The sequence below is a fragment of the Fistularia commersonii genome, chromosome 1 (assembly GCF_037954325.1).
Source record: "Fistularia commersonii isolate RoL2024-O1a breed Wild chromosome 1, RoL_Fcom_v1.0, whole genome shotgun sequence".
In the NCBI taxonomy this organism is placed as follows: domain Eukaryota; kingdom Metazoa; phylum Chordata; class Actinopteri; order Syngnathiformes; family Fistulariidae; genus Fistularia; species Fistularia commersonii.
The window spans coordinates 12,570,461-12,854,733 of record NC_141284.1 but is presented as its reverse complement, the minus strand read 5'-3'; the positions used below and the strand labels follow the sequence as shown (position 1 = coordinate 12,854,733).

The window sequence follows — 284,273 nt, the reverse complement described above, 5'->3', positions numbered from 1 at the left end:
AAAGTAGCATTACTTTGCGTTTATGCTCATTTAGCTCTGAGTACCATGTGGACGAGCCACCTCGCCTGGTGCTGGACAAGCTGGAAAAGATCGGCTTCCGCGTGCTGTCAATGACGGGGGTGGGACAGACGCTGGTTTGGTGCCTTCATAAGGACGCAGACTAAGGATCAAGATGATGGCAGTACCCTAGAGTGTCTCTGAGCCTTTAGGTGAATTAGTTTCTTCAGAGTTGTTCCACAAACTGATGTGTAAATCAGGGAATTTGAACTAGTTTAAACTGGAGATTATCCAGTCACTAAGGTTTAAGATTTTCAGCTGTGTGGGTCATAGGTCATCATTTACAAAGGAATTCTTGGACCCTTTTCCAGAGTTTTGATGAACCATATTCCAGTGTCTTTTGCCATTTTTAGTGGAGTCTGCTCATAGTAAACTTTACCAAATCATTAATGTACCATGATTAATTGATGGCTTTCTATTTCCAGTGATATGTAAAAATGTTTTTGGACTATTGTTCTGTAATTAAATCATATGCTTATGTGAAATGCCTCTGTTTTAATTTATGCTTGGAACCAGCAATCTTTTTTTCTCCAGATGTACCTCATACAAGACTGAAAACATTGCTCATGACAAACGTCACATGAAATCACAAAACCAGTTAAGCCAGCTATTACTGTGTTCGAAAAATGGCAGAAACAGTAGTAGTGTTTCTGAAAGCCTAAGATGGCATCCAAAAATGTCCACAATAAAAATACATTTAAGTCACTGTCAAAGAAAGGAAACAAAGGATTCATATTTGAGCTGTGACTAGAGAATGTTTATGTTTCTTAAAAGACAAATGTGTCTTGGATTGGCTCATGCAGGAGAACTCACCAATGAATGATAATCCTGTTTTTAATAGTCACTTCCACTACAGGACTTTACCTGGGGGGTGGCCGGGTGCAAAAAAAGCCTGCGGGAGATTTTGAGGCGTATCTCTGAGACTGGCTCAGATCATAAATCCACTGTGCCAAACTCTCCGCAGACCTGCTGCTTGGCACGCTTTCCTCCCCAAAGACAAGAAAGGTGCAATTGTTTTCCAGTCTTAGGAGTTTCCAGACACTTTGGCTTGACCGCCTCACGATGTGAGGAAGCCCCAAAAAGGTCCCTTATAGGTTGTGGAAGAGCCTCTTCCTCCTACCCTTGTTCGCATGCATCACAAGCCACTGTGGGCCCAGGGCAGGGCTGGTGGTGAATCTGTTTCCTGTAATCGTATTTCCTCTGTTGTCAAATGGACAGTTTGTGTGTTTCTGGGCTTTTTTTCACATTGTCGGAATATGAAAAAAAATGTTTACACATAAACAAAACCATATGATGAGGGGATTTTGCAGGAGGGGAGCAGATGTCTCCCACCACACCATTGAGCTCCACAGCTGGACATTGTGTAACAGAACCACCGTGCAGGGCAGCGCAAAACTGGCAGTGAGATGGATCACCGGGTTGGATGTTACAAAGCTACCATATGTCTCACAAATAACACAATGAAAGGAGAAAACACTGCTGTGCAAACCCACAAATACAGACGCAGGATTACGCCATAGTCCCTCACGGGACGAGAAAAAATAAGAGTATTTGTAAAGATATATGTTCCAAAGGGGAAGGAAGTTGTTACAAAACTCAGATTGACCACAGCACTCTGGCACTGCAAGGTCTGACTTAATGTGGGTCACAGAGCAGCAGTGTGTGACTTCACACAACATAAATAAGGAACACTGAGTATCTTCTAGGTATTATTACATAAGCCTACTGTGGAACAGATCAGAATTTGAAGAGGCCAAGATCACTTATTTTGAAATGTGGATTCCGCACTGTTCCTGGCACGGAGGAACCACAGGGAGGAGCGAAATGGAAACTGAGGTGGATAAGTTACTCCGGTTGCCCCACAATAAGAGCATCAACGCTCTTAAAATCTTGGTTGTTTCCATTTCTGCATTGGAAAATTATTGGTCATGTAATGCTCAGAGGAGCAATGAATGAAGGCCCACACGTTATTTTAGGTTTCTGTGAAATGAAGTTATTCTGATAGTGTTACGGGAATAATTTGGCATTTTTGGAAATGCATTGAGGAGGGATATATTAAGAGGTCAGTACCACTTACATTCAGCAGCTGAACCACTGAGGTTTTACAGGGGTTTGAATCCCAGACTATTACTTGGCCAATGGCCATGATTCCCTTCAGTCCCTGCTGTAATCAGCTACTTAAGGCCATAATGTCATCTCGAATACAAAGAGCAGATAAAGCAGTGTCTTACCTTTTAGAAAATGTTCAAATCATATTAGTACATGAGCATTTCTTTAAATTGTTGGTAAGCTATGGTTACCCTCTTGGTGATTAAAACCGAAAGTGTTCCCAGGATATGTACTATAGGAATACTTTGAAGGTTTAGTCCTTGTGTGACCACGTGATGCCCAAGGACTCTCACAAGGATCCAACTGTTGTGAGTAGGAAAATCGAGTCATGCTTGATTAGTCTTTCAAGAGGATTCATCCAGTAAGTTTTGGACTAAACATGGTTTTGATAATAAAACTCATGTCTCTAAAAGCTGTTGCACCCCTCAGAATTCCCTTTGTTTCTCTTGGGAACACCCGACAGTGCAGACTCCTTGAATGGGATCCACAGACCTAGTCAGTTATTCTTAGTGCACAAGTTGGAACTGACATGAAAAAATATTCAGCTTAGGTCAAAAAAGAGCTGATTGAACACAATGTGCAGCCTTGAAAATTATGCGATCCAAATGGCCTCCTCAGTCTGGGGGAGAGCTCAAGACGTTGTATACCAAGCCCAGGGAACAATCATCTAAACCACCAGATTTACAATGGAGGGCCTCCATAGTATGCTCACTTTTCATCACGTGAGACCGCAAGAATTCCCATTACAGTCTACCTAGTGTTCCAATACTGGCTTGATTGCTGGATGTAGGTGGAGTAGAAATGTTCTCTATGTTGACACATTGCACAGCATGTGGTTTGGACCATAACAAAGCCCAACCCATTTCAAAATTATAGAAAGACTATGCAGACAACAAAGAATGACTTGAATATTACACTTGGTCTGCTGCAATAATGAGGTAATGACTTGTCACATTTAACCAGAGGTCTGACAGATGAAAATTAAACATTTGGGTTCCGTGTGGTTTTTGCATGGCCAATCTCCTCTGGCTGGATTTTGACATGAATGGACAAAAATTGTAACTGGATACTTGAAATCGCTGAAGGTCACAATCATTGACAATAAATGCATTATAGAGCTCAGCAACTGATACTTATCATTGCAATATTTTGGCAGTTCAATTTACATTGTCACTATTCTGTTGTTCAGCATTTCATAGGTTTTGGTGAGCCAATTGTTAGGTCAGGAAAAAATATTGAGAGTGATGTTCTGAAAAACAATCAAATTAAGCATCTCTCTAAATCATCCTTGAACAGATTAAAAGGCCATGTAAAATCTACGCAGAAAGAGCACGTCATTTACTTCTGCATGCACCAAAAAAGCTTAGGATTACACTATTTGGTGAAACATTTAGCTGGCATTCATGCAAAAATGTCTATAAAAGATGCAGCAAAATTATCTCACATCTGCACCTTGAGCTTTGGGACTCCTTTGGACAGCATGACATTCAAAATATTCCATCACTTCCTTTACATCATGTCTTCCTCCAGGCTCAATCTAAAGGAGATAACTAACACACCAGTAAAAATAAAATATTTGGGGGGAAAAATGTCATTGGCCAGATAAAAATTTATTCATCCAGTAGATATAAAATACACAATCATTTAATAAAACATGAACTTAAATCTGGAATTCAGTCTTTCTACAGGGAGTAGGCTGGTTCTCTGGTGCTATGACTCGGCAGCTTCGTCTTCATCCTCTTTTTGCATCTGTTCTATGAGTCTTTGTCGTTCAGCAGCCTGCCGCATTCTCATCATCACCACGCTTTCATAGTCACGCTCGTTTGTCAGAGCGCCCTGGAAAAGACAAACAATGGTGAAATATAGATGCACAGTATTCAATTTGTAACCCAAAAAGTGGGTAAACCCATACAAAATTCTCAAAGAAGAACTCTTAATCCCAATAAGCATTTTGTGTTTAAAGAATAGAAAGGTTCCATCCTCCTTGAATCCTAGATTTCATGTCTTGTATTATCTCTATTCACAACAAAAAACAAAGTATGTGGGCAGATACTGTCCAAGTAAATACTGCAATCCCTTTGGGTGTTTTAGTAGTGAATATTCAAGGAAAAAAAAATGAATAAACCATTACCGTACACTTGCACAAAGTCAGAGAGAGGAGAAACACGTCTGGATTTTAAATCATGACCACAACAAAAAGACAGATGAATGACACCACCGTCACAAATGAGTAAATGTTTGCTTTCTCAACCAGCGTGTTGAGGGAAGGTGACCTTGGACAGACTAACTGGTCTCAGTTACCATCACTGTGATGGCAGGTTGGGAGTGCACCAGACAGTAGCTCATGAGAGACAGACAGAGAGAGAAGGGTCATTTCAGTTGTGTGGGGATATCTCCCCCAAATGAGACGGGACAAGGCCTCGGAGTGGCCTGGCCACACCATGTGTATGCGTGATATTATTTAGGAGCTTTGGCTTGGACAAGGATGGTGAGGGATTCTCATACTGTCATGGAATCGGAGAGGGCAGCCACTGGCTAATGGCTAATCAAGCAGGGTGGAACACAGTCCAGACATCTAAACCACAGGCCAGAATCCATGAAGCCACACACAGCACTGGATACATAAAGGAACAGGAGGAGGGATTCAAGAGCAGGGTGGGGAGACACTGAAAAAGAATACGTAGTTTGTGAATTCATTCTGGTAGACATTTAGAGACCATCATCCCATTTGTCTTGGAGGGTGGGGGGTGGTGGTGGGACAGGAAAAGTGTCCACAGAGAAAGCCATTGTTTTATGAGATTTCATTCAGGAAGTCGGGTGAGCCAAGGAAGTGTCTCTGTAACAAGACATTGAGCTGCAGGAGAGACCGAGTGAGTCTGTGCATGAAGCACTGGAGAAGAGCACGAGTGATTTGAATAGGAGAGGTAGATTTTGTCAATGTGCTCGCAGACCTAAGGCATCTGGAAAATATCACCGGAACGCCAGCATCAATGTGCTGAGAGAAAGAGGGTAAGTGTTGAGGAAGAAGAGAGGGTCGGTAAGGGGAAGTTACCCCACTCCCCTCACCACCCAGGCCCCTGGACTGAGGAAAGCTGCTATTATCATTCCTGTAATGTGAGCTCAAACCCTTGTCTGACACGTAACTATGAAATATCACGCAAACGACATTAGGTAAATAAATAACTGTTGCATCCTCAAACTGAACAGAACAAGTATTCAAGCAAGCGGGGAAAAAAACTCCCGCCTCTTCAGTGCACAAACCTCAACTCTGCCCTGCCCTCTACTGGTCACCCTGCTGAAGAGCACCCGACACATCTAAGTCAAAATTGATATGACCAAGTCACTACTCACTGTGGTCACGCATTGTACCAGGCTAATGATGAAGGGCTTTTTGAGTATTAACAGGTGTTTTATGGGTAACGTGATGCATTTCCTTTCAGGATAAGGGTTGTTTCCTTTCCCCAGGGTGCTAACTACAATGTAAATGCTTAGTGAGAGCGTCATTCTGAAAGTAAAGATTTGGTAAGCACAGATACACACATGTGAGTGGATGTAGTAATGCTGAGGCCCGGAGTGGGTCACAAACTGCAAAACACAAACAATTAAGCCCCTGCACAAAGTCAAGAAAGCAAGGGCCACCACAGAGGCAGAATGGTAGTAAAACAGGCACACACACACACAACTAAGTTGAAGATTAGACGCGTGACATCAACACATGGTGAGGCCTCCAAACAACACACCCCCATCTGACCCTGGGCCAGAAATGACATCATGGATACCACAAGTGATGTGAGTCAGGCAGAGTGCATACATGGAAGCACGCAAACACACACAAAAACACACATACACTTTCTATAATACTTCCTCCCGCACACAGCAGGAGGGATCTCATAATACAGGTGGCCATTGTACTCCCACAGTGCAAGTCATCAGATCAGTTGCGCATTACACCATCTCTCTCTATGCATTTGAGTGGGACTTGTGTGAATAACCATGTGACCACAAGTGAGGGAGGAAGTAATTCACGGGCTAGAGGGTCCCCACAAAATAGTAAAATGGGCTTTTCATGCGTTACATAAACCAGAGTGCATATGTTCTTCACAAATGCAAAGATATTTTACAAGATGCACAAAAAAGACATCTGAGGAAAGGCCGTTACAATTCTAAGAGTTTCAACAACAATTCTGTCATGTCTAAGTGTTATGGTCGCATAAGCATGGTGATGATATAGTCCAGGACCATCTTCAGTGTTTAGCAGGTGACTTTGGGGCAAAGTTAAAAATATCCCTGAATGTCACTGATCTAATATCACTATGAATAAGATACATGTACACTATATACATGTTAAATTATTCCCCTGCACCTTCAAGGTAAGAACGTGCTTTAGTCATGTTATATCATTTTTCAGATTTTAATCCTATTTATCACCCTTTTTCACTGGAGTTGGAATTCAGGATGGTTTACCTCGGGTGTCTATCGCTTTTCATTACGCACCAGTCAACCCTGTGTGTGTGTTGCACGAGCTCGCATTTATGTATGGACACATTTTGTGAAATCTCAGGGTCCCTTTCTGGTAGGAAAAACAACATTGCTGAGACCAGTGCCTATGGCCAGTTTGCCTTTAAAATGATAATTTATGAGTTAATGGATGGTGGAGGTGTGAATTCTGGTTATGTCAAAATTCCAGCTAGGCTTAAACAATTTAGGATCATAGCCCCTAAACATTTCCGTCCCTTCCGCTAACTCAAACAAAAAGGTCATTGGGGATCCCGCACATGCAACACTGCAGGGTCAGTTATACTCTAAATGAAGGCAAAACTCGAGGTCTGCAAATGGCAGAGGATTAATCATCACTCATTAAAAAACTGGGCAGACATAAAAACACAAAAGTCTGGTCTATTACAATGTTTTTGTTAGTGAAGAACAAACACCACATAGAGATTAAGGCGCAGATCTACTTCCTGTATTTACATGCACATGTCCTGAGAACATCTGGTTTCTGAATGGAACTGTAGCACAAGTTCTCCTTTGATGGGACGGCGGAAGCCAACAGTCTCTGAACAAAAAAAAAATCTGCAGATGTAGTCTTGATGACTGCACCTACAGATCATTGAATGTGACAAACAGTTATCCAGATCATTTGGTTTGTTTAAAACTGAGATCTTAAAGCTATACTAAACAGACAGTGATTTTACTGTGATTGTGTTGATATATAATAAAAGTAAAAGTGATAATTGTAGCTGCGTGAGGACTGCAGATTTAGCCTGAAATATTTCAAGTTAATGGAATGGTCATACTGCATGTGTGGACCTCTATGCATGAGGCAACATTTCGTCACAGTATTGGACGGAACAGGGGCCTTTGGACGTGGTCATGGAATGCATTTGGAAACTGGAAGCAAAGGAAATAAACAGTGAAAGGAGAAATGGCAGCACAGACATGAACTGTTGGTGCCCAAGAAATTCTCTATGATGTATGAGTTCAGGGACCCTGAATAGGGAATGTGGGAGTTTGGCTTCCTTAATCTCCAATAATGTACAGTTGTAAAGCAAAATCATGTCTATCACATTCTAACCTTTCGGGAAAGGCTTTCTGATTGAAATCAATTTCCCATTAAAACATAAATGGCTTGAGACTGGTAAGTATACAGAATAGGGGAGTTTGGAGAATAAAAGAAAAAAGAAGGCACTGAACAGGAAAAAAAGCTTTAAATTCTGATCAACGGCAATTGGTATGTATCTTCCTGCACAAGGCATATTTCAAATCTCCACTCCTCAGAGTAATCCAAAAATCAGGGATGTGATTTAATGATTATTAAGGATTCAGCAAAAGTAGACACAGCAGTACATTCTCTCCCAGGGGCTGGCCACCCACATTCATTGGAACGAGTACAGTGTGGGGTGTGATGTGATTATCAAATTGTTATCTTCATCCAGCAAAGGCAGCAGTTGTGCATTTCTGGGCAGGTGACAGTAAAAGACACACCACAGCAACTTTCCAGGAAACAAGGATGGCCCTAAGCCTCCATTTTCACTGACAGTTATTTGTAAGTCATTTTGGACTTAACGCTTGAAGATTTAAAGAATATATATTTTCAGTCAGACTGCACGTATATCATTCACCTGTTCTCTTTTCTTCGAGTATTTAGCATCAACATTCATTACATCATCCAATGTCTGTTTCGTTTCTCCATTCATTATCAAATCGATTGATTGTATGCTGTTTCGGCCTTAACCTGACTTGATTAGACTTGATTAGGCAATTGTAAGTTTTGTTGTGGTTTTTCAAGCAAGGATTAAATAATTTAACACCTGGAGTCAGGTTGTGTTTCTCGTGCCATTCATGCAGAATAATGTCTGTACTTCCTCCCGACAACCAGACAGACTGTCGAGTTTTGCCGCAAACTTTCTCAAAGCATGTCATGGCATACTATTGAGTCATCATTTTGGAGACAAACACTGATGACAACTGCGAGGTTTCTTACCCAAATTAATGAATAACTTTACAGAGGATTTGTAACTTAAAACAAACAGCTTCAGAATAAGCATAGAAACTGGGTAGTTAAATACCTCTTTATTTAAATAATCTACCAGACTTTGGCGAAAGAGCCTATCTTTCCCGAGGTCTAATCTCATGTTTATCATATTCAGAGCCATTCATAATTACACCACAGGCAGATTTTTATCAAAACAATGTTTGTCCTGTGTTTATGGCCCTCCAACAATGTTTTACATATTAAAAAGAGTCCGACAGTTGCTGTAAATACTGTCTCAATAATCGTCATTTCAGGGCCTTGATACAGTGGAAGCTCAAGAACACACTACAAAGAGCCAGAATATCCACCAAAGCCACAGTTTTGGCTTCTAGTGCCAGGCAAAGCAATATCTGGAAACACTTTTTATCCTGTGACAACAAAACTATGCAGCATCCCAGATTTCAAGCCCAGCATAGCTACATTGACCGCACTGCCCACTATGGTCAGGCCTTAGAAAAGAGGCTTAAACAGCAATCCAGCACGAGCTAAACGCATCAAACCAGAAGCTACATTGCATGACAACAGCACCGACAGAAAAAGCCTGACCTCAGACTGGGAGGGTCATGTAAGGTCATTCCCAAATATTTGAGATAACTCTGGCCATTCAAGCCTGTCTTGTAGCATGAAAAGCATTTATGAGGGAATGAAGAGGAAGGAGAAGGGGGATTTCTTTAAGAAAGAGGTTAGAGAAAGGTTCAGTTTCATTCTTTAGAGTATGTTATGATAATTTGATTTGCGTGACCAAAAGTGTCTTGTCTTGCAGCCTTTTTGGAAAAAGACATTGTAGTTTTGTTTGACCTCTGAAAAGGCTCACAGAAATAAATCAAAGACACCATTTGTGTTTTCCCTTCATTCAATCTGAGCAGTGAAGCTCGGAAAACAAGAGGTAAAGACCTGGGGAATAGTGATTTTAATTACCTGTCTCTGGAAAAGAAGTTGTAAGACTTATACAGAAACACCACCAAGCGACAAATCACAGATTTAAAAAAAAAACAATTTTGCAAAGAAGAAATTGATGTCTGTCAAGAAAAAAAAACACCCTATCATTTTAAGAAATTAAATTAAGAAAAATCCATGGAGCTGAGAATGTCTTTCTGTTCTAATATAACTTCCATTCCAGGGCTGCTAGATCATTCCAAAGCCTGGTGGCGTGAGAATTAGACATTTAACCACTTATCAGTCTCTAGTATCTCCCTTGTGAAATCCAGTGTGCTTGTACAAACATGTCTGTGTGTGTAACTGTGCTTTAACTCCATAGAGAAAGTGTAGGCCTCCAGTCAGGCAGAAGGGTCTGTGGAGTGGTTGGACATTGGGGGGCTTAAGACAAGGCAATAGCAGATAGGAAAGAGGGAAATCAGCAGAGCAAAGAGACAATGACACAGAGATTAGAGAACAGTTAACCCCTTCCTCTGGTTATCTAAAATGATTGCTCACTGACTGTGACTTCCTGCTTTTACAAAAGAACACACATGCACACACACTATGGAACACTCAGACATGCACACACAACCTGTCGTACACTCATTAACTTACTCACACTTGTTCTTTGTCACTCTTCCTTCATTCGAACAGCCTACTGCCACTGTGTGTTGTAATATTGTGTTACTCCATATCACTACACCCAAGCTGCGGTTCACATTCTGCCCCAGTTTTCCAAGAGGTTGTGGGTGCAGCGAACCAACCAGTGGGAATTAGTTTAATGCGTATGACTTGATGGACGACGTGCATCACAACCAGAGTGACATCATCTGAAAGCTGGCATCCATCCTAAGGCTCTAATAGCTTCGCAACTGAGAAATATTTTTTCACAAAAAAACAAAAAAAACCTTACGTCAGCATCCATTTGGATGACTCAACTTTCTTGTAGTCTGCTCTGAGCTCACATGGATTATCAATTGGGGCAAGTTGACAGGATCAGTAACACAAGGATCAAATGTTTAAGGACTTCAAACATCTATCTAAGCAGGAGTAACACAAAGGTAGGGGACATCTCTATACAAATTTAAAGCAAAGATATAGACATGAATCCTAATCTACGGCAAAGACTGCTCTGACTCAAGATTATACAACGAGGCCTTGAACAAGTTCACTCATGTCGAGGAAGAGTTTGTCGGGGTGTTTGCATACAGGGCACAGCCAAGTTTCCCTGACAGAGAGGACCGTGCTTGAATGGGATTCAAATGTCCTGTGTTTTCTCAGAAAGGCAGGTAAGAAATGACAAATTTGTTGTTGTCTTTACTGTCAGTTTTGCTCCTTAACAGACACTTAGGAGAAATGGAAACTCATCTTTTTCCTTTTAGTGATGGTTGTTTTCACACCATTTAAACATCACATAAGTAATATTAAATGACAGTATTTCCAAAGATGATTTAAAGCATTTTTTGGCAAATCTGTTTTAATGGGCTTCATTAATTTTATTTTGTCCTTCAAGAGTTTCTGTCATACTCGTGGTAAGAATCTGGAGACAACTCCTTGGCCAAACTGACATGTTTGGAATGGAATGCTGTTGTGTCCGTGTACTCCAGTCCCCCGCTGCTGCTAAAGTGCTGATAAAACCTTTATGGCTCAACAAAACCTGTATGCTGTAGTGGCTTACAAATTCACAGAGTGTTTCAAGTCACGAACAACAATCTAATGCGGGTTATGTTGTTTGAGGGATCGTAAAATTGCAGAAACAAAACATTTTCTAATTGACATGCCAGTATTGATTAACTCTGTTTTAGTCAATAAATGATTACTGGTCACAAAAAACAAAAATGTATCTTTGTTTTCCCCCAAAGTATGACTTACATTCAAAGTAATAATGTATATCACAACTTTCAATCTTGTTTGTAATGCCCTTGGACAGCATTTCATTATATTCAGAAACAATGACATCAGAAATAATTTAATGCATGTTAGTACTGGTGGCCTTTTCAAACAAGATGTAATATACTTGCATGCTGTTTAACAATTCATGCTCAGTTTTTTTGTGTGGCTTCCTGGTAGGTTAACACTGAAGAGAAGCCGACCACACCTGAATGTACTGAGGAACACTTGAGTCTGAAAAATTAATCCATGAGGACAAAAGCTCTAAGGCATCCAAAAGCTGCCAAGTAATACATATTCACATTCTACAAAAATCAGACAGAGCAGGTGCAATCTCTAAACAAAGGCTGCCAATTCACATTAAGCCAGTTGATACAGTCCAGCTCACACATCTGGCCCTAAATAACATCAAGCTGAATAATATTCTATCTTCTAGAATGGTGAGAATTTAATTGAACTGACCTTTAGTTTAGGTTAGGTAAAAAAAAAAAGAAAAAATGTACATGTAGTAGTATGTACAAAATAGGCAGTATATACAAAATACAAATATGTAAAAAAAAAAGCGCAATAGTAATACTGCACTACAAAATGTTCAATCGCGAAACTGAGTTCAATTAAACAGATGTATTAATGTAGTGTTTTGAAAGCAGCCATTGGTAGTGAATACAGGAATCATGGGGTTAGTTGTACATATGTTACTGGGATAAACACTAATAATCTTTGGCTGAGGCACAACAGGTTACCCAGAACACGCATTTAGCTAAACATGTTGGTTAAACAGCAAATCTTACTCTAGGTAAATCTTTTTCTGTCCCTGTCCACTCTCCAGTTAGAGTATGTATATGTGGGTGTATTTTGAGCTGATGTAACAACAAGATTAAGCTGTGCTCTGCAAGCATTCAGGAAACTGGGTGTTTCACTGGTCGTGTTTCATCAAGGCATTTTTCATTTAAAAAAAATTACCCAGAGTTCTTTGTCGATTGAGAACAATGTTGGCCACATACCACAAGCGAAAAAATACGGATTTCATTATTTCTTCATTTTGAATTGCAAATGTTTTTTTCCTTCAGTTTATCTAATTTTTCTGTTAAAAAATAAACCTTGACTTGAATTGCTCTAACATTTGATTTTCATTACCTATTAACAAGTACAAAGCTCATATTGTACTAAAAATAACATTGTTCAATCCCTGTTTCTTTTGTTTGTTTTTCTTGTCAGTTATTTTTCCACTGCTCACAACATGGTAACCACAGAAGCCCACTTTAATGGATCAGCCTACACATTGGCTGAATTTCTCTGGCCAGTATCCATGGTGAATGTTGAACCCTTGGTAAAAGGCATTTTTCTCATGTCTATATTTTTTTCTTTCAGATGTTACCATGCTTTAAACTTCACCAATTCATAAGGACTGATTAACAGTTAAAGGAGAAAGATTAAAAGGCGACAAACACTTCTAAGGAAATACCAATAGGCCAAAGAAAACCCATTAAGTCCATCTTAAAAATGCCGCTCAGGACCTCCTTGTACAGAAAGTCGTCCTCTAGCCGTTGGTCCAGTAGAAACTCCAAACACAGAGAGGTGCTCTCCGTGAACATGATAAGTCTGCCACTAGCTGATTTCCGCCATATTTCTCATATTGGAAATGATGCCCACACAGACAGCTTCGGAGACCTGTCCTTCCTAAAGATGGGCCACAACTTACTTCTACAGAGCTCTCAGAGTGAACAGAACCTTTTCTTGGCCTGCTTTCCACCGCCAAAGCCACCTCGTCTTAATGTCGACGGAGCAGACGGTTCTGAGAGCCCTGACCTGTCTGTGGACCACCAGCACAAACAGCAACGGAAAAAGTGCAGCTCAATGCCACTACTGGACACAGAGGACAAAGACACAGAGGAAATGGATGGGTGCAAAAGAGGATATAATGCTGCGGCCAGCCAAACTCACTGCCTTGGAAAGGGACAGAATTTAGATGGGGATGGATACACTGTGGAGAAATGTGAAAAAACTGATGGACAACAAAAGGATGAGGACAACAGCTTTTCCTTCAGCCTCGACCTGGGTCCTTCACTCTTGGATGATGTCCTCCAAGTGATGGACAAACACCATCCATGTTGAAAAAAACTTTCTGAGCTTTATACAGATACATGTAAAAAGACCAAAGCAGTCTCTGAGATTTCATCAGTGACATTTTCAATATCCACAATAAATTATGTGTGATAAGTATGGAGATTTAATTAACCACTATGGAAATATTTATATATAAGCTGTAAAAATCAATCTTCATTCTCTATAATGAATGTTTGGAACATTAAAAAACTATATTTTTTAGGGAAAAGGCCATGGTGGGGATAGTCACAGGACTTTTAGTCAATAATAATGATAATCATTTATCCTTTATTAATGAGTGAGGTCTGATTTCAAAGTAGAGGCCGGGCATTCTCACCTTTTCAACCCCCCCTCAAACCACAAAATGTAGCACTGAAGACAGCTGTAAAGGCTTAAGAGTGTAGTGTTTAAGAAAAGAAAAGCTGTGTCTGGAATTCAAGGTCCTTGAGCTGTGATGTCTTGGCTCCTGGCATGCTTGCCAATCCGTTGTGTGCAGAGGGCAAATTTTCCTCTGCGCGTATCCCAGAGGCCCCAATTGAAGGTAGACCAAGGTACCCCTCATCTCTCACTCTCAACAATATAGTGAAAACAAACACTTGGCTCTGCTTCCAATAAAAGTCAGCTAGTGGTGGCAGGTTGGGCTGCAGACCAAGCCGGGCAACAGGTCCAAGACCTCAGAAAAGGGAGAGCGGTGCGGAGCAGCTCTGGCCAGGCTGTTTTCTTAGCTGCAAACCAAGAGTCCAATACACTGGTGAATGGCACACAAGTAGAAAAGTAGTAAATGGTAACGGGATACTTCCACAAATGTAGAGGGTGTTGAGGGAGGATGACCAGAGACATCCATTACAACAAACCTCCTGATGAGGGTTTAAACGCTACCCTCTGACCAAACAAACCCCCACATTGTGAAAATTACATGCTTGCATCTCATGTACCGATGCCTGCAAAAGAAGAGAAACATATATCTGACTGACCAAAGCAAGCATGGTTCAATGAAGACTCACATATACTACTCTAGGCAATCTAGGTCTAGTTTCCTAAGGTCCGAGAGGAGTGAGGACAGTCTCAGTTTGTGTCTTAATGGAGGGTTGCCAGGCTGCGGGGAAACAGGAATGAGTCAAATTCCAAAGTGTTCAACTGGTCATATACTGACCACAAGTGCCTCGCTTGTAGCAATAGATTTTAAACTGTATGTATGTCTTTGGAAAGGTCTGCTTTTTAAATCTGTTTTGGCATCTCCTATTTTAAACTAGACACCATTGCCCCCTGCTCTTGTGTATTTCATGACAATAACAGATTGTGAAACAGTGTTTGCATTGAATAGTGTACTGTTTTCTATTTTGGGAAATGCACAGAAATGTATTTCAAATTCCAAGAGTGATGGTTTTGTGGTTAGAGCTACTCATGTCAACATTTAAAAGAATTTGAGTAAGACTGTTTACACAACCTTATGGCCTGACATTTATCTAGCTTTTTAACAGTCAGAAGCAAATATGCAGGGTATGACTGTCTATCGCTTATAACAGTTTAAAGACAAATTACAGACCTGAACCATCTAAGCAGTAGAGTATAATTTCAAGGTGAGGAGACACAAAAATCCTAAATTATACTGGCCTGTGACTCTGTGTTTCGTGAAGTCACAAATACTGTATAATAACATACTGGACAAGTATGTGAGGCATTCATTGCCCTGAAGCACTGCTGTATCACAAAGAGGCAACTTTAGGCAACTTTGACTGCAATTAACATTTAGGAATAATCAAACTCTCGGAGGAGGTGGTAATGCAACTTTCCTGCCGCTAACTGCCTTAACCCCCCCCCCCCCCCCCCCCCCAAAAAAAAAACTCCCACTGGCTGAACAGCGTGTGCCAGCAATTTGGCAGTCTTTACTATGCAAGGCATACTTTTATGATAAGCAAGAGAGAGAAACGTTCCTTTATGCCAGGAGTCGGTCACCTTTGCCACTCAAAGAGCCATTTGGACCCATTTCCCCACGGTAAAGCAAACAAAATGATTTTTTAGCCTTTATACAATGTATAAACAAATTACATGTTGCATTTTTTAAATCAATGAACAACTACAGAGAAAGGAAATTCATTTGTTCTATATTTTAGCACATGTTATTTAGATGTTACAAGATCGCCATACTCTTAAAACTTAAAATTTGATTTTGAAAATGACCAAACTAAAATAAAACCCATTTTAATTTAAAACTCGTTAATTATTTTAAAAAGCTGTGGATTGCCGACCTCTGCTTAATACAGTCATTACGATGGATAAGGTTTCCTGGTTAGATAACTTTAAAAGCTAATTTTCTAAGTTCTATGCTTAAAATAACAGGCATCTTATTGCTTCCTCCACTTCCACACCATTGATTCCTTTATGTTGAATTCTCTCGCCGTTGCTCTATTCCCATGTTCTACTGCGTGTCTCTTGAAAGGTGCCATTCTGGGGTCTTTATACACACACAAGTGGTGTGGGACTGGAATTCCCCTTTACTTTTTTTTACCGCTGCTACTTCGGCGACACACGCACACACACACACACAAATGGAAAGGAAAATACACTCTTCACGCAATCATATATCCCAGCATGCACCACCAGCTACTTCTTCTACGGGAGAGAATGGAGCAGCTGCTTCCCGTAGTTGTGAGACCTCTTGCAGCTCAATATTGATCCACATATAAGGCGCACGGGGTTATAAGGCGCACTGTTGGTTTTTGAGAAGATTAAAGCCTTTTAGGTGCGCCTTATAGTTTGGAAAATACGGTAGTTGGCGTGAGAGAGGAGGATACAGAGAGTAGGATTAGATGGAGAAGGTTGATTCACTGTGGCGACCCCTGAAGGGAAAAGCCAAAAAGGAGAAGATTAGCCTCCCAAAAATTGCTTAATTTCAACTGCCATTGTCTGGAAGAACATGAAGATATAGTAGTATTACTAATGTTTCAGCAAAGCAATTACTAGTTAACAGAGATGCAACAAGACACACCATGTGTTACAGCAGTAGCATAGGGTCTGCCTTGAGCCAAAGTAAAACAACTATGTAGTATACAGAATAATAAAGGAGACATAATGACAGGGTCATCTTGTTTTGACAGGAAGGAAATTTGGAGTATAAACTTCGCCATGGCTGACAGTCATCTTTTCTGATTTTCTTTTTTCTTGTTTTTTTGTCTTTATGTCTTTAGATATACGATATCTAGAAACCTTAACATTTAGGAACTTGATCTAAGTTCCAAGCCTTATTAGTAATTCTACGAGCTCTTTCCTGAAGTTTGATTATAGGCTAGATATTTGTTTTGTAAGCATCTCCCCAAACCTCAAGTAAATGTAAAAGGAAAGTCCTTGGCTAAGGGTACTGAAAAACTTAAGAGATAGTAGGCATCTGTAACCACTAAAAATGCAACGTCTTCATGACAACTGTATTTGATCATACAAGCAAACAAATCTTAAATGTAAAATGCTCATTTGATTTTGTGTAATAAACCACACATTTTGCAGATATCGACTGTCCCTAACTAACAAAACTTTCAATAATTAGCATATGGATAAATGGCTGTATTTGATTTTTTCTGGTAAAAAAAAGGAATCTGTGGTTGATATGACTTTGTTGTCTAAAACTGAAATATCAGAACAAACCCTATACTGGCATACAGTTCAATAACTGATGTGAGAAAAGAGGGACTGTAATCGAAGCTCAGTTACATTGTCTTCTCAGTGCAAATTGCCTGAGTTGTGAAGTATCCTAATCACATCTGGTACCACTTCTCTCCCCACAGAATCTAAACTTGCTGTCATACACAATACTGAAAATAATGTCATTTCTATAAAGTATGGCTGTTTGGATTTATTTATTTTGTCAGGTTCTAACTACAAAAATGAAAATACTGTTTTGGCATGTAGGTCCTTCTCGTGTAATTGCATCTGTCCGTCCAGGCTGATGCTACTGAATTATACTGTATAAGGAGTATACTGTTCATGTGCACTTCAAGCATCCCTTTTTATTATGTTCAATTTGCTGGGCCTGTGACTGCTTTAATTAATGTAGAGCAATGTTCTAAATTTCCACCTGCTTCTTGAGCGTTTCATTGCTGGTCTATCCATGTTCTGTCCATGTGGTCCTGAAATAATAATGGCATCATGTACTGCAAAAAAATTAGGCGTCACCAATGACACTCACAAAAAAATTCAGCTCTGTTTCCGATTAATGTTTTTTATTCTCATTTGAAGAGGTTCTAAATCAAGCTAGAGCATATCAGAAGATCATAAGATATTCTCAGGAGAGAGTTCTTTTCATGTCCAAAAAAAAAGGTCTCTGAACAATATTCCCAGCATAACTAATCTGCTGCATCTGTTTAGTGCTGTGACAAGATGACAGTGATTCATTTATGACTGATAGGCTTCAAACTATGTGGTTTGTTTGATGATAAACTGAATGTTGAATCCATATTCATGTTAAGTACTCATATCTTTGAAGACAATTTTCTATGATCAAAACAAATGGCGATTGTGATATAGCAAAGCAGCCATGATTAAAAATGTGTGATGGGTGAATGAGTGTTAGATTATTAATGCAATGATCCCAAAACTCTTGACTAAATAGAACACACAAAGATTTTTACTTCGGTACACTTTAACATATATAAATTCTATTTAAATAAAATGTGGATTGAATGTGATAATGCCAATTCTGCTATGATTTCTTGAACATTAACAGAAATGTACTGCCAGAAACAAAGGTTTCCTTGAGAATGGTGCACTCCACTGGAGTCCCACACTCTTCATAGTTTTATTGTAGTCTTGTGTCGTCTAATGATTAGTCTCTGCGAAACAAGCTATGTAGGTGGTTGTAAGTCCGTAGCTTCTGTTGGTCTAGCATGTAAGGCAGGGAATTACATCTTTCGTGAGCTCTTCAAGTGGATAGGTTTAAAATTTTGCATTCCTCATGTTGTTATGTAGCTTCAATTTGTAAGCCAACCAAAAATCCTTTGTCCTCCTCAGATTAATAATACCTTCATGACCAAGATGGCGGTGCGTGCACAACGCGAGGCTCAGTGTCTCTTCAGACTTTGCAAAATAGCAGTGTTATTTCTACTCTGTGTCTACTCAGTTTCACTCTAGCATCCTACAGCCAACAAGCACTATTGGACATTGAGTTACTAACATCAGACAGTTTTATCAGCAACCTTCGTCTCACCCCGCGGGTTAAGGGGATCTCCCAACGCTTTGAAGGCTACCAAGCCTAGCGGAAGTGCCCACAGGCGGCGCAGAAACCATAAACAAAGACGGGGTAAGCGTGGAGGACTGAGAGTCAAGCTACAGCGAACACCACACCAGCTCCACCTTCCTAGCATTTTCCTTGCTAATGTGCGGTCTTTGGCGAACAAATTGGATGGGTAATGACTTTGGATTACCAACGACAAAAGAATCATGGACTGTAACGTCATGGTATTCACTGAAACATGGCAAAATGAAGGAATACCCGACACATCGAACTAGTTGGGTGCCACACTCTCCAAGCAGATAGAACAGTGGACGACTCCAGTAAGATTAGGGTCGGAGATTTGTGTATTTATGTAAACAAGGCTTGGTACACAAACTCTATCATGTTGGGAGACACTGCTCAGCTAACCTAGAGTTTCTCATGGTCAAATGAAGACCATTTTGTCTGCCATGGGAGTTTAGTTCCACAATAATAAAAGCTGCTTATATACCACTGGATGCGGTACTCTAAGCTTGTCATGCCCAACCTTCATACAGCCATCAGCAAACAACAAACTGCACAACCAGAAGCTGCATTTATTGTAGTAGGCAACTTCAACCATTACAACCTTAGGACTTCCTAAATTCCACCAACATGTCTTCTACCACACCAGAGGGGACAAAACCCTTGACCATGTCTACACCAACATCCCTGGAGCCTACAAGGTGACATCCCTCCCCCACCTGGGTCAGTCTGATCACCTCTCTTTGTATATCACCCTAAAGTCCTCACCACTCATCAACTGTGTGAAACCAACTGTGAAGACCATTAAGGTATGGCCAGCGGGGGTAGATTCTGTACTCCAGGACAGGTTTGAAGACACAGACTGGAGTATGTTTTGTCTCTCAGGCAACCTGTGGCTCTCGCATAGACATTGACTCTTACACCCAATCAGTAGTGGAACATATCAACGCTGCAACTGACAGCCTCACAACAGAGAAACAGATTACCACATACCCCAATCGGAAGCCATGGATGAACAGGGAAGTGCGGCTCCTGCTGAAGCCATGCAACAAGGCATTCAGATCAGGTGATGCACTGGCCTACAGCACATCCAGGGCAGACCTGAACAGGGGCATCAAGAAGGCCAAGGACGAACACGAGCTGAAGGTGGAGGGACACTTTGTCAACTCCAACCCCTGACGCAGGTGGTAGGGCATCAAGGCAATCACAAATTACAAAAGCAGCAACAACTCATAAACTACCATGGACAAGCTGAGTGGCTTCTATACTTGCTTCAATAAGGACAATAAGGATATTAAGGCCATGCTATTAAGGCTGCTGGCCATGATGGCATGCCTTGACATATGCTCAGGGCTTGGGCTGAGCAGCTTTCAGGAGTCTCCACGGACATCTCCAACCTGTCTCTGGCCCAAGCGGTAGCACCAGCGTGCTTCAAAACCACCTCAATAGTGCCAGTGCCAAAACATTACTCTCCAATGTGCCTGACTGACTACCTCCAAGGGGCACTATCTCCCATGGCGATGAAGTGATTTGAGCAACTGGTCCTGGAACACCTCAAGAAATGTCTGCCCACCACACTTGACACACACCAATTTGCTTACCATAGCAACAGGAGTGCAGAGGATGCTGTATCCACAGCGCTGCACTGTGTACTCTCACCCCTGGAAAACAAGAACACCTATGCTGGAATGCTGTTTGTTGACTTCAGCTCAGCCTTCAACACAGTCATCCCATCCAAATCAATCACAAAACTTGTGAATCTAGGAATCAATAGCTCCCTCTATAACTGGATCATTGACTTTCTAAGCAACAGATCCCCACATGTCAGGTCAGATTGACATGTGTTGACACAGCACATCCACCGCCATCTCACTAAGCACGGGCACTGCCCCGGGATGTGTGATGAGCCCCTTCATCTATTCCCTCTTCAACCATGACTGCAGATCAATGATTAGATTCAATTCCATCTTAAAGTTTGCAGACGACACAACAGTGATTGGACAATTACAATGACGAGTCTGAATACAGAGCCAAGGTAAAACACCTAGCTGCATGGTGTGCAGACGGCAACCTGCTCCCCAATACCAGTGACACCAAAAAGATCATTGTGGACTTTAGGAAGGAGAAAGGAGACACCCATGCCCCCCTCCACATCAACAGCATGGAGGTAGAACGAGTCTCCAGCCTCAAATTCCTGGGGACCCACATCTGAACCTGTCCTGGACATCTAATAACTCCAGCCTGATTAAGAAGGCCCATCAGCGTCTCTTCTTTCCTGGGAACCTGAAAAAGAACCATCTGTCTGCGGACATCCTGGGTAACTTGTACCACTGTGCAATAGAGAGCATCCTGACCAACTGTGTGACAGTTTGGTATGGAAATTACTCTGTCGCTGATTGCAAGGCACTACAGAGGGTGATGAAAACCGCCAAACGCATCACAGGCACTCAAATCCTGCAATAGAGGATATCTACAAAGAAGAGAAACCTGCACCGGGTGCTCAGCATTCTAAGAGACTCCTCTTATCCAGCTAACAGACTCTTCCAGCTCCTCACCTCCAAAAGGCGTTTCAGGGGCCTGCAGACCAAAACCTGCAAGTTCATAAATAGCTTCTTCCCCACAGCGGTCATTTGACTGAACCCTGTCCATAGGTGATCTTCACCACCCTCTTATCCTTACCAGCACCTGTTCACTGCACTCCTCTCAGCTCTGTAGCAATCTGCATTTCTCATAGCTGTATAACTGGTTATAACATATTTTCTTCAATAGCATCTGGCAGCTGCTCATCGCGTTACACCATTTATACTTGTATATTCTGTATAACTGTATAATATGTTGTCCAAGTGTTGTTGAGCAAACCACTGTACATCTAACTGCTCCCCTGGCGCTGGTCAATGGCGTGCCTTCTGCTCATGGTTCATCCGTGATAGGTTGAATGCAGAGAACAAATTTCCCTACTGGGACTAATAAAGGATAAACTAAAATTACATACAATAACATCTCTATACCATCCCTTCTGTAGAGATATCGTATCAGACATCTGTATATTTTTAGTTCTATCCGTATATTGCCATCTGTTAATCATACTAATCACTACCTATTTGTACATAATACGCACATAATTAGTATCCACCATACTTGCACTAGTTGTACATATTCTGCCCATATCTTATCCACCTCTACTTGCACTAACTGTAATAAAAAAAAAGAAAAGAAAATTGCATTAATTCTTTAATACTGCATTTGACTGTAAATACTGCACATACTATACATATGCACTTCTGCTTTTTGCACTTCTGATTAGATGCTGGCTGCATTTAGTTACTCCGTATCCTTACATGTGTAATGACAATGAAGTTGAAACTAATCTAATCTACAGACAAATTGAGGAATCCCGCAACACCACGCACACGGTCAGGAGGGCTCACAGCGGCTGTACTTCCTGGGGAGGCTGAGGAGGTTTGGTATGTCGCCTAAGATCCTTAGCACCTTCTACAGCTGCATTGTTGAGAGCATCCTAACCAGCTTCTCCCCGTGTGGTACGGCAGCACCACTGCTCTAGACCACAGCTGCCTGTAGTGAGTGGTAAAGACTGCAGAGAGGCTCATCAGAACCCCACTGCTTTCTTTGCAGAGCATCTACCACCAGGAGAGCTGCCTCCGTTGCCAAGGACCATGCCCACCCTCAACATGGACTGTTCACACTCCTATCCTCAGGCTGGAGACAGGACTGTGAAATGTAGAACGACACAATTGAAGAACTCATTCTACCCAACTGTCATCAGAATCTCAACAGCTGACACTCATCCTTCTTTTTTAAACTATACTCATCATTGCACCTGCACTTTGTGAGTTGCACATAAAGCTGCACTCATGCTGTTTTACTCTCACTGCCTACACTGTTCATATTTCAAATGTTTACAATACCTATTTATTGCCGATACAAGTCCAAATGCACTGTGGACAGCAAAGTAAGAATTTCATTGTACAGGGAAACATGTTTCCACACTGAATATATGACAATAAACACTTTGAATCTTGAATATAAGACAATTGTGCTGACTGAAGGGTGAAACCAGCTCTGGAGAAACCAGTGAGTGGTGTCAAAATATCTTTGGTCTCTACGTGTGTAGTTGCCGCAAAAATATAAAATAACCTAGCTTTTTGTCTTAGTGCCATGTTATTATTATGCCACAGTGCATTCTCTTGGTTCCAACTTGAAGCGCAGCATTCCTGTGGTTCTCCAGGCCAGGACTGCTAATGAACACCCAATGGGCAGAGGAAGCATAAAAAATAGTGAAAGATCAACAAGCTGTCCACTGCAGCATCAGCAGCAATGCAGACTCTGTATTGATCAGTCATAGTAAAGAAAGAGATGAGCCAAAAGGCAAAGCTATTAATTTACCAGATGACCTATGTTCCTACCTTCACCTACAATCACCAGCTATGGGTAGTGACCAAAAGAAGTAGATCACGGATACAAGCAATCGAGATGAGTTTCCTCTGTTGGGTGTCTGGGCTCTCCCTGAGAGCTAGGGGAGAAGCCCGGCCATCCAGGAGGGGCTCAGAGTATCAAAATAAGCAAATTGAGGTAGCTCAGGCACAGGCATATTCCACTGAGAGGAGACCCCGCCTGACTGCCCTGGGAGGGCCTCATGATGAGCCCAGAATTGCTGGGTAGAGGGATGAAAGGAAGGATGAGTTGATTTGGAATTCTATCAGTAAACAAGCTCAAAATAAGAGTGGACAGTTGTAAGAAAGACTGCAGACAGTATGTGGTCCAAACCAAAAAAAAATTATGAGGTGAGAGATAGATCCCAACTATTTATAATGATCCAAAATACAGTGCCTATCATGAGTATTCACCCCCTTGGATGTTTTACCCTTTTAGTACTCTCATAAATCAATCATGGTCGATAAAATTTGGCTTTTTAAACACAAACATTTATTGGAAAAAACTCTTTAATGTAAAAATGAAAACAGATTTCTACAAAGTTATGAAATAAAAATATATAAAGACATATAAAATGTTTGCATAATTAATCACCCCCTTCCAGTCAGTATTTTGTAGATGCACCTTTGGATGCAATCACAGCAGTGAGTCTGTGTGTATAAGTCTCGAAAAGTCTTGTACATCTGCCCACAGCAATTTTGCTCCATTCTTCCTTGCAAAACCGCTCAAGCTCTGTCAGGTTGCGTGGGTATCATGGGTAAGAGTCAGCACCAAAACACTTAAAAGCTAATATACAGAGGATCATTTCACCCTCAAAAGGTTTGAAGCCGGGTGAGAGTACTGCAAGCACTGGCACAATATACCCTGTATGGCCAAAAGTATTCGTTCACCTGCCTTGACTCGGTTATGAACTTAGGTGACATCCCATACCTAATCCATTTATAACAACTTCAATCCTTCTGGGAAGGCTGTCCACAAGGTTCAGGTGTGTATTTATGGAATTTTTGACCATTTTTCCAGAAGCACATTTGTGAGGTCACACACTGATGTTGGACGAGAAAGCCTGGCTCTCAGTCTCCGCTCTAATTCATCCAAAAGGTATTCTATCGGGTTTAGGTCAGGACTCTGTGCAGGGCAGTCAACTTCATCCACACCAGACTCTGTCAACCATGTATATATGGACCTTGCTTTGTGTGCTGGTGCACATTCATGTTGGAAAAGGAGGTGGCCAGTTCCAAACTGTTGCGACAAAGTTGGGACCATGGAATTGTCCAAAATGTCTTGGTATCCTGCAGCTTCCTTCTAGTAGAACTAAGGGGCCAAACCCAACTCCTGAAAAACTTGCCCACACCATAATACCCCCCTCCACCAAACTTCACACCTGGCACAATGCAGTCAGACAAGTACCATCCTCCTGGCAACCACCAAACCCAGACTCATCCATCAGATTGCCAGATGGAGAAGCGTCATTCATCACTCCAGAGAACGTGTCTTAAAATGCTGTAGAGTCCAGTGGCGGCATGCTTTACACCACTGCTCCGACACTTTGCATTGCACTTGGTGATGTATGGCTTGGATGCAGCTCCTCAGCCATAGAAACACAGTCTATGAAGCTCTCTGTACACTGTTCTTGAGCTAATCTGAAGGCCACATGAATTTTGGAGGCCTGTAGCAATTGACTCTGCAGAAAGTTGGCGACCTCTTTGGCGCCTCAGCATCCGCTGACCTTGCTCTATCAATTTACGTGACCTACCACTTTGTGGCTGAGCTGCTGTCATTCCCAAACACTTCCATGTTCTTATAATAGAGTTGACAGTTGACTGTGGAATATTTAGGAGTGAGGAAATTTCACGACTGGATTTATTGCACAGGTGGCATCCTATCACAGTTCCACACTGTAATAAGCTCCTGAGAGCAACCCATTCTTTCACAAATGTTTGAAAAAAGAGTCTGCATGCATAGGTGCTTGATACACCTGCAGCCATGGAAGTAATTGGAAGACCCGATTCCGATTATTTGGCGATTATTTGGATGTTTGAGTGAATACTTTTTGCCATATAGTGTATGTTATACTGATTTGAAAACAAAGGCTCAAAAAATACACAAAGTTGCGTTTAATAAAGGGACATTGTGCTGACAGACAAAATGACAAGAAGAAAAATTCAACTATACTTTTCACAGTACCTGTGTAGACATGAAGTGTCCTGATTGAGATGCTGGAGCAATGATCTCCGGCTGTCCTTCAAGCCACAAAATCTTCAGTGGATTTTCACTCAGGCCAGTTTCATTTTTAACAGCCAGTTCCTAAGGACACAAAAACAATATTTAAGCGGGTCGCCACAGCGAATCAACCTTCTCCATCTAACCCTATTCTCTGTATCCTCCTCTCTCAAACCAAATACCTTCATATCCTCTCTCACTACGTCCATAAATCTTCTCTTTGGTCTTCCTCAAGACCTCATGCCTGGCAGCTCCAATTCTTGTATCCGTCTACCAATATATTCACTATCCCTTCACTGTACATGACCAAACCATCTCAGTCCGGCTTCTCTGACCTTCTCGCCAAAACATCTAACTTGTGCTGTGCCCCTGATATACTCATTCCTGATCCTATCCATCCTGATCACCCCCAAAGAGAACCTTAGCATCCTCATCTCTGTGACCTCTAGAACTTCCTCCTGTCTTGTCGTCATTGTAACTGTTCATCGCTGGTCTCACCACTGTCCACTGTTGTCCGCTCTCACTACAGATCACAATGTCATAAGCAAACATCATGGTCCATTGAGATTCCTGCCTAACCTCATCAGTCTGTCCATCACCACTGCAAACAAGAAGGGGCTCAGAGCTGATCTCTGATTGAGTCCCACTTCCACCTTGAACTTCTCTGTTACCCCTACAGCACACCGCACCACTGTCTCAAAGCTAGCATACATGTCCCGCTCCAGTCGAACATACGTCTCTGCGACTCCCGATTTCCTCATACAATCCCAGAGTTCCTCTCTGCACCCTGTCGAATGCTTTTTCTAGGTCTACAAAAACAAAATGCAGTTCCCGCTGGCCTCCCGCTGGCCTGCAGTATTTTCTTTGAGAATGCAAAGAAAATACTGCATCTGTAGTACTCTTTCTACGCATGAACCCATACTGCTGTTCAGAATTGCTGACTTCTGCTCTCAGTCTAGTTTCCACAACTCTTTCCCACAACTTCATTGTATGGCTCATCAACTTTATCCCACACTTCTTCTCCATTCCTCGGGCATCTTCTCACTCTATTAAGATTCCGTTGAATCATCTGGCCAGAAACACTACTGCTGCCTCTCCTAGACACTTCCACAGGTATATCATCAGGACCTACTGCCTTTCCACTCTTCATCCTCTTCGATGCCTTCCTCATTTCACTTTTACTCATCTCTACTATTTTGTGATCTTCAATAATCACCTCTTCTACCCTTGCCACTCTTTCATTTTCCACTTTCATCAGCTCTTCAAAGTAATCCTTCCATCTTCCCATCACTTTTTAGCATCTGTCAATACATTTCCCTCTCTATCCTTAATCACCCGGGCCTGTCGTACATCCTTTCAATCTATCTGTTTTGCCAACCATTATAGATCATTCTCTCCCTCCTTACTGCCCAACCGAGCATACAGGTAATTGCACGCCCTTTATTTTGCCTTTGCTACCTCTATCTTTACCTTACGCAGTATCTCCCTGTACTCCTTTCTGTTCTCTTCAGTCTCCTCAGTGTCCCACTTCTTCTTTACTAACCATTTTCTCTGTGTATACTCTTGCACTTCCTAATTCCACCACAAAGTCTCCTTATCTATTTTCCTTCCAGATGATACACCAAGTACTCTCCTCTCGGTCTCCCTGATAACATTAGCTGTAGTTGTCCAATCATCTGGAGGCTCTCCCTGACCACCCAGAGTCTTTCTCAACTCCTCCCTGAAAACCATACAACACTCCTCCCTTTTTCAGCTTCCACCACTTTGCTCAGTCTTTGTCCTCCTGAGCTTCCTTGTCACCAGAGTTATCCTACAAACCACCATCCAATGCAGTCTGGCTATGTTCTCATCTACAACGACTTTGCAGTCACTGATCTCTTTCAGGTTACCTCATCTATACAAGACGTAGCCTACCTGCATGCTCTTACCTCCCCCCTTAAAAGTAACCCTATGTTCCTGTCTTTTCTGGAAAAAGGCCTTCTCCTGTCATAGTCCCGATACTCAAAGTCCCTACTTTCAGTCCCAGACTCTTGCCTTTCCTTTTCTCTCTTTTCCTCTTCTCTCTCTGCTTCCAAACACACCTTCCTTCTCTCTTTCTTTGACCAATTTCATAGGATACGTTAGTAAATTTGTGAAAGATGAAAAGGAAAGATACCATTTATTGCACACATTGCACATTCAATAATCTGCATTCACATTAAGTGTGACACATTCGTGTGAATTGATCACTATTTTTCTATTTGGTAACCATGTTGTGCAATCCACTTTTGGAAAAACAAAGGTGAATTGTCTCTGCCGTTAATCCCAAAGTGAGACAAACTGGAAAAGGGCAGTCAGTTAAGAAAAAAACTGTCTGGATCCCAGCACACTGGTAGACATATTCCATGGTAGAAACCACAGGTCGTGGTGAGGAAACCACAACAAAATAAAAAACTGCCCCATCAAAAAAACAATGCCTGAGGATCCAGACAGTGCAAAACAAGAGGTGGCTTAGGTTCTTTCGTCCACTGGCTCACACCACCAAAGACATTTCAAGTTTACTAGAGGACAAAACAGCTCAGGAAACAGAGGCTGTCCGGAGGCTTATATCTGTGACAGGTACCATTCTTAGTCATAACAAAATACATGAGAACAGGCAGTTCCAGCCATGTGACTACTAAATGTGGCTTCATGCAAAAGGATATGATTTTTTCAATGGGACAAATAGCATGTAGATAATATCTGGAGAAAAGCTGGGTACTTACAGCAGCTCTCACTGAGGCAAATTCAACCACAGCACTTCCTTTCTTCTTACTTGACAAAATAACATTCAAAACCTCCCCATACTGTAAGTAAGAAGTGAAAGAAAGAGGATCAAATGGATGGCATAGCATTTCATTTTGCAACGCAAAGCATGTGTAGATTCAAATACCCAAAACAGTAAATATGCCACAATAATGGAATAAACAACTGAATACGGTTGGTTATCCTAATCTTTAATGATGGGTTGTACATGCTTGGGAGAGTAAGTAATACTAAAGAGAACACTGAAGTTACTCTGTGTACTTAAATGAGACATCTGCGACAAAAGGAAAGAGACTCATACTGGATGTCATCACTTTAGCTGCTCAACGGAAGAGACTCAATTTATAAGAATATTTTGGCAGTGAAACCGATATTAGATTTGTCTTTAATCCAGCTGCCTGCTGCAAAAACTAATAGGGTGAAAATGTTTGTCAAAAAAAGGAGAACATGAGGGAAGACCATCTCTTTACCTCAACAGATGGGAATAGAAGGCAGGCTAAACTCAGGTTAAGAATAGTGCTGTATGGAACATAAAAAGCACCACATAGCAGATCACTGAAAATGTACTGACAGCAGCAGACACAGTTTTTCTTCTAGAGTGCAATTTTGTTTTTTGTTTTTTATCACCTATAAATGTGCCCTGTATTGGTCTGCTCCATGCCCAAAGAACAGGCCTGGGAGGCCTAGTGGAGGAAGGAGGTGAGAAGGCCATTCTGAAGCAAGATCATTCTGAGGCAAGCCAACATTGACAGGAGACTCTCATAAGGCCCCTATTTTAGAAATATAAATATCCTAACATGTTTCCCCTGTAACAAAACATATTATTTTATGTGGCCAAGGAACACAAGTATGAACACGTACATGCACATAAGTATTCACATACCCATACTCTCTTTCCCAAATAGTACTGGTAATTTCTGCTTGCCAAAAATCATTAACTGACACTCACTCCAAAAGTTAGCCGTGAATTTTTTTCATCCCTCTATTAAAATCCTCAATCAGTCGAACACATTTTTTTAGTGAAATACTTGAACTTAATTTTGAGAGTTTGACAACAAGGGATTGTTCTTTTTTTTCACTGCAATTAAATCCATCCAATAAAAATAGGATTTAAAAAAAAGTGTCGAACAAATTGGTGTGATACATTACAAATACTTAAAAGTCAAGAATGGACAATGTTACCAGAAGCAAATATGGTGCTGAAATTCAAAGCCCTTAATGTAAACATGCTGAAAATGGATTTGAAAGTGACATACAGTGGGGCAATTAAGTATTTAGTCAGCTGCCTATTGTGCAAGTTATCCCACTTAAAAAGATGAGGGAGGCCTGTAATTTTCATCATAGGTACACTTCAACTATGAGACGCAGCATGAGAAAAAAAAATAAAGAATCTATTTGCAAATTATGGTGGAAAATAAGTATTTGGTCAATATCAATAGTTCATCTCAATACTTATGTTGTTATATGTTATATACCCTTTGTTGGCAATGACAGAGGTCAAACGTTTTCTATAAGTCTTCACCAGGTTTTCACACATGGGTATTTTGGCCCATTCCTCCATGCAGATCCCCTCAAAAGCAGTAATGTTTTGGGTCTGTCTCTGGGCAACAAGGACTTTCAGTTCCCTCCAAAGATTTTCTATGGGGTTGAGATCTCAAGACTGGCTAGGCCACTCCAGGATCTTGAAATGCTTCTTAAGAAGCCACTCATTTATCGCCTGGGCGGTCTGTTTGGGATCATTGTCATACTGAAAGACCAAGCCACATTTCAACTTCAATGCCCTCACTGATGGAAGGAGGTTTTCACTCAAAATGTCGCGATACATGGCCCTGTTCATTCTTTCCTTTACATGGATCAGTGGTCCGGGTCCTTTTGCAGAAAAACCAGCACCAAAGCATGATGTTTCCACTACCATGCTTCACAGTAGGTATGGTATGGTTAGGTATGGTTATTTGGATGCAACTCAGCATTCTTTCTCCCCCAAACACAACAAGTTGAGTTTTTACCAAAAAGTTCTGTTTTGGTTTCATCTGACCAAAGGACTTTCTCCAAATCCTCTTCTGGATCATCCAAATCTTTCTGACAAACTTCAAACGAGCCTGGACATGTATTGGCTTAAGCAGGTGCACACGTCTGGCACTGCAGGATTTGAGTCCCTGGCGGCATAGTGTGTTACTGATGGTAGCCTTTATTACTTTGGTCCCAGCTCTCTGCAGGTCATTTACTTGGTCGGCCCTTGTAGTTCTCAGATTTTTGCTCACCGTTCTTGTGATCATTTTAACCCCACGGGGTGAGATCTTGCATGGAACCCCAGAATGAGGGAGATTATGAGTGGTCTTATATGTCTTCCATTTTCTATCATTTCTCCCACTGTTGATTTCTTCATACCAAGCTGCTTACCTATTTCAGAGTCAGTCTTCTCAGTCTGTGCAGGTCAACAATTTTGTTTCTGGTGTCCTTTGACAGCTCTTCGGTCTTGGATATTGTGAAGTTCAGAGTGAATGTTTATACTGATAACCAGTTCAAGCAGGTGCCATTAATACAGGTAACGTGGAGGACAGAGGAGCCTCTTAAAGAAGAAGTTACAGGTCTGTGTGAGCCAGAAATCTCTCTTGTTTGTAGGTGACCAAATACTTATTTTACCCAGGAATTTGCCAATTAATTCACTAAAAATCCTACAATGTAATTTTCAGGATTCTCCCCCCCCCACCTCCTCCCCACTCTGTCTCATAGTTGAAGTGTATCTATGATGAAAATTACAGAACTCTCATCTTTTTAAGTGGGCAAACTTGAAGAATTGGTGGCTTACTAAATACTTTTTGCCCCACTGTAGGTGACATCTTGTGCTCCCCTGTTTAAATTGTGAGATGAAAAATGTTCAATTAACCTCAGACAAACATATTTTGCTGTATTTTGTGCATATGTTAATTGGTTTGCCACAGTGATTTTCAATGAACAGCAACAACTTGACCGTGATGGAGACCTCCGATCTGAGATCATATCAAGTGAGTGCTTGTGAATTGTCTTCTGTCTGACGTCATTGGCACTTGCCCTCCCCTCACCACAGACGTATCTACTCCTCACCAAAGCCCTTGTGAATTATCACAGTCTGAGTTTGCAGAGCTACATGAGTGCATGAGATTTCCCAATGACTCGCTTCGTGCTTCATAATCACAGTGACATGAGCACAAACAATTGTATGTGCATGGCCTTAAAAAGCCATTGCAGGCCTACCTTTGGCACTTTTGCTTAAATAAACACTCCCATCAACACAGCCACGCAGGACTTGAATCAGTAGAGCCACTGAGGCAGGTTAGCTTGGCGTGTTGGTTAGGCTAAGACTTGAACTAAGACCAAAATTTAATATATTTTGTGACAAATCCAAAGTGAAACATTTGTTTATATTTACTATATATACTATAGAATCATCTATGGTACAGATGATACAGCTATGACTACACTAGCTATGGTATGTCTGGCATATCTGGTATATGGTATATATGGTATAGCTATGGACTATACATCTATGGTATAGATGATACTATACTATACTAATACTATACTATACTATACTATACTAATGAAATTAATTCTCAGTCTCTTGTGCACTAAAAAAGATTTCAATAGTATTCTCACCTCAATTTAATATTCGGCATACTATCCTAGAGTATGAAATTTTTCCCAAACTCGAGAGGGTATACAGATGTAACTTTCATTTAGGAAAAGTATGTATTTGATATTAGTAGTGTCAGCAGTGTGAAACTAATTTCCATTTTTAATCAAATCTACCTTTTGCAAAAGTCTCAAGAGGATGTCTTGACAGTAGCCTCCATTCATCTGGTCATCCTTCTTACATTTCCACTTCAGCTGACAAAAAAAAGAAAACAGAGGCCAGGTGGATCAGTCAAGAATAAAATAAGGGCATGACAATGTCCAGGCAGAAATGTGCAATAGATTAAAATCGGCTATAAAAGGGAGGCAAAAGCATGCCAGGATGACTTAGCTCTGACAACAGAGACCACACATAGATAACCAAAGGGCAACAGGTGAAGGATGAGGTCCGGTGCTACATGCCAAGACTTACCTGTAAGAAACAAAATGTCTATATTCACTGGTGACACCAGACAGCTGAATAAGCATATGGATTCCTGAATCCATTTAAAACAACTGTAAGTGTTGCATATTGATGAATCAAAACACATTATTAAAAAGAAAAGTGATACTAAAAAGCTTAGATTCAAGGTTTTGAAACTAAATATTGTTTTGGTATATATAATACAGTCTCATTACTGCAGCTGAGACTGTGTGAGGCTTTTCACCATCACCAAGCCTTCTGTGGTATTGATTGAAAAGACTTATCGCTCACCAAAATATGACAACAGTTTTTTCTCTGAATTTGCAGACTTTTTATCTGTTTCCTTTCCTTTGTGTAAAGTTGAACGTAGAAATCAACGTAGAAATACCTTGGATCTTGTATTGGGCAATGGGTTGTCTGTTACTGTGACCGACAGCTGCTCATTGCCAGTTTCAGATCACTCACTGATTTTATTTGAAATTTGAAATCTTAATCTATCAACATTAGGTAAAGATATGAAGATGAGGCTATCTTGTTCTCTCTCCCTCAATGCCTTAAAAGTTTTAATTTCTAGACTGCTATTTATCATAAATCCTGTGTTTTTGTCAGGCACTCTAAATGATTTGTCTCACTGGGAAATTTAACAGTAAACTCAAGGGCTTGCTCAAATCTGTGGCCCTCAAAAAGAGCCACTATATTTGGATAAATGAAGACTAATTAAACATCAGGAAAAATGGCAGAAGTCATGAGCATCAGTGGGATCACTCCAGGCTTGATGGACCTTTTTTTAAAACAGTTATGTAATATCAGACAGTTATGTCTAATGCAAAATCAGTATATATTTCTACCTTGACTGTTAATAATAAGCATAATTTCAGAATGCTATTTGACACATTCTCTAGTCTCACACTGCACAAACAGGTGCTCAGCATTACCAATCTCTCTGTATTTTAAGGTGCAGATAAGGTTGAGGATATCACAGCCAGGACCACTGAATCTTTCTTTGGCAGCACTTATTCAGGTTGTTACTTGTGGCTGCCAGAGATACAACCTGTTCACTGGATCGTCTGCTGGCTTGGGTTGTTAATAATTATGGTCTATGATTTTGAATATTACAAATGCATCACTTTCTTCAGGAGATTACCCAACACATTACAAAACCACATGGTTAAACTATAATTGACAAAAATCCTGGTGTAGATGCTGACCAACAACAGACCTGTCACACACCTTGCCTTTTAGTCGAACATTTCATAGTACTCTCAAATCAATTTCTGCAGTCTATCAACAAATAACGTTTTTGAGCAAATGACACTACTGAAACTGTCATTACAGAGGTGTTGTGTGATTTTTTTATCAGCAGTAAGCTCAGTTATCCTCTGCCTTAATATTGATAGACCTCAACGCTGCTTTTGATACTCTTGATCTTCTACTCTTTGATACTCTTTATTGTTGAACAGACTGAAGAACCTTTTTTGGCATCGTCAGTCAGGTCCTTTAGCGGTTTATTTCATATCTGTTTGAGAGATCTCAGTGATCTGTTTAACAATACCCTTTCTGACCCATGAGATTCCATAGGGTTCTGTTGTGGGTCTGCTGCTCTCATTATGCATGGTACTACTGGGCAAGTTTCTACATTTGTTTGAGAGCAACTTTAAATGCTATCCAGATGATCTGCAGTTGTACATGCCATTAAATAGATGACTAGATAAACATGACTGTCTGACTGCTGTTAAAGGCTGGTTATCAGAATCATTTATGCCCCTAAGCTCAGCCAAGAAGGAAATAATTGTTGTTCCAGCAAAGTAATGTTAGCTCTCTGAAAATTTCCTCTGTCCTTGGATGATGATGCTATTGGGTGCATTGACAGAGTTAGGAACCTCTATCTTGGAAACATCACCAACATCAGATTTGTCTTAATGTCTTAGGTTCCTGGTTCAATCCCAACAAGGGGGTCTTTTTGTATGGAATTTGCGTGTCCTTCCTGTATCTGCTTGGGCTTACTTTTCTACTTTCCTCCCACAGTCTAAAAACATGTAGTAGAAGCCTGTAGCCCAGACCAGGGCATTTTACATCCTGGAGGACACATGTGGCCCTTTGGGTGTCCCTATATGAGCCGCGTGAGGTCAATCAGAACATGAAAGAAAAAACTTTTATTCTGTTCCTGTTATACAAATTTGTTGCTTTTCTGTTATTGTTGGTTCTGCCCTTCAACACGATTCAGGTTTCTCATATGGCTAAACCTCAGAAAATGCCATCTTCCTCACTACAAGGATAGGTGGAATGCATGAATCCATGTGTGAATTTTTTTATATTCATTTGCATCCTACTACTGTCTCTTCTAATATGTACAGCACAATGGCAGAGAGCACTCCACTATGACAGCGGGCTCATGTGGCTCCACCAACGCAAACATCGCACATTACCTGGAATATTCCTGTCAAGTGTGCAGTCACTTGGAAATAAACCGTACAAACTTTCGGCTGCTATTGGGGAAAGATCGAAACCTCTCTTCAACTCCTGTTTTGTGTGTCACAGAGATGTGGCTGTGCGCATCTGTGCCGGACTCTGCACTGCAGCTGTCAGACTTCCAACTCTGGAGAGTGGATCGCGACATGCAACTTGCCACCCAAAGGAAAGGTGGAGGTTTGTGTTTTTTACACCAACAGTAGCTGGTGCAACGACATGACCGAGATCCAGAAACACTGTTCTCCTGATCTGGGATCCTTTTTTTATCAACTGCAAGCCATTATACTCCCCCTATGATTTGCCTCATTCATCCTGGTCAGTGTCTACATCCCACCAGGCCAACGTGCAGGAGGCACAGAACATGCTCCCCGACCAGATACTGTGTGTAGAGCAGACGAACCAAGACTCTCTAGTTATTGTCCTTGGTGACTTTAACAAAGGGAACCTCACCAATTATCTCCAAAAATACAGACAGTTTATTAAATGTCTGACCGGGGAGTATAGCATTCTGTATCACTGCTATGGTCCACTTGATTCTTCCATACAGCCAGAAACTAAAACTCTGCAAACCAGTTGGGAGAAAGTCAAAAAAGTGAACCAGTGGAGCTGTGAAGGACCTCCAGGTGTGTTTGGACTGCATCAAGTGCGATGTTTTCAGGTCTGCCATCAACAATCTGGACAAATATGCAGAGGCTGTGACGTTATACATCAGCTTCTGTGAGGACAGCTGTATTTCAACATACACTAGGGTGAGCCAATGACTCTGCGCTGTCAGGAAAGGGCACAGACAGATCACCAAATTTATACCAAAAACCCCCAACTCCATGAACAATGCATGGCTGGCCAACAATCTGAACAAGTTCTATTGTCGCTTTGAAAGACAGTGGGACAGTCCTGACTGCATCCCTCATGACACCACTCTCCAGCACCAGCCTAACAGCCCCATACCTTCTCCATCACAGAAGAACGTAGGACTGCCCCATATTTCCCTTCCCCCTCCACCAACCCCAGCAACACTTCTTTCCCTGATGGAAAGAGATATGAAAAGAATTTTAAAGAGGCAAAAACCACACAAAGCAGCTGGGCCTGACTCTACTTCCCCATCCAACCTGAAGCTGAAGTGCTGTGTTGACGAGCTATCTCCAGTGCTTACTGACATTTAACACCTCACTGGAGACATGCCATGTACTGATCGTTCTTGTACACACGGTACATTTCTCGAACCGAGAAACATTACATGGTGGACTTCAGGAAGAACCCAGCCCCACCCTCCCCCATCATCCGAGGGGCTCCCCAGCTGGCGCTGTGGAGTCCTGGCACTTCCTGGGAACAATCATCTCCCAGGACCTCAAGTGGGAGCTGAACATCAGCTCCCTCACAAACACAGTACAGCAGAGGATGTTCTTCCTGTCACAGTTAAAGAAGTTCAACCTGCCAAAGATGATATTGGCGCACTTCTACACCTCTATCAGAGTCCATTTTCACCTCCTCCATTACATCTGGTACGCCGGCGCCACTGCCAGAGACAAGTACAGACTGCAGCGTACCATCCGCTCTGTAGAGAGGGTGAATAGCTGTAATCTACCCTCTCTATAAGACCTGTACACCTCCTGAACCCGCAGTTGTACAGGCAAGATCCTGGGTGACCCCTCCCACCCAGGACATAGACTCCAACCAATCCCCTCTGGCAGGAGGTTGCTGTCCATCAGGACCAAAACTAACCGCCACAAAAACGGTTTCTTCCCATCGGGAGCCTGCCTCATAAATAATGCCCAGTCCCCCACTTACATTGTACCAACCCCTCTAATGCACTATCTTGCCCATCTTTCACTGATTTGCATAACATGCCATTTTGCACAGACAACCTTGATTGCCCTGATCTCACTTTTATTTTCAACTTATTTAACTTATTTAATGCCTGTTACCTGTTTAACACTGTCAACCAAAGCAAATACCTTATTGTTTCCAAATTACTTGGCGAATAAAGCAATACTGATTCTGATAAATGTATTTATAGCTATTATTATCATAACTTTTTTCAGTTTGCTTGGCCGCATTTATAACTAAAATGTATAGTGCCTTTAGATGATGTGATGCCTTTAATAATCTAAAGATTAGATCTTTAGTCCACCTACAACTCCCATTGCCTATTTTTGCAATTGCTATACCATTATTATCCAAACATAAAAGCACAATATGGCATGCTTCGTGATTCCAAAATCTTACAACAGTAGAGCCATTTCACGATGACAAGACTAAACATATATTGAACAAAATATGAATTACATTTGCAATTATTTTTATCATATTTAGGGGTATATGGTGATAGCTCAAAAGCTGGAAATATTTCTCAATGTAAGATGCTTTGAAAACCTGATCACAATTTTGCCTCACAGCATTATAAACACATATACTTTAATAGTTTTAACACTATAAACAAAGCCCGACTAAAGGACATCAATGCAGTAAGTTCCCATATTTTAGAAACATGACCTCATGGCCCTTAAGACAGCTGTTTTTTTTTTCTGACTGAGCGCGTCAAATTTCAGCAAACTCACTGCTACACTGGATGCCTATCAATTTTTGAAGTCAGACTTCATGTCCAAACACATTAGCTGACATCCCCCGTGACCGATAATATTCATCATCCAGGCTCTGTCCAAGAGGAAATATAATAAGCTAACTATAGCTATTGGAATAGCTAATGCAGCCACAGGGCAGCACTGGCCTGTGTCTCTCCAAGCCTGCCTTGGGGGGACACGGAGCAGTGTCTCCCTGTGCCGGTCCCAAGCCCGGATAAATGCAGAGGGTTGCATCAGGAAGGGCATCCGGCGTAAAACTTTTGCCAAAACCAAACACGCGAGTCAACCAAAACTATACCATACCGGATCAGTCGCGGACTGGGTCAACAATGACCGCCATTGGTACTGATGACCTACAGGGTACTAATGGAAATTGGGCTACTGTGGGTCGAAGAACAAGAACAAGAAGAAGAGGAGGAGTGCGTGTTCGGAAGCAGAGAGAGAGGAGGAAAGGAAAGAGTCTGGGACTGAGAGTAGGGACTTTGAATATTGGGTGTATGACAGGAAAAGGTAGAGAGTTGGTCGACATGATGCAGAGAAGGAAGGTGGATATACTGTGTGTCCAGGAGACCAAATGGAAAGGTAGTAAGGCTAGAAGCTTAGGAGTAGGCTTTAAGTTGTACTATTATGGTACTGACAAGAAGAGAAATGGAGTAGGAGTTATCTTGAAGGAGGAGTTCTGAAGGAACGTCCTGGAGGTGAAAAGAATGTCAGATAGACTTATGAGTCTGAAATTGGAAATTGAAGGTATGATGCTCAATGTTGTTAGTGGCTATGCCCCGCAGGTGGGATGTGAATCTGAAGAGAAGGAGAAATCCTGGAATGAGTTGGATGAAGTGATGCAGAATATTCCCAGAAATGAGAGAGTGGTAATTGGTGCAGACTTCAATGGACATGTTGGCGAAGGCAATAGAGGGGATGAAGAAGTGATGGGCAGATTTGGTATCCAGGATAGGAATGCAGAGGGACAGATGGTGGTAGATTTTGCGAAAAGGATGGAAATGGCTGTAGTGAATACCTTTTTCCAGAAAAAACAGGAACATAGGGTAACTTATAAGAGCGGAGGTAGGAGCACGCAGGTAGACTACATCTTGTATAGACGAGGTAACCTGAAAGAGATCAGTGACTGCAAAGTAGTTGTAGGTAAGAGTGTAGCCAGACAGCATAGGATGGTGGTTTGTAGGATGACTCTTGTGACAAGGAAGATGAAGAGGACAAAGGCTGAGCAGAGGACAAAATGGTGGAAGCTGAAAAGGGAGGAGTGTTGCATGGTTTTCAGGGAGGAGTTGAGAAAGGGTCTGGGTGGTCAGGGTGAGCTTCCAGATGATTGGACAACAACAGCTAGTGTTATCAGGGAGACAGGTAGAAGAGTACTTGGTGTGTCATCTGGAAGGAAAGTAGATAAGGAGACTTCGTGGTGGAATTAGGAAGTGCAGGAGTGTATACAGAGAAAGCGGTTAGCAAAGAAGAAGTGGGATACTGAGAGGACTGAAGAGAAAGGACAGGAGGTCAGGGAGATGCGGCGAAAAGTAAAGATAGAGGTAGCAAAGGCAAAACAAAGGGCTTATGATGACTTGTATGCTCGGTTGGATAGTAAGGAAGGTGAGAATGATCTATACAGGTTGGCAAAACAGAGAGATAAAGATGGAAAGGATGTACAACAGGTCCGGGTGATTAAGGACAGAGAGGGAAATGTATTGACAGATGCTAGAAGAGTGATGGGAAGATGGAAAGAGTACTTTGAAGAGCTGATGAATGTGGAAAATGAAAGAGAGGCAAGGGTAGAAGAAGTGACTATTGTAGACCACAAAGTAGCACAAATTAGTAAAAGTGAAGTGAGGAAGGCATTGAAGAGGATGAAGAGTGGAAAAGCAGTTGGTCCTGATGATATACCTGTGGAGGTGTGGAAGTGTCTAGGAGAGGCAGCGGTAGATTTTCTGACTAGATTATTCAACAGGATCTTAGAGAGTGAGAAGATGCCTGAAGAATGGAGACAAAGTGTGATGGTGCCTATTTTTAAGAATAAAGGGGATGTGCAGAATTGTGGCAACTACAGAGGGATAAAGTTGATGAGCCATACAATGAAGCTATGGGAAAGAGTAGTGGAAACTAGACTGAGAGCAGAAGTTAGCATTTGTGAACAGCAGTATGGCTTCATGCCTAGGAAGAGTACTACAGATGCAGTATTTGCGTTGAGAATGCTAATAGAAAAGTATAGAGAAGGCCAGAGGGAGTTGCATTGTGTTTTTGTAGACCTAGAAAAGGCATATGACAGGGTGCCAAGAGAGGAGCTCTGGTATTGTATGAGGAAGTCTGGAGTGACAGAGAAGTATGTTAGACTGGTGCAGGACATGTATGCTAGCTGTGAGACACTGGTACGGTGTGCTGTAGGGGTAACAGAGAAGTTCTAGGTGGAGGTGGGACTCCATCAGAGATCAGCTCTGACCCCCTTCTTGTTCGCAATGGTGATGGATAGGCTGACAGATGAGGTTAGACAGGAATCCCCATGGACCATGATGTTTGCAGATGACATTGTGATCTGTAGTGAGAGCAGACAACAGGTAGAGGAAAATCTAGAGAGGTGGAGTTATGCTCTGGAAAGGAGAGGAATGAAAGTTAGTCGCAGCAAGACAAAATATATGTGTGTGAATGAGAGGAACTCAGGTGGAACGGTGAGGCTACAGGGAGTGGAGATCAAGAAGCGGGAGGATTTCAGGTACTTAGGGTCAACAGTCCAGAGCAACGGAGAGTGCGGAAAGGAGGTGAAGAGACGGGCCCAAGCAGGTTGGAATGGGTGGAGAAAAGTGTCAGGGGTACTATGTGATAGAAGACTTTCAGCCAGAATAAAAGGAAAGGTGTACAAGACAGTGGTGAGACCAGCGATGATGTATGGACGAGAAACTGTTACAATGACCAAAAGACAGCAGGCAGAACTAGAGGTTACAGAGATGAAGATGTTGAGGTTCTCTTTGAGAGTGACCAGGATGGATAGGATCAGGAATGAGTCTATCAGTGGAACAGCACATGTCCGATGTTTTGGAGAGAAGGTCAGAGAAGCCAGACTGAGATGGTTCGGTCATGTACAGAGGAGGGATAGTGAATATATTGGTAGACGGATGCTGGAATTGGAGCTGCCAGGCAAGAGGTCTCGAGGAAGACCAAAGAGAAGATTTATGGACGTAGTGAGAGAGGATATGAAGGTAGTTGGTGTGAGAGAGGAGGATACAGAGAATAGGGTTAGATGGAGAAAGTTGACTCGCTGTGGCGACCCCTGACGGGAAAAGCCGAAAGAAGAAGAAGAAGCTATTGGAATAGCTACATGTCTGCTTACGTGAAACTGTCTTTATGTTGTCTCTAAATAATGGATTACAAATATCTACGACTCTGTCATTCCCTGCTGAGGTTCAGCATTATATAATGTCTAATTCTAAGAAAAAAAAAAATTTTATCTAAAGTGTACTTATAGCAATGAGAGTCATATAGTTGGCAAGATTTTGATTTTGTCAGCATTTTTTCCAGTCCTACCTTTTAACAGGCACCACACAGCTGAAAGATTTACCTTCAATTTGGGAGTCACCTTGCCCTTAGGACATCTGTCCATTCCTGAGTTAACGAGAAAACAAGAAGGAAAGCATATAGAAATGTGAAGGAAAAAAAAGGCAGGTTCTGTTCAGGCAAAGACATTGGCATTACGTATAGCAGCTGAGCCACCCCACTGGATATGTAGGGATTTCAAATTTGCTGTCACATAACAAATGAGTGGTTGTTGCTCATGAATTCTGATGCACTGAGTGGCAGTGAAGAGTAGACTGACAGATCTGTGATCCAGGGCAGGGCTGGGGGGCCCGGCTGAGTGCAAATGGAAGAAATTTAAAAGATTTGCTTACCGTGCATGTGTTATTGCCTTCCCCACAAAAAGAGGTCTAGTCTAGGACATGACTCAGTATTTTCTTTAAATACAAACATTTTCTGGATTTGATTTTCTAGATTCTTAATGTTCTCAGAGTGGATGCAGAACGGATTTAATACTGAAGATTAATGTTTGAATGATTACATATGCCAATTGTTGTTGGACTTACAACTCCATGGGGACTCATCATGTGGGGTTTTCTTCAGACACTTCACATAAATTAATCTAGACAAGGACCAATACACATTTAACTGATTTGCTTAACAGAAGAGAGTAAGCAAGTGGATGAAGCTAAAACAATAAGAAATAAAAAAACTTACTTTGAGTGCAGTGCCCGGTTTGTTGCTGCATTTCTCTCTGAATCTGCTCTCGTACAAGTCTCTGTTCCTCCTCGAGCTGCCTGGACCCCTCTTCCCTCAAGCGAGCAATCTGTTCGAAAAGGATACTTGAAATAAAATGTGTACTAAAGTTGTCCTTAATGCATTTTGACAATTCATTTAGCACTGATATTATTATTTTCGATACTATGCTATCTTCAGATTGACAAAAAACACAATTTTGTGTTTGCAAAGGGTATAACAGGTGAAAGAACCTAATTCAAGCATTACAAAGTGTCCCTGTTATAGCCTGTAGTGAAAGATGCAACATCTGAATGTAAATAGTGAAGAATTGGAATGTTAAAATAGAAATAATAGAATAAAATAGAATAATAATAGAATAATGAAATAATGAAATAAGATAAATAGATAATATTAAAATAAATACATAGCTTAAAAAAACTTGAAAGTTAATGAGAACATTACATTTGACTTTTTTATTAGGGGGGGCACTTTCATCTGAGACGCCACATGGAATATTGCCATCTACTGGTAACCCCCTCTAATGTAGCTCAGGGGGGCATGGACCAGTGTCTCCTTGAGCCAGTCCCAGGCCCAGAAAATGCAAAGGGTTGCGTTAGGACGGGACATCCGGCATAAAACTTGTGCCGAAAGCAAATATGCAAATCAAACGAAGAATCTCATACCGGACCGGTTGAGGCCTGGGTTTAACCACTGCCATCGGTGCCAATAACCTACAGGGCACCGGTAGACATTGGGCTACTGTGGATTTTAAATGCAGAGGAGGAAGGCATGCTCAGAAGCAGAGAGAGAAGAGGAAAGGCAAGAGTCTGGGACTGAGAGTAGGGAAAAAGACAGAGCTGGTTGACATGATGTAGAGAAGGAAGATGGGTGTCCAGGAGACCAGGTGGAAAGGTAGTAAGGCTAGAAGCTTAGGAGCAGGTTTTAAGTTTTACTATCATCGGACTGACAGGAAGAGATATGTAGTAGGAGTTATCTCTTAGGGGGAGTTTGTGAGGAATGTTCTGGAGGTGAAAAGAATGTCAGATGGACTTATGAGCTTGAAACTGGAAACTGAAGGTGTGATGCTAAATGTTGTTAGTGGCTATGCCCCGTAGGTGGGATGTGAGTTAGAGGACAAGGAGAAGTTCTGGAATGAGTCAAATGAAGGAGGAAAAAGTGGTGGAAGCTGAAAAGGGAGGAGTGTTGTATGGTTTTCGGGGAGGAGTTGAGAAATGCTCTGGGTGGTCAGGGGGCGCTTCAAGATGACTGGACAACTACAGCGAATGTGATCAGGGAGACAGATAGGAGAGTAATTGGTGTGTCATCTGGAAGGAAAATAGATAAAGAGACTCAGTTGTAGAATAAGGACGTGCAGGAGTATACACCATGAAAGTGGTTAGCAAAGAAGTGGGACACTGAGGGGACTGAAGACAATAGAAAGGAGTACAGGGAGAAACAGCATAGAGAAAGAGGTAGCAAAGATAAAACACAGAGCGTACGATGACTTGTATGCTGGGTTGGACAGTAAGGAGGGAGAAAATGATGTATATAAATTTGCAAAACAGAGATAGAGATGGAAAGGATGTACAACAGGTCTGGGTGATTAGGGATAGAGAGGGAAATGTTTTAACAGTTGCTAGAAGAGTGATGGGAAGATGGAAAGAGTACTTTGAAGAGCTAATGAAAGAGGAAAATGAAAGAGTGGTATGGATAGAAGTGGTGACTATTGTAGACCATAAGTAGCAGAGATTATTAAAATTGAAGTGAGGAAGGCATTGAAGAGGAGGACGAGTGGTAAGGCAGTTGGTCCTGATGATATACCTGTGGAGGTATGGAAGTGTTTTGGAGAGGCAGCAGTAAGAGTTTCTGGCTGAATTATTCAACAGGATCTTAGAGAGTGAGAAGATGAGGAATGGAGAAGTGTGAGAGTACCCATTTTTAAGAATAAGGGGAATGTGCAGAATTGTGGTAACTATAGCGGGATAAATTTGATGAGCCATACATGAAGTTATGGGAAAGAGTAATGGAAACTAGAGCAGAAGTCAGTATTTGTGAACAGCAGTACGGCTTCATGCTTAGGAAGAGTACTACAGATGCAGTATTTGCTTTGAGGATGCTAATAGATAAGTACAGAGAAGGTCAGAGGGAGCTTTAGACCCAGAAAAAGCATTCAACAGGGTGCCAAGAGAGGAATTCTGGTATTGTATGAGGAAGTCTGGAGTGGCAGAGAAGCATGTTAGACTAGTGCAGGACATGTACGCTAGCTTTGAGACAGTGGTGAGTTGTCCTGTGGGTGTAACAGAGAAGTTTAAGGTGGAGGTGGGGCTTCATCAGAGATCAGCTCTTAGCCCCTTCTTTTTTGCAGTGACAGATGAGGTTAGACAGGAATCTCCATGGACCATGATGTTTGCAGATGACATTGTGATCTGTAGTGAAAGCAAGAAACAGGTTGAGGAAGATCTTAAGAGGTGGAGGTATGCTCTGGAAAGGAGTGTAATGAAGGTTAGTCATAACAAGACAGGATATATGTGTGTGAATTAGAGGAATACAGGTGGAATGGCGAAGCTACAGCGAGTGGAGATCAAGAAGTTGGAGGATTTGAAGTCCTTAGGGTCAACAGTCCAGAGCAAGAATGTGGAAAAGAGGTAAAAACGGGTTCAAGCAGGTTGGAATGGATGGAGAAAAATGTCATGCGTACTATGCGATAGAAGAGTATTAGCCAGAATGAAAGGAAAGGTGTGCAAGGCAGTGGTGAGACCAGTGATGCTGTATGGTCTAGAAACAGTGATATTGACGAAAAGATAGGAGGCAGAGCTGGAGGCTGCAGAGATGAAGATGTTGAGGTTCTCTTTGGGAGTGATGAGGATGAATAAGATCAGGAATGAGTCCATCAGAGGGACAGCACACGTTAAATGTTTTGGCAAAAAGGTCAGAGAAACCAGACTGAGATGGTTTGGTCATGTACAGAGGAAGGATCCTGAATAAATTGGTAGATGGATGCTAGAATTGGAGCTGGCAGGCAGGAGGTCTAGAAGAAGACCGAAGAAAAGATTTATGGACGTAGCGAGAGGATATAAAGTTAGTTGGTGTGAAAGAGGAGGATATAGATAATAGGATTAGATGGAGAAGGTTGATTCACTGTGGCGACCCCTGGAGGGAAAAGCCGAAAGGAAAAGAAGACAGGTAACCTCCTCTCTCCACACGCTATGTATTTTCAACCCAGGATGAGATTAAGCACAGGCTATGACTCCTCTTGGAGCCATGTACACCATTTTTATTTAGTGTAATGAGTCACGCAATATCGCCTTATAGGTTTACTGATAATTATGTTATGGCAGTGAAAAATTTTTTACTCAGATGGCGCCTTTGTTACTGACCCAAGTCTATGGAAGCTTTCAGTGCAATCAGAATAGAGTATTTGATGAAAAACAGAAGGAGAGCACCTGGTTGTGCTTCAGATTTTCCTGGATGCAGTGGAACAACTTGTTCCCAGAGCTCAGCTGTCATAGTACAGTAAAATTCTTAATTTTGACTCTTTGTGTCCTCTCCATGAAAATTTCTTGTTCCCTTACCTCTTCCTCTAGCGTCCGAGTGATTTGCACCTCATTTTGGTTCTGGCTTTCTGCTTGTCGCTCTCTAGCTTCCAAGTCTGTCAAAATAACACAAAGACGGTAAAATATAACAGATCAAATTGATAATCAAATTGGCTCTTTGTCAGATTAGAACCTTTCAAAAGGGGAGAGTCAGAGGGCCTGTGACAATTTATCCATGCGTAGCTTCCATTTTTCCACATTATGTTATTTGATTTTGACAATGAAAACGTTAAAAGTCTTAATCAGTAACATAAATTGGGAAGGGTTTCACCTAATTTGATCTTCTTTCTCTTGTCATCTAGTTTCCGATTTCGTTCTTCAGCTTGTTTCTTTGCAGCACAAATCTTGTCATAGGCTGCCTGAAAACAGCAGTGGGCGTCAGGATAAATCAATTTGTGGTTGTTAGTGTGTGTCAGCATCTTTACAACAGATTATGTTGAGTCTGTTAACTTACCCTGGCTGCACCATCTGTGAGCACCTCAAGAGCCTGGGATAACTGGTGGAAGAGCTCAGCTGGTGTGAGATTAAAAAAGAAAAAACAGTAAGCAGACACAAAATTACAAAGGTACATGTGTTTATATGATGAAAGATGCTAGTCAAAAAAAGATTTTAATTGGGGAATATAACTTTACAAAACATATTTTATACAGTTCACCCTTGGGATAGGAGGCAAAACTACACTGCAAACATTGGGGCGGGGGCGGAGGGGGTTGCACACTAACTAGAGGCCCTGAAGACCAGCCTGCCAGCAGACACGGTCAGGTTACCTCAATGCACATAATGGGCTACAATGAAAGTGCAATAGAGAGAGACCCACCTTGCCCACTTGGCAGGTCCAAGTATCACAATATAGGGAGGTTGAGGAAAATAAGGGATGGGGGGGTTTCATGAAGAGCTGTGACCCCTGACTAACCTCTAACACTCACACAACCTTCCCCTGAGGAGCGGCATGTCCCAAGACTGCCATTGCTGTCATGCGATCAGGACTGAGTTTGTCCATGTAGGGGTTCAAGTGCTGGGGCCCTCCAAACCGCGTCTTTTCCATTTCTGGGAAACCGACCCCCTGCTTTTGTATTATCCCCTCTCAACACACCCCATAACCCTTTTTTTCCTGACATAATCAGGAATTGTCTGAGCCATCTAGAAACCACATAAACCACACTTGAAAACATGCCTCATGACTAGCATTTTGCCCAAAGGTTCCCTTTTACCATCCTAAAAGCTACATTCAAATTACAATCTGAATGAAGCTTTTTGACAGAAGCTAAAAAGTTACTATTTTCCTCCATTTCTGGACTATTAGCCAGTACTTTTTCCACACACTTTGAACACTGTGGCTTTAACAGTGATGCAGCTAATTTATGGATTTTTGCGGGTTAACGAGCTTTATACTATCAAAATATTTAGCCTTAGACCAATAAAATTACACAGACACCACAGAACACACGTGTGGTTTACACAAGTGACATTGAGAGCGACATTGAATGAGAGACCAAGGAAGTGTGTGACGGAGGAATTCTGAGGCTGTTTGATTCCAACACTGAAGAGGACGACTTTAATAGTTTTAGTGCGCAGGATAAAGATGAAGATAGGGATGAATGACTTTTCCTGGTAGGCAACTGTTTTTTTTTTTTTTTTAAACCAGAGGTGTTACAGGCATGGTTCAGAAAAAATGATAGTATGTATTTAATTAAAAGTTTAAAAAAATCTTTAAATTATCTGCGCCCAACAGTCCAAAAATTACAGTGATTGTGATTGTAAACGATATGATTGATGACAGGCCTGTGGGACATATCTGCTTACTATCCAATTAATGGAGGCAATGGTTGGTTTTGAAGAGGATAAGAGAGACACTTGAAAGTTTTTCAATGTTGTGATTCTAACAACCTCTCTGTTCAGAGCTGGTTGGTCCAGCACGAAACGTGCAATGTGTGTTTGTGATACTGGCTCAAGTTTAGAATATAGTCTGACTAAGAAAAGTTTGTAAAATTTTTCCAGACACTTGAACTTTTCAATTACGCTTGGCCTTTAACTAACTGATGTTTCAGTTTGAAATGGTCTGTCTTTTGCATGAGAGACAGAGGGAGTCGGTCTGATCAGCTTCATCAGGTAGGACAATATTGCTTTACATTCATCATCACTGTGAGGGTATGTATTGGGTGAAACCAGTAAAGTGAAACTTTTGCCTTAATTTTGATTTGATGGAATTTCGAAGGTTTCCTGCCACAGTCCAAAAACATGCTGCACGTTATTTGGAGGAAAAAAATGGAAATATTGCCCAAAATGAGTGAGTGTGTGAATGGTAGTCTATCTGTGTATGTGGCCCCGAGACTGACTAGTGACCAGTCCAGGGTGTACCTCACCTCTCACTCAGTGACAGCTGGGATAGCCTCCAGCATCCCCCGTGACCCCCCGCAGGATAAGCGGCAAACGATGAATGGATGGATGGATGGAATTTTGGAGGGGAATCATTTGTCCATGTTTTGTAAAGGCCATCATTGCTTATCATTTCTGGCTTGCTAGATCATGTCAGTAATCTCTCGAAAATGTTCACACATCTATCCCTATTTGTCTTTCAGGACAACTTGCCCATTTTTCTGTTTTAGGAGATTTCAAAAAAATCTGAGGAGGTCAACATGGAGCTAAGACTTTGTGGTCATACTTAAATCTGTTCACTCACCTGCTTTTGGATTATCTGGATTTTTATCAGGGTGACATGTCAAAGCTTTCTGCCGATACGCCTTCTTGATCTGCAAAAAACAGAGGGGGAACCCTATAAGGTCCAAATTGAGGAGTGGAAATTGTTGAACATGACACAGAAAAAGAACAAATTACCCCCTTGAGCACAGGTTGCAGCCATGAGTTCAAATTTCTTACTTTCATAACCAAATATATTTATAGTGTCATTCTTGGGCCAGAAAGCTAAACCTTGAAAAAAATGACTGTTCCACTGAAATGGCACAAATGGTAACAGTATGACATGAAAGTACTAAAGGTGAAATATGGTCTGGATTTAAATAGAAATCTGTGACTGTATTGTTTGGATCAGGCCAACACCTGTGCTTATCCTCTGCATCCTGTCCTTTCGACATATCGGTAACCTAATCTAACCACTGCCACACTTATTACACAGCCAACAACACACATGAGAATTTCAAAATTCTCTCTGGCTTCTTGACGGTTTCAGAGATAAATCTGTCCTTAGTGCAAACTCGTATTAGACCGTCTTTATTTAAACTTTAAAAATGTGTTATAATAACACACACAAACAGAGTTCCATTGTCGATATCAAATCAGAGAAGGTCACCATTAATGTCTTTGGCCGTCAGCCAAGACCTTTGGGAGGTTTAGAGAACCTAATGGGGTAAACCAAACAATACTTTGGAGTAGCGTAATGTCATATGTGGTTTTAGTGATAGTGTATTTTCAAACTCTGGGTCACTGCTTGGAATGTTAACCATTCTTTGTTCAGGAGACCAGTTAATGACAACATGGTTTTCATTAGATCTCAGCTCCCCTGGAGGAAAAAAAAGAAAAAAAAAACTTTCCATGGAGACCAGAGTGAGCTTTAGAGTGCAGCACTGGATATTTCTCCACACAACGTCTTTTGCATGCTAAGACTTTGGCATGTTCAAACATCACCCTCACATGCAAGCTCAGGCACATGCAAACAGATACACACTTTCTCACCAATCTTAACCGGCCATACCACCACTCCACGGGTTTTTGAATAACCCCCCCCCCCCCCCCTTTGCACAAAGCAATATTCTGAGACAGTGCTTCAAGGCCAACAAAATCACTCTTTATCTCTGAGAGCATCTCATGCCGTGCAAGGTTTTGAATGAGTTTGGGTTTTTTTTGCACGCAAAGACCTGCAATGGTGACTTCACTGGCCCGGTGGCAAATGACACCAATAGGCAACAACTCAGGCTGGGCTTGTCACCCTCAGTCCCAAAATACTGTAGCAAACAAGTGTCTTTTATCTGAACATCAGCAGTGTGTATTATTTTCTTTGATGGCTGAAATGATATATGAGTAGTCAATTCCCCGAGAGGCCTTGAAGAGAAGAGACATCATCAATGGGCATTAATTCCTGATGTTTGGCAAACAGGCTCTTTCTATATGTCAAGATCAACATGCAGGGCTGTGGCCCTAAGCCAAACACACCTGTTTACTGTTGAGCTAAGTCTACATCACATTTTTAGCCTAAATCCCATTCGCTTTTCACCGTCTGCCTCAAACTCTGACAAGACTTTCAATGAGCATCAAAAACAGGCATTTATTTGTCCATATTGTTCTTTGACTTTCCAAAATGTAACGGGTCTATCCTCAATCCACACACCTCTCCGCCACATTTTGTGAAAACTGGCCCGGTGGTTTCTGCACTCACCAACCAACGTTTGTTTCTTTTAGGGGAGCAATGTGGCAAAAACACAGAACCCCTTTCGGGAAGAAAGCAGCGGTGGTTAAGGGGTTAACCAACTGAACTTAACTCTCAATAAAAAGTAAACCACGCAGAGATACAATACTTGTTTTACTTATGTCTTGTTGCCTGACCCCTGCTTAGTAGTTTGGTATTGATAGATTGGTATTTAAATCAAAAAAACAGGGATTACATTTGACAAAAAATGATAAAAATACATTGTACCTATTGTGCCCTCGCTCATTTCACTGAAACCAATGAACAGTTCAACATTTCAATTAAATCTCTAGTTATAAACCATCGGTTTTACAAAGTGTTAGTATTCTCGTTGCAACTTTGAGACAGTGTTGAGCAGTTCTGACAAATACACCCTGTCATAGAAGATGCAGATCCAGTGGACAGCAGCCACATTGTAAAATCTCTCCCTCCCCCAGTTTAAAGTCCAAGTCTTTCTCTTAATCTTTTATTGATTCTTATCACTGTCTCCTACTCCCCCTTCTCTCCCCAGTCCAGCTCTCGTAATAATGCCTGATTAATTTCTTCACGCTATAATTGATGCTTAACAACTTTAAATCATCTGGGTCGTATGTGTTACAAACCCAAGTGGTTGAAAGCAAAGAGAGCCTTCCAAGTTCATTGGTATTTCTTGGGATGAGCTCAATTTCCCAGTAAGATCATGTAAATAGAGGAAAAGCGAGAACTGGGGGGTTGAATCAACAATTCCTCCTCATGCTTAAAGATGCTATGTCAGCTGCTATGTCATTTCTTTTTCTTTCAGTTCAACCTCTTCTCTGCTGTCAAAACAAACAGTAGCCTAATGGTTTGAGCCTGGTGAAACCCCGACTCTCCGTGATGCCCTGGTCTCTGCCATCCAGAGCTGCACGTTCACATCTTTTACTCATTATGGTAGCCTTTGGTGCCAATTACCATCGACAAAGTGGTCCAGGTACAGACGTGGTTATAAGACCCTGCTGGTGCCATGTAACTGATTTGCTACTTTATCTACCACAGGTCCATCCTTCCTGATTAATACAATGGCATTTATCAGCTACAGAAAAGAGACATAATACAGCTGGGGGATTAAAGAGACAATAACAAAAAGAAGCATTTATTAATCAGGGATTACTTTCATTGAGTAACATGAAATATATCAAATTGAATTGGCAGATCTTGCTTACATCACTGAAGATGGGTCTTTATGTAGTTTGTTTAAATTAGTTTTTATTTTGTTTACATCATACTGTATGTCCCGGACATCCTTCCTTGGTTGCACTAAAATGAAATTTCAGCAGAATGCTTTACTGTTTGAGGGAGGTGAGAGAAAAGTTGCCTTTTAGGATATGCTGCTTTTAAACAGAAGTGTATGAAACTGCTGTATACGTTTAAAGCAAGAGAGGACTTACTGATTGACCAGGGATTTAAAAGAAGAAAAAAGACTTATGTTCAGGGATAAGCTGCAATGTAATACACACCAGTGGTCATGTACTTGATTTCATCAGAGAATTAATTTGTCAGAGAGGAAACCAAGATAACAGCGGAACATTGGTATTGTTCAGTGTCTGAGGCAATATTTACACTGCTTGTTACCTCAAGACTATTTTTACCAATAATGTTGAGTCTGAGTCTGACCATCCACTTACTGAGGTTATAATTGTCCCATTGCAAATTATATCCCTGAAATGCGCTGTAACAATGTAATAAAGTCTGATTTTCTCTACCAACGAGAAAATCCTCTCCGCATGTATCTAGTTCATTAACAATGACATTTCAAGTATCCCCTTAATTAAGAAGCTAGACATTTTCCATGGGCTAGGCTATTTGGATGAGTTCACCCCCAAAAAAATCAGTGGAAGGTAAAACCCTCTTTTCAGTCAATGTCATCCAGTTTATATATAATTTTAATTGAGGGGCTATCCTCCAACTAGAGGCCTCACCCCCTGCTGCCCTCCTTACACATAATCAGATGAAGCCGTAACCGGCCCCTAAATTATAGGTCCTGGCATGCTCAGGTTTCACAACATTTATCACCAAGCAACTGACAAAGGAGGGTCTACGTCATCGATAAAAGAGAGATAACTGGACTTCAAAACCATCTCTGTCAGGGCAACAGATTGAAAGCTGGAAGAAAAAAGAGCTGCAAGATGGGTCTCTTTTTCTTTTTTCTATGAAAAACGATGTGCCTCACAATAGCAGAGTACGAAGCCAAACAGCATCTGCTGACATCTATCATCACACACTTGATTGTTGACTCCCCCCCAAGACACACTGCATACACAAACCCTCACTATCGCTCTCAATCATGAACAGACTCATAGAAGCAGCCCTGTGCATTTTGGGAGTTTCATTTCAGCCCTTGGCCATAACCACTAACTTCCTACAGAACAAAGCTCCAGGGAACAAGACTTTGAATTCCAATAAAGACATTCGCTTCTTCCCTTGCCTTGGCCGGGATTTTAATTTCCCCTCCTGCTTGCGTGTTTTTAGAGGCTGTAAATGGAAGAGAAATGGCTTGCATGAGGCTGAATTCAGGAGGAATTCATGGTGTACATTTTCAACTTGGAGACCTAAATAGAGAATGGAAGGCATGTCAATGCCTCCTTTCTACGACAAGGTCAAAAAAAATCAAATAAATAAATCAATGTACACACACACACACACACACACATTTATAAATAATCTGTTCATTTTTTGTAGTTTATTGGCTGCCAATATATGTATCAATTTCAATCAAACATTAATCAACATACCACCAACTGCATTTGCTATTAACTTAAAGTGGCATCTGTGCCATTTGAAAAAGGGAATACTGTGGTCATATCATATCTAAAAAGTCTATATTTACACTTGACTTCTTTCACCAGCAACACGAAACTGGTGCAGTGACCCCACCTTGTGGCCATTAGGATAAAGCACATAAACACTGGTTTGATTATTCAAGATTCAAAGCGTTTATTGTCACATTTACAGTGTAGAAACATGTTTCCCTGTGCAGTGCAATTCCTACTTTGCTGTCTGCAGTGCATTTGGATATGTGCTGATAAGAAGAGTGTAAACATAATAAATATGATTAGAGATGAATATGAACAGTGCAATGGAACAGTGGAAGTGCTATAAGAAATTTGAGTGCAACATGGTGTGCAACTCACAAGGTGTAGGTGCAAAGATGAGTACAATTTAAGTGGGCAGTACACTTAACATGTGCAAGAAGAATTCATGTCAGCTGTTAAAGAGTCTGATCACAGTCGGGTAGAACAAGTTCTTTAATTGTGTCGTTCTACATTACAGTCCATATTGGGGTTGGCCATGGTCCTTGGCGATGGAAGCCGCTCTCCTGTGGACTTTGTGGTGGTAGATGCTCTGCAGAGAAGGCAGTGGGGTTCTGGTGATGCTCTCTGCAGTCTTTACCACTCGCTGCAGGCATCTGCGGTCCAGAGCAGCGGTGCTGCCGTACCACACAGTGATGAAGCTGGTCAGGATGCTCTCAACAATGCATCTGTAGAAGTTGCTGAGGATCTTAGGCGACATGCCAAACCTCCTCAGGAAGTACAGCCATCTGCGTGGTGTTCAAGGACCAGGTGAGGTCCTCGCTTATGTGGACACCCAGGTATTTTAACTGCTCACACTCTCAACCTCAAGATCTTGGAGGAACGGTGGGTGATGAGGTCTCCTCTCCTTCGTCAAGTCCACTATAGTCTCCTTGGTCTTGTCCATGTTGAGGGTGAGACTATTGTCCTCGCATCACTTCACCACACTGGTCACCTCCATCCCGTAGGCTGTTTCGTCCCCGCCGACGATGCATCCTATCACTGCAGTGTCATCTGCAAACTTCAGGATGATGTTGTCCTCATGGGAGGCGACAGAGTCGGGGGTAAACAGGGTGTAGAGGATGGTGCAGCGGACAAATCCCTGAGGAGTGCCCCTGTTCATAAACGATGCTGGCTGAGGTCCTGTTACCTATCCTGACTGACTGTAGTCTGCCAGTCAGAAGGTCCAGGAGCCGGTCAAAGAGGGTGGGATGCAGGTCAAGGGTGGACATTTTGTGTGAGTTTGTGGGGTATGACCATGTTGAATGTGGAACTGTAGTCTACAAAGAGAACATCCTGATGTAGGAGTCTTTGTTTTCTAGATAGGAGACGGAGTAGTGGAGGGTGGTGGCTATGGTGTCTGATGTGGACCTGGTGGACCGGTATGCGAACTGCAGGGGGTCGGGGGTTTCCAGGGGCCAAGACCACCCTCTCAAAGATGTCAGTGAAAACATCAGCCAGCTCATTATACAAGCCCTGAGGGCCCATCCCGGGATGTTGTCCAGTCTGGCTGTCTTGCGGGGGTTGATCCTTCTCATAACTGGTCTGATGATACTGTTGGGAGACAGGAGAAGTGTGTGTGTGTGTGTGTGGGGGGGGGGGGGGGGGGGTCAAATGGTCCCGTCGTGTGTGACTCACCTCTGTGTTGTGGTTGGGGTTCTCTAAGTAAACCCCAATGAGGTTAGTGAGGTCGTTAGTGAGGAAGTTAGTGAGGTCGTCCAGCAGGTTGTCTGCAGTGATGCCAATGCTGGTAGTCGACTTTTACTCTGTGATGTGCTGCAGGCCTTGCCACATCCGCCCAGGGTCAGCAGTCGAGTAGAAGTCATCCAGCGACTCTCTGTACCGCTCTTGGCTATTCTAATGGCCTTATTCAGTCCGTACTTAGTAGCTTTGTTCTCCGTCTCATTGCCAGACCTAAATGAATGAGAGCAAGCACAGTGTGTGGTGCACCTGACTGTTCAGCCAAGGCTTCTGGGTGGGGAACTTCCTGACTCGTATGGTGGGTGTGATGTTGTCATCACAAGTGATGTACCCTGTCACATACTCAGCATACTCCTGTACGCTGACAGAAGACTCCTCCTGAGGGGCTGCAATCTTGAACACATCCAAATCGGTTGCAGCAAAACAGTCCTATAGGATGCCCTCTAAATCCGGGATCCGGAGTCTGATTTCTCTATTCACGGGGTATGTTTCAGTCTGTCTGTACAGATGGATATAGAAACAGAGAGATGTGATCTGACTGACCCAAGTGGGGATGGAGTACGGCCCTGTGCGCGCCACTTAAGTAGCTGTACACGTGGTCCTGGGTGTTCTTGTCCTGGGTGGAAATGTCAACATGCTGGTAGTACATGGGGAGTACGGTCTGCAGGCTGCACTGGTTGAAGCTGCCGGCCGCAATCACAAGGGCAGCAGGATGCACTGCACTGATGCCGTCAAGAAGCTTGCCCAGCGCTGCCGTGGAGTAAGCCCACGGCGGGGTGTAAACAGCAGCTAAAAACACAGCAGTGAATTCCCTCAGTAGATAATAGGGACGGCATTTAAGAAGCAAAAACTCCACCTCTGGCAAACAGTGCTTGCTTACGGTCCGCACGTCTCCACACCACGCATTGTTCAGGATCACACACATCTCCCACTTTAAGCCTTAACAGAGGCTACCGTCCAGTCCCCTCGGTGTACGGAGTGGGTCTGCAGCTGAACGGCGGATTCCTGGATTTTGTCCGAGAGCCAGATCTCAATGAAGATCACGCACTCCTTGATTTCACCCTGGATTGTGATTCTGGTCCTCAGCTTGTCCAGTTTCCTCTCCAGGGACCCCACGTTAGCTAGCAAGAGGCTAGGTAGCGGTGGTCGGCTCACTCAGGCTTTAATCTAGCATGTCGCCAACCCCATTCACCACACTTGCATCGCAGTCTCCGAGGCGCCATCCTTGGGCCGGTCAGTCCACTCGGGCTCAGCGCTTTAAGGCCATCTTGGGGTTGGGTCGGTACTGGTAGTCGCTGGAGCGTGTGATGATCTGTGGCTCCGGTGGTATGAAACAAGTAAATATCGGCTGTGTTTGGTTGTTGGCGATATCCAAAAGTGTCTGTCCGCTGTAGAATAGTGGAGGCATTCGTGCACTGTAGAAAAAGTTGTCCTTACAGTGGAGGAGTCCGCTCTAATTGAAAAAAAGCCAACAAGCAACTGCGGAGCGAGCAAACACGTCTGCCGCGGAAGGCACCAAGTTGTGTGATTATTTGTGATACATAATTCTATGGGCCACATTAGTGTCAGTTTAGGAGGAAACAAGAAATTAAAAAAAAGCTCTTTTGGTCTAGCCTGGGGGGGTCAAATAATATATATGAGCTTACTTTTTTATTTCCAATATAGTGAACACTGATTACCCCACACTGACCAGACTGATATCAATGGGAGACGAGACAGCCTACAAAAAGAGGGTCCAGAAACTATCAACCTGGTGCATAGACAACAATCTGACACAGAACACCGAAAAAAGCAAAGACATTATAAGGGACTTGCACAAAGGATCGTTGGCTGCCTGCTCCCTGCCCTGAGGGACATCCAGACCACCCGGTGCCTCAGCAGAGCTCAGAACATCACCAAGGACAGATCACATCCCAGATCCTAGCTGTTTCAACTGTCCCTGCTCCCACCCACCCACCCACCCCAGCAGGCCCTACAGGTCCATCAAAACAAGGACAAATAGACTGAGAAAGTGTTTTTTCCATAAGCCTACACCACCCTGAGCCCTCACATATAACAATCATCACTATTTCTCAGCCATCAACAATCTGATAAAGTACAATATCTCAACCTGTGCACGATACTCAAGCAAATAACCTGTGCAATACTTTTTTCAATTCTTATCTTGATATATTATTCTTAATTTTTTCAATTCTTATCTTTAGCTACACTGTTTACAGATTCGATCTCCACTGCATTGTACTAACAGCATGGCCCTCTCTACAGAGTGAATTTGCAGTCTTAAGATGTCATCCTATATACTGTATGTATTAGTTTAGATCAGTTTACTCTCCAATCTTGTAGTACATTCAGTATAATGAAAATAGAGGGCCTTCTATTCTATTTCTTTCAACAATTTGGGGAGACTAAATGCTACTAGTTTATAGCCATTTTGCCCCTTTGAAGACATATTAACAACTAGATCTTAATTTCCTGACAATAATGAGTTTATTGTAAAATATAGTTCCCGTAAAAGTTGTCTTTTTTGTTCTTTTGTTTTTTACAAATCACACTTTCAGTGAATTATATCTGCTAATCACGATCACCCATTTTACAACAAATATTATACAAAACGTTCTGTTGACTGAGAACCCAAAAAAATTGTTTGGAGGATCATGGGAGGCCCATCTCCTCCAATATTTAAAAACAAATACATTGAAAATTAAAATTAAAATTGCTCTCTTCTGGACCAAAAATAAATGAAGGTTTTTTACAGTCCAGCCTGGTTTCACAAACAGAACGTCCAGTTCAATTCAGTTTGATGTGTCGTTAGCAACAATAGATTCCATCAAAACAGGTTTAAAACTATTCCAAGCAAATGTGTGTATATATATATATATATGAATTCTCCATTTTTGTTGAGAATTTCAAAATAATATCACATGATCAATTTTATTTCGGGCGAGATCATGCTGAATTTAGAACCCCCTTTGCATATCTCATTGACTGACTCATAATTGCAGATTCCACACGGAGGATACGGCGCAGATACTCATCCAGGCTCTAGTCATCTCTCGTCTGGACTACTGCAACTCCCTCCTTGCCGGTGCCCCAGGGGTGACCAATCAGGCCTCTGGAGCTTATGCAGAAAGAAGCAGCCCACCTGGTGTTCAACAGTCCCATTTTCTCTCACACAACTCCCCTTCTTATGTCCCTTCACTATCCCCCGGCAGCCGCCCGCATCAAGTTCAAGACTCTGGTGCTCGCCTACCAGGCAGTGAACAGGACAGCCCCGTCATACCTTCGTGATATGGTCAAGCCACACATCCCTACCCTTCCCCTCCGATCTGCCACCTCAAGGCGACTGTCCACCCCTTCACTCCGAGCCCCTGGCTGCAGATCTAAACGTTCTCGGCTCTTCTCTGTCTTGGCTCCTCAGTGGTGGAATGAACTCCCGGAAAAGGTCAGAACAGCGGGATCGCTGCCCATCTTCCAGCGTGAGCTGAAAACGTACCTCTTCACCAAGCACTACCCTAATAATCGCACTTAGCCCACCCACAAAAAAAATTACAAAACAAAGAAATGAATATGTGTATGTATATGGTTTTGAGATGGCTATTCGGGCAAGTGGTGACTTCTGAATAACGGCTACTAGTACTTTGGATCTTTGGTTATTGAATTGCAATTTTTGTAAGTCGCTTTGGATAAAAGCGTCTGCTAAATGACTGTAATGTAATGTAATACACCTGCATGAAGTCTGATTTTGAATTAGAAGTATAAAAAATATATATTTCATATTGTGAGACAAGCAACTTCCGATTTTCCAAATGTTGGGTTTTCTCCTTCCAATCTTAGATTGCACAGGTTTGGCTTTTATACATGCACACGCACCAACGACTGACAGGCGCTCGTGCACGTAGTCCCACCGGATCCGGAATTATTGGGAAAAGTGTTCCGTGTATTGTCTATTAAATAATAAAAATAAAATAAAAAAATCAATTAACGAAAATTTTGCACGTGAAAACGAATAATTGTGTCGCACCGGCAAGATAATGATGAAAAAATGCCTTTTTAGTCCAAGTTGTCTCGTTAGCAGCATAGCTAACATATACGCACCTCTTTTGCTGTAGCGGTGATTTCAATACCGAGCAAGCCGTAGAGGTCCATCTGTAGGATATCCTTGGCTTTTCCAGACATTTTCGGCAATTAAATATTTACCAAACTCAAAAAATAAATGTGGAATACTGGCTTGTGGTGTTTATTGTGCTTGGGTTCGCCGCATGTGTATGACGTTTTCCGACCACCACTTCCGTGTACTGGTTTAGTCCTGGTACATTACTGCCGCCAAGTGGTATGGAGTATGACAAGTGCTATTAAATTTAGTTTTTAAAAGAAGGTTCCACGCAACAACGGGGCTTAAAGCTTATCTTCACCCACAGCTTTCTCTGCCCTTTAGGAAATGTCATTTTTGCGCAGGGCTTCTTGAGGTCCAATATGATAATCAGGCGATCGTAGAGCCAACAACTCAATCCAGGAAACGGACTATAGACTAAACCAGCAAATTTTGAATACACAAGAAATTCAAACGTTGTATGCTGGATTAAGACATATCACCTTTTTGGCTTTTGACAGCACTTAACTTTTCAAGTGTTACAATTCAAGTTACTAATCTTTATCATTAACAAAGAGGTGAATAAACATGTTCAAGCAGGTAGGAAGGGGTGGAGAAAAGTGTCAGGGGTGATGGGAGATCACGGAGTATCAGCCAGAATGAAAGGTGTACAAGACAGTGGTGAGACCAGGGATGCTGTGTGGTGTAGAGACAGTGGCATTAAGGAAAAGACAGGGAGCAAAGCTGGAGGTCGCAGAGGTGAAAATGTCGAGGTTGTGTTTGGGAGTGTCAAGGATGGATAGGATGAGGAATGAGTCAATTAGCAGGACAGCACATGTTAGATGTTTTGGAGATAAGATCAGAGAAGCCAGACTGAAATGGTTTGGTCATGTGCAGAGGAGAGATAGTGAATAGCTTTTGTTTGTTTTAGATGCCTGAGTTGCATGACATTTATTCGATATTTTAAACCTTTACCACGCCACGGTATTGTGAAGTCTCCACAGGGCTTTCCAATGGACAGAGTCTATAAGACCATACTGGTTAAAATGCATTAAGGTGATGTTCAGTATGTATGTGTGTACATATGATCCTGTTCAACAAGTCAAGCCTGAAGAATGTGGGCAACCTTATATTTGCCCAAAAGCTTTTTCACATTTAGTTCACTACTGCTGATTTATCCCTTTATTTATTTGTTGTCACTGTTTCTGATATCTGATTAAGGAAAGGGCCCAAATAAAAGCCGATTTGAGGCAATAAAAAATACATTTTCTTATGTCACCATAGGTGACATCTATAATCATTAAAAGGGATTTTGAATAACTTATTATGGATGCATCTACTTTTTTATGCTTTACATAGTCTTAACCCCAATCAAGGAAAATAATACTGTGCTTTCTGCTGCTGCTTCTAGTTGTCTTTCTCATTACTCTCCTGTCTGTTAAGGTTCCCAATAAGCCTTAAGATTACCCACATAAATTCATACTCAGGTGAGTTCTTTGAATTCTTGCCACTGTTTCCCAGTGACACACAAATTACCACAACGACCCCCATTCAACCTAGGCCACTGGCAACCCCCAACCTCAGCAGTGAGTGTATGTACCAAACTCCCTCCCCTCTTCCAGACCTGAAAAAGCCTCCTGGGTATACCAGAACATAAGTGTAAAGCTTTTAAGTCCAGTTGCAATTAAATTATTTGACAAAAGTTTTCTTCACTGCTCAACAGGAAAAATGCCATCAAGCGGTATTTTAATTGGGGGACCATTTTTGTTTATTGAGGACAAAAGTTTGAAGCTGATTTAAAAATTTGTGTGCAATCTTTTCATTCTTATAAAGTCTAAACAATGTCTCGCAAAAACATCGCCCTCATATCAATTAAGTGATGGAAAGGTCCCCATTTTTCCAGGCATGCACCCTTAAAGGTATGCAAACACAGTGACACGTTGAAATTTAGATGTCCCTGTGATGTGTCTGCGTTTTGGGGGAAAGGAAAATATGAGAAATATCTTTAAGAAGGAGTAAAGAAATGCCTGTTTTGGAAAATGTTAAATTAAATTTTGAAAAAAAATTATGATGCCACTCAGATCTACTACAAAGCACACGGAACAAGTTAAATTTTACCAACACCCTGCGTATTTTGCTATGGGTTCATCTGTAGTTAAGATTCTCCTTACTCCAGTTAATTTTCCCTTCCCTCAGGTCGGCTCCAGCTGTTGGGGTGGGGTGTGTGGGAGGAGAGCCACAACCACTGGATACATTTAGCCGCAAATAGATTCAAGCTAGACAACGACAGCCACATTCACAGGAAATCTTTCACTACTGCATTCAGAATAAAACAGCGCTCACAGAAATCCTCGAAGAGGCGAAAGGAGCATTTTTCTCTAGACTTTGTACGAGTTTTTTCAAAATTTGTACGTTTTATGTTTAACGAACGCGCTGTTACGACGTCCCAAACACCAATTGGCCGTCATAGCATGGCGTGATCTCATTACAGCACATTGAGACGTCACAGCTTCCTTCGCGTCACCATAGCGACGCACCGGCAAACAAGCTCTTAAAAACCCAACGGAACTGCGGTCCATTCTCTTACGAATTTGTATTTGGCTCTGTTTCACGCCGTTTTATTAATTTCGGTGATGCACCATCACAACGGCCGGACGACATGCACGGAGCAGCAGCTTCACAGTGGCGTGACGTCACAAAGGGATAAAATGACATAGTCTGACAACTTCCACCAATGTCTGACTCCACCGGTGTCCAAGACTTCAAATCTCACGGAAGAAGAAGGCCATGCTGTGTGAATTATGGTTTTAAGTACTTTCCTGCTCCGTATTGGACAACTATTTGAAGGTATTAGAAAAAGCTGTAAGAGTTGTGGGTGTTGTCATTGGTTGTTTTGCTTCAGCTAGAAGAGCTTTGATTTCTGCATCACCAGTGCCTGTTGTTATCTGTATGGAAAGTGGATTAACAGTGACTTCCTCCTTTTTAAGTAACTGAAGTCCAATTTGGGGACATTACGTTTCGGTCCATTTAGAATTAAAAGTTGTAGTCGTTGACGCCCACTTGTTCAGTGAGCGACGAGCGTGCCTGCTTTATTGTGAAGAACCAAACGGATGAGTGCTGGATGTTACCTCCGCCTTGACATCACCAGTGTACCAAAAATGAGTAAGAGCGGGGTTCATAGCGGTTCGTCACACCAGGACCAAACTCGCAACACTGTCCAGAAATTTTCAGGGATCCGTTTTCCATCTTTGGGTTGATGCAAATATTATCTCGATGACGGGCGTACGATCTCCCGTGTGACACAACCGGGAGGACAGGATTCTTTTAAGTCTTTATTTATGGATTCAAGGCTGGTAAGACATTATTCTTCATATCTGATATTACGTTTTATCCGCGCAATGCAACAGTTTTTAATCTGTGGCATGTAACCACAGTGATTAGCCCGTTGTTTTTTGCACTGCATGCAAACCAAAGGATGTGTCCCCGTCTCGTTCCTGTGTATGTGTTGTAAATAGCTGCACAAAGTAGTCATATTGATGCAATGCGTAATGCAGATTTACCAAGTGGTAACCCAGTGTCTTGATGCCGGATTGCAATCGACTGTTCCCCATAAAGGCTCAGCATTGGATCCAAGGATCGCAGTTGAAAGCACTCGGAATTACATAAATCTCATCCCTGTATGTTGAAAATATGCATATCATACGAAAATACATTTGTTAGGCAAGCTCAATGTTGCCTGTTAAACTTCTACGCAGAATACACTGCGATACCCTCAAATAGCAGAGTGGAGGAGAGGATGTTTAGGCGTCTGTTAAATGGACTCCAGATGTACTTTTTCCTTCAAATTATTATCTCTGCTGTGCAAGACAGCGAGACTTCAGCCAGCCCAAATATTTAGCAGTAATTAAAATGGAAATGCAGTGGAGTGAAAGTAAAAAGTGAAGTGAGATATGTCCAATATATCCCCCTGCTAAAGCCCACACATTTGTGTTATTTACCCAGTTATGATTTATGAAATACACAGCATTTGGTAAAAACGTTCATACATTCTGCCCATTTCCATGGGGAAATAAATCAATATAGGTGTTTGTGTGTACACATGCAAGTGTTAATGCTGCGCTGTTGAGATGGACTGCTGTGTGGAAAAGTTCACTGATGAGTGTGTTTGGCCAGTGTGTTGTGAATCACCCTGGTATTATCGGTATGGGTTGGTTCTCTGGCTGCTGAAGGGAAAAAAAAAACATGCGAGTGCTTTTCGGTCATTGCTTATTCTGGAACATTACTGCAGAATTAACAAACCAACTGTCACAGGATCACCATCTTCTTGGTATCCAGTCAACGCCCTTTGGAGAGAAAGAGGTCTCAAAAAGAGGAACCTGAGCTGTCACACCAGCATGTTCCTGTTGCTTCCTGCGGAAGGTCCTTTCCTTCCTCGTGAAAAATTCCAGAGAAATGTTTTAGTAACTGTTAGTCAACGCCTTTGCTTTCAAATAAAAACTTAGTGAAATACAGCCCATCCCTAATAACCAGGCTGACAGATACTGGTCTGAATTTATTGCTTTGAAAAAGGATCACTATAAAGTGATTTCATGTTCAAAGAGAAAGACATGTCTCATTTAGTTGAAGGTGCCCTTACCCATCTTCTGTGGATTCTTACTTACACATGTTGTAACCTGCTTATTGATTAAAGATAGACAAAGATAAAAAGAAATTGAAGATGGCGGAACGGATGAGGAGTCATCCCATTTTGCAGCATTTCCAGACGCTGTGTTTTACAGATATCAAGTGTCAACCTGCAACTTTGGCAGAGCAATATAAATCTGAACCACTGAGTGTTTCAGTAATTACTGGGAATCAGGCCTCTTGGTGTGCGAGAGGCCAGTGAGCCATACCATCCCATCCGTTTTTGACCAATAAGAACCTCTTTGAGAAGGAATGAGAAGCTCTATTGTAAACCACCATTGTCTGTCTCCTCGCTGTCACGGTAACACTTTCACACTGGTGGCAGGATTAATCCTGCAGCAAGAGCTGACAAATTCTTTGCAAGAACACATGAGAGCGAGAAAAGATGAAGTTTCACCTTGACTCTCTGGAGTTTACTGTGCCCAGTGAGTCATCTTTTCAAAGGAATGCAATCCCTGGCAGTTCAAATTGCCATGCAATAGTGCTTAGTTAACTTGTAGCCTCAAAAGGAGACCGTGGAACAAATTGTCACAATGGAACTCTGTGTAAATGCAACATCTTAGATCTTCTCAAGGCTTGCTCTATGATCCCCTGTGAACCGTTGGGTTTACTCAGAGTCCTCACTAAGGTTATTACCAAAACAGGTTTTTAAGAATGGAAAAGACAATAATCAATCTCTTTAAGACTGGATTACCTAATATTACAGTCATAATAAAGACAAAGTATTTCCAGGCTTAAGCCATATTTCTGTTGTGTTGGGGCACGCTTGTATTGGTTCATCTTTGTTATTATAGTACTGGTATGATCTCTATGAAAAGTTCTCTCCCAGCAAAGCTTTCTTTGTAGTACCTTTTCACGAATATCCTGGGAATGTGTCTTTTGTTTTGAACTTTGTAATCCCCAAATAACTCAAAAACGCATTATTTGTTTGAAATTAAGAAATGTACTATCCAAACAACACACAGCCTGCTGATGCACTTGTTTTTTACGCGGGATTAAGTCGGAATGCTTGGCATGGCATAGCTGTTGACGACTGTAATGCTGACATATGTTTCACCCAGCCACAATGTGCAGTGCTGTCATTTCCTATTCTGTTTTCCTCTCTGATAAGGCTTTGTTTTCAGCCTGCTTCCTCTGCGATGGCAATATTGCATACTGGACAAAATCATAGAATATCTGTGCAGAGAGAAACCATCTGCAAAACTAAACAAGCTTGATTTTTTTCCTCCCTCTCAAGAATTCTCTACAAGCGAAAATATTTTGGGATTTGTAAACATGCCTTTCTTCTGCCCTCCCCAGTCCTTCTTGCAATGATGTCAGGGAAGTCAGAAGGAAAGAAGAAGTGGGCGGCGGTCAGGGGTCGCCTTGGCTCCTCTCAGGATTTGGATTCTCAGCAGGAGGCAAACCTGGAGAACGCAGATCCTGAGCTATGCATCAGACTCCTGCAGGTTCCCACTGTTGTGAACTACTCTGGTCTTAAACGACGCCTGGAAGGCAGTGACCAGGCATGGATGTTCCAGTTCCTGGAGCTGAGTGGGCTGGATCTCCTTCTAGAGGCCTTGGACCGGCTCTCTGGTCGGGGGTGCTCTCGCATCGCCGATGCCCTTCTGCAGCTGACCTGTGTCAACTGTGTCCGTGCAGTCATGAACTCCGCAACTGGGATCCACTTCATTATAGAGAATGAGGGATACGTTCGGAAGCTCTCACAAGGTTGACTTCCTTAGCATCATTTAAATTTTGTAAACTTGCCTGATTAGGTTATTGGTGGCACAAATTCTTCTGGCAGCCTACACACTTTTGGCACCTCATGTAAAGCAAACAAAATTTGTCATTTTTCTGAGGTATCTGAATATTTATAATTTCTGGTTGAAAGTTATTGTGGCTCACATTACTTTGGGTAACTTTAGTATAGCAAGTAACAAGCAAAACTAGTATTGTGCAGCAACAATGGCCCATTTGGGTATAGTCCCAACAGGAAATGAAGGAAAGAAATGTGTGCTCTACAAGATGGGAGGTACGAGCCCCCTATCTCTGATTTTCATGTCTGGTCTTGATGCTCCTCAGCCCTGGACACCTCTAACACCATGGTGAAGATGCAGGTGTTTGAACTATTCGCAGCCCTCAGCATGTTTTCTCCAGAAGGTCACAATCTGGCTCTGGACGCCCTGGACCACTACAAGGCAAGTGCAGAAACGTGAATATGAATTTAATCTGGCTTACTATTAAGATTCTAAACAACGATTTCTCAAGATGTGACTTGGTATTCAGCCACTCTACTTTTATTCAAGCATATGACAATTTGTCAACCTCAAATTCAGACTGGTTACACAGTAATCCCCGGGGTTTTAGTTACATGACCACTTTGACCAAACGGGGGCAGAGATTGAGTTTCAATGCATTAAAATTTAGTGACTAACTCACCTTTTTTATGAGCAGAACATTTTACTCTTTATATGAACATAACTTCATAAATGCTGTTGAGTCTGGAGAGACACTTATTTGTGGAAAGTGGAAGGATGATCTTGCAAAGTAATTTCTGCTGAAAGTGTTGCATATTTCTCTGACACCGGTTTCATCCTCCCATTAAAACTGCTAATATCTGATTGATGATAGCAGAAGTGAGGTTAGGTGCTAATCCCTGCAGTTCTTGTGGATTAAGTTCAAACCTGCGTTACATCTAGTAGTTCTAGACGGAACCACTAAGCATCTACCGTATATACTGTGCTTTTCTATCTCTGAATATCCTGTTATGGATACAAGTCACATTTTAGGACCTGATGCCAATCAGGTCAGAATACTTCATCAGTATACGAGTCTTGGTTTTCTACATACACTGATCTTAATTTTTCCTCCAGGGGGTGAAGACGCAGCAGTATCGCTTTAGTGTGATTATGAACGAGCTGCAAGCCACGGACAACGTCCCTTACATGGTCACACTTCTCAGTGTCATCAACGCACTCATCATTGGTTCAGATGGCCTCAGACAGAGAGATAAAATGAGAAAGGAGTTCATTGGTAGGTTCTAGCTTTGTTTATGTAGTTCATCAGGAGTCTCCAATAACATCATGATTCTGTGCACCAGGGGTTTAACCAACATGCACCAGTGTCATAAGTAAAGACATAAGGAAAACCAGGACGTCATTCAGGTTCTTTAACAAATATCTCTGTCACTGGGTTTGTCTAAGAATAGGTCCAATGGCCCAATTTTCTCTTTGGAGAACGTAGCAACCCTGAAGTGTCCCAAAGTCTTGCGTTACTGTGTGCTTTACATCATAAAAAACTACAATTTCACTTTATTTAGAAATGTCATCACTGCAATAATTACATCAAATATGTCAGGTGATTTGGGACATAAGTGGTTGAGATAAATCATTTACTAAGTAAACAGGATCAATGGATTCTAAGGATACATGACTAATCATGGACTTTAAACCCCTGCCTATTTGTCCTTTGACAGAGATTGAAAAAACCTTTCTTTTTGAAATTCACAAAAGAACTTGTTTTTAGTGTTTTAAATGTTTATGGTAAAAGACCTCGCCCCCTTTCTCACAACCAATCAGCAATTTAACTGGCCACACCTCCTTTGTGATTGCCCACCTGTGACTTTCTGACATTTTTATATGCCAACATGATGATCGGCGTTTTGCCTTAGGAGATAATGATTTTTCTTAAACGGAGTAATTACTGTTGTGCTTCCTTAAATCTGTGTTCTGTGTCTGTCTCACAGGGCTTCAGTTACTTGATATTTTACCAAAATTGAGGTGAGGATTGTATCGATTTTTCTCCCTTTCAAAACATATTTCTGTTGGTTTTTTTTTTTAATTCTTTCTGTCAGTTTGGAGATATGTGAAGAGGACAATTCTGAAAAATCTCACGTCTGCTCATGCCAAAGTCCAGTAGAGCCACTCAAAATAAATTACATACTAATTGACTGGCAATGGCTTCAAATGGAAGTGCAGCGCTCTCCGAACCTTGATAGATCTGTGTTTGTGTGCAGGGAAGAGGAGGATGGGGACTTGATCATTCAATGTGAAACATTTGAAGAGACAATGGCTGAGGACAATGAGGAGCTGCTGCGGGTGTACGGTGGTATTGACATGAGTAATCATGGCGAGGTCTTCACTGCACTCTTCAATAAGGTGAGAGCATCCTATAAATATACATATATATTTATGTGTATGTATATGTGTGTGTGTTTTCTTGTTTTCCATTTGAATGACTTCTAAGAGGTTCAGTAAGCTTTATGTCGTCCATATGCAACAATTACTACACCCTGATGATTGTAGTCTTATGAAACTCGAAATACGTAATCGTGCCCCTCTCCTCATGCGTGTCCAGGTGAGCAGGTCCCCGGCCTCCGTCCAGCTACTGTCCATCTTGCAGTCACTGCTGGTGATGGGGCCAGGCCACTCGGATATCTGGCTAGCTCTGGATGCCATTGCTAACAGAGCCATACTGCTGGCTCAAGACTGTAAGTCAACGGCGCACCGCTTTCACTTTAGCTCAACACTCTGAAGATCTAGCCAGATAGTTAATGGAAACCAGAATGTGGGCAGAGGTCACAGTTTTTTAAGCGTCTTTTTCTTTGAACTCCAGCTCAGATGAGTTCCTTTGAGAGGATCATGGAGCGGCTAATGTTCTCAAAAAGCAAGAGCTTTGGGAGTCACCATGAAGTTGATGGGCAGAATCTCAGAGAGGACAAGGCCGTACAGACAGATCTGGACCACGAGGACTATGCTGAGGAGGAGAAAATCAATTCTTCTAAGGTACCCCTGTCTGCAGTTGCCCCTCCTCCTCCTCCTCCTCCACCTCCACCTCCACCTCCACCTCCACCACCACTCCCTGGAGGACTTAATGGACCACCACCACCTCCTCCCTTGCCTGGAATGCAGCTGCCACCACCACCGCCTCCTCCACCACCTCCATTTGGTCCCGGCATTCCTGGACTACCCCCTCCACCCCCTTTACCAGGTATGAGCAATGGACCACCACCACCACCTCCGTTACCTGGCATGCCTCCTCCACCACCACCTCCCATGGGAATAATAGTTGCTCAGAGCAGCAATGTCTTGGGATGCAGTGCACCCACAAAGGCTGTCCGGTGTCCCACTTTGAGGATGAAAAAGCTGAACTGGCAGAAAGTCCGTAGTGTGACCGGTGAGTAGAGACCACTTTCCTGTGAGGAATAGAACTATTTCTAAAACTAGACTTGATCTAATTTCAGGAGTGTTGTCTCCCGCTTTGATGTATGCAAAGGCTTCAAATCAAAATAAGAATGCTTTGTCTCCATCTTGTATAACAACCTCTTGAGACTGATTCATTTTGTGTCTTGATGGGAAAGTATCAAAGAAAGTCTTAATGGAGACATTATCAAAAGATACCTGTGTTAAATGGCTGTTGGGGGAGGCAAGGTTGTTTAACCAGTGGGTAATTTCCTCTAGATCACAGAGGAGAGAAACTAGTTTCAGCCTCGGCAGCTGCTTTTTTCTTTTGCTGTTAAATGGAATAGCTAGAGTCCATCGTGATGGGGATACCTTCTAATTGCACTCACAGATGGCGAATCCATGTGGGCTTCGGTTCAGAAAGATCCTCCTCCTCGGGAACCAGACTACAGCAGCATCGAGCAACTGTTTTGTCTTCCAGTGACCGAGCATAAGGAGAAGGGGCCGGCTGCTCCTGTCAAAAAGGAGCCCAAAGAGGTGTCTTCCATCAGCACCCTGCACTTCTTCTCAGAATTTGCAACAAAGATGAAAAAACAATATCATCTTTAATATATCTCTCTTTGTCATTCTCATCCTATAGATTTCTTTTATTGATCCAAAGAAAAACTTGAATTTGAACATATTCCTGAAACAATTTAAATGGTAAGAGATGACACACAAGGGCCACGTGGCTCAGGAAATAACCAGTTTAGTAACTGGAAGGTTAGAATGTCAATCCCTCAATCCATATCCATGTGTCACAAAACAAGATGCTGATTGCTAGTTTTGTTATAACGGAAGTTTTATACATGTATTTAGGTCTAATTTCTGATTAGGCCTTTTTTTCTCTCTCCAGCCCAAATGAGGACTTCATAGCTATGATTGAAAAAGGTGACCGTAGCAAGTTTGATGTTGAAGTGCTAAAACAGCTCTTGAAGCTCCTACCAGAGAAGCATGAGGTTTGTGCAGTTTGTTACTTTTGTACATTTAAAGTGCACACAGCTTTCATTGACAGTCCACTTTAAAAAATGCATTGGATCAATCTTTTTATTTAGATTGAAAACTTGAAGTCATTCCAAGGAGAAATGGAGAAGTTGGCAAATGTTGACCGTTTCTACAACTCACTCCTGTCTGTCCCATGGTAACTTTGTTTTTTTCCTATGCTTTTTTTTTTTCATCTTATAATTTTACTCACACATAAAATGCCTATAATTCTCAATTGACAACATTATGACCCGTTTCCAGCTATCAGTTGAGGATTGAGTGCATGCTGCTGTGTGAAGAAACCACGTCAGTGCTGGACTTGCTCAGGCCAAAGGTCAAGCTGGTGGAGGAGGCCTGTAACTGTAAATAAAGCTTTCATATTATTTTATTGTATTTATTTTTTTTTATTTTTTTTCAAAGTAACTTTTGCTCTGATTGTCCTTGTTTTAATGCGGACCATTTCACAGTAACATTTTATGATGTAATGATTTTCCCAGCTCTCAGAAACAGCACTCTCATGCCCAGTTTCTGCAGGCTCATCCTCTACGTGGGCAATTTTCTCAACTATGTAAGAACATCCTATGCGTCCTCCACATTTTGCTGAATGTTTGTGTTTTCGTAGCATATAGACAGAGTCTGCGTTTGCAATTATCACTATGTTTTTAGGGAAGCCATACAGGGAATGCAGAGGGGTTCAAGATCAGCTCTCTACTCAAACTTACAGAGACCAAGGCCAACAGGAGCCGCATTACTCTGCTTCATCACATACTGGAGGTATGCTAATATGCTCATGGCTGCTATTGGTTTTCGTCTATCGTTAACCTTTCAATTACAAACTCTTTGACTTATAATACAAAGGAGGCAGAAGCGAACCACCCAGAGCTTTTGGCATTGCCAGATGAGTTGGAGATCTGTGAAAAAGCAGCAGGGTACGGAACCATTCACCCTTGCTTATGGTTTGGTTTGTCTAACTGATAAGGAGACATTTTCATGTATATTGTTCAGAGTGAATCTGGAATCTGTTCAGTCGGAAGCCACTACCTTACTGAAGCGACTTAAAGAGACCGTCAAGAAGATCTCCAACGCTGTGGGAGAAGTGAGGGAACAGTATGAAAAAATACTTGAGGTAAGGCTTTTACTTAACCATTGATTCAGCTCTCAAAAGGATCTCTTAGAACTATCTTTTGGATCAAGTACCTTCACTTCATTGTTGCAGGAAAACATGGAGGGGTGTCGCACTTTGAGTGAAAGATTTGCCGCCATCGATGACAAAAGGAGTGAACTGGCTGTTTACTTATGTGAAGACACCAGTAATCTCTCTCTCGAAGAGCTTTTTGGGACCATCAGGACTTTCCGGGGTCTGTTTACCAAAGCACTGAAGGTCAGGGAGCTTGCAAACATGCAGAAAGAGTGTATTACAATGAGTGTTCTGGAGGATTTGTCTTAAAAAAAAATGTTAACATGTCACTGCCCAAGTGATACAGAGATGAACTGCCATGTACAGTTTGTACTTGGCACTGAGTGACACCCCTTTTTCACCATAACAGGAAAATAAAACCAGAAAAGAACAGGCAGCCAAAGCTGAGAAAAGAAAGAAGCAGCTGGCAGAGGAAGAGTCCAAGAGGCAGAAGGGAGAGAATGGAAAAATAAGTGAGTTCTTCCACCACTCCTTTCTCGTGCAGTACTAGAAATCTTGGATTTTGCTTCAATAGTTTGTTATAAGCTGTGCTTTTGTCCCTCTGCCACCAGTCAAGAAGGGCATTATGCCACAAAATGATGGCTGCATAATCGACCACCTACTCGCAGACATCAGGAAGGGTTTCAGCCTAAGAAAGACCAGGCCAAGGTGCGATTTGGAAAGCCTCCCTTCTAGTGAAATGCGTAGGAATGCCTGCCCACCTGGTAAGGATAAGAGACTGCAGCCTCCATCCGCTGTTGCTTGTGCCGCTCCTGAACCACCTAACTGTGAGCCACACAGCTTTGCTGCTTACTGTATGCTCTATTTGTCCTGTAAGTGCCTTCTCACAACAGCAGTTAGCTGCAGAATTAGTTTCCCTGGAGAGGTTTCTTAGAGCGGTCATCCACTTCAAAACCTCACTGAGGTCTAAAATATCAAACTACTTTGATGGGTACACGCTGGCCACGAATACTACGTGGGTTGTCAGTTTTGAAATTCATTGTCGACCATTTTAATCTGTAAATCTGTTTTGAAGTCTCTTAAGAACCAAGTATACTAAAATCCCAGCAATTCACATGTGAATATGCTCTGCTTTCTTTACCTTTTTATCAGTTAGTTCAAATATCTTTAAGGGGGATGACCTTCAAACATAGTCACTTTGGGGTTTAACAGACAATAACTCTTTTATTGAGCGATTAAAGCGATTAAACTTGTAGATAATGGAAAGATGCATGTAGAAAATCAATTGCAGACTAGTGCATAACTTCCACATTTAAACAAGTGGCCTCTACCCTCAGGGCAAAGTGTTCAGCCTGTAGACGAAGAAGCCGTAGAAATAGCATCCAATTCTGCCCCCACCAAGCCTCAGGATTGGCACGATACCGCAGGCAAAGTGAACGGCTTCAACAGCTCACCAGAAGAGAGACAGCCTCTAACTCAGAGTGCGGAAGAGGGACCAGCTGTACCACTCAGCACACCCCCAGGAGGACCTGCCTCCGCAACGCTGACGCCTCTGCAAAGTCCTGCATCGATGCCAGAGGATTCGCCAGTACCACAAACTAATGCTCAGTTGGACAGTCATCAGCAGTCCTGTATCCCCGTAAATGGCTTTTCAGGAAATTCGACTGAGACCAGTGGTCCCAATCCGTCTCCCCCATCAGATTCTGACCTGGTAGAGGCTCTGCTGGACGCCACTTCCATTCTGGCACCTGAGAGGTTGATGCCTGAGGATACAGGTGACATCAGAGTGAATGTTGGGCTCCATGGAAATCCTATTCCTGATACAGACAGTAAAGTAACACATCACAGCAAAAGCAATGTGGGAGATAGTGAAGGTGAAACTCTTAATAAAACAAGCCATTTAAAAGAGACTTTGGGGAATGACATTGAAACTTTGGATGAGACAGTCCAAGGGTGTGACGTCCCTGACGGATGTGAGTCAGAGGATCTGCCAGCAGCATCTGAGGTAGAGCCTCCATCCCTCGAACCCGAACCAAAGAAATCGCAGAGCCTCTTTAAACGGGGCAAAAAGAAGAGTAATCAAGGTAAACTACCAGTCAAATTAAATAAAGATAATTTTTGGAATGCTTGTGTCTTGAAATGCCTTAGAGGAAGACTGATTTTTGCACTTTTCATCTTACAGTATGTATGAGCTTTTTTAGTACCTCAGTATGCATTTTATAAAGGACACTGAATGCAATTAATATGCAGAGTTAATTTAGAATGTCAGTCATACATGGCCAGTTTGTTTGAATGCTCTGTTTTACACTCTGACTTTCTAAAACACAAGGTAACAGTGGGAAAGGACACTCTAAACATAAAAAAGGCTGCGTGTTGCAGTGAGGTAGGTCTTTCAATGGGATGGTAAACTAAGCAGGATCATCTTCCTTATCGGCTCAGTCACCATCCAACCTCTTTCAAATAACATTTGTCAGTGTAAATGGAATCTGGATTCCATGTGTCTGTGTCGTCAAGCTTTTTAACATGTGCTCTTTAACACTCAAATGTTAAATATGAAAAAAATTTGTTTTTGACTGCACTTATTCTAAAGTACTCTAAGGTACTCTAATGTTCATCCAACCTGGGAAACACTAATACTGACAATTGTAATTTAACAAAATCAAATTCCCATTTGTTCATTGGCTATTAACACCAGTCTCTGGATCTAAAGCAGTTTGTGGAGTAATTGTGGGCTGACTTATTTCATAAAACCTTTCACCTTTTTGTCTTTCCTCACATATGTTCTTGTCCATTCGCCGAATCTCCCACTGGAACTGTCTCTAATAACAGTCTTGTGTGCTTCCTGTAAAATGCTTCGATTAAAGTTGATGTATATTACAACAAAAAAAGTTTCACCCTTAAAAAATACCTGGATATACTACAGATCGAATCATGTTTGCGATTCCGAGCTGATTCCAAGCATTCGCAGATAAGCCAATCCTAAATTAGTTTTCCACAATGATGTGACAGATTTACTTTTGATGCCGCTCATTCATTGCAGTCGTTGTGTTTCTCCTAGGTGAGCCGAGAAAAAGGAGATCCCGAGGGAAAAGAAAATGTTAATGTAACGGGAGCCGGGATCCGGACGGACAACAGAATGTTCTATTTCCACAGACACCACGAGTGTTGCCTCTTTCAAGAGGCTGCAGGAATGAGCACCAAATGTTTTTTTTCAGGGCCAAAAAAATGCTGAGGATGTTCACCGCGTGGATGTAAACGTGTCACTTTATGTAAATGTAACTTTGTTTTGGATTCTGAAATACTCTCAAAAGTTGAATATACTTTGTATATTTTGTATCATTGTTGTAACATGCAGTCGGCGTGTTTTAGGTATTAATTCCCGCGCCTGTGCAAAGAAGATGCAGTGTTAACATATATTTCATTCCACTTGTCAAAACAATATCACTTCTTTCTTAGTCTCAAGTCTCAATTTCTCGATAGCGAGCTATCTCTAGCGTGAAATGCAACGGCGTTTAGGCCACGCGAAAATAAATTGTTTGATATATTTTAATAAAACTTAATGTTAAGAATGGCTGTGTGCGGCTGTTTAATAAGACTTTAGAATGGCCATGAGGCGATCCTCCGCGGCAGTAACCTGTAAGGGCAGCGCGGCGCGCTCCTGTGCGCTGACGTCATCCGCCGTCAGGTCACAGATATGGCCATGCCACTCCTGGACGCCGTTTATTCTTGAGGAGGACAGACTCCAAAGACGCCACCTCGATCATGTCGCTCGGCTGGTCGGCGAAAGATCACAAGAACACCAACCAGCCCGCCGCGGCAGGGATGAAGCGGCAGCGCAGCGACGTGGGGAACAGAGTGACGGTGGTGCTCGGCGCGCAGTGGGGCGACGAGGGCAAAGGAAAAGTCGTTGACTTGCTGGCCACTGAGGCCGACGTCGTCTGCAGATGTCAGGTATACGTATTTCGAGTGGGGGGCGTGTCATTTTTTTAAAACAATCCCCGTGGAAATCCGTGACCGGCCTGTGGTGGACCGCAACAGGTGCAGGCGGAGGTCGCCGTTATCTGCGTGATCCGGAGAGGAGTTATTGTCTCTTTATCGGTTATAAATCGTTTGTGGTGTTTCAAAATAAAAAAATTTAAAAAAAGGAAGCGATAAGCACTTTTAACTGCAAGTCCCGTTTCAGCATGGTTTTCCTACGAATTTCTCTAATTAACTTGTCTTTTTCACATCACTATTGACTATTCGGGTATTATTCCGATGACATTTTGGTATCTGGGATGTACTTGCTTGAGTAGAAATAATGATAAAGTATTATTACATAATAAAGCATAACACTAGTGAGAAAATAGAGGTCAGTGCAGCCGTTGGAATATCCCACCAGGACATTCCAGACAGACTGACTGGCAGTGGCACCTTGTGTTCTGGAGGCATAAGGGTCCCACCCACTGGACAAGAGAGGTCACATTCTCAGGGCTGCTGGATATATGAGAAGGCCAGGTCTTACCCGGGGTGGGGGTGAGGGGAGTGGCGGGGGTGTGGGCTTGAAATAGGTGCTTGAAAATCTAACTGAACTTGAAATGATGGGGGTGGGCTCATCAAAATAGGAGGAGGCACGTGCAGAGGGTTTTATCTCCTCTGTGGCATGGACATCACGCTGCATTCGATGACAGTGACATTAGCTCGTGGAGTACAAACCGTCTCACACACACACACACACACACACACACACACACACTTGTGTTTGATTTGCAGGGTGGCAACAATGCAGGGCACACGGTTGTAGTGGATGGCAAGGAGTACGACTTCCACCTCCTCCCCAGCGGAATCATCAACCCTAAGAGCACATCACTCATTGGTGAAATTTTCAAAAGGAAAAAGTCTAAAAACCATTACAAATGGATTAGTGATCAACTCTTACACCTGATTCTTCTTCTGATGTTGCAGGTAATGGTGTGGTCATACATTTACCTGGCTTGTTTGATGAGGGTGATAAAAATGAAAAGAAAGGTACTGAAAGCGAGATGAAGTACATTTAAATTTTTGGCGCATTCACATGGCTTTAAACTCCCTTTATTTCGCCTGCTGTCAGGTTTGAAAGGCTGGGAGAAGAGACTGATTGTCTCGGACAGAGCCCACATTGGTACGTATCGTTTGGACAAACAATCTCTACTAATGACAATCTCCCTTAAAGGCTGCTCCAGTAACCACTTTCACATCTCTCCAAAGTATTTGATTTCCACCAAGTTGTTGATGGCTTGCAGGAAACTGAAAGACAAGCTCAGGAAGGAAAGAAGTAAGTTACTAACTAAAGCTAAATGTTGTATTCGTGTCTTAAGCCCAAGAACCTCAGCTAGGTTAAGGGTTTTTTTTTTTTAACAAACACACAAAAAAATGCAATGTGACAGCATTGGAACGACCAAGAAGGGAATCGGACCGGCATACTCCAGCAAAGCATCCCGTACCGGCCTGCGTGTGTGTGACCTTCTGGGCGACTTTAAGGACTTCTCCGCCAGGTGAGGAAGTAACCTGAGACCCATTTTGTATCAGCTGATTTTCATTCATTCATGTTCTTGTTGTTTTACATATTTTAGATTCAAGAACCTTGTCCATCAATATCAGGCCATGTACCCATCCTTGATAGTTGACGTTGAGGACCAACTGGAAAAACTCAAGGTCGACAGACAGACATGAACCTGCACATTGAGTGATGATGTACTGTAATTTCACTGCTCCAAAAATTAAACATTTACAATGTTGGATAGGATTACGCTGAGAGATTGCGGCCAATGGTAAGAGATGGGGTCTATTACATGTATGAAGCTCTTCATGGATCTCCAAAGAAGATTCTGGTCGAAGGAGCCAATGCTGCTCTCCTCGACATTGACTTTGGTGAGATTATGCACCAGATTTAATTTTATTGTATGAGTTTTAGATAGTAATAATAACAAGTAAATGTCTTCTCCTTAGGCACATATCCTTTCGTGACGTCATCAAACTGTACTGTGGGTGGGGCATGTACTGGTCTGGGCATCCCTCCATTGAACATCGGTGATGTGTTTGGCGTAGCAAAGGCCTACACCACCCGGGTGGGAATTGGAGCCTTCCCCACAGAGCAACTAAATGTAAGCATATTACTGGAGGAAATTAAACAGGACACCAAAGGCTGGATACTTTCACATGCTGTGAATATTTGCCCTCTTTTTATATGAAGAGAAACACGTGACAAATTGTGTAATGTGATTGACATTTAGCTCGGCATGTCCGTTTTGTTTCTGTGGCCGGAATGCAGACCGTTTGGCTGATGGAGGGTACGTGTTTACTGTCGTAGTACAGCTGTTGAATTTTGTGAGAGACTGGCTCAAACAGTCCATGACTCCCATGCAGGTCATGTGTTCACAGGGTTAAATTTAGGGCCAGAGTTTGCTTTGAGATTATATTTCTATGCAAGCTGGAGTCATATTACTTGACTTGGGAGCCAACCACAATAGAACATTACTTCCAACCCTTGCGATGGTGTTCTTTGATTGTTGTTTAAAGGATTCTGATGTGTTTGAAATTGTTTGATATAAAAGTCCAAAAAAAGAGTATGATAACATTGTTTTTTTACCCTGTTGTCTTCAGGCAGTGGGAGAATTACTCCAGACCAGGGGTCATGAGGTTGGTGTAACCACAGGAAGGAAGCGACGTTGCGGTTGGTTGGATCTCGTCATCGTGAGATATGCGCACATGATCAATGGATTCACTGCGTGAGTAGTGTGAGCCGTTTGACCAAAGTCATGAGGTGTAATTTGGAAGAAATTGTTATTAAAACCCTAGAAGCATACAACTTTACAAGTCAGTCACTTAAAATTAAAAGTGTAAAGCAGAAAACTGAAGCATCATCCTTCTCACAGCATTGCTCTGACAAAACTTGACATTCTGGATGTGTTGGATGAAATCAAAGTGGGAATTTCTTACAAACTACATGGGAAAAGAATTTCCCATTTCCCAGGTAAATTTGAATGACGCCGCAAGTCTTCAATTTATTCCGGGTATATTCAATATCAAGACCCACGACCTGATGAATCACTGTTCTCTTTTAATCATAGCCAACATGGATGTTTTGCACAAAGTGGAAGTTGAGTACGAGACCTTCCCTGGTTGGAAGACCGATACATCTGCTGCCAGGAAATGGAGTGACCTTCCAGTCAAGGCACAAAACTACATCCGCTTCATTGAAAACCACATTGGAGTTCCTAGTAAGTTTGACAGATTAAAATATCACATCTTTAAATTTTACCTTCAGCTTTTCCCTTCAGGGGTCGCTAAAGCAAATCGAACTCTGCCATCTAACGTCTGCTCTTATTCGGTATAATGTCATTGCTATTGTTCTGTATGATGTAAATCCTCAAATTTTGCAAAATCAAATTGACAGAAATTACGGCTCTCACAGAAAACTTGGGTAATCTATCTACCAAAATAATTTCCATATGCTGTTTTTTTCTGATAAATCCAATAAGGATGTCCCCTTCATGCGCATGAAAATATATCCACTAGGTGATGCTTTTGTATCCACATAACTGCTCCTCGCCAGTGTCAATTCTATTTTGATATTAACACTGGATTGATGTGAACATTTTTAAAATATTTTAACCTCCTTCTTCCTCTTCTTCTTCATCGTCTTCTCTCTTTCTCTCTCTTTCATCATCTCTCCGTTTAGTCAAGTGGGTTGGTGTTGGAAAGTCCCGAGAGTGCATGATCCAGATGTTCTAAGGAGAAACCTTCATCTCTCATGTGATGGAAAAACAGATGATATGACATATATCTAACTTAATAAAAAAATGATTTTCCTCCAGCAATGTGATACAGGCTTCACTTTTTTACATTGTTCTGAAATGTCCAATTCCATACATTAGATTATCAAAATATTTCAAATGGAAGTGTGAAGATAAGTGGTGACCAATCTGTAGGTCATCTTAGCTTTTGGAGGCAAATCTATTGGTTTGTACGTACATGACCAGGTGACGCATGACGATGAACACGATCAAATCTTACCATGACACGATATTTTTTTATACGGCAATGTTTCGAAAATTATCTCCCTGCACATGACACCAAGTGCCACTCTAAGATTAAATAACGAATAAAAATACGATATTTTCGACATGCAGTAAAGGTGGCATGTTTTGATAAGCAAATCACCTTGAGATCACGTGGTAACATAGCAACGCTCTGATTGGCCTTAAGGTTTCTCCACGTGATAAAGGTTCCGTGTGGTTGGTTTCTGTATCCTTCCCTTGTATTTTTCCCGCAACTGAAAATTCTGAGTACGTCGGAACACGGTTTTCTTTGCCAACCAAAATGCCCAAACGACCGTGTCCTTTTTCAGAAACGTTCTCATCGCAGTACAAAATTCATGTGGGGCAACATGAGCTTAGTCACTGTAGTGTGTTTGGAAATCAGTACAGAAAAGAAATCTATGGTAAGTTGGCGCCAGAGGACTACAACGTACCAGCTAATGCTAGCTTCGTGGATGTGAAGGATTAGCTGCTACGAGGGACAGTATTCACTTTTTACCAAGTGTGCTCTTGCTACATGAAATAAAAACAAAATGGTCTTACATTCGTCACTGAACGATAATACGAACGCGGAACGATTTATATTCGTGGAAGTCTACATCTGAGCCAGCAATCGTTGGACCGACATGATCTATTGCTCAGTGCTAGCGGGAATTGTTTTGTTTTTTCCTGCGCTGCCTATGCAAGCAGAACAACGACATTGCTAGTGCACTAGCACTGGGCGGTCATATGAGTCACCGTTATTTGTTTCACCCCTTTTCACAGATAAAACAAAGAATTTACTCTTTAATGGTGCAAAGGCGGCGGTGGGCAAAATATGGACAGGGGAGGAGAAGTTCAGAGACCCACAGCCAACTGGAAGAGTCGAGGCACCTGCGGACGGCCACACACTGCTGAGGGGACAAACTTTAATAGGACACGACGGGAAGTTGACAAAAGCCAGCGGATCACGAGGTGAACTCCCGGACCACAACGCCATCAAAACACTTTAACCGCGCCACATTGACAGTAATTAAAATGTTCAACAATTAGTTGCTATACGTGGACAATATTTGTTTCGTCTAATGATGCTTGATTTTGCTTTTTGGTCAGTGCTTGCTTAACCGTCTCGATTGGTTGCTACTTTTAACATTCTCGATAAATTTGATTATGATTACTTGATTACTATAATAAATTTGATATGATTATATTTATGTACAATTAATCTTACTGGCTGCATTGTCCGATCAGGTATGCGACACACATAAAAATTTTAATTAACCATTGTTACAGTTTTTAACTGCCAGCCACACTCACTCTTGCACAGTCAAACTCTTAACTTTCAAACTGTGCATTGAATGCCTCACCTGCAGTTTTTTAGACTTTGAGTTGTCCTTAAGTCACAAAACACTGACTTCAGTTTATAGTGTGTAGTGAACAATGGGACTTGTAAATCAATATTATAACAACACACATGTAAAACACCACCTTAATTAGGTTTGTTTGGTTCTTAATGCATCCCCAAGGTGAAATTCAAAGTTCCAGCAGCATCCATGCACATCAAGTCAATAATTCATAGGAAGTGAAAAAGGCATGCAAGAAATCATAGTCTATTGATGGTGTATACATAATTTGTTTAGTTAACAATTTAGCAAGTAATGTTGAATAAACATATTTTGGATTATTGGATACTATACTACTTAAAAGACCAATATGCTGTCTGGAAAATGAGTAGCCTCTTTTTTCCAACCTAGAAAAATGTCTGCTGAATACAATAGAGTCACGTGACTGCCAGTTTGACTCTTTGAGGCATGTGATAAGTTTTTTTTCCTTTGCTCCATCTTGTGCACCAGTAGATGTCATTGTTGTCATAGAGTTGCTCATGTACAAGTTTTACATTTTTGACTAAAGGGCTTTGCATTTTAATCACTAGGCTTAAAGGTTGTGTCCTTTGTATCTTTTTATTTCCATCAAGGTCCGGTGACTTCTGTTGCCATTTGTTGTGTGTGTCAGAAGACCCAGACCTCCCGGAAATTGTGCTCTCAATGTGATCGTCTAGCCTGCTCCTCATGTATGCGACAATGCTCCAGCTGCTGCAGTGTCTGCTGCTCTGTCTGCAGCATCATAGAGTAGGTGACATCTTGTCCCCTTCAAACTGAATACCTGCTATTGTTAAGAAAATCATTCATTGTGAATTTTATATAGACATAGTAAGTCAGAGTCAGTCTTCAGTTTTATGCTGTTAAGCCAGATAATTTAAGCTACAACCTGATTGGTCTCTTCATTACACCTCAGTGGTTTCAATATGCAGAGCATCAGCTGAGAGTGCAGTCAAATTCTTAAACCACTTACACGCTTGTAGTGCCAATCGTAAATTATCTGGGCCTTAACCAGGTGGACCATATGTTCGAGGGTAAATGTTAGAAAAATCTTTAACCATACTGCTTTTTTGTGCGGGGAATTGGTGTACGTGCGTGCATGCGTGTGTGTGCGCGCGCGTGTGTGTGCGTGTCAAGGAGTTTAACATGTGACTGAGGTGATATACAGACATTCATTGCTAAAGAAATATACAACAAAGCTTAATGAAGTCACAAAAAAAAATATCTAACTTTAGGAAATGAGGCTCTTGAACTTCTGATCTTGTTCCTGCATCTAAAACTGAAAATGTGCCACATAACACTGGCCTGTCTAAACCTGATTTGCTGCAAACTAAAGCATCTATCATTGTGTGTGTGTGTGTGTGTGTGTGTGTGTGTGTGTGTGTGTGTGTGTGTGTGTGTGTGTGTGTGTGTGTGTGTGTGTGTGTGTGTGTGTGTGTGTGTGCGCGCGCGCGCGCGCGTGTGTGTCCTGTCGAAATCCTGTCTCAGTTCCTCAACAGGGAATTTGGACAATCCTCATCAAAGTAAAATATTTTGACCACAACACTGTAATAAGTAATGCCAAGAGTATTTAGTGAAATTTCATGCAAAATACAGCATCCTGTGCAATTAAGTCCACAAGGACAGTCTAAAGTTACATCATGGGTGGGAGCTGCCTTTTTTTCATATTCACCAATTATACCTTATCATACCACAATTCATTTATCCAAAGGCACAAGCTCTTTAGAGAGACATATAGCATTCTTTTGAAGCTTGGTTTAACCAGTTTTACAGTAGTAAAATGAACATTTACAGTAGTACTGGTTAGTACTAATGGTTAGGTTGGAGATTTGTAAAAGCTTGAATATAGTCACACCACCTAATTTTCTCTGTGGGTAATTGTCCGAGGAGTGATTATTGTTGCCTCATTTAAGTATTAATTGCTCTTAGAAAATTTTGCTTCACAGACATATGACAGCTTTGCTAACCTCGGTGGCAACTGCTGCAAGCTCATCAGCTTTTAGAAGGTCAGCATTTTGCAGGGAGATAAAACCAAACAGCAAACCAACAAAAAGATACAAAACCAAAGATTAGGTATGAATTAAAAACAACACAAACTACAATCGCATGATTTGAAAACGGCTAAATAATACTTCAGAAAGCCCCTTCTGAAAGGGCAGTATATTAATTAAAAAAACACAGCGGTCATCCAAGTAAACCAGCACTGAATTTTAAAACATCATATATCTGCTTCCTTTTTTCAGCTTTATCCATAATATACAAACCTTGTATCAAAGTAAAAGCCTTGTGTACTCTTAACTAGCCTTATTTTTATGCTGTGCCTAATGCTCAGATTCTCCTAGACTCCAATCTGCAGGTTTGACATGGAATCAGTCTTTTGAATCAGTGTGAACTGCTTGCTCCCCCTAAAAATAGTGACTTTTGCCCCCTTCTCTTTTAAGGAAAGTGGGTTTTTATTCAGGTCATCAGATTGATCTTTTTCTTGAACCTCTCTGTTCCACAGCTACAGCGGCAGATATGATGAAGTTGTCTGCTGCAGTTGTTCAACGTAGAGGACTAACATGGAAGAGCTCCGAACCCTTTAATTTTTTTATAAGATGTGATCGAAATGCATGTCTTTATATACATTATATAAATATAAGGAAATAAACTTGAACTTTTTATGTACAGATAATGTGTTATTTTCTCATTCAAAATGTATATTCAAATGTCCCTGTTAAATGTAATAAAGTAACCGTTTTGAACACTGGAAAGTGTTACCTAAATGTTAGCTGACTGTGCTCGTGTGTTGTTAAACCTCATCTGTGTCAGTAGATGGCAGCAACTTTTAAGGAATCAGTTTAGGGAAAAGTTCATGAAACAAAGCCACATTCAGAGTGAAGCCTGTTCGGTGGTTGGGATAAATTTCTCTCACATTGCTGAAGGAGCACATTTCACCGTTTCATCAAAAAGGTATAATTGGCTTGTTTCTGCTAAGCAATGATGATTCAGACTCCAAACCATCTGGACCCACCTTGAGGATACATTATCAAAATTATTAATTGAGACTCAGAGGTTTTGGAAAACTCGGGTTTTAGAGCAGACAACTTACAATAAACCCCGCTGGATGTGACCTTGAGGTGTAGTCATCACTTTCTCCAGACTGAAGCTCAGCACTGATGACTGGTTTCAGGGTCAAGTATTGTACACTGAGTAATTGTTCTTGGTGGCAGAAATCCTCAGCACTGCTTTATAGAAATCATGCCCATGACATGTTGTAATAGATATTAGCTTGGATGAGTGCACTTCCTGGAGCCTATTTCAAATGTGCCTCTGAGCTGTTGAGTCACATCCCCTGCTCAGTGGGCCAGTTGTGGCTCCGGTCTTTGGGGATCTCTGCAGTTGGTGTCCGAGGGCACTGCTTGATTTCTGGCTGAGTGAACAGGCAGCTGCTGGCAAGCGAGGCGTCAAGTTGTCTGCACATTTCTTGATAAGGAATTAAAAGAAATCAGAGGAGGACATTACACTTGAAAGGATGACATTCACTCCTGAAATTGCATTTGTAATGTGGGATACAAACCCCAATTCATCAAATGCAAACTGAGTAAATGTACTTTCCGCAAATTAGTGATCTTATTGAGTCAGGAGTGATTGAATCAACAAAATGCCTTTAATTATTTTTCAAGAAAAATAGTTTGTTATTCTGCCTCAGATACTTTAATCAGTTGAGACAATGCACATTTGAGGTGGTAGGTAAATTCATATGATTTTTGCAAATCGTTAAATGATTAACATTCTTCCTTATTTACATCGCTATGCAGTTGTGTAAACAAGAGCCTTTAAAGATGTGTTCCATGTCCTTATGTTTTTAGCTATGCCAACTTTAAAAAATGCCTTTTTTCTTATCAACTGGGTTGGATTTTAATGTTGCTCTTTCCAAGGTGAAATGATTCGGGATAATAACCTCTAAAATAAAATCTAACCTCCTTTAATGTACAGATAGTGTCTTGAAAACCTTGCCATGACCTGTGAGGTCCATGAAGACAGAACTGTCTTTTCTTTCTGTAAAAAATTACCCTATTGTTTTTAAGATGCAGAGACAACGAAAAACAGAAATTTGCGCTCGACTGTCTTTTATCTCAAACTAAGCCTTTGTTTTCAGCATTGTGACAATTGTTTTTTTTAACACCCATTAAAGGTTTTCTGGGCTCTTGAAAATTTCCCAGGAAATGGAAAGAATTAATTTGCCTCAGGTGGTTTAACTTAAAGTAAATGTTGCTGTTGTCACTTGAAGCGGGGAATCATTTCTCAAAGTGACCCTCAAACACCTGCTTTAACTGTCAGTAGTTTACTGCCCTGTTGTTTTGTGAGCGCTATTATTCTGGGTGTTGGCAGCTGATAACACCTTCTCATTGAGTCTGAACATCTACTGATACAGTCTTTGCCATTGCCATTATCTCTTAGTCTCAAAACACTGCTATTTGAATGTTGTTTTTGTGTCATCATTTGTCTTCCTAAAGCTGGAAACTACTCAAGAACTGACTGAAAGCAGAAAATCTTTGAAAGCCTAACAATGTATACAAGTATTTAGCAGGCCCTCCCCCGTTTCATTTATTTGACTTGATTATAGACTAAATTAAAATTTTACAAACGCTTTATTGAAGATTTACCGACAGGTTTCCACAATTTAGATATCGGAAACCAATTCACATGTTGAACACTTAGAGAAAATGTTTGACAAGTCACACAGGTTTAATTTTTTTTCCATTTAATCATCTGATATCCCCTCAGACTGATCTGCTGTTAATTTGTTAAAAATTGTATTTAAATATTTTGAAACAACAGTAACATGGTGTTTACTCATGGATTCTTCAGTATGACGTTTTTTGAAATCAAAATATCAGATAGACCAAACAATTACTTTTATGTCAAAACTTTAACTACATTTTGCTGCTTAGATTTGTGCAATTTTTCAACATGGGGATATGTAATTCAGGAATGTAGTGTTTGCTGAAGTGTCATCCCTATTATGATGTTGGGTGTGCAGCTGTCAGAGTTTTCAGACCACCCCGCCCCACCCGTTGTCCCCATCTTCTCCCTGGTACATGTATGGCTGTGTCTCTGCACACCGAAGGGGCCACACTTAATCACCCACAGCGCTCCAGACAGGACTAAGTGCAGTCGGCCAGCGGGAGCACGTGGCTTTGTCTATCACCCATTCTTTTGGAGACCAGCTGTGGTCTGAGGCGAGCTTCGAGCCCAGTGATGCAGCTGCTATAAATACTCGTCAATGAGTTTGAGTAAGTGACAGCTGTACAGTGGACCAAGGGCACACTATTGGCAGTACCAGGGTCGGACACTCCAAAAAAGGCAAACATGACGTGAAATCAAAACTTAATATGGACTTATGTGCTTAAACCATTTTCAAAACAGTAGTTCACAAGGTGTATGAAACATCTCAGAGGAAATTGAGTTGTAAAGTGTGATTAACAACTAGAATGTTGGATGGATCAACTTGCACCATGGCTACTGCAATATTTTTTTTTTTTTACATCAGACTATTATCATTAATTAGAAATGAAATTATTTCAGGTTACACTTGGGAGCAAACTGATTTGAATTCTCTGAAAGTCAAAAGAAGTCTTGCTAAGAATAAATGGATAATGCATGTGGAGTAATAAGAAAAAGAAAACTAGCCAAGCATGTGTGTGCGTTCGCCGTCAGTACACAAGTGCGTGTGTGACTGTGTTTGTGTGCCCTTTCAAGTGTGACCACCTGTCTTTTGTTAAGAAATAAATAAATAAACACAGGCCATACCAGCTGTCCCTGGCAGTCCGTCCCCTCAGAGGTCAAGGGCTCCCACCGCTGGCCTTGTTGAGGTGGTGGACATGTACAACTTTCCTCTCAACTTCTCTCAAGTACCTCTGAACACACACACACACACACACACACATACACATTCACAGCCCAATGAGTCAGGCTTCGAGTCTCAGAGAGGAATGTTTTATTACACCATCGAGTTACACTGCACATATCCCAGCTCGTCACCCTGCAGCTAAGCCCTATCACATGGCCTCCACTTTCCATGTGAAGGTTTTGGTCCATAAGAACGGCACACACCAAGCTGTCTGAGCCCTGGATCCTGCTAGGCAGATGTGAGCTGCTGGTGCCAGGGAGCACTCCAAGACCTGCCGCTGTGGATGTTTACTGCACGAGGCTGCGCAACTGCAGAGAGCCCTTATTTACTGTGAACCGAGCGAGGCCGTTCAGGGTGTTTATGAATGATCTTGGGAAGACATTGTTTTCTTTATGTTGGAAGTGCCTGGCTAGCGCCGCTCTGTCGTCTGTTTGTGCATTAAGTACATGTTGGGGAGCTGGGTCAGACAATGGCCTGGCTGAGTTACTACCCATGCACACAATGGAGCAGTGGGATGAGGCAGAGTTTTGGGGCCGTGGTTTTGGGGGCTGTGGGGGTGCAGGTTAGATAGATGGGGGCAGGGGCAGTGGGATACCGCCCTGGTTTATGTGCCATTCCCAGAACGGGTGATTTGGGTTTTGGGGGAGGGTGATGGGAAGCTGAACGCATCTCGATCGCATAGCAGAGCAGCTGGATTTCTTTCATGGTGCAGCTGTAAAGGTTTCCACCATTTGAAATTTAAATTAAGATTAAGTTGCTCACTTTGAGATGCATATTTTGGTGACTTTTGAACAGATTATTTTCACAAAGCAGAACTAATCCAGCTGAGAAGAGTTGGTGGCTACAAGCGCATGTTACCCAGTTATATCTCAAGGTTTATCTGTTTTGGAAAGTTAAGGCAGAAGAAATGGAACAATGGGAACACATCTCAAAATCATTCTGTCCTTGAGCTCAGTTTATGGTTTCAGTGGGATAGGGCCTGTAAGGCCAGCGTATTATCACATTTTGTTGTCTTTATACACATAGCAGAGCTGGCCACACACACATGCATGCACGCACACACGCACGCATGCACACACGCACACACACAGGCCAATTGCTGTTGCAATGTCTCAGATGTGGCCTCCTTTTCCCACATACGTCGGTTTGTCCTTCAATTCCAACAATTTAGTTCATAAGGTGACAATACGTTGCAGATGTGTGAAAACAGCAAAACTGAAATGAATGCACTCCACACAAAGAAATAAAGTTGTTCCATTTAATTCTATCCATTATCTTAATAAAGACCTAAATCAAGATTGTCACATTTTCACAGCACACACACAAGCACACTCCAAAAGCGCAAACAAATAAAATGCACGAACGGTAAATCAAGAAATGTAAATTGCCTCAATATCTAAGCAATGTCAATTCTGCATAAAGATTGTCTTCTAATCTCTACACCACAAAAACTAAGCGATTGATTACTATAAAATATACCTCTTGTTAAAAAATTATATTAAATTCTAATGGCACTTCTACAAGTTCTATTGAAAAGATTTTCATATTACATTTTTTTTTTCCTAAATTAAAACTGAGTCAAGTGTTGCACAAGAAGCAAATTCAGTAATAAATATTTCTTGTGATTATACACAATTTCACAGTTGTAACCTGCAGAGGACAAAATTCCAGTATCAGTTAAGTCATTCTTTTGACCTAAAGATCATACAGCATGAGTTAAGCAAACATGGCCCCTGATCCCGAGGAGCACTGTTTCAATGAAAGACAACAATCAAAATTTCAGTGTTTCGCATTCAACAGTGACATTAAGTAAGGAACAGACTGCAAAGTTCCCCACTGGCTGCTAAAACTCCAAACAAAAATGCTTGTCTTCATTTCTATATATCCCAAACTGATTTATTCTCAAAGAAATCTCAACATCTCCGCTTCTCGTCTCACAAAAGCAGCAAAAAAAGGACCTCAAACTTCATTTGTGTGATTTTCAAACATTGATATGGTAGAAAAAAAAAAAGAAAAAAAAAAAGAATTGCTACGACTTGTTTCGTGTCAGTGGGCCTCTGTCGCGGTGATAGACTTTACCAGCGCAGTCAAGGGCAAAATGTACAATAGTGAAAGAGCTTCTCCAGATGCAACACCTACTTGTGTGTCTATAAGGCACGCTTGGTGGCTATTCTGGAGGTATAAATAGAGACTTCACAACAGCAAACAAGAAAACTTTCTTTACATATTGTTTTTCTACCTCTGTGCACGTGTACATTAGAGAATCAAGGAATTAGACTTGAACACATGTGAAATGATCCTTCACAAAACTGAAATAGTGACCGAACTTACATTCCTGTGTGTTGACAGAAATAGACATGATAAGTGGCATTCCACATCTGCATTCCTGAAAAATAATTTTCACTTACCAAAAATCTGAAATTATCCAGGAATGCAAAACAAGATGCTGCCAGAAATGTTCTTGCAGCAGGAGTGTGCATGTGAAAAAGGAGTCAATTCCAATTAATAATTTCCAAAAGTTACCAATTCAAAATGGTGTGCTGAAATAAACAGGTACACCCGACTTCTTGTTGTCGGCCTTCCAGGTATGATGTTGTAATTTCTCTCTAAATCACGTTTATGGGAAACATTCAAAAACAGCAATAAAACTGATATTCTCCTGATGGATGTGCAATTAAATCACTGTGATATCTCCTCCACATGAAGAAACAATGAATCGTTTATCTACTGCATGGTAGTGTGTGTGTGTGTGGGGGGGGGGGGCCTGGTCTTTGATGCCTCCAAACAATACACCTGTTTAGAGTCTCCTTGGTTTCCCTTTGCTAAATACATTTCTCACATTCCAGTGCCTCCATTCAATACAGAAAAGTGCAAAGAGAGACTTGTGCTGCCTTTTCCCCCCTATAGCTTGGAGAAAGATACACAGTGATCCCTTGAGAACTACCTGGGACATGGGGGGTGGACAATGCCTGTATTGTCCCATTCAGAAAAGGTGGCTGATGCCAAATCATTATGACTGTGTTAGTGAACAACTATTTCCTGTAGCAGAGCAGAAGTCGGGAGCAGAATGGACTCCTGATTTGTAGTGAGCCAGAGTCCTAGTCTTGAATATGGAAAAGGGACCAAACTCCCCTGGGAAGACGTGACACTTTAAGAGACTGCAGCCTTAATAAGACACCTGACTCCCCTTGACCTTGCGTGTTGTACATGGAAAACAAACACTTTGATAAATAGAATATATATTTACATTAAATACACAAATAGTAAGAAATAGCAGTCTAGACAATTGTGTTGAAACTATATGCATGCTAAAACAAGTGCTTCTCTATGTTCCATGTGACAAATCTTGAACACTCGGATATTTCTACATGATATATTAAAATACAATTACAGTAACTTGATTTGCACAGAGAAAGTGAACAGACAGCCCCCATATCAATTAATGAGTACCAAATTTGCTAGGCAAGATCCATTGTCTTTCAAGCTTATAGAAGTAAGAACTAGTAACACCTAAGAGTAAACCCTGAACCAAGTCAAACTAATAAATAAATCCAGATCAAGTTTTCTCAGGACAGATTTGACAAACATCATGACCTTTTAGTGCTCTGCCCCTCTTCATAATCCGGCTAGCAAACTACCTGAACAGAGAAAAAGCCATGCTTTTCAACAGCTCTCCCAAAACAGCATCACTAAAGCCCCCAGTTTTATCAGTAGTAACATCTCACATTCAGTAAGATATGGTAGTGTGAAAAGGTTCATTGAAAGAAAAAAAACAAAACAAACAAAGCAACAAAAAATAATAATAAAATAAAAAAATAAAAATCAGTAGATTGAGCATTATGGCAGAAGGAGCTTTTGTGAGCAAACAGCATGATCAAGGTTTACTATCTACCTGTATCCCCTCTCTATCCCCTCCCTGCCTCCTGATGGTTTGCCCTTAATACCGTCTCAGTGTGCTGGTGAACTGGTTAGGCTGCTACTGTACAAACAACAAGGGAAGCTGCTCACTTTTAACCGTAAAGATCAAATAGCTGGTTCAGTTAAAAAAAAGAAGCTTGGCTTAAACGTGTTAACTGCCTTCAGGTCAAAGCTGGAGCTTGTGGTTCAACTACTTCCGTTGCCACCTATGTGGAGTGAAAACCAGATTTGATAAAGGCTTGAACAAAATAATGGTCACTGAATTTGACATAAAGGTTCTGTGAAATAATGTTCTTCTCTAAGTAAGTCCACTAAGTAGTGTTAAGAATCTCAGTAGGCACCAGTGTTACAGGCATTAGCTGCAGCTTTTAACTGCTCTCCATCTCTCCTCTTGATTATACAGCATCTTAAAGAGAATTAAAAAAAAAAGAGCATTTAAAGGCCATTCAATCAAAATGTGCTCGTTCATGTTGGTAATTCTCCTCCGAGGCTGTTATGTTGTTGATATGACGATTTGGCTGCCCCTCGCCAAAATGTTCTTGAAACTGTAGCCCACTTCATATGAACCAAAACAGAAATTCTACTTCCATGAAAAAAAAAAATAGTCATACTTCCAGTAGTCAAACTTCATTAGTTTTGCTGCCTTTTATGATAGTTTAGTTGTTACAAACCTCCAAATAAATAATAATGAAAATAAAAATAGTAATAATTATAGTGTAGGAGTTTGAAAATAATCATATATTGCTACTCTTGGACGGTTCTGATCTCCTACACATATAAAGTCTCTGACGATTGTATTAACATATGTTAGCATTTTCTATTCCCCATTCACCGTTGGGTATCAACATAGGATAGGATCTTTTTTTTTCTTTTTTTTCTTTCGATATATTCCTCAGGTAACAGATTGAAACAAAACAACAAAAAAACAAGTGCATCATCTGATTTGTTCACCTTTGACACAGATCGAGCGCGAGTTTCACAGAACCATCACCTGTCTGTCTGTGACATGGTCCAGCAAAGAAAACATTTTTTTTTAAGTTGCAACAACTTTAACATGAGAAATGCCACGTGGGGTAAACTCTGAAAGGTACGTCTCTAATAAATTGCCAGCATATCAAAGTTGCTCAGTAGTAGTAGAAGTAGTAGTAGAAGTAGTAGTAGTAGTAGTAGTAGTAGTAGTAGTAGTCGTCGTAGTAGTAGTGATGAGGATATGAAAAGACAATGTGTCTTATTTCATGGCACTGCGAGTTCTATCCAATGGCGAGAGTCTTAACAAGGCCGCAGTGAAACTTCCTGATGTGGCGGTAGAGATCCCCAGACTGGGTGAAGCGACGTTCACACCACTTACAAGCATGAGGCTTCTCTCGCGTGTGAACTACAGCATGCCGACTCAAGTTATGAGAGTACTGGAAGCTCTTGCCACACTGGCCACAGGTGTATGGCTTTTCGCCAGAGTGTGTGCGCTCGTGGCGCTTCAGTGTATACATGCAGGAGAAGGTCTTGTTGCATTGCAAGCAGGTGGGGACTGAGCCATCGGGAGACAGCTTGGAGCGTGCGCCGTCCTTCTCGCGAAAGTGTGAGCTGAGGTGCAGTTGCAGGACGTGGGGGCTGGGGAAGACTTTGCTGCAGAGGGGGCACACGCACACCTGTTGGCCTGGAGGCAAGAGCACCCCGCTAGAGGTGGAGATGTCTGAGGAGGCCAAGTCGTCCTCCTCCTCCTCGCTGTCCCCCAGAAGCCTCCCCCTCCTCTCCTCCACCTCACTGCTGGGGGCGCTCTCCCTCCCTCTGCAGGCCTCCCCCTCCTCATCCATCAGGTCCTCCTCCTGGGAGAGGAGGGTGGCTGTGGAGCCGTTGTTGCCTGGGAAGAGGGCAGCGAACCCTGTCACAACTGAGCTCCTGGAACTATTCCCAAAGCGCTGGCTCTCAGGGCTCATCGGCTCACTGTCCTCCTGCTCTGACAGCAAGTCGTGTTCGTCTTTAACAAGTGGCTCAGTGCCCTGCTGCTGGCTGTCGAGGGCCAGCTGTCCCGAGACGTAAGAGAGGTGTAAGGGATCTCTGCTAGACAGAGGCTTGAGAGACAAATCCAGTGCGCAGTCCATGTCATCTGAAGCCCGGGACCTCTGGGACAGTGATACAGTGGAACTACTGACATCAGCTTTTGTTTTTCCAGCTGTTTGGACACAGGGCCCGGCCTCTGTTGACGCATAATTGACACCTACATGGTCCGGGGACCTGCTGGAGTGACCGTTTGCCTTCTGCCTACTCTGCGTAGACCTTTCAGAATCGGTGACAGCCAGCCTGATCTCGCTGTTGTCCATGTCAAATTCGTCTGGCGGGGGGGCCCTGTGAAGCCCCTGGGTCTGTGTCTGTTGCCGGCTGAGCTGCTTACCTTGCAGCTCACCATCTGAAGAATTCTCTCTGTCCAGACAGCTGAGTCCAAAACCCTCAACAATCTTTTCATCAAGCAGAGACAGCTCCTTATCCTTCAGCTTGCCTTTGCACACTTTGACTATATCGTACATGTGGAGGTAACTGGCTGCTGCCAGGACATCCTCCACTGGCAGAGTGCTGAATTCCAACTTCCCCTCATACATAAATTCAAGGAGCAGACTGAAAGCCGGGGCTGTCACAATGTCACTGTTGAGATGCACAACGTCCCTTTTGTCTAGCTGGTCCCTGTAGAAGAGATGGAAGTACATGCTGCAAGAGGCCAGCACGGCTCTGTGCGCTTTGAATCGAGCCTCTCCGACGAGAACAGTGCAGTCACAGAGGAAACCTTGGTGACGCTGCTGACTCAGACACTGCAGCAACTGGCGGCTATGGTCTGGGAACTCCATTCTTCCTTCATAACCTGATGTAAAACAGGAAAAACAGGATACTGGATAAACGAAATGAGGCAAGTGAGGGAGAGTACTGAGCCGCAGATGTAAACACGAACTCACCAAAGGCAGAGGAAAAAAAAAAAAAAGACGAGAATACACTTCAAGCGCAAATCACTAAAAACTCAGTCAAATCGTTTTATATAAACCACCTGTTTGCTTCAGAAATGAAACTTCAGAATGATCACCCCCCTCCGTTTCAGTTAAATCGGCCGGAGTGTCCACACATGAGCGGACCTGTATATTTCAGCAACTCGCCCGAAGTCGTGCAGCGTTCAGGGAACCGCGCTCACCTACGGATTTCCCGAGCTTCTCCGGTTCCGCGGCCCCCCGACTCCCGGAATCGCGAAAAAGAGAAGTGAGAGAGAAAGAGACTCTCCAAAAGCAACGGCGTTTGACGGGGAAAACCGAGTGGTGACAGTCCTCGTCCACTGAGGGGAAGAGGAGGCTCGGAGGTGAAAGACGAAGAGCGGCGCAGAGTAAACTGCTGGCTCTGTTTGCTAATTACACTGCAAGCTGTGGAGTCAGCTGCTCTGACATCACCGCGAAGGAAACGCTACCTCCAGCTGTGCTCCCCTTCACGCCATATGTTAACGCGGGGCTCCGCGTTCCGGAAAGACACACAAGTTAGAAAGAAAGAGGATTATTCATCGGTGTCACGAGATTCCAAACTTTTTTTTTTTTTTTTTTTGTAAATAATCGAGGGATTTCAGAGGAGGGGGGAAGAAAAAAAAAACCGCGGGTCGGTGTAAACTGTTGTCATATTTGAAAGGCGCTAGCAAACACCGCGAAGTGGGGTTGAATTCGGGTTTGAATTCGAGGGCAGATGTCGCTAAAACTCGGTTGAACAAGACGAGAAAGTTTGGCGTTGTGTTATTTTGAAGAAGAGGGGGGGAAGGGGAAAGAGAATGGGTGAGGGCATGGTGAAACGGGGCAACGCGTCCGTGTTGGGAAACGCATAACTGGGAGCCTTTTAAACAGCAGACCAACTCGCAGCGAAGCCAACGCGATGAACGAAACGGCGATGGGGAGTCTTTAACTTTCGCTTTGTCCCTCTCCAAGCACGAAACTCAGCGATCCTACTTACATTGATTTCCGCCGCGCTCGTCGTGTCTTTTCCTATAAAACCCGGTGTCCTTTCATGATGTGTCGCCAGATGTTCGCTTCTCCTTATCGTTTCTTGAGCTCCAGCCCGACCCTGGCAAGGCAGGCTGCACTCGGCGCCGCTGTGTGTCAAGCAGGTTGATAATGGCACAAGTCTCGCGATATCGGCCAGCCACAATAAGTTCTGAACTACTGCGTGAATTCAGACAGTGGCAGCAAGTAACAGGGAGGGCTGGCGACATCAATTGGCTTTTTCCCCCTTCTTCTTCTTCTTCGTCTTCTTCTTCTTCTTCAGCAACATCTGTCCCGTGAAACGCACGGAAGGCGGGGGAGGGCTTCCTCTCATAAGCAGTAAAGGCAACTCTAGAAAGGACAAGGAAGAAATTGGAGAGGTTTTTTTTTTTTCGTTTAAATTACACTTCTGTCTCATTTTCTAGTCTCAACATATTTAATATGAATTGCATTTTTGCTCCTCCTTGATGAAAGAAGTCAAAAACCACAAATTTATTTGGCCACTTTTTGAGGGAAAGACAAGTTTGAAGAATGTAGGTTTATGATTTCCAAATCATAGACCCGCATAACCTCCAGCAGATACATTTTTTCAATTGCCCGTGATTTCACTGAAATGACATGAAAGAAGCCTTTATTCATTGAAATTCGTGTGCTGTGATAGCATATAAACTGCTAAAAGAATTATATACGTGCAGGGTACTTTGGGGTGTCAGTGCTGTTGAGAACTTTAAAGGTCCATTCTTTCTAATCCTATTCAAGTTTTGGAATTCCTTGGCAGAAAACCACCCAGTGTCTTTGTTTTTCCAGATCACACCAGGACCTGGCTGGGATTTCGTCAGACAAAATGTTCAAAAGACGGCATTTATGATTCATACAGATTCATGCTGAAGGGGAGTCACATATCCGCGTACTCCCTTGTAAGAATAAAAAGCATTTGAGAAAAATGTACATAGTCTGTTCACTATTGTTTCTGCTCAGGACAGTGGTGAAAAAGACTTAAGGTGGCAGCTGCTCATCTTGTGATTCCCCCCACCCCCCGGCCCATGTCCCTCCCCATGTTCCCCCAACTGCCTCAGTCACCTTTGCCCTGTGTTCCAGCTGTCGTGTGTTTTGAAAGAGCCATTTGCAGCTCTTCGCAGTCTTCTGACACGGAGGGGAATGAGCAATGTGACGGGAGGCGGTAGCCACTGGTCGGAAGGGGCCACCGACTGAATTCTTATCCACTTACTGCTTTATTCCATTTTTAGTTTGGCTGTTACTGCGACACAGAGTGAATGTCTTTACTCTGTCCATATCCAGATGATCGTAAGCAATACAGTGTCATGCTCTCCAAATAGGATGAGGCAAATGCTTTTTTGTTGGTCTGACAGCTGAATTAGATGCTTGAATGCAATAGCATAGTTAGCAAACAAGCAAAATGATGCATTATCTCTTGTCTGTAGCAAAACAAAAATATACTATATGTTTGTAATGATGTGTGTCCCTCAGGAAAAATGATTTACAATTCAGCGAGGAAACACAAATGCCATCTATGCAGATGCTGCTGCTATGTGGATAAGAATAGGAGTACTGGCTCTGTACTTTCTGGCTTTGGCAAACTTAAGCACACATTAGAGAAGGGGTGTGTGTTCACAGGGTAAGACAAAGCAGTGGTTGTGCCTGGGGATAGTGGCCTCAGAGAGAGAGGCTCACCATGGTGAAGGTTCTCACACACAGAAAAAGATAGAGAAAGATGGAGAGAGAGAACACTTCCTGGAGGTTCATTCTTCCTCTCTGCAATCATCAATGGCATTCTCCCCCGACCCACTCCTCTCTGAGACCAACAAAAGATACCACATTCCAGTGTAGCCTGACCGACTGGCCAACCAGTCAGCATTCCAGCCACAGTTGAACCACATCACTCTTCCCACTGGACCCAGGTCTCATCATAGGGGTGGGCTTGAGCTGCACTGGGGGTGTCAAGATTCATCTAATGCATCCAGATTAGAAACGGCATTGCTTTACCCAATCACTAAATATACTTTGCATTTGTCCTGCATTGATGATGGCCTCTTTTACATTCACCTGTGAGGGCTCACCTGTGTAAGTGCTCTCATATCGCAATAGGTATGGTTGAATGCAAAATTGCATTTCACTGTTCTTTTGCATTATTGATGTGTAAATGACTTTTACAGCATGTACAGAGGCTGAGCTTTTATTTTTGACTTCAGTCTAATCATCAGACAAACAATTTCCAGGTAAATAATTAAAATGTAAATGCCTGCATGTTGCCCTTTCAAACCAAATCTTGCCCTTTCATAAACTGAATTTCCCAATGAAATCCAATAAAGTAGTTTGTTCCACCATAACGTGCAAATTATTTTGTTGTCAGCTACTTTTTTGATCCTATAAGTAAACACCTAGTGATGTACAACAAATCATTAACCAAACCAATCAATACAAAATACAGAAAATATAATAAGGACTTCAATTCATCTTAATTATTGTTATTTTGAACAACCTCTACTGACTGTGTTTATTCATTAGTGTTTTTATGAACACTTAAGGTCATGTGGACATTGGCAAAAGAGTTGGAATTTGACTTACCCATCTTTTGAATAACTCTTTTTTTCTCTATCTGACCTCTGGGTCTTAAAGACAAAGGTCTTCATGTGCTTGACAGACATTAAGTCCTTTTGAAGTAAAATTATATCTTTAAGCACTGAAAACCTTTAAAAAAATTATTTTACTGTGATTATTATGCTCTGACAACCAGAGATACCGTATACTGAAATTTAGAGATGCAACATGACCATGCGAGTTGGATGAGGCGTGCCAGTGTAAATTAACAGAAAATAAAATGTCTGTGTTTACTTTATGTAACAATCAGATGACCATGTCTATTTATCATCAATCTAAAATGTCATTTGTTGTCTGGTGCTTTCCCGATTTTGTCCTGCTACTGTCCTCATGGATCCTAACCCATACTAGGGCTAGTTGCACCATAGGCATAACTGCATTCACCTAACGAGTAAATGAAACATCCTCGAAAGTATTAACAATATTGCACTGCACTGTTGCCTGGAGATGCTATATTGGTGAGACTCCCTACCTCCCCCTATTATGGCCCTCCTGCCCCACTGTGCCCAATTGTTGCTGCCACATAATAGCCATTCTCCTTCAACAATCCATGAACAAGTGTGGTTTGCTGCATTCTGTGGACAGAAAAACAAAACAAGATAATATGAATCTTCAGTGGGAAAGACATTATAAACTTAAAAATCATATAGGACAAGTTTGTAAATTATTTTAATTTAGTTTATTTTTCTGTGAACGCAGGAAACAGAGGGGTAGACGATCTCATTACTAGACCAGAAACATGTGAGGAGGAGGAGGTGGAGGATGGGGAGAACGCACCAATAGGGGACATGGGATACAATCAGCCATCCTTGTTTGTGAGACAGGAACAGCTTGGCAAAGCTGATGCATCGTAGCTATGAGGAACACATTGTGGTGTAAGTGACAAAGAAGGGAAATGACAACAGCGGAGGTTGGGAGACAGAGGGCAGAGGCCACTGTGTTATTCATCATTGAATGAACACTGGCAGCTGCTAAACTCTTCTCTCCATGTTTTGTAATTCCACATCAGATGGTTTTTGTGGACAACCATCCCGAATCAAAAAATTGATCATAGCATATATACACACTGTAATGTCAGTATGTTGAACTGGATTGCTACTGCAACAACACAATTGATACATCTGTATCCTTGGATAGTTTCTCAAAATAGTAATAAATATCAAAATACGTACAAACATTAAAATGACAAGCGAAATTATTAAAGTAATCTGAGCACCTCGTTAAATTAAGAGTATGTGTAACTAAACTGTCCTATCCATGTTTGTCTTAAACTGGTTTATCTCCTGTGTCCCTGGCAAACAGTTCTCTGTGTCTGGAAATGACTCTGTGAACTCACAGGGAAATAATCTAATACCATTTTCAAATAAAGACGCTGATATTTTAGTTGGACATCAGACTTTTTTTTTTTCTCTGGACCAGTCATTGAGCTATTTCTTTGACTCTGAGTCATATTGTTGGCTAAATTAAACAAGAAAATTATAAAAGTTTAATTTCCCTTTTCGTCTCAAATGATATTTTTTTTGTGGTGTAATGATTTTTTTATATCATAGGAAAGAAAAGTATGTCTCTTTTCTATTTCTTTCTTTTTTTGTCATGCAGACTTTCTGTAATTTGTGTAACATGTGTAATGTGATGTAAATCTGACCAAAATAGGAAAGGTACAATGCCAGAAAATCCACTTCACTGAGTGTAATAACTACACCACTGTGTCCAGATTGTGGTTTTGTGTGGTGTTTCACTTGTAATTTTACGATAACTTAAATTTTGAATACAGAACAGGATTTTGCAAATCAATCTGACAACAGAAGGTGCAGTTTCTTTTAAATTTGATTGCATTGTGTTTTATCTGCATTTTGGATGACATTCCTCTGCCTTGTCAACGTCACATGTCCAGGACAAATGGTCGTTAACTATTACATAGTAACTAAAAGTAGTTGTTGACAATAATAGTTAATTTGTTGGTTAATTTGCAGTGAATAGTCCAAATAAATCACTTATTTATGATATATCCCACACTGTTCTAGACTGACCTGTTCACCTGCAAAGCCTCTCTCATGTGATTAGATAGAACTGAATCTTTGATTAAAAGAATACATAACATAATCATTTTTTTTTCAATATATTGGTAGTATACACAATTGAAAACAACAAATGGCTTAGATGAACACTCTTAAATTAGCTTAGTCCGCAGCCAGACCGTGAAATGACATGTTCCTATTACATAAATCTAAATATTTGATGGTCCAATGAAAAGCGTCCAGATGATAACCAAAACTAATCACCAAATTTGCAGCTGAAAATGTCATGTATCGTTTCACATTAGTGTTTCAGGAAGTGAAAAACGCCATGTACTTGGAATCCAGTGAATACATCACGAGGGTTTCGTAGAGTCCCTGGAATCAATTTTGGAAGCCATCGTCGCAGATGTAGCACTCAAGGTTCAACTTAATAAGCTTCTATCGAATGAATGCAGGATTATTATTATTACTGTTGTTGTTGTTGTTGTTGTTGTTGTTGTTGTTGTTTCTTCCTCTTCTTTTACTTCTTCAATGGGACCGATGGCGGCCCCATACAAGGTCGGCCTTAGGACCCGGATGATCAGCCTGCCACCGAGGCATTGCAGACAGCGCGTTTGGGAGCTGTAGTGGAAGAAAGGCAAGAGAAACGGAGTAAATGAGAGCACTTTTTGTTCAGGTTGTTGAAGGACTTATCAACTCAATATACCGCCGAATCAGCTCACTATAATGAGACGGACACATTGTTGAAATCCCGGCCAGGTAAATGTCCGCGTTTACTTTGCATGGTTAACTACAAGGGGTCGACAGCTAGACAGGGTATGTCCCCATTGTGCTTACATGGGATGCGGTTATTCTCACCCAAGCTGCCATGTTAGGCCCCATATCCTTTGTGTCGCTAAATGCAAAGCCGAAATAACTCCACTTTGCTGCAGAAGTTAATATAGCACGAAAGTAAAGAAAACACACGCTACCGAAACTCATACGTACCCGTACAGTTTGTGTTTTCCGCCCACAACAGTTCAATGTTCTCCTCGGATGCTAGCCATTCATTTTTGACAACGACCACGTTAGAGACACAGCTCTCGGGGCATAAAGATATGTATATTTATATTTCTGCAGTCGTGACACTTTAAACGGCTCCTTATTTCACGAGAATAGCTGTTGCTGTTTTTTGCAGTTTGTTTTGCGTGTGCGTTGTCGCTCGGGAGGCAGATGAAAGCATTCGAGCAAAGGCAGCAGCTCATTCATTGTTGTGAACCTCCGATGCGTTTGTTTACTCGGTTGTGTTGAGCTCCTCATTGCCACATACTGACTCCACACCGTATCGTTGCACCGCCGAGCTTTTTGCTTTCCTGTTCTTACACTTTCTCAACCACTTAAAGGTATAGAACTTGACAGTTTTTTCAATCGGTCGTCCCACCGTGTCGGCTTTTAAGGTACTGTTTATGACCTTCCATAAGCTAGCTATTTCATTGTTATTCTTCTATCGCCCTCCCTGTAATCAGTACAGTTGGAGTGGTTAGTCATAATAGCAAGTTTCTCTGTTATTATGTGTCAGTCATTGGAATCTGCTGTGGTTTTCTGTGCTAAATTACTGTTAAGTGCAGGAATGTTATTGCGTATTAGTATATTAAAGGCTCCAATCCAAATGAGTGATGTAAAGCATATGGATGTGGTGGCAGTGGAATACATTACTGGTTAAAAAGACAAGAGACTCAACGCTTTAATGACCAAATAAACCATAAACCTCACATTCATATTAGTGTTTGTCACAGCCTCCCAGGGTTTACATGTGTCTGTACAGTCAGTGAGTACAGCGTCCCCAGGCATGTTGTGCCCGTTACGCCTTTAGTGTCAAAATGTTTTTGTTGGTCATGAGACTACATTTGTCCACTGTGTGTACACAGGGCGACATGGCATGTGACCAGAGGAAGACGCAACAAGCTGGCGTAATGATGCAGTCAGAGACTGTTTGGCTTTCCCTGTTCTATTTAGAAAATGCCAGTTACCTCCCACCCAATCCCTATGAAGGCCTGTTGACGCAAATGTGCCACCGGTTGCATGCAGAATCTGAAGAATGCCGTTTGAAAATTTTGTCCCTGAATACAGTCGGTCTTATTGTGTCCTTCCCCTGTCTGCACCACAGGAGTTACGATGTGAGATACGCTTCTTATAATGGCAGCCCACTGTCAGCATCACATGACAAGCAGCGCTCTTCTCAGTTTGTATCATGAAGCTGGGAACATTACAGCCTCAAACACTTTCATGTTGAGCATGTCGTGCTACCAGCTGCTCATGTTAAAGGCATTTCATTTTTAATCAGTTCAACAGGACTTTTTATGTTATCCAGTCCAGATTACATTAAATGGGCAGAACAAATATGCAAATATAGGTTTAACCAAATACCCGAGCAGTTTATGTTTATTTTTGGCATGATGGAGCTTCTGTTCATGTTCTCACAGGATTAACGCCGCCTGGCTTTCACGGGTGTGGTTTCTTTAGTGTTCACCTCCTCTTACCCATAATATTCTTCTCTTTAGTGATGCATTTTCAGGGAACTTAAAAGAGGAACTTGGCATGTTATAATAGAACAGATGAGTTATGTTTCCAGTGTGGCACCTGAACAGATCTTTTGAGGAACTGTTTTCCAGTAACAGCTGTGCATGTTTGACATTCTCATCTCTTTGAATTGTAAATATTTGAGTGAAATATTATACCTTTTGTAACAATAAACCAGCTGCGGTCTCTCTTGTTACCCAGGTGGTAGGGGAAGACCGAGCAAAACTAGACTTCTTGCTATTGATCTGTGTTGAAAGAGGTAGTTTCGCGATCTTGGACTAAATTTCTGCTTCCTGCCATAAACACATGGGACAGTCTTCTCTGGCTCAGTGACAGAAACAGTGTGTGACATCTTTGCTGCATGACACTGATTTGCGTTGAATGAGGTGGCCTGAGGAGCTGGAGCCAAAAAGATGAATGATTGAAAGCTACACTGACAGCAGTGCAGACGGTGGCCCACGGGCCTGAGGACCATGTGACCTGCTGTCAGGGTACTGGGTTCATTCAGTGGCTGCAGCGCTGGCAGCAGCCCAACTTTTCCACACAGGCCGCAGTAGCAACAGGTCTCTCCCATTAAAACAGCAGCTCTCTGTTGTGGCTCCAGAGCCACTGTTGTGCATGTGTTGCTTTTTTGGCTGTGGTGTACGCGCCGAAGTTTGTTTGTGTGATGTATCCCAAATGTGCGCATGCCTGTGTCACAGAGAACAAGTCAAAATGCCGAAGAGATCCAATGGTTTGTGTGATCTCCAGTTTGAATTGCACTCATTGTGTTTTTCAAAACCCTCTTGACTGTGTTACACAAGCACCACAACCTTAGCGCAAAAACAAAAACACAGAGTAAGAATAAAGGCTGCTTTCATGAACTCACTTTTACTCATTGGGGGGAATGAGCAGAATGGCAGTAAACAGCATGTTGATCACACATTCACTGACATGTATTTAAGCCTTGGGCTGTGCTGATATGACTTGTCGCCTGTCAATAGTCACATCAACTTCCTGTTATTGTCCCCACCAGTTCACTGGCAGAGGCCACTAAAACAGAGCTCTCTTCTGATGGCTGTACTCTGATGGAGCGGCAGCAGGCAAATTGATTTTGGTCCACGGGTAGAGGTTGCCTGGCACACTATTTGACATTTGTCTGAACAAGTATGGAAATTGATCATTCTAATGACTCTGCCTTGAATTCAAAGCTGTTTTTATATCATACAGAAACACTGAATTAACCAAATGTCACAAGACCCCCTAGGTTTTAGTTTACTGAAGAGTGTCTGTCCTCTTTTGGTTTAGATCAGATGACTGTGAGTGCGGTTAAACCCATCTGTCCTCATAATTAACACCTACTTTGATAACCAGTCTCTTGATGGTATCGTATGTATATATGTAATATTGTTTTGTTGCAGACATTCAGTGTTGATATTTGCTATTCATTTTATTTGATTATTTTTTCTTCACCACTAATAAATATCCTATGATAGTGATATTTATATTTATGACAGTGAAGTCAAAGTGGAAATGCTTCAAGTTGCATCTCCTTGAGCTGTGTCAGTTCATCACTGGCCTTTTTCTCATTACAGTGATAACTCATAGACAGTACTGCTTAGATAATATTACATCACTCAACGGAGAAAACATTCAAGTGCAAAACTACATTCATTAATACACAGGGCAAGATGTTACTGCCCCCTGTGCCAAGAGCTGAGGTAAAACATGTCAAGAAGTTTAATTCAGGGTGTAGAGAAGCTATCTATAACAAACAACAAGCAACCTACCAGCAGGCTACCACCCTATCAACCAGACACCACTTACCTACATTATCCAACAACAGCCTGAAGCATTTGGGTTTTCAATTGGACTTTGTGTTGGTCAGGCTGATATATTAACTTTTCTGGAGCTTTAGATTCTGTTTGTTAAATCATCATCAGCACATCAGCAGATTGAAGTTTTCAAGTGGTTCTTTGAGTCATTTTGTTGCATTGTTTTAGTTTTAGAGTGTTTTACATATTGTGTTTGAAACTGAAGTACATAATTGCTGAATAAGTATAAAAAAAGTCCTTTTGGTTTGTTCCATAGTCTGCACCTTCACAATTACTAATTTGCAAGTGGGATACTTTGAATGCCACCCATGTAATACTGATTTAATGCAGGACTTGTTTATGTCCATCTGCTTACAAGATATATAGTTGAATAGAGCTGATATAAGGACATTTTACCACCATTAAAATCAATATTCACAAAAAAGCTTTTAAATTCAGGTTATGCTTGGTTGTAAGAAAAAAGACAAATTGATCTGGAGTGTGAAGATAGCTTATCTCTAGGATTGATCTTAGTATAGTGGGTTCCACTTTAGGTATATCTTGAACTATTCTGAACATAGAATGCTTGGACCATCTATTGTACTGCTTGTACACCCCCACCCCCTGGAGTTAATATTCAGACAAGTGTAAAAAAAGTTTCACCTCAAAACAAGGCTAATTTTTACTCTTCTTTGACGAATAGATAACCACAAGTTTCCAGAGCAGGTATCAGTGAAGGAATCCTGAAAAACAAAGTGACTGTCCCTGTGGAAATCCTGGATCCTCCATCCTGCCCACCGACATGACCAATGTGGTGATCGTTAAGGAGGGATGGCTTCATAAAAGAGGTAAATGAACATATATGAGCTTTACATTTGAATTCACTATCTGTGTGAAGAGTTTTAAATGAATGAACATGAAACTCAAAATGTACTGTATTTTAAATGCCCTTTCGACATGCTCAGAACCAAGTGTATTTAGTAATTTTTACCAATAGCAATGTATTCCTTTTTCAGTCTTGGTGCAATTATTTATATTATTGTTTACAATTCAGTCAAGACTCAGAACAGCCCTACTTACCTCGTTAATAATTCGAAACTGCAAATTTATGGGTTAAATTTAGTGACAGATTCACACATTCGCTGTCTGCATTTTATTCGCTGACAAAGTTATGGTATTAACAGTACCACAGCATCAGCCTCTCAGCTCTGTCACTGCTGCTGTGCTGATCTTGGCCATTCTGTGTTTATAAAATAGGGCATACATACTGAATTAAGAGTAGCCACTTGGACATCTTTTTGTTTGCCTGTATTGAAACTAATGTGAGTTTTGCAGGTCTTAAATCTCTTTGATGCTCAGCAGATAATTTTTATTGTCTATGTTTGCTGCGATTTCTATGTGGGATTTCAGTAAAAATGAGTGAGAGTCTGCCCATCCACTTGACACGTTTGGAACAAACTGTAATGACACTGTTACTGTTCAACAAGGGTGCCAAAACTAAAAACCAAGATGTTTCCCTGTGCACATAAGTTGCAGATGGATGATATGAGAACAACTGGTCAGTATGAGTTGAGTTTCAATGACTAGTGTACAAGACTATGGAAGTGTAACTGGGGAATAATATTCAAAACACTTAAAATTATTCATTATGCAAACATTATAAATCACATTTGCTATGCATAATAATTATTTGAATGGTACTGGACTGGTACTGGTGAACTGGTACACTTGTTGTTGCCTTTTGTTTTGTGGCTAATTTTTAGTGCCGCCAACATGATGCAGAAACTTTCAAAAACAGATGGAAAGCATTAGTTGAATTATTGCACATAGTTTAAATGAGTGATTTACTTTGGTTAATTGAGTCGGAAGTTCTAGATGGTTTTGATGCAAATTCAGGCAGTTGTCTTGTCTTTACCTCACAATTGTTGTTGTTATCACCCTCGAGCACTCTTGCTTCCTAGCTTACATTCCTCTTCATCGCTTGTATATTTTCTCATCATGTTATTGATCCTTCATATAAATTACTGACAACAGAGGTGCTGCACTGACATTTATTGAAAGCCACTGCAAAATAGAAAGGTTAAGCCTAAAACAGACCTATGTTTCATTGTTAAGAGACTTTGCAGTTAAAATAGGAAACAATTAGTAGAAAATTAACAAGTATGACATAGGAGAAACAAGCAGTAGGAAAACTATTTCGCACAAATGCAAAAGTGTTGGTTTGTCCATTCTGGGCTGTTGTAGATAAAACATGGCTTTGTTCCTCTCAGATCCTCTCATAACATAAATGAACTACAGTAAGTATTAGAACCCAGTAATTGTACAGTCAAGAAAGTGTGTTTTATAAGTCTCATATTCTATCTATGCCTTAACATTGCGCTTTAAATCATATGCATTGGCTTTATGTATTTTCTCTTTTTAATTGTCAACAGTGACATTTTTCAATTAGAAATGCAGAGGAAGAAATCCCCTTTTGAAAATTTCACAATCTGGCTTTGGATACCAGTCATTTAAACAGTATGGCGTTATTGACAGATGTGTCGAAATATTCTGCCAACAGTTCCAAACAACATATCAAAGTCAGTTAATCACTGAGTAAATCTAATAAGGCCCAAGAGAGAAGCAGAGAGCTGTCCAGTTGCAGATTCCCCAGCGGGCCCCATTAGCTGCTCTGACAGTGCAGTGTGGCATTGTGTGGCTCCGTGTCGGGCGTGAGTCCTGTTGTTTGGACGAAGAGGCATTCCTCACATACCTGCTGGCTTTGAGCGGTTTATGTGTGCGTATTAAATCTGCTTTCAAACTGCGGCTGCCTCACAGAGTCCAGCCCACCACCACCAGGGGCAAAATAGGATAAGAAACCTGTCTGATAGCTCTGACGGCTCCAGAGCCTATAGCCAAGGAACTGTGTTTTTTTACTGGAAGACTGGAAACCATGCTTCTGAGTCAGGGGATAAGGTGATGGCAGGTCACTGAGACAATTCTTCGGGTATTGCTGTGGTTCTTCCGCCCCTTGCCCCATTGGCTGTTCTAAGGGCAAAACAAACCACTGTTTTAGAAAAAGGGTCAGCCTGGTTCAGCTCAGTTGGTTTTGGTCAGACACGCCCTCGTCCTTTGCAGAAAGTTTGAACATTAGGTGCTTTTTGTTTTTCTGTAGCAGTATCAATTTTCAGTAGAGTTATAATGCTGTGATAAGCTCGAAAGGAGGTGAGAAAACCCTTATAACTCTACAGCTCTTCATTAAAAGACATCAGTATCAAAGGAACATTATGTCCCTTGATTTCTCTTCTAAATCAAACATCAGGTTCACTGACAAGTTTATACTTATTTAAGACTTAATTTCCTCACAATCTGCACCTTAAAACATGGTGTGGTATGCACAAAGAGACCACACGCTGGAACCTCAGGAGCCCATAGTGGCAATTTATGCTCTTCCCATTCATGCATATGCATTTTAAGGAGGGTTGTGGGAAAAGTTGGTGCTCCAGGGAAAGTCATGGAAGGAGATGCACAAATAGAGACTGATTATGAATTTGGATGAATGTATGAAAAACTGCAGGAGGACATAGTGCTCTTTTGGTTGTGAAAACTCTCACCCTCCTAAATGCAGGTGTAGGTGGTGTGTTCAAAGCACTCAGAGGACTAATACTCATGTTTAAGGGTGTTCAATGAGCAGCAATCTTCCTACACATGCTTTTTTTTTTTTGCCTATTTAAGCCTCACCACTTCCGCCATTGCAGATTGGCCCACATTTTTCTGTCTAACCTCAACCTGAAACAGCACTTAATATCTTCATTTTGTCTGACCTTGGTCCAGTTTTTGTGTACCATCAGGTCCTGTCAGGCTTGGGTCAAGTATTAATCCTGTTGTAGTTGCCTGCACTGGTTTGTTTGTTTTCGTTGCAAAAGGACATATCAGACCCATCATCAATATTTTTATTAGTAGAGATTTAAAAACTTTTATAATCGCTTTGTTGATGACCAGAAAACTTATGGTCATCTGTCTATTTTTTTGAAATTCTAGACACTGGTTTCTCATCAATTAGAACCTCCTTGATCCCAGTGGCGTCATACATGAATGATTCCATTCAGTTGTGGTAATCACATATTATGTTTCAAAGATGCTGATTACGCGATCACCAGAAGGTCAATGCATCCAGCAAAAAACAAAACAAAAAAAAAAAAAACCATTGCATGTACTTCACATGCTGGTCTAGCAGCAATACTGGCATTGCATTCTTCAGTATTATTACACTTGCCCCAAAGAGTCATTCTGTGGTTAAATGTGTATTCACAGACAAACTACAAATGAAACACCCTTTCTATAGGAGGGCATGAAAAATTACATTTACTCTTTGTGACTGTGGAAAAGAAAAAGTGTCGGTTATTCTGAGTGAAAATTGCTACACTGTCAGCTGTTCTTTCTAGTGTCCACTGTGTATAACCTCCCTAGAAAATTGGCAGAGGGCCATTTTTCCACTTTCTATGGGGAAAAAATAACTGCACTATTCGTCAAGTAGTGACTTGTGAAAAACAGTGTGGTTGTATGACATTAAATCTGTGCATTTACACTTGCACATGCTTGAGTTCTTGCACTGAAACCTATCAAGTTGTCATACACGCATGCACGCTAAACAAACAACCTTCAGGAACAGTGCGTTGGCATGCTGTCGTGGCCCAGCAGCTGTGCCCTGTGAAATGTCACCCAAAGCTTTTGTGCTGTGATTGGAGGGCGTTTGCCTGCCTCCTTGATAGAGAGATTTTTCGTCCGGCCTTTCATGTAGTCTTTGTCTTGGAGCCAATGCACAGAAGGTTAACCTGTTGTAGCTCTGCCTTGCTCACCATCAGCCAGCTCAGCCAGGCAACTCCCATTCAGCCAATATCCTTATATGATGCACATGTGCATGTGCGTGCGCTTTTGCCGCACCACCAAGTTGATTGACATCTTCATGTGGGTGTGAGTCTAAATGGCTTTACACCCTTTGACGTGTGAAAAGTGTGCACAAACAACAATTTAATATTTTCACAAGCACAGGTTCCGCCAAATAACCTGATCTAACAGTAAACTACTGCACTGTGTCAAAAAAACAGGCTCTGTTCTTACCCTCACTCCTGCCAGTTTGATGTTTTGATGTGAATGATAGATCTCATGGTGGGCACAGCAGCTACAGCACCCTGACACGTCAGCTGACCATGTTCCTGCCTCCCTCTCATTCTATGTTTCCAGCCTGACTGGTCATCTTTGTCATGTTCATGTAAAATGTGGCATGGCTCCTTAAAGAAATTAGAGCAAGTGTATGCCCTAGTTCCCTGTAAACTCCCTCGTAGAGGTGATCTGTCAGTGGAGTACCAGACTCTCAGCCTTGGAGTGCTCAGTACATTTGTTCCAGACAGGCTGCTTTCAGTGAGATGATCTCATTCTGAAGGACACACCCTCATATTTTCTTGTTATGTGTTAAAGTTGATTGTGAACATTGCCTGGAATGAGCAGTTGCAGCTCGTATCTGTTCAAGAAGGACGATGCTGAAAGTGAAGACAAAGCAGCTGAGTAGAGAAGATCAGAAAAGATTGTGCATGGACATCCACTCAAGTGAATGAGTTATGAATAGTGTGGATAGCATATTTATTTTATTTAGAAGTTAGATTGCCAAAAGGACATCACACAGTGCCCTTATGCACAGACCGCATCACAAATACAGGCTTGCAAAAACACTGAAGCTTTGTTGTTACTATCATAACTAGTTGTTATGCATCCCCAAATGATACTTCCCTTTAGACCTTAGATGTGCATGCGTACATGTGCACAAACACACACACACACACACACACAGGCATACACACACACAGACATACGCACACTGACACACTTTGTGTCTCCATAGCCTTTAGTGGCCACAGAAGCTGGGCAGCATGTTATTTCTTTCTGCAAATGTGTTTTTCCAAAGTTTCCATCAAAGCAAGAGCATCATCAGACATCAAAGAGGCAGATTGTGGTTTTCCTAGTTTCCAGGGAAGAGTTGTGGCCAAGAAACCAGTGAAGCTCAACAAAACAGCTCTCACTTGTCTTGTCTTCTTCCCCGGCCCTTGTTTGTTTGACTCATTTGCTCCCTGACAAGTATAAAGAGCCATCCCCCTCGTTAGGCTAACGAAGGCCGCAACAACTGTTGGATTTGGGTATCACGCTCAGCTGGCTCCAGCTTGACTGAAGAGAGGGAGGGGAAGGAACGCGCCAGTAGAGATACTGAGATTGGAATGAAGAGACCGGTGAAGAGAGCGACAGAAGTTGTATAGTGTCTTTGTGATGTTCCCAGAACATTGCTCAGTGACCCAGGTTGCCTCTGGGAAAATGGTTGGATGTGCGCAATTTGCCACAGAGACCCTCTGGTTGGTTCAGAGCTTATCAGCTGATCTACTCTCTTGCTGGTCAGGTGGCTGAAGGACACCCTTGAGCAGCTCCTCCGTCCGAGACCTTGTTGGTGGTTCAGTTGAGAGCATGAGACAGACTGCAGATATGGATAGGGAAAGTCAATAATGGGTTTTATTTACACAAGGCACAAAGGCAGTGTAGCCAAAACATTTTTTTCATGTTATGAATATTTGTGCTTCATGCATCTGGTGAGCAGACCTCATGAAATTCTGCCAAAATGTTCCTGATTCAAGATCATTTTTAGTCTATGAGCAGAGCATGGGGACTGAGTTACCTACTCTGTTAAAAGTAGACCCATCAGACAAACAATGTCTCATGATGTCTCAATGGTGATGGTCTAATTGGGCTTCCCCAGCCTCCTAGGCATCCACTTATGGTGGCTCCTATGTGCCTCTCTGCTTATAACACATACATAAACACACCTACCAGTACACATTTAGATTTTTCAGTACTGGAGCAATAGCTCCACCAGGATTCTAACCATGTCCATAGTGTTGAATATAAACCTAAAATAAGTACATAATTTTAAAGGGCACGCATATGGACAGTAAAATATTAGTAAAATATCAAGGAGAATTCAACTCTCCATGAGAAATTCTAAAGGACCCAGCAGGGACATTATTTTCTTATACAGGGTTGAATGTAAAAATAATGCAAAGATCATACAACACAATTGCATCAAGTCTGGGCGCAACCTAGAAAGAAATGTCTTTAGTATCCTATAACTGATCAAACTCAAAGGGAAAGAAGGTGTTATTTTCCTGTCTTTATGATCATGTACCAGAGCACATTGTGCCACAGCCAGAGCACATTGTAGTATGTTGTTGTAGTATATAGTAGCGCAGTATATCACTTCTTATAAGTCGCTTTGGATAAGAGCGTCTGCCAGATGACCGTAATGTATTGTAATGTATAGGAAGATACCACCACATAAGATTGCTGCCCGCATCTGTATCCTTTGTATGTCCCCATAAATTATCCAGGGATACCTGCTACTGTTGTCACTGTAAAAGACAGAGGGAAGTTGACTGATTAAAAAAACAGTCAGACCATGATAAAAATAGAGAAGAGTATATTAAGAGAACACCATATTAAGTTCATGTAGAGTAATGTAAGAGTAATTAAACAGCAATTCATTTTATCTTACATATCTACTTTAAACTTTGCATGACCTTATTTCAAGTAAACCCTGTAAGCTTAATAGTCCCAATAATAATGATGATAAAGGAGCATGCTTCAATAACAACATAATTATTTGTTACATTGTATGCATAATATAATAAAATAATATAGTTTAAAATCAGGTATAATTAAGTCTGTTTGACAAAATTTGTAGTTTGATGGGTAGCATTCAGCCAGTGGCAGCAGAACCAACCATGTTTCTGGCTCTCCAGGCCATGAGGCACAAATTTCAGGAAGCAGTGTCTCAAGTGTCTCAAAAACTGGATCATGGCAGTCTTATAATGGTGAAAGCTGCCACACTCTCTTTCTACTTCTACAAACCCATTTTCCCTGTCTCAGTTAGTGTCCCTGTTACTTAGATAACACATGTTAACACATTTTAACAGAGACGTTAGTCTAAACTAAATTTGGCATCTTTTACACCTGTTTTCTTTCAGTATATGGGAAGTCCTTCCAGAGTTTGTTTAGCCTAACTTCAGCAGATAGAGAGACTGCTTGATAAACTTCTAACAGGGCTTTATCTTTAGAATAATTATAAAATTACAGCTGGATCGTGTTCCTGTCAGTAGGAGGCTGGATTTGTCAAAACTTGTCATGTCTAGTGCATGGACAAAAGAAAAAGTATGTCGTGAAAAAAAAATGATGGGGCTGAAAAAATGTCATGAACATGAGTTAAATGGTCATTTTTGCGCCACCTCCAATTTGTTATGAGATGTAGCCAAGTCGACAACCATTATTTCCGGACTATTGCGCACACCTGAATGAACGCCGCACTGGCTAAAAGTAGCTATATAAATATATGTGTACATATATAGGCCGCACTTGTCTATAAGCCCCAGGTATCCATGTTGTAACATGAAATATTTACACGGAAAGATGTTTCACAGAAACATTTTTAAAAACTTTTAATTAAATACATACTGATAACCTCTACCAATACGTACTGGAAATGCTTTTTTCCGAACAGTGCCTGCAACACGGCTGATGAAAAAGATTAATAATAAATAGCACAAGGACAAGTCCATTTTCTACCCCTTTTTTACCCTACTCCAGCTGATCACTATCTTTGTCTTCCTCCTGCGCACTAAATAAGATAAACTTCATTGATCCTCATAGGGGAAATTCCTTTGTCAAAACCATTAAAGTCGTCTTTCTTCAGTGTTGGAATTGAACCGCCTCAGAATTTCACAGTGATTTCATTGTGACGAGGCTAAATGTTTTGGCGGCATGAAGCTCCTTAGCCCCAAAAAATCCACACATTAGCCACAGTTTAAGCCGCAGTGTTCAAAGTGTGTGAAAAAAGTAGTGGCTTATAGTCCGGAATTTAAGGTATTCTCTTGATTAAGCACCAGTACCCTTTCTCATACTGCAGTAATTCAGATGTGCTTGGAAATATAATTTAATAGATTCCTTCTTAGCCAGGTATCCCAAATCTGTTTAACACCCAGTGCATGATTTTTCAGAACAAATTATTCTTATCATACATACCATTCACTTTCAATGTATTTTTGAGGTATCTTTTGTCACTCTCAAATACAGAAAACCCTGGTTATAATAGTCACCAGTACCATTTCCAAATTTGCAGCTTGACACTTCTCCTTGTTCCCCCACATGATGTATGAGCTGAGGGGGTGAAGAATAGAATATACCCCCAATTCGGTACAGTGCATTGGCTGTTTATATTTTCATCTTGCAGTCATGGGATTTATCAGACCTACAATTTGACAAAATTGGCATTTTTCAAACAGTTAAGTCTGTCAGTCATGGTGCTCACAGAAACATTAATGAGTGTGTTTATGGGTGTGTGCATGTCTGTGTGGCAATGTTTGACGTACTCAGGTTTGTGTACAAACAGCCCAGGTATTTTTGCTGCTGTTTGTTTGTATCTTCGGTTCCTGTTAAGATGATGTTGTGGCCATATATTTGAGCAAGCTAATATGAGTATTTCTTTCTGCACTCAGTATATCTGTTTTTATGTTTCTGTTCCTCAGCATCTTATTTTTCAGCTCACTCTTATGTGCACATTTTCTTCCCTTTGTTCTTTATTTGCAACTTGACCACCGTTTGTTTGAGCATCTTTTCTACAACATAACAGCTTGAATGCCAATAGGAATTCTCCTAACGGTTCAGAACTTCCTTAGCCATCGCTCCTCATCCAGATGCATTGAGGAATTGAGACATTCTTCATGGTGACAGGTTGGGATTGATTTTTACGTCATGGGCTGGGAGATGAAGGCGAGAGGACACGAGGAAGCTAAGTAGAGAAATACTATTGACCTCAGGAATCTCAAATTAGTCAACGTAGATGTCAAACCTGCAGAAAAGGAACAGTAGAAATTTAGGACTTTGACCTATTGTGAAGAAATCATTTTCTCACCTGTCAGATGTGAAATTGACAGATGCATCACACTGTCATTAAACAGGTTGTTATTGTCTCATGTCCCCTTATGTGATGACTGTTATTTAAATTTCTCATCAAAGATACCACATGTAAATTAGGTTATGAATTGTTCTTGATTAGAATAAGTCATTCATCAAGTTTATTTTTGTAAAGTATTTTGCTTGTTATGCAGCTCATGAAGAAAACTCAACGTCCCTGTGCTAACAAATTTAATCTTTATCATTTAAACTTTGCTCACCTTAATAATGAACGTACCCACACCCACACACCCACCCACCCGCATAACCAGTTGAAAAAAATAGTATATTTCTTTAATAATTTCTTGGAGGGGTGTCTTCTGAAGCACAGCACGTTCTGATAGTTTTGTCAGATAAGAGTTAATGAGGACCACAAGCGTTAATGAACAGTCTGTTACAATTACAATAATCTGGCCTCCCCACAGTGCAACTGTAATCTTAGACTAGTTCAGATGAGAGTTGAGAAACTTTGAGATCAACCTATTCTTTATTTGTTTTCAAGAATTTGCTTCTTATTTAAAGAAATAAAGAAATAAAGAAATAAATAATAAGATATAAATAAATAAGAATAAATAAAGTTGTTCTTCTTCTTATTTGGGATTTGAAGAAAGATAGGGTAAGGAGATAGAGATAGAGTAGAGTAAAGATAGAGTAAGGAGGTTAAAGGGATAAATGTAACATTCCAGCTTTCCCAGAAAACTAAATTATTGATACCCACAGAGAAAACTTTTTAGACACTAGGTTCACTCAGCAATATTGGGGTGCACTCACTTGATTTTTTTTAAGTGACTATGTGTTCAGATTATATAATCAGATAAGGTATTTAGCGCCACTTATTACAACTATCAAAGCAAGTAAACGAGGAGCGTTAGAGTTCCCCTACAAGCAGGTTGCTCACAAACCAAAAATCCCCCTGACTCAATCGGTTACAACAGTTGTGCTTACCTTTGTAGTTGTACTTAAATTTCACTAGGTGCAATTTTTTAAATTCATGGGAATTAATATGATGCCTTGAACTAAAACAGAAATTATGGCCTCACTAAATATCATCCAAAAGCCAGTTGGTTCAAATGTAAACCGCACTAATTCATATTTTTTGATGAGCATACAAAGAGTTTTTGGGAAAAAAATTGAACTACGTTAAGACTGCATTCAGTAATGGCTTTTTTTAGCCATATTATTATAATTACTGTTAACCTAAACACATTCGGACATAACTGCCAAAATGATCAACGGAACAACACTGAAAGTTAAGTGCCAAACAGAATCAGTAGCGGCCCAGTAGCAGAGGGTGTCACACCAGGAAGCCAGTCCTCTGGCCGGGTGACTGGCCGTCAGCGTGGACCCCCTGCTCAAGGTAATTGGAGGCAGTCTTCCTGCTAAATGTGGTGGAGAGAAGTAAATTGCTGGGGTGCAGCTGTCTGCAGGCCAGCTGGCTGGCATTGTGGGTGGGGGGGATACCAGGATGCTGAGGGAGGTGCCACCTCCTCCTTTTGCATCGCCTCTTGATAAACCTGCTGTGTGCTTACTTTGCTGTGCAGAGCCCGCCTGCTCACCGCAACTGCGTTCCTCAGCAGTGCTCTAATTTTTCTGCTGCTCCCTCTCTTTTTTGCCTCATCGCTTCCTTGCTAATACTCATTTCTGTCTCTTTCTCTTCCATTCATACTCTCACATTCTTTCTCTTCTCCTTGCTTCCATTAACTCCCACTTCTATTCTTTGTCTCTGCCTGCCCCCTCCAGCTCAACCTCTGTAAGTCTTTACCCACTTCAAGTGCACACCCGCCTACCAACCCACCACCCTGTTGCTAGGATAATGATCCTGTAGACAATTCATTCCCATGGCGGAAGCAACCACAGACCAGTCCTCAAAATCCATCACTTCACTACCTTCCTCAGTTTAAGGAAGGTGAGGGGAGAGGGACAGGTGGAGGGATACCCAACTGCCTGAGGTTTAATCGTTGAAGTTACATTCCAATAAGGGAGCATGTGGCTTATTCACAGCAACTTATTCTGGTTCTCTGGTAAAACTCTTCAGTGCTATACAGAAACTTTTAAGTTCATAACGAGGGAAGTTCATGTTGATAATAAAAGTAGTCGCTACGAAAAAGGTTTTGTTCTTATTCTTGGATGTTACATCTTACATTGGTCATTGAGAGTCCATTGGCCCTTATTTGCTCTTAATAATGTAGGTTTATTTGTTTGTCGTGCAGTAACCCAGTTAACTTATCCATGGAGTTCTTGTTTACCCATTGAGAAGGGGCAAATCTCAGCCCGAGTGTGGTAGGGGGGAACTTCCCACAGTGTCTCCATGGTAATCAGCAGGTGTCACTCACCATAGAGAAGAAGTGAGGGCTTTCTTATGAGCGTGAGAAAGAGGGGCAGTCCCCATCACATCCCCAACCCCCCTTCCCTTTTCCTGTTGGGGTAGCAGCAGCAACCACAGTGACAGAGAGAAAGAGAGAGGGGTAAAGGGAAGAGACAGAGAGAGCTACATTGGAGGCCGGTGGGGGGAGGGAGGGGGCTACCCCACAACCTGTTGATGCTGCTGCCAAAGCCCTGGCAATGGAGTCCCCCATCCAGCTGCATGGGTGAGAGAACAGCCAACAAAAGAGATTTGGAGAGGAGGGGGATGTCAGAAAATGTAAAGAGGAATGGGGGGGGGGGGCTTTAAGAGAGGAGCCCAAACTCCTGGATAGTCCAGAATTGCATGTGTGCTGGAAAGTGCCTTATATGGATGCAATGAGAGGGTAAATGGGTAAATGGGTATCCTGACAGCCTGAGAGGCCCAGTACTGCAACTCCGGGAAGAGGATGATGGAGGCGGAGTTGGTGTTTGCTGTGGCTTAGTGGTGACCCCTGCATCAGGGAGCCCCAGCTCCTCTGGAGCAGGCAGCCTGTAGCTCATTGAGATGCAGGGCACAGGGTGGTAGGCCGCAGCTGCAGCCTACAGGCAGAACACGGCAGAAAAGGGCAGAAGGAATGGTGGGGGCGGATGAGGGAAAAACAACAAAAGGCGCCCCCCCCCTCGCTTTGGAGGTCTAATTCCCTAATCCTCAACCTCCGCCTACCCCCAACCTCATCCGATTCTCACCACACCAACACACGAGCATGCACAGTTCATGCAGTTACCTCTGGCTCCCCTCTTTTTATCCCCTTGAATGGCCAGACAAGAATGAAACCGAACAGCAGCCTCCTGAGGAAATACAGCCTCTGGGTGTGGGCACTGAGAGACACAGTTTGTCTGGCACCCTAGTGCCAGTCAGTCAGTCGCGTGTCTGCCACTGACACACAGACGCAACATACATGCATCCTTGCACATATGCAACGGCTTGTGTGGATTTGTATCTAATACCATGGGATGCAGTTCTCTGTTTAGATTGATTGCAATTTTAGGAATTAGGTAAAATATATCAGAGATTGCATGGAGATGAAATAATAATAAGGAGCTGAGCTGTTGGTTTAGACACACTGTCTTTTTTGGAACGCAGAATGAGGTGTGCTTAATCTGTTTCATTAAAAGCCACCGTGCCACAGTGGCTGGGACCCCAGCATTCCCAAAGTTGTCGCGTAAACTAACAGAGCAGGATGCGCAGAAATAGCCACTAACCTCTATCACTCTAATTTCTCTCTCCCTCTTGTGCCAGAAACTCCCACATTGTTCTCCTTTTCTTTTATTCCCCCAACATACACATGCGTGCACACATACACACACACATACTCAGTACTGACTGACAATGAATCTTGATCGAAGTTGACATGTAAACTTTTCTTCCACTATCTGGAATAGGATAGTTTCTATGAAGAGCTTGTAATGATGAGAAATTCGCAGTGAGGGGCGACTCCTTTTTTTCCTGAAAACTGTCTTTATGCCATGTAATATCAGAAACCAATACGATTTGTCATATCTGTTTAAGTCAGTGTTCCAACATGTGCAACTCAAGCTGAACCTGTTCTTTCTCCATGCACGTGTGTGTGTGTGTGTGTGTGTGTGTGTGTGTGTGTGTGTGTGTGTGTGTGTGTGTGTGTGTGTGTGTGTGTGTGTGTGTGTGTGTGTGTGTGTGCGTGCGTGCGTGCGTGCGTGCGTGCGTGCGTGCGTGCGTGCGTGCGTGCGCGCGTGCGTGTGCATGTGTGAGTGTTTTGGGGGTCTGTGGCAGGCTGGATCTGTCCTTGCTGCAGTTGGCAAATAACGATGAATTCTGTTCAATTTGGCAGTGGTTCTGTGTTCATTATTTTCCACTTTACCCAGTGCGCATGTAGGACCCCAGCAGCTGTTTGTCATGTAAAGACACTCTATCAGGCCCCGACAGCTCCACCCCTACATACACTGATATACTTTACACATGGTCCATACATACTTCTCTTGTCCTTGTGCCCCAAACTCACTGGCATTTCTATATATGTTGGAAACATATGTAGTGCTGCCTCACTACTCCCTCAGCCCAACTCCATAGCCTCCTGATCTTCTCTAATGCTCACATCTGGTGTCTGTTCAGTCACCTTTGTCTGTCCAACAATTTCCTTGAATCCAACTACGTCTACTGCCACACCTTACTTTTATTGGAGAAGCTCTGACTCTGACACAGTGCATTTAGAGTCTACATGAAGTGTTGAATAGTCATTCTGGTCTGACACTTGAATCAAGTTTTATCTTATTTAGGTTGAGTCCTGTTTCTATATTGGACAGTTTCCTGTTTTGATGAATAAATTAACATCAAAAGGATGTAGGTAGTTAACTCGAATACTTTATCCTTTGCCAGCAGTATGTATTGCTTTGCCTTGTACACACAATGTATTTTAGGTCAACTTTTATGAATTCAAAGTTGAGTAAAATGTTTAAAATGATCACATCATGAATTGGTGTATTGCATGTGTGTGAAAATGTGAAAAATTTGTTGTACTTGATTTAATACAGTCTATAATACATTTCATTTGTTACTTGGTCAGGCAAGAACAATGGTAAAATTCAAAGCAGTCAGTTTCACTTGTGTCAGTTTCACTTGTTGTGTAATGGCTCAGGAAAAGCATCAGTAGGGTGTACATAGGAAGCTGAAAAGCATCATACCTGTTTATGAAGAGTGTTTGTGGTGAGTGCACTGCTGGGTGGTGGAGACACATAAAGATATCCAGATAGGTCATGTGACCTATTTGGAGGATGTAGCTATGTTTTTGCAGATAACATAGGTGTAAAATGACACTTATTTTGCGAAGATGTATCCTTCATTTCTTTTTTTGACAAAGAGCCACTGAAGTCATTTACTTCCAAATATGTGTGGCTGATTTCCCAAATGTTTGTTTGTGTAAGAATGATAGTAGCATTGCATAAATAATGATAAAGTACAAATCTATAGGTTAGTATGATCAAAGTATCTGCTGTACAAATGTCAAGAAAGGTGTTTACCCTAAATGTAAAATTTAATGTTGTATACATCTTAATGTATCACGTTTGGTCTTCTTATAGTGACCTTGTCATTATGCTCCTGACGTCAGAATTATTTAATTTAAGTACAGGACTATTGCTAAAATAGTCTACAGTTATGATAGTTTGTTGGCATTGTTGTCTTGCTGGCATCTGTGTGACAGAGGCCGACTGAGAGTCTTTCAGAGAACGTCAGGTGCTCAGTCAGCCGCTGCCTAACGTCCTGTCTAACCAGTCCTGTGTCTGCTGTTTATCAGCGGGATGGATGTAAAACCTCAGAACCTCCGAGAGAATTAAATAATAAGGGCATACTTGTAAACACAAACACTTGTCAAACAGCTGATGGATCTGAATTAGAACCAGTTCAATATATCCGTTTGTGATATTTTCTGCTGCTATTGACCTTGGATGGGCCTACGGCAGATATATCAGATTAGCTTGTACTTCCCAAAATAGAACAATATATTTTTTCTGACTGAACTGAACAATGGTAAAACAATACTTTAGGTGATGAAGAAAATGTGTCATCATATATTGTCTCCTGCAAAACGTGTGACCCTATTATGCCAATGCACAAGAAATACAGTTGTGGAGACATTCATCACAGCAGCTCAGAAAGTTACTGTGGGACTCTCTTAAAGTAGTATTTTTTGGCTAGCTTCTATTGATATTATAAACCACAGTGATCCCCAATAATGTCTCTTCAGTATAACTTCAGTTTTTTGCTAAATTTGTAGAATCAACTTCAGAGTTAATTCGAACTTCGGAGCACATTCCTACCACTAAACAGATGGTGGTTCAGCAGCAGGTTGATTCTGAATAGGTATCATCATGGTTTTGCTGTTTTATAGCTTTAAATGAAGTTTGTTATTTTAGGGAAGCAGGTTTCCGATTGCTGTTAGGCTGTCATAAAGATGCAAAATTTTAGCACAGGCCAGATGAAAATTTCATTTTGATTTCATGGGCCTACCATTTATTCTGAAAATCCATTCTATTCCTGAAATTATCTTCATCTGCTGCTATGGTTTCAGATACAGGGCCCAGTATTTTCCCGCTGCATTGTGCACATACTCTCCCGTCAGTGGATTGACATGGACTACAGCTGCAGCACATTGGTCAGACAAAAACTGATCTGATTCAGATTTGTGGGACTCTGTATTAATAGAAAGATGTGACTTATTTAAGTGATAGACAGGCTCGTAGTTTAGTTCTTAGCCAAAATGAGTGTGACTTCGAGTGAAAATACCTCTCCTCATGCTTGGATTATTTTGATTCTTATGCTCGCCATGTCTGCAGGCATCAATATGCTGCGTTAAGACTGTCTATTTGTCTTGAAAGCTTCTTAAAAATAATACAACACATGCTGAATAATGTGGCTGATGTTGAAGAGGTTTGGCTTGCAGTTTAAATGATAACAGCGTCATCATGTCGATTGTGTTGCATTTAAACAGACAGGAGAACAATCCACCAGACAGATTCATGTGTATAACAATTAGAACATCACATCTGCAATGACAGGCTGTTTGAGGACACCAAGAACAGCAGTCTTGTAGCAAAGTTGAGATAACTACTTAATGAGCTGTTTTTGGTCTGAAAATACTTACTCTGCAGAAAATTAGATGAAAAATCACCTTCCGTGCCATGATGAAAAATATTGGACATCTGCTCCAAATTGGAGACTTGTGCAACTGTTTTTGAAAATTGTGCTGAAAGGTGACATAAAGTGTACTTGTATGGGGTTTATGAGCTACATTTGCTCAACTTTACCAGAACGGCTGACCTTTCCTAAAGAATCTTTTTTATTTCTTTCCCTGGTTTCATCTCCACAAAGATCAGCTACATGAAGAACATCCTACTGGGCCGAGTTGCCATGTAATAATTTTCCTAAAAAAATTAGGAAAAGAAGCTGGAGAGGAAATTCAGGATTTTATTATATAAAAGTGTTCGTGTGTTTAAAAAACATCCAGTCAGTGGAAATTAATTTGCCTCTATTTTTGTCTCGGATTAGACTTTTAAACTAAAATGAAGAGACATTACTAGTTTGGTCTGCTGTCTTGTCTGATCTTTCTGTCAGTGGTCAAAAATGTGTTCAAAACCAACCGAGTGTTGCAAGGGGGATTTTATTGAGTCCTTAGTTTCCCCTCCACACACACACACACACACACACACACACACACACACACACACACACACACACACACACACACACACACACATCCTCACTCTCCCATACGTATGCCACACTGTGTTGGAGGAAATCGTGCAATTAGGGACAGCTTGCCACAACTCTGCATGTGGTTAATATGTGGCACTGTGTTTATAAATAAATTACACTTGCCCAGTTAAATATTCTTGTTCCAGTGCACTGTGTGGCGCTGGCTTGTTATGGTTCGCAAGCTATTTTTTTTCCCTGTCTTTGCAACATCTGGCCTGTCATTTCCTGAAGCATCGCTGGAATCCATTCAGCTGAGGCTACTGTGACAATGTAAATAAGATGGTGATGCCTGTCATGCATATAGGTCCAGACAACACATTTTTTGAGGTTTCAACATATTTGATGCAGTTTGTTAGTGATTTATAAAAGAATTGCTATAATTTATTTCATAACATTATGGTAGACTGTTTGTACGTCTGTATAAAACAGAACAAAGCCTTGCTTTTCTCGAGTTTGAATTGTAGCAACCTCTATTTGAAATCAAGCCAATTCAAGGCACCTGTCAGAGACTTTAAGGATATCTGAATACTCACCAAGCCTGTCTGCATCATAAGTTTCTGCTGGGATAGAGCCAGACGGCGCAGGGGAAGGGATGCTAACTTCTACTAAAAGCATCTGTTCTGTTGTTGACATACTCTGGAAGAAAGGTGATGGCCAGACGCACCTTTTCAGGGGTGCAATAACAGGATGGTGATTATTGTAATACAGGAAATGTATTACAGTAATCCAATGACACAGGATAGCATCAATCATGAAATGTGACAAATTAAAGCTGTGGTTTTTCATGTTTACTTGAGTTAATGGACTCTAAAGTAGTGTCAAAATATTGATCTCAAATAGTTCTGAGCTGAATATCTCTGAATGTAATTATTGTTTTTTGTTAAGTCATTCAGTTACTCTTTCCATAATCCAGAAGTCATTTTAAACACTTTCATTTGTCAGGAGAATACATTAAGACCTGGAGGCCACGATATTTTCTCCTAAAGAGTGATGGTACATTCATTGGCTACAAAGAGCGACCACAAGATGTCGACCAGCTGGAGACCCCCCTAAATAACTTCTCTGTGGCACGTGAGTATTGGTTCCAGAGAGCCCCCACCCAATGATTTCTTCATTGCATTTTCATCCCACTGTCTTCTTTTATCTGGATTATTGTAACTGTCTTGTTTATCACTGTAACAGTTACGATTTCATTGCAGCCCTATGTTTACCCTAAATAGAACTTGTTTAAATGTATCCGAGACACAAGTAAAGAAATCGATCTGTAATCTTACCGCCAAGGAAATCTTTATCATGTATGTCGCTTTGAATGATAATGGATAGAGAAATTTTCAAAATTTCCCAAATTTTGCACAATCGGCTGTGCTATAATCTCTGGTGGATCTCTGAAAGTTAATTGCTATCAAAGCTCTGAGGCAAAAAGTGCACCCGACAAGAGAACTTGCATGTGTGGCGCCTGACATGAGCGCATTAGACATATCCAGTCATCTACTTGGTGATCGACCCTCACACTGCTCTTATTCTTTGACAGGCGATAACAAAGCACGCCCAGTGGCCGAGCCCACTTCGTCTCCACATCATAGAAAGCACTGTGATAAGCTGTGCTAATGACTGAATGGAGCAATTAGACAGCATACTGTTTGTTTAACAAAATGTTTCCTCTCCGACACTCTTGAGTTATTGGGGCCATTAGCCGCCTGACTTCAAGTATTTATCTGGATTGTGCTTTGAGGCACTAACTTCATCCGCAATGGGTTGTTTTTTTTTCACTGTGCGACCCCACCCCAGAGGACACATGGTGTGCTGTAGCAGATGATGGTGCAGCAGCTGGATTGTGTATTTGCCCTGATAGAGCCATGTTGGATCACAGTGGTAGTCTACCTCCCTCTTCTCCATCTATCAGATAGAGGCGATTTTCTGTCACATTCTGGCATGTTTGCTGACATGTTTCATTTTTGAACAGCTGTTAATGCCAAGGAGGTACAGATGGAGATCTCTGATTACCAAATTCAGTTATAAGATTGTTGTAATTATTCTGGATGTGCTTACAAGTTACTTAATGGTTACAAAAGTTTGATTCCAAGCAGAGTAATCATGGTATGCTGCTATCACTCACTACATTGGCTACAGCAGAGGTAAAGAGTCCCCTTATTTATTGATTCATTAATTGAAAGCACTAGATTCATTATACCAGACAAAATCTTTAGTAGTATATTAGACAACTTAAGAACTAGACGAGTTGCGGATCAAAGTTGTTTTCCTCTACTAAGTTCACCTGTTTAGCCAATAAAGACAAATAGCCACAACTGTGAGTCTTTTTTTTTTTCTTCTCGCTGCTCCCCCTGCACTCAATCCATTTCCTCTGTCTCTCTCCCCTCCCTGCCTCGCTGTGGTCAGAGTGTCAGCTGATGAAGACAGAGCGACCCAAGCCCAACACATTCATCATTCGCTGCCTGCAGTGGACCACTGTCATTGAGCGCACCTTCCATGTGGAGACCCCTGAGGAGAGGCAAGTGAGAAGCATACACCATTCAACTAACAGAACAGATCAATTACATGTATAGTAGAGTATCATCCCAGTTGGTAGAAAGCAGTGTAAGAGCCCTGATTTTTGGGCATTTTCTTACACATTTAATCATTGTTATACATTTGCACAAGCTCTGTAGGCTATTGGCATAACTGATACTTGAAATTCCCCTTGTGCTGATAAGAAGACAATTATGTGATTGGGCTGCTGGTCTTGGCTGATCTAATTTAATTTTGATGCCTGTGCCTTCCCCAGGGAGGAATGGACAAAAGCTATCCAGACAGTGGCTGAAAGCCTACAGAAACAAGAGGAGGAGATGATGGATTCTTCCCCAGACCCCATGGATATGGAGGTCTACCTGACCAAACCCAGACACAAAGTGGTATGGCCCATTTGTACTCTGGTGTTTGACACACCAAGGTGTTTATTAACATAAACCTTTAAGTTAACCCAAGTGTGTCATTCTAAGTTGGTTATTATCTATTACTTGCCCTAGGGTCCGCTCAGCCGTCCTCACACCCCCTCTCCTCATCTTCTTTAGCTTAAAAAGCATTAGCCGTTGGTGGCTTAACACCAGATAACATGGCCATGAAGTTACCCCATATATCCCCCATATGTCATGACATTAAGGTCCAAGGCCACAGGTTCGGATGTCCCTTCCGCAACCGTTTTTAGCAATTCTTTCTTACCACAGGGTTCAGAGGTTAACTGGGACACAACCATGTATAGGCCAAATTATTAGCTTTAAATGCTTAAATGTAGTTGTCAATGGGATTGTGTGTCCCAATTCATAAGCATCAGTTAATATTACTACATGTAACTATATGCCTCATTCTTTCCTTCCACTTTACAGACTATGCATGACTTTGAATACCTCAAACTCCTGGGAAAGGGCACTTTTGGTAAAGTTATTTTGGTGAAGGAGAAGGCAACAGGACGCTACTACGCCATGAAGATCCTAAAAAAGGAGGTGATCGTAGCAAAAGTGAGTGCTTGCCAATTAGAAAGTACGGTGCAGAAAAAGAAATGAATGAGGAAAGTTTTGCTATAACTGATATCTGAGTGTCCAGACATTGTTAAAGGTGTGCAAACACTAATTCGGTTTTTGTTGTGGCCTTTGTTTTTTTCCAGGACGAAGTGGCGCATACACTCACAGAAAACAGAGTCCTCCAGAATTCAAAGCACCCGTTCTTGACAGTAAGGATCTCCTCACTCCAAACCTTATTTCAACTCCCAGACATCTTCAGTAGCCTCTTCACTTCAGTAATGCTGCATCTCTCCAGAAAAGGGGGTGTTTTACCCGGAATGTTTTGAGTGCTTTGCTTACAAAGGCCCTTTTATAGCAACACTGGGTGTTTTTTTTTTTTTTTTTGGTTTGTTTGTTTTCAATTGCTGGTAAGTAACCCTTTCGATGACAGTCCAATGCAGGTCGCAGTGAAAAGCTCCTTCAGAATAAGGCGTGGATTAAAACATACTTCAATTGCCTAATATTTATATTTAACAACCAGATACAACAGTCAAAGAAATAAACTATGATGCACTTTTTGTCCTCATCACCTTTTTAAATTGTGAAAAAGTGGGGGCACTGCATCACCTATTGTGAAGTCTCATTTTGCAATCAGTTCTTTCATTTTATGTGAAAGAGGAGAAAAATATCTTAGTTTTTATCTAAGATTTCTGTAATATCTTGATTTCTGTCCACAGGGACTGAAATATTCCTTCCAAACCCATGACCGCTTGTGCTTTGTCATGGAGTATGCAAATGGTGGTGAGGTAAATTATTTCAAATCCCTAAATAACATACGTTGAGTAGAATTTTGCAGTTGAATACTCCATTTTGGTCACTTTTGCAGTTTTGCGATGAAAACCCTTTTTCCTTCTTGTCGTCAATCTCACCTGGTCTCCTTCAGCTTTTCTTCCACCTGTCAAGGGACCGGGTATTCTCTGAGGAGCGGGCACAGTTCTACGGTGCAGAGATAGTGTCAGCGCTGGACTACCTGCATGCTGAAAGAAATGTAGTCTATCGAGATCTTAAGGTATGCATGAGACCTTTTTTTCCTTTCATCCTTACTCTTAACTTCATTCATGTGTTTTTGAGCAAGAACTCTGGGAACTTACCAGGTAGTGCCAATGTTTCATACAAAAAACCTCCTTCTTTATCCTCTTAGTCTTTACCATGATGATGACAAGCTGAAAGAGATATTGGACAATAGTTATGTTACAGTTACCATCACGATATTCTGATATCTGTTGAGAAACTGATTTGTTGGTTATTGATCCATATTGTCAGATCACAACAAAACAAAATATCTCTTGAAGCAATTACTCTGTGCCAGTTGCATTTTGCCCCTCTATTGCTTGTTCTTCTATGTTGTGATTTCGGTCAGCTTAGAATATCCATTTAAATGTTCAAATATGAAAGTGTCATAATTTAAACTTAAAAAAATTAAACTGGTTTGTACATTTTTGAAAATTCACAAGATTTCATATAATCTTTACTTTTATTGATTAGACTTTTCCAGAATGCTCCCAGGACCCTTCTTGATAAAATGTTTTAATAGACAAGTCTGGAATTTGGAATCTGATGATATACTACGTACCCATGCGTAACTACACAATTGTCTCTACCGTAACAGCACATAACTCATTTAAATACCTATCAAACCTGTCTAAATCTGTGGAACACCAGGCAAGTGTACCTGTAATATTGCATGGCGCTCTAAAGACCAACATAAGATTGGTCTGAAGCCAAAAATGATGCTGGAAGAAGTTCAGTATAAATAGTGTGGGGGAGGCAGCCCTACTAAATCATCCTTAGGAACAAAGCACATCCATTATGAGAAGCCTAGACAAGATCTGATCAGTTATACCGCATCCTGTGCAGATAGGAGATGTATATTTTTAATATAACTTTTTTTGAGCCTCTGGTTCAATTTTATAGCTACTTAACAAGAACAAAACAGTATGTTTGTGTATTTAAAAGACAATGTGGTAAGACTAACTTTATTTTCCAGTATGCTAAATTCTTATCAAAGTAGTTGGCATGCAGAGAGTAAGATGTGCTGCCGATATTTGACAAACTGTTAATTACTTTTGCTTGTAATATATCTATAAAAGTATCCATTGTATTTTTTATACCCTTGATTGACTGTGGAGATTTTTTTTTTTAATTTTGCAATGCAAATGTGTGCAAACCCTGAATAGGAAAGATGAGGCAGGTGCTCCTGTTGTCAGAGACATTTGTGGCCTATTTAATGGCCAGAGTTCTGAAAATTGTAGCTGTTCCTTTCTACGTTTGCCCTTACCTTCAGGTATCCTATTGGCAGAATATAAATAGGATTTGCCCGCATACAGAATAGGGACCAGTGCTTATTGATCTGCTTCCACCTGATCACACTCCAGACCTTATTGCAGCTGGAGGGAGGTTCAGTCCCTATGCTTACTCCAGCTAGACAGAAATAGCCACCAGTCCTGTCTGAACATTGCCTCTGCCTCTCAATCTAGCATATGCACACTTTTCTTAGTTGCTGATGTATGTGCACTTTTTCGTTTGATCTTGTTTGATCGAAACTATTCTACATGCAGGCGCTGCATCACCTCAGTACGGTAAATGTCTAGCATTGTTTTGAAACACTATGATTTCAAAGCTGCATCTTCTTTCAGTTAAAGCTTTTTTTTTTTAACTCACTCCAGAAATCAATGATGCAACCGTCTAGAAGAACATGTTTAGGTTAAACAGAACTGTGGGAGATCATTAGTGTTTCATTTGGCATCTGTAGCCCTGACGTCTTCCAGCTGATAAAACTATACCAGCCAGGTCAGCATAGGCCTCTCTCCCTCCCTCCTCCCTTCCCTCCCTCCCTTGGGTTTATGAGGCAGGCTCCCAGCTTGCTAGGGTTCTCTTGAAAATGCCAGGGTAGCAGGATTGGAGGATGTGCTGACTCTGGCCTGTCACTGCTGGCCACGTGTGAGCTACAGCTGCTAGGTGACTTTAACTTGGAGAGACAGAGAAGGAGCGAGGACACAGATATTAAAAGGCAATGCAGCTCTTGCTTAATGGCAGTGTCTGGTTGCATAAATTACTTTTAAGTGTTGAACTTAAGTTTGTCTCTCAAGCAATGTCATTCCTTCAGCTAAGGAATTCATGAAGGAGTAGTGTAGAAAGAATGTTCCAATGCCTTTGTGTCCGGACTACAGCTTTTGAGATAGATACTATGATAGCACAGTGTATATATGTGTTAGCCTGGATAGACTTCAGTCACATGATCCTTAAGTAACACTGGTGGTGCTTGACATTGCTCACAGTTCCCTCATCCAGATTGAACAGACAGAATAGAACTCGAAGCTGATTATGTGATGTAATTTTTCACAAGAAGAAACATACATTACCAGGATTCTATAAAAACGTGAGCTATAGCTAATCTTAGTTTATCGAACATAAATATTCGGCTCGATATAAACAGTTTGATCTCTTGACCAAGTTGTTTATTGTCGTTTTGTCAAACGCTTCACTTAATGGCCTTCTCCTGTTCCATTCTGATTTTTTTCCCACCATTTTACCAACTATTTTTATCTTAAGTGTCTGAAATAAGTATTTTGAAAAGTAGCTAGCATTACTTAAAGGGCTGTTACAGGTTAATACAGATTGAAGGGCGTTTGATGAGAAAATCATAAAGAAGTTCACTAGGTAATTTGAGAAATTTAGAATCAAATTGTTCTCTCATGGTGCCCTGTAATCAATTTCAACCTTAGTGGCCTTTCAAAGTTTTACAGTAGGTCATAAAAATACATGCAGACTATACAGTCTAACAAAAATCAAACATATAGACCATTGTCATGGTAACTTAATTTACCCATTCAACTGAAGAAAATTTGTTATTCAAACAAATTTGAAAAAACAAAGTGTCTGTATTATATTTGAAGGTCATTAAAATGAAATATATTAAATGCCCCATATTTGTTGGTGCTTCTATTTTTGCAGCACTCATGAATCTATTCTTGATGACATATTATTTATTCCTTTTCTAATCTTTTGTTCCCAGCTGGAAAACCTCATGCTTGATAAAGACGGACACATAAAGATCACAGATTTTGGCTTGTGCAAGGAGGGGATCAAAGATGGTGCAACTATGAAAACCTTCTGTGGAACACCAGAGTACCTAGCACCTGAGGTAACCAAATGAGCCATTCACTGAACAAGTTGAAAACAAACAAAAATCCTTAGGTATCAATGTGCTTCCGTTCTGGAAGGAAACATTCTTTGATGATCTGGTGTATAGGTTGTTCAATCAGGTTCCGGTTACAGAGGGACTCTGCATCTTCATGGTGCCCTCAGTTGGGTGAACTTCTGTTTAGATTTAAATTTTGTGGACCAAAAGTATATGCCATATCAGTCCATGTCAGTCCCAGAAGTGTAATATCTCTAATGTGATATGGAGCAAAATTCATCACATCTTATACAAATCTGGACCTGCCCTCTAGGATCAACTTATTGTAATTTAGTGTTCACAGGTCACTTTGACCTTTCAAAACACACAGTTCACCTGAATTTTAAAGGTCCCTCACAAAACTAAACTAAACTACATTTTGTGTAAATGAAACCACGCCAAACTCTAATTTTCTCCCACTTTCAAAGTGCATCTGATAGGTGTTGATAAATGACTGCTGAATTGTGATTGTGTTCTCGAAAGTGCAGTTGCCTTTTACAGATATGATTGACAAGCACACCTTACTTTGCAACGCATTTAGTATCACCTGTAATATACTATAATGTAAATATTCTAAAACACCAGTTTATCAAGTTTTTTGATTGAATTTGTCTCCACTTTAGTCTCTGTATCCTAGTGAGAGCCTCCCAACCTGCTTATGGGAATTATTTCATGCAAGTTACATGTGATAGAGTAGATCTCAAATAAAAATTCTTTTTTTGGACATCAGTGGATAAGAAGCATGGAGAACAGACAAAAGGGCAGCCGTTCCAAAATGCCTTTCTTATCTTCGGTAGAGGTCTGTTAATGAGCAGTTTCAAGCAGGACAGCCGTGGTTTCTGCATGGGAATGGGTGTGGCTACTCCCTGCTGCATGCAGGTATGACCAATGTTAGTGTGGGCTATGCAATTCGATACAGCATTATGCATGTTGCAAGTGTTTATACGAGAGGAAGAACAAAGTATTTGTTGGAGCCCTTTGCCTTTCAGGGCAAGGGGCTGGGCAGCTCTTGTGGGAGGAGAATGGCCGTGTTGACACAGTTGCTATAGTATTGTTTTCATCCCCCCATCTGGAATTTTCTGGACAAGGGAGCAGGAGGGGTAATTAGCAGGCAGCCTCTCAGGAAACGTTAGCTTCCGCATTTGGAAAACAAGACCACATGGGTTACATTTTTTGTGTAGCATCAGGGAGATACAGGCCCGCTGTAGCCGCGATGCCCAGCCTGCCACGGGCAGAGCCAGTTGAGAGCATGCTGTCTCACAACCCAATTGTCTTGCAATTTTCTGATTTTGTTTTCAGTGAGACAAAATCCGTGTCAACAATTGGTACCAGCATGACATGGTTGGTAATTTAGTTTCATCTGTTCTATGAATATGTATTCCCCTCACACCTGCACAAACAGAGAATCTATATTTTATGTAAATATGTATAAATATTAAGCCCCACATGTCCACCCTGGCTCATCTTGCATCTCCACGGAGAAGACCAGCTAATGACAACCCCAGCGGAGAGCAGGGAGTCATCACGGGTGTTACCATGGCCACAGGGTCACAATCGAGCGCCTCTACAGAGTGGGGGCCAGGCAGTATTACAGGTTGTTTTGCAGTAAACAATGACCTTGTTGTGTGAGCTGCACAGGAATGCTGTAACGTCTGGGAATATTCAACCCTGAACACAGGGGAAGGAGAGGCCCAATTCCCACAGCCTGACCAGTTTGTCTCCTGAGTAAAGAGCAGGACAAGTACTTGTCATTTGTATCGAGTACTATGAGTAGGAAACTGATCTTGGCTGAGGACATTGCTTTTAGTAAAATTTGACTTTGAAAATGTGAACAATATTTAATAGAGCAACAAAAATGATCTGACTATGCAAGCTTGGAAGATTAATGGCCATCAGAATGCAACTTTCAGTGAAAACTTTATGCAGACTTAAAACGGTGCCAGGGGTTTGTGCCTTTTCTTCTCTATCTCCCACTTTCCATGCTCCCTATCCCTGTCCCTTTGGGGAAGTGTAACAGTATTAGTTTGGGGTTGAGGCCCGAGCAACCAAGCAGGCAATCCTGGTTACGTATATGAAGGATGAGCTTGGCTCCTGCGCTACTGGCAGCTTCACAGCTGTGGCACTCTTCTACATATATGGGGCAGCTGCAGGCCCAGCTGTCGCAGGGCGTGAATCACACGACAGCAGCGCTGGAAATAGAGACGGCTCAGTAATCCTAGCCCCACTTTGGCTTTGCATTACTCCCCCTGCCCTCCCAGTCCTCCTTCTTGATGCTCAGCACTCACCACAGCGCCAGGCGGAGTGCCCAGACACACATGCAGCTGTGCGCATGCACCCACAGTGTAGTTTTGATCCTTTTACTGACACATCCGTCCATTTGTTTTCCGGAACTCTTACTGTCACCCTGTTATGTCAGTATTTAAATCTATTCATTCATGCATTTTTTTTTTAGCTTAAAAAACAATTCATGGATACGAATTGCTTTAGATCATGCTGCCCGCGGTGGAATAGAACAGGGTACTCCTTCTGGCTCCTTGCCTTTACTTCACCTTCAACATCCACTTGGAGAGGTAGAATCCAGCACATGTCCCTAGATACCTTGGAAAAGTCGTGCTCAGCAATGCAACAGGTCACACTCTTGCACTCAGCGCAACACTGAAGGAGTTTGTCCCAGTAAGAACCTTTATGACAAGTCTGAATAGTTTTTTTTTAAACGGAAATTCAAAGTCTAAATATTTGCCCCACTCTGACAATGGTAGTGTTCATTAGCAGATTGTTTGTTGTGTCCTGGTCCAATTTTGTTGCCCCACATTTGCTTATTTAAACCACATACACACCTCTTCTGCGTGTTGATCTGTGTGTGTGTGTGTGTGCTTGTGCATGTGTGGAAGGCACTGTGGTGATTAAATATGCAGGGCTCCAGGGGAAACACAATCCTCACTGCTAATGTGAGATGTGAGTCAGTGTTGGCTGGGCCTGCCTCAAAACCCCAGACCAGGGGGGAGAGCAGGTGATATCAGGAGGGGTGGGCTTTGTGGCAACCCAGTTGGTTTGGCGTTTATATCTTCAGCCATGAGAGTTACTGTCCTCAAAGCCTTCAAGTAAATTAGTTGAGCATATACAACAAATATAAAGTTATGGAAACACAGGTGATTAAGAATCTTAAAAAAAGTTGCGTTGTGATGCATTTTAATACATACAATGCGATTTGGTCAATCTGGCCATGGCAACTGGACTTGATTAATTGCTTTGGTTAAGAACTGAAGAAACCTCTTGGAATCAGACAAAGTCCATTGGCCTGTTTCAGACTTCTCAATAAATACCACGACCTTGATAACCGAGTGTGCATCATACATCCTATCTAACCCAATCTAGGAACTGTATAAAATGAGGTGAATATTTTCTCTCAATCCTAGGTGCTCGAAGACAATGACTACGGCCGTGCTGTAGACTGGTGGGGTCTGGGAGTGGTGATGTATGAGATGATGTGCGGCCGCCTGCCTTTCTACAACCAGGACCACGAGAAGCTATTTGAGCTCATCCTCATGGAGGACATCCGCTTTCCTCGAACACTTGGCCCCGAAGCACGCTCACTCCTCTCTGGACTTCTCAAGAAAGACCCGATGCAGAGGTTAGGTGCTGTATATTATAGAGTAAAAATAAAAAATATAAATAATTAAAATATCATCTGAAAACCTACTGCTAGAACAGGCTTTTTTTAAGAAATCTTTTTTAGAAATTGTTTTTGACTTTTGTGCAGTAAGTCTTTGGATAAGCTAATTATTGCATTTTGTGTATCTTATGAATAGTAGAATACTCTGTTGTTACAAGTAATTGCGGAGCTTCGGTGGCTTGACTTCTTACAGCATGATAACAGATAGGGACGTTTCAGTGTTCTGTGACAAATCAAACATTGATTGTAGTTGTAAATGTACTGGAACTTGACGGGGGGGGGGGGGGAACAACCCCTGATATGGCATCCTAATATCTCATTCCTACTGATCTCTCAGGTTAGGTGGTGGTCCTGATGATGCCAAGGAGATCATGCAGCACAAGTTCTTTGATGGGATTGAATGGCAAGATGTTTATGAGAAGAAGGTCAGCTGTGAAGATGTTCATGTTGCACATGGAAAAGATGATGATAGTCGATAAAGTGGACGACGTGCTGATATGTTTGTTCCTTTTCCCTCTTAAACAGCTGGTCCCGCCGTTCAAACCGCAAGTTACCTCGGAGACGGACACACGATATTTTGACGAGGAGTTCACAGCACAGACCATCACCATTACGCCACCCGGACAAGGTAACACTGAGGGATGCAAACAGCATCACTGTCCTATGCAGTGTCAACGTGGGGTTGTGACTGAAAATACCATAAGCCTAAAAAGTGCTCTGCTACTGTAATTCTTTCTTCACCCTGTGAGACTTTCTTGAGGATGAAAAGGGTCATTCATTCTCAAAATGAGAAGCAGCTATTTGCACATTGATTCTTTTTTTAACATTTTATACCTTGAGTTCTGTTCTGCAGGAGAATTTTTCATAAGTCACCGTCTCGGCTGGAGAGTTTGGATGTATTCTTTCAAATGGAATTTTGTAGGGGATTCCTGAGATGAGAGATGAATTCTCTTAAGTCTGGAAGCTCACCCCAGTGTAACTAAAGGCAGTCTACCCTCTGCTGGTGATCAATTCTCATTGCAACAGAGATTCACACTATAAAGTCACACTATACATGACAACAGTTGTCACTATTCACGAGGAGGTTAGGCAGTAGACAAAATATAGACTTATAAGATACAGAGTGAAATTCTGATTTTGTCCAAATAGATGTGGACTGGATATCATAGATGGATTTTCTCAGGGTTGTGTATTCTTCCATATTTGCCCAGTGGTCCTTTTCCTATGTCCTTCAAAGATGTCTACTCTGTCTATCCATAGATGAAAGCATGGAGTCTTTCGACAGTGAGCGTAGACCCCACTTCCCGCAGTTTTCCTACTCCGCCAGTGGGACGGCCTAAACGACTCGTACATTCCTCTGGTCCCCGGATCACCCCTTTCCCCATCTGACTGCACTCTCAAAAGACTGGGGCCACTGGTTCGCCCCACCAGCAGTGTCTACAGATGCCATTGGTGGAATCAAACACCCCCCACTCCAGAAAAAACAGATCTCTTTATGTTGTTTTTACAGGAAGGAGGAAATGCAAGGCAAAACCAATATAACTTCAGTTGTTTTGTGTGGTCTTTGAATCTGAACCACAGTCTACACTATCCTGCATTTGCTGGTCGCTGTGATGTATACCGTGCAGGCATCCATGCATCACAATGCCTAGGGGAAATGTAATAATGTTATGCACAAGTAAGGCCACTGGTATGGTTTGTGAAAGGGCCATTTTTGTATTTAAAAGACATAATTGATGAACTGATCATTTCAAATAGATTTAGGCGTACTGTGGACCAAAAACAGAATGTGGACAAAGAGTTTGTTGTTTGTTGTGTTTTCCTCTCGAAGACTTCCAAAATATTCAATTACCATTCAGACCAAGCCTTTTTCAAGTTGTTTTTCATTGTCAAAAGTGAATGTACCGTATCAAATAAGGTCAATTTTTCCATTTAAATCCCTGCTGTAAAATGTGGTCAGTTTTCCTAAGACTGAAGTGTCTCCGTCTCTGGATGGGACTCCTCTGACCTCTTTTATTAAAAAGAAATATCCACAAAAACCCACACAGATCAGTCTTTCATACCATCATTCTGATGATGCAAATGTGCAACACATTCTCGCTGCGATAAACAGCGGAGATATAATGAACAGTGAACAGTCAATCAGTCAGTAATGTAAAACCAACTTGCAGTGGATTGCAGTTGCACATCATGGTCACTAAGAACAGAGGCCCCCAATTCCTATCAAGATTGAATTAAACAAAAAGCTCCTCCAGCTCCCTGAAGAAAGTGCTTGTAGTTCCTCTTGCCTTCCTCTCTCAATGCTGTGCACCAAACAACTCCTGTTTTCCCTCTGATGGAGATCAGCCAGGCTCACCAGTCCTCACTGGTCCTTCAGAACTTCTGTTCTCCGGGTTTTTCCTACCTTTACAATATTGGGTGTGTTTGCATCCAGTGCATCACTGCAGCCTCAATGAGGTCACTTTAGCATACTACATTTTTTTAGGAAAGCAAACTGAGCTTCAGGGGAAAGCGCATCTTTGATTTGCCTCTTTAGGTGGCTTGTGTCCCTTCACAAGCTTCTTTATTTATGAGATCAGCATTGACTAAAACGAGTATGACTGTGCCAATGATACGCACTTTGCTGTTCCTGAATGATTGTATCTGGAATTTGTTTTTGTTTTTGCGTTTGATCAAAACAAAACAGCTTATTTGATGATGTAAAATTGTAATGTGGATACAAATAAAACAAGAATTGCCTCTTTGAATGAATTGACATTTTAAGCTACGGCTTACCTGAAATCCTGGGAACTGTGACTCTCATTTCAAAGTGTGATTAAAAGGTTTCCAAAAGGCTCTAGTGTTTTGAAATGAAAGATAATCATTTTTCAAAAGTACATTGTGTTATTGAATGTAATGGTTTTATGACGTTGTTTTCTCTTCAATTGTTTCAAAACCTTATTTCAGTTTTTTTAATCTGATTTTACTTATTCCTATGCACAGTCACTCTTTACTGTCACCTTTTGAAAATAGGGAAATTCATTTTATACATTTTATTTTGAGGTTTTTTTTTATACCTGCCCTCCCATATTTCTGAGACTTGAGGACACCAGCTTTAGTAAACAAATAATATAAACTTTGTACACTGTTTATACTTTTCTTTCAAATTGATGAAATAAAAGATCTAAATAAAAATCTGTGTTTTACTCCTTGATATTTTTGAGAGTTTCAAAATAAAATTGCTATCAGTCAGAACTAACCTCTAGAATTACATTAGATGTATTTGCACAACTGCTAATGTATTTGGATAGGTTTGGGGACTCTTGGGGTGAGGGGAATGAGTTAGAACTGAGGAATTTTGACACTGCTTAAATCCAAGTAACTGTCAGTTCTGCTATTTAGCTCATCGCCTTATTAAAGCATATTTACTATAATCTTTTTCCCTTGAAATAATAATGCATCATTTGGATCACTGAAAATGAAAAGTTCTCAAGAATCATCCCCAAATATCGAAATGGTGCAAGAAAATACCCCAAAAAACAGCTGGGGTTGTGAATCTTGAGTAATTATGTTATTTACTTATCAGATACACACAGATACATGGAGAGGTGTAAACCACCACTGAATTCCCTAAAGATGCCATGGTCTTCTATTGAATAGAAACTAAATATTAATCACTTAAAGCAACATTTATGTTGATCTAAGTATTGTTGCGATGGCCTGACTAAACGGCAACATTTGTGACACAAATGCTCTAGCTCTCAGCAGAGCTCACTGTCTTGGCCCCACTGTCAGTCTGGGGGGGGTGGTGGAGTGCTCAGGTCTATGTCTGGGGTGTCTGCAGCTGGTCAGAGACAGGAAAGCTGCTCCAGCTGGGCCTCATGCAGATGGTAGGAGTCTCAGGAGCAGATGTTGACAGCCAGGGCTCACAGTCTGTCTTTGGCCATATGCACGGTGCCATTCAGCGAGATTGCTCCTCGGCCCAGCATGGGCCTTCACCTGACTCCAGCTGCGCTATCCAAAACACAAGTCACGGTGGCTGCGACTTATTCACAGGCCTCCCCCTGGGGGATGTTAAGGAGCAAGTCTCACTCTGAAATTCAAATCTCTTTGCTTGGAATGGAACATTTCCCATCTTAGTCCTGTTAAAGACTCTTTCTGCAAATGACTTATAATCATTTTCCTTTAATATTTTTCATCTGTTTCATGTTGTTGTTGATTCCGAACACATTGTACTCATTGAAAATGGACCGTTAAATGGACTTTTGCCATATTTGTATTTTCTTCACTCATGGTTTTCCTAGTGAGGCATGTCAATCTATTTTACAATCCATCTCTGGATCAGGGGATTTTGTCAAAGACTGATGGTTTATTGAAACAGAAGTTACCTTTTTTCATGAGGGAATGCAACTTAAGTTCAGTGTTTTCAAGGCTGCAATTGTGTAGCTGTTTCTATCTGCTATAGGTCCCTTGATGACTTTGACACCAAGAGCGTTTTAACTCAACCTGCACAACTCAAGAGTGTTTGCACTGACTTTGTCAGAAAATTGCTTGGAGTTGAATGAAATACTGACATAACCAAACCTTTCCGTGTGATATGCAATTCTATTCTTGTACCATGGTTAAGTAAAGATGCTTGATGGTATTATTTTGATGGTGAGTGCAGGTCAAATCTTTCATTTTCTCCTCATTTTGGAACCCATTTATAAGTGTCAGCAAGACCTGAATGAATCGATTTCCCTCGAGAGTCGTCTCTATTGAATCATTGGAATGACTGGATCGTTGTTTAAGAAATTACCAAGGTAATTGAGTCAGGAGCGCCATCTAGCGACACCAGAGTGGCAACTTAACTTGCATGAAAAATTATTTACAAAGTAAATCAATAGATGATATAAAAGTAGAGGATTTTTGTCTCATCAAACATATAGTATAATGTTCTGCATCACTTTGAAAATTGCTTAGTGAAGATGCAGGGAAAGAAAAAAACGAAATCTTCTCAGTCACCAGGGCCGGAAAAGGAAGACCCCGGCCAGGAAGGATGATGGTGACAATAGAGGAATTTGCTTTGTTTTGTTGTTGTCTTTTTTTTAAATAGTTGGAGTGATTTTTCATTGCACATCTCTCACTCATTGACATTTTCAACATTTAGGTCACCATGTCAACTTTAATAAACCTCATTACCTTATTAAGAATTGGGTTATTTGGGTGACACTTATAGCGGCACCATGGCGCAGTGGTTAGTGCTTACGCCAAAAGGGGCCCTTACTAAGTGGAGTTTCCATATTCTTCTCCGGGTTCTCTGATTTCCTCCCACTGTCCAAAAACATGCAGGAGGTTAATTGGAAAATTGTCCAAATGTGAGAATGACAGTAAATTGATTGTTTGTCTCTATATGTGTACCTCGCCTCTCACCTAACGACAGCCGGGATAGGCTCTGGCATCCCTGTGATCCTGCGTCGGATGGATGGGTGACACTTACAACACATTTTTCCATACATGTAGTTCTTAGTGTTTTTCCTCAGATCACTTCTGCACAAAGGCCCCAACGGCCTTGAATAAATATAAATAAACATAACATTATAAATCAAAGTATTGGATCATTACATTGTAACTGGATGTTGTTTTCGTTAAACCAGAGATTTCAAAAGAATCTACTCTCAGCCCTCTGTGTATTGGAGCAGACTTGGTACATGTAGACAACTACACAACTAAAAGTGACAACAATGAGGGCCAATCTTGATTAAAATTCATCGGCACCATGATAATTAAAACATAAGTATATATAATTCAAGTCAACAAGGCACCTCAGTGCAGGGTTTGATTGAGGCTGCCAAAGAGGACAATATACTGGCCAGTGACTAGTGGACAGGCCTGGACCACAAGCACCTGCTTAAGCACAGCCCAGGGAAACAATATGAGAAGTCATGGTCTACTTGGTGGATTTTCATACATAAGATTTTTTTACATACACCACTAATGTATCACCTTTCCAACAACCGACCACTTTATTAGGCAATCCTTGCCAGGACCTGGTTTACCAGTCGTTTGCCTACATATGAGTCTTTATTATAGGAATATATCCAACATGGTGTTGAATACATTCCTTATAGGTTATAGTAAATAGTGGCATGATCAAACATCATGCACTTACTGCCGATTTGTCCTCCACGCCAACTGTGCACCGATGATGCATATCTCCTGTTCCATCATTTCCCAAAAGTATTCATGTGGACTGAGGTCTGATCGAGAACATTTGTTGACATGCTCAGGACAGCAATTTGAGATGGGTGTCTTTACTAACGCTTGCCCAGCATAAGGTTATATATACATATATATATATATATATGTGTATATATATATATATATGTATATATATATTTATATATATATCTTCTTCGTCTTTCGTTTTTCCCCTTCAGGGGTCGCCACAGCAAATCAACCTTCTCCATCTAACCCTGTTCTCTGTATCCTCCTCTCTCACACCAACTATCTTCATATCCACTCTTCCTACGTCCATAAATCTTCTCTTTGGTCTTCCTCGAGACCTCCTGCCTGGCAGCTCCAATTCCAGCATCCGTCTACCAACATATTCACTATCCCTTCTCTGTGCATGATCGAACCATCTCAGTCTGCCTTCTCTGACCTGCTCTTCAAAACATCTAACATGTACTGTTCCTCTGATGGACTCATTCCTGATTCTACCCATCCTGGTCACTCCCAAAGAGAACCTTTGCATTTTCATCTCTGCGGCCTCTAGCTCTGCCTCCTGTCTTTTGGTGTTTGCAAATATATAAATATGCAAATATATATATATATATATATATATATATATATATATATAAAACCTTGGTTGTCTCAAGTTGTTTACTGGGTGAGAGCAACACAGTGCTGCCATCTATTTTCAGAAAAATATCAACACAACTAATCCTGCGAGACTTTTCATGGAAACTGTCAAAATATGATACAATATCCTCCAGGGAATGTCATCTTCAAAATAATCGGGTCTGAAACATTCTAGTTGAATGTTGTACGACACAAAAAAAACACCAAAATCGATACCTACGTTCTGCTCCTTAAAAAAACACATACTCGAAAAGTAAAAATATCATCCAAGCTAAATCTCATGGTAATGCAGTTCCTGACGAACCCTTTTTCCACGTACACGCACGCAACAGCCAAACGAATTTGTTCGTAAACTCCCCGTCTGTTATTCCTCTCGGTTAAAACAGGATAAACATTCCAGTCGATTTCGACCGGAGACAAAGATCGTTTATACAGACGAAGATGAACCATAGCGCGCGTTAAGTCTGCAATGGTTGCCGGCGCCCGTTAAATACACTGATTATATGTTGTAATTCCTATGATTTATGTTTTATTTTTTAAAATACTCAGGATTTTCTTACTTCACTTGCATCGACGATTCAAAGTATATGGAATGGAAAAAAAACTTCATCTCATTTTGGTGCGGAATATGGCGCGTCAACAGTTTGTCAAAGGCATGCTCTTTTATTGTACAAAAGGATTTCTTTATATCACAGACGGGCCATCAGGGCCCGCAAGGCCTTCTCTGCTGGCCTAAAAATATTTGAATCATAGACTGATTGTAATGATATTTTGTCCATAATTACTTATTAAATAATTCCAAGTTGTCTGTCTGCTTCCTTTCATAGCCTCCTCCCTGGCTGTGCTGCTTCCTGACATGTATTTTCATATTAAAGCATTTAACCAATCACATTTAAGCCATTATTCTTTGCCAGGCAGGGCCAAAATCAAAGAAATCTGCCTGGAGGCCTGCAGAATCAAATTCACAGGCACTCTAGTGAAATATTAGTGTTGATGAAACTGTTGCTTGAACCAATCAGATTTTGAGTTGCAACACCTGGGCCTTCTAGAAGGTTACACGGTAACATCAGTGTGTCACACGTCCTTTGAATGGATAGTCAGAGTGTACTAGCCAGAGCTAGCAGGCTCCAGGAACACAAATATAGATGTGTTGATATAATAGCTAATTTGTCAACCCATGACGGATGAAGGAAGAGAAGAACTTGATGTAGTGGCAGATTTATTGTTAAAGCCATTTTCAAGATGGACTTTTCAAGAAGAGCTTGACATTGTAACAAAGGTGGGGCAGTTCCAAAGCTAGCAGGCCTGTTACAGTGAAGAAAAGGATTTGTCCATCACTTTCAGTCCGCTAACTGCATAATAAGATGTTTTTTATAGCCATAAAACACTTATAGATGGGTGGATTGATAAATGGAGCACTACTGAAGGCTTAGGTGTGAAATGACCGTCCGCTACTGCTTTATATCAATATATCTAGGATTTCCAACAATCTCTTCAAACGACATGGTAACACATCACTTCTATTTTGAAATGATGGTATCTTCCATTTGAAATCAAAAGATCTAACATTTTGATGTGCTATTATTTTTTTTTTTTTTTACATTTTGATGTTATTGCCTGGCAACACACCGCTTATCTGACGGAGAAAACGAGTAGCGCTTGAAGGCGTGTCTAAATGGAGTTATCGTACCGCTGAGATGTTTTCCGCACCCGGAAGCCGAAAAGAGTAAGACCTCTTACTCTCCCGAGCATTATGATTCCGTTTGGTGGTTCTTGTCAAGCTACGTCACGGTGTCGGGCGAAAAGGCAACGGGAGAGTTTCGTCTGGTTGTCACTCCCCGAGGAAAATGAGGGTGTGATCCGAAGTTACCTGGCCACTCGTACCTGTTGCCTTTTGATTTTCTTTTTATGTTTGCCGTCGAGTTTCATTCGCTCTTGAAGCGGTAAACCCTGGCTTCACTCAGGATCAAGACGGAGAAGGCTTTCAAGGTGCGTTTTTAGTCCGGAGACAGTCATTGGGGAGAAAAAAAAAAATTCAGCGTTTTTCTTCTTTCCAGCCAGCAGTTCAATGACGTTAAGCAAAGCTGCCAACGCAGACGTCTGAGGGACGTTTCTGTCGTCTATTTGGACGATAAATATGTTTTTCATGTCAAATATGACGTCGCGATGTGGTCGATAATCCTTTGGGAAAGGGGTTTAAGTTATCCCGAGATACAGGAAATGAAATCGTGTCCAGTAACGTATGGTGTTCACTTTGCTAACGTCAATGAAATGCGCCGCGATGCAACAGGGTCTCTAGCTTGTCTAATTAAATAAACGTTGCTGATGCATAAGTTTATATAAACATCTGTTTGATCACTGCCTGTGTATTGTAAAGTGGCTGAACACCCTGTAAATTTATTTCGAGCCTTCCACCAGGTTGACTCACAAGCACAGAGGAGATTATTTAATTGCATTAACAGAGTAAGTTCGTAACACTGTCAGACCAGAATTGGTTGGATAAACAGGTCTTGTTCAGGTGGGAGGAGAAATTCTCATCATCAGGTGGGAGGAGAATTTCTCCTCATCATCTGGGTTTTGAAGAACCCTGTTTGACAAGTAAGTGTGATATTTGTTTGTGTCTTTTGTTGGGCAGCCGCTCAATCTCTAAGCTTTTCTTTTCCAACCAACCAGTAGTTGTTGTTTTTTCCCTCCAACGTTTTCTGCCCTTTTTTCGTCATAGAATGCGAAGCAGATCCTGACTCGTGGCTCCAGAATGAGTGTAACCTCATGGTTCCTGGTCAGCAGCTCTGGCACACGCCACCGGTTGCCACGGGAGATGATCTTTGTCGGACGGGATGAATGCGAACTAATGCTGCAGGTGTGGAACCTTGTGCACGGAGATTGTGTGAGACTGTGCACTTGCTTCTCTGCTGACCTTGCAGGGAGCTTTACGTTGACCTGTCTAACGTCATCACAACCGGCCCTCTCTATTTTCTGTGTAAAATTCTCAGGATTCTTTTAACTACTCCACAGTGATGACTGGCAGTGTCGCTATTTGCATGAATGTGTGAAACATCACTGGCATGTTTTGCATATGTTACCTAGTGACTCTGTACAAAATGTTGCCCCTGACTGCCTTTCAAACAATGACAACTGAAGCATTCCACTCCTGCTTTGTCAAAACACTGTTTCTTTGAGGTTTTGCACAATGTACCACCTCCTGAATTTCTCACCGTTCTGTTGTTAGGCTAGTGAAAGAGGAACGCTGTCCATAAAGTCATTATTTATACTTAGAGTGTTATGCGCCGAAAATCCCTGCTAACAACAGTTTGGTCAAATTGGAAGAAAATGCTTGTCACATTCAGGCATAGCCCAATCCAGGAAAAGCCAAATTTTGACTCAGTCTGAAATCATGCAAATTTTCTTTCAGAATTGCTTCCCAACTTAGCATACAATCAGTTTCTACACCAAACCATCTTGAACATTTTCAGTTTGGACATTTGTCATTGCTTCATGGCTTTTGAAACTTGACGACAACTTGTTTTAGCAAGTGGGGACTGAATGAAGCAAGGAATATCAGCTTGCATTCCTGAGAGCATTTACCTGAGTTTTTTGAACTTTCCAGTGCAACGGGTCCATAAATGCCTGTTTGTCTGTGACCAATTATTACAATACACAGCTCCTATATTCATAGTTGATGCATATTGTCTCAAGTTCAGTCGTGTGTTTACTATTCTATATTGCCACAACATATTTTCCTCTGAGGGGGCTAAATATTAAATTGTTGTCAAACAGCCAAATGCCAACAGATTAGGAAAATGAGACCTCATCAAGTAGTCAAACTGGTTCATTACTCCACCACTTCAGGCGATGCAGAGTCTATAAGGCATTATTTGCATGTCCTCTCAACGTATAGGGTGATAAAGGCAATGCGCGTGAGTAGTCCATCCTGGCTAGTGCAGAAGAGCTTTATTCCATCACCATAAATGGGCCATGAAAGTTGGTGGTAATTTTGCAAATGAATTTGGCAGTCACACTCAGTAGATATGATTTTTGTGATAACGGAGGTCCCTGAGCGGGCAATGAGCAGAGAGTGGGGAGAGTCAGTCACTTTGCACACAACTGATGGAGGCGTATTTAGACATAATTTAAAATTCCCCCATGCTTAAGGCAGACTGACTATTTAAACAAGATTAGTTAGAGAAAATGATGAATGTGATGAGGAACCTTCAATATTTGTTCCAATGAGAACATGACATCCATTAAACACTTGGCACTGTGCTTAGCAGCTAAGTGTTCAAATTTTGAGCGATACAACCTGTTGGAAATTGAAAACATGAGATTTCACCCTCTCAAGGCAGTATTTTCAGTTTGAAAAAGGCATGAGTTGCATTCTTATGGCAAATTTTTACCTAAATTGCTACTCACAAGTACATCCTAAAATTGCCTTATTTAACTATTTACATTCACATGCCCTGTATGGCACTTGCTTGTCCATCAGTATTTAAGTAAATGTTGCTTTGGCTGATTTAGGCATTTCACTGTTGAATTCTATGAATACTATTAGAAATAAGTACTATATTAACATTGCAATTGTTTGGGACAGTGTGAAAAGTGATGAAATAGTGCTAAGCCTATCCACTCTAAGCTCCAATTAAAAACACGATTGTTATTTGTTTATTTATTCATTTATTTTGTCTCTGCAGTCTCGGAGCGTGGACAAACAGCATGCAGTGATTAATTATGATCAAAACACAGATGAGCACATGGTGAAAGACCTGGGCAGCTTGAATGGGGTGAGTGAGTCCCTCTTTCGTGTCAGATAGCTTGGCTGGAAGCAGAGTGATGTGGGAGCCAGGCAACAGGCTCCCCCAACACAAATTGCTCTCTGTGCCAGGGACAGAGACAGTTTTTAGAACAGTGTTAATCAGAATGGCTGATTATCCTGCTGCCGTGGACCCCTTTCTTTGTAACTCTGTATCCCCCCTCCATTACAGCATTATCTCAGTCCACAGTTCAATGGTGGTTGAAACATGTTCATTCTTTCTCTCCCTTTCTTTTGGCTTTGATTGCAGAGGCAGCCAAAGTAATCAGAGCAGAACTGTGCAAGAATCTGTAACAGAAATTCAACCATGCTGGGTTTTTCAACAATTACCCTCACTTAGGTTATACTGACTAAAATACCACTCTTACTTTTCCCCCCTGCCCACTGCAGCACTTGTGTTTCTCAACATTTAACGGTCTGGGGATAAACAGAAGCCCTTCGTGCTTTGTTCACATAAAGTGTTCCTGATCAACAGCACATGCACATAGTGAATTTGTGTGAATTAATGGTCACATTTGCTACAACTTCATGTAGCCATTAGATATTCAGGTAAGACATCTATTGCGTAACAAACCTAATCTCATCAGAGTTTTAATGTGCTAATAGATTAGCTTTCATTCGGAAAGCGGCTAGTTGTAAAGTGCAGCGTGCAGATACCACAAATAGGTGGGGAAACCTTTAAATCCCCATATGTACTTGTGTTATGTGTTCAGTTATTAACACATTTTGTTTTTCTGTTATGCAGACATTTGTGAATGACCTTAGAATTCCGGAGCAGACCTACATCACTCTCAAACTTTCAGATGTCATTCGGTTTGGTTATGATATCCTTTTGGATTTTGCTTATTTAAGATTAATGCCACAATTTAGGATAGCTTTGATATGAGATCTTTTCTCTCCTACCCCTCACCTGGAACTGTTTAATTTGGTGATCAGTTGTCCAGATTGCTCTGAATCAGTAGTTGGCAGCTGTTTTCATAACATCCCCCCACCCCCCAATTTTCCCTTTGTGCTTGTCCACTCCATGGGCACGTTAATCTCCTTTGGTTTTTCAGTCAGGGGTTTTAGATTATAGTCGACTGCAGCCAGAAAATATCCTGTACCCTTTGACCCTGAGAGCAGAAAGCCCATGAGTGATGGAATTTAGTTTAGATGGGGGTGCATTTAGGAATGTTAGTCAGTAGAAATTAACAGACCTCTCGTGGGATGTATTGCAACATTCTCAATCGGTGGGTTGCAAGGGATGTTTCCTTCTGTCATTTCATGCGGTAGAAGGCAGTGCTATTCTCCGTTAAAATAAATTAGAATTGAAAAGAATTGGACATGAACGGAAAGAAAACAATATAAGGGGGATGTGCAGATTTGCGGCAACTATAGAGGGATAAATTTGGTGAGCCATACAATAAAGTTATGGGAAAGAGTAGTGGAAACTAGACTGAGAGCAAAAGTCAGCATTTATGAACAGCTGTATGGCTTCAAGCCTAGAAAGAGTACTACAGATGCAGTATGTGCTCTGAGAATGCTAGTAGAGATGTACAGAGAAGGCCTGCATTGTGCTTTAGTAGACCTAGAAAAAGCATATGACGGGGGTGCCAAGAGAAGAGCCTGGTATTGTATGAGGAAATCTGGAATGGCAGAGAAGCATGTTAGACTGGTGCAGGACATGTATGCCAGCTGTGAGACAGTGATGCGGTGTGCTGCAGGGGTAACAGAGAAGTTCAAGTTGGAGGTGGGACTCTATCAGGGATCAGCTCTGAGCCCCTTCTTGTTTGCAATGGTGATAGACAGGCTGACAGATGAGGTTAGACAGGAATCTCCATGGACCATGATGTTTGCAGATGACATTGTGATCTGTAGCGAGAGCAGAGAACAGGTTTTAGGAAAATCTAGTGAGGTGGAGGTATGCTCTGGAAAGGAGAGGAATGAAAGTTAGTTGCAGCAAGACAGTATATGTGTGTGAATGACAGGAACTCGGGTAGAATGGTGAGGCCACTGGGAGTGGAGATCAAGAAGTTGACGGATTTCAGGTACTTGGGGTCAACAGTCCAGCGCAATGGAGAGTGTGGAAAAGAGGTGAAGAGACGGGTTCAAGCAGGGTTGAATAGGTGGAGAAATGTGTCGGGTACTATGCGATAGAGGACTATCGGCCAGAATGAAAGGAAAGGTGTACAAGACACTTGTGAATCCAGCGATGCTGTATGGCCTAGAAACAGCTCCAATGACAGAAAGACAGGGGGCAGAGCTAGAGGCCGCAGAGATGAAAATGCTAAGGTTCTCTTTGGGAGTGACCAGGATGGACAGGATCAAGAATGAGTCCATCAGAGAAACGGCACATGTTAGATGTTTTTGAGAGAAGGTCAGAGAAGCCAGACTGAGATGGCTCGGTCATGTACAAAGGAGGGATAGTGAATATATTGGTAGACGGTTGCTGGATTGGAGCTGCCAGGCAGGAGGTCTCAAGGAAGACCAAGGAGAAGATTTATGGACGTGATGTGAGAGGATATGAAGATAGTTGATGTGAGTGAGGAGGATACAGAGAATAGGGTTAGATGGAGAAAGTTGATTCCCCTGAAAGGAAAAGCCGGAAGAAGAAGGAGGAAAGAAAACAAAATACATCTAGATTCTACATCTAGAATCTTTAACTACTGCTGCACATGCTCATGTATATATTCTGGAGAAAAGTCAACACAAAGTACCAGAGGAAGCGCTGAAAGTGAGTAATTCCTAATTAATGTGTATTAATCTGAAATTATTTTATTGGCAGTTTTTCATAAAACCCATCTAACTTGCCAGTCTGAGCCAAGAGAACCTATCATTGCTACAAAATGCTATTGAACAGATTAAAGATCAAACTTGTATTTATTTGATTTTCTTTTTCCTTTTTTTTGAGAATTATTAATTACTCAAAAATGGTTCAATGTTTGTGCATGCTAACAATATGAAATAGTACAGTGCACAAGTCCCTGCTAAAGTTTCCTTTTAGTGTATCTATGAGGACAGTTGCATCTGTTGTCATTGCTGCTAGGGTATTTTTACATCCTGTTTCCCTTTCATCTCTTTGCAGCATGAGAAGTACACCAGTCAGTTGCAGCTTGCTATAAAATCCCTGGACGCCAAGGTTAAAGATAAACAGCATTTTCAGAGCTCAGAGAAGCACAAAGACGCTCTTTCCAATGTCAAACTGCAGGACAAGGGTGAGCGCCGGGCCTTCTCTCTCACAGGTAAACAAGTGTCCATACACAGTCCATTAGAACAGGTATTATTAAACAAAATTTGAATACCATGGTCATAGAAATAGACTCAAATCTGTCCAGGAATGGCTCTGGGTGTCCATGAAATCACTCAAGCAATTCTTCTAGCAATTGAATCTATCTTTAAATGTAGTTGCAAGCTTTTGCTAAAGTTTTGTATGTTTTATTTATTTATTTTGAACTCACAATTGCCAAACTACATGCCTTGTATTGGGAACCTAAAGATACATGGCTAAAGTTGCATTTACTGACTGTTCTACTGGTATCATAAAAGTGAGTTAATTCTGCAATTCATTTTATAATTGCAAATGTAATAATATATTTACTTATAATAATATATATGCATAATACTATGTGTTCCATCAGAGTGCAATCCTCAATCTTGTTCCTTTTGAAATATTATTAAGGATAAGGTGTTAATCCTTGCACAGAGTACAGTATAGCCTACATTGAGTGATGGAAAAATTGTATCCAGTCTATTATGACAGCTTTGAAAACTATCCTTTTACCTTAGATGTTGTTAAAGCCCTTCCCCCTGTGAGATTAGACATCCATGTCGCCAAGGAGACTGAAGCTACAATCCTGTGTTGTTAATTAAAAAGTAGATTGTAATATCCTAGGGTTGGCAGTACTAGTAAACATGAGTTAAGTTGTGCCAGACAAGGTGAAGGGCAAGTAGTTTTATCTCTGTTAAGTTCGGCACGTGTGGGTGTTTACCAAGCGCGCTAATGACGGCTCTACTCTTCCTAGAAATCCAAATGCTGTGTAGGTTTAAAGTGCCAAATTAGTCAATTTGTCTGTATACAGAGGAGTTACTGCAGCTAAAATGTTCAGTGGTTCTCATGCTCTTGCATGAACAGCCTTCAGCTGTGCTGGATGAAGAATATGTCACAATATCTGCAGAGGAACAGTGAGAGAATTGTTAGTTCAAGAGAAACACTTGATGAATTAATTCCAGTCACACTAACAAATCCGATTCCAGCTGTTGTTTACTTAGTAATTCTGCTGCTTAATAATCAAATATCAAATACCTTTGTGAACAAGAAGGAAAAGAATGTCATGCTCAGAGTAAGAGTTGTCCAGCAGAAGGTCATTACCCCTAAATGACTCTTTGAAGTGCAGTATTTAGTGTAAGAAAAACAGTCCTATTGGAGTGAGATTAAGGCTTTTTCCCCTGGAGCTAAAAGACAACCACAAATATCCTGTAACTTTGACTGCAAACTGAGATGAAGACGGTCATGTGTGTGTGTTTGCGAGTGCCTGCGTGCGTGAGCGAGCAAGCAGATAAGTTATTTAATGTGAGATCCAGCTCACTTAGGGAACTCTTAAACCAGTCAGACAAAGTGAAAGATTGTATCAGGCTAATAAAATGGTAATGAGGGGCAAAAAGTTTGACTTATTTCACACTTTCATGGTTTCAAGGATTGGGTTAGATTACCGTTACGCTAATTAAGGGCATGGTTTACTTCATTTACTAATTGAATCCCATATTCAAAGACTATAAAGCCTATGGGCATGTAATGATGACATAAAGCAAATTGCTTCCCTCTAGCTAAAATTATTTGACTTGTGAGTTTTTAGTTTTTTATATTTGTGTGTAATTTTTCTCCCCCCAATAATTTTAAATGAATCCAGTAAAGTCCTGTAACATACATATCAAGACTGGCGTGTTTTCCCATACCGATGTAGATGATATTGAGTGTACCAAACCCACCAGATGTCAGCAAGGTGTGACTCTTCACTTGTGAATCATGATTTAGCCAGCATAAAAGTAACAGTTTGTCACGCTTCTTATGAAGTCACATTAGCACCGGATAATGTTTTCTACTCATTATCCCGTTTTCTCATCTCAACATCTCAACACAGCATCTTCAATTTTTAGCTAAAAAAGGTGCTTTATTTATCATTGAATAACATTGTTCTTCAGCATTTGGTTACAAAACACAAGGTGTAATTCCCTTGCTCAAGCTTTCTTCTGCCATTAAGGACAGTTGGACAATGTTCGGCTTATATCTAAAGACAAAAAATGTTGAAAATACCTTTGTAAAACTTCAGCTCACACCAGCTCACATCTTAAGACTAGTTTTAAGGGTCTTAAGTCTCCGTGTTGTCTTACTATGCTAAGACTCGGCTGAGATTTTAATAAGACTGCAGGTATCACATCAAGAATTTGAAAAGATTTTAGAAAAAAAAATCATGGAAAACTACAACTAGATTGTTTCAACAATTTTTCCCCCCATGTACTGTTTTCACTTATTATTTGCAGAGCCTCTCCTATATTAGTCAAATAATCATAATCAGAGAAACTTTATTTGTCCCTGGGGGGCAATTGGAGAGCACAGAGGGTAGTACAGGAACTAAGAGCATATGATCTGTAAACATTTAGAATAAAAATAGAATGATAAAATAAAGGCACAAATAAAGTTAATTAACTCCATCCTCAATAAGGCACCTAAAATTAAATGTATTGCTGTTATTTTTATCACTTTTTGTTCTTCTCGGTCGTGATATGTTAGAGTTGACATCGTACAAGCTTGACTGTTCTGCCAACACCATCATCTTCTCTTTCTGGACACTCCACACTGATCGCGATTTCCTTCCGCTATTTTTTTTTTTCCAGTTTTGTCGGAGGTCATCTATTGCTTGTTGATTCAGTCTTTACGGTGACATAATGCTAAAACTTGCAATAATATCAAACTTGATTGATATTGTTGTGAGACTGAGAAAAGATTGAGCTACGACTACACTAAGATTTGAGATAACCAGCTTACACTTTGCGCCCGAGCGTGCTGCGACTCCACTAAGACTCCACTATTCTGTGAAGTATATCTAATACTTGCGTTCATGTACCATCCATACTACCTCCCAGAGATTTAGTTGAGTTAAATCATCAAGATGACAACTAGAAGTGAGATAATTAGATAAGTACTAAATATACTGCTCAAAAAAATAAAGGGAACACTTGAACAACACAATGTAACTCCAAGGCAATCACACTTCTGTGAAATCATAGTGTCCACTCAGGAAGCAACACAGATTCATTTTGACTTGTTTTAAGGACATTACATCAAAGTTGGATCAGCCTGGAGTTTGTTTTTACACTTTAATGTTGAGTGTGATTCTTATCCAGACCTCCATGGGTCGATACAATTGATTTCCATTGATCATTTTTGTGTGATTTTGTTGTCAGCACATTCAACTGTGTAAAGAGCAAAGTATTTCATAAGAATATTTCATTCATTTAGATCTAGGATGTGTTTTTTAAGTGTTCCCTTTATTTTTTTGAGCAGTGTATATTGTCTGGCTTGTGTATGACGGCAAACCAGGAGCCAAACAGAACTTCAACAATGATGGAAATGACTCTCACATCTCTTTGATTTAGGGATTATACAAAGGTCAGAAGAATACGAATGAATAATTATCTCTAACAAATCTAGCCAATGTATAATTTATAATCCTTATAATCCCTACATCCTTTATTGTTGTTGCTTCTCTTTTGAAGATAGCGATTAGCCTTGTTCTCACAAGAGGCATTATGCTTTCGGTGCATGACAGGATACAGAGAACTTCAGGAGAGGTCGAAATCTTATGAAGAACAGTAAATTAAAGAACCTTGTAGGGAACAATTTGTCACCCGTCCTCAAATATATTACCAGAAGCAAATGTTAAAAGTCAGGTACATGTAAGATTAGTTTGATTAAAAGAGGAAGAGTAGTGACAAAAAAGTTTGCAGAAGCATAACTATTGAGATGAATTGTTTTCTAATGACAAGGGGGAATATTTTTGAAGGTGGTGTTTTGATGCCCAAATGGCAGTCAAGCAATGACTTAAGTATTCATTTTGTGTGCCTAGCATTGTCTTGTGTATTGACTTGACATTTTTATTTTAGGTACTACAGATTCTTCAATTTCTAAGCCAACCCCTCTGTATGGCCAACCATCCTGGTGGGGGGAGGATGAGGACCTAGCTAGCGTAAAGTTAAACCGAGGAAAATCACCGGAACAACAACGTCCAGGTCCTAAATGAGCTCATATATTTATTAACATGTGTACTAACCAAATTATTGTATCTATACAGATTTTTTTGTTTTGTTGCTTTTAACCTTAACAATTTGTCCTGTTGGTCAAACTTATCAACAGTGTTTTCCACATCTTTCAATTCTAAGTTAGTCTGAAATTATGTGCTTTTCTGTGGCATTGGTATCAGATGCTCTTGGTGTGTCACTGAGAGATGGATGTTATAAAGCTCAAGGCAGATCTAAGCCTGCCAGTTGTGGTCCATTATCTAGATCTAGTATGCAAGGCCAATGGGCAGTGCCTGTGTGCCTCGTGATGGATTAAGACTCTTAAGCTGCTGGAGTGAGAGGGAGGTTGTGTGGTTCATGTTGCCTGGGTTGTAAACGATTATTCCTACCCAACTACCCTCCACTGAACTCTAAGCTTGTGAAATTATATTTTGCAATATTTAGTTGGCAGCTGTAATTTCAGTAATATTTTTGTTTTGTGTAATCACGGCCATTTCAATTAGTGAATTTACTTTTGTGTACAATTACAGCTCTCTTTGTTTTGAAGAGTGAAGAAGCAAACCTCTCTGGGGCTTCTGCTACTAATATTATAAACACTTATTGTTTCCATACCTTTTTTGGAGTTCTGAAATTGAACTTTTTTTTAGGCATTTCTAATAAAGGTGTGTTTGATAACTACAATCTCCCATCTTGCTTACAGAGCGCGGTAAAGATCATTCTCGATATGAGACTGGCGGGTCTCTGTCTGACAATCAGGTCAAACCTATCTTCTCCTACCGCCAAGAGCCCAGCTACTTTGAGATTCCTACAAAAGAGCTCCAGCAGCACCACCCCACAAAACCAGAGTTGCAGGTTCATGAGGTTCCAACGAAGGACACTCCAACACCTGTTCAGCATATCCCTTCTACCTCGACACCACCTGTGGTCCAAAGCCATGCTTCATTCACTATCGAATTTGATGAGTGCACTCCAGGCAAAATGAAGATCAAGGACCATGTGACAAAGTTCTCATTCCGACAGCAGCGCAAGCTCCCTTCCGCAGAGACAGCTACTGCACCCACTGAGGTGATGTCAGCAGAGAATAAGGTTGCTGACTGGCTGGTCCAAAGTAATGCTAGCATGATGAGGAGGAAGTCACAGCCTGAAGAAATGTTTGGTATAAACAATGATCAATCCCTTTTGAAGATTACCAAGGGTGAGTGTGTCAAAAAGAATCCAGACGTTTAATAATATTCTGTAAAAGCAATACTATCTAATACTAACAAAATTCTTCTATCTTCAGGAAACCACCATGAAGACAGCACTCACAGTCATTTCGAAGATTCTGCAGTAATTGTGAAGGACTTTCGTCATTCAGAACCTCAGACTGAGTTCCAGATTTCACCTCTCACACAGAGGACCCCCACACAACAACACAGCATCTCTACTGATCCCGAAGAACCAATTGCTCCGTCTCCTCCAAATTCTCAGTCCTGTTCTGGTGCTGGCAAGGCGGATCCTCAGCAAGCTTTTGTCATTGAGTTTTTTGATGATAACCTGAGAAAGAAACGTTCACAGTCTTTCACCAATAACACTTTTCCAACTGAGCCTTCGAGTCTTCGCCCTCAGCAGGAGAAGACAAGAAAAAGCTCAAGTCCACCAGGAGAGAAAATCCTTTCCACAGGCCCTTGTACTCCCCCTACTCAGTGTTACACTGTTCCCCTCAAAGGTCCTGCTTCAACAGGGCACCAAAGAGCTGGCTCTTTAAGAAGGGAGAAGACAGAAGAGCGCATGAGCACTACTTTTTCATCTCGCTCCTCATCCTCTGTTAATGTCAGGCCTTTTAGCAGTGTAGGCAAGAGATCCAAACTTGCCCAGGAGTTCACCGCTGAATTCCTCAAACAAGGGAAGCTTGATTGTTCTCCAAGTTGTAAGAAAAGCACATCTGGTCCTTTGTCAAAGCCCCAAACTGAAACAAGAGTTCTATCTCAGTCGGACCCGACGCCCACTACCCCTCCTCCATCTAATGCATCTTTTGTGCCCAAGACTTCCTCTCCCATCGACCTCTCTGCTCATCTCATTGCACCTGTTATAACCCCAGAATCTCAGATTGTAGATGTTAATTGTCCTCTTGGTGGCCCTAAAAATGAAGAAGACGACAGTTTAAGTGATGCAGGGACCTATACCATTGAGACAGATGTCCATGATAAGGAGCTTGAAGAGGCACGAAACAAGATTGATCAGGCAGGTTTAATTTCTGCTTCTTCTTTTGAATCAAAACCATAGTTATTTTGGTCTCTGATATACAGTCAGAAATTGATAGATCTGCAATTCAGCAGTGTCATCTATGTCTTTGACACAAGGTCCCTTGCAGAATGAGCCATGACAGGCACTGGCAGGTCCAGTCTCCTCATTCCTTCACTTACCTATTTGCAATGCTTTGTTCCTGACAGGTGTTTGGTGTTGTTGAGAGGCCAGAGCAAACCAACCAGAGTGAAGCAGATGCATCAGCAACATTTAGGCCTGTAATTGTTCAGTACAGGGACCAGCATAGACAGAATAGCTGTAAGGAGGTGAGCTCACCTCTAGAGCAGGGACAGTATCTGGTAAAGGTAACCTTTTCTTGCATAGCATGGCATCAGTAATTCATTCTAACAATCAATCGATGACAAGTATTGTTGAAGAAATTAAGGTGTTGGGTTCATAAGCCATAGAAAATCATCATGTCTTGCTTTGGCTTCCTAGTGCTTCCTCTATTTCTCATGGTGTATCTGCCTTTATTTTCAGATATTATTCCTTACGCACATTCTGGGTTTTTAATTGTTTCTGATTTTTTCTTGTCTGACTGGATTTAAAGAAAACGCCCTTTTTTTTTGAAGGCCTATTAGATTTCTATCTGCTGATTAAGGAGGCCGACCCCTTCCTAAATATTCATTTCTCAAATCACATCATAATCACATCAAGTGTGCTTTGTTATATCTTGGATTCATTTATAATTACTAATTTTAATGTGTGTTCCTCTCAGGTTTCTGCAGCAGGTACAGTTTTTAAGGGTGCCCCCAAGTGGATGTCTTGCTGGGCCAGTTTGGCAGACAGCTATACTGAATCTGGGCCCTCTTCCTGCCTCATTGATGGCCAATACCAGATGGACTTGTCAGGAGAGGGTAAGCCATCTAACCGGACTGTAGTCTGTTTAAAATAATTTTGAAAATAAATGAATTATCTTTTCCAGTGTGTCTTTGATATTCACTGCAGCATTTTCTTGTAGCACAGGGTACAGGTGACCACAAGACTGTTCTCGGGCAAAAAAATGACAGCATCAGTTACGAAAGTGTAAAGACCCGCCGCATCCTGCCACAGGTGCCGATGGGGGAGAAGAGTGAAACCACAACTCCCAGCATTTATGTTCACTATGATCCAAATTCAACGTTTGATGTTGAGGAGAATAGTCAGATGGATCATGGGTCTGAAAATTTTATTCATAGATTATCAGTACAGGATGATGTAGAACCTGACAGTTTGAGTGATGCCAGCAAATCTGATGATGGTTCCATTATAGAACAGAGGAGGAAACCACTGTCAGACACAGAGGACAAGAAAAATGAGGATGACCCCAAACCCCCTGCAGGGTCCACATCTTTCTACTTCATGTCAGATGAGGCTCTGTCCAACTCAGAAAATGGAGGCTCAAAACCCAGCACTCCTAAGAATGAGAGACGCCACTCGACAAAAACCTTCTCAACAGCCACCCTGACCAAACAGAAAGGTGGCCAGGACTCAGGGAAATTTAAGTCCTGCATGTCTGCTCCAATCTTGGGTCAGGAAGTGACCAAGGAGGGTTCATTAGTCAGACAAGAAAGCTTCACCATGGACAGGCCTCCTAGCAGTGCCCGACTGCCTAACATCTCCAGCCGATCTCCTCAAAGAGACCCAGACTCATCCCATGGATCCTTCAATCAGGACACTCATTCCTACCTCAAAGAGACAGAGGATGTTTTAGCTGTTCTTGAGGCCAAGTTCCAAATAGGACAAGGGGAAACCACTCCTTCTCCTATTGTGGACTCTCTTTCTGGGGAGTCTGACATGGATACCTCAAGCACAGTGAGCCAGCACAGTAATAAGACCAAGCAAAACTTACTCCCCACCCAAAAAAATTCTCCCCACCTACAAAAGGAGAGGCCATCCTCTGGTATAGCTAGCCAGGAGTCATTTCACCAATCTCCTGTTAATGAACGTTTATCAGAAAGGCGACGTTCACAGGTGACGGACACCAAAAAGGAGTCCATCAGGAGTAAACTTGGACTGAGACATAGCACTGGCAAAAGAGGCTCCACCGATCTAAGTGATGACCCAAAGAGCTCCAGTGTTCCTTACTCTGATCAGGAGTTGAATGGCTACCAGAGCCGCAAAAAATACACGATACCACTTCAGAATGAAGATGGCAAGGGTTCCAAAGTGACCCAGGTTCTGAGTCGTGCAAACAGTTTGTCAGCCCCCAGACCCACCAGGGCATCCATGTTAAGGCGGGCTCGCCTAGGTGAGGTCTCAGACAATGAAGGAGCTGAGACAGACCGAACATCCCAGGAGACCACTCATGTTCAAACTAAGCAGCCCCAGGAAGTCAAAAAACTCTCGAGGTGGGATGTGCTAGCCATGCCTCGAAAGCGCACAAGCTCGTTCAATACACCCAGTGATACCGAGGCTTCTTCCACCGCCCAAGGGATGGGTAGGAGCTCAGGGTTCTCCAACCGTTTTACAGAGGCGAGCAGCAGCTCTATATCCAGGACCTCAACTCCAGGAGTGAAAACTATGGAAGGGCCACAGAAAACAGCACCCATAAAGACCCCAATTATGCGGGGACGTTCCAGCAGTGCGAAATATGGTAGCAGCACATCAAGTGAGTTATACTAACCTTTAACTTTGTTGTTAAGAAAAACATACACCTGTATTAAAGCAGGAAGGATTTGAAGTTCAAAACATAATTTCTCCAGTATAATACTTATTTGCTAGATTTCTCTACTCTGTAGGAGTTTCTAATGACAGAAATACTAGCTAATGTTTGTTAGCTAACTTTCAGTTGTTTTCTATTTCAATATATTATTCTTTGATAATCAAGATTTTCAGTGGTACAGAATGAAGGTCAATTACACCAGGGATCAGTCTATCTACACTGTGGTCAAGTATGGATGTCATTCATACGTTTCCCCCGAAAATGACTGCCCTGCCATCCAGAAAGTCCTGGGTGATTTAAATGGATTAGAATAATTACAAAAGGGCGTGCATTTTATGAATTTAGCCATTGGTTATCATTAAGAAAATAGCTTGATGGACATATACAATCTGTATTTGCAAAATCCATTCAAGCCACCCCAAGATCTGCCTCAGTTCATTGACAGGCTGTAGGTCTAATCAATTGAGAGTCCTATTTAGCAACTTTCTCTCCCTCAAGTTTTATTGCAAAGGAAACTGACTCTGGACCTTAAACTAACACTATCATTCTAACAACAATACCCTTGGTAAACTATATTTTCACTGATCTGATTGGTGTGGTCATATGTTGTTTGGCAATTTTAAGTTTTTACCTTACATAGTCTTGCCATGATGACATAGATAATGTGCTTGAAGATGCATATGGCTATGATTATGGTTCTTGTGTGGGACTCTGCTGCTGTGCTGTGGAAGTTAATATTCACATGGTTTGTAAATCAATTTGGAGCTGTTAAATGTTCCCAAAGCTGCTTTGCTGTGAGCACTTCCACAGACCCTTTTCTGTCCTTTGTTGCGGAGAGAATTTATGTTTAACAAATGTCAAAACTTCAGATTTTCTTGGGGGTGTACTTTGATGGTGTATCTTTGTGTCTCCTGTTTCCCCTTTCTTCTTCATCCTTTGTAACTCGAACCAATTCACATTGCCAAGGGTCCAGGAGACAGCAGAAAGGCTCTGACTATACTTCCACCTCAGACGAAGAGTATGACTCAAAGCTGAGCACTCCTAAACACAAACGTTCCCAACCTTCCTCAGCTTCCCATACTCCACGCCACCAGTCTCGGTCTCAAAAGGTGGTTGCGCTTCATCCAAAACCAAAGGCCAGGGATTCTGGAGACGAGAACCATGACGGTGATGCATACCATAATTGGTCTGCCCACAGTGCTGAGATTGCACGGTATGACAGGACTTTTTGGCTCGACAGTTTTGGAGAGTTCTTTTTTCCGACGTGAATTACAAAAGGTTTAGTTTTGTGGGCTTGTGTCTTAATGAGTATTCAGTATTATAACAGTAATCAAGGCATTCATTAGACTAGTCAGGGCTAACAAGGTTTATTAATATGTGTTATTTATGTTCCTGTACAGTAGTAGTATAGTACAACGCTTCCTGAGCATCTAGGCTCACATCCTTTTTTTTTTTTTTATGATTTTGCTCCCATTATTTGAGATACCTGTGAAAACTGAAAGAAATCAAGGCTAACCTTTAGTGCAAAATGATTTTTGTTAGCTGTCATTTATAGGTTTTACTCTGGCAGGTTGAGTCAAGATCTTGCGAACGACCTGGCTATCTTGGCTCAGGAGATCCATGATGTGGCAGGTGAAGGTGAACCACAGGAGTCCTTAGAGAGCAAGAGACCAGTTGCAATCCAGACTGCCCATGAAGAGGTTTCTAAACTTATCTTGGCCCTTCTTTTTAACGGATCATAGAGAAAATGAAGCACTTCATCTTCATATTGTACAGACTATGTTAGCATTTTTGTCAAGAGTTTTTCTTTGTAATTTATTTCAATCTATCTGGTGTCGTTGCTAAGAGCTGCAGACATATGATCAGTATTACTAAGTGCATTTTGATCGTATCAGCCATTTCCAGATAGGTCCCTCTTTTCACTAAGACTAAGTTATGTTGCAACACGTTCAGGGTGTTCCAGAGTCTGGATTAAACTGTCAGAGAATCCCAAGTTCTTCATCAAAATTAGACTTTGAGAACCCAGGTGCCCAGAACAAGAACTCCAGGGAGGAGGTCTGGCACAACACACTACCTACTAAACCTTTCTGAAATACTAGATGCGAGGCACTTGAAGTTTGGTGATAAGTTTTTTTTTTTGTTTTTTTTTTATATTTCCTCCAGGTAACTGAGGACAACATGATGCTTAATCCAGTGTCTCAAATTATCATGGCCATCAGAGACAACACAGAGGAACTTGCGGAGAAAATCAAGTAAGATGATAAGAGAACAAATGCTGGTCAAGATTTTAAAGATTTTATGATCAGAATGAGGGAAAATTTATTAAGTCTGTCTCAGCCAGATTTCAGAAAACGTAATCTTATTAGATTAGTCCCAGCTGAGACAGTCAGCACACAGACTTTATAATCTGGGTATATAGGAGTGAGAGAACTAAGATGTAATCTTTGGGATAGATTTTATCCAGAGGATCAATGGCATTGAGAGTTTCATGTCGTGAGATAAGCATTACAGCAATTGTTTTGTAATTGGAATGATATCATGAAGTGATCGGATGATTGGAATGAGTCACTTCAAAAAGCAAAATTTAATAATTGACTGGCTTGGTTTGCGTAGAGTGCTGTTCCAGGATAGGATGGATGTTTGGGAAGAAATTGAGGCCAGGGTAGATTCTGATGTTGACGTCCCTGCTGTTAGAACCTCCAACAAGGTAAGTGACCTTTTGTGAATTGGGAGAAGATGATAAATATGGAGATATGCTAATCGGTGTGCATTTCAATGAACAAATCATTTGCTGTGCATTTCAGGAAATCACTTCTATTTTAAAAGAACTCAGGAGAGTTCAGAGACAACTTGAAGGTAAGGCTTCTTGTTGAAATATGAATCTAAATAGTTTTAATTATAAGTGAGAAATTGCACTAGTGATTATCTAACAACTTTTTTTTTTACCTTTTAGTCATTAATGTAGTTGTGGAGCCTAGTGGGCAGCCTCAAACAACCAAGTCCACAGCATCTGGGCTTGCATCCTTGTCTAAGGGCCGGCCGTTCAGAGCTCCGGCTTCACGAGACTGGAGAACAGTCCACTCTGCCTCGAAACGAGGAGGTGGGCGAAGGCCAAGCGAGAGTGTTAGGAGTGCAGCTGTGACACCAGATGATGTTAGAGAGGGATATTTGGTTTGAGTGCTGACAAACCCACCCAGCTTGAGTGTTCTCTTCAACTCCCATGGACTCCACCCAACAGAAAGTTGAATCAGGGAGGGGGGGCGTGAGACTGGATACACAGAAATGTTGCCTCCTGCAGTCATACACACCACTAAGGATGAACGCTATCACCTGCAGTCAAACCTGCACAAAATGCTTAATGCCAGGACCACACAAAAGGCAAGGATTTACTTTAGTTAATCCATTTAACTTCTAATGGACCTCTTGTCAAATACTTGATTTTCGTTGTGTCACCAGCCTTGTTAGTTGCCAGTGATGTGGCCAACATCAGTTTGTAAATCTCGACTTAATGAATTAGGCAAAATGAAGCCAGCCTGACTATGATTATCTCAGGGAAATCTTGTGTTCTGTGATTCAATGAGACCCTTTGCAAATATTGATTAAATGTATTTCTGTCAAGAAAAAAAACAGCATGTATGTTTTTTAAATATATATTCACATTAATGTGCTTGGATTCTACTTTAATCGTTGATCTGATCTAGTAAAGAATGTAAAGATTATTTTAGATAGAATATATTGTAAATCATGTGTTATTTTACAATCACAATTTGGAGAGATATTTAATAAAGTACAAGAAGTACAAGATCAATTCATGTTGGATTAAATTATTTATTTTGGTAAATTACCCATTGAAACAATTTCAGTCCTTTCCTTAGTTTTGATGCTGTATAAGTCCACATGTAATCCCTCAGTCAAGTGTGTTTCAAACAGAAGGGCATCTGTAAGTGCAATGGGTTCTGAAATGTGAGTTGTGAGAAGAAGTCAAACTTTTCTAGCTCCCTATTCTTTTAAAACTGTCACTTTAATCACATCATGCAGTTAGCTCCTGAAGAGAATTTGTGTTAACCAGACACAGTGTTCTTCCACAGACAATACAATAATTCTCCACTCCTGCATGCTCCTTATCAGGGCGCTGTTTTATTTCCTCAGCCTTTGAAGCCACATTGTCTTTTCTGTTTCGTTCTCACATGACTACAGCCAGGCTTATTTAAAGATCATTGACTCAAGCAAATTTCACAAATCTAAATTTCTTTTTTTCAGTATGTATGTACTGTATTTTTTTTCTTAATTTGTCCCTCAGCTTACCTCACAGTTCGCCTTTTGCACTATTGTAGAACAACATTGCCCTTGAGATTTTTGTGTTGCAAATGAAAGCTGTTTTCTCTCTCAAGGTAGATTGTAAACGTCTGATCCTGTCAGGTTATAAAGAGATGTCAAGTTTTTCTTCCTTTTTCCAGTCCAGGTTATGTGCATAATTGTAATGCTGAACTTCCTCTATGTACCACACAGCTGTGTGTGTGTGTGTGTGTGTGTGTGTGTGTGTGTGTGTGTGTGTGTGTGTGTGTGTGTAGGCCTGGCTGTGTGTGTGTGGCTTGATGCAGCCAAGTACAGTGGATGTTTACAGACTTATGCAAAAATAATGTTTGTTGAAATCCCATTGCTTCAAATGTTGCTGCTATTCATCCTCTCTGGGAGATTGTGGGTGTTTGCTGCAGCCCTTCTAAGTAAACGCTCCATGGAGTCAAACAAATAACATGTAAATGTGGTATGAGTTCCTTTTTTCTAAAAATTGTCATTAGTTTCTTTCATCTGGGATTAAAATTAAATCTGGTTGTCTTATAGGTTGTTATAAGTTTTAATTATTCATGTATGGATGTTTGATCTGTGTTTTTGGAATAAATTACTGCCGCAAAACTATTTTTTTTTTGTCCTTATCTTTTCAATACCTTCACTGTTCACTCAAGCAAATTGCCTGAAAAGCTGAAGTGAAAGTAAAGATGGGAGTGACTGAACAGCAGAGCGTTAGTTGGAGATAAGATACAGGGGTGATAAAGCACATCTGGCGCTTCATCACCAATACATGCTTGCCTCTTGAGTCTCAATTCAGTTTCAATATTTTACAATTCTGGTTTTGTCTTGATTTTCAGGTATTTTCATTGTGTGATTTTTTTGGGGGGATAATTAAAAGGCAATGGTGCTTAAAAGAGAAATTACCTCGATGTACAGAAGGCTTCACAACAACATTGTTTCTGATAAACAGGTAGGAATTAATATATTTTCAAGTATTTTGTGGGAGTCCTTTCCACTGAGATCTTTGCTATCAATGTTTACTGTCAGAAATTGACCAGCTGTTTAAGACCAGCCTTGGTCTTAGGCTGCCTGACAGTGCTGGGACTCTTGCTGGCTTTTGCTGTGATCGAGAGACAAAGAGCCTCCAGAAATCCAGCACTGATGCAGGATGCCGATGAAGGTCACTTCACTACTGACAAGTGCAGGTAATGCTTCCACTTCATTAACGTCAGTTAATCTAAAAAGATTCTCGCCCATCCTAAACCTTTGTGCTTGATAAGTGGTGGCAGAATTTTTTTTTTTTTAAATATAACTTTAGGTAAGAAACAGCAGGTGATTGTTAACCAACTCTTCATGTCTCATAGCTTTCCTGCATAGTGGGCACTTCAGATTGAGTTTCTTTGTGTTCAACCTACAACAAAGAGTACATGTTTTACATGTACCGGTACATGTTTTGCAATTAAGGGATCATTTTTAGCTACTCCAGGCTACTTTTTTCAGATTATAAAATATTCTAAAATCTGCAACACCAGTTTTTCAGTATTGTGGGCCAAAATTCGTTTTATGTTGTGATAATAATGACCACTTCCCACATTTCATAGTGCGAATTTGAACGTTTTTTTTTAAGGTTGAGTGTACTATCAGGATTTAAAATCGATTTTTAATCCGTTAAGATTTCCAGATAATATAGGCCTGAAATAAATATAAAGTAAGAACAAAAGCTATCATGTAATTAGTAAAAATCTTAGCCCCGACCGAGAATTTGATACTAAATGTAAGAAAAGTACAGAACCTTGAAATATACAGAGCATGCTGCGGTCATTATGCCATTTGGCAGGAATTGGACTGAAAAATCATAGAAAAATATATTTGGAAAGAATAATGTTGTACACGTGAATGATGATAATTCAGTGTGTAGGTCTTGCGGGTTTTATTGTCAGCTGTAACACAGACATCAGCCACATTACTGGCGTCCAACCTCTTTGCCACCGACACAGCACTTAACTAATGCTGTGACCGCGTCTCGGCAAACTAATCACAGTTTTCCTCATTTACAAAACCAGTATAGCAATTGCTCCCATTTCCCCTCTGTACACGTACATTTACACACATTCCAAACGGACACTCGGCTCCAATACACAGTAGTCCCGCCACGAGGCTACAGTTAGCTAGCGGCTAGCGATCGCATGCTATTAGCACTACCCAAGCTACTGTCGACCTAAAACCTACAAGTTAAACGGCCATTCACTCACTTCGCCGGGACTCTTTCTCTCGTTTCTACCTATTTACGTGTCGTTATAAATCTTTACCTGTAACACAGACATTAGCCACATTACTGGCGTCCAACCTCTTTGCCGCCGACACAGCACTGAACTAATGCTGTGACCGCGTCTCGGCAAAGTAATCACAGTTGGTTTCACGCCATCCTGTGGTGGAATGTGGTACTACATATTTATGAACAGCGAGTGAGAGGAAAGGAGCAAGTTGCTAACTCAGGAAATAAAATAAATTAAATATCCAAAAAAATGATGTCTGGTCTTTGCGCTCTCACTCTAACAAGCTGAAATGTCTATTGCAGTATAATTATGATATAATTGAATATGTATTTTGACACAACCATGTTAAAAGAAAATGAAAAAAATTATGGAATTAAATTGAATGTGTATGTTTTTGCTTTATGTTGGATATATATTCACATAAAAAAAAATTGTAGTTTGCCTGATTGTTTTGCACAATGATGCTCAAATGTTGTTGTTTTTTTTCCCAGAAAATTCACTGAGTAGTTGTCTTTGTTAATTCTACAGTATGGTTCTTGTTGAGAGCATTCCTCAAAATGTAAAATATGAAGCCAATGTCACACTTGGGATCCCTTTGGACAAGGTCTGGAAAGATCTTATTTCCATGACAACGTACCAGTTGAATGTCGTATCTTTTTACTGGACTTTATCCGGGGAAGATATCGGTGTTAACTCTTCATCTGCCCAACCTGTAAGTCAAGTTGGAGGGGAATTTGTTACAGTCCTGTTAGTGAGAATTACACCAACACTTTCTTTGTATTTTGTGATCCTGGCAGGGAGAGGATATCCTGCAGCAACTTCAGATGCTGCCCAAAAGGAATGTGTCTGTCCAAGTTGTTACCAGCATTCCCTCCATTAAAACAAACTCCACGGATCTAAAGATCCTAAAGCAGAAGGGTTTGGAACTTATTTTTGTGCTCACCTTTTTATCATTAATTTTGCAGTTGATTGTTTACCCATCATTTCCTAGCCCTCTTGTCTTTTTTGATTGCATCTTCAGGAGTTCAGGTGAGGAAGGTCAACTTTGGGCGCCTAACAAAAGGCATTCTCCACAGCAAGTTCTGGATCATAGACAAAAAACATGTGTTTATAGGCAGCCCCAATATGGACTGGAGGGCTTTGACTGAGGTAAACCAAAGATAATTCATTTTCAGCTCAGAAACACTGGCTTTACAATGTTCTTGAACTTCTTTGATCACATAGGTGAAGGAACTTGGGGTGGCCATCTTCAACTGCTCAAGGCTGGCAAAGGATCTCCATAAGATCTTTTTGTCTTATTGGATGATGGGGAAGTCACAGGCTTCTGTTCCAGCGCACTGGCCTTCGAAGCTTGAAACATCCATTAACAAAGACCACCCTCTGCTGGTGAAAGCCAATAATGTCTCCAGCAAAATCTACCTGGCAGTGGGTTTCTTAGATTTCAGTATCAAGTTATTCTAATGCCCTTTGATATATTGTAATTATTGCAACTTAACTGATTTTTCCTCCATATTTGCATCAACCAAGGGTTCCCCTCCAGCATTCTGTCCACAATCAAGGACTCAGGACCTCGAAGCTATTATTTCAATAATCTCAGAAGCTCAACAATTTATTGACATAGCTGTCATGGAATATTTGCCTACAGTACAATTCAGTCACCCTCCAAGGTGCATTTGAGAGCAAAATAAACTCAAAAGAAGAGTTAATTTAGCTTGATTCCCTCATTTTGGATTCTCCAATTTTACAGATACTGGCCATTAATCGATAATGCCATCAGGACAGCTGCGTATGAGAGGAAGATCAAGGTCCGAATGCTCATCAGCTGCAGCCGGGACTCTGATCCAGCAATGTTGCCCTTCCTTCGATCCCTCGCCTCCATGGACAGCCCACAACACAATATCAGTATCCAAGTAGTATGTTGGCACGAATATTGCACGGGTTGTTTAAGAGTTAATTGATTATTTACTGATTCTATTTCTAATTCAATTTTCAGAAATTCTACGTTATACCTGAGGGAAACCACTCTTATATTCCACACACCAGAGTCAACCACAATAAATACATGGTCACCGATAAAGTGGCTTACATTGGTGAGTGACAGTTGATGTTTAAATATCAAATCTAAACCAGCAGGTAAATTAATACTGTGAGTAGTTTCTATTCAAGTGTTCACGCAAATAAGATAATCACTGAATGATTGTCAACAGGTACTTCCAACTGGTCAGGGGCCTACTTTCAGAGCACTGCAGGAGTGGGGCTGGTGATTTCCCAGAGTGTGCACCACCCAGAATTTAAAGCTAAAACCCTGCAGGGCCAGATCAGGGCAGTATTCGACAGAGACTGGCACTCTGAGTTTGCGGTGCCCCTCGGTGACCTGCACCGGCTGCAAAACTGTGTGCTGTTAAAATAAAGCTGTGTTTTTCCATTTTCTAACCTTCATTCAAAAGTCATAACTTTTAATCATCGCAGCAAACATGAAACCAACTGTGTTACAATCAAGCTTAGTCGAATCCCGCTATTTTCTGAAAATTAATTGTTTGGTGTATTTGTTTGGTGTGTATTTACTGTAAACGTCAAAAAGAAGTTGTATGATCATGTTATGTAAATTTCACTGCTTTCGATTTTTTTTTGTGTGTGGGAAAAAACAATTGGTCTGTCTCAGTGATTGTTATATCATTCCACAGTTGGTCTAGCTGGGTTGCAAAACCTTTTGGCTGCCAGAGCCATGAAAGCCACATATCTTAAATAAGCCACATATTTTAAAATATATATAAAATATGAGAGCCATGTCATATTTTTTAACACTGAATACAACTGCATCCATCCATCCATCCATCCATCCATCCATCCATCCATCTTTCCCCGCTTATCTGGAGATTGGTCGCAGGGGCAGCACCCGGGGCACTGAAGCCCAGACCTCCCACTCCCCCATCACATTTTGATGCCTGAGCGACCTCATCTGACTCCTCTCTATGCGGCGGAGCAGAGACTCGACTCCGAGCTTCTCGTGGATGACTGAACTTCTCACTCTATCACTAAGGGAGAGTCCTGCCACCCTGCGGAGAGAACTCATTTCGGCCACTTGTATCTGCGGTCCAGTTCTTTCCATCACGATCCATAGCTTGTGACCATAGGTGAGGGTGGGAACATAGATCGACCAGTGAATTGACAGTTTCGCCTTCTGGCTCAGCTGCCTCTTCACCACGACAGACCGGTACAGAGTCAACATCACTGCGGACGCTGCACCGATCAGCCTGTCCTGCCCCATCCTTCTCTTAATTGTGAACAAGACCCTGAGATGCTTGAACTCCTCCACTTGGGGCAGGACCTCCTCCCCGACCTAGGGTAGGAACGCCACCCGTTTTCGGTTGGGCAAGATGGTCTCGGATTTCAAGGTGCTGATCCTCATTCCAGCCGCTTTGCACTTGGCTCCAAACTGCTCAAGTGAGAAGAGTAGAAGAGGTAGACGAGGTGACTATTGTAGACCACAAAGTAGCAAAGATTAGTAAAAGTGAAGTGAGGAAGGCATCGAATAGGCTGAGGAGTGGAAAGGTAGTTGGTCCTGATGACCTTTGGAGGTGTGGAGGTGTCTGGGAGAAGCAAAGGTAGAGTTTCTGGCTAGATTATTCAACAGGATCTAAGAGAGTGAGAAGATTCCTGAAGAATGGCGACGTAGTGTGATGGTGCCCATTTTTAAGAACAAGGGGGATGTGCAGAATTGCAGCAACTATAAAGGGATAATGTTGATGAGCCATACAATAAAGTTATAGTAAAGAATTGTGGAAACTAGACTGAGAGCAGAAGTCAGAATTAATGAACAGCAGTATGGCTCCATGCCTTGAAAGAGTACTAAAGATGCAGTATTTGCTTTGAGAATGCTAATAGGGAAGAACAGAGAAGGATAGAAGGAGCTCCACTGTGTTTTTCTAGACCTAGAAAAAGAATATGACACGGTGCCAAGAGAGGAACTCTGGTATTGTATGAGGGAGTCTGGAGTGGCAGAGAAGTATGTTAGACTGGTGCAGGACATGTATGCTAGCTGTGAGACAGTGGTGAGGTGTGCTGTGGGGGTAAAAGAGAAGTTCAAGGTGGAGGTGAGACTCCATCAGGGATCAGCTCTGAGCTCCTTCTTGTTTGCAGTGGTGATGGACAGGCTGACAGTTTAGGTTAGACAGGAACCAGACTGTGCCGCCCTGAGGCTGCATTTGCCAGATGCTATTGATGAGAATATTTTATAACCAGTTATACAGCTATGAGAAAAGCAGATTGCTACAGAGCTAAGGGGAGCCCAGTGAACAGGTGCTGGTGAGGATAAGAGGATAAGACGGTGGTTAAGATCTCCTATAGACAGAGTTATGTGGGGTGACCACTGTGGGGAAGAAGCTATTTATGAACCTCCTGGTTTTGGTTTGCAAGTTCATGAATCACCTCTTGGAGCGGAGGAGCTGGAAGAGTCTGTCAGCTGAATGAAAGGAGTCTCTGAGAATGGTGCGCGCCCGGCGCAGGCTTGTCTTCTTGTAGACATCCTCTATTGCAGGAAGTTGAGTCCTGTGACGTGTTTGGCGGTTTTCACCACCCTCTGTAGTGGCTTGCAATCAGCGACAGAGCAATTCCTGTACCGAACTGTCACACAGTTGGTCAGGGTGCTCTCTATCACACAGCGGTACAAGTTACCCAGGATGTCAGCTGACAGATGGTTCTTTTTCAGACTCCTCGGAGAGAAGACACGAATGGGCCTCCTCAGTCAGGTTGGAGGTACTAGGTGTTCAGGATAAAATCTCAGAGATGTGGGTGCTGGATGTGTTGCAGTCTGACCTGGGATCTGTAAGTTAGAAAGTCAATGATTCCTAGATCCACAAGTTTTGTGAGTAACTTGGAGGGGGTGACTGTGTTGAATGCTGAGTTGAAGTCAACAAACAGCACTCTGGCATAGGTGTTCTTGTTTTCCAGGTGTGAGAGTACACAGTGCAGTGCATCCGCTGTACTCCTGTTGCTACAGTAAGTAAATTGGTGTGTGTCAAGTGTGATGGGCAGACATTCCTTGAGGTGTGCCAGGACCAGTTGCTCAAAGCACTTCATCACTATGGTAGTTAGTGCCGATGGGCGATAGTCATAAAGGCACTTTGGAGAGGAATGTTTTGGCACCAGCACTATCGAGGTGGTTTTGAAGCACGCGAGTACCACTGCTTGGGCCAGAGACAGGTTGGAGATGTCTACGAAGACTCCTGAAAGCTGCTCAACGCAAGCTCTGAGCGTACGTCCAACTATGCCATCAGGGCCAGCAGCCTTGCGTGCGTTGATACAGCTCAGTGCGTTTTATACGTCTGTGTGTGAGAGAGTGAGTAGCTGGTTGTCACCAGACGGCTTGACCTTAATAGCCTTCTCCTTATTATCCTTATCGAAGCGAGCATAGAAGTCATTCGTTGAGGAAGGACACATCCATAGTAGTTGATGAGGTGTTGCTGCTTTTGTAATCTGTGCCGGCCTGGATGCCCTACCACCTGCGACAGGGGTTGGAGTTGACAAAGTGTCCCTCCACCCTCAGCTTGTGTTCGTGCTTGGCCTTCTTGATGCCCCTCTTCAGGTCTGACCTAGATGTGCTGTAGGCCAGTGCATCACCTGATCTGAACGCCTTGTCGCATGCCTTCAGCAGGAGCTGCACTTCCCTGTTCATCCATTGCTTCTGATTGGGGTATGTGGTAATCTGTTTCTCTGTTGTGAGGCTGTCAGTTGTGGGGTTTATATGTTCCACTACTGATTGGATCTAAGTGTCAATGTCTATGTTAGAGCCACAGGTAGCGTGAGGGGCAAACATACTCCAGTCTTGCTCTGCATAAATTAGCTAACTGACTATATCATTAGAAGGAGGGAAGTTTATTTCTTGATCACACAAAAATTTGTGTTGGCAGCCGCATTATCCAGTAAAAGTAGTTGGACCCTCCCCTACCCCGAATCACAGCTGGGATTGGCTCCAGCCATCTGCAACCCTGAACAGGTGCAATGTAAGATAAATGTATGGATCTAAGTGGAATTATTTATTACTTATCATGTTAAGAAATGTAAGCTAGGACTTATCTGCGAGCCAGATGCAGTCATCAAAAGAGCCACATCTGGCTCGCGAGCCATAGGTTCCTGACCCCTGGTCTTGTTTTTTCATTATAGTCTGTCATCTACACATTTTTGTTTCTGCATTTTTCTATACAAGTTGTTAATCACTAAATTATGATGTTAGGGAGAAAATGTAAAGAGTGTTGTGTAGTGTATTGTAAGTCTATTGTAAGTCGCTTTGGATAAAAGCGTCTGCCAAATGCAATGTAATGTAATGTAATGTAGTGTAGAACATCACAGGGAGATGCAAAGAAGAGGGCATTACATTTTTATGGGCCACTAAGGAATGAGTACACATCTGTCAAAGCAACTGATTCAGTTATAAAGGCTATACATAGTTTCAAGGGTCATTTAAATACTAACTTTATATTTTAGAATCAGCTTATGTCACATTTTTACATCTTCCTGTCAAATCAAATTTTCAGCCGCACACCGGCTGTCTGATTGCTTTACCAATTTATTTAAATTACTAATGTATCTTACATAAAAGAACATTTTATCGAAACCCAATATCTACTTAAATTACTAAAGAATCTTACATTTTCTTCTTCTTGTTCTTCTTCTTTCGGCTCATCCTTTCAGGGGTCGCCACAGCGAATCGACCTTCTCCATCTAACCCTATTCTCTGTAACCTCCTCTCTCACACCAACTACCTTTATATCCTCTCTTACTACGTCTATAAATCTTCTCTTTTGTCTTTCTCCAGACCGCTTGCCTGGTAGCTCCAATTCCAGCATCCGCCTACCTATATATTCACTATCCCGCCTCTGTACATGACTGAACCATCTCAGTCTGGCTTCTCTGACCTTCTCTCCAAAACATCTAACATGTGCTGTTCCTCTGATAGACTCATTTCTAATCTTATCCATCCTCGTCACTGCCAAAAAGAGCCTTAGCATCTTCATCTCTCCAACCTCTACCTCTGCCTCCTTCTTTCTTTTTGTCATTGTAACAGTGTCTAAGCCAAACAGCATCGCTGGTCTCACCACTGTCTTGTACACTTTTCCTTTCATTCTGGCTGATAGTCTTCTATCACATAGTACCCCTGAAACTTTTCTCCACCCATTCCAACTTGCTCGAACCCGTCTCTTCACCTCTTTTCCACACTCTCCATTGCGCTGGACTGTTGACCCCAAGTACCTGAAATCCATCAACTTCTTGATCTCCACTCCCTGTAGCCTCACCGTTCCACACGAGCTCCTGTCATTCACACACATATACTGTCTTGCTGCGACTAACTTTCATTCCTCTCCTTTCCAGAACATACCTCCACCACCAATGAATCTTACATGAAATAACTATTTGGGTTGGCAGAAAGCAAATCAGATTATTATTCCCCTCCCTGTCAATAGGTGGCGGTATGATGAAAACAATCGGTCAACGGGGAGTTTAGAGGGGCGGGGCAACGGCGGACCCCCGGTGGTGTTTCATGCTACGTGTGCTTCATTTCGTTTGCTTTTGGTTAACGCTACGCCAGGATTAATCTTACAATAATGGTGCTGCTTGAAAACGATTCGGTAAGAGTATACTTACCCGGTAGTTTTCCTCTGGCAATTCTTTAAGCGGAAGTTAAGCCTTTCTATACTGATTGCCGTGCCTGTACGTTACTTAACATAATCCATAGTAGTTTGACTCATTAGCTAGCCTGCTCGTGTTGGTATGGACCAGCTGATACCGGTTAGGGGCTACAAAACAGGCTGCATTGGTAGAAAAAGACTCCATAAAATAGGAAAACAAGATGCCAAAGTTAATCCTTCATGTTAGTCCTTTACGAATCGACATAGATGGGTTAACATCTCGTTCTACCCAACGTGAATGCGTGTAGAATGAACCGAGACAGGTTACATTGGCAGGTGATACTGTAACACCAATTTGTGAAATTAGCTATATCAGTGAAAAATGCTTGCTAGTCAAGTTGCCTGGAACCACGATTGTAAGACGCGGAGTCAATAACTACTAGGAAGCCCTCTTACAGTTTAATGCTTTTAACATCATTACAAACTACCGCCTCCATGAACGCATCACAGAAATAATAAAAAAAATATTCCAGTATTAACAAGGCAGTCGTCACAGCGAGGTGAGGTGAACTGGTACGAGGATTTTGAATAATATACTACAGAAAGTGTGCGTACACTTTGGAATTTGCTTGTCCTTGCTTCTTTTCTTTATAAATAGAAACAGGGATAGGATTTCTATCCTTTTGGTTTATTATTATTATTTTTTTTGTCTTTCAGTTTCTCACAGAGCTGACACGTCTCTTCCAGAAGTGCAGAACATCTGGAAGTGTTGTAATCACACTAAAGAAATGTAAGCAGAGCCTGCCTTCTTTTAAAAACTGACTATGAAACATGGTAAATCTGGAAGTATAGTATAAAACTTTTAACATAGCCACTGACTGAGCCACTTGCCTTGATACAGATGACGGGAGGACTAAGCCAGTGCCAAGAAAAGGCCATTCAGAGTCCTTTGAACCAGCAGACAATAAGTGTCTTCTCAGAGCATCAGATGGCAAAAAGAAAATAAGCACAGTGGTGAGTTTTACATATGTCATTCAGATGTGTTATTATTTGGACCAGAATGTTTTTTAAATATTGAATCATCCTTTTGCATTTCAGGTCAGCACAAAAGAAGTAATCAAGTTTCAAATGGTAAGTAAAGATCGTGCAGGGTCCTAATTCAGTTACCAAAGAAGTTGTAATTCTATACTACTGGATGCAATATTATGCAATATTACTGATTAGCCCAAAGACTGGGCTGTGCCTCAGCACTGTCTGACTGATGCCTTTTTTTAAGGATTTTATGGTAAGTAAAAAAAAGAAAAAAAAAAAGGTAATTCTGTAATTCATTGCCTGCACTTAAAACAGAAATTGAAATTAAAGTGTGCATTTTGCTTTTGACACACTAAATAAATTCTGATGTGACGCTTGCATGATGTTTGTAACAGTTAAGCAGATATTTTGACACACATAAGTATATGTACGTGGTCTTCTGAATTTGATATTACATGTACTTGATATTATTGAAAGAGTTTTTACCAAGTGAACTTTTTGTGACTTAATCTCCTTTCAGGCTTACTCCAACCTCCTCAGAGCCCACATGGATGGACTGAAGAAGAAAGACAAGAAAAGCAAAGGCAAAAAAAACAAGGCTACCCAATGAGTAACAGACTCTATAAACGACCATAGGTACCTAAACTGGTCTGTTCCACAGGAGGGATTGAGAGAACTGGACCCCCTGCACCCCCATCCAACATTCCCTCAATTCATTGGAGACTTCAGTCCCTGTTCCCTCTGCCGGCAACTGCTATGTTTGCATGATATCATCATGTGTCTCGCCCTACAGTGCCGTCAGTGATTCGCAACAGAAAACCTAAGGATTTCTTGCAACTCCTGCTGCACAAACAGCTTCGAATCAGCTGTCACTTCTCCAGCCTAACCCGTAGAGCCCTACAATTGATTGTCTTTTGTACTATTGTCAAAATTCTTTTTTGTTTTATTTTATACATTGACAAATAAGGTTTGTTTGCAAATCTAGTGTTCATGTGATGGGATGTTTTATTTTTCCAACTATGTTAGCCTTAAATGTTTCACCACAGGTGCTTACAAATGCACCAATGAATCATGTCTGATTTTTTTGTTTTAAGCAGTTCATATATTTCAATCTTGGCTCAGAATTGGGGATAAAACTTGATGCAATGAATATAATTTCCTTCCCTTTGCTTTGGACCGCATGTTTTCTAAGATGTTTACTAGCCACCTTTAATTGTTAACAATGATCAAATCAGTACGAAGCTTCAATTATTATAGGGTTTCAAGGGAGAATACATTTTCTTACTCAAGTCATAATGGAGCTAAATACATCAATGTAAAAAGAAGAGTATTTTCTGAAAGTAATCATTTTAGTTATTGGCTGACAAGATGTTGGTTTTAAGTCTTAATCATGTCCTTGCTGTTAATCATAATTACAAAGTTTGCTCATACCTCAACTTCATGGGAGAAGACAGCAGAATTTAAGTTGAGAAATAAAGTGCTTTGTTACAGCAAGCAACTATATATTTGTCCATTGTTATTAAAGATGTCAGACAATGAGTTTTTTACATGAATGATGTAGAAAACAAGACAAGAAGTACACCATGTGTATATATATAGAAACATCTCATAGTGCCGTGGTTCTCCTGTCTGGTCTGTCCTTAGAGGGGGCAGCTGGTAGGAGCTGTCTGTCACACTCCTCCTGGTATCCCTGCATCATCAGATTGGTCACGTACTCGAACATAGTCTGGATCACAACCGGAAAATCAAGCAAGTCAGTGCATCAGTGCATCAGATGTCAAGGGGTGGCAAATTAACAAAGCATGTTCTCCCCCCCCCTCTACTCTGCTGTGTTCTTTCACACAGAAACGTGGGCCATCAATGTGTTTGCATTGCTGCAAACACCTAAGCTAACAGTGCTAACAGTGCTGTCATGGCCTGAAGTCACACCAGGCACTGTACAGTATTAGTGGATCCAGAATCTGTGTGCACCCCCTTTTAATAAATGAATATATAATTAAAATACCATCAAAAGATTTGCGATAAAAAAAAATGTCATTTTGATATGTTAGTGGGGACTTTAAAAGTTTTTGATTTGTTTTTCCCTTACAGTTTAGTATCATCTATGTGTTATTACGTACTTAAATATAATTAAACTAAGTCAAGTTCTATGCGTCCTCCTGATGACGTTGAGTCTTTGTGCTGATAAAGAAACATACCAATTTAATTTAAGCTTTTTTTTCAGAGGAGAGAGGTCTTCTTATATCACAATAGTGTTATTTTCAAGCCAGGGTGCAGGGATGTTATTGAGACATGACGAAACGTGACCGAGCCAAACTCTATTTACTCAGCTTGCTCACATTGGTGTTGGTCCAGTAACATGTAAATTGCCAGGTTATAAGCTTTTCCTTCAGCGGTTTCAACCGTGGTCTTGCACGGTGCATTTAAGATGTGTAGAATTGTTGATGTACATAAAATCAGGATGCTTTTTTCATGACGTTTGGGGCTTGAAAGTTCTGCTTAACATCCGTGAGAAAACATTAAACTCACCTTCCATGCCTCCTCTACCTCAGCTGTCCACTTTTCCTTCAAAATGGGCCGCACAGCACTGATGAATTCTGCTCCAACATACTGGAAGACAATTATGTGAGATGTTTATTGACATGCCTCTGTCTTGGTCAGGTGAAGGTTTTTATCCAGGTGATGTGTCACTCGACTGTTATTGCTGGCATGTTTCTTTTTAAGTTTTGTAAGTGGGTCGATTAATTCAGCTGTGTTAATGCACGGAATCGCTGTGGAGTGGTGGGACTGACAAAGTAGCACAGCCCGAAGGAAATTTAGAACATGCGCTCTCTGTTATAAACAAAGCAAGATATAACTCGGCACTGTGGGGTCGTGAACGTCTTACACTATAGTATTTAGGTGGGGCATTGTAGTGATAATGGCTCTTTCCCAGTTCTATAGACAGAGCCTCCAGCCTCTCCAGCTGCTCCAGTCTGGCCACACTCTTCTCAATAAAGGACATCACCCTGAAAGAGACAAGAAATTGGAATTTTAAGCCTGATATGCAGAAGAACACAAAGGTCTGATGCACACTGGGCCTGAACACACAAGTGTCTGGGATAAATGCTGATCTTTTTCATGGAGGGGAAAGCATCGTTGTGCCAAAATGACCTGAGGAGTCACTCTCTGCCACATATCTTGTTCATTATCATTACTGGATGGAGTTAGACTTAGGCTTACCCTTATAGAGTCACATGTGACAGAAGAGTGGCGTATGAACAGATGCATCTCCATCTGCCAAACACAAAGGATTCCCAAACATTACAAGCCATCTGGCATTATCTCAGTAATAGAGAAATTAGATGAAATACTTAATTCCCATTGACACTTTGTTCAACTAGTGTTTTAAAGTAAAAGGATTACTTTGCTTGTGATGCTGATTATTGAAGAAATATGTAGCGTGTACTGACCAGCTTTCCTTTTTGAGTCATAGTGTGGCATAAGTTATGAAATATTTCATGTTGAATAATCAGATTGGTTTATTTTTTATTCAGGTTAAACATGTGAGATAGGTCAAATTAAAAGGATTTACACTACACCAGTATAAATAAAGAGAATCTTAAATGTCAGACATTTTTAAATTATTGGTTATAAGATTTTAAAATTCTACTCTATTCTAGGGTAACCCAAGATCCTGGAATCTGTAACCTTTACTAACCTCTGTCACCTTTCCCCTTTCATTTATTGTTAATTTTAGGCAAGTTCAATGCAAAGAGCTATAGCCAGAATGAAAGGAAATGTTCACAAGACGGTGGTAAGACCAGCGATGCTGTATGGTGTAGTGACAGCGGAATTGAGGAAAAGACAGGAAGCGGAGCTGGAAGTGGCAGAGACGAAGACGTTGAGGTTTCTTTGGGAGTGACGACAATGAATAGGATCAGGAATGAATGAATCAATGTACCATGACAAATGCCAAAGTCATTTAATAAAGAAACAGCCAGTGTTTACACTGATCCAGTTTAACACTTATATTGTAGGCCCCCAAGCTGCTGTCAAAACTGACCGGACCAGTTAAGGCACAGTATGGACTCTAATAGATCTCTGAATATGCGCTGTGGAATCTGGCAGATACAACAGCAGATAGCAGCTTATCTTTTATGCCCTGTAACTTGGGAGGCTGGGTCTCCGTGGATCCCGCTCTTTCTCCATCCCATTCAATAGATGCTAGACTGGATTGAGGTCACCTTCAATTGTGCATCAAACAATTCCTGAGACATTTGGTAGGACACATAGTCAGGTACACAGTCCTTCTGAATGTAGCCACTGCTATCATGAAATACTGTTGTTATGAAGGAGTATACTTAGTTGATATTATATTTTGGAAGGTAGTGTGTGTCAATGTGGCATCCACATAAATGTTATGGCCCAAGATTACCTCGCAGAAAAGGGCCCAGAGCGGCACACTGAGCCTTCTGGTTTGCCCTCTTCCTATAGCGCTGTGTCTCCTCCATATAAGTGACATGGATGCATTGTTACTCCGCAACCAAGAAACAGGTTTTCCGATCTAATCTTGAAGCAATCTTGGTAGGTAAAGACCATGTAGACCGAGAATACTGCACAGGAGCTGACCGATCTGGAGCAACTGTGATGTGTGAAGGGTCAAACATCACAGTATCACAGTGGCCTTCATCCTTACACTTGCCTTTTTCCTGCTTCCCAGGCATTAACAATTAGAACATGTTCAGTAAAGTGTAATATATTCCATCCATGAAAAATTGCAGTTGTTACCAGCTTATTAATATTAGTGAGACAGAATTGTCTTATTTGTTTAAAATTGTGCAAGTTAAAACTGATGTTTTCTGCAACATTTTCAACATGGCTCTGATTAGACAGTATAAAATTCAGCATAATCCTAAGCTGGTGAAGCTGCTTCCCTCTGCAGTAAATTTTATGTAAAAAACATCATACTCTGGCATTTTAGTGTCTAATGAGAGGAAGAACTTAAGTACTCCCAATTACTGGTCAGAGCAATTGAATGTTTTTGAGGAGTTTCTTGGGCATTTTCAGCAGGGGAAAAAAATACTGTGTCAGCATTCATCAAGTTCGCAAGATTTTTTATCCAGAGTGGGTAACTTTTCTACATATAATGAGAAAACTAGTGGTCCTAAAATTGACCCTGGGGGGACCTGACTGCGCAGTCTAGACAAGGAGATGCATTACTGTTGCTTTGTGCAAAATATTTTCTATTTGCCTGATCAAATTTAATGTTATGATTTTATATTCAATAATATATTTGCTGATCAATTTTTCAGCAAATTCAGATGCTAATTGGCCCGTAATTTGTGGGAATTTTTCATTGTATTTAAAATTGTATTTAAAAATACGACTCATCCTTGCTTCCCTCCACCCCAGGGGAACGGCTGACTGGGACGATGGAGACCGCAATACTGTTAACTATGACACCTTGGAGAGAGATGGATATTTCAGTGAGAGAATTTGAGAAGTGTTGATTTCGTTTAGTAGCAAGGGGAAAGGCTCAGACATTATTTTATCATTGAATTTAATTTCAAGACTCTGGGTGACCAAAAGTTTACCCAGGGTATCGCAAAAAAGACCATCGCAAAAGACGCCTAGAAAGATAAAGGTTGTTGGATTTTTGTTGTTTTTAAAAACAGAGCCAGTGACTTACCGTAGTCCATGTGCCCTGAGTTCCCGGCTTGTCCGCAACCTCTCCAGGTCTTTGACATCTCGGAACAGGCAGAATACATCCTTGCATTCAGGATGAGTCTCAAACAATCTGTAACCAAGACAACAATGAAAGGTAGCCATCTGTGAACCTCTGAGAAGATTAGGCTATCATGTTCACGCCCCCTAAAATAAACATTCCCAAGATTTGCAAGTCGCCAAAAGTTCTGGTGAACAGTTGTGTGTTTGTGTATGAGTGTGTGTGTGTGTGTGTGTGTGTGTGTGTGTGTGTGTGTGTGTGCGTGTGTGTGTGCGTATAACTCTGTGGTCATTTCAAGAAAATTATGCTTCTTCCTTGACCCCAGAGTTTTGAATAAAAATATGACTGCATCTCACTGATCATACATTGACATTTACATTTGGTGACCTCCCTGTACCCGAAATGGATTTGAGGGTCCATCAGCAAGACTCGGCTTGAGTGCCCTGTGATAACTTAACATTGTGCCTCTCAAACTGCAAGGCTACTACCTCAAGCAGGTTTTTTTTCCCTTTCTCACATCTAACCTAAATCTATATTCTCAACCAGAATGTTTAAGTACTCAATCAGGGAGGTAAGCAATCTCCAGCTGAGGAACCTATGATTAGTTCCGTGGCCGGAATACACACTCTGAGTGAGAGTTAAACTGTCTCATTCTATAGGAAAAGACATATCTGATGTAAATATGATAAGGAAGGATTTGATCAGAGTTTCTGAGACCCTTATATTTCTTGCCTCAACTGGGTTTCAGTATGTGGCACAAAAATTGAAATATAATAAGGGTTTGATATGTGTAGGTTGGTTGTGATGTTTCTGCAGGTTGATCAATTGTGTTCCTCAGCTGCAACAATGAAGTAAAAAATCAAAATATAAATTCATTTAATCTGGGTTCTAGAAAATCTAAAATAGGTGTTCAAAAATGTTCCAGTCTCTCTAAGGGCTGCTGTGAAAGTCACCAGCAGCTCAGTGTTCTTTGACGAGCAGATAATAAAGCAGTAAGATTATGCAAAATGTTTATATGACCAGTAGCTGGGGATTCACGGCCAAAGCCAGGTCTTTAAGTATTTAAGCGTCATCTCTTCCTACTCTCGAACCACAGGTTGACTCACAGCTATATAAATAAAATTTGACTATAGTGTTGCGGTGTTAAAATATTCTATGTATTCTGATTTCCTGCTGGATTAAATGACAAACTGAAATGGAAGGGAGGGATTTGCAACACATTTCATACATATATATATGTATATATATATATGTTTTTGGTTTTTTTTTAGAAAAAGCATAATGTCTGGGACAGGATGGCTGTGAAATTTCATCAATGATGCAACAGGGGAAATCAAAAGTCCTCCCCTCAGTTGTGTCAATGTCAGCACTTAAGCAACATAAACAGAGACGTTTATTTTGGTTCTTTATGTGTATGTCTTTTTTTAATAGGGCCATGTATAAGAGCTTGAATAATGCATCCTCAGGGCGGCATGGGGCAGTGTCTCCCTGAGCTAGTGCCAAGCCCTGATAAATGCTGAGGGTTGTGTCAGGAAGGGCATCCGGCGTAAAACTTTTGCCAAAACCAAACATGTGAATCAAACCTAATAACCATATCATACCGGATTGGTCAAGGCCCAGGTTAACAATGGCCGCCATCAGTACCGATGACCTACAGAGAACCAATGGAAACTGGGCCACTGTAGGTCAAAGAAGGACAGGAGGAAGGCGTGTTTGGAAGGAGAGAGAGAAGAGGAAAGGCAAGAGTCTGGGACTGAGAGTAGGGTCTTTGAATATTGGGACTATGACAGAAAAAGGTAGCGAGTTGGTTGTCAAGATGAGAAGAAAAGTGGATATTCAGTCATGGCCAAAAGTTTTGAGAATGGCACTACCATAGAAACATCTAGCAAACACCTAAAAACCTTGAAGGAACAGACTTTGTGAAAGTGTCATTCTTAAAACTTTTGGCCATGACTGCACTGTGTGCCAAGGAGAGCAGGTGGAAAGGTAGAAAGGCAAGAAGCTTGAGAGCAGGCTTTAAGTTGCACTATCATGGCACTGACAAGAAGAGAAATGAAGGAGGGAGTTTGTTAGGAATGTTCTGGAGTTGAAAAGAACGTCAGATAGACTTATGAGTCTGAAACTGGAAATTGAAGGTGTGATGCTCAATGTTGTTAGTGGCTATGCCCCCCAGGTGGGGTGTGAGTTTGAGGAGAAGGATGAGTTCTTGAAGCTCTGGAATGAGCAACAAGAAGTGATGCAGAATATCCCCAGAGATGAGAGTGGTTATTGATGCAGCCTTCAATGGGCATGTTGGTGCAGGCAATATAGAGGATGAAGAAGTGATGGGCAGAGGGTATACAGGATAGGAACGCAGAGGGACAGATGGTGGTAGATTTTGCAAAAATGATTGAAATGGCTGGGGTGAACACTTTTTTCCAGAAAAGACAGGAACATTGGGTAACTTATAAGAGCGGAGGTAGGAGCACCCAGGTAGACTACATCTTGTATAGACGAGGTAACCTGAAAGAGACCAGTGACTGCAAAGTAGCAAAGTAGTTGTAGGTGAGAGTGTAGCCAGACAGCATATGATGGTGGTTTATAGGATGACTCTGGTGCAAGAGGACAAAGGCAGCGCAGAGGACAAAGTGAAGGAAGCTGAAAAGGGAGGAGTGTGTATGGTTTTCAGGGAGGAGTTGAGAAAGGCTCTGGGAGGTCAGGGTGAGCTTCCAGATGACAGGACAACTACAGCTAAGGTTATCAGGGAGACAGGTAGAAGAGTACTTGGTGTGTCATCTGGAAGGAAAGTAGATAAGGAGACTTGGTGGTGGAATGAGGAAGCACAGGAGTATGAACAGAGAAAACAGTTGGCAAAGAGGAAGTGGGACAATGAAGGGACTGAAGAGTACAGACAGGAGTAAAGGGAGATACAGCAGTAGCAAAAGCAAAACAAAGGGATTATGATGACTTCTATGCTCAGCTGGGCGGTAAGGAGGGAGAGAATGATCTATACAGATTGGCAAAACAGAGATGAAGATGGAGAGGATGTACAACAGGTCTGGGTAATTAAGGATAGAGAGGTAAACGTATTGACAGATGGTTGAAGAGTGATGGGAAGATGGAAAGAGTACTTTGAAGAGCTGATGAATGTGGAAAATGAAAGGGAGGCAAGGGTAGACAAGGTGACTATTGTGGACCCCAAGGTAGCACAGATTAGGAAAAGTGAAGTGAGGAAGGCATTGAAGAGGATGAAGACTGGAAAGGCAGTTAGCCCTGATGATATACCTGTGGAGGTATGGAAGTGTCTAGGAGAGGCAGCAGAAGATTTTCTGACTCAATTATTTAACAGGATCTTAGAGAGTGAGAAAATGCCTGAAGAATGGAGACAAAGTGGGATGGTGCCTATTTTTAAGAATAAAGGGGATGTGCAGAATTGCGGCAACTATCGAGGAATAAAGTTGATGAGCCATACAATGAAGTTATGGGAAACAGTAGTGGAAACTAGACTGAGAGCAGAAGTCAGCAGTATGGCTTCATGCCTAGAAAGAGCACTACAGATGCAGTATTTGCTTTGGGAATGCTAATAGGGAAGAACAGAGAAGGACAGAAGGAGCTCCACTGTGTTTTTCTAGACCTAGAAAAAGCATATGACAGGGTGCCAAGAGAGGAACTTTGGTATTGTATGAGGGAGTCTGGAGTGGCAGAGAAGTATGTTGGACTGGTGCAGGAGATGTATGCTAGCTGTGAGATAGTGGTGAGGTGTGCTGTAGGGGTAAAAGAGAAGTTCAAGATGGAGGTGGGACTTCGTCAGGGATCAGCTTTGAGCCCCTTCTTGTTTGCAGTGGTGATTGACAGGCTGACAGATGAGGATAGACAGGAATCTCCCTGGACCATGATGTTTGCAGATGACATTGTGATCTGTAGTGAGAGCAGAGAACAAGTTGAGGAAGAGAGAGATAGCGGTATGCTCTGGAAAGAAGAGGAATGAAGGTAAGTCGCAGCAAGACGATGTATATGTGTGTGAATGAGAGGAGCCCAAGTGGAATGGTGAGGCTACAGGGAGTGGAGATTAAGAAGTTGAAGATTTCAGGTACTTGGGGTCAACAGACCAGGGCAGCGGAGAGTGTGGAAAAGAGGAGTTCTAGCAGGTTGGAATGGGTGAAGAAAAGTGTCAGCAAGAATGAAAGGAAAGGTGTACAAGAAGGCTGAGACCAGCGATGCTGTATGGTCTAGAAACAGTAACAATGACAAAAAGAAAGAAGGAGGCAGAGGTAGAGGTTGCAGAGATGAAGATGCTAAGGCTCTCTTTGGCAGTGACGAGGATGGATAGGATCAGAAATTAGTCTATCAGAAGAACAGCACATGTTAGATGTCTTGGAGAGAAGGTCAGAGAAGCCAGACTGAGATGGTTCAGTCATGTACAGAGGCGGGATAGTGAATATATAGGTAGGCGGATGCTGGAATGGGAACTGCCAGGCAGGAGGTCTCAAGGAAGTTCAAAGAGAAGATGCATGGATGTAGTGAGAGAGGATATGAAAGTACTTGGTGTGAGAGAGGAGGATACAGAGAATAGGGTTAGAAAGAGAAGGCTGATTTGCTGTGGCGACCCCTGAAGGGAAAAGCCGAAGGGTGAAGAGGAAGAAGACTGCTGGGAGAGATTTCTACTCACAGCTATCTGAACACAGCTCATATGCATCTTTTTAATATAAATCTGTCAGATGAACATTTCCTTGTAGAGAAACTAAATCATAACATGCATGCTGGTTGTTTTGTTTTACTGTAACAATTACTGTTCAGGCATGAAATACAAGCCATGACAGCCCGGGGGCCCTGGGGTGGCCCTGACCCACAAGCGGCCCATATATTTCCAAGCTAACACGCTAAGGTCAATCTCTTCAACTGTTAAGGTCATGCCGGGGACACATTGCAATAATTGGGCTTCCGGCCATGCGCTGAGGAGAACCTTCACACCTCATCAGTTCAGCAGCTGCAGCCTTAGTATCTTCCACTCATATATTTATTCATCGGCCTGATATTACTATTATTATTTATCACTATTATTGCGCTATCCAGATGTCGGCTGGTTTAATTGCATAGGAGTACAGTCGACCTGGAGCTGTGTGTTATTACATAATGCTGTTAAGATGTGGCATGAAGTGGTTAGAGGGGAGGAGGGGTGTTGCTCCAAGCTTTCAGCAGAAAGACGGCAGAGCAGTGGGTGATGGAGGTAAAAGAAACCTGGATGTGAGTCTCTCTGTTGGAAAGGTCAGGCAGGATGCATCATTGCATTTAAAATCCCTCAGCTGACCTCCTTTACCTTGACTAGCAGGTCAATATGGTTAAAGCTAAACGAGTTTAAACGGACATATTGCTTTCTTTTTTTTAAATCTAAATTCACAAATCTCTAACATCATTTTAAGTGCCTTTAAATATAAAAATACACATTTTCTTCCTCTTCTAACCCCTCACAGGAAACAATTGGTTTCATGCAACAAACACCGGACAGCTTATCTTTAAAATAAAATATAAAAACTATTAAAATAAATGAAGACTCTCACTTGACAAACACTATAATCCCAACTTTTGAAATATCGTCCCGAATAACTTTCCACGACTCCTTGATCATCTGAATCTGGTCCTCGCTGGGATGCACAGCAGCACCATCATCCGTTTTCCCCGTTCCAAACTCTTTTTCTGCCAGACCTGATATCGCGCAGCCCATTCTTCATTAAAAAAAAAAAAAAAAAAAAAGACTGAGACGACGATGCGTTTTTTCTTGTGCCGATTCGAGAATATTTACACAAAAATAAATAAATGGGGTAAAACGTGAAAGGGGAAATCTGGTGTTGCTGACATCTAGAGAGAAAATGCGCGACACCAATTGCCTGTTGAAGCGCACTCCGGTTAGAATCGCGGATACTTGTCATTAGCTAAACCCACCTAGCAACGAAACATTTTCCGGTTATTAATTCAAAATAAAACACTTTTCTCACCGCGACATTAAGTGTGGCGGTGGAGCATTTATTTTGAAGAGTACACACACGGATACCTGTGTGAAAGGGGCTCGGTTTTCACTTACATTGAAGTGGCTTTTAGAAAGCGGAGATGGTTCCGTTTCGAGGGTAACGGAGGCGCGCGTGGAATCCAGCTGTGGGGTCATTCCACGCACGAGCAACACACACCCCACCCGCGGCCCTGCAGTGAACCTTGGAGGAGGTTGTTTTCGTGTCAAAATGCAACCGTGGATTGAGTTTTTCCACGCGGAGCATGTTTGGTCACGTGTCTCCGGTCTCAGTCTATTAACACCAAAGCACCTGAGGTTATAAATAAAAAAAAAATAAAAAAAATCAGCAACATAATGTTTTCCATTTCACTGCAACAAATATAGACATTTTTAGTCAACATAAATTCTTCAGATATACCCTTGTATACTTTTGCTTACTGCTAGATTATCATTTTGAAAAATTTACTTTAAATATGTCTTGATAGGGTGATTTAAAAATAAGCACAATTTGATGTTTTTTTTTCTTAGTACAACTCAGTGCATGAGTGACAATAATCATAATGGAAAACGAATTGATTCAACAATTAATACTCAGCTTGTATTTCATTTGTCATGTATTCCCAGAAAGAGGTTCCATCATAGATTTCCAAAGTTGTTTATATTAACAAATGACCAAACCTATGGGTGCTTAGCAATTTTGTTTTTATTGAAAAGAATAACTTTCAAGTATGACGATGCGAAAAAAGGAGCCAGCTAATGCTCTGTATTTACACGAAGCCAATCTCCCCCCGAATTTTCAGTTTCATAAATAACAATAATAACAAACATGTACACCGTATTGAGGAAAAAATAAAGCTCCAGTGGTATGTGAAAGCAGTGGGTACAGAATCATACAATTAGAGTGACAAGATGTATTTACAGTCCACAGATCTAAAAGAAAATCTTTGGCGTACTGATGGAACTACCAAGAGATGAGACCAGTCTGTCAGCTGAGGTTCTCTTGAACTCCACCAGACAAATAATATGGCTCAGTGAGAACAGAAATGAGAGATTCTAGTTTAAAAAAAAAGTTGTTTTCCCAGATTAGGAGGTCGAGGGGTCCACACACCAAACAGACAGGGTGCCATGACAATATAGATAAACTTTGAGTTTTACAGTGTAGAAAAATATCCAATGTACAAATATTGCAAAGTACTTATTAGAAAACAAATACATCCCCTTGTAGCCTTGACTAATACCAATCCATTATCTTTGCTGCATTGTCATGTAACTGCCAGGTGAAGTTTCCATGTTCTTGATGATAAACAGTAGTAAGAGTCCAAATGCTCAAGAGCTTGTGCTTAAGCTCTGAAACTTCTCCCGTAAACTTTTTACCAAATTACTTTCTGACATCTTCCCTGAGCTCACAGGCACAGCAGGTCTTGCGGGACTGTCTGGGGTCACTCTTTGGATGACATGTCCCTCTTGTTTGCTGGGATCTGTTGCCCTCAGAGACACCTGACTAGCTGTGCAGTACGACCTCATGGGTTCATAGAGATTCTGAACTTTGTTGAGCGGGAGAGATTCGAGCATTTGGTCCAGGGAGCTCCACCTGCACAGCAGGGGCTGAATCCGAATCTTGGACCGGGGCTGGGGCCAGTCCTGCACCACACCGCCTCTTTCATGACACATCCTTGAGAGTTTTGTTGTAGGACTGTCTATAAGAGCTCTATGAAGGTCTGAGGAGTCGTTGCTATTCTTTGAGCAGCCATTACACCGGCTCATACAGGATTCCAGCAGCCTGTTTGGTAACGTGTAAATATCTGCTACTTTTGAGGCACAGGAGGTGTCCACGTTCAGTTGGGTGGGGTTGTACTTGGAGCGCAACTCTTGAACATCGGGCCAGTGGAAAGGTTCTGACTGCTGGCTGGTTACTGTGCTGTGGGAACAGGCTGCGGGGCTGGGGCTCTGGTCAAGGCTCGGTGAATGCAGGTCATGGACGACCACCTCATCGCCAGTGTTCAAGGGCAATCTTAAGCAGGGTTTATCTGTATAAAAACAACAACCACCATTCAAAATGTTAGTTTTCTCCAAACACAAAAAGCTCACTTCATGAATGACAAAGTATGAGAATCATTTACTCTCTATTTACCCTTTTTCCTTGACTGCAGCCTTTCCTCAGGGACAGAAGGCATGTTCTTGAACCCTGTTTGGCTTGTTGATTCCTGGCTTCGTTGCCAGACCATGGGCCTGTTGTTTTTTATCCGCTGGCTGTACTGGCGCGCCAGCTGGAACACCTTGTTTTTCATCTTTCCCATGTCCTGTAAGATCTGATCCTCGTTCACGCATGCTCGGAAGCTTATGATCCTGGGGAGGCGGTCGTAAGAGACTTGGCTCTTCTCTTGTGGCGCAGGGGTTAATTGGGACCTAAAGTCCCGACTTGATTCTTCCTCCACCGCTGGAATATTTGTGGTGGGCGATGAGAGGGAAGAACATTCTGAGGCGGCGTCTTTTTCGTAGTCCTCCAAAATCTCAGGCAACAGCTTCCTGGTGTTGACATCCAAAGTGTCGGAGCCAATATCCTGGGTCTTTTTCTCCTGTGCCGTCTGCTGAACAAACACTTCGGAGATGGGGCTGAACTCTTCATCAGTAAAAGGAAACTCTGCGAAGCTCAGAGATTTCGCCTTTGCTTGCACTAATCCTACTGCTTCGCCCATTTGGGCAATTTCAGTCTTTCTGTCCAAGCCGGGAAGGTCAAACACAGACCAGGACGTGGGCCGGGTACGTGCCAGGCTTTTCCTGTAGGCTGGGACGGCCTGCTCACGTGGGAGATTGTTGAGCTGTCGGCTCAGGTGTCGGACCAGACCCGCTGGAATATAGGACAGACTTTCCCGACGCTTAATGCTAAAGTCTGCATCTTGGTTCTCAGCATGTTCATAGTACCTCCTGATCTTGTGGATGAGGAGGCGGTCCTGATTAGAGAGGCTTGATATATGTTCCCCTTCACTGAGTTTGCACAGAGCAGGTTCGGCAGTGAACTCCACTGAGGTCATGAGTGCTTCTTTAGATGAGCTGTCACCCGAACATTCATTTTTGTCCATGTCCATGAAGGCAAGGGGGCAAGGGAAGACATCTTTATCGGAGATGGGAGAGGGGAGGGCGGCGGAAGCCAAGTCCCCGGACACTGAGGTGGTCCGCTGGGACAGGCTGCTGGTGAAGTGCTCAGCGATCGTGCTTGCATGGTCCAACACAGAGCAAGGTAGGATGCTCTTCATGTCAGTTAACACCTCCTCTTCCTCCTCTGAGAGCTCGCCATTAGTCACTCTACTCCTCTCTATCTGAAGGCCAGATGAATCACTCACTCCGTCCTCCTCCTTACTTTCTCCAGAAGTATCTGCAGGTTCTGAGGCGACCGCTTCCAGTTCTTCAGAAGGGAGGGTGGGAGACTTGAGGTTTTGGGAGTTATGGGCCTCCGACTCGCTGCAGTCCCGCGGAACACAGTCTCCAGGATCGTGCTCCTTCAAACCGACCTGAACCATGAAAGAGGTGGTTAAAAAGTGGGATGGAATGAGTAAAAGACAATTATTAATAGCAACCGCTATTTATTCTACATTAATCTAATGGGCCTATTCAAAATCAGCTAGACAGTTTAATTGAAATATCAGCTAGTCATGATCAATAGGTTTTATATTATGAAGCCCACTTCAGCTTTATTATAGTGACTAATTTTTATGCACAAATAGCAAAATAGCACCAATGTGACACTGATTACATTTGATTGACATTTGATTGTTAATTGTTTTATGGCTGATTCTCTTACCTCTTGTGAGTTAAATGTAAACATAATGTCTTAAGCTCTGACAGTGGTGACATCACCCTGGTTAGTCCTTCGGTTAACTTTTTTCTAAAGGTGCCTGCTCTTTTAGAGTGCCTGTATTTGCAAGGCATGCAGCCTGGAGCTGCGGGCTGAAGATAAGGTTGGGAAGAAAAAACAGCCTCGGAAAAACAGGTATGAGAATTGGGAGAAGTATTACACCTGTTCCTAAAATCCAATTTCCAAGGAGAGTGCTGTACACAGGAGAGCGGATTGAAAGTACATACCATACACATTCTAAATATACAGTGGCTCCAGCCAAAACTTAAATGGGCCACTGAGAAAGTTTTCATGGCAAGGGGCATCAATAATTGTTGTTATTTTCCTGTTTGTCCATTGCAATTGGTTAACCCTCTCCAGGCAGATGTTGCAGATTTGCGACAGCTAAATGCTTCTTAGCTAATTACGCCACAACTTAATTTGAGCCTGATAGGGTTAAGCTTGCTCCACGCATTCAATGGTAATAATAGTATTAATAGTATTAATAACACAAAAACCACTGCATATCATTCTAATTACAAATCTTAAACGAGACTTCTTCTTCTTCTTCTTTCGGCTTCTCCCTTCAGGAGTCGCCACAGCGAATGAACCTTCTCCATCTAACCCTACTCTCTGTATCCTCCTCTCTCGCACCAACTACCTTCATATCCTCTCTTACTACGTCCATAAATCTTCTCTTTGGTCTTCCTAGAGACCTCCTGCCTGGCAGCTCCAATTCCAGCATCCGTCGACCAATATATTTACTATCCCTCCTTTGTACATGACCAAACCATCTCAGTCTGGTTTCTCTGACCGTCTCTCTAAAACATCTAACATGTGCTGCTCCTCTGATAGACTCATTCCTGAACAAATCTAAAAAGTGACACTACAACAAAATAGTAAACTGAGAAGATTGAAGACAAAGTGAATTAGTGATTTGAGTCTCCTCATAGGCCAGTCAGTAAAAGTTGGACAGGAGGATGTACAGTAATTGGTGGCTTACTGAGTAAGTACCTCTGTGGGGGGAAGGTTTGTCGAGGCCTCATCCATGTGTTTTTCTCCTGGGCTGTGTGTATCTGCCTTCATCCTTTGTGCATCATTCAAGTCAGCAGTATCTTTGTACTGATCATCCTTAAAAGGTGAAAATGGAAGGTTGTGTCTTTTTAGTCTCCCACTGGAGCATGCACTCAGAGGAATCATGTGACAGAAAAATTGGTAAAAGCAGATCAGCATTTGTTGGACAATACATTTAGAGGACCCTTGAAATGCAAACTGGGACAGTAATAATGGACAAGGGAATAACAATCAACCTTATCAAAGTATTTGTAATGATTAAATTCCGAGGAGGATTTGATTAGGAAATATGATAAAGAGCAGATCTCCCTCCGTTTATACTCCTCATTGAATTAGACAGCTGCACTAACCTTTGAAGTCAAGGGACATTTAGCAGTGCACATTGAGCTACTGGTTATAATGCAAATCCATGCATGTTTTCAAAAGCAAAAGTTAAAAATCACCCTCCCGCCCACTTGAAAAAACATAAACACACACAAAAAGCAGCACATTGTTATGAGACAGAAGGGATGGGGGGGGGGGGGTGGGAGGGGCGTTGAGTGATACCGGAGCAAATGCCAGGGTTAGTAGATGTATTTTGGAAAAGAGATGGGGGAGAGGTGGCCAAGAGCTAGCAGGAGGAGAGGCAGAGAAAGGGAGGAAACCCAAGGAGTCGCAGAAACCCTCACCGTTGTGTAATGAGAAGAAAGCAAAGCTCTGGCTCTAGAGTGCCAGCAGGAGATGGCTGCCAGCACTGAGCTGGCAAAGTCAGCTACCTGGTCATCTCCCATCAGTATATCTTCCTTGTAACTTCCCCCCTCCTCATCTTCCTTTTCCTGCTCTGTCATCTGTAGCTCATGGCCCCCCTCATTGGGTGATGCACCCACTTTTGGGCCACTGTCAGTAGAATTAAGCTGCTCCAGAGAGTCCGTTCCAGGAATTAGACCATCCACACATAGCCTTCCCGCCTGGGGCTCCCCTAGATCGGAGGCCAGTGTAGGGACACTAGCGGCTGGATGAAGAGTGCTCCTATTTCCCAGCAGCACACTCTCACTGTCTGCATGCTGTGTGTGAAGTCATGGACAAGTTGTGTGTTAATGCCAGGCCAGTGCGAGAGCCATGTTGTGATTACAGAAGGCATGGAATCGAGAAGATTCAGGTTGAGATGGGATTTTGCACTGAGGTATGACTCAAACAGGTTGTCAAGATGAGTTTAGCACCTTCTGACTTTTAGTTGCAGTTCATTTGTAATTACAAAAGTTTGAACTGTTGAGTCAAATCAGCAAGAACCACATCTCACCTCAACACACTGACCCCAAGAAACCACATATGTTGAGAGGGTTAAATAAAGAAAACCTTCAGGATTTTCAAGTCTTACCTTCAAAACACCTGTGCAGAGAATAAAGATGAAGAAGATGATGAGAGATTAATCATTTCAAAATCACTTACAAAACACGTAGGATATCTAGGATAAAAGACACCAAGCAAGGACTGGATGATGCAATAACAGGGGCTTAAGAGAGGCTGTTTTCTTTTTTAAATGAAATATCAGTTACAAACATCTTCCTCTCTCCAGTGCAAACTGGACTTGATGCAATTATCCAGGATCTGATGGCCCACTCCCTCATCAAGAGAGGAAAGTGGACATGAAAACTGCTCCTTCATTACGTCGGTTTGTAAATTTCTCTCATAATGACCAATTACAACAAATGGGAGCAGGAAGATCTGATGGCACAGATATATTTGACAATTGAAAAGAGCCAGTGTAAGTCAAAGCCTTCGACAAATGTGACATATAATTGACTTTATTATGAGAGAGGCTTGTGGGGTGGGGGAGCTGAGTGTGGATCTTTTGATCTGTTCTCCAGATGTCTTTGAGGGGGAACAAAACAAAAGTACAATGGAGGCATAGCAGGCTCTTATAGCGATACTATATGGGGTGCAGAGCCACTGGACAGCAAGCTTAGCAGCTGTTCTCCAAAATATAATAAAAAATAACTATGTACCAACCTTTTGTACGCCTTATAATTTGTTTCACGGGTTCTAAAAACAGATAATTGGAAAATGGCATGTCTCTTAGAGTACAAGTGTTGTTTGTTAAATATTATTAACAGTGCAAGTGTTGATATGTTATTTTTTTCTAGACATGGAAGCTGAATGAGCCTCTGTGTCATTTACCTGATCTCCTCCTCCCATTCAGGCCTGAAAAATGAAACTCATCAGCTTTACAGGACTCAACTCTCTTCAGCCGCTTGGGGATGTAGTTGAACTTGGCAGAATCTATGCAGCAAGAGAGGTGTCAGCACTTTGGTAAAAAAAAAAAAAGAAAAGCATTTTCTCCATGAAGCTGGATGACCTATTGGCAACACCTGATAAATTAAACTCATTTTCATTGCTTCCAAAGAAACACAGCAAAGCCAAAACAGCTGTATTGTACTGACAGTATCTGTGGTTGCCATAGTAACAGTTTATAACTTTTTGAATTTCACACTTACAGTAAGAGTTCTCCTGAATGGCATCTTTTGCCTTGAAAAAATGGACAGTACATCTCAATACAATTAAGTTACTCATAATGGAAGGAGATAGAATGTAATAAATTTCTCCAAGGTGTCAGGGTTGTTTACCTTTGGGGGGGCAATGGTGTTATGGTTCTCAAGAATGAGCCTTTTAATATGATGAGCCCAAAGACGCTTCTCTTCTACTGACTTGGCCTGCAACAAGACACACATGTGTTTCAATTAAGATACACAACCAGTACAGCTGAAGCTTTTCAGGAAAAAGCACATCTACCTTTAACCCTATCATTTTCAGAATGTATAATCAAATTACATGCGGTGTTATACTTCAGTTCATTTAGTGTTTTGCGATATTACTTTTTATTCAAGTGGTATCCAACCTCAAGTGTTGTGTAACTGTTGGGTTAAAAAAAGGTGGATGATTTGTGATGTTCACATTTACCTGCACTGTATGAGGCTGTTTGGGATGCTTGAAATGAATTACGCTGAAGAGCAGGGGATCTTTGGCACTGTCAAGCAACATCAAGGTGGAACACTGAAATCACAATAAACACAGATGAGTCAGCCATTCACTAAAACATATTTTTTTCTTAAATTCCTGTGTAAAAGATACATGCACAATCTCTCAGATTACTATTAAATCATTAAAACATGTCCAACTCCCTACTGAGATGTGGATCTTGTAGACGTAGTGTTCCCCTCTTTTCTTGGTGATGAGGAGCATCTTTTGAAAGAGGAAGAGAGTGCGAGTGTTCTTTGCCCGCAAGACATGAAAGGTGCCCTCCAGCACCAGCTCTCCGTATGTGGTCAGGTCAGGACCCTTCCAGTTGATCAGAAGAGACTGGATCTCCTGCAGATACACATGAATGCACGCACGCACACACACACACACACACACACACACACACACACACACACACACACACACACACACACACACACACACACACACACACACACACACACACACACACACACACACACACACACACACACACACACACACACACACACACACAGAGCAATGATCTTTCTGCATTATAAGGAAAAAAGAACATGCTAGGTTCAGCTATATTGTCCTCATGCTGTCATGTTGCTGTTTGTATTTTGTTATTTCTTACTTCATGGATACCTCCCAGCTCATTAACAAGTGCTTAAAAATTGCAAAGGTTAATTTTTTTTAAATAGATGCTCAGGAATATAGAGGTATGGAGCTTTACCATGAACATTTATGAAGAAGATGAAACTTACATAAAGCCACCTTAATGAGAGAATTCAATATATGGAAAACATTGCAGAATATCTGCAATTTCACTGTGCTGTTACTAAGAAAGGATTATGAATGCCAGGATTAGTTTTTTTTTCAATATATACCTTTCATTTACAAACTATTTTACGATTATTTTCTCAAACTTGTAAAAGTACTTTCCCCCACTCAGCAAATACATTTTCCAACAACCGGCAAGAAATAATTTAAAATAATTAGCAGAAAACTTAAAAAAAGTGAAAGTAAACATTTCTAGAAATTAGGTTACATTACTGATAAAACAAGGAAAAAAAGATGTTCTGTTATTGTTTGTTTGCAGCCATCAAGCTGACCTGCACTCTGACAGCATGTTCGTGTTTCCTCTTCATATCATTGATGTACCAGGCCACTCCTGTCATAGTGTCAATGGCCTCCTGAACCACCTCGTACCCCTCCTCATCTGGGCTGAAGTGTTTTGCAATTTCCTGTCATGTAATAAATGTTAGCAGATAAATTGGCAAGGAATTTTCCAGATGTCCTCAATTTATAAATAAACACACAGTTCCCCTGTGAGGCATTCTTATTCAGGAGAAACAGCGATTGGGGACTCTACCTGGAGCAGCAGGTGGTATTTGAGGATCCTCTGGACTGGCTTCAGGAGGTAGGATCCCAGAGGGAGGGAACGTTTCAGGGCTGCTTGACGATCCCTGAAGAATTTCTCTAAAGTTTTACTTCTCATACAGTCGGTCAATGTTGCCACTGAGCTGGAGGGAAGCAGAAACACCCTTAAATCAGCACTGGAGTACTTTGTTGGACTGTATTGCTGGCAGGGAATATTTTATGGGCCCTTACTTGGGATAGTTGGTGCAATATTGAGTGTAGATTTCAAAGTAGTTGCTCTGGAAAACAGAAAAAAACATTGCTATTGTTTTATTCTCTCAAGGAAGCAATGTCTCTGGGAGGGCAGTGGTTAAACTTACCTTCTCCACAAAGCACTGGGCCACGGCGACAGGGTCATTCTCACACATGTCTAAGGACTGGAGAAGCTCACTGAAATGCAGAGAATGAGAAAATTGAGCAAGCTAAGTGTTAATTTGGTTTCCCATTTTTGCTGCCACGTGTATATATAATACAAAAAAAATGACATACATTTGAGTAAAAATCCAAATAATACACAAAGGGGAGATAGGGGGGCTTCAAGAAATTAAACTTAGATCCTGTTATTATACACTCCCCACCAGAGGGCAGCATACATCTTATATGTCCGGACAGCAAGAGAACAGACATACAGGGTAAAAGCCCCCCTTCCCCTGAAAAAGAGCAATTGCTAATATTACAGAAGCAAAGTCTTTATTAAATTAAACATGTCGAATTTGATGTTCATATAATGTCTATAAAACATGTGGATGGACATTTGTTTAAAAAAATGTGTGCAAACAGACCATGAAAGGTTATGTAAACTTCACAGTGTGACAGGAAACGACTTGGCACACACACATACAAGAGTGCAAGCTTTGACTGAAACTGGCTATAAGAAAATGTCTTCACATCTAAGTGTTGTGGTGACACAAGTTCTCCATGCTTACATTTGTTCTCATCTCACTTTCAATATTAGTTCATACCGAGTGACCACTTTCTTAACGATATAGAAGGTTGGGAGAGTTGAGTGCTATATAGAAAAAAAAAACCTGAATAAAACCTAGGCAATTTATCAAAACTCTTTGTCAAAAAGGACTACTATGGTGCTCTAAGCAAAAATTTTCCATAATCCTTCAATCCAATACTCTGTAAGAGAGTCACTAGATGGTCTACTGACAATATAGTCTATGGAAACTATACAGCGTCAGTCTACCTAACTATGCTGTAGATACACGCCCAAATATCACCAAAGCCTATTGCAAAACCATGAACTATCAATGAATGATGATGATAAATGTACCTAAGTTTCTGTCTTTCACATGTTCACCTAAGTGAGTTCACAATAGTGGTTTGCTTGGTTGTGCATATCCCATCTGCTTATTTTTTTTAAGAGAAAAAAAAAAAAAAAATGTCAGGAGAATAAAAAAAAAAAAACAAACATCCTAGATTCTAATCTCAAAATTTTTGCTTTATCGTTTTGATGGGGGGGGGGGGGTGACTTACCTGTTGAACTCGTAGATGTCCTCTATGTTTCCAAACAGAGCACAAACTTGCTCCGGCCGTATAGGGAAGTTATTCGAATCAATAATGTGAGCCAAATAATCCTGTGGGGTAAAAAAATGTAATGTTTGAATAATATTGAAAACATCATTGCCCATTTCAGTATTTCGTTATCGTCACATGCAAACTTAAGAGGAGAGGGAATGTGAACACAATTTCCACTTCCCCCTGATTCCCTAAGATGAATGACTTGACACTTTTGTCGAGCTGATTGCTACAGGGAGATATGGTTTTTGACAAATGTTTTCAGGTTCCAACCCCAGTCATTTCTAGTTGGGTTTTAGTTACCTCCAACTTCCACTTTGGGAACCTCTGATGAAAAGTATGTAATAGACAAGTGATGCACCCAGAAATCACAATTTGTTTCTCATGTGAATTATAATCACTTTACATGCCTGTAATGTTCGCGTTATCCAATGACTTGCGGCAGATGTGCCTGGCTTGACAGCCCTACAGTTCACATCATAAACATCAGCACATTCCATTTCCTTTAGCCCTCAGGGGTAATTTCATCAAGGTTAGGGGGACCGAAAAGCACAGGACGCAAACATGCAAACATCATGGTGATTAACTCTTTTCCTCATGCCCAATTACACAATCATATGTCAAACAAACAAGCAGTAAAGTAAGTTGGCAAAAAGCAAATACACACTAACTTGACAAAATAAAAGTGTGCGCACCAAACAGCGTTGACAGAAACCCAGCTGAGAATACAGTGCAAATGAGCAGACACACTTAAAAGGAAGGTACGGTCATTGCATTGTGGAGAAAAAAAAGGAAAGCACTACAGCTGGTCACGAATGCAAAATTCCACTGCAGTGAGACCTTCAGTCAACAGGCCGACTCATCGTCTCCTATTGAAAAACTTGATAACACCGTGACACGTGATCTGTGGCATTGGTAGAGTGTGCAATTTCATCACCCAGGATTTTTATCACACTAACATTAAGGATTTCTTTGTAAAAGCAGTGAAAACATTATTTTTTCATGATTACTGCCTAACATTAGTCTGGGTGTGTTATGGTCATGTGTTGGGATGTCTTGACATGACAGAGACCAACTGGGTCAAACAGCTGCTCTCAAAACTTTATCCCACAGATAGGAGACAGTTGAGATGTCCAGACAAATGACAAGACGCCATGTCTATATGAACAAAGTACAGTTTTCACAGCTGCTCCTCTGTTCACTGACATTGTCTGGAGAGAGATTTAAATAAGTTCTGTTTCACAAATCTTTTCCCAAATAAAGACACAGTGTGACATCAAAAAACGCTACATGGAATTAATACCGTGCTACAAATCACAAAAGAATAGTGGATGTGTTTGCCCTGGAATATGTTCCCACAGTGAAGTCTGTGGAAAAACCCACTGCCTTTTCATGTGTGTTGTTTCACTAGTTGGCGCAAAGACAGAGGTGTTTGTGTTGGCCGGGTCTGAGAGCTCAGGCTCGGCTGCAGCTCTCCCCGCCAGACAAGGCATGGCTGCTGCTCATGTCAACTGAAGCACTTAGAGTTTCTGAAAAGGTTTGTCTGAAGCGAGTCAGAGGGTGCTGGAGACTCAGTCTGGGTTAAGGTGCAGAAAGATGCCTGCTGGTTTAGTGCTTCAGGAGGAGCTCATATGCTAAAGACATTACTGTAAGTGCAGTGGTGCTTTTAGACAGAGGAGCGCTCCTGTTCCTTAACTGCGCTAAGGAAGACAAAGTGTTTTCTCTGTCTGGAGGGAGTCACGAGACTACAAAAGGTAAAAAAGCAGTATGAGATGAATGATGGGCGGACTGGTAAAATCATCTCCTCTGCAGTTGTCAGCGGTTCATATCACAGGCCCCAGCCTTTCTCCATGTTTAAACAGCCAATATGCGTACATTCAGAATCAAGCCCAAGAGTTGTAAACTCTCACCTCACTGTAAATACCTAAAATGTTTATTTATGCCAATATGACAAGATCATAAACTCATCCACAGTCTTGATCCTGTAGAAATGTATAAACATGGCACATGATGCCAGATGTCTGGTGTGGACTTTGGTCAGTTCAATGATTTGTTGAGGATCGGCGAAACCAGAATGGGTCCATGTGAAGACAGAATATTCTTATATTACAAGTGAACGATTCATTTGCCGCTTTCAAATCAGTGCTTGAAGAGCACTCCACAGCCATCAAAGTTTGTTCTCCTAATTTGGAAACTGACTGGGCTTATTCTGGAAATCATCTTTAGAGGGAGCTGCAGACATGAAGTCACTGCTACATACAGCCAAGGGAAACACTGCTTTAAAAGCTTTAAATAGACAAAACATCCTATATGTTGGATCTTTCTCCCACAACTTTAGATGCATTCATAAGATGTAACTATAAATAAGTAATGTCAGCATAAACTCACCTCCACGATACTTCGCAGGTCCTTGACATACATCCGCTCTGTCTCAATGATCTCCATGATGACACGATCCACATAGGTCAGTTTTGGATTGGGTGTCATAGTGTCTGTGATGACGGGCGAGCCCGGGGTATGAAGTATTTCAGTACCCGCCTTCCTCATGGATGTGGCGTTGATGTTGCTCCACGGGCTGCTGACTCCACTTGGATCTGCAAGTTCCTGCCAGCAGCCCCTGGATCTTCTGAAAACAGGACTGGTGTCTTTTGTCTGCTTGACAACGCTTTCAGTTGGGCTCAGCTCTAAGTCTATGTCCTCCTCGCTTGGTATAGGTGGAGTGCTGGAGGAAGTAAGGGCCATGGTGCTCCCAAAGAGGCTGTGACTGTCCCGGGATGAACCGGAAGACAGAGTGGACACCTGGCTCATTGGACGTTGGCCCTTTCTGTCCAGATGATCCGCACAAAGTCGGCTGTAACAGTCTGGTCCCATCTCAGTGTTCGCTTGTTCATGGTCTCTGGCACAAAATAGTGAGGACAGCTGAGGATATTCTGAGAAGTGAGAGAAACAGACAGAAAGTGTCCCATTTCTTGGGATGATAGGAAGTATAAATTGATTCAGAGTCACCATGGCCTTGGCTGTTTTGAGAGTTTTGCTCATACATTTTAGCCATCTTTTAAAGAATGACCGATTTTAAAACATCTGCAATTAGCATGTATTAAATTTCATGTTTAAAATGTATTCTTCGAAGCCGTCCACTCTGGCAACCATGCAATTAGTTACACTTTGCTGTGGCATAGAAAGGAAAATCTGTTGCTGGAAAATCAATCAATATTAAAACAGTACAACATTGGATGTTTAAAATATAATATGTAAATGAAGTCCATTTGGCATTTCATATAGACCTCAAGGGTGTTCCCAGTTCTACTCCCGGGCTTGGACAACGAGAGGTTTTACAATAAAAAGCTTTCTCGAATCATTCCTGACATAACTAATTGCAACACGGCATGCTCTTTGGAAAACCACCATTTCCTCTTGTTCTCCTGGCTGCTGAAGGCCAGACCCTGAAAAAACAAAAAGTGGTAAAATTGATGAGAATAGGAAAAAAAAATAAGTGGAAAGAGACCAGGAGGTTTGTTTATATGACTTTATTAGGTGACATTTAAATGTAAGAGGAACTGAATCCATATTCTGTTTCACATCCTTCCAAGCCAGATGGGGAATATTCCCCTCACACATTTTCCTAAATACATGAGGTCACAGCATTATGAGAATGGGGCACTGAGTGGTCACTGTGCAAAGATTTCACCTCAGGCTGAGAAACTGAGCTTCATGGGTTACAAACATTATTGAGCTAAATTGTTCTGGTAAAGGTTATTATTCTGTGAGTATGCAGAACATAAGTGCATTAATGATGCCTGCTGGAGAGTCAGCTAAAATAAACTCCTTCCAGGATGTGTTTAACTGTTCTACAGCCCATATTTGATATTGCAAAAACCATAAACACCCTTTAAAGGAAGACTCGCTTTGACAAACAAACACTGCGTCAAAATAAAGTAATTTGTGCAAAGGAGACAGCTGGATGACAGGTTTCCAGGCCCTTCCGCTCAAACTCCCACCCACATCCCATGGACACACACCTCCTGGCATCCTCGAACTTTCCATGAGTCAGTACTGAGCTCACGAGGATCACACTATGCTCCTTTACTCCACAACAACTGTAAAAAGAGGAGACGTCCAAATAGCGCAGTTCCCATGGACTGGCAAGAGGGAGCGACCACTGGAGGAAACTCTGTTTATACTCTGTGACAAATCACAGGTTTGAAGGTGTAAAGGGAGACTGGTAGTGAGCCATTACACTTACCATACCACTATGAATTACAGTAAGGCACTTGCTTCCTTTGCTGCTACTCCTGTCTTTACTTCAAGATTTGATCCATGCCATGTCTGGCATTAGACCCCCCCCCCCACACACACACACACACACACACACACATACACACACACACAACCCAGCTTTCTCTATGCTGACACTGCTACGCAATATGCCAAGTCATACTGAGGAGCAGGAATGTCACAAATGGGAAAACGGAAAAAGAACTATGCTTGCGATCTAATGTTAATGAATGACAAATAAACATCCTTGATCACAGAAATTGCATCCAGTGTTTGCACTCATTTTGTGTCAGAGCTCCTTCAAAATCTGCAAGCATTTTTCAGTCCTCACTGAGGGCAAGGCAATGCCTATTACAGCACCATTAAGTTGTCAGAGGCTAATTTCAAACTGCCTAGGATTCAATGTATCCATAATTGTAGTTTTAAAATCATACAAAAAAATCATAGAGAGTATTGATGTGGACACAGGCAGTGTGATGTCATCAATTGGTTCAGAGACTTTTAGAAGGATAATTTTCTCATTAACTTCCATATAATCACTACTTTTAATTTATTTCATTCTTTACAGTATCTGCAGTTGACCCCAGCAGGTTTTTAGGAAGAATGCAGTCTTATTCTCTTTTTCTCAGTTTTGTGAAAGCCAAACTGTATTTAATTTGTTATGTCCTCAAGTAGTATCTACTTTATGTAGATTCTACATAAAGTAGATTCGCATGCAGTATCTACATATTGAATGCAGCCACAGGGCGGCATGAGCCGGTGTCTCCCTGAGCCAGCCTTGGGGGGGTGCACGGGGCAGTGTCTCCCTTAGCCCGCATAAATGCAGAGGGTTGCGTTGAGAAGGGCATCCAGTGTAAAACCTTTGCCGAAACCACACATGCGAATCAATCACGATAACCAGATCAAATTGGATCGGTCAAGGCCCAGGTTAACAACGACCGCTATCGGAACTGGTGACCTCCAGGGAACCAAAGGAAACAGGGCTACTGTAGGTCAAAGAAGGAGAGGAGGAAAGCGTGTTCGGTAGCAGAGAGAGATGAGGAAAGGCAAGAGTCTGGGACTGAGAGTGGGGACTTTGAATATTGGGATGATGACAGGAAAAGGTAGAGAGTTGGTCAACATGATGCAGAGAAGAAAGCTAGATATACTGTGTGTCCAGGAGACCAGGTGGAAAGGCACTAAGGCTTGAAGCTTAGCAGCAGGCTTTAAGTTACACTATCATGGTACTGACAAGAAGAGAAATGGAGTAGGCGTTGTCTTGAAGGAGGAGTTTGTTAGGAATGTTTCGGAGGTGAAAAGATTGTCGGATAGACTTCTGAGTCTGAAATTGTAAATTGAAGGTGTGATGTTCAATGTTGTTTGTGGCTATGCCCCGCAGGTGGGATGTGAGTTTGAGAAGAAGGAGACGTTCTGGATTGAGCAACAAGAAGTGATGCAGAATATTCCCAGAGATGAGAGAGCAGTAATTGGTGCACACTTCAATGGGTATCTTGGAGCAGGCAATATAGAGGATGAAGAAGTGATGGGCAGAGGGTATACAGGATAGGGTCGCAGAGGGACAGATGGTGGTAGATTTTGCAAAAATGATGGAAATGGCTGTAGTGAACCCTTTTTTCCAGAAAAGACAGGAACATTGGGTAACTTATAAGAGCGGAGGTAGGAGCACCCAGGTAGACTACATCTTGTATAGACGAGGTAACCTGAAAGAGATCAGTGACTGCAAAGTAGTTGTAGGTGAGAGAGTAGCCAGACAGCATAGGATGGTGGTTTGTAAGATGACTGCTGACCAGGAAGATCAAGAGGACAAAAGCAGCGCTTAGGGCATAGTGGTGGAAGCTGAAAAGGGAAGAGTGTTGCATGGTTTTCGGGAAGGAGTTGAGAAAGGGTCTGGGTGGTCAGGGTAAGTTTCCAGATGATTGGAAAACAACAGCTAATGTTATCAGGGAGACAAGTAGGAGAGTACTTGGTGTGTCATCTGGAAGGAAAGTAGATAAGGAGACTTGGTGGTGGAATGAGGAAGTGCAGGAGAATATACAGAGAAAGCGGTTAGAAAAGAAGAAGTGGGACACTGAGAGGACTGAAGAGAACAGACAGGAGTACGGGGAGATCCAACATAAGGTAAAGGTAGGGGTAGCAAAGGCAAAACAAAGGGCATACGATGACTTGTATGCTCGGTTAAATAGTAAGGAGGGAGAGAATGATCTATACAGATTGGCGAAACAGAAATAACGATGGAAAGGATGTACAACAGGTCCGGGTGATTCAGGATAGAGAGGGAAATGTATTGACAGATGGTTGAAGAGTGATGGGAAGATGGAAAGAGTGCTTTGAAGAGCTGATGAATGTGGAAAATGAAAGAGAGACAAGGGTAGAGGAGGTGACAATTGTAGACCACAAAGTAGCACAGATTAGTCAAAGTGAAGTGAGGAAGGCACTGAAGAGGCTGAAGAATGGAAAGGCAGTTGGTCCTGATGATATACCTGTGGAGGTGTGGAAGTGTCTATGATAGGGAGCAGTAGAGTTTCTGACTAGTTAATTCAACAGACTCTTAGAGAGTGAGAAGATTCTAAAGAGTGGAGATGAAGTGGGATGGTGCCCATTTTTAAGAATAAGGGGGATGTGCAGAATTGCGGCAACTATACAGGGATAAAGTTGATGAGCCATACAATGAAGTTATGGGAAAGAGTAGTGGAAACTAGACTGAGAGCAGAAGTCAGCATTTGTGAACAGCAGTATGGCTTCATGCTAGAAAGAGTACTACAGATGCAGTATGTGCTTTGAGAATGCGAAGTACAGAGGGCAGAGCGAAATGCATTGTATTTTTGTAGAGCTAGAAAAAGCATATGACAGGGTGCCAAGAGAGGAGCTCTGGTATTGTATGAGGAAATCTGAAGTGGCAGAGAAGTATGTTAGACTGGTGCAGGACATGTATGCTAGCTATGAGACAGTAGTGCTATGTGCCAAAGTTCAAGGTGGAGGTGGAACTCCATCTGGGATCAGCTCTGAGCCCCTTCTTGTTTGCAGTAGTGATGGACAGGCTGACAGATGAGGTTGGAAAGGAATCTCCATGGACCATGATGTTTGCAGATGACATTGTGCTCGGCAGTGAGAGCAGAGAACAGGTCGAGGAAAACCTAGAGAGGTGGAGGTATGTGCTGGAAAGGAGAGGAATGAAGGTTAGTTGCAGCAAGACAGAGTATATGTGTGTGGGTAAGAGGAACTGTCGGAACAGTGAGGCTAGAAGGAGATCAAGAAGTTGGAGGATTTTAGGTACTTGGTGTCAACAGTCCAGACCAATGGAGAGTGTGGAAAAGAGGTGAAGAGATGGGTCCAAGCAGGTTGGAATGGATGGAGAAAAGTGTTAGGGGTACTATTCAATAGAAGGCTATCAGCCAGAATGAAAGGAATGGTATACAAGACAGCGTAGTGAGACCAGCGATGCTGTATGGCCAAGAAACAGTTCCAATGACAAAAAGACAGGAGGCAGAGCAAGAGGTTGCAGAGATGAAAATGCTATGGTTCTCTTTGGGAGTGACCAGGATGGATAGAATCAGGAACGAGTCTATCAGAGGGGAGGCTCATGTTAGATGTTTTGGAGAGAACGTCAGAGAAGCCAGACTGAGATGGTTCGGTCATGTAAAAAGGAGGGATAGTGAATATATAGGTAGACGGATGCTGGAATTGGAGCTGCCAGGCAGGAGGTCTCGAGGAAGACCAAAGAGAAGATTTATGGACATAGCGAGAGAGGATATGAAGGTAGTTGGTGTGAGAGAGGAGGATACAGAGAATAGGGTTAGATGGAGAAGGTTGATTTGCTGAGGCGACCCCTGAAGGGAAAAGCCGAAAGGAGAAGAAGTAGTATCAACATATTGTATGTATGATGTTATTCATACATACAATACGATTCATATTGTATCATCAACATCCAGGTAATTCTGCCCTCAATTTTAGAGGGTAGCCTACAAAATTTTTATTCAGTGACTTAACGAATTGAGAATTAAATGTGATTTCACAGCTATTTTCTTTGGGCTACTTTGACATTTCTGTTTAAGCCCCCCCACCCCTGCTTTTAACAATTATTATTTATCCATATTGGTAGGAAAATGGTTCTTGGAATTGAAACTTCAAAGATGTTTTCACATTCTTGCTCGGAAAAAAGATGAAAAAAGACATCACTTTCATAGGAGCACTGGGGCACGGCTAACTGGTTTAAACAATTAATCTATTTTTTAACTAAAATATTCCAAATTTAATCCATAATTTCCATCTTTTTAAAAAACACAGTTCTGTATTTACTAGAATCTATAGTCCAAGAACAAACACTGCTACATACAATCTCTGAAAAACATGATCAGGAGCGCGCGCACACACGCACGCACGCACGCGCGCGCGCGCGCGCACACACACACACACACACACACACACACACACACACACACACACACACACACACACACACACACACACACACACACACACACACACACACACACACACACACACACACACACACACACACACACACACACACACACACACACACACACACACACACACACACACCTTTGTGTCAGTACAACATCAATGCAATTTTTAACCCAAAGGCATAACCATTAACCAAGTCAAGGTTGAAGAGATACCATAGTATTCGGAAAACATTTCAGACACCCTGCAAAAATAAATGACCCAATGACCTTTTCAAGGTCCAGTCAGTCTAAATTACACCCATAGTGTTAGAGATTGGAGATCCTTAGTGGAAAACATTTCCTTAGCTCTACAAAAACAAATTAATAATGTTTTGCAAAAATGCTTGGAATTCCAACAGGATCTCCCAACACTCTATCTTGATTCTTTGAATACCAGTTACCTGATTGTTGAGCTTAGGTTAACATTTACAGACAAAGCTGCAGTAATACTTGAAGCATGACCTTACTCATTGTTTTGTCGCCTCTCTGAGTCCAAAAATCTTCTGGGTGTTGCTGTTTTTTTCTGTTATTTTGCTTTAATTTAGTTCCATCACACTCAACTTCAAGTGGTAGCAGACATAGATTAATTTTAAGTACTAAAAAAGGTAGGATCCTTGCTCCTGTCACTTGACTTGTTGAGAAACTACAGGTGTGAGTGGGATCCATCGCAGACAGACTCGATGATTAATCCGTCTAAAACTAATAACGGCAAGTCTGTACATCTTTCTAACCAAACAAATAACAGACTGTACAAAAACGCTTCTGTCCGTGACGTCATGGACATGACCGACACTCAGCTCCTAATAAGGAAGTGGCGGAGATGCACGGAAAAACTGAAGTGAACACTCTGGCACCTGGTTATTAAGTTCTCTTTACAGCGAAGTCACAGGAATGACAGAAATGATTCTTATCTCTTGGGAGGTGCGTGGGAAAAGAATTCCTTTTTTGTAGACAACACTCCAGCTAGCACCTAAACAATCTAGGCATGCTTGCTTAATTAGAGACGCATTGCAAGTGCAGTCACATACATATTTCAACCTGCTGACAGAAGCTGCCGTATGTCAAAGCAGCAAACATTTAATATAAAAAGCACATTCTTGTTGAAATCTTCCTGTCTTGGCAGTTGGACTTGACTTTCTTCACAAGATGTTTCACCCCTCATCCTTGTGGTTTCTAATGATCTATGGGGGGGTTGCTGAATATAAGTGCCAGGGTTTGGGATGGTAATGTAGTGTCATTTGTTGGAACAAAGGAGCAATTTAGTGGGATTACCACCATTGGAATGTGAAAAGGTAAAGCTAAACAAAAGAGTGAAACCTGTAGGATCACATGAACTCAGGCTCATGTGGACATTGCTGGGGGCTGGTTCTGGTGGTAGGTCCTTCCTAGTTGTTTGGAGGGTGCAGATGGGCCTGGTCCGTTTGTGGAAATCCGTCTTGGTATTGATCCCAGTACGCCCGTGTGCGTTTGTGAAAGGTTGTGTCTGAGGCCCCCTCCTCTGCTAAGAGATGTTTTTTCTGTTTTGACAAAGACGGCTTCTTAGACTCCTCTCTCGAACCATTGGACCAGAATACAGACATTGCTATATTCAAATAAATGGCCCTTCTCCTTCAGGTGTAGGTGGACCGCGGAGTCCTGTCCTGAGCTAGTGCCTCTCCTGTGTTGGGCCAACTGTTAGTGCAGAGGTTCTTTGGTCTCTCCAATGTAGACGTCATCACAATCCTTAGTGCGACAGCATCGACCAAATTCTCTAACTTGTGCCTGGGTGTTTTTTCCTTGGGGTGCACCAGTTTTTGCCACAGGGTATTGTAGAGTTTGAAATGTACAGGTATATGGTGTTTGTTGAGCATCCTTTGGAGTTTCTTTGAAACACCCGCAACATGCGGTATGAGGTTGTTCTTTCGTTTGCTGCGGTCTTCCTCCTGTATTACATTCCTGTGCCTGAAGGCCCAATTAGAGTTCTGATTACCCCCAGTTTGTGTTCAAGGGGCTGGTATGAGTCAAAAAATAGATACTTGTCTAGAACTGAAGAAGCCTCTCGGATTAGGGTTGAAACTTCTTCAAGTGAAGAAATTCATGTCCAGTTGCCGAAACAAGAAGATTGACAAGAATTCACCTCCACAGACATAAAGCACATCTTTTCCTGAAGCTGTTGATAACTCACCCTATGTAGCTCTGACTCCTGTTGTAAAATCCGATGAAACACAGTTGGCAATTTTGTACCACAAATAAATGCATGATCTACACCAGACAAACCACATTTCTTTTTCTGTACTTTCGCTATTTTACTGCACTGTGCACGTTGTTTGTGTACCGCAACTGTGGTTTGAACTCATGACAGGCTAGAGACCACACTGTAAACAGTGCATTGTTTTACACAAGGTTTTATAAATACAATGATGATATATACCTGAGAGAAAAGAATTTGGTTTCTACATCAGTGATAGACATTCATACATCATGAACACGGACTACCATAACCCCTGTCAAAACACATCAATTACATGTTTGAAATTGTAAAATGCCAGGATACCTAAAATTCATGATCCTGTTGCCATTGGCAACACAAGTTTGAAAAATACAGAGTAATTTAGTTAGTTTTGTCATTTACTCCACTTTTGTTATCAGCATTAAATCAACCAAAAAATATTTGTAATACTCACTAAAAGGACGTTTATTCATGAAATAACAGTTTTACATAGCCATGTGTTGTATCAGCCAAGCTGGTTGTAATATATAGCACCTTATTTGCTATTTTCTAATTGACTAATGCAATCAACAAGGTAAATTCTGGCTGAGGCAGACACTCACAAACACACACACAGTCTGTTCATAACCACTTACTATGTTGCCAATAGTGGTAAAATTAAAAAGGAAAAAAAAAAAGACCAATAATCAGGTCAGTCACCAAAGCAGGAAGCCTAAGAGGACTAGTTGTAAAAGCCCAGGATGATTTATAAACTTCTGATCTTTATTGATCAGAAGTTTCTGATCAATAAGGATCAGAAGCTTTTATTGATCTTTATTGATCATCACAACCAGACTGTGGCTATGATAATGATGAGTGATTGTGACATCAGGCATGAGGAACAGTACTTACCGACACACACACACACACACACACACACACACACACACACACACACACACACACACACACACACACACACACTTCAAACTGTTTTTACTCGACTTACCCTAAGACCAAAAGTAAAATTTCCTTCGGTGTTTGCCTTTCAATCTATCGCCCCGGAGGTTTGTTTTGTGTTCTTGTGTTTCCATTTTACGAGGGTAAGGGAAACAAAAACCTAGCCCATATCTGGATGCTGCCAGTACCCTCAAACATCCTAAATGGGCAGGAATGCAAAATTGGAAAAGGCTTTCTCTGCAATGAACGCCCAACAGAAATCTGTGGTTCAAGTACCTCAGTTAGTAATCAATGCTTGAATTAATTCTGCCTCTTAAGTTGGTGTTCTCCTGAGAAATAAACACAGAGTACCACCAGGACTGACAGGCTGTAGTTGGATCCGACTCAGCTGAACATGACCGTGCTTGCTATGCTATCAGTCTGTCAAAGAGCCACTCCTGCTTGAATCAGACTGACTCACAGATGAAATACACCCTAGTGGGTGGTGAATAATTTCTCATGGCACCTTGGAGTATTTCTCATCACATCATTGTCGATTTCTTGATTTCTTGACTGCGCTACCAATGAAACCTCATGTTACCCCGCTACCTCATGTTAAGTAAAGCACATTATAATCACGAGATAAGATAGCGCCTAGGTACCTGGTAAGTACCAGGTACCTTGTTGTTTCAACTCTCTTTATAACACTGAAGAAAAAATCACAAGCATGTAGACAAACTTTCAATACAATAAACTGTATAGTTTCAGTAAAACTTGAGGTCTCTTGGTCTGTATCCCTTTAGTGTACTTCCAAAGAGTGATTGATTGCTAGGAATCGAACCAGGAATGTTCTACCTCTACCTCCTGCGCCATGCCACACGCCCACCACCGCCTCGTTTCATAGCTAGTTGGTGACGTCATGGTTATGAGACGCACTTTAAGAAGCTTTAGACTCCCTTACACACATGCGTTAATAAATATAAATTAAAAAGTAAAGCGTGTCAAAAGCTGTGAAATACTGAACACAAATCTTCATACCAAAACTATTCAATATTTCTACTGAAATGATGCAATGTGAGGTAGGGAAATTAAAAAAAAACAAAAAACTGCTGTGTTCCTACCCTGACAGGTCAAAGAATCCAAACGTGCAAACTGACCTCAATATGTTGGCATGTAATGATCCACTTAGAAGACCCACTTAGAATGACCCCCTTCCCGAACCCACCCCATGGGGGCCTTTAAGGCTCTGGGACATAGCCAGCCTTTCAATCTGCTAAAAACTCCCATTTCCTCTGAACAACACATGGCATCTGGGCTTGACCTCCAGTGGTGTGAGTCCATTGTAAACTTTACCACCGTCAGTCAACAACCATGTGGCTGTCCTGTTAGCACTTCTCTCTAGAATGCACAGAGGCTGGTGGCTAGACAGCTGGAGGGCAGAACATTAAATGGCTTATCCTAGAAAAGCTGTGATGTTGTTTTTCAGTGGTTAGGCCATTTGTAATTATAAATTTATGTAACAAACCATGGAATAGTGCTGTATAACCTCCTCCTTCTTCTTCTTCTTCTCCTCTCGCCTTTTCCCTTCAATGAGTTGACACAGCGAAGCAACCTTCTCCATCTAACCCTATTCTTTGTATCCTCTCTCACACCAACTAACTTCATATCCTCTCTTATTACATCCATAAATCTTCTCTTTGGTCTTCCTCAAGACCTCCTGCCTGGCAGCTCCAATTCCAGCATCTGTCTACCTATATATTTACTATCCCTCCTCTGTACATGGCTGTATAGCCTCCTCCAAATGTCTTTAATATCTGACTTACTTAAGAGTAGTTTGGTTTCTTCATCACTGTGTTAAATCACAAGAAAATATATTTGTTCCAAAAAGTGTCTTTTGTCATGAAATGATTTGCATATTACTGAGGTCTGACAATTTACTTTCAACCCTCTTGAAATACGCTGTATTGCATAGTTCCCTAAAAATGTCAATTCACTTTCTGAGTGCTCATAAAGGATGTGATCTTGGCCATCCAGCAGAAACAGAGAGCAGAGAGCCTGTGACTAATGTGGGTAATCAAGCAAGAGGTCTGTAGGAGGAATTCCATTGGAGAGGGTTGTAAAAATGATTGGCAATGAAAGAAAGAGTACGGGAGTTTGAAACAATAAAATGATATATAGCCAATGCTGGTTTGTAACAAAGTACGGACTAAATGAGGCATTAATGTCTTATTTGTGAGTTTCACCTGCAACCATCTAGCATTTAATCCTGCATGCAATTAAGTGGTGGCAGAGTTCCAGCAAAGGAGCTCTGTGAACAAACTCACTCACAGAGGCTGACATCCCTACCATCATCTATCTATACACGCAACCCTGTGCCCACTGGGCTGGAAAAGCTGCAAAGAATGGAGATGATCCGCCTGTCCCCTAGACTCACTTAAAAGCTGAACATTCTGCATACACAGCCACATTCCTGGAGTCCCATATCTTTAGCCCCCTTCACACAACGACACCAGAGTACTGCCTTAAAGAAGACCATGATGCTGACTGCTTATTTGTTTGCTCCTTATAGGAGGGTTGTATCTGGTTGGCTAAGGTGGGAGAAAGTCAAGAGCATCAAAATATCTAAAGTCTACAACTATTAAAGCACACTGTCACATGTGCGACAGACATTTCTCTTATAACTCTTGCTGTCAAACATTACCAAACAAGGATAGGAAACAAATGACTTAATGTCACTTACAAAGGATATAAACATGGACATAACAGTCAATATTGGACTAAATTTCAAATGAACCAGGAGGAATTAAATTCCAACCTCTATGGTGCAATGTTCTATCATACCGGTGTTTCACAATCTGAGAGACGGAATGTAACACAAAAGCATCTGCATCAAGTGTGATGCTGGACTCTAAACCCTTTGCCGACTCGTACTTTGAACCACTTGCAATCATATTCCTCACACACAAGACCCTCTCCCATCTGGAGGGTGCAGGAAGCACTGTGACAGTCACTTTCTTTGACTTCTTCAGTGCCTTCAACAGCATCCAACCCACCCTCCTTAAGGACAAGCTGCTGAGTACGCAACTTCACCCCTACATCACAGCTGGATCTTGGGACAACCTCACAGAATGACTGCAGTATGTCAAAATGAATGGCTGTGCTTCCGAGGCTGTTGTGTACGGCACAGGAGTGCCTCAAGGTACTGTCACGTCTCCATTCCCCTAACCATCTTCACCTCTGACTGGCACAATTCCAGTTCCTGCCCCCCCAGAAGTTCTCCAGTGACTCCTCCATCGTTGGATACATCAAGGACGACGACAAGGAGGCGTAAAGAGGTTTGATTGCGAGTTTTGTTGAGTGAGGCAACCAGAAGCATCTGCTACTCAACATCTCCAAGAACAAGGAGGTGGTTGCGGACTTTTGGAAGAATCGAAAGAGACATATACTAATCGACATCTGGGGTGAGGAGGTGGAGATAGTGTACCTCTACAAGTACCTTGGGGTCCAGATTAACAGTAAACTGGGCTGGGCACACAACACAGATGCTCTCTACAGGCAGGGTCACAGCAGGTGTTCTTTCTGAGGAGACTGAGGTCGTTTGGTGTCTGTAGCAGGCTCCTCAAGACCTTCTACCAGTCTATGGTAACCAGCCAGCTCTTCTTCGCTACAGTGTGCTGGTGGGGCGGTGACAGGACTGGACAGGTCAATAGGCTCAACAAGCTGATGAGGAAAGCCTGCTCAGTGATGGGACTGAATTTGGACAATCCCAAATCAGTGGCAGGGGGAGGGTGAAGGACAAACTGGGAGCTATCCTTGACAATCCTTCCCACCCCCTTCATGATGAGCCGTGGCTAATGGGCAGCTCATTCAGCCAACAGCTCATCCCACCCCGGTGCAGAACCGAATGCTTCAGACGCTCCTTTGTGCCCACGGCCATCAGACTGTATAACAGCTGTCTGTACAGCGCACAATTCTGACCGACACATGTCATCCCCTCATTCTGTTATCTATTTTTATCCTTGTTGTCATTCTGTTATCTATTTTTATCCTGTTATTGTAATTCTGTTATTTATTCTTATCCTTGTTATTGTCTTTGTTCGTTTAATTTTCTCTTATTCATATATATTGTTATTGATGCCATGTTGTGACAAACAAGTTTCCCCGATAGGCATCAATAAAGTATTATCACATCTTAACATCTCCCCTGCTATGGCATTAGTGAAGGATATTATCTTACACCTTATCTATTCTTTGTCAGTGATGGTAGATACAGAATGGCAAGGCATTAACATTTTGCAACATTACCATCCCATACAGGCTTTTGGCAGATGAGGGCTTCTCGATAGCTAATAATACGTTTGCCACTACCATTGGACTGACTGTAGATGAAATACTGAGCCTTAATAACAAATTTCTTTTAATAATTTCACAGGGAAAGACAGAATTCCAATCCTTCCAAATATGAAGAGGTGGCTAATTAAACTTTTGTTAACAGTTTTAGTTTTTGGTCTTTTATTCCATATACACTATAAACAATCACAGTTGAACATTATCTACATGTTGGGAACGCTGTACATTTTGGGATGGTCAGGTTATTTTTCTTTTTTTTTTTCTTTACAGTTTCCTTCTCTGCCTTCATGCTGCAAAAAACTTGTTTCAAATGTAAGTAATCAGCATCTGCAAAATAACATAAGACTCAATCCCTGACATGATACATGGCCTGACACAAACGCTCCAACAGATTTGCCAAATCTATCTCCATCAACTACTACCTGAAATATATTGTCATATAGCCCGAACCTGTCTGATTCTTTTGTTAAAACTTGTTTCAAATGAAATGTATGGTGCCTTTGCATGCTTGCACACTGTTTAATTTTGTTACTTCCCATGATCAAACTGTTTTTCATCACATGTGTTGCATCAGATGGAAAGTTAGCCCTTTGTATTTGCCGGAGGAGAGTGGTGTTTTCAAGAATCAGGGAGACAAATTTTCATGAGGGAAGTGAACTCTCCCACCCAGGCTGACGCAAAGGGACAGACTAAGAAGAAAAAAAAGGAAACATTGACACACTGGTTGTCTTCAGTCAAAGTGGGAGTCCAGGGCCAACTGTGTATTGTAGAGAGGGGAGATGGTGTGGGGGTTGTGAGACAGAACAAGCACGCAGATAAAAAGAAGCCCTGTTTAAATGCTACAGGCACTTGGACAGAAGATAATGAAGGCTAAAGTAATGTTATGTAATATGAGTGGCCTCCAGCATCAAGGTCAGTACCACTGGCTAGACTAGCCATCTTGGCTGTCTGCAATTCTGATACATTCTGGTTTGATGTGCAAGTCTGCAGAGGTTTTCAGCTGTATGAAGGGGGTTGGCTGAACTCCACAGCCACACAAAGAGCCTCTCTGCCAGCCAGGACTATAGGAAGGGGGGGGGGGGGGGGGGGGGTCATTGCTCTTGCAGCTCTACATCTCAGAGCTTCTACATTTCCTCCATTGTTCCAGTTCCAGCATTTTTTCCACTTGCTTCTCCTACGCTGTTTGAGCACACATTCTGAAGTAACCAGATATAGCAGGAGAAACAAACCAACAGATGAAACATGACAGGCAAATTAATAAGCATCTATTTTCAAAGCACAGTTACCACTATATATGTACAACAGTACTGAACTTACCTTCCCCCATCGGGCTGTGGTGGAGAGCAGTATGGGACCCCTCTGGCATGGCACTGTGGAGCTGACAAAAAACAAATGGTAAGAGAGAGACTTCACATCAAGACTTACAGAGCATAAATCATGGCAATGTTAATGCTTATTGGTGCGCCAATTAGATTTTATCCTGAATGCAAGTCAGTCTCCTGTCTCTCTGTCTCTGCGTGATATGACAAACTCACTGCAGTCTAATCAGGTCTTACTGTATATGAAAGAAGAAATTCTTCCCATTCCCCTGCTTGTTGCTCTCCAGTATCTCATGCCAGTCAAGAAGCAATAAGACAATAAGGCTTGGGGTACAGGAGACTGAAGGGGAAAAATCAGCTAACTGGTAGAGAAAGTGCAAGAGAAGGTGGCACAATAACAGTCATGCTTTAGCAAGGGTGATGGGTCATTGGTTGCGGCACAAATGTGAGTTAAGTGCAATCTGAGCTGCTATGTATAGATGTTATTAAAATACGCAAATTATTGTGGTATGTTATGAATGTGCGGTATTTAAAATGACAGGTAAACTAAGCGTAAAAAATGAGTGTGGCAAAAGCATTTTTAACCCCTCCACCTCACCATAAAAAAACACTGCTACATCAAAACAAATCTTCTATATTCACAGTCCAATGACATTACAACTTCCTCCATGGTGCTTTTAATTGTGAGATGTGTGTCGTTCACAATTAGTGTAATATCAGCTTGTCTCTGCTCTCCAGCTCCTTATAGCAAATTATGGAAGGCTGTGCATGAGAACTTGTTTTCCTGCAATTCCCAGTGAGCCTCCAGCTCTTTAAACATCACATTCTTAGACCAGCGAGATCAGAGGAGCAGGAATTATTGGGGGATTAGGATGGGCATTGTTCCAATTGCATTCACTGGCCACTCTGCCAAGCTGACAGCCAGGCCAACCGAGGCTAAAGTGAGCCCACTGCCAAAGAGGTTTGCCAATTAAGATGTGCATGAATGCTGGCAGAAACATCGAGCTGGACCTGCACACTAAGATCACTGCCACACTGCTGAACTCAGGCAGCATAAGAAATCAGTTTTTTTTTTTTTAACTAAATGTAATTCAAATAATATAGGTATTTTGTAAACCCTATGTCTATCCATTCTATATGTTCTCTGACTGTTGTTGTGGAATGAATGACTTAGACATACTAATTCATGTTCAGTCAATGCTGTACTACTACAGTGACATTCCTCATAAAAGACAGCGCAGCCCTTAAGTAGTTGCTTAGTGTGTTTAACCTGGAGAAGTGGTATTTACGTGTAGGGGCTGGCTTTAAGCTAGTCTCAGTGAAGAGAAAATGAATAAAATCCTGTGAAAATCTCAACAGCTGTGACCTTTGAGTTAACCATACTGAATGACCAAACCAAAACTATGCTAATCTGTCTTTGCTCAGCAAATAACTAGGCTAGAAATACGGGCATTTTAGGGGGAAAAAAAAGTTTAAACATGCTGTAGGCATCTGTCTTAAGACATTTTTAGCCGCCTTCGCCAAAGCCAGCTGGCAGGTCTGGGCAGAGAAAGTGTGATATATTTGAAAACATCTGACACGACACAGTGAATCAACGTAACCCACAATCTTTACACATCTGGCCAGAATCCAAGGATCATGATTCATTAACCTTCACCTCCTGCCTGCTGAAATTCAGCAATCCAAATCCTTGTTTTCCAAGGGAGGGGTCATGGTTAAATCTCAGTTCCTATAGAAAACACCGCAGACAGAATGACATTCATGCCAGGGTGACCACCTGTGCTCAACTGTGTGCCATTCCACCAAAATTGAGATCACCAGGTTCCCACAGCTGATGACTGCATTAACCCCCCCCATGAACCTCCTGCATGGGAACATGCAATTTGTCCCTTAATTGAAGGCAGATGTGATGAAGAGCCAATCTGATGCAGAATAAGAGCGAGACCTGCAATGGATCACTTCTTCAGATGGGCCGATAGCCCTCCTTCTTCTTCTAATCATAGAGCTTTACGCTGATCCAAATCTAACTGAAGGCCTGAATTCCATTCTTCATACCACAACAAACAGATGATTAAGGGGAACAGATGCTGACCAAGATATGGCCCTGGTGAGAGGACCTTTATACTGAGTCATCAGTACAAATGTGTAAAAGGACTCACTTAGATAAAATTTGTTTGGACGAACGTATGCATTGAGCCATGACCTCAGGCCTGACTTGGCAAAGAAAAAACGATAAGGGGCTCTTTGGGGAGTAATGACTTTCTGGAGTAGTTTTCGCAAGTCACAGGTTGTCAAAATTATGTGAAAAGTGAAACCAGTAATCATGTCTGGAAAGGAAGCCAGAGGAAAGTTATGCTTTCTCGGTCTCATCAGGTAGGGATAGATAGATTACAAAAAAAAAAACCCAAGCAAGTTTTGATTGTATGATGTGGCTGCTCCCATGCAAAAAATGAATGGGATGTCCTTGGCTTAAGGGAATTTAAAATGGGCTTTTAACAATTAATAAATGACAGATCCTTTTCGGTGTTATGTCACAGGTCTTAATACAATGTAACAGCTAAATGACCGGCTGCCTTTACATCAGGTCTATCTCTATATCAGTCAACTTTCGACTGATATATCTGATATGCTGTTAAAGAGCCAGGGATGAAGGTTTGTTCACAGCAGAAAACAGAGTACTTGTGTCCTAACTGTTTAGCAGCATAAAAAGGTGTCTGTCAGCAGTATAACTCAATATAATGTCTAGGTGATAAGACCTGCTAGATGGAGTATGAACTGGACATCCCAAAATTACCCCGACATAGCAGACAGTTAATGACTTGTTGTTTGTGACACACTTTGACCACCAGTAGGAACCTAAGTCTTTTGTGCAACATTTTGTAACTTGAAAAGATTTTTTCCTGGTGCTCAACAGGTCAACGAAAGGAGAAGGTGGAAACAACGCCGGGGAATTCAGACTGCCCTTTTCTCTCAAAGTTCATCGCGTGCCCCCACGCAGCCCACTGGAATCTATAGGTATGACATAAGGCCAAGGGGACGGCTTTAGTCAGACACGATGGGGTGAGTCTTATAGACACCGTCAGTCAAAACAGATGTTTACATTCAGACTAAATAAAAGTCAAACCTAACATGGCAGGCAGAGCACCCTACTGGCTAACTTTATTATGTCAGCTCTGATGCAATGTTTATCTGCTAGGACCTTTCTCTTACCCCATCTTCCCATGCAGACCTCCCCACCCCCCATCCTGGTAAACAGCCTTTGCAATGAGTGCCCTTTTTCTCACATTACTCTTGCAATTTATCCCCAACACACAGGCCTTAAGAGAGTAACGGCTCTCTATTCACTGGGGGGGAAACAAAAAAAAGAAACCCTGACAGTCTCTTCATCTCAATCAAATCCACGGATACAACAAAAGCACACCTCTAACATGTGACTGCCCACGGAACACAAACATGCATCTTTTTTTTTTTTTGCATTTGCATAGCAGTGGCAATAAGCGGTCTAGCCAAAAAAAGAAAAGAAAAAGAAAACACCCACAAAGTCCTGAAAAGAGGTCTGTCTATATGGTACACATTCACCCTGACTGAAAAAGGCAATAAAAGGGAGAATAATCACACCCTGTTATGGTGAAAAGGAGACTGGAACATTGTCACCTTTTACAGAACAGAAACCAAACTTTGAAATGCACACCTGTCAAGTGTCACCTAATTTTAAATATGACAAAAGTTCTAAATCAAAAAGATTAGCTAACCACATGCATTTTATATCCTTTTGTGTTGGGGTGGGAGATGAGGTCAGTGGTTTTGATTTGCAAGCAAGTCCTAAAAACAGCGTCCGTGCATTGCAAGAATACATTGAGCAGTATTTGTAGGACTACCTGCTGCTTTTTTCACTTGGGATCGTCAGTTGCAGGAGGATGAAAAAAAAAACACTGACCTCCCTTGGGTGTCTGGAATGCTAGATCGCTTGTGACACACACACTCTACCATCAAACAAACAATGTTGTCTTGTTTGAAGTTGACCTTTCACTGCCTCAGTGAAATCCTACCTGGAACTTGCAAAAACAAAACCCCTTGGGTGCATTGTGGGGATTGATGCCACTAAACCACCAGATAAAACACAGGGTGCCTCGTGTTCTGTTGCATGATTTCAAAGTAAGAGGGTCTTAAACTTCCCTAGCATGATGTAGCTGTGGTCGTTTGGAAACAGATGCGGCATACCATAGCTCAGAAAGAGGGAATAAGGACCGGTGCTGAGGTCCAAGACACACTCAGGCAAGTTTCCTGTTTGGACCACCAAGAAGAAAGCACCGTTTACGGTGCTGAGACGGCATTTATCTGAATTTATATTTAAGGTGTAACAGCCACAGAGGTCTTGTTAGGTCCCAGGAAGGTACAGTGGATGGAATTGTTATTTGGAAAGTGAATGATTGAGTTTCATTCTTGTTCAGCAGCTGTGAACCTGTGAACAGTCTACATTAAAACCTCATGGCATCTCACTCGGGTGCCCATTAGAGGAAAATAATTGGATTTGAGGGGGTTAAGTATGGACACAATGGGGGAGCAGGGAAGTGGAAAGTCAGTTGAACCACCGACAGCTTTACATCAGTGTTCAATTGCTTGGGTTCAAAAAATCCTGGAGCTTATCAAAGTCCACTCAAGTCAATGAGTTTTCCTCCAAAGACAAACATCACTTATCGCAGTGAAACTCCTGCACCCGTGAACGACGTTCTCAAGCTGTGGTGTTATAAAATTCTACCTTGGCCGAAAAGAGAAAGGAAAAAAAAAGGCCTAAGATCTTGAAAGGCGTGCTGGTAAGAATGTAAGTGGAGGAGCTGATCGTAGGAATGCGCTGCAGAGCTTCGCTGTGACTGCATGGTCTCAAAACTGCTGGTTGGGTCCAGAAGGGGGGGGGGTGTCAGAGAAAATACAGATTACTTTTATTTTTTTTTTTTTAAATTATCGATTCATATTTTTGTTTTCGTGCACACAGCCCAATTGATATCATGGCTAACGTGAGGCAGAGAGACAAGTCTTTAAAGTTGTCAAAAGAATTCAACCTACCTCAGTCGACAACTCCTTTTCTCGCAATTCTGTCGTCAGAAGCGTAACTTCCCCGCCCTCCGATAAATCCTCGGACAGAACACGACTGTTACCCCGCCACTTTCCGCTCCTCACATGTTAAAAAAACGGCTCAGGTCTACATATCCCGACGCGGGTGTCGGAATCCAACGGACTCCAACCATCAACAGCGCTGTGAATCCCCGAAGAGCGGCGAGGGACTGGTGCTGCGTTCACGGCCTGAAGGAAAGTCAAGAGCTGCAGGTGCGCTGCCTTGGAGTACCAGCTCTAAAAAAATGACTGATCCAGGCGCTTTCGGCAAGAGATGGTTAACGTGTGAATTGCAGGGCTGTTACTCCACCCCTTTAACGTGTGATGACGATCCAATGCAAACAATTTTTATCCAGGTATAAATCGCAAATCGGTGTAATTAATACACGTTCATTTAGATAAAGATAACAATCGCCATGATACAGACAAGATTAACCACTTCGGATCATGATTTAAACAATTATCAGAGATATACAGCAGTCCAGTCGATTATACCCCCGGTCTTGCAAGGATTTTCTAATTTACGAGGAACATTGAACGCCACAAATGGCCAGCTGCTTTTGACAGGCGAGTCTTCCCAATACTTAGATAACTGGCATGCAGGGTTTGGAAGTAATAGAGTACAGTTACTTTGGCACCCTACTCTCGTATGCCACTGGGGTATATTTGTCTTTTGTGCAGTTCACTTTCGCGTCACATGACACTTCTTTAGGAGAACCGTGCTTATTTTTGTCCACTGGGGCCTACTGCACATAGTTGGGAGCAATTATTTTGAAGGCCTATTTATATTACCTTTGACATTTGCCTTACTTTCCCACTGTGAATTTTACTCAAAATAACTAACTTCATAATACTGATTTCACTTTTCAATATTACAGACACTTTCAGTGCAGCCAGGTTCCTGCTGAATAGTTCCACCAGGCCATTGCTCTTTGGGTGTAGTAGAGCAGTTCAAGGTCTAGTTCACGATCCTTCCAGAGGCTGCCTGGGATGTCACGATAATCAATTGAATTTATTTCGAAAAATTAAACATACATACATTTTCTGGCTTTTTGAGGGGGTCCACTGTGATGTCAAAACATTTGAAGCCTCATTTCTCCTGCACATCTCAGAAGTACCGCACGTACAGTGAGGAAAACAAGTATTTTATACACTGCTGATTGTTCTGCTTTTCCCCCTTCTCGATTTTTGTTTTAGATTCCGTCACTCATAGTTGAAGAGTACCTATGGTAAAAATGACAGACCTCTACATGCTTTGTAAGTGGGAAAAGCTGAAAAATCAGATGTGTATCAAATATTTGTTCTTCCCACTGTATCAGTTGGACTAAATATTCATTGAACTAGTATTGCCATCTGCTGGTTTCAAGCGGAAATTCTTTGAACTTCATGCGTATGGTTGTGATTGGAACTTGAGATTCTTTGTGGTGTCCTTCTTAAAATGATCCAGCAGATCTGTCAGGGGACTGTCAGGACTTTTTTTTTTTTTACCTTTTTTTCTGTCAGCATTGGGATGCTCTTCATTAAATATCTTTACTATTCCTCCAGGATGGTTGGTATGCTGCAGTATTTACTCAACTGCCTTCAGTGGAGCCCGATCAGTGCTTCTCCTGGTGTTCAGGAGTCATTGATCATGCTCTTATTGGGGTGAATGCGGCAGGGGTCCATGCAAATTCTTATGGGTGGAGCGTGCAGGCCAGTTACTCACCCACCCGCCCTACATGCTCTTTGACCTCCATGGCAAAGGCTACCGGACAATTGGTTCACCCTGTCATAATGCCAGCTTCTTGATGTTTCCACGCTGTGGTGTACTGCGGGGTTGTTAAACATAGCTGTGTTTCCTGGAAGTGCTTTTTTAAAAGAGCACCGATTCGCCGCAGAGTACTGAAGAAGAGGAATGCAGTCTGAAGGAGGCTGTGGGGAGCAGAGCCAAATGCATTTGCAAGGTCCAGCAACATCATGTTCTCCCTGTAGCAGCTTGAATTGGGCGCTATATCGTACTTTCACGGTACAAACATCCATAAAAGTCTCTACTTTTTACATGTTTATAAAGTTGTAGCTGGACAACCTGTGCACCAAAATGTTGAAAAAATGTTATCTTTCAAATTGAAGTGGCTCAGTTAGTTGAAGCTGTGCGGATGTCAAATGAATCATTTGCAATTTCTGCTACCTTTCAAATCCTTTTTTAGTCCAAGAATCGGCTGACTTCTGTTGCATTATAGCAAAGTCTAGATTGGACTCTTTTGGCGCAGGAGTGTGTTAGACTCCTGGGAAACTCTTCCCACTGGAAAAGGCTCATAAATAAGCAGTATAGTAATCAAGTTTTGCATATACATTCACAAATAATATAGGCAAGCAAGCAATCAGACAGTGCCATGACAGTGTCTTTTCTGCAGAATAAAATCATAAATATTCATGAATTGATATTCATGATTCACAAATATTTTATTTGTTACCTATACGGCTTGTCCTGCCCTCAGGTTTGCGGAGGGTTGGAGCCTATCCCAGCTTTCATTGGGCGAGAAACAGGGTTCAAACTGGACACGTTGCTATTCAACCACAGGGCAGGGCTATGTAGACACATTCAACTATTCACTCTTGTTCACGCTTCTGGGCAAGTTAATCTTCGCTGAACCTATTGAATGTTTTTGGACTTTGGGAGGAAAAAACAGAAACCCAGAGGGAACTCAGAGGGAAGCACAGAGAGGACATGCAAGCGAAAGGCTCCCTGTATGCCATTATGAGAAATAGGAAAAGGAAATCTTCCCCACAATAGTTATTCCAGACCAACAAAGCCGCATGGTTGCTGGTTCATGTTTAGTGATTATTACATTTATGATTTTATGATCATTACATTTCAATTTGTTACTACATGCTAATTTCTTTTTGGTTTTGCTTTTGTCTTCCTATCTGGCTTCACTGTGGATAGGAAAATAAGAATTTCATTGTAAAGGCAAACATGTTTCCAGGCTGAACATATGATAATAAACATTTTGAATCCTGAGTCTTCAGTTCCCTATCTTTTGGGTGAGGCTTGTGGTGCTGTTACCACATGCTTAATATGTTGCAGCTGTAAACAACTGACAGCATGGCAAAAGTCAAGAAAACTTGTTAGGAAACAAAGAAAACAAACACGAAAAAAGGGTTTCATGCATGTTTGTTTCCTTGAAGAGATGGATAATGTTCTGTTCCATAAGAAGAACCTGTCATCTTAAGTTGTTTTAATATAATAATATTGTATTTAATATAGTATAAACATGACCATACTGCACATGACAGGAACCCTTATTGATATCAATGAGCGTTTTAATATGGCTTTTGTGGCTTATGTGGCTTTTTCTTGTCAGAAAACATTGTAAAAGGTATGGATTGTATTTCTTCCGTATGCTTAACTTTTACAAAACAAACTTTGAAACATCAGTGAAAAAATACATTTCACAGGAAAGAGTATATATTAAAAACAAGATTATGTACAGAATTAAAGCCTATGTTCAATCCAGTGTGTAACAGTGTCTAGAGATCAGGCAATACAGGAAGTTAAATTGGTAGGCTTCGTTATTATGAACAAAAATACACTCAATAAAACAATTTAGACTGATGATTTGGAGGATGGGGAAAACCTGAAACAACTATTAATGGAGGTCTGCAACATTCTGGAACCTACTTCCATTTAACTAGACATGGTTACATAATTTCTGTCGCAACATCTTTATACTTCCTCATATACAGCTTTGTTGAGGTTGATTTGATGTTGAAACTTCTTTGCAAGGCTCCCAAACTAGTCAATTTGCCCTGCAAGTTTTGTGATTGTAAATATTTCTGTCCAATCTGGATTTAAAATGTATGATATTCTTTAATATACCGAAATTCAAAGTAGGATCCATATCAGTTTATACTGATAAAGGATGAGTGGTATTACCTCAAGATGAAAATCAAATTTCTTTCAAGTTGAACAAGAACCCTCTTAACCAGAGTACAAGCGTTCCCCCAATACTAATTAAACAGTTCAATGCAATGTAATTAGCTTAAACAAAAAAACAATATGTTATCACATTGGTTTATTCACAACCTTTTCTCTATCTCCCTAGGTTGCCCATAAAAGCCAAACAGGAAAAACTGAGCAGACAATTTTGCCTCTCTCATCAGTCTGAGTTCATTCAACAAAAATGACAGAACTCCTGCAACTGTTGTTGTATGGCACCAGATGTGGGCTCGGATGAGTCAAATGGGCTTTGTGGTGCTGTTGTAGACCAGGCGCTCTCGGTCCTCAAATGAGGTGACAGGGACATTGCTGACGGGCACCCGGTGGTGCTGGGAGGCCTTCCTCTTTCCCTTCAAGAAGCAGTACAACAGGATGCCCAGGAGGATGGCAATAGCTATACCCAAGACAGCTGCTATTGCTATAGGGACTAGAGAACAGATGTATGATACATGTTTACATTTCAAAGTTGACAGAAAGCAGGCATAAAAGCATATAGGTCTTGAAAAGCTTAATTGAAAATAGACTTTTTTATGTAGGTTTCATTCAAATGGAAATGAAGTGAAATTCGGGTTACATACCTGTCTTGTTTTCAGAAGTTTGGCGCTCAAATTCCTTTCGTTGGAATACGTCTCTTTCTGAAATAAGAAAAATAACCCCCATCAACACCTTTTGTTTTTAGCGCCTGAAAGATGTGAGCAGAACAGTCTCATCGACCTTTACTCTGATATGTTACGAATAATGAATAAAAACAATTACATTATATTCAGACATCCAGCACATATGCAGCACCATCGGCATTTGGAATCATGTTTACATCACTCTTTAGTAGTTTGTGTTCTCAAACAACATTTGAACTAAAAATTAGGTGCTGAAAATAAAGTGTAAAATGGGTTAAAACTGTTTTTTAGACCAAACAGAAATACATTTAATTGAACATCCCAATTAAAAAGTGAGGACTAAGAAAAAAAAATAAAAATGAGTAAATAAAAATCAAATAATTATTCAATGTGACAGGAGGTGCCGAGCGGGATGTTCTGTGGCCTGCGACTTGCAGAATCACCTCCTCTGCGCACGCACGCACGCACAGAAGATAGATTGAAATTATTCTTGACATTGCTGAGACACATGTTTAAAGATTACACTTCAAAAACAGCAAAGTAGATTTTTACCAAATGGTCCCATTTGGAGAGGGAAAACAATTAAAAAAAACAAATGTTTTTGTTAGCCCACCTGTGACCCCTTTGCAGGCTTTCAGGCAAGTCTCCTTGTTGCCAAAATTATTATCATTTCCCAGGCAGCCACCATAGTTAAAGCGCAAACAGTCCTCTTGGAGGGGGTTGTAGTACCACATTGTCAGACTGTCCCTGCAGCTTCCTGTGTCTGGAGGCTCTGTGCAGCGCACTGGAAGAAATAAGGTCAGATTGGAGAGGATGTGATTGATGGTCTAAAAACAAGCACGTGCTTTAAACTTTTAATATTATTGGGAGGGATGTTTATGGTCATTAATTCCCAAATACTTAGAAAAAGAAAATTACCTTTGCGTTCATCCAGTGGTAAGTTCAGCAGATCAGTGAAAGTGTTGCCCACTAAGAAGATAAACAAGAGATGAGATTAACTCAAATTGACATGTTTCAAACACAAATATGACATAAATGTCAGCTTGTGTCAGAGTGACACTCACAATCAGTGCACTTCAACTCATCTGAGCCATCACTACATTGCTTGACAGAGTCGCACTCTAGGCCTGGATCCAGACAGCAGCCATTGTCACAAGTGAATTGCTCCGTGCTGCACGGAGCACCGCATTTCTCTGTTGTGTTACACAAAACGGAGAAAGTTGTCACAAATCAGTATGAAGACATTTTGGTTATGCACAGGTGAACCATTCCGGTGTAGGTGGGCAAACATCTCTGAAGTATCGATAAGATTATAGAATGTGCATACCTGCAGGCTGTGGAATGGGTAGTCCTCTGCCTGTTCCCCTCTTGTCTGGGGGGTGGGATAAAGTACAGTCATGATTAATATATGACAATTTGTCATGTTGATAAACATGTTTACCAGTGAAGACGTCCCACAAGTCCAGACATTTCTAGGACAACCAACACCCTACACATGCACACAATGAAAAATTCTCCTTTAATTAGTTGTAGTTACTTTTGGCATTGTTGCATTTGCTGCATTTATGGTTTTACTTAGTGGAACCAAAAGATAACATCCAATAATAATGAAAAAAAGGCAGCTATCTAAAATACACTTGATATTAAAAATTTACAGCAAAGAGGTTTAAATCTTTACAAGTCAAAATTTTCCAACACAATTGCCATTGCTTTTTAAATAAATGGTAGAACAAGGATTATTGGAAAAAGAGCTAAAATATAAGAGCGGTGTGTCATGTAGCTGGTTATTTTACTATCACACAAACTAGTTTTCTATTGTGAAAAAAAAAAAAAAAAAGAAGAAATCTTTTTGATACAAATGCAACATCAACATATCAATCTGTTAAAACACAGCTGTACAGGTACAGTTACCTGAGCCCCAACAGGCTTTGGTGCACTCATCCATGGAGAGATAATTGTTGAGATTGTTCCTGCAGCCTCCATAAAAGAACTCCTCGCACTGCTCTGAGGCGGCGTTGTAATGCCAGCGGGGAAAGGAGCCGCGACACGGCCCGACCTTCTTTGGAGCCATGCAGTGATCTGGCGGGATGTAAAATCAAAAAATTGAGACATTATGTGACATAAGTGAACAAATATTTCCATAATTTAGATTAAACAATACATCAGGACATTGAAAAAAAATTACATTGCACTTCTAACTCACTTCTTAAAACTGTTAAACATTTGATGGAATAGTCTTTACCTAGATTTTTTATTCAGTATATTTAAACACAAAACTTTTATTGCTTGATTTCTCAAATTAGGAGCAATTTATTTGTAACAAGACCATATTGTCATGTTCAGGTTTGTTGAGAAAGTTGAAATAAAGTTGCTAAACCAGACAAACGCATTCACTGTGAGAGACAAAGAGAGAAGGAGAGAGTTTAACTTGAAAAGTAAAATGTTATCAACACTTTCTGCTTTCAGAAGAGAGCAGAAAAGTGATAGAGAACAATATTTGTGACACTATCTACTCCACGCCTTTTTATAAATGAATATGAGCAGTGTGCACGCACATGTAAGAAAGACTGAAACGGAGATGCTGCCTTTTTACCAAAGTTATTTGTATCAGAAAGCAGCCCAGTTCATTAAGCTGAACTGACAAGTGAAAGTTAATTTGCTGCAAGCTGACTTTACCCGAGGCTTTGTGAAAAGCCATTTTTAAGATACTCTGTAAAGTTTCGCTGTCAAACACTGGAATATAAATACAATACAAATTCACTACGGGTTTGTGGGTTTAAGGTCTTTCAGTGTCTCGGTCATGAATTATGCAAAGGATCGCTCCACACTCCACTGCCATTTCTTTGGGGTAGTATGGAAGTGTTGCGGGGATCGGTGATGACCTGAGCTCAGCTGAGACCACCTTCCATCTAGCTACTTGAGGTGGTATGGTTATTTGTGTTGAGGATTTGAGTGTCTCCAGTGTCTTGTAAATCATTTAAGATTTACATACAGACAAAGACTTGCACACAAAGTCAATGAACAAATCCTTTTTTTCATCTGCACAAAAAGAACAATTCAGAAGCTCTTTTCTTTTGTTAACGCAGACTCGTTTAGCTAAACATGAATGGCTCTTTCTGACATCCAATACCTAATCTTTTTTTTTGTAGTCCGCTCTGACTTCTTGTTGTCTCGGTTTTGTGAGCAGGCAGACAGTTAATAACACAAGAGCTTGTCATGTGCAGGGAAATTCAGAGAAAAAGATTGGGTCTGTTATTAGAAGAATAGAGACAAGTGTGTCGTCTGCATATGGTTGACGATACTGTACATACACTATTCTAAATATCACATAACTCTTAATCAAAAGCCTCAAGCATTAAACAAAACACAGAAGTGAAAGTTAAACTACTGTTGTGGTGTTCACATCATCTCTCGTTTACTTCCAATTTATGGCTTGATTGAGTTTTTATTCAGAACAGAATTGTATCTGCCCAACTACAAAAAACCTTCGCCTTGTTCTTCAATCTGTTATCAACCAGGAAATAAAGCCAACAGGTTAAGAAAGTAGTTAATCAATACAGGGGGATTGTGACAGTGACTTGAGTTTTCCTGTTTATGTAACCCAAGCTGAAACCAGATAGACAGGTTTTGCTGAATTGGGGTAAGGGGGAGCGGGTGTTGGCAGACAAAAAGGGAAGGAGTCATGTCAACTAAAAGAAAATAATTAATAATAATAATAAAAAAAACTAATTTCTGCTTGACAAAAAAATCTCATACATTAAGAGTCTAATGACCAGATTCTGGCAATTTTCTGTGCAGTGACCTCCAGTGAATGTCCGCAAGAAAAGCAGTCAGATTGTGAGATCGCTTCTGAAACTGACAACAGACAAATCTCCATTCAGGAGATTATGTCTTAGTCATTACATTTCACAACACAGCTGACAGGTATCGTTGGCATGTCTTGACGAAAAGTCTCATTATAAAACAATAGTCACCAGTGACTGCATTTTTGATTTTGATTTGTATGATGGATCGAAATTCACCAGTGTGGACACACTGGATCTATGGATAGAAGGTCATCTCATGTCAGCTGTGTTTCAACATTATACAGATTGGACTAAACAAATACATTTTTCAAAAGTCAATCCAGAAAATGCACTATTTACCAATGAAACTCGAAAATAAGAAGGTCACCAATATCAGATCATCCGCTCACACTGGTTAATATTAAAAGATAAACATCTAAGGTGAAGGCCCCATGAACTGTGTCATTCATACATTTTTAGAGTCAAAAAAACAAGGTTATCATCTAAAACCAGGATAAATGCAAAAGTGATAAAAGACAGACGGTGATGTTTACTGATGAGACATTTGTCTGTCCTCCAGCAATAAATCACAAAGCCCCTCTCTGAGAAGCTGTCAGATATTAGTTTCTGTCAGTTTGAAGGAGTAAGGGTTTGTTTTCTGTTGTTCTTGATACTCACGCTCCGACTGCTCCGGTGTGAGGACCAAGATGGTGACCTTGGTTGAATCAGACTGGCCGATGGTGTCTGTGACTGTCAACTGGAATTTGTATATTCCAGATGACAGGTTGGAGACTATAATTTGGTCAGCATTTCTGGTTTTCTGCATGGAATTAAAAGAAAAGGATCTCTTAGTTTCAGCAAATATGTCTCAGTAAGTATTTTACTGCTGATAGCTATATTGTTAAGTATTCATCATTAGGAAATTTCTTTTTACAAAGATCTGTTCACAATTATGTTGTAAGGAAGTCAGTCATAAAAACCATCAGCAACAAAAAAAGAGGAATATCTCTCTGTAAATGGTACAGACTTGTTTTACCTCCAAAGTTCAGCAACCCACCCCTCAAAGCTCTCAATTAATTGGCAGACAACACAGGAAACAACAGTTAAAAAAATTTTAGGACATGAAACATAATAAAATTGGTCTGTGTTCTCCATACTGAACTCTCAAAAAGCTCAAGGAAGCATAATGATGCCTTCACCAACCTCAATGATGGCATTGTTTTCTCCAAAAGTCTGCTGCCACTGGTAGGACACAACCCCATTATCATCTTTGCTTTCGATGCCATTCAGTGTAACGCTCTCCTGAGGCTGGACCACACGGTCCTGACCTCCATTGGCCACTGGTGGGCGGTCAGTCTCTTCTGTTGGAAACCTCAGTGTTAGTCATGTTCACACAACTTACATGGTAAATTAAGTTGGGCTTGATCAAGAATCAACAAAGGACATTGTAGAATTCACAGCTCCCCTCCCCAGCATTACTGAGAAAGTATCACAGTATCAACTACGTCAAAGCATAGATAATCCCATGGATTTCCATAGGGTGCCACAGCAGACTGCAATTTTAATGAGGAATATTATTTGTCACAACACAAGCTTACACTCACCGTGGATACCTATATTTCTATCAACCTTGAAGTTTCTTGACGCGGGACTGTGCATTGATGATGTAATCGTCCAAGTTTTAGGTACTTCCTGTTGCATCTCATATTTGTTTGTCCTATCTAAGACCAAATTTTCCCTGAACTGGATATGTCTTTGGCAGTGACACATTTCTTTTTGAAAACAAATAAATTACAAAATCGCCTTAGAAGAAATGTGAGATCATTTTTGTGAGTCTTCCATTGCACATGCTTTCTTCCCAAACAGAGGCATCAAATGACCATCATCCAGTGATCTCTTTTCTATCAAAGTCTTAAGAACCTTATTATCGCACATCTCTACTGTAAAGTGGGAACTTATAGGACACTGATACAGTACATACAGGGGCTAGTTTCAAGTGAGCCAGATAATTTTAAATGATTCCTTCTAATGGTTTAGCACGTCATATATTTCCATCTTAACATGACCTTGAATCTTGGCCCTTTCCTGCCAGGAAATTCACATCAGTGACTCCGGTGAGGATGTCAACTAGGCAATTTTTGGATCACCTGTTTGAGCACACTCTGAATGTGTTGACGTCAAATATGGTTTTGGCACTCTTCCCTGTCTGTTGCAAGACTTTAATTCCTCTAACAAGTGTTTCTTCCTGGATTTGGTGGTGGACTTGTTCAGTTGCTGGATACACGGCTTTATGTGGCATGTAAGATTGGCTCAACCACTCCTCACCTTTTTTGTTAGAATGCTTTACCAGTACTGTCATCTGATAATACAAACTTGGCCTGTTCCTCCAACATTTCTTTACAAGGCTATGCCAAAATTTGTGTTTTTTTTTTCTTCAGACGGGTGGCATGTAATAACCGCCAGCTTTTCTTGCTTTGCCTCAAGCTTTGAGCGATTCGATATTAAGGACATGAAACTCGTAGTAATGAGTGGATTTCCTCTATTTGGATGTGGTTTTGAGAACCAGAATGGATCAGTCTCTTAGTCTTTTGACTTAGCAACACACAAACACATTAATTTTCTATTTTAAACTACTAGCATTACATAGTTAGATTGCAATAAATAGTACAGTTTTGACAATATTTTGTCATTTTGAGTAAAATATACAGGTTGAGCCTTTGCAGTCAGCAGTTCTCGTGCCTCACTTTCAAACAGACGTAATTGTGGCTGCTTTTTTTAAGAAGACATATTGTTGCACATCAGGATCAGCATTTTGAAATGATTATATAATCTAAGTATCTTTCTAATGGAAATACAATTGTACCGCTACAGATACCTCATGCTAACAAAGGCTAAAGACTGTTCTCTCTCACTCTCAGTGGCCAGATTATATTTTTCCCTCCATAGCAAGAATTAATTTTAAATTCTTACCACATATTTCTCATATTGTTTAACACTATCCACATAAATTGACATTTTCCAAGCCTAAAATCCCCTCTATTTCTTCATCATTTTGTAAATTGTTGCTATCAATTATAATGTGTGTCTCTGTCAATGTCATCATTTTCTTTTCTAGCAGATCAGTTGTCTTTTATTTTTTTGGTTAGTCAATGTGTTACTTCATAAATTAGGGTCTCAATGTTCTTTCACTTGGGTCAGTAACATGGGACAATGTTCTTTGTTTTTTGTTTTTTTTTAAATAATTCTTTTCGATAAGAAACAGTTCTGCATTTAAGTCTTTTAATTCTCTAAACGAAAATGTGAAAGAAAGATTAATATTTCTTGAATTATTCCTTTATTACCTCCAGAGTGCTATGTTACCTTATCTTATTGAGGACAGGAGCTAAATTACTTTTTCTGTCTTAACCCTAAAGCAATTTGTTCTCTAACATCCAACGTGTTAACGGGTTTTCACATTACATCAATACTTTATTGTAGAAGTTATTTGAACATTTTCAGTCGTAAAAGTGGCACGTTGGGCAAATTCTACTTCCTGATTAAGTTGTTATAAATACATTCCATTGTATTATTGAGGTGAGTATATGACCAACATTAATGTGGATCCATCTAATTCAACTAAACTACTTAGGGAGCATAACAAGATAAACTCATAAGGAGCCACATCAAATTAAGCCTCAGTTAAATAAAATGTAAAGAAAAATTTGGTTTGCTGACATATTTTCCAGCTCCCAATCAACCAAATTCTGTTAACTTTTGTATAAAATTAAACACTGAAATAGTTTTTGGTCCACATTTTGGTATGCCATGTTTTTTTTGTAATTTGAACCATTTTACACTCTTTCTCTTTGGCAATCTTACTAGTCCTGTGTGAAAATGAGAGGTTTCATCAAAAGAGATGAATTTTGCCTGACATCCCCAACATCTCTTGGTGATTTGGTTAGAAATTCCACCTGTCACTGTTGCGTAACAGTAATGGGCTCTCACTAAAATCATGATATGCAGTATATTTGATATATCCAAACATTTATGTCCAGTTGTGAAACAGCTGCCCTGCCCTTTGAGGTGGATTCAATAGCAGCAGAGTCCAAAGCGAGCTGATGTAGGGAAGGAAACCACAGTAAATTATACAGACATGTTGGAACGTGCCGAATAGTAAGTTTCTGCCCTAAATCTGTGCTCTCTTGTTACCTGAGCACCAACTGGGATGACTGCTCCAGACTTATCTTAGTCTGGAACAGACTTAATTATCTGAGTAAAAATGATGTTAATAAAATAAAAACAAGTAAATGATGTGTGACACTGACATATCACACAAGTGACAATTAAAAACGTTCAGTGTGACATAAGAGGTGAAACGTGGCCTTACTCGAGGGTTCATGGTAGCTCTCATAAATCGAGTCCACGATGTAATTGAGGTAGCCTTTCTTCCTGACGAAACGGCAGGTGTATTTCTTTTTGTAAAGACAGTCGAAAAGGAAGCAGGACTTGATTGAGCCTTCTTCCTCTCCTCTTTCCATGAAAACGACGTTGCACTGGGAGTCCTTACAGCAGGAGACGACGCAGTCCTTGGCTCGACTGAGCTCCGGGGAGGAGAGGAAAACCGCCCCGTCTTTCACCGACTCGTCGGTGTCGAGGACGAAATCCTCCCGGCCTTTCTTGAATTTGCTTAAACAATCCTGGCCGGAAATGGATCCCGCGAGAAATATCGGGAACAGGAGCCACAGCCAGAGCGCTGACCCTTTCGAGGGTGAATTCATAATCCAATTAAACCCGTGGATAATTCCACGCGAGTTTTTAGTTGGAATTAAATTAATGAATCCCGTTTTAGTTTTTTAAAGAGGAAAGGCACGAGGTCTTCCAGGAGAGGCCCGAAAGAGGCCAAACGCTCTTTGCTGTTTTGGTGTTTGGTTGTTTTCTCCGAAGAAAAAGGAAAATCTAAAATAATCCGCGATTAAATCCCGTGGATTGAAAATCAAATGAAGAAAAGTTGTCTACAGTGACCAGCGGATCGCTCACCGGGATCTAGTCGAGTGGGGAATCTCGACGCGAACCTACACTGACGACATTTACCTTTCGAGGGAGTGACTCACCTGAGAGACACGGGAAGTGAAATTCCACCCGCGAAATGCCACTCCCTTCACGACTCCGAACGAAACAAGGACGGTATCGATGTAGAAATCACTCACAAACCGGAAGCCGTTTTATGGTCACAGAACGGCGCCTGTTTTTAAGTAATATCATCCGTTGTTCTTTATACCACTTTGCTTATCTTATTATTTTTGTATAATAATTTTAATTTCAATTGAATTCTAATTTTCGAAACATTTTAAGCATTTATGAGGCCAAACTCAAGAGTAAGAAAATCACAATCAACACTTGATGTTGCATGTCATTTGAAAAAAAAACAAAACAAACAAAAAAAAAAACATTCACCTCTTCCCCCTATACATATTTTCACCTGAAGATGGCGGTGCCATTCCATCGACAGCTGAAGATGAGCCTTCAAACGCTGTTGTAGAACGCCGTAAGTTTTTTTGCATATTAGATAACCCTTGGGCCATTTACTGATATGCATATTGGGCTGTTTTTTTTTCGTTGACTCATCAGATTTTAGAATAAAGTAAGTCAACAAGGATTTGTAAGAATTGCAAGATTCCTGATCAGTAAAAAAATGAAGAAATATTCTGTTAGTTTGAATCAGGACTCGAATCATTTCCGAGATATTATGTAACAATAATAATAATGATACTTTTTTTATATTAGTATTAATGTGACATTTTTGTGAAGCTTTTCTTGGAGTATATTTTACAATTTTTCTTCTCCAGAACAGTTATGCAAACTCTTATATTTTGGCACTAATCTAATATGTCTATAATTGCTCCTCTTCTTTGTTGTCTCTAACGCTTCTTTCACAGTGTCACTGTCTGTGTTTGGTCACATGAAAATAAAGTATATCTTTCTCATTTAAGGAAAAAGTAAGAGAGCACAATAAGAGGTCAAGCCTCTGGTTTTGAGGTGAGAAGGCCTAATGTGAACGTTCAGCTCCTCTCTTTAGACAACCCAACAGTGCAGAACCAACCAGCAAATGACAAGATGAATGAATTTGTTTGCCTGGAAAGGTGAGCTGCTAGAGACACTCAATAATTCAGTGTTTGTAACAGACGGTACATCAGTAGGAGAACACTTGCAGCTACGGCTGACTGATAGTCCCTGCCAAAACAAAAACCTCTTTCCTACCATTCATATCGTAATCCTCATATAGTGGCTTGGTGCCGCTGATCTCCTGTTAGTAAGAATTTTACATTGGGATACACAAGACAGGAAAAAACATGATTTTCAACTTTTGTCTTCGAAATAGCAACAAACCACTCCCGCATTTTTTTCCTCTTACCCAGTATGGATGAGAAAATGACATGACTGGCAGAAAAAAAAACACTCCTGGTGCTCTAAGTGAACAAGAGCAATAAGAATATTCTGGCTCGTTGGCTGGCTTAAAAATGTGAATATACCTACAATTTAAAAAAGTCACCAATTAGCGACAAAAAAAAGATCTTAATATCTTAATGTTGTGACGCAAAGTAGCAAATGTCAGCATAGTTCTACTTCTACACCATACCTGATTGCCCTGCCACCCTCTTCACACTTTTTATTGCTGTAACTGACCTATGATCTACCACCTGCTGTAACAGACACTGAGGACAAACAGCAAACACACACACACTTTGGTACACAAGTGTGCATACACACACTCACACACAATCACACACACCCATACAAATGTGCAGGCTCACAAAGACATATCTCATTACAGCCCTCCTGATAGCACAGGCAGTGGGTGTTGCAAAAGGAGGAGGGAAGGAGAGCAAGACAGAGTGCTTCACAGAGAGAGAGGGACTGAGGGAGGGAGAGAAAGGGAGTCGGAGAGGATAGACAGAGAGCCAGCGCTAGTGTTATAGACAGTGGTGAACACGAACAGGAGTCACTTTTGAGAGCAGCTCACAAGAAAGAAGAGGCAGATAAGCGTGTGGCTCTGTGTTTGTCTGAAAGAGAGGGGGGAGGAGGAAGAGCTTAGTGTTTCCACGGTTCTCCTGAGGCCGTGCAAGCCATGGCTTCAGACCCCAGCAACCAGGGCAGGGTGATGTTCCAGTCACCAGATAAGACAGAGGAGCCATCACATCGTAAGCTGGGCAAGCTTACAGTCAAATACAACCGCAAGGACCTGCAGAGGAGGCTAGATATCGAGGAGTGGATTGATGAGCAGCTGCATCTGCTGTTTGACTGTGAGGTAGGGCAGGGCTGGCGAATACAAACCCTCACACATACAGATGAATGCATGACCAAAGCAACGTGGAAGGTAGTATGGGTGGTGCTGACCGACCGTTCATCAATTGTGAGAGGGTGAAAAGATTACATGGCTGGGAGGCAGGTAAACCTGCCTCGTTTCTGCAATCTATGGCACACAAGCCCTCACATTTGATAAAGTGTCTGCAGCAGCTGCTATTCGGCATGCGTCTCATGATCTTGATTACAGATAAAATGATTACATCTTGATGTCTGAATTGTCAGGAAGTACAAACATCCACTATCCTTACAAAACGGTTGTTGGTATCTACAGTTAAATTATATTAATCACTGGATTAGGAGGCAAAATACCCAGGAGGCAAAAACAACATTTCTGAGACTCAACAAATAAATCGGTCAGCACAGAGGAAATTATGCTTGTTGGTTAGTTTTATTTTAATCTAAATCTCTCAGTTTTCAGTTCCTGTCATCATCATGACATGTACCTTAATCCTCTCATATAGATGATTCATGAAATTAGAAATCCTTGTGTGTCTTAGCAGTGGCCAAATATGTATGACATTCACGGGATACGATTTAGTTATATCAGAGGCTTTATATTAATTTCTGTGCATTCTCCAAGGGGATACCATTGCAACAGATGTCTGTCTGCCCACCGAAGGAAGAGTGTTACGGTGGAGTCAGGGATGTCTGTTTAGGAGCACAGGCTTCCAGACAATGCAATGACAATGCATTTCAGATTACAACATTGCCTCTGTCTGGTTACGGATAAGACAGAGACAAATTTATTCTCATCTGAGTCCTTCAACAAGACAAGAAAATGTGGCACCACTTCCTTTGACATCAAGAAAAAATTGCATATGCCAGTTATACGGTTCGTCCATAAGTAAGAATACTTTCGATCAGATGACTGGCTCGTTGTTCTGGACCAGAAGATATGGTTCAATTTTTATTGAGATTCACTCTGACCTGTTTCCCAGGATTTTTTTACATTGTATTATTTTCCTCATCACAACATTTTATAAGATTTATTCACAGTCCTCACACCAAACCTGTTTCCCAGTGGTAATATACTGCTGCAGATAAGGTGGAATTAATCACATTAGTGTAAACCAGGACATCCAGATAACAAAGACACATCTCCAGTCTTCCCCAGACTGTGCTTTTGATCCTGTCCCAAAAAATTCACTGCAGTGTGTAGCCAGACATGGTCTTATTTCAACACAATATAAAATGATATAAAAAAGGATTACCATATGGGACATAGCAGATAATGAATATTTCCCTAACTAGCTGCAGCTTGTCATCAATGACACTCAAAATATCCACTGTTCAACTATGATGAAGCTGCATTTATTATGATTACTCTTCCTTTGCAAGAGGTTAGCCTGATCATCTTAATATAATCACCACTGAAAATAACGTTTTGACCTTTTTTGTCAGCAACCATTAGCCACCAGTGAAGAATTAGGTATGGCCGGTCAGTGTGCAATGGCTACAGTAATGAATTTTACATGGGCTCAGGGGAAGGTTACTCTATTCTATGAGTCCTCTGCATGGAAGCATTTACCAACAGTCCCTTGTTTCACTGTCTAAATTATTAATCTGTTGCTCTAATTTAAAAACACAACCTTTGTCTGGATTGGACATCGCCTATGCAAACTTTACACCCTGTCAGAAAAAAGTAGGTAGAAAAGTGCCACTACATTGGCTGAGTTTTCAATAAATTGTCAATGAAGTGTCACTGCAGGCTGGGTGCAGATCCGATCTGATGTGGCTGTGGATTAATATCCAACCAAATCTAAAATGTAACACATTTTCCAGATTAAAAGAAATATTTAGACACTCGATTCACAGCACATTTCAGTTCTTGATTTTTTTTATTGGGTGAATGCCTGTGTGATAGGGCAAATACATTTAGTTCTCTATTCCCCCTCTTTCAACTTATGTTCCTGTGAACTTGGATATGCCTACAGTAAATGCTCTTCCTTAACAGGAGAAACGGAAGGGGTCTGATAAGTTTAAACCATGCAACCAGCCATCTTTGAAAAACAGTTCGATTTCCGAGGCATGGTTTCCTTATTATCTTGACGGAAAAAAACAGCAGTGGTTCAGAAACCACACCGTGTTTCACATTATTTTTTATCATTATAATAGAGGGATTTATAAAGATTCAAATTGGAAACTAACAGGTGTCTAAACCTAATTTACATCATAAAAAGATCTGCTTCCTTGCAGAAAGAACAGAAAAAATTGGACAGAGAAGTGAGAGGAAACTCCATTTGTTTTAGTGGCAAAAAAAAGTCAGTCTTATTTATGGTTAAAATGAGGAATAATTATGACCCTAACAGATTTTTTTATGTGGCATATGAAGGTATGAGGTTTCTGACCAGCAGGTGGTGAAAATCTGCTCAGAAAGTCAGATAATCCCTACTCATTGCATTTGTCACACTTATATTTCAGGCATTGATGGTCTAGGAGATCGGCTACGGACCAAAATGTTCATTTAGTCAGTTCTGACCAGATTCTGACCCTAGATGATGGGTCAGGGGATACCCCAAATCTCAAAGCAGTCTGTCAGGGATATAGAGAATTATAATTTGCATTTCAACTGCATTATTTTTTGTAGGGGTGGTACTGTGTCGCAGTGGTTAGTGCTTCCGCCTCACAGCACAAAGGACCATGGTTCGATTCTGACAGGGGAACTTTCTGTGGGGAGTTTGCATGTTCTCTCGGTGTCTGAGTGAGTTACCTCCAAGTTCTCAGGTATCCTCCCACAGTCCAAACACATGCAGCAGGTTAAATGAGAAAATTGCCGAGATGTGCGAATGAGACAGTGAATGGTTGTCTGTATGTATATGTGGCCCTATGATTGACTGGCAACCAGTCCAGGATGTAGAGTGGGGAGAACAAGTATTTGATACACTGCTGATTTTTTAGCTTTTCCCACGTACAAAGCATGAAGAGGTCTGTAATTTTTATAATAGGTACTCTTCAACTGTGAGTGACAGAATCTAATGCAAAAATTCAGAAAATCACATTGTATGATTTTTAGATAATTAATTTACTTTTTATTGCATAACATAAGTGCATATTGTATAATGACTTGAGTGGCAGAGAAGTATGTTGGACTGATGCAGGACATGTATGCTAGCTTTGAGACAGTGGTGCAGTGTGCTGTCGGGGTAACAGAGAAGTTCAAGGTGGAGGTGGCACTTCATCAAGGATCAGCTCTGAGCCCCTTCTTGTTTGCAGTGGTGATGGACAGGCTGACATATGATGTTAGACATGAATCTCCAATGAACATAATGTTTTTAGATGACATTGTGATATGTAGTGAGAGCAGAGAACATGTTGAGGAAAATCTAGAGAGGTGGAGGTATGTGCTGGAAAGAAGAGGAATGAAGGTTAGTTGCCGCAAGACAGAGTATATGAGTGTGTGAATAAGAGGAACCCAGGTGAAAAAGTGAGGCTACAGGGAGTGGAGACCAAGAAGTTGGAGGATTTCAGGTTCTCGGGATCAACAGTCCAGAGCAACAGAGGATGTTGAAAAGAGGTGAAGAGGCGGGTTGGAATGGGTGGAGAAAAGTGTCAGCGGTACTATGCGATAGAAGACTATCAGGAAAGGTGTACAAAGGAAAGGTGTACAAGACAGTGGTGAGACCAGCGATGCTGTATGACCTAGAAACAGTTACAATGATGAAAAGAGAATTAGAATAAGAATAAGAACAACTTTATTTATCCCGAATGAAATTGTGCCAGAATTTCAAGTAAAACATAACAATAATAAATAATAGTAGGAAATTCTATAAACAGTTTAAAAAAGGGGGGAGAATAAGAAATACAAACGTATTGTCAAAGTAACAAGTCATCAAGGCTATTAAGTGTCTTAAGGTCTTATGTACAAAGATTTTGAGATACCCTGTGGCTGAATGGAGAGGAATTAAAAAGTCTGATAGCCTCAGGTAGGAAAGACCTCCTGTGGCGTTCAGTGGAGCTCCTTGGTGGTATCAGTCTACAACTGAAAGAGCTCTGACAGGATGTCAGTGTGGCATGCAGGGGAGAGGAGGCAGAGCTAGAGGTCATAGAGATGAAGATGCGATATCTCTCTTTGGGAGTGACCAGGATGGATAGGATCAGGAATGAGTCTATCAGAGAAACAGCACATGTTTAGATGTTCTAGAGAGGTCAGAAAAGCCAGACTGAGATGGTTCAGTCATGTGCAGAGGAAGGATAGTGAATATAATGGTAGACAGACGCTGGAATTGGAGCTGCCGGGCAGGAGGTCTCGAGGAAGACCAAAGAGAGTATTTATGGATGTAGGATGCAGGAAGAATGCACCATATTGAGGGGAGGATGGATGGGGCCATGTATCGGAAGATCTTGGCCAACAACCCCCTTCCCTCAGTAAAGCATTGAAGATGGGTCGTCTGGGTCTTCCTGCGTGAGAACGACCTGAAACACACAGCCAGGGCAACTAAGGAGTGGCTCTGTAAGAAGCATCTCAAGGTCCTGAAGTGGCCTAGCCAGCCTCCAGACCTGAAGCTGAAAATCCATATCGCCCAGCAACTGCACCAAAACCTGAAGGATCTGGAAGAGATCTATATGGAGGAGTGGGCCAAAAGTGCTGCAGTGTGTTCAAACGTGGTCAAGAACTACAGGAAATATCTGATCCCTGTAATTGCCCACAAAGGTTTCTGTACCAATTAAGTTCTGTTTTTCTGATGTATCAAATACTCATGCCATGTAATGAAAAGCTAATTACTTAAAATTCGTACAATGTGATTTTCTGGATTTTCGTTTTAGATTCCATCACTCACAGTCGAAGAGTACCTATGATAAAAATCACAGACCTCTACATGCTTTGCAAGTGTGAAAGGCTGAAAAATCAGCAGTGTATCGAACACTTGGTCTGCCTGGTGTACCTCGCCTCATGCCTGATAGCAGCTGGGATAGGCTTTAGCGACCCTGAGTAGGATAAGTGGTAGGCAATGGATGGATGTTTTTGATGGGAAAAACATGTTTAAAACAACGCAAAAGTCATGTACTTGCAGAAACAAAAGATATGTAAACTTTTGGCTTTTGGATTCCAAAAGTGCGGCCAAGACATTCCTGCCTGAAGGCCTCAATAAATTCCATTCTAATATGCCAAATAATTATAACTGGCTGCTGTGCCTTCTTGTAAGTGTTGTCGCACTTGTAAATGTAAGCACTTGTAAGTGCTTATCAGGTCATCTGGAGGTGCTCAGACAAATCCATAATTGAAGAAGTAAATAAATAATAATTTATCCTTTGTTAATCCCCATGGGGAATGTTCTCTGCAATTAACCCATCATGGATGAACCATGGAGTGGGCATGCTGTCGACCAGTGCCAGGGGAGCAGTAAGGGGTTCAGTGTCTTGCTCAACAACACTTCAGCACACTAGGAGGGTCCGAGTATCAAACCAGGAATGTTCAGTTCCAAAGACGATTGCTCTACCTCCTGCGCCACGCTGCTCCTAATCACAGAAATCACAGAAGGGATGGAAAAGCTAAGACCACGCTGCACAGAGCAATAACTTAAATCTTTTTGCAGACATCAGCAGTTTCACACAGGGTCTGAACTGGATATGTATCAATTAGATGTGGGTCCAGAGGGGACTCTGCAAGTGGGTCCATCTATTGGGCCACACAGCGTTTCCACATTGATTAGATCTCTGCTCATCTGGAAAATTCGCCAAGTTCTATCTTAACCAGCCATAAAAACTCCCCAACCGGGATATATGTCTTAAAATGAAGCTCTAGTTAGTGATATACGACAGCAGCACACACCTGCTGACTCCAGATATTCGGTGTTCGGGTCTCTTCCAGGGAGCTCTCTCCACTCCACCAAAATAATACTTGAAAGCTCTGGTTAAGAGCTTGTGAGATGAACTGATTACTATGTTTTTTATAATTTCACTTTTAAATCTAAATTATACATAGTAGCATCCAATGTGAAAAGACATACGTCAGTGTAAACTTACTCAGCTCAATATTTCTTGATAGATAAATTGGAAATAATCTTTCAATACTTTATGCATCAAAGCCAGCAGGGTAACATCAGGTGGTGGCAAAAAAGGACAAAATTCAATATGCCTCATCATTTTTGTACAGCAGCCTCGTTTGTGCTGTACATCACTATTTCTGAGAAAGTAATATGATGAGTATTCGTTTTGAGCATTTGACAACAGTGACAGACTCTTAATCACTAAGGACTGCAGGTCAGAATTTAGCAACACCTGCTTTTACAGCGTACTGCTCTGTGATCTAATTCATCCCATGTTTCATCACATATGGAGATATTTTGTACTGTTTTCTGTCTGACTGAATCCGCTCAGTAATGTGAGCAGTCTCACCAATCTGAGGACAGATGGAGGAATATTTGGCAGATAACCGTGGGCAATAATGATGACTTTTTTTCTTTATGTTTCTTTTGTCTTTCAGGAGGAGGAGATCCCAGAGTTAGAGATCGACATAGACGAGCTCCTGGATCTGTCAGACGAGGGGCAAAGAACTCGACTACAGGTGACTTTGTGTGGATTCACCTAAAATAACCGCCTTTTAGCATAAACGTTGTCTTTTTTTATTTAATTGACCTGCTGTCTCAGATTGTACAATCTCAGAACAACGCTCAATTCCCTATAAATACAGTATATTTAAAGCAAAGAATATGAACATTTTAACTACTTGCTCACACTTAACCGGACAACATATCTGGACACCTGTCAAGAGTAGTAGTAGCTAAGCAAGCACTTGACCCTTTTAGAAACGGCAGTTGCAATGTTCAGAATGAAATACCAAACTCTCATGCTATAAGCGCTCCTTTTGTCTTTATTCCTTCCTTTTGTTAGGAGTTGTTGCAAGAATGTGGAAAGCCAAAGGAGGTGAGGATTTGATAATAATAATGATAATAAAAGTTCCATCACTACTGCAACGCTGGTGTCAAGCTGCTCAAAATAGTCTGATACCCTCTTGGTTGTAAAAGTCACACACTGAAGAAAACTTTTGTTTGTATTGTCTTTAGGATTTCATCAACGGGCTGCTCTACAGGATAAAGGGTATACGCAAAATGTCCTTGAAGAAGTAACTAGGTCAGTTAAGGAAGGGATGCTATATGATCTGCCTTATGTTCCTCTTACCTGCGCTTGAACCGGCTGGATGCCTGTATCTGTAATCACATCGCATTGGGACTCTTCCTGGATAAGATCAATCACAAACGAGAGCCGTCAAGTTTTGTATTGTTCTGTTTTTTTTTTGGTAAAAAATTTGCTTTAATTTTTGGACCGGCGCAAGATCAGGTCCACATACCAATATGCACATATGCCGAAAGTTGTACCAAATGTTATTTTAGTTTTTCTGTTAGTCTGTAGATTTTGGTTGCCTATTTATGTATATAATTTTTTTTTTCCATAATAGTGTCATTTGTCAAAATAAAGGTGAACATTTTCAAACGAGGACTGTTCTATGTATTTACAGAAGCATAATCAACTTTACAGGAACAATGAAGAAAGTACCTGAGTTGCAATATGATATCGCTGATATTTGAGTTACATATGTTTTTCCACCCTTAATTACCATTCTTATTAAATGATTTGCTACAAGCCAAAAATCTGTCCCTTGAAAGACACCTGTAAGACATTGCTCTCTGATAAGGGGAGGGATGTCATTAACCAAAAGCTGTGTTCTGCTTTTTGTGCTGGAAACATGTCAACAACTTGATGGAAACAAAGGAATCACTGATGTGGCATGTCCAGGAGTAAACACAGCTAACTCAGCAGCAGGAAGGTCCATTTAGTACGCATCCATTATCTTCTTCCATTTCCTCTGTTGGTCGTGTATGACATGGCCAGAAATGGCAAACACATTAACGACTTCCATCCAAACCTTAATGAAACAGGCCCCGGGAGGAGAGAGTGATTATGGCTTCCCCTCTCTTGATGAGACAGTGATGCACACTGATGAGGCTGCACTCTGTTCTCCCCTCTGTCAAACACACAGGGCTTTTTGCTGAGGGCTCCATTTTAATAATTTGCCCCCATTTCCACTCTTGCTATGCTCATACAAAGGGTAACTTGAAAGAGAGTATACTTGTGGAAGAACCTGATGGGACAGTTTTGTTGAGAGATGATATGCTAAAAAGGCTTTGCAAATATAACTTTGGAGAACAAAAAGAAAAAGCTCGAAGATGCAATACTGTGCCTGGCGAATGAAATGACACAGAAGGACAAGAAAGGTAACTCATGTCATATGAGCAGCCAAACATAGATTAAAAGTGTGGCTCTGGTGGCTACCAAAAGAAAACAAGCCCACTGCAATCCCTTTATACAGACTCAGCCGTGTTTCTTCAGTCTGAAGTTGTGCACCTTCCCCGGGGAGCTTGTGATGTCCATTCTGTGCGGGTTGTATTTAAAAATAATCAAATGTAGACAAGCGCAAAGTGCAATTGTGATGAGCCTTTGATGTTTTTGTGAAATAGGACATGCGAATCACAAGAGGCTTTTTATTTAGATCAGCGGTTGCAAATTTGTCTGGAAATAGACGCTGAGTGTTGCTAAAATATCACCTTTAGAAAGTGGCATCTGCTTAATGTACTTATGTCCTTTCAATTGACAGAAGTAAAAACACAGCTATGTTTTCCACATTTAATACATGCTGCATTATATGTGTGAATTACTTGGCGTCACTTATTAGTATTCACTTAGGCAACATTAAGTGTCAAACCATTTCTTTCTTTTTTTTACACTTTTTATCCAGAACAGCTTTTGCAATCACAGAATGCAAATGCTGCTCCCTTTGATAAATTGTGATGTAAAATAAAATGCCAGGTTACCATGATGGATTCAGGTTAGGATAGAGTAATGTCTCAGTAGCATCCTTTTTACTAGCATTAAGTGGTTACTTAAGAATAAAATAAACTTAAAAGTGATGATTGACCAGGATATAAGGCAAAATCCTACAGTGTCACCATCATGTCTTCATTCTCTTCTTTGGTGCGGTGTAACTACTGGTGCGATGCTCCTTCCTGTCATATTTATCATGTCCTTCCCTGTGGAGATAAGAGTCTGGATTGATAATTCATCACACTAAATATTTCATATTCATGCTGTTAACAGTATGGTAGAAGCTTGTCTACAGTTTATCTGGGTCATGGTAGGCATTCCAAATCCCAGGCATATTAAAGTGCCATGAGTCATCTAATATTTCTTTATGAAGAAAACTAGAATCCCTATATACTTAATTATATTTAGATTTGCTACCTGAAGCAGCGGTTACAATATAGGTCTCCATCACAGGTGTGGCAGCGAACGCTGGCATCACGGTTACAGATGCAGCACCATGGAAGTTCATCCTCATCGCTGTCTGATGGCTGATGGGCAGCAGCAGCTGGTGATGGCTTACTCTTGGCTGCTGAGGTTTGAGTCTTTACGACACAGCAAACCGACAAAGAATTACAACAGTTCTTTTTCAGAAACAGGATTAATCCAAAATTGGTCATAAGCAAACGTTTTATACCGTTTTCTTAGTTTCTGTGTTCTTTTCTCTGTTCCTTGGTCCACTGTGTTCTACTGGTATATTGTACCCACTGGCCTCATCTAGTGCAGCTTCTTCTGAAAGCTGCAAGAAACAGAAATACAGACATTTAAGCAAAAATCATGAACTGAAGTGTCAAATTATTAATGACAAAATAGCAGCCCCTTGTGGTAACTTTGAGTAAGGTCAAGGTCATCTTTATAGATTACACAGAAGACAAGTAAGATCAATCAAGTTACATGCAGCTTTAAATCCCAGACCTGTTTTAACACTCTCATTACAGCTTCCTCTTCGGCCTCTTCATCGCTGTCAGACTGCTTAAAGTCCTTCATTGTAACTAAAAGAGATGTGAAAAAAAACAACATTGAACAATGCCAGACGAACCAAGGCACTTCTGCCAGAAGCACTTGAGCCCTGTTTGGTTTTAACAGACTTTCCAAACATTTCTTTATTATACACAAAAATTTAACTTTGAGAAACGTCCTCAAAATGTTGGGGTATTCTAATTTTAGCATCATACAATTTTTTGGCACATTTGTTGTGGTTTATGGAAATAGATGTGATTGTAACATTAGGAGATGTCATAGAATCACAAGAATCAGCCTAGATATGCAAATGGTGTCCTTCAGACATTCTAAAGAAATCTTGTTAAAAAAATAACATGATGATGTGTGAAGTGATACACTGCACACCATCGGGACTTCATGAGGAAAATACAGAAGAGATGTATACATTTTGTAACTATAAGTATATCCATTCATCGTTTGCTGCTTATCCTGCACTCAGGGTCGTGGGGGATGCTTAAGCCTATCCCAGGGTAAGAGGTCAGTCAATCACAGGGCCACATATACAGACAGGAAATTATTCACTCAATCATTAGGGGGAAATTTCCCAATTTTTTGTGAGAGGAAACAAACACACACAGACTCAAGGAGAACATGCAAACCCCCTTGTCCTTCCAGAGTCCTTCATGCTTTGAGATTTAAAAGATATAAAAGATTTTCAAAAGGCGTGATGAACTAAATCTTCATTAGTAATTCAACATAGAAAAGGGAATATGAATTTAGCCATGTGAGTTCTTAGAATAGTAAAGGGGATATGTCCTTTATTCACAATTTCTTGACATTTTTGTCTGAACACATAGAGAACAAAAGAGGTATACTGGTAAGTGAGTTCTTTGGTGGTACTATAGAAACATAAAAAAAGGCTAGATGTACAAATCAAAGTTTCACTGAAGTGTGTGATACCTTTGTCAGGGTCCTCTCCTTTTAGCTGGGCCAACCTCTTCGCCACTTGGAGGATCTGCTCTTCAGAGTGGCAGTCCTTCCTCATCTCCGCCTCCTCCAGTATACGAGCTGTCTGAGCCTCAAGCAGCTTACTGATATCCTGGTTCTCTTTTAAATTTTCCTCTAATGTAATTTCCTCCCCCTTGTCCAGGTCATTCATACTGCATTCTCCACCTGGAGAGATTTGACCATATAAGAGAGATTCAATAGGTTTATGAGAAAGATTATTTTTCTTACTAATGGAGTCATAAAATTACGTTTAGCTTGTTACAGCAATATTAAACCTCATTACAACTGCACCATAACTTATTAATCCATTGTGGAGGAACTCAGTGATAGGAGAACTATCTTACTGCACTCGGCATTTGAATACCGGTTGTCAATTGCAACTTCCTCTGTCATCTGAGTTAGCAAGTCATTGACCTGCACAGTTTGAGTTCTGTTTTCTGGAGGCCGGTGCACCTGCACAGGAAAACAACATTAGCCATATTTACATGATAGACAGAAACAATGTATTGTGTTGTTTCTTGTGAGTAGTAAATACTGAGAATGAGTATTGATGTTAGAAAAGAGCGGGGGATTGACTCACAGGTGCAAGCTGTGACGGAAGGGGTTGACCCTTTAAAACTACTAAACGGGCTTCCATCTCTGCTGCAGAGGGCACAGGTTTGCTAAGGGTATTTAGAGCAGCAAGGCGACTCTCAAGCTCTTTTTCTGATGGGATGGGCTCTATGGAATAGTTTGAAGTTTACAAAAGACATTAACAGAGTAAAATACATTATTTGTACAATACATTTTGAGATGTTAAACAGGCAAGTCTAGTACTTGGTGTACTGTCCTCCTTCAGCTTTTGAAGTCTTTCAGCAATGGCCTGATCTTCCTTACTCAGGTCTTTGGTTGAGAGGAGACCTGTATTAATTTTTGAACCGCCTCCGATCACAGGAGGCCGAGTTACCTGCTTCTGCTGTTTGGCTTCAAGAGCAGCGACACGCCTGAAAGCACAGTATTCCAAAGTAAGCAGGGGTGACAGAGCAACTCGATGATAAACTTGACTAGGTACTTACTTTTTGAAGTTCTCGGGTGGGGACCATCTTCCATCCTTGTCTTTAGGACCCCCACTAGAAACACAGAACCGTCACGCAATCTCTTCTTCATTTTGGTCACATTCAAGTATTAAATATGTTAGTCGTGTATTGTACATTGTCTTTGTACCTGGTTAGGTTGTCGTGACATTGCTTGCAGACCTTCTGCTGTGTGTTGCCACAACGCGGTACCGGGGCGCTGAGAGTCAGACAGCTAGAGCAGAAAGAGCGGCCACAGCCTTTACAGCCCAGCTGTGAATGATATCCCAACAAATACATCATTCACGGTCTTGCAGTATGTTTAGTTTGGCAGTTCGTATGAAGTCAGCAAGAGTATTAACTTTAGCTTACCTCTTTCTTGAAAAGAGTAAACTTTGATGCACAACAGTAACAACGGTTGTCCATGCTCCCCCTCTACGGATGTCATACGCGGCATTTAATGTGGCTTAAAGGTATCGGATGATCCGTGATGAGGATTTAGACTTAAACTTAATTTTAGCTAGCTACATTTAATCGTTTAGCAACAATCGCAACAAGAAACATTCCGGAAACTGTAATGTGACGTCAGCAACAGCTTCCTGTTTGGGACTCACCCAATCAGATTCCTTCAAAATCCTCAGCGCCTCTTGTTCAAAACACCAAATCGGTTATTCCTAAACGAGTACAACTTCATTGTCCAAGCTATCTTAACTTATACAACACGTCGGCAATTTGTGATCGGTAAGTCTGTAAACCAATGCAAAGGCCTATTTTTCGTCCTTGTACGACTACATGAGCTGCAATTTTTTTCGTTTAGAACGCCGACAAATAACTAGCTACAGCTAATGTTGGCAGCTGGAACGTCAGTTTCCATGTCATGCACGCGCTAACGTTAACGTCTGAATTCAGAAAACGCATCCAACGCATCTGTGTGTTTCTGCAGGCGCGATTATTCTGTTAAACTTCTTTAATGCATGATGCAAAAGGATAACTAGTTTGACAAATACTAATGTGGCCTCAAAACCTCCCTAGGCAGACAGTTTAAATTCGGATGTAATTAACTACTTTGTAAGCTAATTACAACATCAATGCTGTCACCCATTAGCTGTCTTGTATTTTCCATTAAAGCTTTTGGACAAGTCAAACAATCAATCAGCTTTAAAATCGAATAAATTATTCGACAGAGGATGTAATGTGTAGTTCAGCAGATGGGATTCGCAATTTAATATAGAGGTCAGACAACATGAATTTCATCTCAAAGTATCATCAATGCATTGAATATTTGCTCGTCTTTCAGCTAACAGTTCTATTGAATACCACAATGGCAGAAGGTGGAGATGTGGAATGGGAACTAAGCAAAGAAAACATTCAGCCGTTGAGGCAGGGAAGAGTCATGTCTACTTTACAGAAGGTCCTTAGTCAACAGCAAGATGGGGCCAGTTGTGTCATCAATCAACAGAGACAGTACGGATTTGTTTTAAAACATAATTCATGAATGATGAGCAGCTTTCCATACAACCTAGCAACTTACATGAAGGTTTTGTTGCTTATTTTATCATTAGGGCCTTTGAATCTGAACTGCGAATGTATGATGGTGATGATCCTCTGGATGTTTGGGATCGGTAAGTGTGCATGATATTTGCACGTTTTTACTTCAATATCTTCCTTTTTAAACTTCACTCAATTCTGTGTCCAACAGTTATGTAAAATGGACACAACAAACATTCCCTCAGGGAGGAAAGGAGAGCAACTTTGCCAAACTGTTGGAACAAGCTGTGACCAGATTCACAGAAGAAGTTAAATATCACAATGACCCTCGTTATGTGGAGCTCTGGATCACATTTGTATGTTTTACATTTGAATAAATGTGTCACCACAGACAGACTGATGCAACAGTAATAACTTTTTTCATCTTCCCAGGCACGGATTTGCCCAGAACCCATTGAAATTTTCAGCTACTTGCAAGCTCAAGGAATAGGGAAGACACGGGCAAATTTTTATATTGCGTGGTCAGAGGAGTATGAAAAGCATGATAACAGTCGCAAAGCAGACATGATATTTCAGGAAGGATTCAAGAACTGTGCTGAGCCACATGATAAACTCCTACAGTTTCACATGTAAGAATCTTATTCATTGTATTATGTGATGAAATAATTCTAATTGATCCAACTCATCTTATTGTCCCCTTGTCATTACTTTATTTTTATGTTTTGATCTTTTAAAATTGTTTTCAGGGCTCTGCAAACACGTGTGTCCCGGCAGGTGATAATGAAAGTTAAGGACGATGACAGCGATGATGAGCTGGAAAAACCCAAGAGGAGCTCTCTTGTAGATCTAAAATATCAAGGCAAGAAAAAGGCCATTGCACCTATCAGAAGAACTGGACCTGCAATCCGAAGTGAGCCCAAAAAATCAACTTCAAAGATACTATTTTATTTTATCTTTATTATGCAAACCTTAGTGTCCACGTTGATTCTCATTCTCTGATCAGTTTCTACATCCACATTGGATTCATTGATTTGACAGTTGGTCGTAGTTATAACATAAGAAATTAATACACTGGTTTTGAGGATAGATATTGTGGGGGAAAAATCCACTCTGACATACTGTCTTTTGAAGAAAGTTAAAACTTCAATTTACACTTCACCTCAAGAATATTCACAATGAGATGTCATGTCATTGAGAACCCTGAAAGTAAATGCAACTTGTTTTGAATCTTTAGATTTTATCTGATCGTTTTTTTTCCTAATTTTTGACAATAAGTTTGTATTCTTTAGAAACAATACATTAAAATAATACGATTGAAAACTACTTGTAAATTGGGTTTATCTACCTATAGATATTTCAGGAGGCCTGCAGTTACAGGGTGACACTGCGTTTGGCAATATCACCAACAGTCGGCTGGTTATCTTTGATGAGAACAATGCCTCAAGTTCTGGTCCGTCAGAGCCAAACCTGGAGCTTTGGGGAGCCCCTCCTACAGCAACAGCGAAGGAGAATGTGCAGATGCCCCAAAAATGGTGCGATGTAAAGGTATGAGAAAAGTAGTTATTAGGTCATTTAAAAATATGTTTTGTACTTCAATGAGGACATTTTTGTCTTTGTTGCTAATTCTAGATGCCCCTGAAGCCCAAAGTTGCTGGGACTGTAACGCCTCTCCCACCTTCAAAACCCACATTCCAGCCGTTTGTTGAGGAGTCAGACCAGCCTCCAACAATGTAAGTGGCTCAAACTGTCTTGTCAACTCCCAGGGACTTGTGTGAATTCTGCTGAAAAGATGACTGTATTATTAATTGATTGCTTAATCATAAACATTTGACACCTAAGGGAATAATCTAGAGAATTGGTTGTTCAAAAACTATTTTTTTCTTTTTTTTTTTTTTCTTTTTTGTGATCCATATTTTAAATAATCTTTTTCTTAAACCTGTTAGCTCATTAATCCCATTCTCCATTCTAATCTGAAGCACAAATGACCGCGAAAAGTTTCATCCATATTGTGCAATTACAAATGCACAAATCTACATGACTCCTACTTAAGCAAATGGAAGGCTGTTAACAGGATTGAGCAGATTAACATTCTCGTTCATTTTTATTTTTTAAACTCTGGGTACCAAGCGCTCCTGACACATGACAATTTCTTCACCATCATAATATCTGATGCCTATATCATGTCAGTTTTCTATATTACAACCACATATAAAGGAACTGTGTGACGCAGTTGAATAGGATTAATTCATACCAGCGAAATTTATGTACTGTAAATTCCGAACGATAAGAACGCTACAGCTTAAACAACATTAAGGCTAATTTATGGACTTTTTTGGAGGGGGGCTAATGAGCTTCACGCCGCTAAAACATTTATCCTCATCACATTGGACCGATGAAAGGACCAGGAAATTCTGAGGCCGTTCAATTCCGACACCGAAGAAGACGGCTTTGATGGTTTTAGTGCGCAGTAGGAAACCCAAGATAGCGATCAGCTAGCCGGCACGGCTAATATTGAGGTGCGCTCAATAGTGTGTAAATTACGGAATACAAGAAATATAAAAAAATATAGGACCAAAATAATGTATTAAAAACCCATGAAAATCACAACACAGATGAATGTAGAGAGAAATTCTGCTTAATGCTTTTCTAACCATCTGGACCCAGTATAGACCGTATCTAAGACATCTGTGCTAATGTACAGGTAGTCCAGCCTGTGTCCCAAACACCGCATAGTGCAGAGTCAACCCAGCTGTGCTCTGGTTTTCGTTGTTACACGCCTGGATAAGGGCAGTAAGCTGATGGGGTCATTATGTCTCGATTCACTGTCTGGGAGATTAACAGCATCAGAAATGTTTGGTTGAGGATTTCACATGCCTTAATTTCATTGAGCCAGTGAAGTGTTGTGCGCCTCTTTCAAAATTCATAGAGCTGGCACATATCACTCAAATGATAATTCATAGTTACCTTCCTGGCATTTGAGAACAAGTTTGAAAGTCTGGAAAAGACTGCTGTGCAACTCTGTCTGCAGTTCCTATCACTTATTTGACTGAAAAAAAAGTACCAGTCTGAGCTTTGTGTGGTTTGGTTCAGTTATATACTCTAACATTTATAGTCATTTCACCCTCAGTCTAAGATAACATGCAAGCACCACAAGCCCATAAACATATAAAATCCTACAACTCTGCAACAATATAAACGCATTAAAACTGTAATGCACAAAATGTTAATGTAGTTAGTGTTAATACTATTTAAACCCGAAAGAAATGTAAAATAATTTGGACATTCAACCCTTGGATATAAGTTCAGCAGAAGTCAGCATCAGAGGATGTCTCACTCTGGGTTTTTCAGTTATTACAATGGGCACAGAAACTACAATGACAGGCCATTGTCCGCTGATGGACGGATAACTGAAGTCAGGTATATGTTCTGTCATCAAGTAAAGCAATCTTTCAACTATACTAACATAAATTTGGTTCATTAATTTTTTTTTGAAGCCTATAGTTTTTATTCCTACTTTTACATTTTCATCTTTGCCCTCGAAAGGAATCCAATTGTTCAGAAACCCCTTTTCAATACAGGCCATTCATATTCAAATCAGCTGTTTTTACTTTATAAAGAGTTTTTATCTTTGTGGTAGACATTAATGACATGTATAAATAAGTATACTGTCATTTGCTCTCACATATGACCCCTCTCAGGACGCCCTGCAACCTCAGCTCCACAGTGAACACGGTTTTGTCAGCACGCAGGCCCTGCAGAGAGGAGACACCTCTGAGAAGACTTCAGGAGCAACAACAGCAACAGAAAGAGGCAGAAGCAGGAACACTGCTGGAACAAAGCATGTACTGCAAAGAGCTGCTGTTCAGTGGCGTCTCCGAGTTCTGCTTCGAGGAACTGCATGGAGAATGGTACTTCAAAAAAAAAGCAGGGGCGTCACAGGGAGTCAGCGGCTCAAAGGATACAAGAGATGTTCTTGCTGCAAATTAATATAGCAAACACTTTTACTGTGTTTTTTATTTTTTTTGTTTTTTTTTTATTTTTTGTTTTTTAATCTGTAGGGAGGTGTTAATGGCGCTATCATTTTTTTTTGCTGTTTATCCTCATTTCAGTATTTAGACCACAGTTCGTTACTCAGAAAGAAAAAAACATAAATACAGTAGAAACAGTCAAAACCTTTGAGTTCATAATAGTTGTTTATTGTGTGTTGGAAAAGAACACATGTTCACCAATTTCTATCTTCTGTGTTTTTCAATCTTGTACCACACACACTACAGATTGATCTGCAATAACACATATAGGCCTTTTCATTGAATTAATTAAGTCCATGAAAGAAGCGTCGATCCTGTTTCTGAGCTCTAGATTGCGTGAAACACTACTATTCAAGTGTGGTTCAATTTCCAAATGGCCGCCAGACATTTCCGTAAAATCCCGGTTTAGAAGAAAGGTCAGTGAAGACTCGCTGTCTGAGATGTAGTCCCTCAATGTAATTTGTCTTTGACACAGAACCAGCTGCTGAAAGTGTTTGACTGATGATTGGGTTTTTCTAAAGTCTTCCTGTTTTAGTAGGTGTGATTCGAAACATCCAGATCAAGATTTCAGGTGTGACTTGTCCAAGTGAGGTGACTGTTATGTAACTTTTAAAGAGTTCCATTAAATTTGAGTCTTACATTCAGTGATCATCATTGTTCTGAAGATGTTCATTTCATGTTACCCGACTGAAGTGCTGAGAGTAAACCTAATCGACCATCACAGAGGACCCGTCTGCCTTGAAGACTTCGATGAATGACTTGGGGGTAGTTTGCTTATTAGCAAGTAAAATCCAGTCTTGTGGATGTGGGCAGAACAGTCTTTGGTAAGCCTAAGAGGCCACTATTAGTGATGCGATCGCACAGTGTGGCTGCTTCCAAATGGAACACAGAGGGAGGAAGGGGGACTTTAATCATATATTGGAAATATGACACTGCTAGGCAGAATTCTCTCAACTGGTGAGTTTCAAAACTGTCTACTTAAAAATTTTGGCTTAGAAATGAGCAGCTGAAATTTAGTGATGAATGAGGGACAATGCGTTGCTTTCACATTAGTAACATGCAAAAATCGTATCTTAGTGCAAGTTGTATTGGTTTCTATTTGGCAGGAATTATTAAAGTCTCATCCCATGAATGCGAGTATCAGTCACTTGGTGAAAAAATCCACAGCTCTCTTTCTGCAAGGGTAGAGGGGTCTGATTGGGCCTCCTCTTTCTCTGATTTTTAGACTGATTTGCAGAGAAGGCCTTTTTCAGTTACTTTGTGTAACAAGAGCACTCATTCTGTATGGGTCGTGTGTTGTTTATACAGCTAGTGTTCTTAATTCTTTCGTTAAGCAGCATGTTTTCTGCCCCAAACTGTTGTTTTTAGAAGGGACTTGTAGATGTCAGCTTCAAGCACTGAGGGGAGCGGATAGTTTGGTGTGGAGGTGGAAGAGTCTCCAAAAGTGTAGCAACCTGTTATTACTGCAATTTCTTGCTGAATTTGGTGAGTGTGGAAGCCTCTTTCTGCCAAGAAAAGAATCAGGGCACAGTAAGTCAAAGCAAAAATATAGTTATGGAACATATATGGGGCTCTGTCAGATTTCTGTCTTATTACCTCACTGTTTGAGTCTATTTTAACACTTTCTGGGGGGGGTTACTCAATCTCATCAGTTTGACTTTAAACATTTGAGTTGCAAAATTTTCATCTACCATCTGACTTCTTGCATGATTACGTATAAGAGCCTTATGTTCCAACTTTGATTACATTTTAATCTTCTCCACATCTTTTTCTTTAAATTAGGGGGATGAGATTTTATACATACAACAGCCTTGGTGTACACGCAAAAAAAGTTTAACTGAAAAGTGAATTGTCACCAAAGATGTCTCACTAATCCATATAGTTAACAGTTAAAGTAAGCTATTTATAGTTGGCAGCGTTGTTCTAAATAAAAGGAAATTGAAATGCAAAATACTCAGGCTGTTTTTCTCATGCAGTCCATGGGTTTTCATGAATTTGAAGCAGTGCTGTAGGACCACTATTGTCATTGTAAACTTTTCAAGCCCCCTCCCTGCTTTTAACTGGAGGGCCCAGCAGGGTCATCAAGTCTGACAAATCAATTCAAATGACCTTTCCATCCTGCAGGGATTTAAAGGAAATCTCACTTAATACATCAGTTTAATGACTTCTTATTGCAAAATTAGTAAATCCTTTAATTAGACAAAGTAGTATATGCCATTAGTCACCTTAATCAATATGTTGAGAAAAATATATACACCAGAATTTAAAGAAATTCAATTCGATCAATTTTTCACTTTGTAATTTGGCTTTCATATACAGTGGGGAGAACAAGTATTTAATACACTGCTGATTTTTCAGCCTTTCCCACTTGCAAAGCATATAGAGCTCTGTTATATAGGTACTCTTCAAGTACAGAATGAGTGACGGAATCTAAAACAAAAATTGGGTTCAGGTCTGGAGACTGGCGAGGCCACTCCGGGACCTTGAGATGCTTCTTACGGAGCCACGCCTTAATTGCCTTGGCTGTTTGTTTCGGGTCGTAGTTATGTTGGAAGACCCAGACGACCCATCTTCAAGGCTTGATGTTTCCAGCGCCGTGCTTCACGGTTGCGATGGTGTTCTTGAGGTTGTACTTATCCTTCTTCTTCCTCTAAACACGGCAAGAGGAGTTTTGACAAAAAAGCTCTATTCTTTCTTCCATTCCTCCTCAAGATCATCTCGATGGTCACTGGCTAACTTCAGACAGGCCTGGACATGTGCTGGCTTGAGCAGGGAGAATCTTGCATGTGCTGCAGGATTTTAATCTGTGCCGGCGTAGTGTGTTACTCATGGTTTTGTTTGAGATTGTGGTCCCAGCTCTCTCTGGGTCAGTTCTGGGCTGATCCCTCACCTTCCTCATGATCACTGATGCTCTCTGAGGTGAGATCTTGCGTGGAGTCCCTGGCCAAGGGAGATTGACAATCATCTTGAACTCCTTCCATTCTCTAATAATTGTGCCAACAGTTGTTGCCTTCTCACCTAGCTGTTTGCCTACTGTCTTGTAGAGCATCCCTGTCTTGTGCAGGTCTACAATTCTATCCCTGATGTCCTTACGCAGCTCTCTGGTCATGGCCATTGTGGAGAGGTTGGACTTTGTTTGATTGAGTCTGTGGAGAGGTGTCTTATGCAAGTAACAGGTTCAAACCGGTGCAGTTAATACAGGTAGTAAGTGGAGAACAGGAGGGCTTCTTAAAGAAGAACTAATAGGTCTGTGAGGTGTTCTTACTGGTTGGTAGGTGATCACATACTTATGTCATGCAATAAAATGCAAATTAATTAGTAAAAAAATCATACGATGTGTTTTTCTGGATTTTTGTTTCAGTTTCTGTCATTCACAGTTAAAGAGTACCTATGATTAAAAATTACAGACCTCTACAGACTTTGCAAGTCAGAAAAGCTGAAAAATCAGTAGTGTATGACATACTGGTTCTCCCCAGTGTAAAAAAGTGAAAATTATTCTTAATGAAAAAGGAGAGTCTTAGTTTTGTTTCTTCACTTCAGCTATAAATGCATTTACTTTTATTGAATCAGGAAAATAAGCCATACCAGATCATAAAGTGGAGCAGTCAATAATTATTGGTGAGATGTCGAAAGTGTTAAGGGTGGAGACGTCATGTCTGCCACATCCCAAACAGGCATATCTATCATTGTTGAGCAGATCGGCTCACTCAAGCCGTTTCCCCACGAGTTTATTTGAGCATCCTTTTTTTAAGCCCGGTAAATTGCCTAGACCAGCATTTCTCATATCAAAATCCCATGTCTTGCATATATGCCCTGCCCCCAAATCTGGCTCGCTCTGCCAGCATTTCTCCATGACTTGATCATAATACATTTTCCTGCTTTGTGTCTAGTCGTAGCTGCTGTATAAATTATTCAGGAAATGATTGTGGTGAAAAAGAGAGGAATGTTTCGTTCAAGTAATGAGGATGTTGGATCAGATGGAGGAGCGGGCCAGCATAGTAACTTCAGTTTCTTGTGTCTTCATCACGAAAGATTTTTTGGGTCACAGTGGTCTCAAAAGAGATTGTGAGGAAGAGGAATGTACCTTTTACAGAAATAGCCCCACTACACTGCCCCCCTTTTTATGCTCACAGACACGGACAGATACAACAACACCTCCTGCCATCTGCTGTCCCTGACCCTCTCATTCCATGGATAATGCATTTGACTGAACAGCAGTATGACACATGACGCCAGCACCTTAATGTTCTCATGTCACCCACATCACATGTGAGGACGACAGTTGGAATGTGATGGTGGGCAGGCTGACGGTTGAAAGGTGTCCTGGCTTATGCGCCGTGTAGGGGAGGTCTCTCTCTACGGTCATTGGAACCCTGCTTAAACACATACACACACACCCACACACACACACACACACGCACAGACAGAGAGGTACATGCACATACTGCTATCAGTTCTTTTTCAAAGACAGCCTAGTCAGGGAGTGGGAGGAGGCTGAGAAGGAGGGAAGTGATAAAGAGGGAGAGGGTAGGGAGGGAGTGTGTGTGTGAGACAGCGGGTTAGAGAAGGAGTGGGAGAGGGGGGATGGAAGGAACTGTATTTTCTCCTCTTGGATACTGCCTTTCCTCTTCATGGCTTTCTCCTTCCTTTGTACATTCACCCTATGTACATGGGACCAGGCACTGGTACATGAACCAGCGCTCGGCCATGGAGCCGGGGATGAATCAGCCCCAACAAAGAGCCTTTGAGATGGCAGTGTGTGCTTCTGCCCGGAGGGAGGAACGCATCAGGCTTTCCCAGGCAAGCAGCAGCCTGCAGTGTGCGTTTGCTTGAGAGCCAGTCCTCCTCATCGCTGTGTGTATGTCAGTGTGTGAGTGCATGTGTGTATGAATTGTGAGTGAATAATAGCGTGTGTGAATGTGTATGTGCACACACTTGCTTTCTATCCTTCCCAGAGGAGAGACTCTCCTCTACACTGGACAGCAAGGTAAGGGGGGATTTATTTATATTTTTAATTTCCCTCTTCAAATCATGATTTAAACCACTGCAGCCTGGTTTCCCCTCTTTGCAGTTAGAGGAGTGGGTTAAAGGGGGGTTGGGGGAAAAAGGAAAAGAGGCTTAACGTCATTGATGAGCTGGCTCGTGTGTACCATCGGAAGGCATCATCCTGATGGAGAAATAGAAGAGGGAGGTTTGGAGGCTGAGCATGCAAAGCAGCCAGGAGAGGATGATGTGAATGACAGGGGAAAAAAAAAATTCTACCAATATTTAGTGATGGACTTCATCCTCCTTAACCTCCCTCTCAAATGCCCAATCTCATTTATGTCACTTCAGCCTCCATTCTAGAAAAATGTTTCAACAATGTCCGATTCAGATCTGATCTCAAATGGATCCCACACGACAAATACAGACTGTGGCATTACCATGGACACTCTGTGTAGTAATAGTTCCTGTGTATTCGGGTCCGTACATGCTGAACACTCAGGTGATCCCTTTGGTTATACTAGCATATGATGTTTCAAGACCTGATGGATAAAAGCTTCTTTTTCAAATGTTTGTAAAAAAGAAAACTGATGCAACAATTCAATTGATGCACAAACCATCAGTCTTGGATTTCATATTGCTCTTTGCATATTTCCTCATTGTGATGAGGCTGCGAGCAATTTTTCTTCAAGTCCCAAACTACCTTTGAACCAGGTAATACATTGATATTCCAAAGAATAAGCATGAAATGGTTAGAGTAGGTAAAGGGAAAAAGTCCATGTCCCCAAAGGACATTTTATCCCTTCAATAGAGATTAATTCATAACTTCCCGACAGGATCCCTTAAATATCACGCCATAACACAAACTGGCAAAGCTCATTGATTGACTGGGATCCTGTCAGGAAGTTATGGGGGGCTGGTAGATGTAGGTGAAGTTAACATTGGTAGGTGATACATCACTGTCAATAGTTCATGATTGTTTTTCAGGAATGCTCGTCATTTTCATGACAGCAGACAGTGTGCCTTACCAGCTTAGCGGTGAAGCCACTGGCCATGAGACATCAAGCGCTGAGGATTAAAATGGGCAATCCAAACTAGGACAGCATGTATGAGTTCTCCCACTGGGTTGAAACAGAACTCATACCGAGTGACCTTGGAGGGCAGCACAGTTGGCACGGACAGATACCATACAAGGAATTTAACGTTGAAAATGGTTGATACTGTGTCACAATGCGCCGAGGATAAAAAATATGAGGCAAAGTTTTCATGAACATAATATGCACACAGCCTGCATGTAAATAATTTAAACCCAAGAGAGAAGAGTTGGACTGGTACCATTTGCCCAGGCGGGATCATACATGTTTACTAGCACTGTGTCTCTGCAAGTGGAATCATGAACCGAAATATTGTTGTTACAGCTGTATTTTCCAAGTCCTCTGATTTTTATGTTTCACTGCATGGACAAGCATTTGTCTGGAGTTAAGAGATTTTTCTCCTTGTGATGATCACATGTTCTCCTAGTGATGTGTCAGGATCAATTGAAGATCCCGTCAAAGTCCCATGGTACTGCCAGTGTTGCTTTTACAATACCATTTTATTATAGTGTTTAGATGGACTGGATATTAATCTGTCTGAGCTACTTCCTTTCTGCAGGGCAGGAGAAATTAGTTTTCTTCATCCATTTTCTCGCCTCCTGGAATCAGTGCCAATATGTCAGGTGACAGAGTGATCTATGTGAACTGATGCAACTGTCCTGTCCTCAAATTCCCCCTGAGTGTAGTCCTTTCAGTTTGCTGCAAAGGAAAGTAGGGCCACTCTTTATGACAGCATGAATGTGAGAAAAAAAAATTGTGTGAGCTTGTAAAGTAAATGACTGTTCCAAGGATACATTTATCCTTTTGTTATTTTTTACAGGTATTTATTTTCTGCTTAATTTTATTTTATTTTTCTCTTTCTTATTCCTGGTCAATACTAGCACAATACTAACATATCTGCCTCTGACCAATTGAAAACCTTGCAATGTTACCCAATTCCTCAGTCAGTGCATGAGGCAATATCAGACAGGCTCTTTGCGTTATTTTACTCACTCAAGTCACTGAGTCATCAAGCCATTTCTGAATTAATCGAGGTTCATAGAAGGGTTTGTGTGAAAGCTTCCACATGGCATGCTCGGACCGGATACTCACAGCTTAAATTTTACACAACCTTTAAATATCTATTGTTGACTATTTTTGGAGTTGTCACTTTCCATAAACTATGCATGAAATGTAGCCGGTAATTATTTCTACACATGCCCTTGTGTAATGTGTACTTGTACACAATTTGCTTGAGAAATTTGTATATTCCAAGGAAAGAAAGAGCGATACTGTCCGCATAACACAGTCGTAACAACTCAAAAGGCCCTTTTAACCCCTGTATTCTGTCACCAGCATGAAATATGCATGGAAGCCACATGTTGTTCTAAGTCATTGAATGCATTTATTACATCACTTACCGTCCCCTATTGACAACCCCGTCATGTCTGCAGAGGTGACTTCAAAGGAAAAGCAGAGATAAACTAAAATCATAAACATCGCCATTGTACTGTCCTGTCACGTCCGGCGCTTGTGCAACTTTTTCATGCTCCCTGATGGTATATAAGTGTGTATGTGCATGTGTGTGTGCAACCTTGTGCACTCATGTAAGGTTTAGAAATCACACAGTGCAGATTACGAACCAATCCCCCTCCGTCCCCTGCCCCCACCCCTCAGCCCCCGGCCTTGAAAGGCAGTCTTATTACACTCAAAGGTTAAAAGAGTAATCATAATTAAGATGATAGAATTGCAATCTGTTAGCTGTCATCATTTCACATCCAAGTCAAAAAATTGCGGAACTAGACCGCCTGTGAAATAGTGGAGCCCTTATCATTTCTTTATTTTACTATGTGGATTAGGTTTATGCATCCATGCACTCACATACACACAGGAAGGAGGACGTCATCTCCACTGTCTCCCATCCTCATCTCAGTATTTGACATGAATCCTGTCCAAATTTAACACGTGCGTGCTGCTACAGTGTCCTAAAATTAGATCAGTGAGAGACCGAACATAATGTTTGTTGTACAAGCACAGTCACCTGAACGCTCTATGTTTCCGCATGCACGTTTTTTTTTTAAGAAAAAGAAACCAGGGCAAATAGGGGTAAATCATTCAGCAGAGCTCAGGGCACGAGCATCGAGCAAATCCAATATCTCTCTTATCTCTCGAACCCCTCCCACTCATCCACATCTCCTGCTCAGGGTGATTTGATGAGAGTAAAGCGAGTATGTCCTCCTCCTCTGTTGTTTTTTTTTGATTGCTTGGTAGTATTTCTCGATAGCCTGAAAGGCCCAGGTGAAGCGATGGCTCGATTCAGTAATGCATTAGTTTTTACATTGAACCTTGAGCAGGATTTGTATTTCTGCAAATGAGCAATGATACACTAAAGAGGCATTCCATCTTTTAAACAATGTTTCATTTCACAATTTTGATATTTGCGTTCACAGGGACCAAGAGACTTTCACACTAATGTGCTTTTTTTTTTCTCAGGGATTTGTGCATTTTCCGGCAACACACTCAGATCTGCTTTATTTTTTTTGGCCCCTGCACACATTTGTAGAGATGGAAATATCCAAAGTAGCACAATTTCAGAGTGACCTCATCCTCTTGGCTTTTCATATCCCTGGCAGCAGCTGGCAGACTTTTGCTTTAGTGCTGACAGATTCAAGAAAAGCCACTGAGGCATAGGGTCAGGTCTCTACAGTTTAGGGAGATGTGTGACCAGGATGCATGATTATGCAAGTTCAGCTCAGTGCTTATCTATTATATGTTTGAAAAATTGATAGGATATTGTTATAAAGACAGTATTGAGATTGCTGGAGTCAGGAGGGTCAGTGTAAGGCCAGTTGCATGTGATTAAAGCTTGTGAATCAATAATAGCATCAACTTTTCATCTTCCCCAGGCATGAGTCAACAAAGTGTGTGTGAGTGTGTGGGTTTGTACATTTGTGTGTCTTCTTGCTTCCTGTACCACAGTAAGTACTTTGCATTTTTAGTCTTCAGAGGGGAATTGTGGTCCAGAATGAATAATGAATACAGTGATATGCTCTTTCCTCTGGTGCTTTTAACTGCAGAAGCATGATAAAGTATCAGAAAAAGCTGCTGTCCTACTGGCATTGGTATCATCCTGATATGGCTGGCAGCAGACAACTGTAACCGTTTGTTATTTTGCTCATGAGTAAATATTGATTGATCTGCTTGTAAGGGGATACATGGACGTTGTGTGTAAATATTTGTTCTGGCAATGACAACATCTGCATTTTGATAGGCTATCTAAACAGATCCCTGTTGGAGTGGAAGAAAGGGAAAAAATGTTGACCTCATTCCTGTTTGTCGTGTATTTTCTCAGGCATTATTTAAAAAGCAAGTCACAGTCTGTGATAAAAGCCTTTCTGTGTCTGCAAAAAGCAAGTTCCTGTTTCTCTAAAATACACTTAGGCTTCTCGCGTTCTCACCTCCCAGGAGGCCGCACGCCATTATATCCCTGTCAAGTACAAATGAAGTTTTTCTCACTACTACAGTGTGTATGTTCATGCACAACTTCGCACATTATGCACATTATCCTTGTTATTGAATTATACTACAAGGTAGCCATGTTCCTTGAAACTGCACGTTCTTCCGCCCACATCCTGCTGTAATCCCACCTCTCTGCAGCATGGCAGGTTTGTCTGATAAGACTAGTGTGCCTGACCAATTTTTGCCCTCTGGTGATGGGAGGGGAGAGCGCTGTGGTTGGTCACCAATACAGCTCATAACGGTCACTGTTAGTACCGATTAGAGCCATGCTGCTTGCAGGGCGGAGGTGGAGAGAAGAGAAGCTGCCACAGTGATCGCCTGCTGAGCTGCGGCTGACTGAGAAACTCATTTCTTCAAGTCCCATTTCACAGCACATGATGGGAGATTGCATCAGATCTTAAATCTGGGCACCTCTACATTTGCCACATTCGTCCTGGCAATTGCTTGCTACTCTACAAGGGGCCTCGTCATACCCAGAGCTGTAAGAGTATTAATCCTGAGACTTAGATCAGTAATTATTCACTAGTCAAAAAAAGACATGACAATTATTTCATGACACATAAGTGGGAAATAGATGAACACACTGTAAAATTGGGGTTACGTTTATATCAAACACAGGAACATCCATTCAATGATTAAATGGCTACCACCACTGCAATCATGGGACCACTAGCCCCTAATTAGAATAGAATACAAAAAGGATTATGAAGGGGATATGAGGAATATCCTGCCATAGTATAGCTGCGCTTGCATACGTGTTTGTGCAAGTTCTTGAATGTCAGTGTGTCATTGGCGTGATTATGCACTTAAAGTATGTTGGCATAGCTCTGGCCAGATGCTCACTAATCAGTGAAAGGACACAGCGAATGAATAAACCTTAACTGTCCAGATAGCCTTCATTAAACACGTGCTTACAAATCCATCCAGTGCCCTCTGAGCTGTTTTCTTAGAGGTACAGGCTTGTGACATCCAGTAAGGCAGCATGGCATGTACAGATCCCAGACAAGGTCCTAAATCATGCAAATGAATGTTTTTTTTTGTGCTCCAAGTAGAAAGGTCATGTACTTGCAGTGTTTGTTTGGAAGCAACTAGATCAGGGTGGTCAGCCTGAGGCAACATCATTTTAATCTCATTTTAATCATGTTGCTCTTATTCAAATATGTAGTTTTCAGTAATCACTAGCTGGGATTGGCTGCAGTTGATGAAAAGCTGAATCCATTCCTCCACAGGGATATTTTGAAGTGGGCACACTGTCACTCTTGCAGCCCTGAAGATGTTCCGCAAGAAAAAAAAGAAGAGGCCGGAGATATCGGCTCCAAAAAACTTTGAGCATCGTGTCCACACCTCTTTTGACGCCAAGCGCGGTTGCTTTGTTGGTCTGCCGACCCAATGGCAGAGCCTGATAGAGAACCTGCGCAGGCCAAAACCCATGGTGGACCCTTCCAGGATCACAGAGGTGGAGCTGAGGCCAAAGAAGGTATAAAAACACCGTCCATTAAACATGCAACAAATCCCCTCCAGATAAATGTTACGTCATATAAAAGTACTATCCTAATGTCTGTCAAAATTAAATACGGCAACTCTTTCATCTATATTACGAATGCCACAATTCGTGAATATATGAATATTCACAACCTTATCTGCTGGATGCAGCATGCAGTGTCTGCTGTTTTGCCATATATATTGTTTGTTCAGTGGAGACATTAAAATGCAGGTCAGCAATATCATTTGAACTCCCGGTGTTTTAAAATCAGATCATCTCTGACAGCAGAGAACACTCACTCAGTGATCAACAGGGAAAGCTGCACATGTCTTTATATTCAGCAAACTCGTGGAAATGTATAACCCTGAATAATACAGCGCTGCTGTAAGGGGAAATTAAGCATTCTTTGGTCTTGCTTTGAATGAATCTGCAAATGATGAATCCATACTTAATACGCACAGTTAGCTGTGAGCCTCAATTTCAAGGGATTCTGTTCACGTTCATGGAAAATGATAAAGGTGGCTGATGGTTGTAGTACAAATGTAACTTACTATTTCTTGTCTATTATGGGGCTAGGCTAATGACCCTGCTGTTTTCACTGTCTGCATTATATGAAATACTCAGAGGTGCAACAAGATTTATTACTCCATGCAGGCAATTAATAACAGTCAAAGTGCTTTCCCATGGATGTCAAGCATATGGGATAAAGATGCAGGTACAGCAAAGAAAATGCCAGTGAGTGATTAAGTCACAAACATCAGGAGTTCTAAGCTTGCCTGGGCATATTTAAGAAGCTTTTTAATGTCCTCCGAAAAGTAAGATAAAACATCAATGGCCTTGACATAGTTGACCAATATGAGACCCAAAGTTAAGTATTTCGGACAAATTAACTGCTATTATTTTAGTACTCACAAAATATTGTAATCGTAAAAGCAAATCTTTATGATAGTTTCAGATTCAGGAGCAACATTCCTCTACCCTTTTTTTTTATTATGACATCTTCTGAAAAGCAGCATGTCACAATGGCTATTATCAGCTGCTGTTCTCTCTGGGAGTTGCCAGGTGAGATGTAACCTGACCTCGACCCCCTGCAAGGTGTAATGGCATGGAGTCAGAGAAACAAGAAGCTGCTGACTGGCTGTGAACTGAACACACCCTTACCTTGAGATTGACTAATGAGATGCCACACACTGTCTCAGAGCGGCAACAGATAAAAAATATCCTGGCCAAACATTTTACATTGGATGTAATCCTGCCAGCACGTCTGGCTGTATGCCTTAGTAGGCCTGCATGCCATTTAAACCCATCTGAGAGGTCAGAGAGATATTTAAATGTTTAATAAACATGCAGTATCTAATTAACCAAGAGTGTCTCTTTAGTGTTTCTCTTGATTTGTTTGCTCAATAAGTTTCTGTGTGTAGAGTCAGAATAAGCTCTTGTAGAAATGATTTAAGTCACTTACAAAGATTTCTAAGTCTAAAGTTAAATCACCTCCAAAAGATGATCATGCAACTGTCATTTTTCTTATGATCACAACATCTCACTGTGATAGGATCATGATGTGTGCAATGTGATAAAGCTAAATCTCCTGTACTCTCAACCCCTTTTGCAGACCATTGTGTGTGGGAGCATGATCGGTCACGGAGACTATATCGCGGCCATGATCAATGATATGAGCCGTCTGTCTGTGACCAGTTCCAATTCCTTAAGAAAGAGCAGCCCTTCTGCCAGGAAAAGGGCCCAGTCTCTTGGGAGACTGGGTGAAGTGAATGAAGGAGACACGTACCAGTATGAAGGCCTGGTTCAGGATGACGAAGGCGAGGATGATGCTCAGGACCAGTGGAGAGAAAAAGCTAGGAACATCCACAGCGAAACCAACACTCCCTACTTGGGCATGAAGAAGAGCATCACTCTGCAACCCAATGGGATCTTGCCAAAGACCAAGTCTAATTATGAAGTCAGTGTCACTTCTCTGGAAGGACCCTCCCAAGCGGTTCAATCCCAGAATGTCCAGGTGCCAAGTCATGGGTCCCATATGAGCAGTGAATTGGGCAGCCCTCAGGAAAGACTGATATGGAAGCGTGAATTCCCACTGCCCAGAGGAATACCTCACAGTCAAAGAGCTATAGCATGTTTCTATAGCCCAGCGATGGCTGTTCAGCAACACCAAGGAGACCAAGGAACCGTTAACACGGAGTTTCGGCCTGGTCTGCCGATGTACATGCATCCCCAGAACAGCCCGGGGAGGCCATTCTCATCCTACGATCTGAAAGTATGAATGACATTATTGTCATATCTTTGCGTGTCTTAGTGTTTATCAATAATGCATTATTCATTTGACACATGAAATATGTGAATCGCTGAACATTTGACAAGAACAATATCGGCAGTATTGTTTTAATATGAAATGTCAATCCATTAATTTCAGGTATCTTGTGGGAAAATATTGCCCAGAGCTAAAACTTGAGGAACAAAATGAAAAATTGGCTTTATACCAAAGATGACTCAAATTCAGTGGTTAGGTATTTTATTTCATTTTTGTTTTTAAAGTATGAAACGTGGATTCATAGTGCCAGGGCAGCAATGGCGGGCTTGGCAAGATCTCAGTGGGACATTTTATTTCACATAACAACATTTACGTGGGGTGTATTGGGTGAAGTGACTTCAGGGCCAGACTGAGGGACATGATTTACATTCACTTTTAACACAGGTCATGAACCCACGCCCGGCAGTCAAACTCCCTGTCAGCTCTTTTTTTGTTCATTACCCCTTTTCTCTCCTTGTGCAGACAGAGTCGGCAGTGAGGTACCACTCTGGCTTCCTGCCCACTGGCACCAGCAGTCCCCTTTTGAGTGGCATCAGACCCCAGCGGACTGTGCACTCTTCAGCTAGCTACACCTTAGGCCTTTCTCCAAATATGGGGCTAAGGCCCAATGGGCCAGACCCTTTCCTGCGACACTCCGGATGCCCAAATCCTCCTTACCCCAGACAGGACAGCCCATCCCAACCTCGACCCTCACCCACAGGCTCCTTAGCCACCAGTCCACCAGGTACCTGTTCCCCTGCCTTCAGGCCTCCACATCCATCCCCCAGGCTGCCACCAGATCCACCAAAGGTGACACATGAACAGTTCAAGGCTGCCCTGCAGATGGTGGTGGACAAGGGTGATCCGAGATCTTACCTGGAAAACTTTGTCAAGATCGGGGAGGGGTCCACTGGTGTGGTGTGTATTGCTACGGAGAAGCACAGCGGTAGACAAGTTGCAGTGAAAATGATGGACCTGCGGCGGCAGCAGAGGAGGGAGTTACTCTTCAATGAGGTAGGGGATGTCACTTGGTACAAAATGAATGACACAAAATGCTTAATTAATGAATGAAAACTGCACCATCGCCTCAGCCTGCATGATTCCAAGATGCTGTATTTTTCCCAGTTTTGTTGACCTGTTTGTGATTGAACAGTTTTTGACCTTCATTTTCACTCGTTAGAATATAGAACATTTATATTTTGCATTTTGCAGTAGAATTTCAATCAGAGAATAAATTTACCATTCATCAAACTGAATTCTGAGTTAAATCTATTGTAACACCCTGCCTGCAATCCATGCTTTTTTTGCTGCATATTCTGGCTTTATCAACAGGAAAAAAGGGCAAATACACAATTTCTGCTCTGGATTAGACTTGCATATTAAAATCAGATCTAATGCCTTTGCAATGAGAGAGAAACGTGAACAAACAAAATAATCCTGTCAATGTTCTCAAAAACTGATTATCCTACATAGCATGCAAAGACGAGCATGTCTTATTAGACAAAATTTCAAATGAAAGATCCTTCGAAGTTGTATTTTTCTACATTTTCAAGGGACTAGAACTCAAGATTATAATCCCTCTTCAGCACCCAGATTTTTGTCTCTGACATACTCATTGTTTGCTGCAGGTGGTTATCATGAGGGATTATCAGCACAGAAACGTGGTGGAAATGTATAAGTCTGCTCTGGTTGAGGAGGAGCTCTGGGTTATCATGGAGTACCTGCAGGGTGGAGCACTCACCAACATAGTGTCTGAAACAAGGTATGGACAGCACCAAGAGTGTTTGTGGTCTTCAGTGTGCATGACAGCGTCTCTCAGTACTTCAACCACAAGGGTGCAGTGTAGTATAATTTGAGCAGGATTGCTTTTATCAGTAGAATGACTGATAGTCAGTGTCATTTGCACATTCCAAAATGGATTTTGGGAAAGGATTTGTATTCATGCACATTCCGATAAAATGGGAAAATCATTTTGGGGAAGAATTGTAATTTCTCCACACTGTAGATTGAAATATTCTTAGTCAGAATTTGTACTTGATATGGCAGTTAAATGTGTACTATCAGATGACTAGCCAGCCATGTAGAGGATAACTCATGGGGACAGATTCTTTTTACTAACAGGTCATCAAGCACAAACACTCACAGAACTGTCACTGCTTGTCTAATATTAAAATGACCAAACAATCACTCACACCTCCTTAGCTGAGGACTTTGGGATCTGCCTGAATTGTACCTGCTGTATATTGTAATTTATGGCTTAACATATATATAGATTTATGATTAAGCTATAAATTACATTATAGCTATGATTTATATTGTAATATTGTATTATATATTATATATATTGTATTATATATATATATACATATATATATATAATACAATATGTGTGTATGTGTATATATATATATGTGTGTGTGTGTGTGTATATATATATATATATATATATAGTTATAGTTATATAAAAAGAAATGTGTATTTTTGTTGGAAAATTGATTACCATTTGATTTAATGTGCAATGAGTCATGACTCATCTTTCTGAGCTGTTGATTTGTCATAGCATTGAACTTTAGCTCCTAAATGATTTATTAAAAATGAACAGAATGTGTTTGCTGCAGGCTGAGTGAGGAACAGATTGCCACCGTGTGTGAAGCTGTACTGCAGGCTCTTGCCTATCTCCACTCCCAGGGTGTCATCCACAGAGACATCAAGAGTGACTCCATACTTCTCACATTAGATGGAAGAGTAGGGCACACTTTTTGGTGGTTTTGATTTTTCCATTTATGTGTACACATCCCCAATACTGTCTTTATATTATGTTATTTCTCCCGTCCACATTAGGTCAAGCTTTCCGACTTTGGCTTCTGTGCCCAGATTAGTAAGGACATCCCCAAGAGGAAGTCTCTAGTGGGGACACCCTATTGGATGGCCCCTGAGGTTATTTCCAAATCACCATATGGCACTGAGGTAATATGGCAAACATTCAGATACATTCTCCCCAAAACACTGCAGTGCTCTCTGTCCTGTAGACTAAATGCCAACAGTTTCCATCTGTGTTTTAAGATTTGCCATAACATGTCCATGTTTAATATTCTACTAGGTGGATGTCTGGTCAATGGGTATCATGGTGGTTGAGATGGTGGATGGAGAGCCCCCATATTTCAGTGAAACCCCTGTTGCTGCTATGAAGAGACTAAGGGATGAACCGGCACCAACTGTACGAAATGTCAGCCAGGTATGTGGGATGTAGCACACACACACACACACACACACACACACACACACACACACACACACACACGAGCATGGCACAAAACCATATTTTATTTCGAGGTGCTGAGGGCAAACTTGCTGTTGCCAATACAGTGACTGGGCAGATATGTTCAGGAACATATCCCAAAAATCTCTGAAATTAAGCCAGTACAGCCAGCCTTGGGTCTTTTTTTGTGTCATCAAGAGCACTTTTGCTTATTTCACAATGATAACATAAAAATATGTGAAGGACCAAGACATCCATCTGTTTCTCCCTCGCTCAGATTTCTCCCGTTCTGAAAGACTTCCTGGACAGGATGCTTACCCGGGACCCCCTCGAGAGGGCTAGTGCCACTGATCTACTAGAGCACCCCTTCCTGCTGCAGAGCGGCTCACCTCAGTGCCTAGTCCCCCTGGTTGAGCAATATCGCAAGCGCATGTCCCGCTGCTGACCCCTTGGTTCTCCCGAGTTCTCAACACCCACCTTCGTGTGTCCTGTCCAGACCTCAAGCGAGGACAAGCACAGCGGTTCGGCTCCTCATACAAAGTAGTCCATGGGCGAACTGTACCAGAGAAGCAGACCGAGGCAGCATGTATCCAACACACTGATGGTGGTAATGACGGCAGGCTCAGCCATCAGACACCACATGGTTTGGAGCATAAGAGAAGCACTTTAGGAGTGAGTTAAAGCAGCATGCTATTCCTCACCTATCAACTCAGTTTAATGGAAATAATGATGGCTTCCTGTAACATTCAGTGGCGTTAACCACAACACAATATGGTACATATCAAATTCGCCAGTATTATGTGTAACTATAAATAATGAACATAAGATAATCTAAAAAAAAGATCCTTTATTGTTCCCATAGTGGGCATTATTACTGGCTGAGTAGAACTGAAAAAGCCAATATTAGGCTCAAAGTATTGTAGCTCATTGTGAAAATGTCAAGGAAGTTTCTTGTGCACAGTTGCAGTCCTGATGTCAACCCAGTCAGTTCACTGAGCAACAAACACAAACAGTAGACTCTTTGCATGGCCAAAAGGAGGCACAGATGGCCTGATGTGAATGCTTGAATATGAACCAAACTGGGATGTGAAAGACAATTCTGCTTTATTAACATAACAATGGGTTGATGAGAGCCCAGCTGCTATTATTGGGCTCTTGGAGAAATCACCTGACCATATTTCCCTTTTTTTACATGTGCTCTTTATTTAAGAAAAAGTGTGTTGATGGTTGTTTTTATTATGTGAAGTTGCAAAAATGTTATATTATTAATTATAGACTTGAAACGTACACAAATTAATTAATAATGTAAATAAAAGTACTGAATAGTAGGGCCTGTTTATCTACTGCAGCAAATTATATTGAAGTAATTCAAAATTGTACTTTCTCTACTGAAATCTGAGTCTAAAGTTTTGTGTGGGTGTGCGTGTTCGTATAAGTGTGTGCACATGTGTGTATGAGCACGTGGGTGTGCGTGTGAAGACATCTCAGTGTTTGCCTCCTAATTAACCCTCTTTTTATTATGAGAAAGTTTTCAAAAAAAAAAGACATAAGTTGTGTGTGTTGCTCCTAAAGATGTGTATGACTGTACTTGCATTTGTTTGCCTAGATAAAGCACACAGGCCTGGCATGTGATGCTGCGGGACTTCCACCTGCTGAGGAACACTTTGCACAGTCTTTGTATTCTGACACGGATACATGTTGACATGTTTCATGTATTTATATCTCTGTGTGAATCCTTCATGATCCTACATGAAAAAGAGAATTACACAACATTTTAATTTTGTATCAACTAATAAATGATGCATATTGAATCTCAAGAGTAAGAACTCTATCTCTCTCACTCTGTTCATCTCTCTCTCTCACACACGCACACACATTCCCAGTCATATACACATGCCTGGCAAATAACCACAGGTCAAAAGGCTGGTGTTTTAAGGCATTTATTTAGTATTCGGCACAAGTCATGCAGTGAATTATGATTGCCTGCAATATAAGCAAGAAATACATAACATTATTTCTTATAAACACAAGCGACATCAAATGCAAACTTTTTTTATGCGATATAAAACAGGTATGTGTGAAACTTAACATGATATTCGACTGAATTAATTTAAAAATTCTTCAAGACATAGACTTTATGCAACTTAGCTTGGGACTTTTTAATTTTTACAGATCAGCAATGAAACTACCATTAAAGCAAAGGCTATCCATTTCTCTCCGTTTCTACACTATCAGCAAGCTATCAAACTCAGTTATAAGTGATGTAAAATGTCCCGTACCTTCTGTTGTTTGACTTTGCCCATGTTCTAGTCAAGAGTGGACTGAGAAGAACAGCTTTCAAACTCACATTTCACTCCACTGATGCTGTCAACACTCGGCTGGCTGTTGACCTCCTGATGTGTGTGAGAGAGGGGGAAAGTTTCAGAGCGGGACATCCGCCCCCTTCCACTCGTAGAGCTCGATGAACAGTCTTTCACAATCTTCATGAACTCGGGTGCTGTGAATCGACGTAGGAGTCTGGTCCCCAGGCCCACAAGCCCTGGTGCGTGACTGGGGATCTTCCCTGACATCATCTCCCCCCTGGCCAGGAGCAACTTGTGTCTGCCTGTTAAACCAAAGCTTTCCCGCTTTTTGCCTGATTGAGACATATCATTAACTTCTTTCTTATTTGATTTGACATTTTCCCTCAGTGCTCTTGTGGTCTGAGTCTTGCTATTCAAAAGTGTTTTTGGAAGGGAGACAGTTCTGTCAGCATCATTCGTCAATTCAGGGGAGTTCACATGACATTCTGTCTTGTCTATCAGGCATCTCTCATCCTGTAGTGAGGCTCTCTTTAATTTGCTGGCTGACAAACCCATGTCATAGACATCACCCTGATAGGACTGCTTCCTGCGGCTCAAAATATCTATGTTAAATGACTTTGCCCTCCCAAAGAGGGGAAAACATTCTGGTGTTGTTTGTTGATGTTCCAGGTGTCCAGTTACATCTTTCTGGCTTGGCTCTGGCAGAGAGTTTGGTGATTGGTTCCCCCTCAGTTCGCTCAGCTGGCAGTTTTGCAGTTGTTTGGCAGCAAAGAAAATGCTGTGGTCGTCCTCGCTCTGGCTTTTTTCAAGCGGAGGATGTAAAGCCCAGCTATGATGATGGTTATCCTCTTGAGTCAGACCCTTGGGGCACATGAACGGATTCCACATCCCCCTGCTATCCCCTGTCTTCATCTGTCTATGAAACATCCTTGGCAGTTGATCTTCACTGCTGTTGAATCGCTCGGAAAACCCCTCCAGGACATGCTTGGGGAGCCTGTTGGGCACCTGGTGGACATCATCTTCAATAGAGCCTCCATCAGCAAGTGGGTCATCAGTGCTCATGCCCTTTTTGCAAGGAAAATTCAGAATTTGCACACACTGGTTGTATCCAAAGAGGTTTGCCACATCAATTGCTGAGTGACCAGCATTGTTGGTCTTGTCCAGCCTCAGTCCCAGTCTCTTGAAAGCTCTTATCAGGAATTCCAGCACTTGGCTTTGCCCAGAAAATGCAGCATACATCAGAGAACTGTTCCCCCAAGCATCGGAGATGTCTGGATCAGCATTGAACTGCACTAGAATCTTGACCACATCAAGGTGGCCCAACTCACAAGCGTGGCTCAGGGCTGTGCGACCATCTTCGTCCTGGCAGTTGACATCGGCACCTTTCTCCAGAAGCAGCCGAGTGAACTTGGCCCTGGTCCCTAGGTCTTGTAGGTAAACAGCATACATGAGCGGCGTGCGGCTGTTTTCTGTCTTAGAGTTGATGATACGGCCATCCAAAGCATCCAAGATAAAGCGTGCAAGATGAAATTTACCGCCGTGCATGGCATCTAGAAAGGTTCTCGTGCCAGAGCCCTGACGTAAATCTTTCGGTCGCATCATCATTCGACAATGCGTTGACAAGCTGAGCCTTCTGGTAAGTTGAGAATGCTGTTGACAGACAGGAACAGAGGACATAAAAGAAGTTCTGGAAAGCTCCCTTAGTTGACAGTAAGTGCATTTACCTCAGAGTAAGACTCAGAGAGAAGCTGCTTGCGTTTTTATACCTCCCTCTCCACATGCCCTCCCCACGTTACCGAGGAAACGAGCGCCTGAGGACCATTATGCAGTGGCAGCATCCATTCTACCCAAGCACTCTCTGCCTGGAGAGAAATATATGCTATTTGAACAGGATAATTACTCAAGGAGAAAAACATTACCAGTGTTTTTCTTGTGAGGTCCATGAGGTTAAATTAATGCACTATTTTTACTTTCCTTTGAAGTGAATCACCTTAATTTAGACATCCATGCTGCTGATGGAATAGTCAAGTACTGAAAAGGAAAGTCCAACTTTTTGTAAAAGCCATGATGTATTGTGTTGAGTGCACTTTAAATTCAAGATGACTTTGTTAACAGAACTGTTACATACATCTGGGTGAACACTGAAGTCAGGCTCTCAGGTTTCTTAAAAAGGGAGGTACAAAGAATATTTCTTATTTCCAAAATGCACCTTTTAGATAGTGCTTCCATCAAACATGTTTGTCTACCACCAGCATACTCCAAACATAAATAATGTTCACCAAACTAATCTGCCTTAACTGTCTCAAGGCCTGATCACAATGACTTCAACTAGGCAGATTTTGTTTTGGTCACAAAAATACTGTGAATACCTTATTTTATAAACTTAAAATTGCAAAATGATTAAAAAAAAACATTGTTGGACTGATGTTAGTGGTTGATTTTAATCAGTCTGGCCCTCTTAATGCTTGTTTGTGGTCGGATATCAATGCAAAGTTCTGGTGTACATGGGCTTTTCCCCAAAAGATATTGCAGGTGTTCAGAGCTCCAATAATAAGGGCTTTTTTTTTGACCCAACATTGCCCCACGGATATTTTTGTTCTGCCCCCACGGTTCACAAAAAATATTTATTTTTTAATATATTTTTATAAACTTCATTTACAGCTTTTGAATAAAAAGCAGCGATGAGTCATGAGGATACTTTCTTGGCCACAAGGCCAGAATGGGATTATAATTGCCAATAAAAATCTCAGCGGGACTAACCTGTGCAAAAAAGCTGAGGTGAGAGAAATATTGCCTCCTTTCTCACTGTTCACCGTCCCGCTTCATTATACTCTCAGAGGGTCTTTTGACTTCCAACAGCGCCATTCAATCATCGAAATATCCAGGTATCTTATATGCAGGTAAACTGTTCACCATCATTTTTTATCTCAAAGCCATACAGTTTCTTTCCTCCAACGGCAGAATGGAATTGTGGCTCATATCGATATTAAAACAGGCTCACATTCTGCAATGTCAAACATGGCGCTTCACATTTTTCCTTTCATTGGTTACATCCTCTGTCTTGAGTGTACAAGGTAAATATAATTATTTTTTTTATAATTCCTTTAGATAATGAAAATAAATTGTCAGTAATGGGGCCTCTGATGTGGTAATAGAAGGCATGCATATTTATATTGAAAATCCACTTGGATTTGGGCTGCTGTCCAGCAGACATTTCATTACAAATAGATTCCTTTTACCTTACGGTAGCCTTGTAAGCAGGCTGCAATCAAGGATAGAGTGTATGGGTTGGCTTCAAGAATTTTGGTAACTGCTGTATGGCAATGATCTCTCTCCCTGTTTCTGAGTTGTAGTAGTTTGTGAACTTCACCCTTTCTGGTACTATGTATTAATCCCTGTGCCATAAAAATGACTATTTCTTATTATGTAAGGTTTGAGCAAGGTTAAGAGTCACACATGACAATCACTAGCTGGGCAATTGTTATTACTTTTAATCATATTATAGAGAATACTAAAAGGCACTACTAACAGTGCTTAGAAATAGAAATATACTCAGAAAGTAAAATTAGAGTGAAATTAATGAAATGTGGATGAGATATTCAGAATGTGAATGAGGTGGTACCATGAGACTTGGATAATGGGACAAATGTATGCAATAAAGCAGAGATGTCATGGTAAAAAGCTGCTTTCCCATTCATTGCAGACCTGGCGATTGTGGGAGACACTGAATGCTTGATTAGAAATTAAAGCTTGTGTCAAGTTCAGACATTATCTGCAGACCTAAATCACAGGGGACAATGCTTTTTCAATGCAACCAAATCAACAGTCTCTTCAGGTTCTTCACAGGAAGTTTGGAAATTGAATCTTGTCACTGTTCTAACGTCCCTTGGTAACTCCACTTAGCTTCCAACACCTGTGCCTAAATTAATCCATTTTGGAAGGATGATAGAAAATTGAGTTGTTGTACACCCAAGTTCAATGAGTCGCTCCCAAATGCCTCGTTACTGCCTTGCATGGCATTGTATGACTGGGTGACTACTATCTTGTGTAAAGCGCTTTGAAACCACAAGGTGTACAAGCACTATATATGTGGAGACCATTTACAAATTTATTTATATGGATTGGCACTAAACATCAGTCAGAAAATAAGATGTCCAGTCTTGTGAAAGTCAAAGCCATTAATGAATACCATCTTTGCTGCTGTGTTTCTGTTGCCATGTGACTGTGTCATACTCCAATCTCCTGACTTGCTCATTCATCATCACGTCCTTTATCAGTCTGTTGCCAGGGACAGTCTCTCCTCCCCCCAGGTCCTGCTCTGAACCCTCAGTGTTTTCCAAATTTCTATGGCCACTATATTGGCCGGCCCACTTCAGCTTGAGCCCTGTTGTAAATGATGGGGTAGCTGACTTCTGAAATGTCTAAAATCCTAAAATTAACCGTGCGCTAAAAAGTGCTTAGGAAAATGAATATGCATTCAAACAATTAAATAAGCCATTGTAACTATTTCAATTACTTTTTTTGTGCTTGATTACGTAATTTTAGGTGATTTCTTCACAATTATTTCTTGTCATGTAAATCCACAAAGATATTCTAAATTATCAAAATCCTGTGATTGTGAGGAGCTGAAAAATGCTCAGCAAATAAATAGAACAATGACAAATATGCAAAGAAATATTAAAGCATAAAACCCCAAACACAAGAAAAGTGGCTATTTATTTACTTATTTCTATTAATATTAGTATTGGTATTAGTATTAGTATTAGTATTAGTATAAGTAGTATTTTTGTTGTTGTAGCTGTTTTTAGCATTTGGAGTATTGGCTGTAGTATGGAGAACGTGTGTTTAACAAGTGAGTAGTAATGCAAAGAAATATGAAAACATAACATGACTACAATCTACTCTTCCTTTGTTTCCTTTGATGTACCTATATATGTATTTCTTTTTCCTAAATCCAGGTGATCATAAACATGTGAAAACTAGTTATGATGATTAGTATTTAAGATAAGGTAAGATAAACTTTATTGATCCCCATAGGGGAAATTCTTTTGTTACAGCAGCATAACAACTATAGTGTCAAAATAGATATGAATATAAATGTAAATGGAGAGACAGTTAGAAGACAGAAACTAGCAAAGACATCCATGACTGAATAGACAGCAGGGAAAACAACATCAGGGATGAGAACAGACAACAGAATGTAACATTAAGGTTGAAAAATAGACAACCTAACTAAACAACAATATAAATAGAGTGACAATAGCAATGACAAGAATAAAATAGAGAAACAAAAATAGGCAGGATTTGTGCGGGCTGGGACCAACAAGGATAAAAAAGACACCAGAGTTAGGTCATGACGCGAATGGGTGAGGTATGGAGGTTGTTGTTGCATAAATGCATCTCAGGCCTGTCAGAGTTGTGTGCCATCCAGACTCCTATCATACAGTCTGATGGCCATGGGCACAAAAGAGCGTCTGAAGCATTCATTTATTTTAGTTAATAAGTACAGAAATAATGACTTAGTTTCCCCATGGGTGTATAACACTTTTATAATCTGAGCAGTAAATAAAAGTGTTTGTATTGAATTCATTATTATATTTATATTCAATTGGATTGGATTGAAACAATACCCGTGTGTCCTTTCATATCGTATATGACTTGTCATCGTATATGATGAAGAAGAACGAAAACGTACTGGGTGTTAATGGAGACTGCGGGTGCCTTCTGTTCCAGGACAGCAGCTGATCTGCTGCCACACTGGTGGGTTTTCATATTGAGGTTGAGGTGAGGTCATCTAAGTTGTCCCTGAGAAGCAACTATACCAGAATCACAATAAATAAACTTTCAGCCCCAATCAAATTTACTTTTCTGTATTCCCATCCAGTTTCCCGAGGATTCTGTTAGACATTAAGAGGACAAATGAGAGGACAGACTGAGGTCAAATATTGTTGCAGATGTGGACGAGAGAGGGCGATTACAGAGAGTTGCAGGTTTGCAACTGAAGGGGATGACAGCACCACAGAAGCTGCCAGTCATGGGGGGCACTGGTATGTTATTGGCTGTAGGGCAGGGCCTTCAGTGCCTTGGCTGATTCCACTCTCATCAATTATCACCCTGACTCAGACCCGTCAGGCCGGAACAACCAGATGGTAAGGACTCGTCTGTTCTTTCCATGTTCGAATGCACGGTCTGTAATATTAGCTCTCACGCTGAGACTGGTGTCAATGAGGAATTAATACCTTAGTGTGACCGTATTCTTCGGTCACCAGTGGATAAAGACGTAAGAACGGAATAGAAAAGAGAGAGATTGACTTCAGTCACTGAAATTGTGGATTCCCTAAAACTAATATCCAGGCCAGTCGACAATTTAATTTTTTTTGTTCTTGCTCATGGAATTTATGACCAAATGCCTGTGAATGAATGTCATTCTCGTCAGCTGCAACATTGTATATCTGCAACACATGAAGATATGAGAAACTTAACACCATTTTGGGATTATGGGTGTAAGAGTCTATTCCACTTTATATTCTAAGTTATTCATTCTTATGTCTGAGAGCAGAATTACAATATGATGTTCTTGCCATGCTTGATGTTTGTGTCACTACACAGCTTTAATGACCAGTCCACTGGCAGCACATTATGAAAGCGGGCAGTGGTGTAGGTGGAGTGGCAGGAGGTAATTTCAGGATGTCAATCACAGGAACTTAGCAATATTTTCAATGAGCACTTTTTTGAATTTTGGCAGCTTTTTCTCTTTTCTGGTCTGATTTACTTTACTTTTGTGGGAGCTCAACACAAACCCTACGTCAATGCAGGTGATGTGGGCATTCACACTTCTGCGCTCTTGTGCATGGCAGACCATAAGCACATTCCGCCTTGTGATGTTAAATGTTTCCCCTCTTTCCCTCCCTATATTTCAAGGCTCCTAAAAAAATATGCTGTTTTATAAGCTCTACGAAACTCTGCTATAATTTTGCCAGTTTAATGGAAAAGTAATAATCAGTGGATGGTTGGCGCTGTGGGATGTAGCCCCTTATAGCCAATAACATTATCGAAGCTGTTACTTTATCTGTCCTTTTCTTTTTTTCAGTTGACTTCTCTTTCTACTTCTTCGAGCTCCATCTTACCAATTCTAGAAATGTTTACCCCAGCTCAAACTTGCACTCTCTTATTCTTATCCATTTATAGGATGTGTTGGAGGATGTGTGTGGTTGTGTGCAGGCTTCAGTTAATTTAAGCTGCTCCTATCCCACCTCCCTGCTTTCTTTACTGGGCTTGGAGAGGAGCTTGCATGCTGAAACAAATAACTGTTTGGAATGTAATGTATTCTGCAAACTACATTTTTTGTAGTTGATTGGTTTGAAAATGTTGCTTCTTTATCTAACGAGCACAAATAGGCCAATTACGTGGTGTTGTAACTGAGCTGAATATCAGCTGAACTGTGTGAAGAGTTGTAACAGATTAGGAGGACATGCTGACCTACAACAGCCACTGACAAGTATAGTTTGTTCGAACAAATCATGCATCCATAATGCAAGCGTTGGTCATATAGCACACTTTAGAGTACTGATATTTAACTGGAACAGAAAATTATCTGCCATGATCAGCATTTTTGACTCACATCACATCAGACTGAAACAGACTGCTGCCCCCACGGCCCGACTCCAGATAAGCGGGAGAAGATGGATGGATGGATGGATGGATGGATGGATGGATGGATTACATCAGACTGAAACAGATAAAGAAATGGGTGGTATTCATTTTCCAAGCATCTAAACGAAATTTCTGTAGGCAAATTCCGATCAGGGGTGTGGGACCGTTGTAACACTTCCATTTAACAGTAACAAGAAGAACACTTTTAGTGTTCAGCCATCCTATGCTAAAGTAATGCAAGTCAGTCAGTCAAGAACCAAGTACTGCTTTTTTACTGACATGACGATGATTTTTTTTCCCTTATAGGTCCAAGAACTGAATTGTGTCTATATGATCCTGTCATTAGTCGTCAGTGGGTTACAGGCAATGGAGGGGCTGATACTGTTGTTGAAACAGTGTGATGCGGATAAATGCTTGTGTAACTGCATGGACCTATTGAGGCTGTTTTAAAAAAAGGTCTGCAGTTTCATCAGTCCATTGGTGAATCTTAGTCCTTCTGCTTGTCAACCTGTGTGCCGCAGAACAAACGACAACAGGAAATCATCATAATTTTCAATCATTGTCTCGTTCAGAAACAGGAAATGAAAATGAGCTGGAAAAACGATTCATTCCTAGCATAGAATAAATTAATGCATCAGCAATTCTGCTTCCAGAGCTTATAAGGTAACTGTAAAATTTCAGTTCAAAGAAGAAAAATATTTCGTTTATTATACCTAAGTTACATGACTGCCAATTATATTTAATACTCTTGGATACAGAATTTACTGTAAATAATTGATATTGCCCAAGTATTATTACCTTATTATTTTTCTTCTTATTATCATTGCCTATTATAATATGCAAATGCCGCCTTAGGGCAGCACTGGCCTGTGTCTCCCCAAGCCGGCCTTAGGGGGTCATGGAGCGGTGTTTCCCTGAGATGGTCCCAAGACCAGAAAATGCAGAGGGTTGCGTCAGGAAAGGCACCCGGCATAAAACTTTTGCCAAAACCAAACATGCTAGTCAACCATAACCATAACATACTGGATCGGTTGAGGACCGGGTTAACAATAACCGTCATTGGTACTAATGACCTTTAGGGTACCAGTGGAAATTGGGTTACTGTGGATCGAAGAACAAGAAGAAGAGGAGGAGGGCGTGTTTGGAAGCAGAGAGCGAGGAGGAAAGGTAAAAGCCTGGGACTGGGAGTAGGGACTTTGAATATCGGGACTATGACAGGAGAAGGTAGAGAGGTGGTTGACATGATGCAGAGAAGGAAGGTGGATATACTGTGTGTCCAGGAGACCAGGTGGAAAGGTAGTAAGGCTAGGGCGTTAGGAGCAGGCTTTAAATTGTACTATTATGGTACTGACAAGAAGAGAAATGGAGTAGGAGTTATCTTGAAGGAGAAGTTTGTTCGGAATGTTCTGGAGGTGAAAAGAATGTCAGATAGACTTATGAGTCTGAAACTGGAAATTGAAGGTGTGATGCTTAGTGTTGTTAGTGGCTTTGCCCTGCAGGCTGGATGTGAATTTGAAGAGGAAGACAAGTTCTGGAATTTGTTAGATGAAGTGATACAGAATATTCCCAGACATGAGAGAGTGGTAATTGGTGCAGACTTCAATGGGCATGTAGGTGAAGGCAATAGAGGAGATGAAGAAGTGATGGGCAGATTTGGTATACAGGATAGGAATGCAGAGAGACAGACAGTGGTGGATTTTGTGAAAAGAATGGAAATGGCTGTAGTGAACACCTTTTTTCCAGAAGACACAGGAACATAGAGTAACTTATAAGAGCGGAGGTAGGAGCACGCAGGTAGACTCCATCTTGCATAGACGAGGTAACCTGAAAGAGATCAGTGACTGCAAAGTAGTTGTAGATGAAAGTGTAGCCAGACAGCATAGGTTGGTGGTTTGTAGGATGAGTCTGATGACAAGGAAGATGAAGAGGACAAAGGCAGAGCAAAGGACAAAGTGGTAGAAGCTGAAAAGGGAGGAGTGTTGTATGGTTTTCAGGGAGGAGTTGAGAAAGGGTGGTCAGGGAGAGCTTCCAGATGATTGGACAACAACTGCTAGTGTTATCAGGGAGACAGGTAGAAGAGAACTTGGTGTGTCATCTGGAAGGAAAGTAGATAAGGAGACTTGGTGGTGGAATGAGAAAGTGCAGTATATACAGAGAAAGCGGTTAGCAAAGAAGAAGTGGGATACTGAGAGGACTGAAGAGAATAGACAGGAGTACAGGGTGATATAATGTGAGGTAAAGATAGAAGTAGCAAAGGCAAAACAAAGGGCGTACGATGACTTGTATACTCTGTTGAATAGTAAGGAGGGTGAGAATGATCTATACAGGTTGGCGAAACAGAGAGATAATGATGGAAAGGATGTATAACAGGTCCGGGTGATTAAGGACAGAGAGGGAAATGTATTGATAGATGCTAGAAGAGTGATGGGAAGATGGAAAGAGTACTTTGAAGTGCTAATGAATGGGGAAAATGAAAGAGAGGCAAGGGTAGCTGAGCTACTGTAGACCACAAAGTAGTACAAATTAGTAAAAGTGAAGTGAGGAAGGCATTGAAGAGGATGAAGAGTTGAAAAGCAGTTGGTCCTGACGATATACCCTTGGAGGTGTGGAGGAAGAGGCGGCAGTAGATTTTGTGACTCGATTATTCAAGAGGATGCTAGAGAGTGAGAAGATGCCTGAAGAGTGAATATGAAGAGTGATGGTGCCTATTTTTAAGAATAAAGGGGATGTGCAGAATTGTAGCAACTATACAGGGATAAAGTTGATGAGCCATACAATGAAGTTATGGGAAAGAGTAGTGGAAACTAGACTGAGAGCAGAAGTCAGCATTTGTGAACGGCGGTATGGCTTCATGCCTAGAAAGAGTACTACAGATGCAGTATTTGCATTGAGAAGGCTAATAGAGATGTACAGAGGAGGCCAGAGGAAGCTGCTGTGTTTTTGTAGACCTAGAAAAAGCATATGAGAGGGTGCCAAAAGAGGAACTCTGGTATTGTATGAGGAAGTCTGGAGTGGCAGAGAAGTATGCGAAACTTGTGCAGGATATGTATGCTAGCTGTGAGACAGTGGTACGGTGTGCTGTAAGGGTAACAGAGAAGTTAAAGTTGGAAGTGGGACTCCATCAGGGATTAGCTCTGAGCCCCTTCTTGCCCAGAGCAACGGAGAGTGTGGAAAAGAGGTGAAGAGACGGGTTCAAGCGGGTCGGAATGGGTGGAAAAAGTATCAAGGGTACTATGTGATAGAAAACTATCGGCCAGAATTGAAAGGAAAGGTGTACAAGACAGTGGTAAAACCAGCAATGCTGTATGGCCTAGACACAGTTACAATGACGAAACGACAGGAGGCAGACTTAGAGGTTGCAGAGACGAAGATGCTAAGGTTCTCTTTGGGAGTGACGGGGATGGATAGGATCAGGAATGAGTCAGAGGACCAGCACATGTTAGATGTTTTGGAGAGAAGCCAGACTGAGATGGCTCGGTCATGCACAAAGGAGGGATAGTGAATATATTGGTAGACGGATGCTGGAATTGGAGCTGCCAGGCAAGAGGTCTCGAGGAAGACCAAGGAGAAGATTTATGGACGTAGTGAGAGAGGATATGAAGGTAGTTGGTGTGAGAGAGGAGGATACAGAGAATAGGGTTAGAAGGAGAAAGTTGATTCGCTGTGGCGACCCCTGAAGGGAAAAGTCGATAGGAGAAGAATTGCTGGTTGTCCTCGACTTGTTAATGAAACTTGTTGGAGCCATTAACGGCAACTCTCATTTTATGAAACATTTTCTTCCTCACAATTCATGGAATTAGATTTGCTTTTCCTTGAATTTTTCCCAACACAGATTAGACAACAGAGGGGTAAATAACATGTCTTGAGTAATTTTGCCTTTATTCCGATGCAATTGTGAACAAATTAATGAGGCACCATTAAACTATACATTTCTTACTTCAATGATTACATTGTCTGTTTTAATAATTTATCCTTTATTAGTTACTTGTAGCGACAGTGTTTGTTCTCTCCCAATCTGAGACCGTACCTATATACACTGACCTCAAGTGACTTGAATATCAGAATTAAGTAAAAAACTGTTAAAAGGAAGCACAAAATTAAACAAGCTCTATTCTCGGAGATCAACTGATCAGCTATTCAGCATGTGAAGACATAACATATGTAGGTATATTTTGAAGGTAAAATAGCAATCAAGATTTGTTTTACCCTTCCCCTTCCCCCAAAATGAATGTTTATCCACAGTTATGTCCACACAGTCCTTTTACTTCTTCTCTCACAACACAAACTCATGGGACAAATATTTTAATGACAATATGCATCATGAAATTGAACAAGAAATTCCTTGAGCATCATGTAAAATTGGCTCCGGAGGTGGGCGTTGGTCCTCGGGTCTAGCTTGTTTGTAAAATAAATAATCTTGGAAAATTATATTGGCCTTCATATCTCCACTGGTGCTCAAAGGAGCATCTCCACGCTAAAATTTGCAAGAGGACCAGGATGTTAGGGACCACTAATGTCATCAGCTTGTTCTCACAATAGAAGATGATACCCCTCTACTAGCATTGTCATTCCATATGAGAAGTTTCCTACATAATCAAAATGTCATTCATTATGAAGGTCAGATGTATACAGTGGGGAGAACAAGTATTTGATACACTGCTGATTTTTCTCACTTGAAAATCATGTTGAGGTCTGTAATTTTTATCATAGGTACTCTTCAACTGTGTGTGATGGAATCTAAAACAAAAATTCAGAGAAACACATTGTATGATTTTTAAATAATTAATACATATAGTACCAAAGGTGGGGGTCTACTGCTGTGTCATAGTCACAAGCCACAGGAACAGTGACAGGCTCAGCAAGGCGAACAAAACAGGGGAGCACAAGACTTCTTTTGTATGATAATGTGTAACAGGTTTTCATATTATGTCACTACTGGTGCTGTTGCCTTCCTTATTAGTGTTTGTTAGATGTAGTTGTTAAATCAGAAGCAGAATCACTTCGCTTGTCCTCTGAGGGGGCAATTTGGGGCAGAGAGGGACTTCACTAATAAATCTAGTGAAATCAAATAAATCTACTCTTTTGTTTGATTTATCTGTTATTTGTCAGCCATTTTTACTAATGAATTTGGAGCGCCATGAAATTGTGATTATACATCAAAAGAGTGGCATATGATGGTGTATGATATTGTGAGGGAGCAGCCGTCCAGACCAGCCTACTCATATTCAGGATAATAATTGCATTCATGCCTGTAAATTGCCAGGTAAATTAAAAATTCCTTCCTCAGTTTTAGCTAAGTAAGTCACTAATATTGATTCATGATTAGTACAGTAAGACCGGACCCCCAACTTTCTATTTATAACTGTCCCAAACTGATTTGAGGTGTCCGCTGTAGGGTTCTGTCTTTTTTCAGATCACCTGCTAATTATACTTTTAATGACAACTACCCCCCGAGGGGATCAGTGGTCTTCAGGCCCACAGTGGTAATTCTCAAGCAAATACTTTGCCTTTCACATTGTGTGGCATCCACTTTCTGACTCTCCAAAGTGATGAATACAAGTCGCTGTGAGTAATAGCACATGTGTTACCTCTAAAAATCTGCTGGTAATGCCTTGATTACTGTCAAAGGAGGCATTCAGTGAGTCATCTGACTTAAGTGCATGAAATAATGCATGTTGCCATGACATTGTGCTCATGAGCTTTCCCACAGCCACCCGTCAGCTATAGCCAGATGGAGCAAAAATGAAGAAGTACTTCACAAGCGGGGGGTGATGAAAAGACTTGAACACACTACTGGTGCCTGTGCATTGTCAGTGCACGTTACAGAACGTCTAAGAGACCGACAGAGCCCACTTGACTCAGAAGTGGGAAGCCTGCAAAGAAAACAGCCTTGACATTTCCTGTAGATGTATTAGCACTTACTCTTCTTACTTTGAGTAGCAGAAGGATTGTGAAATGTTGATTTATGTATTTTCTTTGATCTAACCTTTAGCTAACCACCGACGAATCACCAACACTGCCAAAATGGAAAGATGTGTGGATTCATGTATCTTCCCATGAATGGAAATGAAGGTTCCAAATGAATTAAACCCATTGTGAAACATTATGTGTGTGTTTACATGTGTATGCATACATTTATGTTTGTAGTCATGTTCTTGTGAGTGTAACTTTAACTTTGATCATTTTGTCTGTCTTCTTGGTTTACTTTGTATTATTACACTGTTTCCTCCGTGTTTTTCCCTTCTTTTCCATGCAGCGACTTGTGTCCATCACTGCTCTATTCCTCTAGTCTCTCCTCCAATCGGATTCTCGGATGCTTCCTATGAAGTTTGTATTTTAGTTCTGCTTCTGGTTGCAGTCCGCATTGTATTTCGTGTTTCTGTTGCCAATTATTTTCTGTTTGGCCTCAAGGTTTTCTCAAGGCTAGTATTGTTGTTATCCTTAAAATAATCCTGAATTATTACTGAATTTGGGTTTCCTCTCTTTCTACACCAAATGAAACCTGTAGTAAAGAGAAGTCTTCTGTGATCCCTCAATAAGTTGTGGATGAAAAATGACACAGTAGCAGGATTTTAATCAGCAAATCGTCCTGGATAAATAGATGTGATCAGTGTTTAGTGAAAACATGAAGGCAAATAATTTTTCAGGCCAGTCATTACCATGGCTTTTAACCAGGTATCTTTTCGGAAAGCACAATAATTCAACACATACATGGATCACGGGGAGGCACAGTGGCGCAGTGGTTAGCGCCTCACAGCACAAAAGACCCCGGTTCAATTCCGAAAAGGGGACCTTTCTGTGTGGACTTTGCGTGTTCTCCCCATGTCTGGGTTTCCTATGGGTTCTCCGGTTTCCTCCCACAGTCCAAAGACAGGCAGCAGTTTAACTGGAAAAAAATGGGGAAAATTGCCCCGAATGAGAGAGTCTGTGAATGGTTGTATGTCTGACGACCAGTCTGGGGTGTACCCCGCCTCTCGCCCGATGACAGCTGGGATCCAGAATCCCCCACAGCCCAGAGTACTGGATACGCGTCAGACAATGGATGGACGGATGGACATGAATCTTGACGGCGCATCAGCAGGCAGTGTGTGTGGGAGGTGTGGGCGCTCAGTATTCATCAAGGATGGCATCTGCTTAATAGCAAGCAGGCCTATAGACCTCTCGAGCTTGCTTCAGCAAACAAGGAAAATCTATTCATGCAGCTCTAACTCCTTTACAGGAGGATAGAGACATAAACCATCAAAAAAGACAAGTGCAAACAAAAGTTTATAAAAGCCCCTGAAAACCAGGTAGGGAATCAAAGCTGCAGAGCAATCCAAGGTTTGGATTTGATTCAAATTTAGCCCTTTTTCTGCTTGCATATTCTGCCATCATGCTCTTGTCTTCGGCAGGAAAGAGATCTGAGAGGCTTTAGGGATTAGTACCAGTTTAAAAAAAATATTTTTAAGCTATTTTGTGATAAGGACAAATACTGATATAATATTTTGATAATTGGGATTCTTTTATTTCATAGATCCAAAAGGGCCTTACTGATTCCTCACTGGCATTAAACATTTTTCCTGCTTTGAATTAGCATTATTTTGTGTAAAAAATAAATGTTGTCTCTTTGAATTTCAATAAATCAGTATTTTTATGTTGATAATTACATATCATTAAATCATCCTAAATTTAATTTCAATTTGAAAAAGAAAAAACATGTGCATGAATCTAACTGGTATGGATAGCCCACGGGGCACCTTTCAGTGAAGGGTTTGCATGTTCTCCAATTTTTAATGTAAAAAATTGGAAGATTACATAGACAAATGAATGAGTGAGTCACTTTTTGTGTGTGGCTCTGCGATTGTCTGGTGACCATTCCAGAGCGCCCACTGCAGGATAAGTGATCAATAAAGGATGGATCAATATATATGTATATATATATATATGTGTGTGTATATATGTGTATATATATATACTTTTTTTTTACACTTTTTTTTTCATATGTATACATATGAAAAATATGTGAATTGATTTCAGGTTTCCAAAGCATGTCACAACACAGCATTACTCCTATTGTATTAAATGAATTTTTTACATTTAAAATACATGGAGGAATCCTCTAACCTTGGTTTCAATCTTTTCCTTTTTTTCGAGTTCTTGCTGCAGTGTTGTGTGCTTTATATCACTTTCAGCTGAATTGTAGAAACTAGTAATTTTTAATTTTTACCAGTAATGGTTAATAATAATTTGGTTCGACAATAGAACCTCACCCTGATTTACTTGTGCCTTAATGTTTTCAAATTGATTTAAACATCACATTTGGACTTGGCGTGCATAGGATGCCTCATGCAGATTTGAATTCACCATTCGATATAAGCATTTATTTGATGCGATAAAAAGCACTTTTTGCTTTCTCCCTTTATTCTACCCTAAATGAGGACATTTGCCACATCTTAATGTCCTATCCAGGCGACCAACTCTTTCCACCCGGTCTTAGACAACCTCGCCTGTGTCTTCTTAAAGAATATTATCAGCCGTGTGATTCAAGGCTGACTGGTTTTAAAAGCTGAATCTCACAGTTGATCTGTGTTTTGTGTGACGTGGCAGGGTTTCAGGAACCAGCTGTGTGTCCTCGACTTGATTATCCAAATTCCCCACTTTCTAATGCCAGTGAATTTATTTGATTCACAAGAAGCATGTCACAAAAAAGGAAATAAAGCAAATGGCAGGATTGCTTTGCATGGCGATTCAGAGATATCTGCCTTCATTATAAAAGTCATGCAAGTGTATGTCAACTCTTGGAGAAACCAGTGGCTCTCATTGCT

At 41.2% G+C, this 284,273-nt stretch overlaps 19 protein-coding genes and 1 long non-coding RNA gene across 37 annotated transcripts in view; 12 read left to right on the top strand and 8 right to left on the bottom strand.

The window, feature by feature from the left end:
* gchfr (GTP cyclohydrolase I feedback regulator) overlaps positions 1–542 on the top strand; it is a 1,838-nt gene extending 1,296 nt beyond the window's left edge. The window contains exon 3 of the mRNA XM_086149347.1: positions 35–542. Within this exon, the coding sequence (XP_086005473.1) occupies positions 35–164 (130 nt within the window). The 3' untranslated portion in view covers positions 165–542. The remainder of the gene's footprint in view (positions 1–34) is intronic.
* A 3,215-nt stretch (positions 543–3,757) lies between these two features.
* On the bottom strand, positions 3,758–58,473 carry dnajc17 (DnaJ (Hsp40) homolog, subfamily C, member 17). The gene is made up of 11 exons (XM_086148776.1): positions 58,292–58,473; positions 47,949–48,018; positions 45,723–45,781; positions 45,540–45,627; positions 45,248–45,324; positions 41,655–41,763; positions 40,984–41,027; positions 32,088–32,165; positions 28,259–28,339; positions 25,479–25,598; positions 3,758–4,002 (listed from the first exon to the last, which is right to left on the bottom strand). Exons 1-11 carry the CDS (start codon positions 58,370–58,372, stop codon positions 3,877–3,879), a joined length of 933 nt encoding a protein of 310 aa, XP_086004902.1. The 5' UTR covers positions 58,373–58,473; the 3' UTR covers positions 3,758–3,876.
* On the top strand, positions 10,299–18,404 carry LOC147237410 (cdc42 effector protein 3). The gene is made up of 2 exons (XM_086148788.1): positions 10,299–10,908; positions 12,881–18,404. The coding sequence occupies exon 2, from the start codon at positions 13,013–13,015 to the stop codon at positions 13,622–13,624; it is 612 nt and encodes a 203-aa protein (XP_086004914.1). The 5' UTR covers positions 10,299–10,908; positions 12,881–13,012; the 3' UTR covers positions 13,625–18,404.
* A 3,030-nt stretch (positions 58,474–61,503) lies between the features above and the next one.
* LOC147237408 (inverted formin-2) lies at positions 61,504–73,855 on the top strand. 2 transcript variants are annotated; one of them, XM_086148756.1, is made up of 23 exons: positions 61,504–61,639; positions 64,269–64,679; positions 65,034–65,149; positions 65,825–65,984; positions 66,697–66,730; positions 66,967–67,108; positions 67,308–67,440; positions 67,566–68,126; positions 68,523–68,668; positions 68,772–68,833; positions 69,027–69,129; positions 69,226–69,311; positions 69,416–69,516; positions 69,652–69,722; positions 69,821–69,928; positions 70,013–70,083; positions 70,160–70,280; positions 70,371–70,535; positions 70,702–70,804; positions 70,904–71,056; positions 71,630–72,376; positions 72,622–72,675; positions 73,351–73,855. In XM_086148756.1, exons 2-22 carry the CDS (start codon positions 64,280–64,282, stop codon positions 72,672–72,674), a joined length of 3,636 nt encoding a protein of 1,211 aa, XP_086004882.1. In that variant the 5' UTR covers positions 61,504–61,639; positions 64,269–64,279; the 3' UTR covers position 72,675; positions 73,351–73,855. The 2 variants fall into 2 exon arrangements, with proteins under 2 accessions (XP_086004882.1, XP_086004891.1); XM_086148765.1 differs by lacking the exon at positions 72,622–72,675.
* A 116-nt stretch (positions 73,856–73,971) lies between these two features.
* adss1 (adenylosuccinate synthase 1) lies at positions 73,972–78,130 on the top strand. Its single transcript, XM_086148746.1, has 13 exons — positions 73,972–74,243; positions 75,045–75,147; positions 75,237–75,299; positions 75,382–75,432; positions 75,519–75,585; positions 75,698–75,805; positions 75,884–75,965; positions 76,055–76,181; positions 76,260–76,414; positions 76,914–77,038; positions 77,186–77,283; positions 77,381–77,530; positions 77,992–78,130. The coding sequence occupies exons 1-13, from the start codon at positions 74,055–74,057 to the stop codon at positions 78,042–78,044; spliced, it is 1,371 nt and encodes a 456-aa protein (XP_086004872.1). The 5' UTR covers positions 73,972–74,054; the 3' UTR covers positions 78,045–78,130.
* Positions 78,131–78,551: 421 nt separating this feature from the next.
* On the top strand, positions 78,552–82,460 carry siva1 (SIVA1, apoptosis-inducing factor). Its single transcript, XM_086148740.1, has 4 exons — positions 78,552–78,753; positions 79,115–79,303; positions 80,304–80,457; positions 82,211–82,460. The coding sequence occupies exons 1-4, from the start codon at positions 78,633–78,635 to the stop codon at positions 82,257–82,259; spliced, it is 513 nt and encodes a 170-aa protein (XP_086004866.1). The 5' UTR covers positions 78,552–78,632; the 3' UTR covers positions 82,260–82,460.
* A 4,387-nt stretch (positions 82,461–86,847) lies between these two features.
* zbtb42 (zinc finger and BTB domain containing 42) lies at positions 86,848–93,882 on the bottom strand. Of its 2 annotated transcripts, none has more exons than XM_086148729.1 (2): positions 93,488–93,882; positions 86,848–92,372 (listed from the first exon to the last, which is right to left on the bottom strand). In XM_086148729.1, exon 2 carries the CDS (start codon positions 92,356–92,358, stop codon positions 90,772–90,774), a length of 1,587 nt encoding a protein of 528 aa, XP_086004855.1. In that variant the 5' UTR covers positions 92,359–92,372; positions 93,488–93,882; the 3' UTR covers positions 86,848–90,771. The 2 variants fall into 2 exon arrangements, with proteins under 2 accessions (XP_086004855.1, XP_086004864.1); XM_086148738.1 differs by lacking the exon at positions 93,488–93,882 and adding an exon at positions 92,694–92,882.
* Positions 93,883–98,675: 4,793 nt separating this feature from the next.
* akt1 (AKT serine/threonine kinase 1) lies at positions 98,676–134,739 on the top strand. Of its 5 annotated transcripts, none has more exons than XM_086148698.1 (14): positions 98,676–98,790; positions 103,209–103,353; positions 121,101–121,229; positions 122,556–122,667; positions 122,941–123,067; positions 123,539–123,670; positions 123,817–123,882; positions 124,390–124,458; positions 124,596–124,721; positions 127,728–127,856; positions 131,309–131,528; positions 131,908–131,990; positions 132,091–132,193; positions 132,826–134,739. In XM_086148698.1, exons 2-14 carry the CDS (start codon positions 103,308–103,310, stop codon positions 132,903–132,905), a joined length of 1,422 nt encoding a protein of 473 aa, XP_086004824.1. In that variant the 5' UTR covers positions 98,676–98,790; positions 103,209–103,307; the 3' UTR covers positions 132,906–134,739. The 5 variants fall into 5 exon arrangements, with proteins under 5 accessions (XP_086004824.1, XP_086004843.1, XP_086004808.1 ...); XM_086148717.1 differs by having other exon boundaries at positions 98,764–98,912; positions 122,556–122,671; positions 122,945–123,067; XM_086148682.1 differs by having other exon boundaries at positions 98,765–98,912.
* Positions 134,740–140,033: 5,294 nt separating this feature from the next.
* On the top strand, positions 140,034–159,207 carry cep170ba (centrosomal protein 170Ba). Of its 9 annotated transcripts, none has more exons than XM_086148612.1 (19): positions 140,037–140,376; positions 141,110–141,247; positions 143,076–143,165; positions 143,940–144,020; positions 145,851–145,907; positions 146,259–146,388; positions 150,335–150,460; positions 151,170–151,664; positions 151,752–152,692; positions 152,902–153,021; positions 153,474–153,612; positions 153,717–155,345; positions 156,366–156,612; positions 156,955–157,099; positions 157,353–157,454; positions 157,563–157,651; positions 158,013–158,106; positions 158,204–158,255; positions 158,353–159,207. In XM_086148612.1, the coding sequence occupies exons 2-19, from the start codon at positions 141,143–141,145 to the stop codon at positions 158,574–158,576; spliced, it is 4,866 nt and encodes a 1,621-aa protein (XP_086004738.1). In that variant the 5' UTR covers positions 140,037–140,376; positions 141,110–141,142; the 3' UTR covers positions 158,577–159,207. The 9 variants fall into 9 exon arrangements, 8 of the variants coding, with proteins under 8 accessions (XP_086004779.1, XP_086004738.1, XP_086004754.1 ...); XM_086148628.1 differs by having other exon boundaries at positions 146,259–146,415; positions 156,471–156,612; XM_086148644.1 differs by having other exon boundaries at positions 140,038–140,376; positions 146,259–146,415; positions 156,471–156,612; positions 156,970–157,099.
* A 1,230-nt stretch (positions 159,208–160,437) lies between these two features.
* On the top strand, positions 160,438–164,571 carry pld4 (phospholipase D family member 4). Its single transcript, XM_086148668.1, has 10 exons — positions 160,438–160,659; positions 160,737–160,894; positions 162,494–162,677; positions 162,763–162,883; positions 162,987–163,114; positions 163,190–163,390; positions 163,493–163,632; positions 163,713–163,878; positions 163,959–164,055; positions 164,173–164,571. Exons 1-10 carry the CDS (start codon positions 160,591–160,593, stop codon positions 164,373–164,375), a joined length of 1,467 nt encoding a protein of 488 aa, XP_086004794.1. The 5' UTR covers positions 160,438–160,590; the 3' UTR covers positions 164,376–164,571.
* A 4,886-nt stretch (positions 164,572–169,457) lies between these two features.
* Positions 169,458–172,116, top strand: srp14 (signal recognition particle 14). Of its 2 annotated transcripts, XM_086148565.1 has the most exons (6): positions 169,458–169,590; positions 170,308–170,380; positions 170,492–170,604; positions 170,689–170,721; positions 171,143–171,206; positions 171,284–172,116. In XM_086148565.1, the coding sequence occupies exons 1-6, from the start codon at positions 169,567–169,569 to the stop codon at positions 171,388–171,390; spliced, it is 414 nt and encodes a 137-aa protein (XP_086004691.1). In that variant the 5' UTR covers positions 169,458–169,566; the 3' UTR covers positions 171,391–172,116. The 2 variants fall into 2 exon arrangements, with proteins under 2 accessions (XP_086004691.1, XP_086004699.1); XM_086148573.1 differs by having other exon boundaries at positions 171,143–172,116.
* Positions 172,117–172,221: 105 nt separating this feature from the next.
* Positions 172,222–182,149, bottom strand: xgb (x globin). The gene is made up of 5 exons (XM_086148554.1): positions 181,867–182,149; positions 176,294–176,401; positions 173,510–173,630; positions 173,152–173,232; positions 172,222–172,348 (listed from the first exon to the last, which is right to left on the bottom strand). The coding sequence occupies exons 1-5, from the start codon at positions 182,028–182,030 to the stop codon at positions 172,229–172,231; spliced, it is 594 nt and encodes a 197-aa protein (XP_086004680.1). The 5' UTR covers positions 182,031–182,149; the 3' UTR covers positions 172,222–172,228.
* Positions 182,150–182,999: 850 nt separating this feature from the next.
* Positions 183,000–196,234, bottom strand: LOC147237399 (pleckstrin homology domain-containing family G member 3-like). Its single transcript, XM_086169356.1, has 17 exons — positions 195,532–196,234; positions 193,102–193,202; positions 191,940–192,009; positions 191,812–191,858; positions 191,573–191,723; positions 191,313–191,444; positions 190,381–190,563; positions 190,156–190,248; positions 189,822–189,908; positions 189,693–189,723; positions 189,376–189,477; positions 189,208–189,240; positions 188,576–188,586; positions 187,887–188,267; positions 187,159–187,275; positions 184,444–185,821; positions 183,000–184,339 (listed from the first exon to the last, which is right to left on the bottom strand). The coding sequence occupies exons 1-17, from the start codon at positions 196,180–196,182 to the stop codon at positions 183,639–183,641; spliced, it is 4,269 nt and encodes a 1,422-aa protein (XP_086025482.1). The 5' UTR covers positions 196,183–196,234; the 3' UTR covers positions 183,000–183,638.
* Positions 196,235–210,453: 14,219 nt separating this feature from the next.
* LOC147237398 (uncharacterized) lies at positions 210,454–216,031 on the bottom strand. The gene is made up of 3 exons (XR_015106298.1): positions 215,745–216,031; positions 210,679–210,739; positions 210,454–210,557 (listed from the first exon to the last, which is right to left on the bottom strand). It is a non-coding gene; the product is annotated as an uncharacterized LOC147237398 (long non-coding RNA).
* A 2,974-nt stretch (positions 216,032–219,005) lies between these two features.
* Positions 219,006–229,074, bottom strand: spint1a (serine peptidase inhibitor, Kunitz type 1 a). Its single transcript, XM_086148542.1, has 10 exons — positions 228,540–229,074; positions 225,377–225,534; positions 224,852–224,993; positions 222,300–222,467; positions 221,716–221,760; positions 221,453–221,581; positions 221,307–221,357; positions 221,002–221,172; positions 220,350–220,406; positions 219,006–220,198 (listed from the first exon to the last, which is right to left on the bottom strand). The coding sequence occupies exons 1-10, from the start codon at positions 228,928–228,930 to the stop codon at positions 220,011–220,013; spliced, it is 1,500 nt and encodes a 499-aa protein (XP_086004668.1). The 5' UTR covers positions 228,931–229,074; the 3' UTR covers positions 219,006–220,010.
* Positions 229,075–231,251: 2,177 nt separating this feature from the next.
* Positions 231,252–238,977, top strand: ppp1r14d (protein phosphatase 1 regulatory inhibitor subunit 14D). The gene is made up of 4 exons (XM_086149092.1): positions 231,252–231,458; positions 237,942–238,022; positions 238,349–238,381; positions 238,522–238,977. The coding sequence occupies exons 1-4, from the start codon at positions 231,279–231,281 to the stop codon at positions 238,582–238,584; spliced, it is 357 nt and encodes a 118-aa protein (XP_086005218.1). The 5' UTR covers positions 231,252–231,278; the 3' UTR covers positions 238,585–238,977.
* A 1,148-nt stretch (positions 238,978–240,125) lies between these two features.
* On the bottom strand, positions 240,126–243,944 carry zfyve19 (zinc finger, FYVE domain containing 19). The gene is made up of 11 exons (XM_086148973.1): positions 243,748–243,944; positions 243,527–243,648; positions 243,379–243,432; positions 243,140–243,306; positions 242,904–243,043; positions 242,668–242,776; positions 242,276–242,488; positions 241,289–241,365; positions 241,011–241,112; positions 240,755–240,918; positions 240,126–240,543 (listed from the first exon to the last, which is right to left on the bottom strand). The coding sequence occupies exons 1-11, from the start codon at positions 243,799–243,801 to the stop codon at positions 240,465–240,467; spliced, it is 1,281 nt and encodes a 426-aa protein (XP_086005099.1). The 5' UTR covers positions 243,802–243,944; the 3' UTR covers positions 240,126–240,464.
* Positions 243,945–244,038: 94 nt separating this feature from the next.
* On the top strand, positions 244,039–249,461 carry bub1bb (BUB1 mitotic checkpoint serine/threonine kinase Bb). Of its 2 annotated transcripts, XM_086148784.1 has the most exons (9): positions 244,039–244,116; positions 244,673–244,839; positions 244,938–244,997; positions 245,075–245,219; positions 245,296–245,492; positions 245,610–245,773; positions 246,215–246,408; positions 246,493–246,593; positions 248,562–249,461. In XM_086148784.1, the coding sequence occupies exons 2-9, from the start codon at positions 244,697–244,699 to the stop codon at positions 248,848–248,850; spliced, it is 1,293 nt and encodes a 430-aa protein (XP_086004910.1). In that variant the 5' UTR covers positions 244,039–244,116; positions 244,673–244,696; the 3' UTR covers positions 248,851–249,461. The 2 variants fall into 2 exon arrangements, with proteins under 2 accessions (XP_086004910.1, XP_086004987.1); XM_086148861.1 differs by lacking the exon at positions 244,039–244,116 and having other exon boundaries at positions 244,697–244,839; positions 244,913–244,997.
* Positions 249,462–253,444: 3,983 nt separating this feature from the next.
* Positions 253,445–267,324, top strand: pak6 (p21 (RAC1) activated kinase 6). 2 transcript variants are annotated; one of them, XM_086148523.1, is made up of 9 exons: positions 253,445–253,878; positions 259,696–259,943; positions 261,562–262,221; positions 262,738–263,268; positions 263,883–264,016; positions 264,873–264,999; positions 265,096–265,221; positions 265,355–265,489; positions 265,791–267,324. In XM_086148523.1, exons 2-9 carry the CDS (start codon positions 259,740–259,742, stop codon positions 265,956–265,958), a joined length of 2,085 nt encoding a protein of 694 aa, XP_086004649.1. In that variant the 5' UTR covers positions 253,445–253,878; positions 259,696–259,739; the 3' UTR covers positions 265,959–267,324. The 2 variants fall into 2 exon arrangements, with proteins under 2 accessions (XP_086004649.1, XP_086004657.1); XM_086148531.1 differs by lacking the exons at positions 253,445–253,878; positions 259,696–259,943 and adding an exon at positions 259,961–261,263.
* A 252-nt stretch (positions 267,325–267,576) lies between these two features.
* On the bottom strand, positions 267,577–269,528 carry ankrd63 (ankyrin repeat domain 63). Its single transcript, XM_086148678.1, has one exon. The coding sequence runs from the start codon at positions 269,491–269,493 to the stop codon at positions 267,820–267,822; it is 1,674 nt and encodes a 557-aa protein (XP_086004804.1). The 5' UTR covers positions 269,494–269,528; the 3' UTR covers positions 267,577–267,819.
* Positions 269,529–284,273: the final 14,745 nt, after the last annotated feature.

Excerpts from the sequence above, each read along its gene's own strand:
- adss1 (XM_086148746.1), top strand. The coding sequence starts at position 74,055 with ATGTCGCTCGGCTGGTCGGCGAAAGATCACAAGAACACCAACCAGCCC. Across the intron at positions 75,148-75,236 it reads TAAGAGCACATCACTCATTG|GTAATGGTGTGGTCATACAT; the intron begins GTGAAATTTTCA and ends CTGATGTTGCAG. Across the intron at positions 75,966-76,054 it reads ACCAACTGGAAAAACTCAAG|GATTACGCTGAGAGATTGCG; the intron begins GTCGACAGACAG and ends AATGTTGGATAG.
- zfyve19 (XM_086148973.1), bottom strand. The coding sequence starts at position 243,801 with ATGGACAACCGTTGTTACTGTTGTGCATCAAAGTTTACTCTTTTCAAG. Across the intron at positions 241,113-241,288 it reads TAATGAGAGTGTTAAAACAG|CTTTCAGAAGAAGCTGCACT; the intron begins GTCTGGGATTTA and ends TGTTTCTTGCAG. Across the intron at positions 240,919-241,010 it reads ACACAGAAACTAAGAAAACG|ACTCAAACCTCAGCAGCCAA; the intron begins GTATAAAACGTT and ends TGTGTCGTAAAG.
- pak6 (XM_086148523.1), top strand. The coding sequence starts at position 259,740 with ATGTTCCGCAAGAAAAAAAAGAAGAGGCCGGAGATATCGGCTCCAAAA. Across the intron at positions 259,944-261,561 it reads TGGAGCTGAGGCCAAAGAAG|ACCATTGTGTGTGGGAGCAT; the intron begins GTATAAAAACAC and ends CCCCTTTTGCAG. Across the intron at positions 265,000-265,095 it reads TTCTCACATTAGATGGAAGA|GTCAAGCTTTCCGACTTTGG; the intron begins GTAGGGCACACT and ends CGTCCACATTAG.
- spint1a (XM_086148542.1), bottom strand. The coding sequence starts at position 228,930 with ATGAATTCACCCTCGAAAGGGTCAGCGCTCTGGCTGTGGCTCCTGTTC. Across the intron at positions 222,468-224,851 it reads CACACCGGAGCAGTCGGAGC|ATCACTGCATGGCTCCAAAG; the intron begins GTGAGTATCAAG and ends ACATCCCGCCAG. Across the intron at positions 221,582-221,715 it reads ACCCATTCCACAGCCTGCAG|AGAAATGCGGTGCTCCGTGC; the intron begins GTATGCACATTC and ends GTAACACAACAG.
- LOC147237399 (XM_086169356.1), bottom strand. The coding sequence starts at position 196,182 with ATGAGCAAAACTCTCAAAACAGCCAAGGCCATGGTGACTCTGAATCAA. Across the intron at positions 193,203-195,531 it reads ACCTGCGAAGTATCGTGGAG|GATTATTTGGCTCACATTAT; the intron begins GTGAGTTTATGC and ends TTTACCCCACAG. Across the intron at positions 189,241-189,375 it reads GAATGGGAGGAGGAGATCAG|AACCCGTGAAACAAATTATA; the intron begins GTAAATGACACA and ends ATCTGTTTTTAG.
- cep170ba (XM_086148594.1), top strand. The coding sequence starts at position 141,143 with ATGAGTGTAACCTCATGGTTCCTGGTCAGCAGCTCTGGCACACGCCAC. Across the intron at positions 143,166-143,939 it reads ACCTGGGCAGCTTGAATGGG|ACATTTGTGAATGACCTTAG; the intron begins GTGAGTGAGTCC and ends TCTGTTATGCAG. Across the intron at positions 155,346-156,365 it reads ATATGGTAGCAGCACATCAA|GGTCCAGGAGACAGCAGAAA; the intron begins GTGAGTTATACT and ends CACATTGCCAAG.
- siva1 (XM_086148740.1), top strand. The coding sequence starts at position 78,633 with ATGCCCAAACGACCGTGTCCTTTTTCAGAAACGTTCTCATCGCAGTAC. Across the intron at positions 78,754-79,114 it reads GTACAGAAAAGAAATCTATG|ATAAAACAAAGAATTTACTC; the intron begins GTAAGTTGGCGC and ends CCCTTTTCACAG. Across the intron at positions 80,458-82,210 it reads TCTGTCTGCAGCATCATAGA|CTACAGCGGCAGATATGATG; the intron begins GTAGGTGACATC and ends TCTGTTCCACAG.
- ankrd63 (XM_086148678.1), bottom strand. The coding sequence starts at position 269,493 with ATGTCCTCTGTTCCTGTCTGTCAACAGCATTCTCAACTTACCAGAAGG.
- ppp1r14d (XM_086149092.1), top strand. The coding sequence starts at position 231,279 with ATGGCTTCAGACCCCAGCAACCAGGGCAGGGTGATGTTCCAGTCACCA. Across the intron at positions 238,023-238,348 it reads GGCAAAGAACTCGACTACAG|GAGTTGTTGCAAGAATGTGG; the intron begins GTGACTTTGTGT and ends TCCTTTTGTTAG. Across the intron at positions 238,382-238,521 it reads AATGTGGAAAGCCAAAGGAG|GATTTCATCAACGGGCTGCT; the intron begins GTGAGGATTTGA and ends TATTGTCTTTAG.
- dnajc17 (XM_086148776.1), bottom strand. The coding sequence starts at position 58,372 with ATGTCTGGAAAAGCCAAGGATATCCTACAGATGGACCTCTACGGCTTG. Across the intron at positions 45,628-45,722 it reads TCACAGATGGTGCAGCCAGG|GCAGCCTATGACAAGATTTG; the intron begins GTAAGTTAACAG and ends TGCTGTTTTCAG. Across the intron at positions 45,325-45,539 it reads GAGAAAGAAGATCAAATTAG|ACTTGGAAGCTAGAGAGCGA; the intron begins GTGAAACCCTTC and ends TTATTTTGACAG.
- zbtb42 (XM_086148729.1), bottom strand. The coding sequence starts at position 92,358 with ATGGAGTTCCCAGACCATAGCCGCCAGTTGCTGCAGTGTCTGAGTCAG.
- LOC147237408 (XM_086148756.1), top strand. The coding sequence starts at position 64,280 with ATGATGTCAGGGAAGTCAGAAGGAAAGAAGAAGTGGGCGGCGGTCAGG. Across the intron at positions 65,985-66,696 it reads AATGAGAAAGGAGTTCATTG|GGCTTCAGTTACTTGATATT; the intron begins GTAGGTTCTAGC and ends TCTGTCTCACAG. Across the intron at positions 67,441-67,565 it reads CATACTGCTGGCTCAAGACT|CTCAGATGAGTTCCTTTGAG; the intron begins GTAAGTCAACGG and ends TTTGAACTCCAG.
- srp14 (XM_086148565.1), top strand. The coding sequence starts at position 169,567 with ATGGTGCTGCTTGAAAACGATTCG. Across the intron at positions 170,605-170,688 it reads AAAAGAAAATAAGCACAGTG|GTCAGCACAAAAGAAGTAAT; the intron begins GTGAGTTTTACA and ends TTTGCATTTCAG. Across the intron at positions 171,207-171,283 it reads GAAAGACAAGAAAAGCAAAG|GAGGGATTGAGAGAACTGGA; the intron begins GCAAAAAAAACA and ends TCTGTTCCACAG.
- akt1 (XM_086148698.1), top strand. The coding sequence starts at position 103,308 with ATGACCAATGTGGTGATCGTTAAGGAGGGATGGCTTCATAAAAGAG. Across the intron at positions 131,991-132,090 it reads AAGATGTTTATGAGAAGAAG|CTGGTCCCGCCGTTCAAACC; the intron begins GTCAGCTGTGAA and ends CCTCTTAAACAG. Across the intron at positions 132,194-132,825 it reads CATTACGCCACCCGGACAAG|ATGAAAGCATGGAGTCTTTC; the intron begins GTAACACTGAGG and ends GTCTATCCATAG.
- bub1bb (XM_086148784.1), top strand. The coding sequence starts at position 244,697 with ATGGCAGAAGGTGGAGATGTGGAATGGGAACTAAGCAAAGAAAACATT. Across the intron at positions 245,493-245,609 it reads AAACTCCTACAGTTTCACAT|GGCTCTGCAAACACGTGTGT; the intron begins GTAAGAATCTTA and ends AATTGTTTTCAG. Across the intron at positions 246,409-246,492 it reads AAAAATGGTGCGATGTAAAG|ATGCCCCTGAAGCCCAAAGT; the intron begins GTATGAGAAAAG and ends TGCTAATTCTAG.
- xgb (XM_086148554.1), bottom strand. The coding sequence starts at position 182,030 with ATGGGCTGCGCGATATCAGGTCTGGCAGAAAAAGAGTTTGGAACGGGG. Across the intron at positions 173,631-176,293 it reads CTCAGGGCACATGGACTACG|GGTGATGTCCTTTATTGAGA; the intron begins GTAAGTCACTGG and ends TGTCTCTTTCAG. Across the intron at positions 172,349-173,151 it reads AGGTAGAGGAGGCATGGAAG|ACTATGTTCGAGTACGTGAC; the intron begins GTGAGTTTAATG and ends GTTGTGATCCAG.
- LOC147237410 (XM_086148788.1), top strand. The coding sequence starts at position 13,013 with ATGCCGCTCAGGACCTCCTTGTACAGAAAGTCGTCCTCTAGCCGTTGG.
- pld4 (XM_086148668.1), top strand. The coding sequence starts at position 160,591 with ATGGTGCTTAAAAGAGAAATTACCTCGATGTACAGAAGGCTTCACAAC. Across the intron at positions 160,660-160,736 it reads ACATTGTTTCTGATAAACAG|AAATTGACCAGCTGTTTAAG; the intron begins GTAGGAATTAAT and ends GTTTACTGTCAG. Across the intron at positions 163,879-163,958 it reads ACAATATCAGTATCCAAGTA|AAATTCTACGTTATACCTGA; the intron begins GTATGTTGGCAC and ends TTCAATTTTCAG.